We start from the raw sequence: 288,358 nt of genomic DNA on the forward strand, positions 1-288,358 counted from the left end.
AGTATAAGTAAAAAAGAAGATTTATTTTAGGAGAACCCAGCAGGGTGTAAGGACCGTGATCTGGGGAGGGAAACTGGCTGGCCTGGGAGTCCAGGGAGAGAGCAACAGGGCAAATCCAGGAGGCTGAGTGGAAGCAGGCTAGAGCAGGCAGGCAGGAGGGGTCCGGGGGGGTAGTGCTGGTGGGCGAGGGCTGGAGCTGGTGGCTGGAGTCAGGCCGGGAGAACTGTGGCAGAGAAAACAGGAGTTAACCAGGAAAAAGTGTAAAAAAGTGGAGCTGCAAACAGGTGAGCTAGAGAGAGAACTGACTGTGTGGAAACAGAAGCTACAATCTGGCAGTATCTGGAAGGTAGGCCCGGGTATATGAAGAGCAGTTGATGATGATTGATGGCAGCTGTGAATGCTGGTAATTGACTCCAGCACACCTGGCTCCAACCCTACAATTAGACCAGCACAAAGACAAGGGTAACAGGGAAAACACAACACAAGGCCAAGAGGCCCAAGCGGGATCATGACAGTACCCCACCCCCCCCCCCTCAATGAGAGCCTCCAGGCGAGCCACCGGGCTTCCCTGGGTTGTCCCGGTGGAACTCCCTAATAAGGGATATCTAGTTCCTCTCCTCAGGACCATACCCCTCCCAGTCCACCAAATATTGAAACCCCCGACCACGGCGGCGAATATCCAGAATCCGCCGGACCGTGTAGGCGGGGTGGTCATCAATCATGCGGGGGGGTGGAGGGGGTGTTGCTGGAGGGCACAGAGGGCTGGTGGAGACAGGTTTTAACTGGGAAACATGAAAAGTGGGGTGAATCTTCATGGATGAAGGCAGTTTCAGTTTGACAACGGATGGATTGATGACTGTGACCACTTCGAAAGGCCCAATGTAGCGGGGTGACAATTTTTTAGACTCTGTATTGAGTGGGATGTTCTTTGAGGAAAGCCAAACCTTCTGACCTGGTGTGAACTGTGGTGCCGGGATCCGGTGTCGGTCGGCCATGCGCCGATTGCGCTCAGTGGAACGGAGCAGGGCAGCGCGAGCGTCTCTCCAGACCTTACGACAGCGTCGAAGGTGGGCCCGGACAGATGGCACCGCGATGTCGCTCTCCTGTGCTGGGAACAGAGGGGGTTGATATCCAAGGGAACATTCGAATGGGGACATACCAGTAGCTGCACTCGTCAGGGAGTTGTGGGCGTATTCAACCCATGGAAGGTGAGTGCTCCAGGAAGACTGGTTCCGAGTAGTGACACAGCTTCGAGATCCTGATTGGCCCGCTCCGTTTGCCCATTAGTCTGGGCATGGTAGCCTGAGGAGAGACTGACAGAGGATCCTAATTCACGACAGAAGGCTTTCCATACCTGGGACACGAATTGTGGACCCCGATCGGAGAACACATCAGCCGGGATCCCGTGGAGGCGGACCACATGCTGAACCAGGAGATCAGCAGTTTCAGACGCTGTGGGAAGCTTGGGCAGTGGCACAAAATGGACAGCCTTGGAAAATCTATCAACAATGGTGAGTGTGGTAGAATTACTTTCGGACAGCGGGAGACCAGTGACGAAGTCGAGACCAATGTGACTCCAGGGGCGCCCAGGCACAGGGAGGGGACGGAGCAACCCTGAGGAGGGTTGATGCGAGGACTTACTGCGTGCGCAGACAGTGCAGGCGAGAACGAAGGCACGGGTGTCAGCCTCGATGGTGGGCCACCAGAAGTGTCGCTTGGCCAGGGACAGGCTGCGGTTTACACCTGGGTGGCAGGAGAAACGTGAATTATGCACCCACTGGAGGACCTTGGAGCGGACAGCACTTGGCACGAACAGACGGCCCTGCGGGCCGGTTCCCGGATCCGGATCCGGTTCCTCCCTCAGCGCCTCTTGGATCCGTGCCTCAATCTGCCACCTGACTGCCCCCACCACACAGCCAGGGGAGATGATGGTATCGGGACTGGAGAAGCCGTGGTCAACGGCAAACTGTCGGGACAGGGCGTCCGGCTTCCCATTCTTGGACCCTGGTCGAAAGGTGAGCTGGAAGTTAAATCGACCAAAGAATAATGCCCAGCGGGCTTAGCGAGAGCTAAGGCGCTTGGTGGACTGAATATAGGACAGGTTCTTGTGATCAGTCCAAACAATAAAAGGGATCTCCACCCCCTCCAACCAGTGCCTCCACTCCTTGAGCGCTAGCTTAACAGCTAGCAGTTCCCTGTTGCCGACATCCTAGTTGTGCTCTGCTGGTGACAGGCGTCTGGAGAAGAAGGCACAGGGATGAAGCTTCTGGTCCTCCGGGGAGCGTTGAGAGAGGACCGCCCCTACCCCGGAGTCCGAAGCGTCGACCTCGACCACGAACTGCAGGGCCGGGTTGGGATGAGTGAGAATGGGGGCTGAAGTGAACCGCCTCTTCAGCTCAATGAACGCCGCCTCAGCCTCAGGGTTCCAAGAGAAGGGGATAGCTGGGGAGGTAAGTCTAGTGAGGGGAGCCGCTACTTGACTATAATCCCTGACAAACCGTCGGTAGAAGTTGGCAAAGCCCAAAAAGCGCTGGAGCTGCTTTCGGGTCACGGGTTGAGGCCACTGTGCCACCGCCTGTACCTTCTCGGGGTCGGTCCTCACCTGCCCTCGCTCTATGATGTACCCCAGGAAGTCCACGGAGTCCACATGGAACTTGCACTTCTCCGCCTTGACATACAGCTTGTTCTCCAGGAGTCGCTGTAACACCTGCTTCACGTGTTGGACATGTTCCTCATGTGAGCGAGAGAAGATCAGTATGTCGTCCAAGTACACAAACACAGTGCGATTTAAGAGGTCACGGAGCACATCATTAACCAAGGCTTGGAAGACAACGGGGGCATTAGTGAGTCCAAAAGGCATTACCAGATATTCAAAATGCCTGAGGGGGGTCTTAAATGCAGTTTTCCATTCGTCTCCCTTCCGAATGCGGACAAGGTGATAAGCATTGCGGAGATCAAGCTTGCTGAAAACTGTGGCACCGTGGAGGGATTCAAAAGCAGAGTTAATTAAAGGCAGAGGATACTTGTTCTTGATAGTGATGTTGTTAAGGCCCCTATAGTCTATGCAGGGACGCAGGGAGCGATCCTTCTTGGCCACAAAGAAAAACCCAGCCCCGACAGGAGATGACGAAGGTCGGATAATACCTGAAGCAAGGGACTCCTTGATGTACGTCTCCATTGTCTCTCGTTCAGGCCGGGACAGGTTATACAGACTACTGGATGGTAAAGGAGCACCTGGAAGAAGATCAATAGCACAGTCATAGGGCCGGTGAGGGGGCAGAGAGAGGGCACGTTGCTTACTAAAAACCTCTCCCATACTGTGATATGCAGCAGGGACTTCAGACAGGTCAGGGGGCTCAAGCTTTAAAGGCACAGTGGCGCCCTCTACTGGGGAAAGGGCGGACCGCAGGCAAGACGAGAGACAATAATCACTCCAGCTTAGTACACGACTAGTCGCCCAGTTGATGTGGGGATTGTGTAACCTTAACCAAGGCTGACCCAAAACTAAGGGAGTGTGAGGGGAAGAGATAATGTGAAACTGTATTACCTTATGGTGGTTGCCTGACAGGACAAGGCGAAGAGTCTCTGTGCGATGGGTAACCCGTGCCAGCAGCTTCCCATTAAGTCCCTGGGCATTGAGGGGAGTAGCGAGCGGTCGAGTGGCAATACCTGCTCTAGCAACGAAGTCAGCATCCAGAAAGCTCTCATCAGCTCCAGAGTCCACCAGAGCGAACAGTGAATGGGTTTGTTGTTTACAGGAGAGTGTGGCCTGCAGTTGCATGCGAGTTTGGGGGAAAGGTGCCGAAGTGATCTTGCTCACCAGTATTCCCACCGTTACTGGGGAGCACTCCCTTTTGGCCGCTGGGGACATGAGCTCAGGAAGTGACCGGGTTGAGCGCAGTAGATGCAGAGCCCTTCATTTATCCTCCGAGAGCGCTCAGCATTGGAAAGTTTGGCTCGGTCCAGCTGCATGGGCTCCTCTACCGAGGAGGAGGGAAGGACAAAGGAATCAGGGGACCGACTGGAGAAACGGCCTGGGGAGTGTCTTACAGGGGCTGAGGGAGAACGGGAGGAGAACGGGTCATGAGGCCGCCCGGCTCTTTCCCTGCGACGCTCTCTAAGGCGATTATCAAGTCTGATAGCTAGGGCCACTAACTCGTCCAAGCTAGCTGACTCGTCCCGAACTGCTAACTCATCCTTAACTGGATCGGCTAGTCCGCTGAGAAATGCCCCCTGAAGAGCCACATCATTCCACCCCGTCTCTGCCGCTAGCGCTCTGAACTCCACCGAATACTCAGCTACGCTGTGGGTACCTTGTCGTAGTGTGAGGAGTCGTTTGGTGGCATCCCTGCCGCGCACCGGGTGATCGAACACCTTCTTCATCTCAGCCAAAAATAAAGCAAAAGAAAAACAAACAGCTGACTGACCCTCCCATACTGCTGACGCCCAGGTTAATGCTTTACCCGTGAGTAAACTGATAATATAGGAGATCTTGGCTCTGTCTGTGACATAGGTAGATGGCTGTTGTTCAAACACTAAGGAGCACTGAATCAAAAAAGGCCTACATGCCCCAAAATCACCTGAATAGCGCTGCGGCGCCGGACACGGGGTTCACGGGCTTGGGGAAGCGGCGGAGCTGAGGCAGGACCTTGTTGAGGACGACCGGGGTCGGCAGGAGATGGGGGGGGGTGAGGTGTGCCGAGACAACGTTGAGTTGCTGCCCCATAGCAGTAACACAGGTGGAGAGCCCACTTAACGTGGAGAGAACATCACGGAGGCCCAAGCGGGATCATGACAGATAAGAGTTTAATCTAAGATAATTTCCATTTGAAAGCTTCTCTTAATTTTTTCACTATTTATCATTATAATAAACCTGTATACTTCTCTTCTCTATTCAGGTTTTCATTTGAAATACTTTGGGCCACCTGTCCTGCAGACATCTTTCCCTATGTTAATTTCTGCCCCTATTCGCTTCCATATTCCTATTAGAGTTACTGATAGGCATAATGCTGTACTGCTTGACATAGAATCAACATCTTGTGTCAACTACTCTTCTCTTCGATGCAGAAAAGGATTGAAGCTGATTCATTGGAATATTAGGAGTATACTCCAATCTGAGAAATTGGATCACTTGAAAATATTAGCCCTGCAAACTGATCCCGATATTTTGATCATTACTGAGTCATGGTTAAAAAAACATCAAAATGACAGTGATGTGGCCTTGCCTAACTTCAACATTTTTAGATCGGACAGGCCTCAAAGAGGTGGTGGTGTGGCCATTTATGTTAAGTCCTGTCTTTCTGTTTCTGTTTTACTCTCAATCTCTATACCCAAATGTTTTGAATTTCTGGCTCTCAAAATTGATTGTGGTTTTAGTAATTCTCTCATTGTTGTTGGAGTATATAGACCTCCATCAGCTGACGCTGGGTCTATTGATCGTTTGGCTGACCTACTTTCCCACTATTCTAATTCTGAAGTTTTAGTTATGGGTGATTTTAATCTGGATTGGTTGACAAATGCCTCTGATCATTTAAAGGAAATATCTTCTAACCTAAATTTGTCACAGTTAATCATAAATCCAACCAGGCCAAACATGAAAGAACCCTCAAGATCAACACTTATAGACCTAATCTTCTCTAATAAGAGTGATAAAATATCTTTATCTGGAGTACTTGAATTAGGTATAAGTGACCATTGTCCCATTGTATGTGTCCGTGATACACATATAAAAAAATCCTCAGCCAGGGTTTTAATTAAGAGAAACCTAAATATTTTTAATAAGCAAGCCTTTCTTCATGACCTTTATAATAGTGATATTCACAACACCCTGGCTATTCCTGATGTCGAACTAGCTTTAGACTTTTTCATTTCCACCTTTCTATCTATTTTAAATACACATGCCCCCTTTAAGAAGTATAGAGTTAAGGATAGATCCAGTCCTTGGGTTAGTCCAGAACTTACATCTCTTCTCCGAACTAGAAACAAAGCCTGGTCTCTTGCTAGACGTACTAATAACGCCTCACATTGGACTGCATTCAGAGCCTTAAGAAATAAATGTACATCCTTAGTGAGGAAGAATGTATCTGACTACTATTTAAAATTGATCACAGACACCTATTCTAACCCAGCAAAATTCTGGAAGGTGGTTAAAACCAACAAAAATAGCTCTGCTACATCAGCTTCTATTCCAATTCAGGTTAAATTTGATGATAGTTTTATTACCGATCAAACCGAGATCTGCGCTGGTTTTAATAGACATTTTAATGTTGCTGGCCATATCTTCAAAGAGGACAACTCTAGATCTTCTCTAGCAGACAACCAGCTACCCCTTGAACAGGTTCATATGCCTACCACCAATGATGTTCCTCAGTTTTCTATTATTCCTGTGTCCTCCAGTATGGTTCTTGATGCTCTCTTAAGCATTGACCCCAAGAAATCCACTGGAGAAGACAACCTAGACCCATTCTTTCTCCAACTCTCAGCCCCTGTAATTGCAGAGTGTATTACCCACATTTTTAACCTTTCTATATCTTCCTGCGTTATTCCAAGGATCTGGAAATCAGCTTGTGTCCTTCCTTTGTATAAAGCGGGAGAAAAAACTGACCCTAATAACTATAGGCCAATATCCAGACTGTCATGTCTGTCAAAAACGCTGGAATCCCTTATTAATTACCAATTGAAAACATTTCTCTCAAGTCACACTATTTTATCTGTTCACCAATCTGGTTTTAGAACTAACCATAGCACTATCTCTGCCATCACTCTGGTTACTAACAATATTGTCTCTGCCTTAGATAATAGTAATCACTGTGCTGCCCTCTTTATTGATCTCAGTAAAGCCTTTGATACAGTAGACCATTCTTTACTATTAGATAAATTGGCTAACATTGGTATTAGTGAAAATGCGTGTAGCTGGTTCAGTAATTACCTTTCTGACCGATCTCAATGTGTGAAGCTAGGTAATATCCAATCTGGTTTCTTACCCATAACCAAAGGTGTTCCACAAGGTTCAATTTTAGGTCCGGTACTATTCACCATCTACATCAATGATATTGTGTCTCTTGTCAGTGGTTGTCAAATCCATTTATATGCTGATGACACCATCTTGTATTGTGTTGCTGACTCTGCAAAGTCAGCTATTGAGAACCTGCAACTGTCCTTTAATGCTCTTCAGAATGCTCTTATTTCACTTAAACTTGTCCTTAACCAGACTAAAACTAAATTCATGTTGTTCTCTAGGGCTAGAGATTTAGACAATAGTGCATGCATCTATGCTGTGAACGGTTCTTTGATCGAGAGAGTCTCTGAATATAAGTACCTTGGTATCTGGCTAGATGAAAAACTCTCTTTTACATTTCACATAAAAAATCTTGTCTGTCGTCTGCGACAAAAGATTGGATATTTTTATAGGAATAAAGCTACCTTCCCGTTGTTTAGTAGGAAAAGGATTATTGAGGCAGTTTTTATGTCTGTCCTTGATTACGGTGATGTGGTTTATCGGCATGCATCTCGTTCATGCCTTAAACTCCTTGACTCTGTATTTCACTCTGCTTTGAGATTCATTACAGGAGATGCTTATGATACACACCATTGTGTTTTATATGAAAAGGTTGGGTGGTCCTCCCTTAAGGAGAGACGTGATGCACATTGGCATATTTTTATATATAAAGCTCTGACTGGAAAGCTACCACTCTATCTGACAGAAATGCTGCTTATTTCAGATGGGCTTTATCAAACCCGCTCAACTGACATGATCATGTTATATGTCCCCTATGCCCGGTCTGAGCTTGGTAAAACCGCTTTTAGCTATAGTGCCCCTGACTCCTGGAACAGCCTACAACATACAATTAAAATAAATACACTCATATCTGTTAACCAATTTAAAAGTATTATTTTGAATCAACTCCTCCACACTTGTAACTGTTTTAATTAGGCTATTATTTATTTCATTCAATTGATCTGAATGTTTTAAATTGTTGTTGTCTGTGTGTGTGTGTGTGTGTGTGTAAACTTGTTATGTATTCTCATTGTATATTGTGTATCTGTACTCGACGTCATTGTAAAAGAGGGTCACCCCTCAATTGATCTTTCGAGGTTAAATAAAGGTTACAAACAAACAAACAAACCTTAGCCCAGCCCAGTGATGCAGCATGAGGAATAAAGGCTTCACCAATAGACCCAAAGGCAAGAGTAGTCAGGCTGCAGCAAGGTGAGGTGAGATTGTTGAGATATGAAGATGAGGTCTTAAAATCTAAATGTACACAGCTCGCTCTTTTGGAATCAAGTTAAATAGCACTACAGACCAGAAGTTTCTGTAATTTAATTTTGTAATATAGCTTTTGTGTTGAACTAAATTCAATGCAAAGTTATGAATTCTTTAAACTATACTTATAATAGATTATAATTTCAAATTTTAATGTCTGCATTATTTTGTGCAAATCGTAATATTGCATTCATATTTAATTTTATGTCACTTGTTTTGTAGTATGGTTTTTATTTTGTGGGTTATTATTATCTAAAATAAAATGAAATGTCAAAGACAAAGCTATCCAGTTCTGTGTGAGTGTATGAACAGTGGTAGTGGACCTGACTGCGATGCAATGGGGGGCGGCATCTGAAATCTTGCCTAAGGCGCCAAATTGGTCAGGGCCGGCCCTGTTTTGGCAAGTTATGAAAGCGTGTTCTCCAAAGCAGGAGAAGTTGTTTCCAAAAGGGGAAATTGTCTGAACCCCAGTGGAACAAATTTTGTTTCTCAATAAAAATCAAATCAAATCTTTAAGTTGCACAAGCACATTCACTGCCCCTTACCTTTTTATAACACTGCGACAGTTTGAAAATAAGTATTCCTGTCATTATGAGTAATTCAAAGTTTGACAAAAAAATATTTATTGATAGATTTATTAGATTTATATGTTTTATCATGTTTCATACCCATAATAATACATCAAACAAAATATAAGTTGTATTTATATGAATTAATACATGAACAATAGGCTACATGAAATGCATTTATTAAAATGTATTGATTTATTTACTTGTCAGTCACATGGCTGCACTGTTGCAGGACAGCATTGAGTGCATTACAAATTTATAGAATTATCTGGCTCTTTAACACTGTTTGACCAGCAGGGGGGGGGGGGGTTGTATTGTGTTCAAATCGGTTCAAATGAAGCCTCGAGAAATGAACCTTTTTGTGAACCATTTGGCTTTAAGGCTTCAAAAAGCTTCATCTGGCCATCACTAACAAATAGTCCCCAATGCAAAGGCGTAATAAAGAAATACTCAGCAGCATACGTAGGCTATGATGTCCCTGTAGGCTGCATAAAACTGTGAACAAAATGTAAGCTAGGCTACATGATGAAACACCAGAGATTTGGCGCTAGATCCTGTATGCAACACGTGAGGGCTCACTCTGACGCTTTTTTACAAAAACCAAGATACAATTTAAATATTAAAACTTCATATTTACTTAGAAAAACTGCTATACAACAATAATGACTGTTAAGGCAGCACAGACTGTCTTGACATATTGCAATTGAAATTATTGTTATAAATGCTGCAGGGTATTTCTTTATAACATCTTTGCCTTGGACTCTGAGACTATTTGTCTGTAAGTGTTGATAGTTTCTAATGTTAACATTCGCTTTCAGGTGTAAGAACGTAAAGTAAGCTACTTTTATGTTTATTTGATTGCACATGTGGCTCTGTTAGCTAGCAGGTAGACTACTACAGAAGCTAATTGTTTGCTAGCTCACTATACTTTGTCATACATGCTAAACTGTGTTTTTACAGTCATGTGTTGTTTAATACTTAAATAGGAATAGCATAGCTGTGTGTATACTTACCATATACTACTTACTGTGTATTGTCTACTGTCCGTATAGGTCTGGTAGTGTCTGTGTTGTAGTGAATATGTACATGGGTTCATTCATTCCTTAAGACTTTTGACTCTAAAGTGAATTAAGACTTGGTTTCTGACCAAGCAAAATGTTTGTGTCCCAACCCCCCAACATTCCTCTGTTTGAGCCAAAGCTGTTATCTGTGTTTTCACACCTATCGGTTCCTCTGCTCTGCCAGCCCCAAGACAGGATGTCCCACATGACCCCTGTCTCTTCTGCCATTGGTCAGAAGTCTTATGCTGTTTTCTGATAATAGCAAGTGAGCTGATACAGCTCACGCTCTTCCCTTCAAGCACCATCCGAGGTGTTTCTCTCTTCTCCACGCACCACCCAACAGACTGGGGGTGCCAGTTGCTCTCTTCTCTACCCACCACCAAACGGTGTGGAGGTACAGCTCTCTTCTTCCCCAACTTCCAGACTGGGAGGGGGAATCCACCAAGTTCTCTGGAGCCGGCAATCAGCCTCTCCACAGTGAAAGACCTGGTGCTGCTCTCTTCTCCTCGCAACCTCAAGGACGGAGGTCTGCTCTCTGCTCTTCTTCATGCACCATCCGAGGTGCTGAAGCTTCTTCTCCTCTCCTCCACCAAGGGAGGTTGGAGGACGCTCAGCTTGGCCTACCAACAAAGGAGGCTAGCACGCTCTCTCCTGCCTTGCTAACCACCCCAGACCGGGGGTAGCTCAACCTTCTGGACCCCGACTCTCTGCTCTCCCTGATCCAAGCTCTACAACACGGCCTGTCCAAACAGCCGTGAAGCCCCTCTCAACCAAAGAGGAACAAGGATCCACCCTGTTGCTCCCAGCAACTAAAGAGGTACCAGAAGAACCAGGGAACGAACCAAGCTCCCACAAAGGCCAGACCCTTTAAGAAGAAGAAGAAGAACTACTAAGCTACAACCGTAGCCCAGAGACAACAACGCCAGTTAGCACGCCGCTACTGAAGAACCAAAGGACCTGCTCAACAGAGCTGCATCACGACCGACCCTGCCAAGCACAACCAAAGGACCAGAACCCAAGCACGGCTATGAGCGCTGTGTAAACATCTGGTATCGTATGAACTACTGGGCTTAGCTTAGCTTAGCAGGAACACATGGCTTAAAGGACTGTTAACTTGGAAATGTATATTTACTGATTTTGAACTGTTCATTGTTACTTTGTAATTGGGTTTACAATACTGTGATGTTACCTTGAACTTATTGGTTGGATACCCAAACATTTATGTTGATTTGAATTACCTTTAAAAAGGGACCTTCAACCAAAGGCCCCCTTTTTGTTTCTCTTCCCCCTCTTCTCCCACCACAGGGAGGAAGGTGTGAAAGACCGGCTAATTTGCATCTACACATACATGCACTCACAGACACAGATACCCACACCCACACCCACACCCACACACACACACACACACACACACACACACACACACACCCACACACACACACACACACACACTCTCTCTGTGTGCTTTAGTTTTAGTGGTTTTTAAATGTGTTGGATTTTATTTACTTTATGTTAATAAATTACATGCATTTTCTTTTGTAACCAGAAGTTTCTGTCATTCATTTGTGTGAATATTATTGGGAGGTCCGCAACCAACAAGTACAAGAACTCTGTAGCCTTCAGTGTTAAGATCATATTACCAAATTTATAATAGTAATTATTTGATTACATTATTTTATGGAAATGATCATTGAGACTAGGATTTATTAATGTTGATTCATTTAACTGAACCTTAAAGTAATCAACATTTGAGAATAAACCATTGATTAAACGAGACAATTTGCTATTATTTTTCCATTCTTAAATGAATGGTGGTGCCCCTTTTGAACTTTAATAAACTATTAAAGTATTATTAATCATCAGATTAATTTCTAATAGCAGAATTAATCTGAACCACCTGTACCCGCTACATAAATGACGCCCCGCGTGAGGCTTGATATTGTTGACTTCCTGCAAATATTCTCACAAATGATTGTTGAAATTTTCCAAAAGTTTTGATTTCACCACTAGGTTGCTACAAGAGTAGAAATCCAGTAGTACTTACAAACAAGTGCATTATGGTGTAAATTGAGTTTTAGTCAAAGACATAGTTTGATAACTTCTACTTCGTATTATACATTTCAAATTTTGCTTCCAGCAATCCAAGTTTAACATACTTTGTAGACATCCTCGGTCAAGCATTTGAATCTCAAATTCAATGCAAGTTTTGTCCTGTGATTAAGTTCTTCCCCTGTTCCTTAAAGATAGAGTTAAAGGCTATTGAGGAGCTGCATTTTGAGCTGGAGTTAGAAATAGAGCACAAGAGAGCCACAGTGGTAAAAGAGCCCTGTGAAATTGTGTACAGACTGCTAATATCACATATTTCAGCCTAAGTACATAATTGTTTAAGAGTCAATACGTAACTTTTACTGCCACGCATATCAGTTATCGTAGACTACAGTAAGTACAAACTTACTTTTACAGCTTGCCGCCGGCACTGTAACAGAATTGAAACCTGGCTATTCATGTCAAGCATTTTAGCCTAAGTTAAGCTTAAAGCCTGTAACGAATTATTGTACTCCCTGTAAATACCACGTATTTCAGTTTTAGTACAAGCTTAAGATTCAAATTCCCTAACTGTTGTGCCCCGCACATCATTAGTGTATTCCACAAAAGTAACCAGACTTACTTTAGTGAACTTGCGTTTTCCTAACACTAGTGGCGCTGTAGTTAACCTTCCCACAGGAAGTGAACTTCCCCCTTGTGTCAGCGGCCATTTTGTTGGCTCAGCGGCCATTTTGTTTGTTTTGCTAGTGTACTACCAAGTTACACCACCAGGCGTGTACCACTGATAGACCCCCTTAACAAACCACAGTGCTGAGTACTCCTAACACCTCAGCCAGCCGCATTGCTTTGTTGTGCTAATCAGTGTGTGTGTCTTACCACCTATCTCTAGAGAACAATGGAAGACCCCTCTGTCCTGCAGTTTATGGCTTCCTTAACAGAAGGTCTAGAGCCAGCCTACACAGAGTCTATAAGCCAAATGGATCTCAGTGATATAGGTAGAGAAATAAACTTGTTTCTTAAGGACAGATATGGTTTGCAAACCGCAAACAAAGGCCCATTGTTACAATGTTTGCTCTTTAACTTCCATAGGCAGAGCACCCTTACAGTTCAGAGTAAAACAGCTCTAGAGATGGAGATAAACACCCTAAGAGTTCAGAATGACTTGTTAGCCCAAGACGTGCAGATAGCTAGAAAGGAGGCCCTACGCTATTTAGAAGACCTGCACACAGCAGAGTCCAATCTTCATTTGCACAAGGAAGAATTGTTCAAATTTAGAGTAGAACGTCTTAGCTCAACCAAGGTCATCCCTCGCTGTGATTCTGGTTTTTCAGATTCATCCTTGTTCAGGGGCAGCGTAACCCCCTCCCCCAGCGAGGCAGACGAGGTGTTGAGTCTAGTCTCAGAGAGCGTTATTGACACATGTCCTGCTAAGCATCTCAAGGTGCATCCACTCATAAATGATCCTCCCTCTAACCGTAAACCCAGGTCCAAGCAGCGCTCCCCTTCCTGTTCACCTGATCGTGAACGTAGGTCCAAGTACCGATCCGGGAACCGCTCTGGTGCCCATTCACCCCGCCGTCATAGACACGGTTCAAGGCACCGCTCACCTTCTAGAGAGTCGGGTAGGCGCCATAGACATCCACTCATAAATGGTCCTCCCTCTAACCGTAAACCCAGGTCCAAGCAGCGCTCCCCTTCCTGTTCACCTGATCGTGAACGTAGGTCCAAGTACCGATCCGGGAACCGCTCTGGTGCCCATTCACCCCGCCGTCATAGACACGGTTCAAGGCACCGCTCACCTTCTAGAGAGTCGGGTAGGCGCCATAGACGCAGGTCCCCAGGTCTGCGGTTGAAACAGTTTGACACTTTGGCGAAGGATCTAGAGCGATCTGACCCAAAGGGGAAGGATTCTGATGTTAGCTTAATCTCCCCTTCAGTGAAAGAGATCAGACAGTTTCCCCGCCTCAAAGAGCTGGAACTGTTAGCTAGAGACATGGAAATCTTTGATCCTGATAATTCTGACCAAGATGTAGATGATTATTTTAGGGAGCTAGAAAATAATCTACGTGATTTGCCCGACGCAACCCATCGGGAAAAAGTTAGACTTGTTCTTAAAACTAGCTCAAAAGCTGTCAGACAGGTTGTACAAAGACAACCTGCCAGTGTCCGAAATGACTACAACCAGCTCCGTCAGGCCGTGACGGATGAGTTTTCCTGTGGTTATGGGTTAGATATCCTCCACAAAGGATATTATGCAGCAGATGAAGTAAAACACTCCCGTCGTGAACATCCCCGTGATTATTTTAACCGTTTCAGGCATGTATTCTTCCAGGGCAAAAATGCCCCCGGCTTAGACGAAGACAGTCGTTTTAAACGTCTTTTTGTGGCAAATCTGCATCCAAGTGTACGTACTTATCTTCACACTGCGATGGAGATTAGTGACGCCTCTTTAACTGAGATAAGACAGAAGACCAAGGAAATTTGGGAAATTGCTCAGCCCAGGTCCAAAGAGCCAGGCCCGACTCAGAGTCTGTCCCCTCATCCATCTGTCAGTTCACACCTACAGAGACCTGCTGTCACAAAACGCTGCCTCCCCCCTCACCACAGATCCAACGGGGGTGGCAACAGGCTGAACAATCCCACAGAGAGTAGACGTCAGGTACAACCTTTACGTCGTGACGGACATGCACAGAGGAGCTGTCCAAGGCCCTATGCAGATATCCGTGCCCAAAATCAGGATTACCAGATCGATAGATCAGATGAAGACAGCTTTTCTGATTGTTCCTCCCAGAATTAGTGCAGGAAACAAATGTCTGATTACTCAAACACCACTGTAAGACTTTGTATGTGCACTTGGATTAATTCCTTTAATAGTATTTTTGTCAGTAATACAAATTATTACAAAACACCATTTTTAGGACACACTACACTTTACAAAGCCTGTTAGGGTTATGACCTCATTCATTTTAGGTGCTACCACCTGCATTCTGGGCACCTTACACTTTCCCCATCAATACATTCTTGTTCCACCCAGACCTCATGAATAACACTGGTTATTTGACTGTGTATAGAATTGTATTGTTGTTTTTGTTTTGTTTAAATCACATTGACTTGCTCTTGGCCATGACAGATAGTTAAAACAACTGCCCAGTGTTCAATGATACACCAGATGTTGTGAATGTGAATGAACTAATGAACTTTTGTACACCTGTACAGATGAAGCTGTGCCGTCAGCATGACACATCGGGAATCATGCCAACGCCACCCGGGGGATATGTAGTGAATATGTACATGGGTTCATTCATTCCTTAAGACTTTTGACTCTAAAGTGAATTAAGACTTGGTTTCTGACCAAGCAAAATGTTTGTGTCCCAACCCCCCAACATTCCTCTGTTTGAGCCAAAGCTGTTATCTGTGTTTTCACACCTATCGGTTCCTCTGCTCTGCCAGCCCCAAGACAGGATGTCCCACATGACCCCTGTCTCTTCTGCCATTGGTCAGAAGTCTTATGCTGTTTTCTGATAATAGCAAGTGAGCTGATACAGCTCACGCTCTTCCCTTCAAGCACCATCCGAGGTGTTTCTCTCTTCTCCACGCACCACCCAACAGACTGGGGGTGCCAGTTGCTCTCTTCTCTACCCACCACCAAACGGTGTGGAGGTACAGCTCTCTTCTTCCCCAACTTCCAGACTGGGAGGGGGAATCCACCAAGTTCTCTGGAGCCGGCAATCAGCCTCTCCACAGTGAAAGACCTGGTGCTGCTCTCTTCTCCTCGCAACCTCAAGGACGGAGGTCTGCTCTCTGCTCTTCTTCATGCACCATCCGAGGTGCTGAAGCTTCTTCTCCTCTCCTCCACCAAGGGAGGTTGGAGGACGCTCAGCTTGGCCTACCAACAAAGGAGGCTAGCACGCTCTCTCCTGCCTTGCTAACCACCCCAGACCGGGGGTAGCTCAACCTTCTGGACCCCGACTCTCTGCTCTCCCTGATCCAAGCTCTACAACACGGCCTGTCCAAACAGCCGTGAAGCCCCTCTCAACCAAAGAGGAACAAGGATCCACCCTGTTGCTCCCAGCAACTAAAGAGGTACCAGAAGAACCAGGGAACGAACCAAGCTCCCACAAAGGCCAGACCCTTTAAGAAGAAGAAGAAGAACTACTAAGCTACAACCGTAGCCCAGAGACAACAACGCCAGTTAGCACGCCGCTACTGAAGAACCAAAGGACCTGCTCAACAGAGCTGCATCACGACCGACCCTGCCAAGCACAACCAAAGGACCAGAACCCAAGCACGGCTATGAGCGCTGTGTAAACATCTGGTATCGTATGAACTACTGGGCTTAGCTTAGCTTAGCAGGAACACATGGCTTAAAGGACTGTTAACTTGGAAATGTATATTTACTGATTTTGAACTGTTCATTGTTACTTTGTAATTGGGTTTACAATACTGTGATGTTACCTTGAACTTATTGGTTGGATACCCAAACATTTATGTTGATTTGAATTACCTTTAAAAAGGGACCTTCAACCAAAGGCCCCCTTTTTGTTTCTCTTCCCCCTCTTCTCCCACCACAGGGAGGAAGGTGTGAAAGACCGGCTAATTTGCATCTACACATACATGCACTCACAGACACAGATACCCACACCCACATCCACACCCACACACACACACACACACACACACACACCCACACACACACACACACACACACTCTCTCTGTGTGCTTTAGTTTTAGTGGTTTTTAAATGTGTTGGATTTTATTTACTTTATGTTAATAAATTACATGCATTTTCTTTTGTAACCAGAAGTTTCTGTCATTCATTTGTGTGAATATTATTGGGAGGTCCGCAACCAACAAGTACAAGAACTCTGTAGCCTTCAGTGTTAAGATCATATTACCAAATTTATAATAGTAATTATTTGATTACATTATTTTATGGAAATGATCATTGAGACTAGGATTTATTAATGTTGATTCATTTAACTGAACCTTAAAGTAATCAACATTTGAGAATAAACCATTGATTAAACGAGACAATTTGCTATTATTTTTCCATTCTTAAATGAATGGTGGTGCCCCTTTTGAACTTTAATAAACTATTAAAGTATTATTAATCATCAGATTAATTTCTAATAGCAGAATTAATCTGAACCACCTGTACCCGCTACAGTGTATATTGATTTATTTTTTCATGTCTATGTTAAAGTTTTACAAAGAAAAAACTACCAATACAAGATTCACGAAGAAACAAGAAAAGTCAAGCCTTGTGTCTTTTATTCTTTATTGGGCTTTTAAATGTTAGCTGGCTGTCATGCTCCATACTACGCACTGCCAGGGCAGTAGGCCTATACAGTCTATTTATTTTATGTATCTTTTATAAACATCAACCTGATCTAATGTATATTTCTGTTATTATTGTGTGCGCTAATAGCTCTATGATTTGCTCATCTGCAATCTGCCTGTTTAAGCACCGTATTCACTTACAAGTCTGCACTAGTTATATGCTGAAGCTAACATGCCCACAACGATTAAAAGCTGAGTGCCATTTGCCCTCCTTTCGTGTTTAAGCTGATCTATTCCTGGTGATTTTTTAGCCTGGCTCCGTCCGCCCGCCTACTTCCGGCCAAATTAAATTTTCCCTTCAGTAGTCAGTCTGGGTGTACAGTGCATTTCCCAGCTTTAGCCGGAGAATCTACAGTCGTCCAATCAGCGAACAGAGCGAGTGGCTGAGAACGATGACGTCGAAGTCGCGCTCCAGTTTCAGTTGAATGCTGCGTTCCTTTATACTCGGAAGAAGGAGATTTCCGACTTGGTAGTTCCGAGTTCCGACCTGTCTGTGTTCCAGTGCATCTGCTCGCGAAAGTATGGACGCCTAAAACCTTTCTCATCCAAATAACTAAACGTTAGGCCCTAGCAAGTTACCGTTGCCAGGTACCGGTAGATTCATAGACTACAATATGTAGTGAAGTCGGAAATTTCCGAGTTCCCTGTCCAACTGGAACGCACCGTCAAAAGCCGGCTCATGACACACGTGACGACCAAACGTGATGCGATTGGTTGGCTAATCCAGAGTGGCACTGGGCAGATCCAATAGTTTTAGGGTGTATTCACACTGGGAAAGTCCGCTAGTGCACTTGCTTTGGTCCAGACCAAATAGAGTTTTGATTTTTTTTGTTTGGTGTGGTCCACTTTCATATTGCCCCTTTTGCAAGTGAACCAGCATTACGAAGCAAAACCACACGTGATCTGAGGTCATTCATTCATTGGACAGACATTCTGGGGTGGAGAGAAACAGGAAGCACGATGTTTAAACTGCGAAATATATATCATTGATATAATATGGGGCTAAAAATAATAAAAGGGCCTACATCTAACCTATAAATAAAGAGGAAAAACATAAAATTATTGTTGTTTCATATGGTCATAATGTGTAGCCTTATGTCAATGCCACGTTATTTGGCTTGTAGCCTACGATGTGAAACATAATTTTTACTGTATTTTTGGTGCTGGATGCGCGTCACGCAAGAAGAATAGGCTCAAGCTGACACTCAGCTGATTAAGCTGTGTATCAGCTGGGTCGGCGCGGTTCAGCTCCAAACTGACACGGGGATAGTATTGACGGTCCCGTACATGGGAAGCAAAATAAAAACACACACTTCTTGCGCAGCGTGAACCTGTTGGCACTGTGCGAGAGACGCCCCTCTCCTTCATCTGATCGCTGATCGCTGAACACATTCAGCATTTATATTGTTCTGGGCTCCCGGTCAAACCACAACTAATCTTCCTAACAATGGCGACAACAACACTTTCCCATAATGTGAAGCTGACGGCTATTTATTAAAAAAGAAAAGAAAGAAAAGGCACAGTGCCTCCTGCATTTGGGTCGGATCGAGTCCGAACAAATTCACACCACAAACGAACTGCAGCAGAGTGCGTTTGGAAACGCATCGAGACTACCTCTTCAGCTGGGTCTCGGAGCGTTTGTTTGGTCCGCACCCGAGTGCGATTGCTGTATTCACACCTGCCTTTAAGATGCGCACCGAAGGCAGAAGTGCATCTGAGTTCGTTTCAACCGAACTAAACACGACATGTGTGAATACACCCTTAAACTTCGACAGACACCCGCCTCCAAGTGAGTGAACGTTTGCCAATTACAGCACTTCCAGACCTTCTGTACAAATTAAATGAAGTACGATGGTCTGGTTGGACCCGGCTAGTGATTTTTAGCAGCCATTATAACATGTATTATTTATTTTAAAGCCACTGTTTTATTCTTTGGATTGCTCATTTAAGGACTGGAAAGTGCATTTGATTTTAAAGTAGTTCTTATTTCTGTTTTAAGTGTATGTATATATTTTTTGTTTAGTATCTCAAAGCAAATAAAACAGACTGTCTTGACTTGTATTGCTTTTGTTAAGGTATTTTCCACATGTAATACTGACATGCTTCATGTTACATCTATAAAGGGGCTACTACTGCAGTTAAAGCTGCAGTTGATAATTTGAGCCGTTTTCAGCCGTTGGGATCCCAACGGCTCTTTCCCAACGCTCTACCTGCTGTAGCTCCTCCCTCCGAACGACAGCTATGCACGTTCATGTGAATTCAGTTGACAGGAGACAAACACCATGTCCGATTCCGAGGTGATTAAACATTAGTAATGATAACTACATACGTACATATTGAGCATACATTTTAATCACAGACATACCATGTATGTTAGCTTAAAATCATTGTAAGTGTGCTGGTAGGCCTAACAAAAGTAGCTGTAACAGCCAGGCAAGATAGCAAACTAATTGTAACAGAGCGGAGAGGTGTGTGTGTATCTCCTACTATCTATGCTCCTGCTCTGACCGCAGCTGGGAGGGGCTGCTCGGGCAGTGTTGCCAACTTACCGATTTTGTCGCTATATTTAGCTACTTTTCAGCCCCCCTGGCGACTTCTTTTTCAAAACAGCGACAAGCGACAAATCTAGCTTTTTTTCTGGTATAATTGGTGACTTTTTCGCCGAAGCAAATATCACTTTTAACGCTTCTCAACGAGCAGCGGGAGCCTCCTGGCCCGTCCCCCGTCACAGAGGACTGACAGACGGCATGGTCCTCGCGCAGCATCCCCTCCCAGCTGCGGTCAGAGCAGGAGATAACACCTCTCAGCTCGGGGCTGCTGCGCGAGGAGCGGGCTGCGTGTCAGTGCTCCCGCTGCTCGTTGAGAAGAGATGATACTTGCTTTGGCGAAAAAAGTCACCAATAACACTAGAAAAAAAAGCTAGATTTGTCGCTTGTCGCTGTTTTGAAAAAAAAAGTCGCGAGGTCGCGGTCGGAGAGGTCTTGATGTGATAGGGCAAGAAGACATGGCCGGTGTACTTTTTTTTCAAGCTCTCTCCGTCTCCCTTTCAGCAGTTAACTTTTCAATATTCGTCTTTCCTCGTTTTTTTGCTGTCTTAGCGGTGTTAGTTGTTAGTATCCTGGGAATGGTAAATTGAGGGTTCGTTTGTGAAGACATTGCCACTCGCTGTCCGCCGTAGTAGCCTTGTACCAAACAGTAGGCTAGTGTCAGACTGCTAGGGTCGTGAACGCTCACGCAACTGACGCATCAACGTCGTTGCCAAGGTCCCACAGCCAATAAGAACGGAGAATCTGACCTCGCTCTGATTGGTCAAAATTAACATGAGCGGTGGCAATTTTGGGGGGCAGCACACAGAGGCAGGGGGGAGCAAAGTGATAAAAAAATATTTTCAGACCACTTCACCTACAACTTCACCTACATATAGCTGAATGGCTATTATGACAGTTTTGCCAAATTTTACAGTAAAAAAACTCTCAACTGCAGCTTTAACACTGTTGTGTGTGTAATTAAGTGTAATAACATTTACTGAAAAAAGTTTTACGTTGAGGCAAAGGGAATAATTCATGCCAGTATAATAAAGGTTTCATGACAGTAAATGTCAAAATTAGACAGTGTAATAACACTTAGACATGTTAATGAAATGTCCAAATGGTTTCACTTTACTTGAGGCCAACATAATCATTCATGAGCCTGTTATAAAGGCATTAGACAGTGTAATAACGCTTCATGACATGTTAATGAAATGTCCAAATGGTTTCACTTTACTTGAGGCCAACAGAATCATTCATGACAGTGTAATAAAGGTCTCATGACAGTCAATGTCAAAATGTTCCGCATATGACAGTTTAATGTAATCTGACAGAAAAAGGCTGCAGAGGGTGATAAGGTCAACTGAAAAGACTATTGGCTCTCCTTTGCCCTGCTTGGATAACATCGTCAGCTCTCGATGCCTCTCAAGAGCAAAGAAGATCATCCGTGACCAGCTCCATCCCAGCCACAACCTGCTCAGCCTACTGCCCTCTGGTAGTAGGAGGTACAGGCGCCTGAAGAGCAGAACCAACAGACTGGCTAACAGCTTCTTTCTTGGGCAATCAGGACCCTTAACTCTCATAAAACATTAAACAGACATAAATATAGGCTACCTCACTTTCCACAAGTGCAAAATGCTTTCTGCCTTTTAGATTTATTTATTATGACATTGCCTGTCCTTGTCTTGTTTCTTTTGTTATTTCTGTGTCTTGTTTTTATACTGTTTTTAACTTAAATTGCTTGTCTGTTTTTTCTGTGTGTGTAATGCACTTTCAGTTGGCAATCCCAATTTCGTTGTATAGGTGACTGTACAATGACAATAATAATAATCTTATCTTATCTTACCACATAAATGGAAATAGTTCATTTATATTTGATAATAAAGCCTACTATGACATGTTTAGGTCATATTATTGGTTAATGTCAAGTAGACATAACCAAGACATCAATAAGATGTTTTGTCTTAGCTTATGTCAGGTTGTCATTACAAAGACATGGACAAATGATTTTGTCTCAGCTTATGTCAGGTTGTCATTACAAGGACATGGACAATTTATTTTGTCTCAGCTTATGTCAGGTTGTCATAACAAAGATATTTCAGACAATGTCAATGTTACATTAAACGTGACATAATTGACCGAATGACACTTTATGACAACAGTCATAACCATTTATAGTGTTCATGACAGGTGTCATGACAGTGTTATGACAGTCTTATGAATACGCCTTCAAATAAAGTGTTACCGAAAAGAGTGCCTAAAAAAAAAAAAAAAAAAAAAAAAAACTCTGCAGGAGCTCAAAGTAACGCGACCTACATGCTGCTTCGCCAAGCCGGAAGTCCCCTTGCCTTCTTTTTAAGATTATTCCCATTAAAGCTCCCATATTATACACTTTTCGGTTCTATTATACACCATATTATATGGTCTTAGTGGTCCCTAATACGTTTTTCTTTAATTGTTTGCTGAAAAAAACTTTCAGATAATTTATTGTACTATGCTGATGTTCAGCTAATCTCACAATGGCCTATTTTTTAAAAAAGAGTTGCAGGTCCCCTCGTAAATATACAATCTTTGAGCTCCCCCCGCCCCCTGTCCGGAAGCGAAGCCAGATACGCCTCGCCCTCTGTCTGTCAGGGCCGTGGACCAATAAGAAATAGGGGTGTGGGCTGCACAGCGGAAGCTTCTGGCTTTACGGTTTGTGAGGTCAGAAAAGGGGATAATTCTGACTGGAGTGTTTTTGGGGGGAGGGGTGGGGGTTTCAGAAAAGGGGAGAGTGAGAAAGGGAGAGATTGTTATTTTTTTTGATATTTTGGCAGTCTCTAGGCACACCGTGGACGCATGGATATGTTGGAACACATTTAAAAAGTGCATTTAGCATAATATGGGACCTTTAAGATAACATTGTGACAAACAACCCCATAGTGTGGGACAACCTTGATGGGGTTGGGTGTCTTTGATGATTAATCTATTCTGTATTACAAAGAGTAGGAAACTGAGTTATACACATTTCAAGCCAACACATTAAGCTTCAATGTAATGTAGGAATGACTATTGAAAGACTTTTTGGTGATGAGCATTTCACTCTAGAGTAAAAAGTGTGCCTACCAACCCCGTTCTCCACTACTGAACAAACCCTAATAGCTGTGATTATCTTTCAGGGTGCCAATAAACAACAGGTGACATGGTGCAAAATAACCTTTTTATTTTTTCCACTGAAATGAAAAAAATAAAAATAAAAACAAATCACTCAATTTCTGCAGATAAGACATATTTGACACTGCCTACTGTCTTTAAACAGTAGGTATTAATCAAAACATTCCAAATGAATGGAATGTACAAAAATATTCCCTTATAACCACAACAAAACAAAAAAACTTTGTCTGGGACTTAATACTGTGCACAATTCACCTATAATACTGAAATGGCATTAAGTCAATGGCAGAGGAGGAATGATATGAAAATAATTGATATTCAGCAGTTTCATATTGTCCACCACAAACAGTCCAAAAACAAACAAAAAAACAAAGGCTGTCCAGGAACTGCAATTCCTTATTTACACAATTTGCATTTTAACAACCTAGCTATGTACACTGTACAGAAATGTAAACATACATATAATATACAGACAAAATCAAATGCATGCCCGAGTGGTTTAGGAAAATCCTTGTTCATTACAGTGACCCCCAAAGCAAAAAGATGTAGTCCGTCTTGGAGGTCAGAAGGAAACTAAGCCAATACCATGATAAGGGGTTGACTGCAGTCTGCACACATGGTGAAGATGCTACAAAGTAAAATAAAACAGTGAAATGCACTGCATGCTCCACATGGCTTTTCAGAATAATGGCTTGGCAATTTCAAACAAAGGGGGGCGATGAAATATGGACAATCAAACAATGTTGCTTGGTTCCAAACGTTCAACTCTACTTTGGCATTGGTTCATTACGTTCAATGTCTTTCACTATGAATGAACAATTATGACAAGACCACCAAGTGCAAAATATTGTTTTTTATCTTCTCCAAAATATGGCACAAATTTTTTTCCAAATTACAATGTTTTCAAATCATTATGAAAAGGCAACACCAAATCACTAGTGAAAAGGATTAGAACTTAAAAATAAATAAATAAACAGAATGACTTGTGTCAAAAGTTGTTGTGGTTGTTAATATTTGGGGTATTACTAAGTTTACTATATTGTTACCTAAAGTTTTTTCTTATGATGACAGCTTTTTTATGTAATTCTAAAAAAGATAAACTATGGGCTTGATCTACTCAGATCCAAAATAAAGATTGCTAAATTGTGTTAGCGTTCTCACTGAAATCCAGTATGCACACGTTTTTATACAGGCAAACATTTAGTAGATCAGGCCCTATGTTTGTGTGGTGCTCCTATTTATTTCCAGAAGTGTATTACTAAATGGGTCATTCAACAAACAAAATAATCTTGTGGTGTAGACTTGAAGTATAGTATGCATACAATGACAATACTCACGTAAAGTATATCAAAGTAAACTTCACTTAAAGTAATTAAGAAAATGTCCTTAAATATGTTTATAACTTTTACTAACAGCAGCTGATGTTTGATAATGAGACAGAGGTAGAGAAGACAATGAAAAGTTAATTTTGATATCAAAACATTTACCGTGTCTTTTCTGTAGATCAGATACTTAATTACTGATCTCTGATAGCAGGACTCAAAATACAACAGCTCTTTGCATCCACACAAACCTGGTTCAAAACAGTGTGACATGTTCAACATTTTGGGCCAATGATGGGATGGCTGGAGAGTCATGGGACATTTATTTTTTTTGCGAAAGGAACAAGCACAATCCACATTAAAAAAGAAAACAAAGTTTTGAAAAAAGTGTTTTTTAAAATGTGGCCTGAACACTGTTTCAAAAATGTTCAACGGTAAGGTTGATACTGTTATGCAAAGGCTGTACAAGATCAGAGCATTAAAAAGTCAATTACAAAATCCAGGGAGAGAAAAAGGGGATTTTTGTCTTCAGAGAGAACTGTTCCGATGGGGCTTCAGTGAAGTAGCAGAGGACCAAACAACCCTCTCACTTACGTGATTGTCCCTTCTCTTTTAACTCATTTTTCTCTATCACATCTGTACGTTTTATATCTCTTTTGCATTATTCTTTCCAGTTCACATTCTCTACCTCCTTATTTTAACTTTACAAATGACACTCAATTGGTACAAAAAGGACCCTTCTGATTGTTCTGCACAACAGGGACAGGACTAATGCTGCGTTCCAGACTAGTCGGGTGTGGAAAGTTGTCCATTGTAATTTCAGATATCCAGCCTCAGAGTAGGAACTCTGACTTTAAACAGCGTTCCATACAACTCGGAATCCATCCACCCCGACTTTGAGGTCGGATGTAGGAAACCACAATGGACAGTTTTCCGCTTCCGAATTGTCTGGTACGCAACATTACTACTGTGGTAAAACTTACCACTGCCATTTCGAAGTTGCATGGTGGGAAATGTGTTAGTAAATTTGTGGTTTTAATGGCTTTAGCAGAACCTGTATAGCATAACTGTCATAGCACTTGTTCTCCTGCTTGTGCCTCTCCTGTCCTATCTGCACCAATGCTCTGCTCCTTGAGGGCCTGTATACATGCCAACCACACATCAGTCATTATGCTGGGAACCAATCAGACCTCAGTCTGTTGCTGGGAGTCAGTGATGATGGTCACCCCTCTCCGGAGCTCGTCCATACTGTCAAAGTCACTGCCATGTTCAGAGTCCTCTAATCCGCATGGGGCCGACATGTCTGAGGCTGAAGAAGCCCCGACAGACAGTCGTATATTTAGTGACATAGAGTCGTCTGTGTCCCCGGCCCCTGGAGTCGCCCCGCTCAGTGAAGGGCTGAGCTCCCCATGGGGCAACTCGCAGAAGGGCAGCTGGTGGGGAGGTAGGTATTGGCTGGGATGGAAGTGTGGCCTGGCCTCTTGATGCCCAGAGCCGCTGCTAGAGCTAAGGGTCCCCTCCTTGGAGAGCGGCAGGCTAGCAGGCAGTGGCGTGTAGGGCTCTGGATAGTCCTCACCACCAGTGGGCAGCAGAGGAGGCAGTTGGTCTCGGCTCAAGAACTCTTCTTCATGGGGTGGGGGGTAGTCGCTGTCGATGTCAAATCCCCCCAGGTAGTACTCTGACTCTAGTTCACGGCTGCTTCCTCCAAGGTGGGGGGCAGAACCTGCTACGTCACTGGCAGGACCTGCTTCATAGCCGGGCCCCTCTTCAATGTCCGACAGCCTGGTACTCGGCATCCAGTCCGACGTATCCCAGTGATATGCTGGACGGTATAAGGGAAAGATGGTTATTAGTCATAATCAGGACTTTTAACATCAGCCCCCCCTCCCATTATAATTGAGCCAACAATCTATAGTCTTCACAATGTGGAGCAGTACAAGCAGACATGCCTATAGTATGCACCAGGAACTATAGACCCAGTACATTCAACATACACAGAGTTCTTGAAGGTTAGGTACATGACAAAGTAGAACCTGTCCAGGAAACATTTTAGGTTTGCAAGGGTATGAGACATGCTTAAAGGGAACCTTTGACGGTCAAGGTTACAGGTGGCACAGCATGCTGACCTTAAGAAAGAAGTGCAACACTCAAGCCATGCTGACTCAAGTAAAAAAACACAGCAACATTTGATTCTGGATGGATACATCCAATTTCTGGTAGATTTTATATTGGTCAGCTTAGTAAGTGATAAATTACATTTATTTATTTAAAAAAACAAATATATCTATATCTATGTTGCTTGTCGTCACTGTAAATGAGGGAAACCTCAGTGTCTTTCGAGTGAAAATAAAGGTTATTGATTGATTGATGTGGTGTGAGTGGGTAGTTGGCTCCGATGCCCCCTTGTATTCCTTATGCACTCAATGCAAATACTTCAATATGCAGTATTAATTCAATGGTAAAGGATATCATTTATCAGCTAAGCTTTGTTCCATTTCAGCAATAATAGCAAGACTGTCCTTGCCATCTCCATGACATACTATATGTTCAGGTTTTCCTGAGAAGTGAGTGACCTATTGTGATCTCGCTGGATTATGACTGGGTGTATTCTTCTAAATGTCTTAATCACTAGTGAAGAAGATTAATGTTTGAGGCTGTGGGAATTAATAAAAATCTCTTAAGTGTTTTTGTAATATCAAAATATCAAATCAAATCATAACACCCATTTATAATTCTAGATATTTCAGTTTTAGAAAAATTGCATTCCTGATAAACAGGGTTTCTTATGAGAACTCTAGATTTGGTATGTTTTACCTTAACCTCCCATAATTCCCTTAAAGTTTGAACAACAACCTCATATGTTTTTTAGATAAAGCAAAACAGTGTGTGTGTGTGTGTGTGTGTGTGTGTGTGTGTGTGTGTGTCTGTGTGTGTGTGTGTGTGTGTCTAAACGCCATTGGAGTCAACAATTTACTGACAAAGCATTTATGATGATTTTCATCTCAGATATTTGGCTGACCAGAAGCTAATCTACCAGAATTCAACAGATTCATTCAAATCATGGCAAACAGTTAAAACAAAAGCAATGGCAATTCAAATCAAAAGAAATCCATGCATCAATGCAAAACAAAACACAAACCATGGGAAGAATAAGGTTCACCACGCAACAACTGGTACAGAAGTATCACTGGGCTGGGGATATAAAAAGCCAAACAAAGTGAGTGAAATGGTAGATGCAGAGAACTGACAGTAGCAGACCAGATCTTTGATTTTATTGGGGGGAGGAGGGTAACATCAAATGACACACAGCTCTGACAAGGGAAGGGGGGGAAGAGGAATTTGACAATGACAAAGTATGGACTTCAATGTTAAACTGGGTTTACACAGAGCTACAGTGGGTAGACAAAGTCATTTCAGTTACGAAAGACAGAGTATCTATAGACAACAATTTGATTTCAGATTTCATTGTTAAACAGTAAATGGGCATCTGGGCCCGACAAATGCTTTGCAAATGAACCCTCATCTGTTTGTAGATGGTGTTTTGATTCTTCTGGTGGTGGGGCATGATGAAATCTTGGAATAGTGAACTGTAACAGCAGCTATTTTGAAATTAGTCAGTGTTTGGCTTTCCTCCAGTGGCCACGTGTGTGTGTGTCGCGGGCGGCAGTTGCTGTCGGTCGGAAGCAACGTAGTCTGCTTTGTTCAGTGCACGGGAGGAAACAAACGCCTGCAGTTTTCAGAGGTGTGTGTGATTAATACGGGATATCAACATAACGTCGGCTTCTGGCACAAATGAAAAGTCCCCTAGAACGGGCACGCACGCACGCCGGACTACAATCAAGTTGTATGCAGGAATGCAAAACTTGACCAGAAATGATGAATGTCATGCACCCCATATGAAAATACACAGATTTATCCATTGCTCTTGGTGTCACCAAATAAATGCCATTCTATATATTTGCTCAGGATAGGCATAGCAAAGAAATAGCCAAATGGACTTATGGTTTTTCAGTATTAATAGTAGCCTATACGATTAATCATGCTTAATCCACAGCTACCCCGTGATTAATCTAATTAAAAATAATCATTTGACAGCCCTTGTATACACACTTGAACAAAATCTTAAGACCGGGGGGAAATTGCAAAAGAAAATTGAAAAGTATTTGCATTTCTCGGTGGTTGATCGTAACCAAGTTGTTAGTAGAGCTTTAAAATGCAAACAGGAGCAAGAGACAAAAAACAAAGTAGGATTAAAACTGAAATAGAATGTTCATCAGCTGATCAAAAGTTTAAGACCACAGCCTTAAAAACTCAGAATCTGCGGTAACATCTGGCTTTCAGGTAATTTTCTGTCTGACATTCACACTGTCATGACCTCCTGATGGCAAAGGCAAAAAGGCTTTCTGTCTTTGAATTTAGCAGGATTGTTAAGCTGTACAAGTAAGCCTCTCGCAATGTAGGCGAGGTTTGACGCAGTAAGACAGTAATTTAAAATTTCTTAAAAGTTCCTGAGGGTTATGGGACAAAAGTCAAGTGGTAGACCCAAAAGAAATCGGGTTGCGATTGAGTGGCATCGGGTGCAGATTGTGTCATTGGTGTACTGGAAGGGGGTAGGCACTCTGATGTTTTTAATTGTTTTTAATCGTTTAGACATGGGTTGCTTTTGATCGCTTTGAAACGATTTGTGGGTAGATTGTCTCGAAGTGGTTAGAAGCAACCTATGCAAGTTGTGTTTTGATTGTTTTTTATTTGTTTTCAATCATTTATCCCTGCCTGGCGGTCCACTCTGTGACGTCGCTGTGGGCGTCTGTGTTTTGCTGCCCGGCGTCGGCGCTCCACTGGCTGGCCCTGGGCCTGGTGGCGGCGGATGCGTCGCGCCATTTGTGCCCATTGCCTCTGGTTTATGCTTTGTTGGCCAGGCGCAGCCGGTCTGGCGGGTCTGCGCGGGTCAGTCGTTTCACTGCGTTAGGGGGTTCGGCTGTGGTTGTTTCTCGTGGCGGCGGTGCTTTTGAACTAAAACTAAATCACTCGAACTAAAACTGTTAGAATATTTCCTAATAACAATGTATGGATGTCTAGTGATCTTAAGGAATGCATTCGTGAGAAAAAACACGCTTTTAGTAATGGTAATACTGAATTACTTAAGGGGAAAAAAATGTGAACTAAGATCTAAACTGAGTAAAGCAAAAATAGAATATAAGGATAAAGTTGAATGTCATTATTTCTCAGGAAATGCCAAGAAAGCATGGGAAGGTTTAAATGTGATGATGGGCAGGGAGACTAAGAAAAAGTGTACCCCCTTGTCACACCCCTCTCCATCTTTTGCAAATGATTTAAATGTCTTCTTCAGTCGTTTTGACAAGAATGATTTCAGTGCTGAACGTGATAGTGTGTGTAGATCCATTCCTGGATATGTCCCTATTACACTAAATGAACATGAGATTGTAGCCAGCCTGTCTAGTGTTAAGCCCAACTCGGCCCCGGGGCCGGATGGCCTGAGAGGGAGAGTTTTATATGAAAATGTTTATGAACTTAAAGGTATTGTGCTGGAGTTATTTCAGTGCTTGCTTAATTCTTTAACAATGCCCAAATTATGGAAAATGTCTCATATTGTGCCTATCCCTAAAAAACTTAGAACTACTGAATTAAAAGATTACAGGCCCATTGCACTTACTTCTATCTTAGGAAAATGTTTTGAGAGAGTTATAAGCAGACAAATCACAGCATCGGTTTCTAACAGCTTAGATCATCTTCAGTTTGCTTACAAAAGCCATAGGGGAACCGATGACGCAACCATCAGTATGGTCCACACTCTCTCAAAGCACCTTCAAGCCCCATCCCACTTTGCTAGGGCCTTGTTTATCGATTTTACTTCCGCCTTTAACAGCATGCAGATTCACATCTTGCTGCAAAGACTTATCGAGATAGGAGTAAACGGTGGTATTATCCACCTTGTTAGGGACTTCCTCTCTGACCGTCCTCAACAGGTTCTGGTTAATAATACTCTGTCCGACATCACTGTACTTAATACTGGCGCCCCGCAAGGGACCATTTTATCCCCACTACTTTTTTCCATATATACAAACGAATTCCAATTAGATCTGGAAAACTTTCGTTTGTTTAAATATGCTGACGATATGGCCCTGGTTGCCTTATTAAAGAAGGGGGACACAGTCGGAGAGGGAGCATATAGAGCATATGTGGCATCTCTTCAGAAGTGGTGTGATGTAAGTTCCTTAGAGATGAATGTCACAAAAACACAGGAACTTGTTTTTCATGAAAAGGACCATGTGCAGCCCCTTACAATTAGGGGACAAGTTGTAGAGGTAGTAGACAGTTTCAAATATTTAGGTACATTTATTGATTGCAATCTAAATTTTAGTGAAAACACAGACTATATTTTTAAAACCTGTAACCAACGTCTCCATCTACTGCGCAAACTCAACTCATTCAGAGTGAGCAAGCACATTATGGAAACAGTTTATAAGAACCTTATTGTGGGCATTTTAACCTTTAATATGGCAATGTGGTATGGTAACCTAAACGTAAAAGGAAGAAGCAAGCTACAGAGAATAATAAACCTTGCCTCAAAAATCATAGGGACAAAACAGAAACATTTAAGTTGTATGTACGACGAAGTGCTGAGGAAAAAAGCTGTTAAAATAGCAAACGATCCGTCCCATCCACTCCATAGGGAGTTTGAACTTCTTCCCTCGGGTAGACGTTACAGAGTGCCAAGGGCAAATCGTAACATTTTTAAAAATTCCTTCACTCCTAAAGCGATTGGGGTACTGAACACCATGTCCCGCTGATGTGTATACTGCCACTGCTGCCCTGCTTCTTGCCCTGAAGATGTCTGTGTGTAAATGTTGTTGTTGTTGCTTTTGTTGTTGTTGTTGTTGTTGTTGTGTTGTCCTGCTTGTTGTTTTTTGTATGAGACCAAAGACGAATCTCCACACCGTGGACAATAAAGATTTAACTAACTAACTAACTTTTGGCTGTATATTCTCCATTCTCTATTCATGGTCCCGGACCTCCTCGGGACTGTTGCCGCGCTGGGGCTTGCTTTCTGGCTCTCACTCTCTGGCTCTCGCTCTCTGGCTCTCGGTCTGGGGGGCTGCCACCGATTATGCGTTGGCAGAGAACGGAGGAGGTGGAGAAGTGTTAATAATGTTAACTGTGTTCATAGTGTTAATAGCATTAATAGTAATAGCCTGACGGACGGCGTCGGTCTCGGTTATCTTGGGCTGAGTACTGATGTCCGGCCACTGCATAAATGTTCTGCCGAAGCAAACTATAACTTATAACTGATTATAGAATATAGAATATCTATTCATGCTTTTCCATAACATCGTGTTTTTCTGTCTTTCTTCCACGATCGGCCGAGCGATGCCTCTGGGTTCTGTGCGGAATCAGCCGTCCAAGGAACGGACTCTACCCTGCTGCTATTGCCTCACATCAGCATTGAGTCATCCCCCAGCAGGATAGTAATGTTTCTACTCTTATGCATGTTCACTCTTTATGTTAATTTAGCTATGCTCATTAGTTGTCTGTCTGTCCTCTTCCAGGTTTCCCTGGTGGAGACCAGACGGTGTGGATCGGGTCCCTCCTCTGGCAGCATCTGAAGTCCTCCTGCATCCACACAATTCGCTATTCATATTTTACTTTAGTATTACCATGTAAACATCTGGTCAATGATCCGAGTCCTTTGTGATTCTCTATTTTTTTATGTACATATGACATCTATTGCAGGATGTCCGTCCTGGGAGAGGGATCCCTTACTCTGTCAACTCTCCCTGAGATATCTCAATTTTTTTAATCCCGATAAAGGGTTTTTTACTGGGAGTTTTTTCTCCGCCAATCTAAGGGTCTAAGGGCAGGGTGTCATACTGTATGGAATGTAAAGCCCACTGAGGCAAATGCCTATTTGTGATATTGGTCTATACAAATAAAAACGTCTGCAAAGACCAAGTCTCCTCTCACGCCACAAACTTGCCCGTTTGGACTTTGCAAAGGAGCACCAAACATGGGACATGAAAGGTGGAAGAAAGTTTTATTCTCTGAAAAATTTAACCTGGATGGTCCTGATGGCTTCCAACACTACTGGCATGACAAGGAGCTCCCACTGGAGATGTTTTCTACACGGCACAGTGGAGGAGGCTCCATCATGATCTGGGGTGCTTTTTCCTTCTATGTAACAATGGAGCTTCAGGTTGAGCAGGGGCGTCAAACGGCTGCTTGCTATGTGGAGATGTTGCAGCAGCATCCCTCTTGACTGAGGGCCCTCGTCTGTGTGGTGATGGCTGGGTCTTTCAACAGGACAACGCTGCAGTTCTCAACGCCCGCCTGACCTGACAAAGGCCTTTTTCCAGGAGAATAACTTTGCTCTTTTGGACCCTCCTGTGTGTTCTCCTGATCTAAACCCATTGAGAACGTTTGGGGATGGATGGCAAGGGAAGTCTAGAAAAACGGACGCCAGTTCCAGACCATGGATACCCTACATGAAGCCATCTTCACCCCATGGAGCATTCTTCCCACCAGCCTCCTGGAAACACTTGCATCAAGCCTAAACAAATGTTTGAAGTGATCAACAAGAACAAGGGATGTCCATGGTTAACTGGTTAACCGTTAACCATTAAGAAGATCTTTAACCGGTTAATACTAAAGGTTAAACGGTTAAACAAAATTAAATCATCTTAATTTCTCTGAAATCCGGACTCTTATTTTGATATCGCTAAACCGGATGTAAGAATGCCAACTGTCGGTAAAGAATGAAAAGAGTCGTGTAGGCCAGTGATTTTCAACCTTTTTTGAGTCGCGGCACATTTTTTACATTTACAAAATCCTAGGGCACACCATCAACCAAAATGACACAAAATTCTCTTAACACAGTACATATAATACATATAGTTAATAATATAGTTTCTAAATGTATTTATACTCACTTAAGGTGCGAACACACTAGGCATTTTACACGCGTACAGACGCGTATGAAACCCGCCCCTTTTCCATAGGGAACCATTGGTTTACGCGCGTACATGGCGCGTAAATGCGTCACTCGCGCTAAAGCAACATTTTCACTCGCGCTAAAGCAACATTTTTACGCGCGTAGCTTTACGTGCGTATATATTACGCGCGTATAGCTACGCGAGGAGTTCAAAAAATTGAACTTTTGTTGCTCCTACGCGAGACGATTAGCCGCGTTGGCCAATCAGCGTTGAGCTTGACCCTACGTCACATACATTGGCAGGGTCGGAGAACAGTGTACTGTACACAGAGGCTGATGCGAGACACCGAGGGGTAAATGTATTGCGGCGGCCGGTGCTGTATGAAGCCGCTCGGGGTTATACGTGGGGAAAGTAAACCAGGAGAATGGACTTCCTGGTTAATTCAGTGAATATGTGTAGCTGTGCTTTAGCCGATAAACAAAGTTAGCGCCGTATAGCATTAGTTAACTCACCCTGTTGTGTGCGGGCGGCTAGCGCCTCATATTATGAACCCAAACATGACGACTGTCCGCGGGACTTTCACGACAAGTACACGAAGCCCTGTCACGGTCCCCTGTCACAGCCAGGTAGGGTAATTTTGGCTACTTGCCTTTATGTTGTGCCGCCGTGCACCGATGCTGCTGTAACTGTGTTTGTTATGTAGCTGCCGTGAATATGCAATGCTGTTTTAATGCTAGGCTATTTGTGCTGTTCAGTTTGTCTTTTGGCACAGTTGTTGGCCGTATTGTTGTTGTTTTTGTGTGGACATGCACGCTGTTTTGTCGGGTCGGTTCTGATCGCAGCCATGGTTGATAAGGGAAATACAATATCGGGAGGGAGACTCGTCACATTACGCGCGTATAGCCTTTTTTGACACAAAATGATCAAGCAACATTTTAGCCGCGTTACGCACGTAAATCTTACGCGTGTAAAATGCCTAGTGTGTTCGCACCATTAGTGTGAAACCTGGGCCTGTTTCAATGAACACAAAATGGATATCCTGGCAGGAATGGTAGAAAGACTGGGATTTTGACCCATTTTCACCACAACCCCTTCTACACCTGAGCCCTGTGATTGTTCCTTCTCTATCTCTGCTGACTCCTCTATAAGGAAAATAGTTATTGCGCCAAAATTAACTAGTAGTAGCTGGATGACATAATCAACTAATTTGCATAATATGCAATTCTGAAAGAGGCTAAATGAATAGAAAATGCTGACCAGGTAGGCCTATACAAATTACCTAAACCTCTTTACATATAAACTAACCTTAAAAACTTTGTTAGTTGCCATAACTACAAGGTTAGATTTTTTTATATAGATATGCAGTCGCCAATTGAATGTGGACCTATACAACTATTCCCGTGTTTACAAACGTCACCTGGCAGCTCTTGCTGAGAGCGACACGGTGTTGTCTGTCTGCTGGCTGCTGCAGGTAGCAGGGGGCTGTTATCCGACACACAAACCGTGTGAGTGAGGGCTGTCAGCGGTGAGGAGGAGGAGACAGCAGCCGTTGCTAGTACTCGGCTATGGTGAGCGCGATATTAAAAAAAGTTGCAATATGTGTCTCTGGTCTTTAACTAGCCTTAGCGCTATGGTGGAAAGTCGGCAAATATAGCGGAAAAAGTCGCCAGTTGGCAAAATGTTAAAGACGTGACAACAGCGGGACACTGAGATGAGAGTAGGTCACGTGATCCGCGCTGTTGATCGTTTCACTGATCTGCTCTCTCTCTCTCTCAAACACAAAGCGCTAATAATGGATGTAATAATAATAATGAAAAAATATGTCGGCGAATTTCCTAGTCGCGCGCATGCCCCTAGTTCAAAATAGTAGCCTTCTCACACTGTCTCAAAAATACGAGCATTTGGTCGCAGTCTGCAGCTTTGCACACCACTCATCACTTGCAAGCAGCTTTGAGTAATCGGACCTCTCGTTTGTCAGAAAAACTTTAAGTTCCTCTCGCAGCGAATACACACGGGCCAGCACTTTGCCGCGCGACAGCCACCGGACCTCCGTGTGGAGCAATAAGACTTTATGTTCCGCTCCCATTTCCTCACACAAAGACACCCGACAATGGTTAATTAGGTGATATTAAATAATTTCCCACGGCACACCTGACGATCTCTGACGGCACACTGGTTGAAAATCAATGGTGTAGGCTACTCTCAACTTTATAATAGGTCCATCATACGCTCCCAGAAAGATAGCCAGTCACAATTTATGGTCACAACACTCCCCTGCCAAGTGTTTGTATAATTTAATTAACAGCGTGGGCTCCCGCTAGCTTAACATAGCGCTAGCATTAGCATTCTTGAGGTGGATGCTGAGTGTGAGAGAGTGACAGACAGGCAGCGAGTGCCCCTGCACAGACACAGAGAGGTCTGCCATGCTTGTGTGCGAGGGTCAATAGCGAAAATCCGTCATAAACAAAAGCGTTAAGTATCGTTATGCAGTGCTGATAACGTCGGAGCTTATCAATACTACGGTCTTTCAAAATGTTGCCCCGTGCTCAGCACTACTTAGCACTAGGGATGTAACGATATGAAATTTTGGGTACGATACGATACAATATTGCGATTGATATCACGATACGATATTAAGCGCGGAATTAATTTCTACCCCCTTAAATTAAATGGTGTAACGCTGATTTAAATAAAACATAAACGCAAGAATAATTCAAATTTTTTATATCTTAATATGAAGAAGAGATTTCTGAGAGATTTAAACAACTTATCACCAAAACAAAGACACTGCTTCTCTACTGCTATTTTTAAAGAAGCTTTACACCTATATTTTTCAAACTGAAATAGGAATTTTAAATCTAAACTTAATTTAGTCACTTGTCTGTAACTGTAAAAGTATGTATAAAATAAAAATTATTTAAATAGTGTGATAATTTCCCCATTTATTTATGTTTTATTTGCTTATCAACTCTATTTTTACAAGCCATGTTTTACCTTAATAGGCCTACATTATGACAGACACAATGAACTCTGTAAAATATTTATTTATGATTTTTATTTGTTATTAACTTAAATTGCAGTCTCAAAATCAATGTTTTTGCAATGCACTCCTCTCCCCCTCCCTTCCTCACACTTTCGCAACGTCACCTTCATTTGACCAAAGTAGTGTCACCTAAGTTTGACATAGTAGGGATTCCATAGTATTGCTCAACATGTGGTAGCTTTTATATACTGTCTATGCTGAGTTCACGTTAAGTTGTGATGAATATATCAAGGATCTTTGGACTTATTTCCTTCATCTGCCTTTCACGGAAGTTCGCCGACTTTACCGGGGATTTAACGCGCGGTCGCGGTGGATTCTATTCTATTCTGTTCTATTTTTATTTATTTTTTATTTTTTTATAATCTCATTTCCTCACGTTCGCCTGGATTCATAATGATATAATTGACCCGCGAGCAACTTTCTCTTCAGTCTGGTAAGCTGTCGATCTTTTTCTCTTATCTAGCTCCCTTTTCTCTTTCTCTCTCTTCTTCGCTGCTATGTGACTCAATGTGGCGAAACTGCACGCGCTAGTGTAAACAACGGCCCACGTGAGACGTGACTGTTCAGTTTAAAGTTAGAAGTCATGTTTCAGTGATAAGTTGTTGTGTCAATGTGTTATTGTTTGGTTTCCAATGTTGGTGTGGCCCATACAGTGTTAGATTGAGTGCTACGTTTATGACAACGTTGCTCACCAGACTCTCCACAATGACGGAGCGCATTTACCATGCACGCTCGCCTCAATACCGTGACACGGTATAACAAGAAAAAACTTACGGTTGACAATCGTGGCCTTTTCATATCGCGAACGACCGTTTTGCGGTATATTGTTACATCCCTACTTTGCACCGGGTTTCGGTAGGCTACCCATCCCCTAAGCCTGTGTGTGTGTGTGTGTGTGTGTGTAAATGTCCCTTTTCAGTCACTTATTGCACTTTCTGCTCCTACATTCGCATACTAGACCTCTTCACAAGGTGCCGTGTGAATGTCAAAATGTAGGCATTTAAATTGGCTACTGGTCCCTGAATTGTTTTTAAATTAATATGCAGGTCCATGGAACAAAAAAAAGGTCGGGAGCCCTGCTATAATGTTTCATGTATTTCACTATAAATAGTTAACCGGTTAATAACCGTTAATTCTTGTGGTTAACCGGTTAAAGAAAAAAATGGTGGGCCTACCCACCACTGAGTGCTTTTTTGAAACTTTTTGTTTGCATTTTTGAGTTTTTAAGGCTATGGTCTTTAACTTTTGATCAGCTGATGAATAGTCTGTTTGAGTTCTAATGCAGTTTTCAATAAAAAACCTACTTTGTTTTTTGTCTCTTGCTCCCATTTCTTCTTTTTGCATTTTGAATCTCTACTTACAACTTGGTTACCATCAACTACCGAATACTTGCTATTTTCTGCCGGTCTTTGTTCAGGAGTGTATTTATTTTTTAGGGTGTTTTAACTTTTTTATTGATAGTTGAAGAGGGGAATTAGATGGGGATGACACACAGTAAAGGTCCGCAGGTCGGATTCCAACCCGCGACCACTGCGACGAGGCCTGAGCCAGTATGGTAGGCGCTCTACCCACTACTCCACGGAGCGCCCCAAAGAATATTAGGGAATATTAGGTCGAATACTAAATATGCACAGAGACAAAATGTTACATTTACAAACATTTAAATTTAGAGTAGAAATGAGGCGAATTGACACTTGTGTTTATTTTCATTGGTTGATTGTTATTTTGTCTACTCACTGCAGACACAGATAAACAGCTAGATAAACAAAGAGTTATATAGATAGATAGATAGATAGATAGATAGATAGATAGATAGATAGATAGATAGATAGATAGATAGATAGATAGAGTAGTCACCTCTGTTGTAGCTTTGACCGTGGTCCATAACTGACACTGTCAGATGGAAGAACAACATACCACAGAAACCTTAAGCATTGGATTATGACTCTTCTTAATGTCACTAGTGAAGAAGAATAATTAACACTTTATATTAATGGTTAATATAATATTAATGACAATGGATGGAATAATTCATGTAGTACTTCATGAGCTATCATTAATTTACTAGGATTAATGATATCTCATGCATGGTTCAACGCAGGAACAAAACGCAGGAACAATAGATTAATTCAAATAAAGCTCCTTCAAATAAAGTGGTGACCTAGTATTTCAAGTTCAGAACTTATAAAGTGGTGACCTTGAAATTGTGGTGACCTTGAACTGAATTAAATAGTTTGAATAATATGAACCAGGTCTTTATTTGATGGGCCACAAACATCATGAAGTCATGAGAAATTAATTCAACACTTGGTATTTAAAAAAAAACACATGTGTATTGGTGTGACTTATTCAGACATGTTCATCAGTAATAACTCAAAGATCATGAAGAATGAATTCATGCATTTTCATGCATTAACTCAATTCATGATGATTCATGTACCATTAATATAAAGAGTTACCGAATAATGCTTGATGCTCTTTGGGAATTAATGAAAATCTCTGAAGTGTTTTTGTAATAACATCAATTTAAAATCCTAGATATTTCAGTTATGGAAAAAATTACATTCCTGATTAAGAGGGTTGCTTATGAGAACTCTAGATTGTGCATGTTTTACCTTAACCTCCCATAATTCCCTTTAGTTCTCAGTTGATGTTTTGGGAATTCAAAAGAAACATTCGAACAAGAACCTCATCAATTATAAAGATAAAAAAGGAAGGAAAGCAAAGCAGTGTGTGTGTGTCTCAACGCCACTACTACAAACTACAGTTATTTTTATTATTTGCTTCTCTTTCTTTCTTTCTTTCTTTCTTTCTTTCTTTCTTTCTTTCTTTCTTTCTTTCTTTCTTTCTTTCTTTCTTTCTTGTTAATCTGTTTTTAAGTCAATCTACTAATACATTTTTGTAGCAAAACTATTTACAAATGTGAGTGGAGAGCCGTGTAACAGTATCTAAATCTGTGTGTGTGTGTGTGTGTGTGTGTGTGTGTGTGTGTGTGTAATCTGATTTATAAATGTATAAAACTTTTTTTTTTTTTTTTTATCCAAATGCGTTCTGAGACTGGGGAATGTGTGCTGTCATCTGCAGAATATGTCTAGGTGTAATCAAATTTGTAAATTTGTAAATGTGTCTCTCTAACTCTCCAAATCTGATTAATATTTGTAAATATATTTAGATTAGTAAATTAATTAAATGCATACATATATCTGTAAATGCAAACAAACATCCTTGAATGTGTAGTCACATTAAGAAGTTTGTAGACACATCTGTAAATTCGTAGACTAAGACCTTATTGAAGAAAAGCTACAATAAAAGTGGGTTAAACTCACTCACCAAAAATAGAAAATAACTAATGATAATAATCAGTAAACATAAGTATTGACATGTTCGGAACTAATCCAAGTTCAGTGCCCAGTAGGGTTAATTCACTGAAAGCTACAGCATGTAACACACAGTGATGTGTATTAAGCCTGGGTATTTACAGTAAAGGACAAGACTGAGAAGAGAAGAGTGGAAAAGTGAGAGGAGAGGCACAGAGTGGATGAGACATGGTACCTTCACTTTCGATTGTGTCGACTGCATCATTGACCAGTCGAATGACCGTCACTATGGAGGCTTGTGGAGGGAAAAGAGGACACAAGTTTTTGAGACAAAGCCATTCAAAGTGACAACAGTTTGTCATTGTGTTAGTCAAGGGATTTCCCCACATCTGTGGTTTTACTTGTGGCCGGCAGCCCACTACTGCCAGTCCTGTCTGTAGAGGGGACAACCTGCTCTGCTCTGCCTTCTGATTATGATGTTTGGGGGACAATCTGAATACAATATTTTTTCACATTTTTGGAGATAGTTCAGGGGAATAAATTAAAAATTAAAATCAGCATGATGATACACTGCCATACAAAGACAATTGATTTCATAATGCAAAAAAAAAGCCATGTGAGAACAAAACAATGTAAAGCCATAAACCAACAACACAACAAGCATGTTTCAGAGTCAGTTACCATGGTAACACACTCGGCAAACCTAACAGCTTTAAAATTATGTAATTTAATGTGCCAACGTCTGCACATCAGCATCGCACCAGCAACTGAGGGACAAACATTATTATTTATACAGAAAATTGCCTCCACACCCTACTGCCTATCATTTATGAGTCTTTACATAAGCCTAATGCAAAAACTCGGATATCACAACAGCATGCAAGATCATTGATTAATACAATGCCTTACAATGAAAGGGGGTGCAGATAAAGTTTCAAAGCATATACTGTAAATAACATAGTTTTACAAATGATCATATACATGTTGAGTGTGGCGAATTTTGAGACATGTTTGAAGTTTATATTGTGTAAGAAAATACTTTGTAGTCAACATACTCTGAGTTGATTGACCTAACCCTGATCGACTTGGCTGTTCTGAAACCCGAAACTCAGAGTTTCTCATCTCAGAGTTGGTCAACTCAGAGTGGAGGGAGAAACTCAGAGTTTGTTAAACTTACTTCCTGAAACAGGCCCCCTATTCTTTAGCCAGAGTGAGAACGACAATGGCAAAAGTTTTAATCTGCCTGAGGCATATTCAATCAAATGATGATTAGATGCCAACAAGGTCATATTTTTAAATCATGATCATACTGAAAAGTAAAACAATGATTGCATGGATTGCAAAACAAATATAGTGAACTCAGAAAAAATCCTTAAAACACATCTCTAGCACAAAAGCCACAGCCACCAACACTATGCAGTGAAACAGCGACAATAAGTATTCTTTGGGAATTATGTTGTATAATCATGTTGTAGTACATTCATTTGCAGGAGTATCAGCAAATGGATAATAAATGCAAACAAACATGATTGAAACATCTAGAGGCTCACACATGTAAGACAACCAAATCTAATGGCTAATAGGGTTTGCATGATTCTTGATGAGCAAAACGTTCTAAAGAGACATCTAGTGTTACCCACTTAAAAACAAGCAAAAATTATCACATTTAAACAAAGTGAAACACTATGGAAGTGGGGGATAATGAGATTCCTGTTTGTCTTACCATTGTCATCACAGGAGTCAGACTGGAAGGAGTTGAGTGACTGGACCTCTGAGTTACTGCCTCTGTTGCTCTCTGAGAAGCACGTCACTTCTTCTGCCATGTCCACCATCTTCCCTGTATGGAGGGCAGGTAGTCAGACATAAATGAAGAAAAACTGCCTTTTGAGGAGATTCAAAATTCAAGAGGTGTATTTGTCATGTGCACAACAATTACAGTTACAATTATTATTATTATTATTTTTTTAAGTTTTTATGTTTCTATGCCTCGCTTTCAGCAGACCTCCTACTCTTGGTGAAAGTGCTACTGTTGATTCCTACCATGGGCCTAGTATAGATGCAATTTTGTTTCTATCGGCCTTGTTTTTTGAACGTTCGGTTTTACGTACCTGGAATACCTGGCTACTGCTACCGCTGCTCGGTCCAACAGGTATTCCAGGTATTCCAGGTACGTAAAACCGAACGTTCAAAAAACAAGGCCGAAAAACAAACTCTGAGTTTCTCCCTCCATCATGATCCATGGATCATGATGTGGATCTACAACCTTGCTGTGAGCTCTGTGCTCTTGTGGACTGTCCTGTCTCTTCTAATAAATCCAGCGTCAACCTTGATCCAGTACATGAGTGCGGATCTCCTCCAACTGCGGTCTCACTACCGTTCTGCTCCCCCGTCAGTACTGCACCGCTTTCCCTACATCGCTCGCCGGAGGTACACCCACCGCGGAGCCGGACGGAGTTATAACATCGATGACTCCACTGCCATACAGTCCATCTGGTCCTCCGGCCACCGCCAGCCTCCGAAAAACACCGGCAGGAGGGTGGACCACAGCGCGTTAGCTAGCCTAGCTAGGCCGGCTAACGTTAGCTTCTCCAACCAGCATTCTGACGTCAACTTTGGACTACTCAACACCCGCTCTCTTGCTGGCAAGGGACAACTACTGCAAGACCTCCTCCTCGACCGCAAACTCGACTGTCTCTGTCTTAGTGAGACATGGCAAACTCCTGATGATTTTTCTCAGTTGAATGAATGTACACCACCTGGGTTTGTTTACACCGGCAAACCTCGTCTCTCCGGAAGAGGAGGAGGTCACCGCGAGACTTGGAAGGTCGCTCATGTTACTATGCCTGCGTCACAGTCATTCGAGGCTGTGGCTCTTCAATTAATTGGACCTACTCCCACTGTTTTAGTCAACATTTACCGCCCACCCAAACATAACAAGGACTTCATTGATGAATTCACCACACTTCTCACTCACATCTGCTCACTCTCATCCAATATAATTTTGCTTGGTGACATAAATATTCATTTAGACAACACCAATCTTGCATCTACTAAGGACTTAATTTCATGCCTGGACAGTTTTGGTCTCACACAATATATTGATTTCCCCACCCACTGTAAAGGTCACACCTTGGACTTAGTCTGCTGCTCAGGCGTCACTCCTCAAAATTGCTCTGCTGCCGACCTCCCCATCTCTGACCACAAACTTGTCTCATTTAATCTATGTCTAACATTGTCCAAAACCAAGCAATCCCGTGTCATATCCTTCCGTAACATAAAAAATATCAACCTAGCTGACCTCACAACTGGCATTGAAAATCTCTCCATTATCACCCCCCATACACCCCGGATCAGTTGGTTGATTTGTACAATCATGGTCTCAAATCTCTGCTCAACTCACTTGCCCCTGTTAAAACCCGGCCTGTCTCATTCCCCCACTCTGCCCCCTGGTTCTCCCCCCATCTGCGCCAAGCGTCTTTTCAATAGCACTGGACTCACTATACATAAACAAATGCACTATGCTCACATCCTCCATTATAAAGACGCCATTTCATCTGCCAAATCCCAATACTTTGCAGACATTATCAGTTCTGGTGCTGTGAATACCAGGGCCCTGTTCTCAGTGGTCAACAATTCTCTCCGCCCCCCTGATTTCCTTCTACCACACTTCTACTCCACTGACCACTGTAACTCCATAATGGCATTTTTTGACTCTAAAATATCCACCATCCACCAGCAACTGACCCCTCACACGTCTAGTCATCCGCCTCCCTTTGTTCCCAATCCCCCCCTCTCCGTACCTCTCTCCTGCTTTCAACTCCCCTCAGCGACTGACTTAACAAAACTCATCCGGACTTCCAAACCATCTACCTGCCAACTTGACCCCCTGCCATCCTCCCTGGTTATAGCCTCCTTTCCCTCTCTACTACCCCTGATAACAGCCATTATTCATTCCTCTCTCACCTCTGGTTCTGTCCCATCCCAGTTAAAATCTGCTGCTGTTACACCGCTATTGAAGAAACCTGGTTTAGACCCCAACATTTTCAATAACCTCCGCCCCATCTCCAACCTGCCATTTATCTAAAAAATTCTGGAAAAAGTAGTCGCATCACAGATTCAGGCCCACCTCTCCAACAATAACCTCTATGAACAGTTCCAATCCGGTTTCCGTCCCCGTCACAGCACAGAAACAGCACTCATAAAAATCACTAACAACCTCCTGATGGCAGCTGACTCTGGACATTTATCCATTCTCATCCTCCTTGATCTGACAGCAGCCTTTGACACCATTTCCCATTCCATCCTCCTCGACCGACTAGCCTCCATTGGTATATCCGACACACCCCTAGACTGGTTCCATTCTTATCTCTTTGGCGGCACTCAATTCATTCAGTTAAAATCATTCTCATCCCATACCTCCCCCCTCTCCTCCGGTGTTCCCCAGGGCTCTGTCCTTGGCCCCATCCTATTCATCATCTATCTCCTCCCACTTGGTCAAATATTCCGTAAACATAACATTAATTTTCACTGCTACGCGGACGACACCCAGCTCTATGTCTCCTCCAAACCTTCATCCACCCTCCCGCCCCCTCCCTCTGTGCCTGCCTACAGGAAATCAAATCCTGGTTCCCCTCCCACTTTCTCAAACTTAACAGCAACAAAACCGAGATAGCCCTCATTGGCTCCAAATCTACACTCACCAAGCAACCCAGTTTCACCCTCTCCATTGACAACTCCTCAGTTTCCCCCTCCCCTCAGGTTAAGAGTCTGGGTGTCGTCCTCGACAGCACCCTATCATTCCATACCCATATCAACAACTCCATCCGGTCCGCCTACTTTCATCTTCGAAATATCAACCGCCTCCCTCCGCCCGTCACTCACTCCCAACAGCGCCGCTATCTTGGTCCACTCTCTAGTCACCTCACGCCTGGATTACTGCAACTCCCTTCTGTTTGGTCTTCCCCACAAACTCCTCCATAAACTCCAGCTGGTCCAAAACGCTGCTGCACGTATTATCACCAAAACCCCTGCCATCTGTCACATCACCCCCATCCTGCACCAACTTCACTGGCTCCCTATCAAACACTGTATTGAATATAAGATCCTCCTCAATACATTCAATGCCATACATAACCTCGCCCCCCCATATCTGTCTGACCTCATCCAAATCAATACTCCCACCCGGTCACTTAGATCCGCCTCCTCCATCAACCTACACGTCCCCCCAGCTCGTCTGTCCACCATGGGGGCTCGAGCTTTCAGCCGCTCCGCCCCACGCCTCTGGAACAGCCTTCCCCCGGACATTAGAAATATGGACTCACCTCTCACCTTCAAATCCCACCTTAAAACACATTTATTTAAGCAGGCATACTCACCCATGGACTGAAAATCTGCTGCAAGCTCTGTGCTTTTTAAACTTGTTTTAATTGTGTTTTTACCTTGTTTTATGCTTGTTAGGCGACCTTGACCTTGAAAGGCGCCATATAAAATAAATGCATTATTATTATTATTATTATTATTATTATTATTATTATTATTACAGCAGCAGTCCTTGGCGATGACATTCTTAAGTCCCAAGCTCTTTTCCACAATGCAATAAAGAAGAGAGAAATGTATTATCCCTATCCCACTGCATGTGCCTTCACATGCAGGGGCGTCTCAATTCTTCTGGGATAAACAACCCCTCCCCTCCTGTTCTCTCTGTTTTTCCAGAGGTAAATACGAAGACTGAAATCATTTTATGTCTGCCATGATTTCAAACTGTCTTTGTTGCGTCACGTAACCGACACAACAAGAACAGTGGCGAGCTATAGGGACTGCCCCTTGACCAATCAGCTTGGAGAACCAGAGCGAGGCTCTGATCGCTCAAAATGAATGGGAGCGATGGCGATTGCAGTACAGAGGCAGGGGAGGGCACACTGATGAGAAATGACTCTCTGACCACATCACTTACTACTAGCTGAATGGGTATTGTGACATTTATACCAAATAAAACAGCCAAGTGTAGCTTTAAGAGTGTTCATGTCTGTTTAGATAAATATTTGCTTTTACTACCTCGTTGTACCACTTTGCTGCATTACTATTTTGCAATCATATTTCTTAGTTTTTTTCATACTGTTCTGATTTTAAAGCTATAGTATGTCATCTTTTTGAGTTGACACAAAGTTGATTAAGCCAATCAGCTCCACAAAACTCTCTCTGTGTTTCTCAGTATGGCAGCATTAACAAACTGGTGTTGCCCCCCGACACTGGTGCAGAAGCTCAGAATTCCTCATGGGTGCAACAGGAGTTACGCACTATAAGTATATGTACTTGCAATAACTAATTAACTTAGTACTTCCTTTCTTGTGTGTATATATATTTCTGCTAAAACTTATATTGTATTTTATTCTATTTTTATGCTATTGTACAGTATTTTATTGCTATTTTGAGCACAGACACACACAAACATTTCACTGCACATCCTGTATGAGTATGCGACAAATAAAAACCTTTGAATTTTGAATATTGTAATGTCTTTACTTTTGCTTAATTAAGTTTTAGGTTATCAGTTGAACACGTTTGTAAAAAGCATGAACTTACCCTCATCACTGTCCCATGGGCTCTTGAGTATGGAGTCACAGTCTGAGCGGCAGGGGGACACTGGCGGCAGGTTGGGGGCCACGCTGCACACCACCACCCCCCTCCTGGTGCTCCCCGACAGGATCCTAGGTGACTCTGGGTGGAAGGTGCTCATCTCTGTATGCTCCACACTGCGCCCATCCACCATCTTCTCCAGGGTGGACCGAGGGTCTCCTTGGAAACAGGGTGTGTAGGCCATGGGCCTCACTGGGACCTGTGGAGGTCCCACCATGGTGGGCCCCAGCCCCGCCTCCGAGTACAGATTAAGGGGATCTCCCGGTGTGCAGTGCAGGGTTTTAAATTGACCACCGTTGGCCTTGTTGAGGAGCGCTGCGGTGGCTGGATCCTGGACCAGAGAAAGGTTGTTCCGTGAGTAGTTCTTCTGGAAAACCTTCTTGCGGAAGGCGATGAAGAGGATGACGAGGGTGATGATGACAAAGAGCACCACAGCGATGCCCACCAGCTCCTCCTTCCCCACCACAGCATGCCCGGCCTGCATGTCAGGGACCACCACGGGCCGCAGGCTGCAGCGCGGACCAACAAAGCCCACCGTGCAGTTACAGTAGAAGGAGCCGTGAGTGTTGACGCACACGCCCCCGTTCTCACACTCGCCCTCTGGATTGCTGCGGTCACATTCGTTCACATCTTCCTCACAACTAAAGGATGGAGGGATGTAGGAAAGAGTGGATAAAACTGGTGTGAGATAATACTGTATGAACAACTTAAGCTCAATTGCCTGCTTGATAGATAGCTTCTACAAGAGAGTAAGTATGAAATGCACTTGAGGCTGTACAGCGCAGAAGAACTAATCCCTGTGTGTGTGCTGACAACATAATCCCTTTGTCTAATTAAGTATGATTGAGCTATTGTGTTTAAAATATCAACAGTTTTGCAGTTGTAGTTAAACAGTACACAAACAAAAATGTGAAAATGGCAATTTTTTTGGAAGAGTTGGTGGAACTATTTCTGGGCGAACATCAGCGGAGTGCACTGAGTCCATAAAGAATACAAAACTGTAATAATTATTGTTTTTTTTTGTAAAGTTTAGCAAAGTAATGATTTTGCTGTTGGGTAAACAGACAGAGTCTCATACTGTTGGTACTGTTTTCATATACCTTTTCCACCGAGGCAGTTTGGGGGCCGGTTCGGAACCAGTGCCAAATCAGGAACCAGTTCTTTGCTTTTCCACACCACTACCACGATACGTAATCAAAACCTAATCACCGTCCCTAGCAATCACAACGACCACCGCACATACACTGGATAAGTTTTGTTTGGTTAACAAAGCAAAGCAAGAGGCAACAGGTGTAAATCAGTAGTATTTGAGCTGTTGTGTTTAAAGCTAGCGCTAGCGTTAGCCGGAAGAGCAGCAACATACACAGACTTACAGTATACAGTACATTGAACTAATGGGTGAATATACCGTCTGGGGTCTGCAGCCATTTCTGGTCCGTCTGGATATATTATCTAAAAAACTAGGGCTGTCAAGCGATTAAAAAAAATTATCGAATCAATTACAGGCTCTGTGATTAATTAATCTAAATTAATCGCATACTTTTATGACACTTTTATATCTGTTTATAAACAGCTGTATAGCCTGCTACAGTTTGTTTCTCTCTCTCTCTCTGGCTCTCTCTCTCTCGCTCTCCGTCTCTCGTAACTTCTGTCTCCACAACAGACAGCGCTGCACTGCCACAGATGCCTATGCCGATTCATTCCCCATCGTCGTACTCATAGGCAAAAATATTGACAGACACACACACACGGGGCGGGTGTCCGTTTACGCGAGAGACGAGACAGCTAGCAAACAAAATTGTACACACGGAGGAAGATTGAGAGATACTTTTGAACCTACATTGTTGCACCCACTAAATCAATAATGCACACTGCGGAGAATGAAGTAAGATGTCTTCCTACCTTCATGCTTATTTGCCCGAAGCATCCCATAAACCGTCCATAGAGCCCTCCCTGCTTCTCTCTTTACTTTTATCCCTTTCACCCGTGCGGGCCGTGTATGCAAGCTACAGGTTCAGCTCGGTGCAGCTGCACACCACTTTTGCACCGGGTCAAAGGGCATTATAGAAGTGCGATTAATCTGCGTAAATTTTTTAAATCGCGTTAATTTTTCTGTGATTAATTAATCGAAATTAACGCGTTAATTTGACAGCCCAATAAAAAACCTTTTAAAATATGTGTCCTGTGATGCACAATCAAGATGAACATCTTTTCTTTCAAAACAACCTGGGCTATATGAATATACAGTACATGCTGCAGTGATATAGGTTGAATGTCGAAGTAGTGTCAATTATAAACATGCATTTCTAAGGCCAAAAACACTTCTACTGTGTGTTTGGAGTTAGAAAATGAAAAAAATAAACATTATAAATTAAATAGAATACAAATATTTTTGGGTAGAAAAAGTCCATACGTTCCTTCCCTTATACCAGGGGTGTCAAACTCATTTTCACTAAAGGCCAATCTAACGAAATAAGAATCGCATTAAGCGCCAGACATGCAGTTTACTGAAATGCCATTTCTTTTATCCAAAAAGTAAAAACCACATATCAATGAATATAATAATAATAATAATAATAATAATAATAATAATAATAATAATAATAATAATAATAATAATAATAATAATAATAATAACATTTAATTTATAGGCGCCTTTCAAGGCACCAAAGGTCACCTTACAGAGCATAAAATCATCATAAAATCATTAAAAACAAGACGTTGTGGAAAAACCAAACCAAAACAAACAAACAATCAAGACAGTGACCAGTTATACGTTGTGTGCGAGTTTGAACAGGTGAGTTTTGAGTTGTGATTTGAAGGTTGTAATGGTGTCTGACTGTTTTATGTGTGGGGGGAGGGAGTTCCAGAGCCTGGGTGCTGAACAGCTGAATGACCGGGCACCCATTGTGCTGAGGCGTGATGTGGGGATAGATAGTAGTCCAGCAGAGGATGAGCGGAGGGAGCGGGAGGGAGTGTATTCTTGGAGGAGGTAACAGAGGTAATTGGGGGCTAGGTTGTGGAGAGCTTTGTAGGTGAGGAGTAGGGTTTTGTATTGGATACGGTAGTGTACTGGGAGCCAGTGAAGTTGGATGAGGACAGGGGTGATGTGGTCAGATGATTTGGTGCGGGTGATGATCCGGGCGGCTGAGTTCTGAATGATCTGCAGTCTGTTGATGAGTTTGGTGGGGAGTCCGGTGAGGAGGGCGTTGCAGTAGTCTATACGTGATGTTACAAATGAGTGAACCAGGATTTCAGTGCTGGATTGGGTCAGTGATGGGTAGGGATGGGAATTGATAAGAATTGAACGATTCTGATTCCGATTCTGCTTATCGATTCGATTCCTTATCGATTCTCATTGTGTGAGAAAATAAGTACAAATGTGTTTATTTGTATTAACCTGCTTAAATATCTGATCAGAAGTGTGTCTAGTGTGTGCAAAGATTATCAAGAGTACTTTAGGATTAGGAAATTGTCAATTTTCACATTCATTGGTCCGGACAAAAAAAAAGGTTCGCCTTTTTAAGGCCAAATGCCATTATGTTCCCTAAAAACTAAAAACACAGACTGAAAACAGTCAAGGAAGAGCTTGTGCCTTTTGGAATATTAACTGTGCTCATTTGCATTCAACTTGAAACTAAATTCAACTGACATAAAAAATACAAAGAAGTCTTCTGTAAAGATAAGACCAACTATCAACTTTGGCAAATTAACCATTTGTTTGCAGAAAAAATATCATGTATGCCCTCTCAGGAAGGATACGAGATATTTTATGTAAATGCTGTTCTAATGTAGCCTGGAAATCCAGACCCTGATATCTTGAACGATAGAGGGTCTGGCCACGATCAATAGTCATTTCCAACTCAAGGAGCGGCTCCTACTCATGCATTTCAAATGCCACTGCACGCAGTTTGATAGCACTACAACCAATCAGAGCGATGCACAAGGTGACGTATTAAGTACCGTTTGTTTAGCGAACAGCTGTTAAACTGTTAAATAAAACTTTTGGCGTGGTCGGTCGGCAAAACAGAACATTCCACTTACTTGCTAATGAAAGATTTGAGTGCCGTCTTCCAAATCGTAAAGGGTCGAGGCCAAAGCAGTCTCAAACTCACACAACATATCCGCAGCCATCTTTGATGTTTACTATCACGGCTTCGACATCGCATGCACGTCACTGTCGTCATCCGGTTACGTCCGCCCCATTACACCATACAAAGGGCTCTGGCGCGCCCATATTAGATAGAACCAATTGAAACGTGAGTCGGGATTTCTCAACTTTTTGAAAAAGCTTCAATGGAGAGTGTCCAGACCAACAGGCGCAGCAAATTTAATTTGCTAGCGCCTAGTGGCAGGTCTGGGAATGCCAGGCTAGTTCTAATGTGCAGCGCGCATTATTATTAATATAACGGCCCGTCATCAGACACATTTGCACATCGGTTGCTCCTCAAGTAATCCAAGTCTTTTTTTTTGCATGGGCAGAGATCGTTATTTTAAGGGTGTAGTTACAAAGTTTCATGTTTAACTGTAGGGTTCGTCTCAACCACCGTGCGTAAAGGGTGTATTAGAACAGCTGACAGGAGGAAAAAGAAAAAGGCTCTCGCCTTTTTATCTCTCTTCCTTTTTTATAAGCCCGCCGGCTGTTTATTATTAATATAACGGCTCGTCATCAGACACATGTGCCGGATGGTTTTTGCACATCGATCGCTCCATCAATTTATCCAAGTCAGTGCTTTTTGTATGGGCAGAGATCGTTATTTTAAGTGTGTCTTTATGGAGTTTATTGTTAAACTTAAGTGTAGACTATTGTTTCCTTATCACCCCGGATGATAGCCCGCTGCGTATTTCTCTGTCCTCTGGTGTTGGGCTTTTTTTTGCTGATCCATATAGAGACAACAAGGTTGTACAAATCTACAGGGCCCTCTTCAACCCCTGAACCAACCACCACGTGTTTTACTAAAGCCTTCGCCTGCGGCGATCTCCAAGACAACAAAGTGAGTTGTAAACTGTTCCGTTGGAACGACCAGAAGAAGAACTAGGACACAGGCGGTTTACCTAGAAACTAGCCTTTTTGGACAGCGGACCGTAAGCCGATCGATTTGTCTCCGACCTCCATCCTCCGCACAGAATCAGCTGTGCCCCTTTTCCTCTTTCCTGATCTGAAGACCGCAGAGATTGACTCACCAGCTCCCCGACCGCCAAAGGTTCGGAGCCTGGATTTGGATCGCCGTCTTGCGAGCCCCGCCAGTCCCGGAAAGGATTGGCCGGCCCGCCTCAACGACGACGAGCAGTGGACACTAGGTGTCCCCCCCAAGTGAGATTTTGGCTTTATATTACCTGGGCAGATGTTTAGTTATTATTACTTTTTAAAGTGTTGAACAATACTGTTTATTTTCGAATTTGTGTTTGCTATTTTGAACAAGCTGTGTGATTTATCTCCGTTTGTCCTCCCCCACGGAGAACCAGAACGGGGAAAGTTTGATCATTTCATTCAGCGCGAGTGACTGCAGTGTGGTTTAATTCTGCTGTGTGTTTTAAAACCTCACACTTTTCTTCTCCCCCTCCCCGCGCTCAAGCGTGGTCTTTCCTCCTCTTCCTCTCCTGCACGCACACACGTTAGATAACCCTAATTGTAGTCTTGATCAGATAGAATTGGTAAAGATCGGCGGTAGAATCAATTTAAAGAGCGGGTGGTTTTTCGAAATCCCCCGCCTCCAAAACCCCTTCTTCATGTCCTTTGTTCTGAAGTAGACGCCATTTTGAGTACCCGTGGTAGTTACTTCCCCTATCGGTTGGAGGTAGAATAGCCTAGCCTAGCCTAACCCCGCTGCCATTTTGGGCCTTTCGCCCCTCCCTGCACCTTTGGTAAGGGTTATTCTACACGCCCCCCTAGTCTCACTGACCGACTCCCTCGCTCCCCCGCGCGGTCTGACTCCCCCCGTCCCTTTTTCTACTTCGCTTCACCCACACCCACACACCCCACACACCCCACACACCACACACACACACACACACACACACACACACACACACACTGGTACATGGCTGTACAGACAACAATGTTCTAGACGTTTTCTTTGATTAAGTTTGCTAAGTGTATTTGCTTTATGCGTGTATAAAACGGATGTTACCTTAAGTTTCATTGTGGTTAAAATAAATGTTCTTATATTGTAACCAGAAGTGTTTGTGATTTATTTGTGTGGATATTATTGGAGTGTCAACAATCAACAAGTGAAAGATTCTGTAGCCTTCAGTGTTAAGATCATATTACCAAATTTATAATAGTAATTACTTGATTACATTATTTTATGGAAATTATCATTGAGACTAGGATTTATTAATATTGATTTGTTTAACTGAACATTAAACTAATCAACATTTGAGAATAAATCATTGGTTAAACGAGACAATTTGCTATTATTTTTCCATTCTTAAATGAATGGTGGTGCCCCTTTGAACTTTGATAAATTATTAAAGTATTATTAATCTTCAGATTAATTTCTAATAGCTAAATTAGTCTGAACCCCCTATAACCGCTACATATGTACAAGTCCAATGGGCAATTCTGGTGTCGACTAGACAGGCAGCGGACATTTAAACGTTTAACCGTCACGATCGCCGTCTGCTCGCTTGTGCTCGTGCTTGTGCGCGTCATTTGACGAAATGGAAACTTTACAATTGTTGCAAGTGTTGTCGTCTTTTCAAGTGAAAAACAACCAACATTTAGAGAGATTCTGTCTCAACGCCATGTTTGCTGCGTTCTGAACCAAAACAACGCAGCGTGAGTGTCAAATCATGACGCATTTGCGACGAGCGGAACCGATAAGCGGAATCGTTAAGCAGGCATGTTAACGATTCCAGGGAATTGATTGACATCCCTAGTGATGGGCGGAGTCTGGCGATGTTGTGGAGGTGGAAGAATGCAGTCCGGGTGATGTTTTGAATATGGGGTGCGAATGAGAGGGTGTTGTCCAGGTGTTGCCGAGGCTCTTGACTTTGGAGGAGAAGGGTACTGGGAATCCATCGATGTTTATGAGTAGAGCTGGGGTGTGTTGTGATTTGGTGAGGGTGGATTTGGAGCCGATGAGCAGGGCCTCGGTCTTGTTTGCGTTGAGTTTTAGGAAGTTCCTGCTCATCCAGCTCCGGATGTCTTCCAGGCACGTGATGAGGGAGGTGGAGAGGATGGCAGAGGTGTGCCGTGGCCAAAGTACAGATGCTAATGAGATGACACGCGCACAAGCAAGCGCACAGGCGGAGTTCCTGACGTGAATTTATTAAGGATGGTAAATGGTATGGTTAATGGACTTGTATAGCGCTATATCTCCGTTTATCACAGACCCAAAGCGCTTTACATTGTTTTTGTACACATTCACCCAGTCACACACACATTCATACACCGATAGCAGCAGCTACCACGCAGGGTAGGCTTAGCACTAGGGTGCTAAGCTAACTAAGCTAACTATCGGGAGCAATTCGGGGTTCAGTGTCTTGCCCAGGGACACTTCAACATGTGGCGGGGAGACGGGGGATCGAACCTCCGACCCTGCAAACCAGAGGCGAACTCCCTACCCACTTCGCCACTGCCGCCCCGACAGGATGCGCATAGTCCTTTAACGCCTGCTGCCTTACTAGTCGGCACCAGAATTGCCCACCACTTGGACTTGTAGCTACATAAAATGTGTGAGAATAAACGTGTGTGTAGGCCTAGGTGTGGGCTAATAAAAGAGGGAGAGAGCTAAATAGGTGAGCGCAGAAAGCAAAAAGGTTTTCGTTTTACTCACGTTCGTCAGATGATTTTTTTCTTTTTCCTCCCGTCAGCTGTCATAATACTGCCTTTACGCATGGCGGTGGAGACAAACACAAAACAACACACAACGGGACTCCGTGGCCCAGTGATAAGGAAACAGTAGCCTACACTAAGGTTTAACAAGAAACTTTATAAAGACACTTAAAAAAACGATCTCTGCCCATACAAAAAGTTCTGACTTGGATTTGATGGAGCGATCGATGTGTATAAGACCATCCGGTACGTATGGTCTGATGACGGGCCGTTATATTAATAATAATAAACAGCGTGCTGCACAAATATGAGACTGTCCACCGCGACCTATTACGTCAAGGCTACATTTAAAAAAAACAATAGCTTAAGGATTCTCGTTGCTCTAATGTGGAAGTGGAATATATGATGCAAATTTGGCCGGATGAAAATATTCACAAACAGTCAAGTAGGCCTAGACTACGCTCCAAATCCTAAACGCGCACGGTGACGTTGGCAAGATGCAATCGTGCCCAGGCCACAAGCAGTGTGAGCACGGGCCTGCGGGGGGGAGTGGGGAGGGGGGGAATCGTGCTGAATCTTCCTGCAGCACGGAACAGGCCAACGGCACTAGTGTGAGTGGGCCCTAAGTGGTGAACAGGAGTGGACCCAAGACTGACCCCTGGGGGACACCCAGTGAGACACCCGAACACCCAGACTTGTGGTTGCTTAGCTGAACAAATTGTTGGCAGCCGGTGAGGTAGGATGTGAACCAGGAGAGTGCAGCACCAGTGATCCCAATACCAGCCAGGCAGTCCAGGAGCAGAGGGTGGGAGATGGTGTTGAATGCTGCGCTGAGATCAAGGAGGATGAGTATGGTGTGTAGTCCAGAGTCGGCTGCACGGAGGAGGTCGTTTGTGATTTTGACTAGGGCTGTTTCAGTGCTGTGTTTTGGACGGAAGCCAGATTGGAATGGTTTGTGGAGATTGTTCGCGTCAAGGTGGGACTGTACTTGTGCGGCAACCACCCAACTCAAGTGTTTTGGAGATGAAAGTGAGATTGGAGATGGGCCGGTATTGGTTGAGGTCAGTTAGGTCAGCACCAGGTTTTTTCAGGATGGGAGTGATGACAGCCAGGTTGAGAGTGGGGGGTACAGTACCAGTAGTGAGGGAGGAGTTGATTATGTTGGTGATCATGGGGGAGATGGACGGTAGACATGCTTTGACAAGGTAGGTGGGAAGAGGATCGAGCTGACAGGTGGTGGTTTTGGCTTTGCGGATGAGTTCTGAGACGGTCTGTTCTGTTACTGGGGTGAAGTCAGAGAGGGAGCTGATGAGAGGTTGGCCAGTGGTGATCATCCAGGGTGGGTCATCAGAGGGGGTGCGAGATGAGGCAAGTTGTTGGTGAATGGTGTTGATTTTTGAGCTGAGGAACGCAGTGCACTGGGTGGTGGAAATGTCTGGAGGGAGGGTTTTAGGAGGCTGAAATAAGTGGCTGACTGTTGAGAAGAGGACTCTGCTGTTACCTGTACCAGTGTTGATGAGGTTGGAGTAGTATGAGGTTTTGGCAGTGGTGAGGGCATTCTTGTAGTGATGGAGGTGGTCCGAATACATTTGGCGGTGTACAGTGAGTCCAGTCTTATTGTAGAGTCGCTCCAGTCGACGTCCAGTGGCTTTGAGCTGGCGGAGATGAGGAGTGAACCATGGAGCAGTGTGGGTGAATGAGACTGAGCGGGTTTTCAGGGGGGCCAGGGTGGTGAGGGAAGAGGAGAGGCAGTTGTTGAGTCACCTGGGGCATCATTTATAAAGCTTGCGGCGCACAAAAAGCTTGCGTAGACGGAAAGAAATGTGCGGGAAAATGTGCGGTGGCAAACGTTAGTATTTATAAAAACATTATTTGCGGAGAAGTGTGCGTATTCCTACGCCAACTTTCGACCATGTGTAGAGCTACCGCAAGGTTTTCCTGACTCGGGGAATCAGCGACACTCAATGGCAACACCACAAAATAAAGCTCAGTCATCAGAAAAACACAGACAAATGATGCTTGGCACCCAATATATTTAGTCAATAAAATGTATAAGCTTACCTATAGTTGCGAATATATGGCTACCGTAGTCTATGGCATGCAGTTGTGATGTAGGTTGAATTACTTATCAAGTAGCCTAGGTCTACATGTTTTGGTTATTTTATAAATTGAATCTTTTAGCGCTACTCTATAATAATATCCTATACGTCGGGAGGTGTTTCCGTGAGTGGCCAGCGGGAGAGCAAATTTTAAGAGGTGAGTAAAAAGTAGTTTTGTACAAAGTTAAGCCCAACAGATATTAATTAAATTGTATATTTCGTTAGATAAAATCATGTTATGAATTTAGCAAATCATTACACACATCTCTTTCCCATAACAATTCCCCCTCTGGAAGATTAAACTATAATCTGACGTTGTTGGAAATGTGTTGATCTCACGGGAGATAAACAATTCTCTCGAATAGACTATAGGCATTATTTCACTTGTCACACCATATTTTATATAGGCCTACATATAGTACTACAGGTAGGCCTACGCTAATACGTAATATTGCATACAGTACAAAGTTGGGCGAAACTGCTTTACAAAGACTACAACGACTGTGCCAATCATGATATGTGATAAGCGCGCGGGTGTGTGTGTGTGTGTGTGTGTGTGTGTGTGTGCCAGTTTCTTCAGCACATGCACGTCACGGGCTTTCTTCCTTCACAGTCGCTTTCTTTGCGGCTGGTTGCCTCCCTTTTTTCCTCATGTCAGTCAAAAGTCATCATATTCAGGAGCTATTTAGCATTCGCCATGTATGGTAGAGTGTGGGATGAAATTGGGAGGTGAAGTGGGAGGACACGGGGTGGAGATCATCTGCGCACCATTCACCGCAGGTGGGTATTTATAAAGGGAAGATTGTGTGAAACTGTGCGCAGCACAGTTTTATAAATCTGATTTTTTTTTTGCGCAGCACATTTTTGGCTTTCTGCGGACGCAATGTTTTAGGATGGTTTCTACGCACACCGTTATAAATGAGGCCCCAGGTCAGTCAGGGAGGATGCTGGGGGAGGGTTGGGGTAGGAGCTAATCAGGGTGGAGAGGTCTGTGGTGTTGATATGTTTGATGTTTCTGAAGGAGATGGTCCGTTGTTCCTTGGCTTTGTGTAGTTGGGTATGAATGTCAAAAAGTGCAGCTTTGTGGTCGGAGATGGGGAAATCAATGACATCAAGGTTAGTGGGAGTGATGTCAGTGCAGCAGATTAAATCCAGAATGTGACCTTTGTTATGGGTTGGGAGGTTGACATGTTGTGTGATACCAAGACAGTCCAGAAATGATGTGAAGTCATTAGCAAAAGTACAGGATGGGTTGTCGAAATCACCAAGGAGGATAACAGTGGGGGACATTGCACATACAGATGTAAGTAGTGATGAGAATTCATTGAGGTAAACGGCAGAGGGTTTTGGTGGTCTGTAGATGGTGACAATGATAGTGTGTTTGGGGCCTGTGAGTTTTACAGCTAGACATTCAAAGGAGGGGTGATGGGGGACTGTGACAGTGGTGCCTTTGATGTTATCACGGTGGAGGAGAGCGAGGCCACCACCCCTCCCAGTGACCCGGGGTTTACTAATAAGAATAAGAAAAACCTGGTGGGACAGCCTCATTAAGATGGGAGTAATCATTTGGTTGTTGCCAGGTCTCAGTGAGGCAGAGAATGTCTAGGCTCTGGTCAACAATAAAGTCATTTATCAATAGGGCTTTATTACTGAGGGAGCTAGTGTTCAGCAGACAGAGTTTCAGACAGGTGAGTGGAGTGTAGCAGGTTGCTTTGAGCAGAGGGGACAGTACACTTTGATTGACAGGACTGACAGTATGGGCTGTGCGAGGAGAGGGGTGTGGCCCAGTGGACCAGAAGGAGCGGATGTTTTTGTTGCTGTTGTGAGTGTAGTGAAAGTTCCGTCCAGAGACTCGGTGGATGTATTTTGGTCGTTTGAGAATGTAGTGGTGGGATGCAAGCTGAAGTGGGGGGGTTCTTGAGAATATCCGGAGACGTAACATCATATATTGTATATAACCTGTGAACATAGGTTATAGACTAGCAACAACTCACGGCCGAGAAAAATCATAATTTTTGGCAGAAATATTGGACCTAACGAGTATGGATTTTGCCAGAGACTCCAAAAAGAGGCACAAGTTCAAGGATGGATGTAAAACCCATTTAAGGACTAGAAAGGAGCCGAAAGTAGCAATAGAAAAGCACAACTGTGAACTTTAAGCAAAGGTAAGACGATCGTCCTCTCCCGTCAAAAGATGTTACCAGCTCGTAGGGCTATCTTACTTAAATGGAAAGATCCTGCTCCTCCTTCCCACTCACATTGGATTAGAGACATTATGTCATGTATGAATCTGGAGAAAATACGTTTTACTACCCAGGGATCTGAGAATACATTTTATAAAATATGGCGCCCCTTCCTAAATTATTTTAAAAAACCAACCACAATAATTGAAGAGTTGCTACCCCCTCTGTTATTTAATTACATTTTATTTCTTTATGTTTTTTTGTTTCATATTGACTGTTTGTTTTCGTTTCTTGAAGTGTGTGTTTCGTATCTGCGATTTTTTGCATTATGTATTATTTGGGATTGTTTGTGGCTGGGTGTGGGGGTGGGATGTGGGTGGGGTGTGTTTGGAGGGAAAAAAGGGGAAAAAGTGTGTAACCCATTGTGCTACAATTGCTTTGCAACTTTGAAATTCAATAAAAAAACCTTTGAAAAAAATAATAAAATAAATAAAAAATAAAAGATGTTACCAACTGTTCACATTAAATCGCCACGATTTAGCAGGACATGCAGGGTTAAGGCCTTTCAGTTTAGGTGTGTGTATTTGGACTGGAACTCACGTCAGCCCCTTGAAGCCTCTCCTACAGCTGCACAGGAAGGCGTTGCCGATGGGCTTACACACCCCACCACTCTGACACGGGTTAGGAACACACGCCGTTATCTCCATCTCACAGCGCACTCCAGTGAACTGGGGCTGACAGCTGCATGTGAACCCTGGAACACACACAACAAAAGGGACAAGGATATACACTTTATTACGATTTCACAACACTCAGTGCAATGCTTGGCCAAAACACACACACACACACACACACACACACACACACACACACACACACACACACACACACACACACACACACACACACACACACACACACACACACACACACACACACACACACACACACACACACACACACACACACACACACACACAAACAAAGGGAATGGCTCTGACTTATCTGAGATTTAAATAAACATCGCATTAGATCACAATTACACATTTTGAAGATGATGTTTGGAAATAAGTTTTGAATGCTCCAGTGGACTTTTGTGATGCTTGGCAGGTTTAACTTCAGAGATCAGGTATGTTTTAGGTAAGCAGTGCATCTCTGCTTTAAATTAACTTATGATCAGTTTCAGGAAAAAGTCAAGCCAATCATATGAGCAGAGGTTTTAACTAACTATTCTTTTCTTTTTTAATGAATAAGACTTATTCATTATAATATACTTTTTTGATGTAACTCCAGTTTTTTGGAAATTGATGATTAAAACTTAGTAAATTAGTTTACAAAACTTAATTAAAAGGTCAAAGCTTTAAAAAAAGTCAATTTGAAATAAAAAATGTTAACACATTTTATTTGATCATTTATATACCATTAAACAGCTGCATGCCTCAGGCTTGAGCTGGAGCTTTAGTGTGTTGTAGCCGTGTTGTGCTAACTCACCACCAGAGGGCAGGCTGGTGCAGGTGGCTCCGTTGCGACAGGGCTGCTGCAGGCAGGCGTCAGGGTAGAGGATGCAGCCCAGCTTCATCTCCGTCAGGCCCACCACCTCCGCATAGCTGGAGCGTTTGTTCTGTAGTGGCAGCTCATGGTTGTTGAGTGTCACTGAGTCCAGACAGCCCTGGAACCCCTGCAGCACCCGGGGCTCAGTCTGGGAGTCCAGCAGGCTGCCAGAGTGCTGCACCTAGAAGGACAGACCAGACAACAACTCAACTTACAAATCGTCGCTGTCAGGCAGAAACCTTGTATGTACTGAACTGGACTCAACATAACGCGCACCAGTGAGTGTCAGGATTCAGTGGAGTATAGTCCAGCAGCACAGGAAAACATAATAAGGGGGCTTTCACACCTCCCTTGTTTGGTCAGGACTTTCGTACTTTTCCGTTTGATCAGAACTTAAATTACAGGCGTGAAACCTCCCATGGATCACGGTCCAGACTAACAACTCGGGACTCGAGCGCCGTCGACCAGGGCACCGGCCGCTCACTTCACAGAATCTGGGGATGTGAAATTTTTGATGTGGGATGTTTTGTTTGGGAGTTATAGACCAAAAAACAAAAAAGTCACATAGAAATAGGCTAAAGTGGATGAGGATATAAATGCTTTTTGTGTTTTTGGCGCCCCCTTATTGCAACATTTTCAGATTTTTTTGAATGCTACTAAGGATAGCCTCAACATATGTCTAAAATTTGGACTTGATACGATATTTACGTACAAGGTAGTACACGATAGCTAATTTTGAAATATTCAAAAGCGCTACCGTTTTGCCATCGAAGGTCGTATCAAAATTATTTTAAATATTTTTTTTCTGTGTGGGTCGGTAGATGTTCTATGCAAAGTTTGGTGTCAATTGTGCAAAAATTGTGGAAGCTGAAATAGAAAGTCCAGTTTTCAGTTTTTTAACAAATTTTCTTAATAAGTCCCGCCCACATTAATATTTCTTGGACTATTTCTTATATAGAGGTATTTAGGTATGTCCCATGATGGTCTTTTTTTATCTGCGTACCCAGTAGGGACCTGGATCTAGTCATCCAATGGCATGTCCCCACCCTTTACGGTTTGGGCTGTGGATACTGTTTTATCGGACCAAAAATAATGAAAATAATAATCCTTACAAAAACAATAGGGTTCCCTGGCCAGCCGGGCTTGGGAACCGTGTTGCTCTGCAAAACGTGGTCCCAGCTCCTGCTCGGCCTTGGCCCCCTAATAATGCTATAGGAAATATTGACTGGTCTGATCTAGGGCCCGACCAATTCATCGGCCGGCCGATTATATCGGCCGATTATCGCATATTTCGGAATTATCGGCATTGGCCGTTTTTTGCTGATTTCTTTCTTTCTTTTTTTTTAAATCAGTGTGTGAAATGTATTGCTGTCCTGGAGGTAGCCTAAATGAATAGCATTAATGCTATAGCCTATTTACAGCAGCAGCAGGTGTGTTGTAATACATTGGATTAATTTACACTTGACAGTTCCCCCTGCAACCAATAGCAGAGGCATTGGTCATCACTTGACAGTTAATAATAATAATAATTGATAGAATTTATATGGTGCTTTTTTGGAGGTCATTCAAAGACACTTTACATCATAGAGAATCATACATGTAGAAAAAGAAAACAAAATACAGAAAAAAATAATATAAAGTTTGAATTGGAGTCAGGTGTCATTATGCTTCGAGGTGAGTTTTGAGTTGACTTTTGAATGAGTTTATTGAGCCTGAGATGCTGATGTTTGGGGGGAGGGAGTTCCAGAGGGTTGGGTGCAGTAAGATAAAATGCATAATGTCTGAATTTAGACATATTTGTTACACTTTATTTTTTTTAGACAATGCGTATTGCAATAAAGAAAAAGTTTCTGTACATATTTTCAACAGTAAAAAGTATATATATATATTTATGGGTTCAAAAAAGTAAGTTTTTGCAATATATATTTTGGGTTTTTTTTTTTTTTTTTAATCGGCCGATTTAATCGTAATCGTAATTTTTCTCTGAAAATAATCGACATCGGCACTCCAAAATCAATATCGGTAGGGCCCTAGTCTGATCTCATTTCTTATGATGACATAGGGTCTTGTTATACAGCTTTTATGCCTACTATTAACAATGTCATAAAATCTTTTAGTCGAAAAATTCAATGCAAGCCTAGATGTAAAACAACTTGACCTTGGATGAATGAGGAAGTCAGAAAACTGATGCGAGAGCGAGATTGCGCCTTGAAAAAGGCTTTGGTGTCTGGTCGCACTGAGGATAAAATTGTGTTTAAATATCTCAGAAATAAAGTGGTTAATAATGTTATAAAGGCAATGGGGGCGGGACCTGATAAGCCTTTGGCTTCTTCCGTCTCCCTTCGGACAACACAAAGTATGATGTATGAATATTTGCAAGAGAAAATTGTGTATTGTGTGGAAATGTCCGAAAGAATAATAAATAAAAAAAAAAAAAAAAAAAAAAGGCAGATTTATTTCTAAGAGTGATTAAAGATGCTAAAAGTTATGGTAAAATCATTTGGGAAAACCCCAAAAAGCTCTTGGGAGGGGAATAATATAAATCAAACAATATTGAATTGAAGGTGTGGTAGGCCTATGTTTTAGTTGGATTATAATTTATTTTCAGTATTAACACCATCATATGGATTATCCATGATTAAAACGTATATATGAAGAACGAGAATAACCAGAGCGGGCCTTTAGGCAGAGGTCAAAAAAACCTTTTTGCTTTGCTTTATGCTGCTCTCATCCTTTCGTCTCTCTCCCTGCACACCTATAGGCCTACACACATTATTCTCACACATTTTATGTTCAAGTCCAAGTGATGGGCAATAAATTACAAACCGACTATATTTCTGGTGCCGACTATGTGCATCCCTAATAAATGTAAGTCAGAATAGCTCTCTATTCACATGCTTGTGCACATATTGGCTCATTAGCATATACTTTTGGCCTGAGTTCACCTCTCCCAAGTGTGCCGTCGCCAGGGAAGTGTACCGTGCTTGAGTACAGATGGAACACTCACACTAGTCAAACCAACTAGACTTTAAGGGGCAAACATGGCCTATGTCTACTTGGGCATGGTACAGATGGCCTACTGTGAGTGCGCCTGGCCCCTGACACTCTCTTTCTCCTCACACATGTGTCTCTACTTCTGCTATCTCTTTTCTCTTCTCTATTCCTCTATGGTTCTTCCACACACAGCCGCTCTCCCTCCCGCTGGCTCTCCTTGCTTGACCGCACACTCCCGATCTAGAATCTAGGATCGATCTTCCTTAGGTCCGTGGACGCTAACACTGAATTTTATACATTGATTTTTGCAGTGGAATCTGGCCTGTTGAATTGGTGGACGTTGAAAATAACTTTGTTGAATTTTATTCATTGAATTTTGCAGCTGAATTTTGTCTTTTCAATGTTAAAAATTGGATTCTGAATTTGTGAACATTGAACATTTCAATGCATATATATTCAGTACTAGAAATTCCATGGCTTCTGGGGAGATGACGACTGTGCAGGTAAACACACCACCAGACATTCTAGTGAGGCAGAAGTGATAATTGAGTCGGGGTACTTTTGTGTGACTTTATAATAAAAAAAATTAATGCAAATGCTGCATAGTCAACATCTAAAGCATGAAAAAAGAACTCTGGATTCCCCAAAGCTGAGGAGCTCTAACACACTGCCACTGTGTTACCATGGTAAACCCCAGTTGAAGCTACTGACCAGTGCTCCAAAGTAGATGGTTCTGTCTGGAGCCAGCAGTTGTATGAATGGCAGCCCGCCTCGTCGCTCCACGTAGCTGTCGTCCAGGGCCAGGCTGCTGAAGTTGCGATTGAGCTCCAGAGCCACTGTGTGCCAGTTCCCGTCATTGATTCGCCGTCCGGAGATCCCCAACATGTCCTGACTGTCCCCGTCTCCACTGGCCTCATCGCCAAGCCCACAGGCCAGTTGGAACCACAGCTTCCCCTCCTGCAACTGACACACGCAACACACAAATACACTACTTTAATATTGCACACAGTACAGTTTTTTCGATCAGGGGATTCGTTAAAAGAAAATTATGTGTTATTGTCTTCAATAAAACTACCATGCCGTTGTTCTCTGCATGTCACTCACCTCTCTGCCCCATTTCAAGTGTGTCTCTACACTGTCAATAAAGCATAAAAATGCAAAAAAAATATCTTCAGGGCTCAGTGTGTGAGTGTGTACCTTGAGTATGGTACAGGGCTCAGAATGTGTGTGTGTACCTTGAGTATGGTGGAGAGCTCAGTGCGTGTGTGGTTTACATCAGTGTTGTCGCTCAAATGATATAAAATAGCAAAAACTATTTTATGTCGCAATTTCTTTACATAGCCTAGGTGAAGAAAAAGTGGTCTGACTTAAAAATCGCCACTAAAAAAAGCGTGTTGCTGCTCTGAAATGTAACACCAACTGGAGGTGCTGGCATAATATAAGTGGTGGGGGAGAAAAGGACGCACCAACTGTCCGTTAAGTATATTAAACCTTTAACTTCATGTTTTTTTCCCCATGAAAGAAATACACGTCTGCAGAGATTTTAATGATTAGAATGTATTGGCCCTTTCAGATAGCACTACTCTAAAGGGTTGACAGATGCGCTTGGCAAGACGGGTCAGCCGTCAGTTGCACAAGCCGGCCCGGCAACCACCAGCTGTGAGAGCGCCCACTGTCCTGCTCCACCAGCGCAACCCTGGACCCATTACTGCCGAGATCCCGGATCGGAAAAACAAGCCGAAACGTGCTGGTTAATGGTGGAAATAAATCACTCGCTTAAGCGATACATGACACATTAAAAGAGAAACTCAAATCTCATAAGTGCGTCAAATAAATTAAATGTTAAGCTGAATGGTGTGCCGTGTATCTATATCATAAAGAGTAACGTACTACTTCCACAGCCTACATAGCCTAGGCTAACATTTTAGAAGTGATGAATGAATGCAGCCCCCGTGCTGCAGAGTCCCCCCCAGCTGCTCCAGGTCGGAGATAACTGCCCTTACGCAGTCCCATGAAGCGCTCCAAAGTGACCCGTGTGCGCACTAATGAATCAGCGCTCCTACTCAGTTGCACACCATTTTTAAGTGATTAAGATGTTTTTCTTGGTCTGAGCAAACACTGCATTAGTATTATCTACGTACTAACAATTGTCCAACAAAGTCATCGGCTACCCGGCACAGCCTGCACTGCAAGTCCATGCTGTTAACAAACTTGCGTACACGAGCTGAGAGCTGGCGTGGGATTTGAGCGTACCCTACGCTGACGTCCAAATTGATAAATGCGGAGGTTTGTGTTGAAATATGCGTACACCCACTTTTCTGGTCTATGCACGGTTGATAAATGAGGCCCAATGTGTGTGTACCTTGAGCATGGTGCAGGGCTCAGTGTGTGTGTGTACCTTTAGTATGGTACAGGGCTCAGTGTGTGTGTGTACCTTTAGTATGGTACAGGGCTCAGTGTGTGTGTGTACCTTTAGTATGGTACAGGGCTCAGTCTGTGTGTGCATGATGATTCCTCGGCTCTGCAGTGTTCTGATCCTCAGGCTGAGCTTCAGCTCCGTCTGCAGCCAGTCAGTCAGTCTGTACTTGATGTAGCTGCTGCCTGAGAAGCTCAAAGACAAATGGCCTGCACCACAAACATGACATGGTAAGTTGATGCCAAAGTTTCATTTTCACTTCTAAATTGAAGGGTCTATAGAACAATGTGGGTTAGAGTGTAAAAAAAAACGGCAAAAATATTTGTGTGTGAAAATTTAATTCAAAAATTCATGATTTCGACTGTGGCCATTTTGGAAGATCGGCAAAAAAAGAACATACAATTTGGTCTAGTTTCTTGACATTCAAACCAAAATTGTTCTTAAGACCCTTACCTTGCTTTTATAAGTGAAAACAAAACTTTAGCATCAATTTGAAATGACTGTGTGTACAGGCACCCTGCTATCTCTGACATTCACCCACCTGCACAGTCTCCCAGTTTGCCCTGCGGACACTGGCAGGCGTAACGGCCACTGGAGGCTTCAACTGAAACACAGTGCATGTCTGCTGGACACGGCTGGTCCTCACACTGTCCAGACAGTACAGCACAGCTGGCATCTGTCCACACAAACAAAGACCAAAAATACACAACATGTAATGAAAGCAGGACAGTCTAAAAATAGAATGAAAAATCTGAGGAAGAGAGAGAGAGAGTTATAAAGTATATTTATTTTAAGTCTTTGCAATTATTTGTATTCATCAATATTGACAATTGACCTGAAACTATGAATTCATTTATAAAAATGTATAAAGATATTGATTGGAAAAATGTACTGTTAAAACACATTGATGAACTCTGTGAACCTTTCCCCTCAATAGTATCCTTGAGATGAAATGTAAATTTGAATGTATAAATTGTAAATGTATAATGTATTCATTTGACCTAGCTGTACAGGAGATAGAGTACATAGTCCAGTTCACAATTTCTAAAGAAAGTTTTTTTTTAAATGATGCTGACTAGAAACTGGTACAGCTGATCAGTGGCACACATTTAGGTCACTATCTTGGATTTTTAATGTGCATAATTGAAGATTATAATTTAAGCTTTATCTCCTTATCCTGTTATCTAAGGGACATAGGAACCAGAGCTAAGTGGATGTATTCACTCAAGGTGAATATATGTACAATAGTAAGGTATATTAATAATCATATAAAGGGGAGAACGGGGGAATCTGAGGCATCGGGTAATGTGAGCCAACCCCTGTATCTAGGCAACGGAAAACATTTGTGGTCATGTGCGATATATGTTTTCAAGCCCCTCTCATTTCCCCTTGGCCCTGAAAGAGAGGACCTCATGGTGCTGTTGTAAGCATGTTTTTTTTCACCAAAATAGGTATTTTGCATGTAAAATTAAATTTTCTTGCTGTCAACTTAATCAACTGTTGTGCCAAAGCAAATGTATTCACGTAGAAAAACTTCTATCATACGTGTTGATGAACTACCAACATATGAAACCATGTGATGCTGATAACTGAAGATTAGCCTGAAATGCTAAGAGAGGTAGTTTTTTCTCAGATTGTGGTGGTGGGGGAAAGTGAGCCAAATGCTGTGGGGGAAAGTGAGCCACTGTCTCACTTTCCCCCACCATGAGGCACAAGTTAAGTTTAGTCTTAAACATATTTTAATGTAATATTACATAACATATGTTTTATTTTAATGTCATACACATTGTAGAAAAGCCATCATGCCAAGGAAATACACCAGGAAGACGACCTGGGGCAACTACACGGAAAGAGCACCTTCTCATCTTTCCCTGTAACCTTCAGGGCTGGAATGTAGAGTAGGCCTAGTTGTAGAGTATGACAGGCTGATGTTATAATCCAGTTGGGTCTTCTCCTGTGTTCTGAGTCCCAGGCTGTTCTCGCTGGTTCTGAATTTCCTATGCTTTGACCCCCAGACACTAGCTGGCTCTAAGGGTCCTGTGTTCTGACCCCCAGACTGTGTTCTAATCTAACTGGTTCTATCTTTCATTTGAATCTTATTACAACCTTTTGAATTATAATATGTTGTATTTGATTTTGTTCAGAGTTACTTTCAAGTGTTTAGAAAATTTGCTTTGCTTAATTGACCAAACCCCATCATTCTTTTACTAGTCCGACATTAGTTCTGGAATGTGTGGCTAGCTTTCAGGATTCTTACTGTTACAATATGTGTTGTTATGGTAGTTTCAGAGTGGAAAAAGTAAGTGGATCAGTTTACCCCACAGCTGGGGTAAAGTGAGCCACATGACAACTTTTTTTTAAAACAATCATATTTTCACTGCCCTTTGTCTTGGGCAAATTCTGCTAATGCCCATTTCTAGGTAACATCCTGAATTAATGGGAAATGTGTAAATTTGAGTGATAAATAATTTTAGCTCCCTTAGAGGGGAGCAAATGTAAAAAGTGGCTCAGATTACCCCGTTCTTCCCTATATGCCACACATCTTCATGGTAACATTTGGGGAAAAACAGTATTGCCCTGTCACAGATTAATAATCTGTGGGAACGAGATAATTATGTTGTGGACACACAATTCCTTTTTAATATTGCAAGGGGAAGAACAGTGCGTGGCAGTCGTCTGTACACATGCATTTTTTCCAAGACAAGGGTTCCTACTCAGGTATTTTGCGTAATAGTCTAATACATGACCAATGGCCTTTTACAATGGCCGAGAACCCGGACACAGCTCTTGCTGAGCATACAGTGATTCTCACCCCTCACCCCGTACTCCCACAGCACCTCCCACAGTATCTCACAGGTAACCTAGTCATACACCCTCTCCAGATCCAGAATACACATGTAGACCGGATGAGAATACTCCCAGGCCCTGTCCAGGATCCTTTTGAGGGTGAAAAGCTGATCCGTTGTTCCACGGCCAGAACATCTGCATAGTTAATCTTCAATCCGGGATTCGACTATAGGCTGAACCTTCCTTTCCAGCACCTTGGAGTAGACTTCACCAAAGAGGCTGAGAAGTGTGATTCCCCTGTAGTTTGCACACACTCTCTGGTCGCCCTTTTTGAACAGGGGAACCACCACTCCGGTCTGCAACTCCATGGGCACTGTCCCAGTCTTTCATGTAATGTTGAGAGCCCTAGACAGCCAGTCCACACCCAGGGATTTCAGCACATATGTACGGTTCATATCAAATCCCCGGGGCTTTGCAAAGGTGGAGTTGTTATGCTTCAGTAAGTTCCACCAGGGCAATTGACGATGATCCCCCATCGGCCTCAAGCTCAGCCTCTAACATAGAGGGCATGTAAGATAACCACCCAAGAATGTAATATTGACCATCTATATATATTTTTTTTATTAACACCGTTGACTTCCTTGCCCCCGAAAATATAGATCTGGCTACTGGAATCTTGATTGTAGATAATCTAGTAGACAAGATATTGAGAAATGAGTGTTCGGAGGTCGCCATTTCTTTAAATTCAAGATGGCCACCATATTGGCTTATCTGAGACTGGAATCATGCATTTTCTGATTCGATATTCATTGTCGATTTAAAAAAATTTATGGTTTACCTAATCCCCAAAAAACTTGAAATTCTCTAAACAAAATTACACAAGGAACAGGACTAACAGGGAACTGGTTGACAGCTTAGCATGGTGTGGGATCAACCACCTCCCCTTAACCTCCAAACCAAGACCAGGGAGACTATCTCCGTCCTGGGAGAAGAGGTTGAGGTGGTGGAAGAATTTAGATACTTGGGTGTCTGCCTAGACAACAGACTAGACTGTAAATGTAACATGGGGGCTGTCCAGAGTAACTTCATGAGGAACCTGAGATCCTTGTTATGTATTCACTTTTCAACAAGATGTTACAGTTCATGACTTTCGGTCTGAGAGTTAGATGGAGTGGAGTCAGCGTGTCAGCGACCTCGAGACCATTTGTTCCACTCTGCGTGGTGACAACACGAAGCTAACAGCTAAAGTAGCCGACTTGGAGGGCCGGAGCCGACGGATTTTTTCGGATTTAATGCGGGAGGTTTTCGGGAGCGATATTGCCGGATCCCCAGGAGGTTGATAGAGCCCATCGCTCCCTCAGCGCTAAACCGGCACCCGGCCAGAGACCGCGACCAGTCATTTTACGTCTGCATCGATTCCAGATGAAGGATCTATTCATCAGAGAGGCACGACGGAGAGGGCAACTCGAGTTTCGCGGCAAGCCTATTCGGATCGTGGAGGATTACAGCCCCGAGGTGCAGAGCCAGCGTGCAGAGTACCGGGACGTCATGGCAGATCTCTACAGGCGGGGACTGAGACCTGCGCTTCTATACCCAGCGCGACTCCGCGTCACGATGTCCGATGGAGCCAGAAAGTGGATAAACTCACCCCAGGAGGCGCAGAAATACAGTCCCCTCCAATAGTATTGGAACATTGAGGCCAATTCCTTTATTTTTGCTGTAGACTGGAAACATTTGGGTTTGACACCAAAATATGAACATGAGACAATAGATCAACATTTCAGCTTTAATTTCCAGGTATTTACATCTGGATCTGATACTCAACTGAGAAGATATGATTATTTGTAAAGGAACACCACATTTTTAGGTGAGCAAAAGTATTGGAACAGATACACTTAAAATAAAATAAAATAAAACTTAATGTTTTGTTGCAAATCCTTCCCTTGCAATAACTGCATGAAGCCTGTGACCCGTTGACATCACAAAACTTTTGCATTCTTCTTTTGTGATGCTTTTCCAGGCTTTCACTGCAGCCTCTTTCAGTTGTTGTTTGTTTACTCTCTTCAGTCTCCTCTTTAGCAGGTAAAATGCATTCTCTATAGGGTTTAACTCTGGAGATAGACTTGGCCAGTATGAAACCTTTCATTTCTTGCCCCTGATTAACTCCTTTTTTTGTTTTTGCAGTGTGTTTTGGGTCATTATCTTGCTGCACGATGGAGGATCTTCCAATCAGTTTGGTTGCATCTTTCTTTAAATTGGCTGACAAAATGTTTCTGTAAACTTCTGAGTTTACATCATCAATGAAGATTAATGAGCCCATCCGAGAAGAAGCCATGCAAGCCCAAGCCATGACATTGCCTCCACGTGTTTCACAGATGAGCTTGTATGTTTGGGATCATAAGCAGATCCTTTCTTTAGCCAAACTTTAGCCTTTCCATCACTTTGGTAAAGGTTCATCTTGACAACAACACAGTTACACATGATGGCAACAGCTAAATTAACTCAGAAGTCTACAGAAACATTTTGTCTGCTAATTTAAAGAAAGGTGCAACCAAACTGATTGGAAGATCCTTCATCATGCAGCAAGATAATGATCCAGAAAAACTGCAAAAACAACAAAGGAGTTCATCAGGGGCAAGACATAGAAGGTTTGAGACTGGCCAAGTCAAGACTTAAACCCTTTAGAGCATACATTTTACCTGCTAAAGAGGAGCGTGAAGAGAGTAACCCCCCAAAACAAACAGCAACTGAGGCTGCGGTGAAAGCCTGGAAAAGCATCACAAAAGTAGAATGCAAAAGTTTTGTGATGTCAATGGATCACAGGCTTGATGCAGTTATTGCAAGGGAAGGATTGCAACAAAACATTAAGTCTTATTCACTTAAATTTATTTTAAGTCTATCTGTTCCAATACTTTTGCTCAACCAAAAATGTGGTGTTCCTTTACAAATAATGCTTTCTTCACAGTTGTGTATCAGATACAGATGTTGATACCTGGAAATGAAAGCTGAAATGTTGATCTATTGTCTCATATTCATATTTTGGTGTCAAACCCAAATGTTTCCAGTCTACAGCAAAAATAAAGGAATTGGCCTCACTGTTCCAATACTATTGGAGGGGACTGTACATCGACAAGTCCCCCAAACCCCCATAAAGACACGGTTTAAGGATGTTTAATCCACTGGATGAGAGGTAACACTGTAGCTATAGAAGGCAGAAGTGCAGCTGTCAGTTAGGTGTTTGCCTATTTACTAAAGATACAGGCAGTATACAATGGCAACACTCAAAGTTACGTGCATTTCAAATGATAAACTGTCCAGATGGTGTTCATTTTGTTTTGTGGCCGTGTTTGCTGTTACCACATATTATCTGCCCCTATATGCGTGCTGATGCGTTCTAATGGCTTGTCTATAATGTTTATAGTCGCACATTTAAAGCTGCAGTCATATTTTCAAATATTTGTTAATTCATGTGAGTTTTCCGTTTCATACAACTCTTCTGCTCACTGTTTACACAGTTCAGTTATTCCAAAGTTGATGTTCGAGGGCTGTATGTGTTTTTGTAATAGGGGTCTAACTGTCTTTTTGTTTGGGGCAAACTACTGTGTCACTGCGTGTGTATTATGTATTAACAAGCCAGCAGATCCATACATACAATAAAATCTAGCAGGAGTGGCTTTAACTGACCCGAAACAGATAAATAAACGCTTTAAGGAGTATTATCAGGAGCTGTATAAATCCAAAGCTAATGGTGATATCGATGCATAGTTAAAAAAGCTAGACATACCAAAACTAGACAGCGCCTCCTGCGAGGCCTTAAACTCTGAACTGTCCCCTGCAGAAATCACGGACGCTATCAAATCGCTGCATAACGGCAAGAGCCCTGGGCCAGGTGGCTTCGTAGTTGAATTTATTAGAAGTTTGCTGACCAAGTAACCCCGATCCTGCATAGAATGTTCTCCCACTCAACCGAAGCGAATAGGCTCCCACCAACACTGTCTAACGCAAACATTTCTCTCTTGTTAAAACAAGATAGAGATGAAACTAACCCGTCTTCATATCGGCCAATTTCTATGCTTAACTTGGATTTCAAAATGTTTACAAATATTCTGGCTAAGACGTATTTTCCGCACTATAAGCCTCACTGGACTATAAGCCGCAGGTGTTATAATGTTTAATTACCATATGTAAGAGTTCGTGCACAGAGGGGATTGTCGGGAAAGAGATGGCTGCTTGAGGAAGCTCCCATTTATTATGGGATTTCTCGAGGATCAATCGATTCCTCGTTAAACTTTTTTCTATTTTTAGAACTCAACGCATCTGTCTACAGAACAACGGTTGACCGCAATAAAGCGCTCAATGCTTATGTCAAACAGTCACAGTAGCCATATGATATTAAGGATTTTTTTCCACAAGTTTAAAACACATTTTCCTCACTGAAAGTAATTAAATAGACGGGCCACAATTTAAACCGATCGAGTAGGTCTGCGATGGGGAGAAAAAAAGCATGGGCTGTAGTTGTAACAAAAAAAAAGTAGCCTAAGTCACCATTTAAAATAAGAATGGCAGCAGATAATATAAAATGATTGTCTTACAATTTAAATACATATGAATAACTCACCGAAGCAGATAGTTGTAGGCTTATATCCAACCGCATAATGCTCACTCTGTGTCCGTGAATAATTACCGCGACTAATTTCTCATTAACGGAACGTTACACCCGTCGGTTTTTGAATCTTATCCCCATATTCCCTATTGAAGGCTTCTTAACTGTTGTTGGCTCGGAGCGAATGTGCCTGAAGTAAGCCTTGCTTCTTCTTTTCTTTCCAAGCGGAGAGCACCTTGCATGCTCACCTGGAGTCTAATCATTACTAACTGAGAGTAACAGGTGTCATCTCCCCTTTTTATAAACGTAACTTTATCATCTGCTTTGAAATAATTGGACAGTTATATTCCTGAAAATGTTCTGTAGAAGAAAGGAGAGACCGTGTTCAGCTCCGCGGTGCTGTGGAGAACACAGGCTGCGCTGCTGTGGCACGGAGGTGGCAGATATTTGCAGTTTGTTTGCAGATGTTTGACACAACGTTCAGTTTATTGCACTTGCATCAAAATATTGAATTTTGTTAAACTTTATTTTATCCGTCTTGTGCCGTTTTGTACACTATATAACATTTTAAAATAGGGGCAGCCGCGGCCCGCCGGCCTAAAGGCTACAGACACAAAAAAATATATATATTTTCCTCATCCACCAATCGAGTTCATTTGAAACGAGGAGTACTCGATTACTAACGCCCATCCCTAGTAGCTACAGAACATATACTGTGCTGTGTAATAACAGGGTCGAAAAATGGGGAAAAAGTTGCGGCTTATAGTCCGAAAAGTACGGTAAACTAATTTATAGAATCCATTATTCACACAGATCAGACCGGGTTCATCCCCAATAGGTTTTAATTTTTTAATTTTAGGAGAGTCCTAAATATTATGTATAACAAATTCGACAGCTCTTCCAAACAAGCTATTTTGTGTCTGAACGCGGAAAAGGCTTTCGACCAGGTTGAGTGGGGGTAGTTGCTCAAGGTGCTGGAGGAGTTCGGTCTTGGGGCCCCTTTTATTTCATGGTGCGTTTAATATATGCCCATCCCACCGCCTCCATTCTAACAAACCAGGAAAGATTTATTTATTTATTTATTATTATTCTTCCGGACAATTACACACAATACATAATTTTCTCATTGCATATTCATACATATTACTTTGTGTTATCGTCCGAAGGGAAGCAGGAGAAGCCAAAGGCTTATCGGGTCCCGCCCCCACTGCCATAATATTCAGATACACAGATACACAGCTACTACAGTTAGAATTTTTTTTTCTTTTTTTTAAGAAGAATCATTCTAAAACACAGATAATTTTAGGTCTCTATTTTCCTCTCTGCCTGTGACAATGCAGATATGGCCTTGTCCATTTCTTCTCTAGTAGCCTAAACACATCTGCAAAAGTATTCAAAACAGTCAGTGTGTCTGCTGACCTCGGCTACAGTCCCATAACATGCAGTGTATTTACAAATTCTTCAGTCAGAGAAAGTCTTCCATTTTTGAATCGGGTGTTCTGAACACACAGTTGATAATTAACATTTATCTTTCATTTGAATTTCAATAGTCACACATTCCATTAGATTAACAATAGCAGAGCACATTGTATTTACGATTTCAAACCTTATATTTTGACACAAACCAGTTTAAATCCCTTTAGTTCAAAGTCCATGGTATTGCCTTCTTTAATCCAAAAAGTCCATGCTTTTGCCTTCTTTAATCCTCGTCCCTCCGGAATTGATCCAAATCCTCCTCCGTTTTGATTTGCACAATTTTGGCTTCTTCGGGTGTAGCTCCATTCATTTTGATGAAGATTCTTCCATCTCTCGTCCAAGTTTGTTGGACCTGTCCACATTTTTTTAACCCTCTAGCTTGATAGGCCAAATAAGCCTTTCTCTTGGTTAAATTTTCACTCATTCCAATTTGTTCACCTTTAAGCTTCATGCCTTGACTGAGGCATGATGCTTTCTACTCACAAATTTCAGAATGACAGCACGCTTTTTGGCGAATTTCCCCTCCGGGAGAAGAAAACAGGACTCCACGTTCTCTAGATCCAGATTAATGGCTTTGCTTCTCAGAAACATTGCCACTTGTTTTTCCACCGTTACATTCCCTGTATCGCCCTCTTTTTCTCCATTCCCGGCACCTGCATACGACCTTGGTTTAATATCCATTCCAGTTAGTATCACATCTCTGTATTTTGCTTGTTGTTCTTGATCATCAATTTTATCTCCAAGCTCTTTCAAGAGCTGATCTTTCTTCACATTGACGGCTTGAAGTTCCTTCAATTCGATCATCAGTGGCTTCAGACCAGCAGCAACTTTCTCTTTGATTTTTACATCAAAACGCCCAATCAATTCGTCAACAATCCCAGCCAGCTCAGCCTTCCGCAGTGCTCGCTCCGTCTCCCTCTCACTTTTTATTTCTCTCTTCAAATCTGCCAACATTCCTTTCTTCAAGTCTGCCAACTGTTTTTTCATTTCTTCCGCAAAAACTTTGTCTTCTTCCATTCCCTTATCAGTGGTTTTTCCTTTTTTGGACATCTCCAGAGATTTTCAGAGATTTTTAATGCTGTGAATCTGAGTTCTCCGCTGCTCTCAGTAAATAGCTCTTCACCCTCAGCAAGCCGGAAGTGAATATGAGATCCACACCCTTTGCCCTTACGAGGGGGACGCGCCAGGGTTGCCCCCTCTCGCCGCTCCTCTTTGCGTTGGCCATCGAGCCCCTGGCTATTAGCATAAGAGGGCACACACTTATAAAGCCAATATCACTAGGTGGGATGGACCATAAGATTTCTCTATACGCAGATGGCATCGCCCTCTTTTTAGCCGACCCCAAGAATTCCATCCCCCACCTACTCCAGCGAATTAATTCTTTTGGCGACGTCTCGGGTTACACCATAAACTGGCAAAAAAGTGAACTCTTGTCTTTAACAGCAGATCTGGACCCAACATTCCTTGCCAATACGCAGTTTAAAACAAATCTGGTCAGTATAAAGTACCTGGGCATTAAATTATCTAAAAACCCAAATACACTTTTTGAGTTAAATTTTATGAAAAGACTGAACAAACTAAAGGAGAACATAGAGAAATGGAGAACATTACCGATCTCCCTTATTGGCCGTGTGAACGCAGTAAAGATGGTCTCCCTGCCGAGATTTCTGTATCTATTTCAGAATGTGCCAATTTATATTCCTAAATCTTACTTGAAGTCAATTGATTCTATTGTAATGCCTTTCATTTGGGGATATAAAGCACATAGGATCTCAAAAGCCCATCTTCAGAAACCCAGGGAGCATGGCGGACTGGGGTTACCATGTTTTTTACATTATTACTGGGCTGCCAATGCTAGAGTGATGGTGTATTGGCAATTTACATATGAAAAAGGCATTAGACCTGATCTGCCCCCCTGGTTGGAAATTGAAAAAAGCTTGGCACCAAAAACCTCTCTTACTGCCCTCCTTATCTCTTCTCCCAGACCGCCTGCCTCCTTTAGGAGACCACTTTACCTTGTCCAACGGTCAGAGAATTTGGAACCAAATTAGGAAGGCCTGTGAACTACCGAGATTCAGCATTCAGAGATTGGAGTCGGAAGGGAATAGTAACAGTTACCTTTATATAAATGGTCACGTCACTTCATTTGATCAGCTTGTTTCAAAGTTTTTGTTAACAAAACTTTGTTTCCTTATATATTATAACATTTTAATACTAAAACATTCATGCTTTTTGCTGTGAACTTTGTTTGACTCACAATATACAACTTGTTGTTTTCACAAGAGAAGTACTGTGAATGGCCTTGAAAAAAGGGAGTACAGACTCCCACGTTCTGTTCTCAGACATTGGATGAATAACACCTGCTGATGGTGTTGGGAAACGGGATGCAAGTTTCTGGGAAAATCCTTATCAGTTTAATTAAAACTCATCCACGTCAGCAATGACCCTGGACACACAAACACAACGTGTTCACATACACATTTTGTCAGACATATAAACTCTGTTATTTCAGTTCAGTTTTTGTATTCAACCATGTATGCACCTGATACATTGTTGTTTGACCCTTGCATCAGCTGTTTGCAAGTAAAAACCAACTTGCTTTGAAAATGCCTGACTGATCTCTTTATTAAAAACACTTGGGTTTTTTGATAAAAGAATTCCTGTAACAGTTTTCACTGTTGAAAGCTCAATTCTTCAGGTATCTACAGGTGAGGAATTATGTCAGACAGAATATACCATCCTCTGAGTCCCTGCCCGCAGATGATTCATTGTCCAAAACTTTACTGGGCTCACCAGAAGCTAAAAACCTGATTTCATCTTTTGTGGGAATATTTTTAGACCGGCAGGACAAATACACTTTAAAAATAAGGCAAGCCTGGGAAAAAGACTTAAACATTGGAATAGCTGACGATGTCTGGGAGGGAGCGCTAAAAAGCATAAAATCCTGCTCTATAAATTCGAGGCTTCAGTTAATTCAATTTAAGGTCACACTAAGATTGCACTATTCTTAGGTTAAACTGCATAACATTTTCCCAGATCTTTCGCCTTTATGTAACAGGTGTAAGATTGCCGAGGGTACACTTGCTCACCACTTTTGGGAATGTCCAAATCTTTACAACTTTTGGTGTCTTGTATTTCAATGGTATTCTAATGTTTTAAATGTTTCTTTAACTCCTGATCCGGAAACCGCTCTGTTTGGTCATTCCACAGCCCTGGAAAAATTGGACCATAATGCACGCATAATCATGGTTTATGGCATGGTAATTGCTAAAAGATGTATCCTGAAGCTGTGGAAGTCCGACTTGGCCTCTCAGTTCGATACCTGGCTGAGGGAACTGGTGGGCATTCTACATGTGGAAAGGCTTAGATATGAGCTGTCAGGCCACCCCCATAAATTCCCCGCTATATGGGGCCCAGTGCTGCAGCACATAGGGAACCAAAATGTGTGAGTTTTTTTTTGTCCGTATGTAAAAAAACTGTAAAACCACAAATAAAAGTAGTAAAAAAAAAAGATGTTACATTTCATCATCATAAACATTTAGGAGGAGATTCTATCACTCACCATTGCATGTGCAGCGTGAGGTGCGGTGGAAGCGTGGTGAGACAAAGCTGGCACGTGGGGTGCTGTACGTGGCTAGATTATGAGAGTCCAGGACAATGCTCTGTTCACACTGCGCCCCACGACACTCCAGCCCCGAGCAGTTCTTATCCAAGATGGCGGACACCCTCAGGACCTCTTCCAGCTGCCGCCTAGACGCGCTGAGTTTCTGGGTGAGGTAGGCTGCCTTGTAGTATCCGTCCCCTTCTGTTTTCTCCACGGCAACAAGCATGTCCAGCTGTTGGGTCCCCCCGACCGGCTGCAGGCTGAGCAGGTGCAGTGTGTCTTGGTGCTGAGAGGCAGAAGCAGCCTGCTGAAGAACCTTCAACACACTCTTCATGTGCAGAGCCACAAAGTCCTGAGGAGACACACTCTCAAATCGAACCGTCACCGCCTCACGCAGCATCTCCGGTGTAGCCTGCTCCACTTGCACGTTGACGGGCACAGGCACGGCAAATCGCCCGTCGCTGACACTGGCGTTGAGGAAATACCGGCCCGAATCCAAGCCCCCTAGAGCGATGATCTTGCCGTCGCGAGGGCTGATCTTAAACAGACTGCGCTGGGCCGGAGGGGCATGGCCAAAGCTCAGCGCGTCATAAGGGTCTGCGTCTGTGGCGTGTAACTGCCCGATCACACCGCCGGGGAACTCGTCCTCCATAGTGACAATATAAACCTCAAGGGGAGAGGCTACAGGCCGGTGGAGGCTCTCCTCTATCACACGCACTGTCAACATGGAGGAGGAGGACAGACGAGGTTTACCACAGTCTGACACCTGGGAGACAAGAGACAAGAGACATGAACAAACACACAATAAAGGGAAAAACAGGAGAAAGGACATGGTAACATATCGGTAACACTTTGCAAGACGTTTACATTAATTAACTGTTAGTTAATGCTTAGTTAATGCTATTAACAGTTAGTTCATACGTACCTTCTGCTTATTAAGCGTTTACTAACTCTTAATGCTTAGTTATTAACGTTTATTCAAAGCTTGGTTAAGCATTAAAGCTGGGGTGGAGGATTTGGGGAGAAAATGGCAGTTGGGATAGAGATTCGAATCCAAATACCTCAACCGCTCCACTTGTTCTCTCTGGTCCCTCCCCTATGGTCCCTCCCTGACACGCTCTACACCAACAAAGTTGTGCCAAAGTGAATGGACAGTCCCAACAGCCAATAACAACAGAGAATCGGAGCCTCGCTCTGATTGGTCAAAGTGTACAGCTCATGTTAACTTTGACCAATCAGAAATCACATACCCAAGCTTTAACTCTGCTCAGTTAGCTAATAATTATCCAAGCGGTAACACTTTATAATAAGGGTACATTGATTAACTGTTACTTAATGCTTAAAGTTCATGCTTAATCAGCATCAACAAAGCAATAACTAACCGTTAATAACTGCTTCGTCAATGTTTTATATGCATTAACTAAGCAATAGTATGCAACACGTATGCATAGTTAATGCTTAACCAATCATTGACTAACTATTAATTACTAAGCAATAACAGTTACTTAATGCTTAATAAGCATTACCTAACTATCAATAGCATTAAATAAGCAATAACTAACAGTTTAAAAATCTACCCTTTTTGTAAAGTGTTACCGGTAATTGTTTATGTGTGCATAACCCCGTTAATATACAATATGTTTATTTTTAGAATTGCTCAATTTTAAACTTTCACCTGCTACTCTTCAACATATTTTTCAGTTGCCATTGTGCTTACATGAAATGTTAAACAGTGCACTTCAACTGAATCTTCGAGACCATACTAATTTGTAAAGACACAAGCATCCTCCATGAGCAAGCGCTCTGTGACCATGCCTAGAAACAACTCCACTTTAAGGAGAGCAAACCTCAGACAGAACCTGGCTTGGCTTCAAAGCAATACAATGGCAACAAAAGTAATACAACAAATAGAACTAATAATAGCAATAGTAACAATAGTGACACAAGCAACAATAGTTATGCAATCATTTTCACTAATAATAATAATAATAGAAGCACTTTTACTGCCATAAAAATGTTGCTGCCACATGCTGAGATATTTCACATGGTGTGTGGCTCAGCAATTCATTAAAAACTCTGCAGGTGTGATGATAACATCTATACCTGTATTTGAATAACATATTCAGTTGCCAGGTCTCTCTTGAACACTTGATTGGCTACCAGTGTTCCATCGTTCTTCAGCAGAAACTCTCCGCCTTCATTTCCTGACAGGATGTAGAAGTCAAAAGGTGGGCCATTGTGGGAGGAGTCCTTGTCTGTAACAGACAGCTGCAGGAGGCTGGTGCCAATTGGCTTGTTTTCCTGTTGAGAGGAGACACAGCATTGGAAAAGACTTGTCTGTTCAAGGACATATTAAGGTCACATTGTGATGTTTCTTTCAACAACATCATAATTCAAAAGGAAACTAATACAATTTGAAAGACAGACATAGCTCCTGGTTTAACTACTGTAAGACCTTACAGTATAAACACTTTATGTATAAACCACTGATTTCCATAATCACCACTACAGTTGTTTCTATTTGTTGTAATAAGTCATTTATACAGGCGTGAGAATTGATGTGTCGCTGCTTGTTTGCAGAGATTTTGCCATTGCAATTTGGAGTTTACAAAACAATAAAAGTCAGAGATTTGCAATTGACCCTTCCCTAAGCCCCGCCGCCCTTAGTTACTGTTGCTAAGTCCGACCAGCATGGCGCTCTGCCTGGCACTAACTGGAAAAATATTGTCAAACTTTTGGAAAAACAAGAAAGCCATTACAGACAGAGAGGTTTACAATATGCATCTTAAGGGTATATTCAGGATACCAAACTAACTCAGGAACAAAATCACGAAAAAAAGAAAATGCATATAAAAAAAGAAAAATATAGAAGATAAAGCCTATGGATCACAGAGTGAAAGTGAACCGCAGTATTACCTGATAGTTGAAACATATTGACGTCACGGTAACACTACACACTTGACTGTAATATCATAGAGTTAACAAGCTGGCTGGATCACAAATGACAAAGTTGTTATTAAGTATCACACCAACGTTGCAACAGTTTCAACCCAGAGATGCAGTGGTGCACAGGTAGACCCAAAGTGGTGCTGTAGCACCTGCCCTTTTCCCCTGGCCCACTCAAGTGCCCTTTTGAAAAAAATCTGAAAGTTTGTTATTTATTTTTTTACAGTGTATGTGGCCCATGCCGACATTATCATCTATAAATGCTCAACGATTAAAAACGTTTTACAATAATGCCCCAATAAATATGCCCCCCCCTCATCCTCCTCCTCCACACACACTTCCTTTGTCAACGTGAACGTGCAGAGTGGACACAAACGGAGGCGCGTTGCAGCAGCTGCTGCACACACACACCTACTCCCCGTCCTGCCCTGCCCCACCAGCGAGGTAACATACAGTTGTGTTCAAAATAATAGCAGTGTGTTTAAAAAAGTGAGGCAAGATCAAAATCCTTATCATAGCTTTAATTTCCAAACACACAAATGCATTGGGGACATTGCACATTCTATTCCAAATCCAAATATGAAGAAACATTTATCAAATGTTTCTTCATCTTTACAGAAAGTGAAGAAAAAGGAATATTAGACTGTTCGAAAAAATAGCAGTGTCTGCATTTTTCTTTACAACTCAAACATTTACTGTATCAACTGAAAAATGCATGAAGCTTTAGCTTTCAATCACTGAACTAATATTTAGTTGTATAACCTCTGTTTCTGAGCATCTGTGTTGCAGGGAACCGACCAACTTATGGCACCTGTGAACAGGTGTTTCAGCCCAAGACGATTGGACTACATTCCACAATTCCTCTGCATTTCTTGGTTTTGCCTCAAAAACAGCATTTTTGATGTCACCACATATGTTTTCAATCCAGGGATTGGGCTGGCCACTCCATAACGTTAACCTCGTTGGTCTGGAACCAAGATCTTGTTCGCTTACTGGTGTGTTTGGGGTCGTTGACTTGTTGGAACACCCATTTCAAGGGCATTTCCTCTTCAGCATAAGGCAACATGACCTCTTCAAGTATTTAAATGTATCCAAACTGATCCATGATCCATGGTATGCGATAAATAGACCGGACACCATAGTATGAGAAACATCCCCATAACATGATGTCTGTGCCACCATGCTTCAAATTGTACTGTGGCTTGAATAGGGGCCGCAGACAGTTTGTCAGACGACCCCCAAACACGGAATTCAAGCCACAGTACACTTTGAAGACAGTGAAGCATGGTGCCACAGACATGTTAAGGGGATGTTTCTCATACTATGGTGTCGGGTCTATTTATCGCATACCATGGATCATGGATCAGTTTGGATACATTAGAATTAGAGGTGGGCATAGATTAATTTTTTTAATATAGATTAATCTAGATTAATTTTGGAATTAATCTAGATTAATCTAGATTAAAATGTCTCATTTGAATTCATTCATAATATGTGTGTGCTGCTAAATAATGACTCAAAGTAAGTCTTTGAGAACGTGTTTCTCAAGCCAGGTGGCGCATCAGACCAGGGGCTCATCTCCTGTGCAGGTGCACACCTAATGCATCAAGTTAACCCGCGTGCAGAAAGAGGATGTCACGGAACTCATGTCCGTTAGCTTTTCAATATAAGACTGTCAAAATAAAAGTCCCGCAAAACAATCGTTATTTTGGGGATTAACTTCTCCGCGTGAGAAATTTGAGTTGTAGGCTAGCGTGTGAGAGTGTGAGCTGGTTGATATGAGTGTGTCTCACGGCCAAAAGGGTGAGACTTGGCAGCTCTGTCAGTTGTCAAACAAAGCGGACGGACGTGGTCTCTATAGCAACGAGATCAGCTGAGCTATCACTGATAAAAAAAATATTGTTTCCATAATGATTTCCATAGCCTTAAGCCATAGGCTAGCCTACATGTTGTGTAATTCAGTGATTTTCAACCTTTAATGAGTCGAGGCTATGCATTGGCTTTGGCGATTTCCCTTGCCTCTTTTTTTTCTCTCCACACAAAGCTCTCCCATTGCACACACGCATGCCCCGGCCGCTTCAGAGAGCACAGACTGTTAGAACTCCTACAGTAAACCAATTCCGCATTGCACAAGGTGCAAACAACCTTGGTCTTGTCGAGGTTTCCATTGGGAAGCTTCTTAAAAATACATTTTCCCTGAAGCAAACCCGGCGGCTTCCTAGCTGCATCCATGTCAGCACGTTACGTTTGATGTGGTACACAGGTGCGAAGTCGGACTCGTTCTGACTCGTGCACTACAGTGCAATTCGGCCAGGTATACATCCGCGCTAAAATAAGAGGAATAAGAGATTAACGGCGATATTTTTTTTATCGCCGATAAGAGTCTGGCGTTAACGCAGCACGTTAACGCCGTTATCGGCCCACCACTAATTAGAATACTTGAAGAGGTCATGTTGCCTTATGCTGAAGAGGAAATGCCCTTGAAATGGGTGTTCCAACAAGTCAACGACCCCAAACACACCAGTAAGCGAACAAGATCTTGGTTCCAGACCAACAAGATTAACATTATGGAGTGGCCAGCCCAATCCCTGGACCTTAATCCAATAGAAAACCTATGTGGTGACATCAAAAATGCTGTTTTTGAGGCAAAACCAAGAAATGCAGAGGAATTGTGGAATGCAGTCCAATCGTCCTGGGCTGAAACACCTGTTCACAGGTGCCATAAGTTGGTCGACTCCATGCAACACAGATGTGAAGCAGTTCTCAGAAACAGAGGTTATACAACTAAATATTAGTTCAGTGATTCATAGGAAAGCTAAATCTTCATGCATTTTTCAGTTGATACAGTAATTGTTTGAGTTGTAAAGAAAAATGCAGACACTGCTATTTTTATGAACAGTCTAATATTCCTTTTTCTTCACTTTCTATAAAGATATAGACACATTTGACTAAAGTTTCTTCATATTTGGATTTGGAATTGAATGTGCAATGTCCCCAATGCATGAAAATAAAAGCTATTATTAGGATTTTGATCTTTACTAAATTTTTTAAACACACTGCTATTATTTTGAACACAACTGTACATGAATGGAGTCAAGAGTGTATTGTTTGCCCCCTAAGTTGCCAAGCTATAACTTGCATTTATTTGTCTCTGTTTTAAAGTAGCCTCTATCATGCAGCGCCACACAGCTGAGCATAAATTAGCCGACTGTCCTGCTTAACAAGCTAGCCAAAAAAATAAAAAATAGATATGACGTGATGAACACAACTTATGTCGGCAGAGTTTGTCATTGGTACAGCATGTGAATCTATCAGTATGCTGAATATTTAGTGTTGTTTAGGTTTACTTTAGGCTGTATAATTAACACATGCAGTAATTTATTTGCTAAATGACAAACAGGCAATTCCCAATTGCCTGCAGAAAAAGTAGCCTTGTGCCTGGTTGTAATGTAACCAAGCAGTCTAATTCATATGGTTGGTCTCTTTTTATTTACAAATTGCAGTATAATGCCTAGAAAGGAGAGGTTAAAAAGGAAAAAGAAAGGGAGCTACAGCAGGCAGCCCAGAGGAGCAGCTCTCTGCTCTCCTGGATGAAAGCATCCACCAGCAGCAAGGAGGAAGATGAAGATGAAAGGTCAGAGTCAAGACCAGAGTCATGTTAACTGTTCAGGGCCTTTTAAAGATCAGATTATAATGTTGAACTGTTCCTCAAATGTTATTGAAATATCTTAAAAGCTGTCCACACATTTTATTTTAACTACGCAAAGTGGGTTGGTGGTACTAAATCAGTCATAATTATATTATTTTGTCCCAACCATAAATTATTTCTATGTTACAAGACTTGCAGTAATCTTGTATTTACCTTAATAGGATATTATTAGTACGGAGATCAGGGGCCTAACGAAGACTTCAAAGAGAGAATTCGGGATAAGGGATTATTTAAAAAAATGTAAGCTGACTGTATTCCAGAAAATAGTACTAAATAGCCCACATTGACACAGGTGATTTAGCCTTAGCTTTCTTCTCAAAGTGCACCAGATTGATGCATTTTACTTTAAAAGGTTCAACATTTTTTTACGGGGGAGCTCCCCGGACCCCCCTAGAAGATCCAGGGTCCCAAACACAGTCTCCCAAATTCCTTTGAGAAACACTCTATGTGTGGCCGGGTATTAAAAGTCATTAGGCCAGGGGGGGATTTTGTATTTGATTTGGTCATTCATCGATAGAATATATTGTGCCCTTTTTTTTGCAATGAGCCACTGCAGAGACGTATATCCAGACTATAGCCACATTAGCTTTAATTATAGAATTATTTCTCATCCAACCTCTCCGACTATTGAGTGTCACTATTACAAGTATCCCATGAACAATGTTTGACCATTTCTACCAATTGTCCTACCTCCTGTCCTATGCTGCGCTGTGATTGGGTGGCCTGTGTTTTCGGGGTGTGGCTTGGCGAAGGGTCAATTGTAGCCAAAGTCCCTTTTAAACTAATACGGGGACATTCTTATTGACGTGGTGAAGTTAAATTCACATGAATGAAGAGGAGTACCTGTATGACAGTGGAGAGGTTGGTCGGGGAGAAGATGGGTGGGTTGTCATTGACATCAGAGATATCTATGTTGACCAGGACAGTGGAGGACATAGGAGGGACTCCAGTATCCAGAGCTCTGATGGACAACGAGTAGCTTGGAACCTAGGAGGACACACCATCCAAATACATCAAGCATACAACACACATTTAAACTTGCATGCTACATCTTAAAACCACTGAGTTTTTATTTCCTGAGGCAGTATGAAAAGTTAATTGCAGTCTGAACTGAAGGAGTTTCCAGCTTGCAATGTAAGATGTGTAGGTTTTTTTTCTGTCTAAAGTAAACTGGGAGTCTATTCAAAATAGTGGAGCCAGGACAACATTACCAATTTCAGTGTTGTGTGACTGTTTAATTCCCCTGTTCATAATTGGCCACAAAATAAACCCAAACATTAACAGTTATGGAGGATATACAGCTGGCAATTAAAAGGGTTGAATTGAATTGAATTGAATTGAATTGAATTGAATTGAATTGAATTGAATTGAATTGAATTGAATTGAATTGAAAATGTTTTTATTTCGAACAAGTAAATAATAAAAAATTAAAAAGCAATAATAAACAATAAAATAAATTAAACAAGTGGACAAAAGGGTTAATTTTGCAAACTAAATAATAAACTATTAAGAAATGCTCACACACACACACACACACACACACACAAAGGGAATGGCTCTGACTTCTCTGAGATTTAAAATGAACATCGCATTAGATCAGGGCTGTACAGTGCGACAGTTTTGATCGCATTTGCTACTGAAATTGATCACGTGCGATGATGAATACAAGTCCATTCGCACTAGTGCTAGTTGATAATGAGGAGAGGCTGTCTTTGAAACACAGAGGAGAGATGCACAACACTGCTTAGAGGGCTCTACATTAACACTCCAAATGGGGGTAAATGTAGACATAGGCAAATAAGTTATTGAGTCCACCCTTCACTTTAGCTGGTGAAAGATATGTGTCCTCGGGATCTGTGCTCGTGCTGCGATTCTACCATATAAAAACTTCACCAACGGTAATAACCGGAAGGAGATTACTGCAGTTAAGTTAACGCGTGTGCAAACAGAACATTTCCTGTGCGCCTTCACGTTAAAAGCCTGTTACAAGCCAAACGTTAGTTGACTTTTATTTTGAAGCCAGTAAGAACAGGAAGTTAGCGCTTCACAGCCCTGCAGTGCGCTATCTTGAAAGGCAACTCATTCAGCTGCAGAGAAAAGTCAACAGTAGTCTAAAAACAAAGTTTGAAATAAGCCACTGAAGAACAACTTCCAACACATTCACAACAACCTATTTCATTTATCCTAAATTGTACCAATATGTATACTTATTTATTTAATAGGCTATGTTTAATGTTTTAAAGTTTGGTTTTAATTAACAGAAGGACATTTTCAAAAAAAGAAATATTATTATTAATACAATAATTATATGTATATACAAAACATATATAGATATAGATATATATATTATTTTTATATTTTTATGGGGAAAAATTATTCTGAATCAGCAAAAAATTGCAATTGGCAGGTTAGATTCTTTTGTCTAAATTGCAATCAGTGCACCCCTATTCATTCTTCTGCAATTATTACTGCACACACTAGGATATAATATTAATTGAGAATCTCAAAGGAGACCAAGATGACAGGCTCAAAAGTAATTACAGTGAAATGCAAGGGTTAAGGTTATGCAAATTTTCGATCATACTTTGTGTGCTACCAAATTAATTTTTGTGCTACTGAATTTTTTTGCTTGCTAGCACCAGTGCTACCACCTAAAAAAATAAGCGTACAGCCCTGCATTAGATCACACATTACACATTTTGAAGATGATGTTTGGAAATAAGTTTTGAATGCTCCAGTGCACGGACGTAATTTGGGGGGGGGACACAGGGGACATGTCCCCTGCACTTTTTCAAAAGGCCGTTTTGGTCCCCTGCACTTTTTACCGTCCAAAAATAATGTTGCGCTATAGTAAACAGAGACATGTCAAGCACTAGGACCAAGCGGAAAACCGCCGCTCAAGCTGAAGCCTGTTTCCCTGAGTTTAGACCGCCCACAAGCTCCTCGATTGGCTCTGCCGTTTCTTGTGTGATTGGCCGTCCCCGCTGTCACTCCATCTTGCGTGCACACTCAGTACACCCAATACATCCATGATGAGTACACCAGTCTGCTAGTTGTCCAGAGGGGTATACTACGAAGCGAGATTAAGGGCTGAGCGAGGTCTGTTGAGTCTAAAGCCAGCATTTTCAGTATCACGAAAAGGTTTATCAGTATTTTCCGCTGCTCTCAGTGTATAGCTCTTACCCCATGATATGAATATCAGAGGTTTCATTTACATTAATGTTTGAATCGTGTCCATGTGCATGCGTGCGCGCGCGCGCGTGCGTGTGTGTGGTAATAAGGCGCCGACATGTCTAAAAGAAGAAAAGTGGATATAAGGGACTTCTTTAGAAGTCAAAGTGTAAGTTACTCAAATAAATGCATTACACCCATAGATAGTAATTACACCCATCCTGCAACACCTTCACTGGCTCCCAATAAAGCAGCATATCCACTTCAAGATCCTCCTCATCAATTAGCTACAAAGATCTCAATAACCTTGTCAAGTGTCTTTGAGTTTTATTGAAAGTGCTGATAAATAAAATGCATTATTATCATCATTATTATTATTATTTTAACTGTAGAGCCCCAACAATGCAAATATTTTAAAAAGCTTATATTTAATGCCAAAGAGATACACTTATGTTCATGTATTATTTTTATGTCGAAAGGCAGCAAAAATGAAAAAACACCAACAATGAAAGATTAGGGAAATTACAATGAATTAGATTACAATTGTGATTTTATACATCAAAACTCATGATAATTGTGAAATTAGAAGTTTTTTCCTCTATAACCATATCATCAAAATTGATGATTGTTGCACCCCAAATTGTCGCACTGTTCATGTTATGCATCCACATATTTTTGTCAGGTGACAGAAGGAGATACAGGAGGAGAGGCTAGAGGAGGGAGAGCAGGAGAGGCTGGAGGAGATGGAAGACAAGAGGGTGGAGGAGGTAGAGGAGGAGAAGCTGGAGGAGGTAGAGGAGGAGAAGCTGGAGGAGAAGAGGCTGGAGGAGGTAGAGGAGGAGAAGCTGGAGGAGATGGAGGAGAAGAGGCAGGAGGAGGAGAAGAGGCTGGAGGAGGTAGAGGAGGAGAAGCTGGAGGCTCACAGGTGAGGTTGAAAGAATAAACATATGTAAATCATGAGATTAAGCATTGTGACAAATGTTAGGGTGACGATAATCTGTATCAGAGCTTTCAAAGTTCAAACACGTGCATCTATATATTTTGTCAGATGAAAGAAGCAAACTGGACAGGTACAGTTTTATATTGAGGCCAGCGTACTAAAAAGTTGTCTAAATGTATTATTGTATTGGTAAGAAATAGTAGCGACTCAGTAGTGAGTTCATGAGCTGGGTCAGCAACTCACAGTAGGGAGTTTATGTCATTTATATTTTGGTCTTGCACCTCTTTAGTTTGTTTTCAAGAATTTTTTGGAGAGTGCGCATTTTTCTTGGTTTTCCATTAGAGTTTTATTAAAAATGTGTGTCCCCCCCACTTCTGAAATCAAAATTTCGTCCTTGCTCCAGTGGACGTTTGTGATGCTTGGCAGGTTTAACTTCAGAGATCAGAGGCCTGTTTCAGGTAGCTGGTTTTGAGGCAGCCAAGAGTTTGTTCGCTCTGAGTTAGTGGAAACTCGGTTTTCCGTTTCAGGAAGCAGGTTCAGCGCAACCGAGAGTCAGTTACTGCAGCAACATACGCCATGGGTCTAACCTGCTGTATGGGTGGTTAGACCTACCCTGAGTTTGTTTTCACTTTACGCTGCAGCTCCGACGAAGAAAGAGTGTCACTGTCACACGCGTCCTTGTATAGTTTGAAGCAAAATCATTCCATAGAAATCTCTTTTAACGTCTGTGCCACTGAACAGATTTCTGTCAGGTGGATCAATGTAACGCTGCGGCTGCACGCGATCGTTACTCTTCACTTGTGCAATCCCAAAGTCACAGACGAGCCTCTTTAAATAGCCAAATGTGAATATAAAAATGCTATAATAATTTAAACTGTGATCACTTGAGGAAAATGGATCTGGTAATAAATCAATCAGGCTCTTCAATGGAAACTGTCACCTAATGTGTCTGACGTTAATGTCTTTCACTCCCCATTTAAAAGAAGCGACAGTCTGTTTACTGCACAGTAGGCTATTATAGTTTGCCTACATAATACAGCGAATATAAAACACTGTCAGCAATGCTGTGCCGCGCCAGCTTAATACTTTTGCTGCTGCTGATATGCGTAACTTTTTAAAATAGACTATTGCTTCTCATACGGAAGCGAAATTATTCTCTTGACAAAAAATGTTTGCCCCGTTTTTTTCTGAATTGCCAAGGTCAGAGTTATGAGGGGCGACTGTGGCTCAGATGGTTAAGCGGTCCTAGGGTTCGCGGTTCGATCCCCGCCTGGCCACCTGTGTCATGGTTGTTGTATCCCTGGGCAAGACACTTCACCCACCTTGCCTTGTGTGAATGTGTATGATTGCTGTATGTTTGAGGTGGTGGTCGGAGGGGCCGTTGGCGCTGAATGGCAGCCACGCTTTCGTCAGTCTGCCCCAGGGCAGCTGTGGCTACTATCGTAGTTTACCACCACCAGTATGACTGTGTGTGAACGAAAGGAACACTGTAAAGCGCTTTGAGTGCCTTGAAAAGCGCTGTATAAATCCAATCCATTATTATTATTATGAGACAATATCCCCGTTAATTCTTCTCCATACCATAAGCTCATTCGTTAATATATATATACAGTGTATGTATGTATATACACTCAACAAAAATATAAACGCAACACTTTTGTTTTTGCTCCCATTTTTCATGAGATGGGGTTAAAGATCTAAAATTCATTCCAGATACACAATATTACCATTTCTCTCAAACATTGTTCACAAATCTGTCTAAATGTGTGATAGTGAGCACTTCTGCTTTGCTGAGATAATCCATCCCACCTCACAGGTGTGCCACATCAAGATGCTGATCTGACATCATGATTAGTGCACAGGTGTGCCTTAGACTGTCCACAATAAAAGGCCACTCTGAAATGTGCATTTTTTTGCTTTATTGGGGGTCTGGGGAACCTCAGAACCAGTCAGTATCTGGTGTGACCACCATTTGCCTCATGCAGTGCAACACATCTTCTTCGCATAGAGTTTATCAGATTGTCAATTGTGGCCTGTGGAATGTTGGTCCACTCCTCTTCAATGGCTGTGCGAAGTTGCTGGATATTAGTGGGAAGTGGTGCACGCTGTCGTATACGCCGGTCAAGCACATCCCAAACATGCTCAATGGGTGACATGTCCGGTGAGTATGCTGGCCATGCAAGAACTGGGACATTTTCAGCTTCCAAGAATTGTGTACAGATCCTTGCAACATGGGGCCGTGCATTATCTTGCTGAAACGTGAGGTGATGTTCATGGATGTATGGCACAACAATGGGCCTCAGGATCTCATCACGGTATCTCTGTGCATTCAAAATGCCATCAATAAAATGCACCTGTGTTCTTCGTCCATAACAGATGCCTGCCCATACCATAACCCCACCACCACCATGGGCCACTCGATCCACAACATTGACATCAGCAAAGCGCTCACCCACACGACGCCACACACGCTGTCTGCCATCTGCCCTGAACAATGTAAACCGAGATTCATCCGTGAAGAGAACACCTCTCCAACGTGCCAGACGCCATCGAATGTGAGCATTTGCCCACTCAAGTCTGTTACGGCGACGAGCTGGAGTCAGGTCAAGACCCCGATGAGGATGACGAGCATGCAGTTGAGCTTCCCTGAGACGGTTTCTGACAGTTTGTGCAGAAATTGTTTGGTTATGCAAACCAATTGTTTCAGCAGCTGTCTCAGTGGCTGGTCTCAGACGATCTTGGAGGTGAACCTGCTGGATGTGGAGGTCCTGGGCTGGTGTGGTTACACGTGGTCTGCGGTTGTGAGGCCGGTTGGATGTACTGCCATATTCTCTGAAACGCCTTTGGAGACGGCTTATGGTGGAGAAATTAACATTCAATGCACGAGCAACAGATCTGGTTGACATTCCTGCTGTCAGCATGCCAATTGCACGCTCCCTCAATGCTTGTGGCATCTGTGGCATTTTGCTGTGAGACAAAACTGCACATTTCAGGGTGGCCTTTTATTGTGGACAGTCTAAGGCACACCTGTGCACTAATCATGATGTCAGATCAGCATCTTGATGTGGCACACCTGTGAGGTGGGATGGATTATCTCAGCAAAGCAGAAGTGCTCACTATCACACATTTAGACAGATTTGTGAACAATGTTTGAGAGAAATGGTAATATTGTGTATCTGGAATGAATTTTAGATCTTTAAGTCCATCTCATGAAAAATGGGAGCAAAAACAAAAGTGTTGCGTTTATATTTTTGTTGAGTGTATATATATATATATATATATATATATTAAAGATATTTTTTGGCATTTTTCATGCTTTATTGATAGTTTGAAGAGACAGAGGTGAAATGGGGCAGAGAGGGGAGTGACATGCAGAGAACGACCGCGGGCGGGAATCAAACCCGGGTCTGCTGCTGGGCCCGGCCCAGGGGGGGGACTCCCAACCAACTGAGCTAAGGGCGCCCCATTCGTTAATATTTCTAACTCTAGTGGGAGTTTTCTTTTCTTTTTAATAGCACTGGTTTTAACTAACTACTCTTTACAAACACACGTACACACACATACTGTACCTAAGTATTAACGCACACACACATGGACTGACACATCAGCACTGCTTTTTTCTGCCCACACACACACACACACACACACACACACACACACACACACACACACACACACAGACATCTCATTGATTTCACTTATGAATACTTTATGATAGGGAACATAATGATTTCTAAAGTTTCCAAGCAGTGTGGAGGAGAAGGTGATAAAGAAGGTGATGTAGAAGTAAGCTGAGAAGAAAAGCAGCTGCGGCCTGCTGTAAATGACAGAGCTGGTATTTAGAGCTTTGTTAGCATGCAGGCACGTGCACAGATAGACCCCAGGTGGTGCTCAAGCACCTGCCCCTTTGCCTCTGACTTGATATGTGCCCTTTTTACCAAAGGTAAATATTTTTAAAATGTAATATATATATTTTTCTTGGCCAATGTCATCAATTCTCAAATAAAAGCATGTTGTTATAATGCCCGATTGAACTGCGTTTGAGTTCAAATTCAGCGAGACCGTAAGAGCCCCTGCCTCTCCCTTTTCGACTTCCCTAGTCACAACAGCCACCGTGGAGCGTTCTGTGGAGCAGCATCCACGTCAATCACTGCCTTCATCAGTGACAGGCAGGAAGGGACGTTGGAAGTCGGGGTGAGGCCCTCTCTCTCCCCTCCCTGTTGATGGATTCCCTTTAACTATATAATCTTCTTTTTTTTAAGGAAATAATTGTTTTGATTTTTCTAACTTCCCATTCAGACTATTTTTAAATTAGTAAGGTGAGAAATAATTAATGCATGACAGAAAATAATTGAGAACCACTGGGCTAAGGGAAGATAGACACGTTCCCGTTGGAACATAGGGCCTCATTTAGAAAAAAATCGAAGAAATGTTGGAATATAGGGCTGTGGGAATAAAAGCACGCTCCCCTCTCAGGACCTCAGTGAATTCCAGCGTGGTACTGTGATAGGATACCACCTGTGCAAGTCCAGCCAGGAAATTTCCTTGCTCCTAAATATTCCACAGTTTACTGTCAGTGGTATTATAACAAAGTGGAAGCAATTAGGAACGACAGAGACAGTTGTTTAAAGAGCACACAAATAATCAGATTTAGACTTTGTTGTGCCTTTTGTGAGAGTTTAGCTGAGTTACGTATTTCATGGACATTTTGATTATTAATCTGACATTGCTGCAATTATTTCCATATGATCTTCTGATCAAAAGTACTGTACATGCAGTATTCAGTGAGGCTAAATATTCAAAGTGACTTTAAATATTTAATTAACCAGGTTAATTATCCTGTTGAGGTCGAAGTTATGCATTGACCACTGCTTCCACCTCTTAAAATGATAACTATTTACAACTGACTGCAGATTATATTAGCTTAAACTAATAATTTATTTAGTTGAATAAATGTTAATGATGTGGGCGGGACCTGATAAGCCTTTGGCTTCTTCCGTCACCCTTCGGACAACACAAAGTTAAATGTATGAATATATGAAAGAGAAAATTGTTTATTGTGTGGAATTGTCCGAAAGAATAATAAATAAAAATAAATAAAAATAATGATGTAACAATGTTGCAAAAAGGCTAGAATCAAATTATTCTCTTGTCTAGTTACACTGCCCTCTGCCAGCCAAAGTTTTGTTAGAGAAGATCCCCTCTCAGACCATTCCTGTTTATTTTTTGAGTAGTAAAATGTCTGTGCACACAACTGATCAATCAAAAGTAATCAAAAAACGGTATATTACAGAAAATACCAGTGAAACATTTATTCAAGCATTTTCTTTAATACCACCCCTCCCCTGTAACTCAGTTAATGAGCTTTTAGACAACTTTAACGGCAAAATTACAAGTGTTATAGATGATATTGCGCCCACTAAGATGAAGGTTGTCTCTGGTAAGAAAAGATCTCATTGGAGAAATACCCCGCAGGTCAGAATAGAAAAAAGAGAGTGCCGTAAAGCGGAACGCAGGTGGCGAAAAACAAATCTCCAGGTTCATTATGACATCTTCAAAGAGAAACTTTGCACTTTTAACTCAGAGATGAAAAGTGCAAGGCAGTCTTTCTTTTCTGACATCATCACCAAAAACAACAACAATGCACGTGCCCTGTTTGCTACTGTCGACAGATTAACAAACCCTCCTGTGTCAGTAGCATCTGAACATCTCTCCACGAGGGCCTGCAATGAATTTGCCTCCTTCTTTACTGAGAAAATTCACAAAATTAGACAAGCTGTCACTGCATCAATACAAAGTTCAACATATGTGTTATCGCTATGCCCACTTAAAATCAATCCAAATGCAATGACACAATTTTATCTGATAAACCACAAAAACCTGGAGGACATTATACAACACCTGAACTCCTCCTCCTGTTGCCTTGACATTCTTCCCACAGGCTTCTTTAAAACAGTTTTTAGCTGTATGGCCTCAGATGTTCTACAAATTGTCAACATGTCCCTTCGGACAGGTGTATTCCCACAGGCCCTGAAAACAGCAATCTTCAAGCCACTCCTAAAAAAGAACAATCTAGATACATCGCTCATGAACAATTATAGGCCCATATCTAACCTACCATTTTTAAGCAAAATCATTGAAAAGGCTGTTTATCAACAGCTAAATAACTACCTAGCAATGAACAACTGCTTTGATGTTTTCCAGTCAGGATTTCGACAACACCACAGCACTGAGACTGCTCTGGTTAAGGTCCTCAATGACATCCACTTAAACACAGACAGTGGCAAAAGTTCTGTTTTAGTTTTACTGGATCTCAGAGCCGCTTTTGATACAGTTGACCACAACATATTACTAGATCGACTAGCAAACTGGGTTGGACTTTCTGGAACTGTGCTAAACTGGTTTGAATCCTACTTAAAGGACAGAGACTACTATGTGTCAATAGGCAATTTCACATCTGAGCGGACACATATTGAATGCGGGGTCCCCCAAGGTTCCATTCTTGGGCCTCTTCTGTTTAACATCTACATGCTCCCACTAGCTCAGATTATGAATAAGAACAAATTATGCTACCATAATTATGCAGACGACACACAAATTTACATAACCATATCACCAGGAGACTACAGTCCGGTACAAGCACTGAGTAAGTGCATTGAACAAATCAATGATTGGATGTGCCAAAATTTCCTTCAATTAAACAACAACAAAACTGAAGTAATTGTCTTTGGTGCCAAAGATGAACAATTAAAAGTCAGCGCACAGCTTACATCTGTTATGCTAGAAACCACACACCAAGCCAGAAATCTTGGTATTGTCATAGACTCCGACTTGAATTTCAAGAAACACATTAAATCAATTAATAAGTCAGCCTACCACCTTAAAAACATATCAAGAATTAAAGGACTTATGTCTCAGCAAGATTTAGAAAAACTTGTCCATGCATTTATCTTTAGTAGACTTGACTACTGTAACAGTGTCCTTGCAGGCCTTCCAAAAAAATCTATCAGACAGCTTCAGCTAATTCAGAACGCTGCTGCTCGAGTCCTCACTAGGACCAAAAAAGTGGATCACATTACCCCAGTTCTGAGGTCTTTACACTGGCTTCCTGTCACTCAAAGAATTGATTTCAAAATACTGATGTTGGTTTATAAAGCACTAAATGGTTTAGCGCCAAAATACATTACTGATCTGCTGATACGTTATGAACCGTCCAGAGCCCTTAGGTCGTCTGGGACAGGTTTACTTACAGTCCCAAGAGTTAGGACTAAACGAGGAGAAGCAGCTTTTAGTTTTTATGCACCAAATATCTGGAACAAACTCCCAGAAAACTTGAGGTCTGCTGCAACCCTCAGTTCTTTTAACCCATTGATGACTATGGCAATCTAGGATGCATGTCCTTAATGCCTGAGGGTTTTCTGAAAAAATAGTACGAATTGTCAAGTCTACCAAAACCTTAATATCTAAGCCTGTGTAGCACATAGAAACATGAAATAAAATACATTTAAAAGTTAAGGTTCACAGGTTTTATTTAAACATGCTCCCTTAGCGCTTACAAACCAACACATATTTCTAAAAATTGTCAAAATTAGATGAATTAGAAAATTATTAAATATTGTTAATAAATAGATGCAATGTGTTGTGTGATTTTCGTCAGTAGTCTATAGTAGACCTTGATTCTGCGCACCAAACGCCACTAACTGTTCCGTCGCCGACATAGCCGGCGTATTTTTTTTATTATTTTGTTTTATTTTTTATTTTTTTGATTGAAGTGATTTTCGGCAAACCACACAACTTTTGGGTGGTCACGTGGTCTTAAAAAAATCAACAAAACCCACCTCATGTGTATTTGAACCAATGACAGTGCATTCTATGCTGGGAATGCCATGAAAATTAGATAAAGTAATAATGCTGCGCGATGCAGCATCAGGCAGGAGAGCCAATGTGGCATCGCGCAGCAGCTGTCATCAATGGGTTAAATCGAGTCTGAAGACTTTTCTGTTTCCATTTTAACCTGCACTTTTTATTTAATTTAAATGTTTTACTTCTTTTCATTCGCTTTTAAATGTCTTCTAATCTTGCCCCTGTAAAGCACTTTGAATGGCCTTGTGTTTGAATTGTGCTATATAAATAAACTTGCCTTGCCTTGCCTAGAGACAATTGAATTTGACAAGATACTGTACATGCCAAAAAGTTGATTAAGACTACACAATCAAGTATTTCTGCAATGAGACAACAACACCATGACAAAACCTCCCTACCAGCAGCTGACTTCATGAATCTACCAGGTTAGCTTTCATATCATAAAACAATATTGAAGCTGATCAACATTAATGTCTTGACTCTTGAATCATTGACTCAAGAAAAATAACCTGCAGCTGTTATTTCAATGTAATATACATCCTCAATTTAATATACATCGCACAATAACAGTGCATAACCTCTGCAGGTCATCAAATGTTCTGATTCTATCTATAAACCCTGTTAAAGGTTAGAGTGCTCAAGGTTGTTTGGGTTGCAGAGCACCTCCATTCTACTCCCTCCCCTACAATTTGCCACGGCCATGCATTTCCACCTTCACAAACAGATACTGTTTTCTCAGTCTGGAAAAGCTGAGGTCTTGTTACTATTAAGGACTTGTAGGGGAGAACGGGGTAAGTAGGCACACTTTTTACTCTAGTGAGAATTGCTTATCACCTAAACATCTTTCAATAGTCATTCCTACATTAAATTGAAGCTTAAGGTGTTGGCTTGAAATGTGTACCCCTTACTTTTTCTATCTTATTGTAATAAAGAAGAAATTAATCATCAAAGACACCCTTACACATTGTGACAACCTATGGGGTTGTTTGTCACAATGTTATCTTAATGGGAATAATCTTAAAAAGAAGGCAAGCAAGTAGAACTAAATTTGAAAGTTTAATTGCATTGTCAAGTTGACAAATAGGCCTACATAACTTACTGTAGCCTTGGCAGCTGGTCCAGTTTGGGATGCACTGGGTTGTTTTGATTTTGTTGCACTTTTTTCTTTTGCATGCTAGCTGCCTTTTCCTGCTCTAGTCTTTCCTTCTCTGGGGTGTCAGTGAGGATGCAGCTTGACAATTTCTTTCATTATTGAGTTCCTTTTCTGGCTGCAGCCTTGAGATAACATGTGACAACCAACCCCCCAAAAAATGTGACGACCAACCCCAACTTGAATTTCTTGCTAGCATCAAGGCCAACAACCATCTGACAACTAATTAGCTCGCTAACCACAATTTAAACTATAGTTTACCCTTCACACTTTGTATGGGTAACAAGTGTTTTGTTATAAACCCATTGTGTAAAAGCCTAGAAGAAAAATACTGAGGAGCTAAATATTTTGAATTTGACATGAAAAACACAAACAGTCGTCTCACCTCAAATTCAGCGGTATAACTCCAAGGAAGACTATGTAGATGACCTCTGATCCCAATTCTGGATATTTACATACAAAAATAAAATTTCACAGACAGCGCCTTCTGGTTCCGAGATATAACGATTGTGACATCCAACCCATGTGACAAATTACCCCGTTCTCCCCTACACTGATAATGTATTCTCTTCATTTGCTCAGCTGAGGGATACACTGCAGCCCTCATTTTGTCAGATACCTGCAAATAAGGAACTATGTCAGAGGTAACATTTTGCAATTTATAATCCCCCTGTTGAACTCCAGTCCTTGCTGATAAATAAACCTGATACCAAAAAACTAGTCTCTAGGTTTATAAACTTGTTTGCGGATCACACTGCCCCGTCCACACAGCATTTGAAGGAGTCCTGGGAGAGAGAAATAGCAGTAGAAATTTCAGAGGATGCTTGGGCTAAGTGTCTTCGCAGCATACACTCTTGCTCGATCAACTCAAGGCACCAATTAATTTATTTTAAGGTTGTACATCGGCTCCACTGTTCGCGTGTGGAATTGCATTCATTCTATCCCTCCTCGTCACCCCTTTGCCTTATGTGCAAACACTCTGATGGAACCCTGGCTCATATGTTTTGGTTCTGTCCTAGACTCCACAATTTCTGGTCAATATTGTGTTTGTGTATGAGTTTATGCTCCTTGTCTGTATGCCCTTGTTTGTGCTTATGTGTTTTTGTCTGCATTCATGCCACTTGTATGCTCCTTGTCTGTGCTTTTTGTCTTTCTTTAAATGCTTATGTGTTTTAACGTGCTATATGTCCATGCACTTTTATCTCTGTCTGTATGCTACTTGCTTCATGCTTTTCACACATCACCAACCTGTTATGGGCTGGAAAAATGATTGTGTCATTTTACTTGTCTGTGCTTATGTCATTTGGTTTTTGTGCTTATGTGTTGTATTTTTGTAGTTTTCTTTTTTTAATGTTTCTTTTAAGCTATCTACCTGCCAGGGATTACAGGTGAAAATTAGCCTGCATGGCTAAATCTGGCACAACTTTGGTGCTGTCCCTTCTAAATAAAGAAATCTAAAAAAAAGAGTGTTTGGTTGTTATTCAGGTGTCTACGGCCACATCCTCCATCCCAACCCAGTAACAGCCATTCTAGGCTCGTCAAAACAACTAAAGACTTTAAGTCGTACAAAGGTTTGTCGATCCAGTATGGGGTGGTTATGGCTAACGCATGATTCTTAAAGGTCTGGAATAAGGAGAGAGACCCCTGTTTCGATATGTGGCTCATGGAGTTATCTAGCACTGTATATATGGAGAAAATCTGTTATGAGATTTCAGGGAAAGCAGAAAAATGTAAACAGATATGTCAGCCTTTCCTGGACAATATAGCAGCGCTAAAGTGACCTTCATGAAACCTTATTGACTTTAAATTTTTTTGCTTAACATGTACCTTTAGTTTTAACAATGTCCTTAGAAACCTGTTAAGTAGAGTACGCAATGTTAGTTGTTAATTTCATTTTGTCTTTTGTTTTTGTGTTCACTTTTTCAGTTGTGTTTTCCTAAAAAAAAAATACAAATACAAAGTATTTAAAAAAATATATTTATACTCGATATGCTGTGGTGATATGTGAAGGAACTAAGTGATATGCTGTTTTTTAAGCAAAAAAGTTTAAAGTCAATAAGGTTTCATGAAGGTCACTTTAGCGCTGCTATATTGTCCAGGAAAGGCTGACATATCTGTTTAAATTTTTCTGCTTTCCCTGAAATCTCATAACAGATTTTCTCCATATATAAAGTGCTAGATAACTCCATGAGCCACATATCGAAACAGGGGTCTCTCTCCTTATTCCAGACCTTTAAGAATCATGCGTTAGCCATAACCACCCCATACTGGATCGACAAACCTTTGTACGACTTAAAGTCTTTAGTTGTTTTGACTATAAATATGTGCAGCATTAACATTTAATGATAGACATTTTAAACATGCGTGTGTGTGTGTGTGTGTGTGTGCGCGTGCATGTGTTCTTACTGTCTCCCGGTCCAGTTGTCTGTTGACCTTGATGACTCCATGCAGTGGGTCAATGAAGAACTGGCTGTCTCGGTCTCCACTGATGATGGAGTACAGGATGGCTCCATTCAGCTGACTGTCCACATCCTCTGCTACAAGCTGCACGTAGGCAAGCAGACAAGCACGCACACACACACACACACACACACACACACACACACACACACACACACACACACACACACACACACACACACACACACACACACACACACACACACACACACACACACACACACACACACACACACACACACACACACACACACGTCAGGCATAAATTACTAATTCCTGATAAGCTGTACGAATGTTGTATAGCAGTGATTCCCAAACCCCCCCAGTCAGTGGACATGTTTGTACAAGGCCTTGAAATATTTTTTTTTGCAACAAGAATAATTTTCTTTATTTCTTTTTAAACCTTTGCTATACCAGTCATGTTATTTCATCCAAAACATGAACAATAAGTAGATCAAAATGGGTTTCTTAGAGCTGCAGCCTTGCAAAGACTCAGGAAAGCTTGTGTGTGTGTGGACCGCATTAGGGGGTGCACACAGTGTGAAGGTGTGAAGTGCAGGAGCAGAGATGAAACAGTGAAAGTATGAATGAAATAAGGAAAAGTATCCCCCATGTGTGTGCCTACTGCATGCTACAAACTAGATTATTTTAATGATCAGCTGTAGTATGTAGAATAGAAAAAGAAAGAGTATGCGATTTGGAACTCAGACCCTATGCGAACATGCGGATCTGTCATCATGCCATATTGCACAGCTAACCTACAGCTACACCACTTTGACAAACCACATACGATATGCAAAAAAGTCATCTGGTAACAAGTGTGAGAGATGCAGATGTCACAATAAAGTAGACTGTAACTCACATAATTCTGAACCAATCTGAATCAAATTTGGTTTGCCATCCGAATTAGAAAACGCAACATCATAGTGTAAAAAATCTAGAGTATCACTTAACACCCTATAACTCAGGTGCGCCGAGATCGTTTATCGGCATGTTGCATGTGCCACAGCGACCACTGACATACCATGGCATCTGCCGCTCAGTAACGGTAAATGACGGTCCCAACAATGGTATTCTGCACCTTACCAGCACGCCACGCCTCCCCCATATAATTTCACGACAGGTATTGCCGTAAATGTAAAGCTATATATATTTGGTCTTTACTGACACTATAACACAACATAACGCTTTAAATAAAGGGATGTTTACGTTTCTCTGGTCCGTACTGTTGTTAGGATATGTGCGATATGTTTGTTGTTGCTTTGGAAATGACAGATGCTTTTGAAAACAGCCGGACTTGCTCCGGTGACGGTAGTTAGCTTAGCCACCTAAGCAGGTCAGACTAATCGATAACAGAGATTTAGCGCAATACAGTCTATGGCTACAGAGGCAGGGCCCATATCTAGCAGGGGGTGGCACTGTAGCCTATGGCTAGACATTCAGCAATTTTTTCACTCGTGTTTTATCAAGGTGTCATATTAGCCTATATACTGTATATTTTCAAACAAATCAAGTTTTCGGAGAAAACAAGAATAAAATATTGAGAAAAGATTAACCAAACAGTCCACAAAGTTACAAAACAGAAAATGACTGCTTCAGCTGAATAACCATTAAATAGGCCACTTTTAGTTATTTTTTATATTTTTGAATTGATAAAGTTTATCATTGCAGTTATTCCATAGAATAACACCCTTTGCTGTGCTACAACTACGTTTTGCATTTATTGTTATTGTTTTTTGTACAAAAAAAATAAAATAGGCCTTTTTATATCGACATGATCCAGTGGTATCATGGAATACCGTTTTTCTACTGGCATGCCACTCATGTAAATTGGTATGTGCCATTTACTGTAAGACAGTGAAGTAAAACCACAGAGAAATTAGATAAAATATCGGATCAAATGCATAAAAATAAAACAAATAGCCAGATCATTATATCATTAAAATCCTTTTCAAAATCTATAAAACACTGGTTACTGACAAATCAAATATAATAACAATCTTGGATAGTGTGTTTGTCTTTGTGTTTACTAGTTGTGTTTGTGTCATTTTACTCGTCTGTGCTTGTGTCATTTTGTTTTGTGCTTATGTGTTGTATTTTTGTAGTTTTTTAATGTTTCTTTTAAGCTATCTACCTGCCAGGGACTACAGGTGAAAATTAGCCTGCATGGCTAAATCTGGCACATTTACATGTTGAACTCAGGTGCTCATGTTCATTAATTTGCACTGTCCCTTCTACATTTTTTTTAAATAAATGAAAAATCTAGAAGTAGGCTTATAGAATGGACAAAAAAGAACCATAAAACCAAATGATCAAATCAATTCAGGGTATGATCTCCGATAAAAGTAGGTTCTTAAACTAGACTTGGGAAAAATGATTAATTAAATGAACCGCGTTTTATTTTTATTTTACTTGGCAATTACCATTTGACATGAGTGGCATGCCAGTGGAAAAACGGTAAGCGCCAGATATACAGTATCTCACAAAAGTGAGTACACCCCTAACATTTCTTCAAATATTTCATTATATCTTTCCATGCGACAACACTGAATAAATGACACTTTGATACAATGTCAAGTAGTCAGTGTACAGCTTGTATAACAGTGTAAATTTACTGTCCCCTCAAAATAACTCGACACACAGCCATTAATGTCTAAACTGTTGGCAACAAAAGTGAGTACACCCCTAAGAAAAAATGTCCAAATTGGGCCCAAAGTGTCAATATTTTGTTTTGCCATCATTATTTTCTATCACTGCCTTAACCCTCTTGGGCATGTAGTTCACTAGAGCTTCACAGGTTGCAACTGGAACCCTCTTCTACCCATTCATGACGACATCAAGGAGCTGGTGGATATTAGAGTCCTTGCGCTCCTCCATCTCCCGTTTGAGGATGCCCCAAAGATGCTCAATAGGGTTTAAGACTGGAGACATGCTTGGCCAGTCCATAACCTTTACCCTCAGCTTCTTTAGCAAGCCAGTGGTCGTTCGGAGGTGTGTTTGGGGTCGTTATCATGTTGCAGTACTGCCCTGCGGCCCAGTTTATGAAGGGAGGGGATCATGCTCTGCTTCAGTATGTCACAGTACATGTTAGAATTCAATGAACTGTAGATCCCCAGTGCTGGCAGCACTCATGCAGCCCCAGACCATGACACTCCAAACACCATGCTTGACTCTAGGCAAGACACACTTGTCTTTGTACTCCTCACCTGGTTGCCGCTCCACACTCTTAACACCATCTGAACCAAATAAATGTATTTTGGTCTCATCAGACCACAGGACATGGTTGCAGTAATCCATGTCTGTTAAGTAAGTAAGCCGTAGTCTGTTTGTCTTCAGCAAAACTTTTTGTGGGGTTTCTTGTGCATCATCTTTAGAATAGGCTTCCTTCTGGGATGACAGCCATGCAGACCAGTATGATGCAGAGTGCGGCGTATGATCTGAGCACTGACAGGTTGACCCCCCACCCCTTCAAGCCCTTCAGCAATGCTGGCAGCACTCATACGTCTATTTTCCAAAGCCAACCTCTGTGTACGACGCTGACCACGTGCACTCAACCTTCGTAAACTGGGCCGCAGGGTGGTATTGCAACATGATAACGACCCCAAACACACCTCCAAGATGACCAGTGGCTTGCTAAAAAAGCTGAGGGTAAAGGTTATGGCCTGGCCAAGCATGTCTCCAGACCTAAACCCTATTGAGCATCTTTGGGGCATCCTCAAACAGAAGGTGGAGGAGCGCAAGGTCTTTAATATCCACCAGCTCTGTGATGCTGTCATAAATGGGTGGAAGAGGGTTCCAGTTGCAACCTGTGAAGCTCTAGTGAACTACATGCCCAAGAGGGTTAAGGCAGTGCTGGAAAATAATGGTGGCCACACAAAATATTTACACTTTGGGCCCGATTTGTAAATTTTTTCTAAGGGGTGTACTCACTTTTGTTGCCAGCAGTTTAGACATTAATGGCTGTGTGTCGAGTTATTTTGAGGGGACAGTAAATTTACACTGTTATACAAGCTGTACACTGACTACTTTACATTGTATCAAAGTGTCATTTCTTCAGTGTTGTCCCATGGAAAGATATAATGAAAAATGTGAAGAAATGTAAGGGGTGTACTCACTTTTGTGAGATACTGTATATATATATAGATGCAGGGGCGCAACTACCCACTTTCTGGGGGGTATGCAGACACTTAGCACTTCTTGTGTAAAGGCAGTAGGAAAAGGTCAGTAGAAATTAAATTAAATTAAAAAAGTATAAACTATCGTCTGGGGTCATGAATAATCAGAGCAGACTTAATAGAAATTCAGCCATTAGAAATATGTTGGTCAGAAGAGATTCTTTACATGATGATGTAACTGAGGCAAGGCAAGGCAAGTTTATTTCTATAGCACAATTCAGACACAAGGCCACTCAAAGTGCTTTACAGGGGCAAGATTAAAATACATAAAAAACACATTAGAAAACATTTAAAAGCAAATGAAAAGAAGCAAATAAAATACAAATTTGCAGAAATCATCATTTTTGGACCTTGACCATCGGTATTGACGATGTTGCCCAAAAGCTTTAAATATGTCTTATTCTGGATGAAGGCAAGGCAAAGCAGGTTTATCTATAAAGCACAATTCATACACAGAGGCAATTCAAAGTGCTTTACATAAAACATTTAAAAGAGAGAAAAAAATAAAGATCAATAAAAGAGGGAGAGAAACTATTAAAACCATGGATAATTGAAGAATGAAAAGGAGCATTCTAGTCACAATGCATAGGGCGAAAAGAAAGAAAAGAACCAAACCTACCTTGACCACAGACTCTCCAATGGTGGCATCCTCTGACACAACAGCAGAGTACAGGTCAAGACTAAACATGGGCGCGTTGTCATTGACGTCTGTCAGGTTTATGTTGACTGTGGTGACTGCACTGAGTGGTGGTGTGCCTCCATCACGTGCCTCCACTGTCAGGAAGTAGTCCCTGCAGGTCTCATAGTCCAGAGGGTGGCCAATTAAAATGACCCCTGACGAAGGTATGGAGAGAGAAGGAACAGAATATGCATTTAAATAAATGTAAAGAGTCAGATTTAAAGGAAAATATCCTAAGTTAAGTTATCTTCATTAGTCAATTTAATAAAGGACAGGTCTACTTACAGTCCCCAGAGTTAGGACTAAACAAGGAGAAGCAGCTTTCTGTTTTTATGCTCCTATCTGGAACAAACTCCCAGAAAACTTGACGTCTACTGCAACTCTCAGCTCTTTTAAATAAAATCTGAAGACTTTTTTGTTTCCCTTTTAGCCTGTGATTATGGCCTGAGCACCGAATGGTGCTATTCCTATTGCGGGCAGGTCAGAATTGCAACTTATCATTGGTTCAGTGCCAGGCCCAAAACACATTTTCAGGAAATGCATGATCAAAAATTGGGCTACGAGCATGAAACCTTAGGAGAACATTGGCCCGAGGCACACCAAAATGCTAATTTATGCTCTTGGCCAAACCCAACACAAAGTCCGCCATTTTGGTTTTAGTGCTTAAAATTGCCATTATACAACATTTCACATTTCGAAAAACTCGTCCTAGAGATTTTACACCAGGGAAGTTAAACCACCTCTCAAATACTCAAATCGCTTGGCCGATGTTTAATTGCAATAGATCTAGAGTTTCATTGTACAATTAAGGGGAGCTACGAGGGGTCAAAGTTGAACGAGATGTCATCAAAAACGGACCCCATGAAACTTTCATTCATCATAACTCAGGCTGTGTTACACTTTCCTCGACGAAATTTGATACCCAAATGTACGGACGGAAGTTACCGCGCGGCGCGCTCTCTCGTGCGGCTTCGTGCCGCTGCCCGGAGACTAAGGCCGGTCGGGACGGCGTCCGGCGCAAGAGTGCGAGGGCCCGGTCATCGCTGCTCGCAGCTTTACTTTTTATTTAATTTAAATGTTTTATTTCTATTCATATTTTTCATTCGCTTTTCTAATGTCTATTCTATACTTGATATATTTTAATCTTGATGTATTTCATGCCCCTGTAAAACACTTTGAATGGCCTTGTGTCTGAATTGTGCTATATAAATAAACTTGCCTTGCCTTGCCTTACCAGTCCTGGCAACCAGCTTCCAAACCGGCCATCGTACTGCCACTAAAATAACAGAGCTTTGTTGCCACAACTATTATAAAACGGGGCATTAAAAGAGCAGTTGCCAAATTTAGACAGGTTTGGACTGTGGAGAAAAAACCCACATAATTATGATTATTAGCTGGACCATATTTCTTTTAAGTGTACTGTGCAATCTTAATGCAGTGTGACGAGACACCACATCTGAAGCACCAGTATTGGGTTTATATGTATAGGCTTTGTGTATGCTGAGCACCATCTACTGGCAATATACTATAACAAATGCTAAGGCTGCAACACAAATGCACTGCAACCACAGCAAAGGTGTCAGGGTTTTTCCTGTATAGAGACATTTTTGGCGCCCCCCAAAGAGTTTTTATCAAACACCAAAGGAACGTCAAAGCACAAATGTCATAAAAACTGGAAATAAAAAATAGCAATTAAAAACCTCTCCAAACATGTTTCTTAGCTCAGTCCAGTTCAACCACAAATTCTTGCACTTTCCATGGTTTGGATCAATTATAAATAATCGCCTTATTTAATAACAGGTAATCAGTATTAAAAATGTTGCCTCTAGTCTATTGTATCTTTCCTCGTCGTGACGATAAATTTCCCATGATTCAGAATCTCGAACATAAAATCATTTTTTTTTTCAAATACAATTCTAAGAAATTAACAGAAAAAATAAACAAATTAGATAACACAGATGTCTTGCCTTTACTGTTGCACATAGTTGTGACCCCCAAAAAGTGTGTGAGCAGAATGGCATGCACAGCTAATATCAAAAAAGAAAAACGGACTGAAGCTATTTAAACCAACACACTAAATATTTTTCAAATGTTATGAGTTTATTTCTCTCCAAACAGCTCAATGTGTTAATTTTTCAATTAGAAAAATCAATACAGAACTGAAGCAGGGGGTGATTGAAAGGAACATGTTATATGTAAATTAGGCGTGAATAAGATAGTGGTATGAGAAGATGCCAGACTTGGTTCAAATTCAAATTCTTTCTCTTTTCTTTTTTCTTTGTTGGAAAAAAATTATGTAAATGCAACCGAGTTAGCTTAAAAGCTAGTTTTCATCGGATGTCCCTTCGCCAGTTGTGAATAGTCATCCTAAAGTAAAAACAACATAAAAATACAAACACATGTTAATCAGAAAAAATGGTTAGCAGACTCACCAGTCAGTGGATGGATGTGGAACTTGCCATGCTCGTTGCCTGAGCGGATACTGTAGGTGATCTCAGCATTAGTCCCGATGTCCTTGCTGGCAGCGTACACTCTCAGAACCTCCGTGCCAACTCGGACGTTCTCCGGCACCGTGGCCAGCTGATCGCGCCGTTCAAAGACAGGCGGGTTGTCGTTAATGTCAAGCACAGTGATGGTGACATTGACCAATGAGGAGAGGGGCAGAGGTGAACCCTGGTCAGTGGCATGGACTGTTATCTGAAGAGCTGGCTGCACCTCACGGTCTAGAATGCGTTCCAGCACCACGATGCCTGAGGACTTCTCAATGGAAAAGGAACCGCCTGCAGAGTCACTCAGGGAGTACACCACCATACGACCCGGACCTGCTGCAGGAACACAAGAGGAGTGTCAGAGGTGTACAACACACGTTCAATGGTCTAAGGTGCTTCAAAGTGCTCATTCAACTGTGTCTTTTAATGATGTCTGCTTCTGACAAGTTTTTTAGTATCATTTTCAGTTTTTCTTATTAATGTAACTTCTATTATATTTGTTTTCTTATAAATAGAATACAGTATAGTAGCCTTTAGAGAACTACTGGCAGGCGTAGCAAAATCATAAGTAGTTGTAGTTGTACAAGCAGTATCACCTTCATCAGGGTCTATGGCCTGGATGCGTGTGAGCAGGGCTTTGGTGCTAGTGTCTTCATAGACGCTAGCTGTGTACTGGGACAGGGTGAAGATGGGAGGGTTGTCATTCACATCAGTTACTAGCAGCTGCACCTCAGCACGGCATAATCGACCTCCGCCGTCAGTCGCCTGGGCGACAAGCCGGTAGTTGGGTGTGATCTCACGGTCCAGAACCACGGATGTCTTGACCTCACCTGGGTTTGTGAGAAACACCATTTGAAACATTGAGATATTAAAGCCCAGTTACCCCATTTTACTGCTGCATTTCACTTTATATTGGTTTGATTCGAAATGCAATTTATGCAAGTTCTGTGCTAAGTGCAAAGAAAAATGTACAGTATGGTTGTGTTTTCACACTACATCCATACCTGTTTCTGGGTCCATGCCGAAATCCTGGGATCCAGGACCATGTAAGGAGTACTGGATCCAGGCATTGATGCCCACATCTGCATCAGTAGCTCCAACCCTTACCACCACACTGCTGACTGGGAGGTCCTCTGCAATGGAGGCAGTATATACTGCCTAAACACGCAAGTGCACACACGCGCACACACACACACACACGAATAAATACAAAGACCCAGTCACCGCAATGACATGACACTATATGAAAGTTTGTTTATCTTTGACAAAAGCTACATACAGTTATCTAAGATACATAAATGCAAAAAATAGTCTAAAAAGAACTTCCATTTGCCACTTTTTTATACGCATCACTGTGGTTGTCCTTCAAAATGTGGTTTTACCTGGTCACAGACAGGGCTGTTGTCATTGGTGTCTATCACTGTGACCTCTACCGTCGCTTGGGAAACAAAGAGTCCATCGCTGGCAGTAACATTGATTATGTAGAGACTGCGTTCTTCCCTGTCCAGCGGCCACTTCACATACATTTTCCATTCGCCCTGAACCAGACCAAGGGCGAACACACCACGATAGTTCCCACCTGGAAAACACAGACAGACAGGGCTGGAGATAAACAGGGTCAATAAAGCAGATTTTAGACATGGTTTTCCCAAAAAAATGCTTTTAAGGGTTCGGGTTATCATGTGATGTTAAGGAGAATAACTTAATAACAAACAATGTGTTGTATTCACAATCATTACTTTAATTTAGTATGTAAACAATATAGGGGAGAACGGGGGAATCTGAGGCATCGGGTAATGTGAGCCACCCCCTGTATCTAGGCAACGGAAAACATTTGTGGTCATGTGAGATATATGTTTTCAAGCCCCTCTCATTTCCCCATGGCCCTGAAAGAGAGGACCTCATGGTGCTGTGGTAAGCATGTTTTTTTTTCACCAAAATAGGTATTTTGCATGTAAAAGTAAATTTTCGTGCTGTCAACTTAATCAACTGTTGTGCCAAAGCAAATGTATTCACGTAGAAACACTTCTATCATACCTGAGTTCTGACCCCCAGACTGTGTTCTAATCTAACTGGTTCTATCTTTCATTTGACTCTTATTAAAACCTTTTGAATTATAATATGTTGTATTTGATTTTGTTCAGAGTTACTTTCAAGTGTTTAGAAAATTTGCTTTGCTAAATTGACCAAACCCCATCATTCTTTTACTAGTCTGACATTAGTTCTGGAATGTGTGGCTAGCTTTCAGGATTCTAACTGTTATAATATGTGTTGTTATGGTAGTTTCAGAGTGGAAAAAGTAAGTGGATCAGTTTACCCCTAGCTGGTTCACTTTACCCCCTTGATTTTTCTGGTCTGTCTCAGTTTACCCCACAGCTGGGGTAAAGTGAGCCACATGACAACTTTTTTTTAAACAATCATATTTTCACTTAGCCTGGCATTCCCAGACCTGCCACTAGGCGCTGGCAAATTAAATTTGCTGCGTGTGTGGGTCTGGACACGCTCCGTTGAAGCTTTATCAAGAAGACCAGAAATCTGGCTATGGTTTCAATTGGTTCTATCTAATATGGGCGCGCCAGAGTCCTTTATATGGTACTCTGGGGAGGACGTAACCGGATGACGACAGTGACGTGCATGCGACGTCGAAGCCGTGATAGTAAACATCAAAGATGGCTGCGGATATGTTGTGTGAGTTTGAGACTGCTTTGGCCTCGACCCTTAACGATTTGGAAGACGGCACTCAAATCTTTCATTAGCAAGTAAGTGGAATGTTCTGTTTTGCCGACCGACAACGGCAAATGTTTAATTTAACAGTTTAACAGCTGTTCGCTAAACGAAAGGGGCTTACGTCACCTTGTGCATCGCTCTGATTGGTTGTAGTGCTATCCAACTGCGTGCAGTGGCATTTGAAATGCACGAGTAGGAGCCGCCCCTTGAGTTGGAAATTACTATTGATTTTGACCCTCTATCGTTCAAGATATCAGGGTCTGGATTTCCAGGCTAATTTTCACTGCCCTTTGTCTTGAAACAATTCTGCTAATGCCCATTTCTAGGAAACATCCTGAATTAATGGGAAATGTGTCAATTTGAGTGATGAATCATTTTAGCTCGCTTAGAGGGGAGCAAATGTAAAAAGTGGCTCAGATTACCCCGTTCTCCCCTACTCAAGTTTTCTCTTCATGGCTGTAGCAATGGCAAGGATATGTTTTATACTAAGAAATCTAATGACAACTGTATATTGAGTAAAACACTAGGCCAAGACAGAAATATACAAAATGTTTTTTATGTCATCAATGAGTGCAGTCAGATGTTATACAATACACATCCATGTATCCCAAATAATGCCATCCATAATGGAGGATGCTACAAGATTCCTCAAAATGGATGTCAAAGACCAAAATTCAGTTGAAATGCAGGTGCCCCCTGTGCCCTCGGTGTAGTGAAGCAGAACTTAAGGCTTGCAAGACAAGGGGGCTGATGAGCAAAATGCCTGTCCTTCACGTAATACACCAGGGTTTGCATCCTATCAAAGACCTGCAATTATCGTGCACCTATTTATAAACTATAACAGCAATGTTTCTCTTTATTTAGCCATACTGTAACTTACCATGCACAAATATAGTAGAAAGTACTGAAGGTAATATTTTGTATGATTGTCTAATATCTACGTTCTTGTTTCGTGCGATATGGTTTGCAATGGCTTTCATTGGTACTTACCAGTGATGTGATAGCTGACTTGACGGTTAATGGCAGAGCTGTCATCATCTCTGGTGTTCAGCACAGCCACCACCTCGCCTGGTGAGTCGCTCTCCTGAATTGAACCAAAGTAATGTCCCTCCAGAAACCTGGGCGGGTTGTCGTTGATGTCCGATACCGCTACCGTCACAGTGGCGGTACTGGAAAGAGACACAATCTCCCCAAGATCTGAGGCTACCACTGTGAAGGTATAGGACGGATTGGTTTCATGGTCCAGTTCCTTTTGTGTGGAGATCCAGCCTGTGATGCTGTCAATGCTAAATGTCCCAACCAATGTGTTTGAATCCACCTGTGACTGGATTAATGTCCCGAGACTGTAGGTGACCTGACCATTGGCCCCTGAATCTGCATCTCGTGCTTGGATTTGAATGATCCTGGTCCCAACTGACATTCCCTCCATAATAGTGGCCTCATAGGAGTGTGACTCAAAAACGGGCTTGTTGTCATTTAGATCAAACACTTTGACTTCAACATCTATAGAAGTCACAGAATCCAGCTTAGCCTGTTGTACAGTGGCAGTGACTTTGAAGTGGTATCCTTTGACCAACTCATGGTTCAAGGGCTTATCAAGCTTGATCACACCGGTGTCCTTTTCCACCACAAATACCCCATCTTGGTTGTTTTCTCCTGTTTCACCGTTAACCTGGGCAAAGGTGGTGGAGAGCGAAGTATATCCTGGAGGAGTGTTCAGGCGCAGCATGCCTATTGCTGAGCCTAAAAGGGTGTCCTCTGGCAGGCTGAATAGGTATTGATGTTGGCTGAAAGAAGGAATGAAGGCATCTGGAGAAATAACGTGGATGTAGACAGACACTAGAGAGTGTCGAGCTGGACTCCCTCTATCCATAGCCTTCACAAAAAAAGATAATACAGAATTCCTCAAGTGACCGAAGCTGCCTTTGGTCACCATCCAACCATTGTCTGGGTCTATTTCCAAAATGTCCACCACAGGGATGTGGGCCTCACTGTAGAGGGAATATGTCACCTTGGCATTAGTGCCGTCATCTGGATCATAAGCCTGAATCTGTGTCACCAAAAAGCCTTTAGACACATCTGATTTGACTGAAGCTCGGTACTCTGCGGCACAGAAGCGAGGTACGTTGTCATTATCATCTAACAGAGTGACTTGTACTCTACAGTAAGAGACACGTCCACCTGAGTCCTGGGCTGCTACTGTCAGGACAATGTCCTGATTTGCCGGGTCCTCACGATCAAGCTTTTCTGCGGTGGTAATAAGACCACTAGCATCAATGTTAAATTGATCCTTGCCCACATCATTAACAAATGAATAAATGATGTGACCGAACAATCCAGGGTCTGCATCTGTTGCCTTCACCTGAAAAATAAATCAATATCACGTCAATACAGACATGAGTATGTTATATTAATAGTGCTACATTATTCATGTATTCTAATAAATGATATGACTGAGAATAATATTCAATGATTTTCCATAGCACTTACTTGTATAACTTTAGTTCCCGCGGCCGAATTCTCTCTGAACTCTGCCTCATATGTATTCTGTCCAAACACTGGACTATACAGGTTGGCCCCCAACACCTTAATATGAACCTGTGCAGTGCTGGTAAACACTCCATCAGACACTGAAACATTGAGGCTGTAGGCAGGCTCCATTCTTTGTTTACGGTGGCTGGACAATGTAATGATTCCTGTCTTCTTGTCCATCACAAAGTTAATTTTTTCATTTCCTGACAAAATGCAGTACTCCATCTTATCAAAATCAGAGCTGTCAGCATCTGAGGCCTGGACACAGGTTACAAAGTGACCCCTAGGTGCTAACTCATTAACGTAGGCCTCATAGAGAAGTTGGTTGAAAACTGGAGGATTGTCATTCATGTCATTCACAACAACTATGACTGATACTTCACTACTCAATGGTGGGAAGCCATTATCTGTGGCCCTGACAAGGAAATCATACTTCTGAACTAATTCATGGTCAAGCATACGTGCTGTGAGGATTAATCCACTGCTACTATCAATGTGAAAGTAGTCTGTGCTGTGATGTACATCTGAGAAGATCTGGTAGCGGACAACATTGTTCTTCTCAGAGTCTTTGTCAGTGGCAATAACTTGAAGAGCTGGAGTTCCAATCATGGCTGTTTCAGACAAAACTACCCTGTAGGACATTTTCTGAAAGATTGGTGGGTTATCATTTATATCCTGGACGACCACATCTACATCCACCTCAGCACGGGCACCAGTTAGATAGTCTGTGGCTCTGATTGTCAGGTGGTAAGAGGATGCTGCTTCATAGTCCAGATAGTGGATGACACTTATGACCCCAGTATCAAAACCAATGTCAAACTGAAGAGATGGATCTCCATCAACAATAGTGTAGATTATGTTCTGACCTTCAGGACTAGTGGAATTGATACCAAGAATAGGTGTGTGTACAGCCACATCCTCATTCACAGAAACAGAATAAAATGATTTGTCAAAGACAGGCATGGCTTTGTTGACTACAGTAATGGGGAACTCTATAGTGGATGAGAGAGGAGGATAACCGCCATCTTTGGCATTTATCACCATATGGTACTCCACATTCGATAAGTCAGACTCAAAAGCCCTCTTCAGGCTGAGATCACCTGTCTTCTGGTTGATTTCAAAGTGACTGTAGTCATCCTTGAGATAGTAAGATACTTCTCCATTAATCCCCTTGTCACCATCTATAGCCATGACCCTGAAAATGGGTGAACCTGGCTCAGCTTCAACTTGAACAGCTGCATAGTAGGGAAGTCCAACAAACACAGGAACATTATCATTGATGTCCTCAACTTGGACTCTAACCATAACTCTGGCCACATGCAGACGGTCATGCTCCCTTCTCGCCTCCACCACCAGTTCATAGAACTCTTGTTCTTCGCGATCAAAGGGTATTCCTGTGGTTTGGATCACACCAGAAGTTGGAAGGATTCTGAAGCGTGTGCCGGCATTCAACAGGGTGTACATCAATGGTTCATTTAGACGATGTCCCACAGCATTTACTATGGCCACTTTGGTGATATTTGATACATTCTCTTGAATAGATGAAGAGTAAAGATCATCAGAGAAGCTGAGACCAGAGTCCAAAGCTTCTCGGACAAGAATGGTCACCGAAGCAGTGCTGGAGAATTTCCCATCTGAAACTTTGACAGTGAATCGGAAGCGTTCTTTGGAGAAGTTGTTGTGTTTGACTATGACCACTCCACTGGAAGGTTTTATTACAAAATGCTCCAATGCTCCATCAGTCAGAGAGTAGGTAAGCTCTGTAGAGACATCTTTGTCAGGGTCTATGGCTGAAACCTGCAAAGCTTCCACTCCAACATACGTGGGGAGTAGCAAGACTGTTTCATATGCATTCTGGATGAAGCGAGGTGGTGAATCATTTGTGTCAATCACTTGTATTGTGACCTCAGTTGGACTTTCAGCTGTCAACTGTGGCCTGCCGTTGTCCCTCACATGTACATGGAAGTGGAAAGTGGCAAATGTTTCATGGTCTAGATTAGCAATGGTTCTGATGGAGCCAGTTCCTGAGTCCACTGTAAAGAAAATCTTTGCAGTGTCTTCAACAATTTCGTAAACCAACAGTGCATTTTGGTTGCGGTCAGCATCAGTTGCCTTGATTACTAGAGGGGAATCATTTGAGTTCAAGACCACACTGTTGATTGGTGCGGCCTCGCTGATGCGGCCACAATACTGAAGCTGCTGGAAAACCGGTGGGTTATCGTTCAGATCAACTACCTGGATTAACAGAGTAGCATTGGAGGCCATGCCAGCCATGTTGGTAGCCTGGACTACCAAGGTGTAAAATGTTGTAGTCTCATAGTCGAGAGGCTTTTGAGTAGTTATTACTCCACTGTATTGATTTATCTGAAAAACATAATTGGTGTTGTCTTGTTTTATGTCATAAGTGAGGGTTGACTGGCTGACTGCACTGACTGTGGTGACAGAGGTCCCAACTATTGCATTCTCTGTGATCTCAGCCAGGTACTCAGGCTGAGGGAACTTTGGCCCAGCGTTGTCAGAGAGGGTGACAGCAATACGCACTACAGTAGTGGTGGAAAGGGGAGGGGAGCCTTTGTCAGTGGCTCTGACAGTGAGAACATAATGGCCTATGCTTGACAAGTCCAGGTCATGTCCGATAGTGATGATACCCAAAACGGGTTCAATACGGAATGCATTTCCAGTGTTTCCTGTTGGAAAATCAAAAACAATGGAAATGTGTAGATGTGGTAGTTATTTTAGTATAAAATGTTTCAACACAGAAAAAGCACATACTGTATAAAGATGTCAGAGAGGCCCACCTGCTTCAACGGAGTAGAGTAGCTCTGCGTTCTCGCCTTTGTCTTTGTCAAGGGCAGTGACCTGAACCACAGCTGATCCCACTGCTGCTGACTCATAGACTGAGCCTTCGTACAGAGCACTGGTAAAGATGGGCACATGGTCATTTATATCCTCCACTTCTATAAGCACACGAGCTACGTTCTTTCTGTATGGGAACTCTTGGTCTTTCACCTAGGGACAAAAACAAAAGTTCTTTGTTGTCATAAATATACAATATTAAAAATATTATTAAGCCAGGACTCACACTCTTGAAAACAAAAATCAGAACAAAACTATCCTCTTTCCTCTAATGAGATGTACTGTAGATACTGTTTTGCTTAACAGTATTTAGCTTATTTGCTAAATAAAGAGTTTAGGTAGATTGCGAGCACAGACATGAAAATTATCTATGGCACTCCTGCTACTCTACATATGAGACAAAGTAATACAACACTTAAGGCTGGTTTACACTACATATTCACGACTACCCAACACCAGTTTTAGAAACTTGTAGGGTTAAGTTGCAGCTAACTAACCGTACTTAAATATATTTTCTAGCAGGATGCAGGTTCAAAGTGTGGGATGCTGATGCGGCTCGTCGGAGGCATTTGCTGTTGCCATGGAAACCTGCTACCATCTCAGCTAATTGCAGCATTGTCAACTGGCCAGTGTCAGAATTTCACAGTCCAGCTTGTTGCAAGCAGTTGCAAGTTTCAAGCAGCTGCGTTACTGGCCTTAAGAAAACTTTTCCACATGGGAAAATTACACTCAAAAGAAAGGGACAGCTAGCCTCGAAATCCAGACCTGCCGCTAGCAAATTAAATTTTCTGCACCTGTTTGTCTGGACACTCTCCATTAAAGCTCATTACATATGTCAGAAAATCATGAGCTACATTTCAATTGGTTATATTTGATATGGGCGGGCCAGAGCCCTATGTATGGTGCTCTGGGGCAGACGTAACCGGATGACGACAGTGCTGTGCATGCGCCTTCGAAGGCGTGATAGTAAACAACAGAGATGGCTGTGGATATGTTGTTTGAGTTTGTGACGGCTTTGGCCTCGACACTTTATGATTTGCCAGCACTTAAATCTTTCATTAGCAAGTAAGAGGAATGTTCTGTTTTGCCGACCGACCACGGCAAAAGTTTAATTTAACAGTTAATTCCGCTGTTCGCTAAACGAACGGGGCTTAATACGTCACCTTGTTCATTGCTTTGATTGGTTGTAGTGCTATCGAATTGCATGCAGTGGTATTTGAAATGCACGAGAAGGAGCCGCCCCTTGAGTTGGGAAGGTCTATTGATCGTGGGCCTGACCCTGTAACGTTCTAGATATGGGTCTGGATTTACAGGCTAGGGGCCTGCTTGTTCTAACCACCAATTGGACCAAACACAGATTTTTGACCTGTTCCCTTGGATTTTGAAATGTTTGATCTTACAAAAATACTATACTGGACACTTGCACGGTTTAAATTTTATATTTATGTACAACTACTGAAAAAAACACAATACAATCCCTGCTCACTTTATATTTTAAATTAAACAAATCAAAATGATAATGAGAAGTGCTTAAGTTCTTTAGTACACAACCTAAGTGCTCCATGTCATCCAAATTCGCCTAGCTATCAATTTGTCATCTTAGAACAAGTGAAACCTAAATTCTAAAGTTCCAGAAACATTTGGTAGCCTGAAAGTTGTCCTGAATCACGAATATGAACACAAATCTTTTCTCTGTTATGAATGAAGCAATGCAGATATGTTTTTTTTAATGTTTTCCTACTGCCCATATGGCAATGTTTTATAAAGTAAGAATGTTGTTTAAAACAAATCAAAGTAAATAGACCACCAAACTACAGAAATTTTTCCAGACAATACTAAAAGTGATGTACATGAGGTGTTATTGAAGTGAGCTAGTGAGTGGAGTCTTTAACTGAGTATGTAACATTTGAGCTCATATCCAATACTACTGATGGATAGAGAACTTCAATAAGGCCATGTTTTTTACTCTTAACTGCAGAGCTCATAGGGCCACCATACTATTCTGTAGTAATACAACTTAGCATTTCTACGAAACTGGGACACAGACTTACAACAACTGTGAGGATGTGCTGAGCACAAGCCTCATGGTCCAGCCTCTGAGCAGTGGTGATGGTACCCAGGGTGGGGTGGATGTGGAACAGATGAATGCTACTGGGGTCAATGGAGCTCTGCAGGGAGTAGCTCAGCTGGTGATGCTCATCGCGGTCCAACGCCAAAACCTGGACCACTTCTGTGTCGGTTGGCGTGTCTTCAGATATAGTTACATCATAGGTTGGTTGGGAGAAGATTGGAGCATTGTCGTTGTTGTCCATAACAGTAATGTGAACCTGAAACATTGTTAAAGAGAGGAAAGGGATATACATTAACCTGCCCTTCATTTGCATAGTAGTATGTCAAGTGGAGTATCCAACAATTTGCAGTTGTCCTATGAACAATTTATGTTGACAGTGAGTGAACATTTCACACATACTGAATTTAAACTCAAACGGGCTGTTCAGCAACTGATCAAAAGTTAAAGACCATAGCCTTAATAACTCAAAAATGCAAACAAAAAGTTTCAAAAAAGCACTCAGTGGTGGGTAGGCCCATCGTTCTTGTTGATCACTTCAAACATTTGTTTAGGCTTGATGCAAGTGTTTCCAGGAGGCCGGTGGGAACAATGCTCCATGGGGTGAAGATGGCTTCATGTAGGGCATCCATGGTCTGGAACTGGCGTCCGTTTTTGTAGAATTCCCTTGCCATCCATCCCCAAACGTTCTCAGTGGCTTTAGATCAGGAGAACACGCAAGAGGGTCCAAAAGAGCAAAGTTATTCTCCTGGAAAAAGGCCTTTGTCAGGCGGGCATTGAGAACTGCAGCGTTGTCCTGTTGAAAGACCCAGCCATCACCACACAGACGAGGGCCCTCAGTCAAGAGGGATGCTGATGCAACATCTCCACATAGCAAGCAGCCGTTTGACGCCCCTGGATCAACCTGAAGCTCCATTGTTCCATTGAAGGAAAAAGCACCCCAGATCATGATGGAGCCTCCTCCACTGTGCCGTGTAGAAAACATCTCCAGTGGGAGCTCCTTGTCATGCCAGTAGTGTTGGAAGCCATCAGGACCGTCCAGGTCACATTTTTTCTCATCAGAGAATAAAACTTTCTTCCACCTATGTTTGGTGCTCGCTTGCTAAGTCCAAACTTAATTTGGGTCGAGGATCGGCCCGGGTCTTCACGGACGGTACCTCGGTTCCTCCGGCTCAGCGCAGGATAATTTGTTTTGGGTCAACCACTTGACTTTTTTGTCCCATAACCCTCAGGATCTTTAAAGAAATGTAAAATGACTGTCTTACTGCATCCAACCTCTGCAGTGATTGCACGTTGTGAGAGGCCTTGCTTGTACAGCTCAACAACCTGCCACGTTCAAAGACAGAAAGCCTTTTTGCCTTCTCCATCAGGAAGTCATGGCAGTGTGAATGTCTGACAGAAAATGACATGAAAGCCAGATTTTGGCACGGATTTTGAATTTTTAAGGCTATGGTCTTTAACTTTTGATCCGCTGATGAACAGCCTATTTGAGTTAAAATCAGTTTAAATTCAGTTTTCAATAAATTGCTTTATTTGTTTTTTTGTCTCTTGCTCCTGATGGCATTTTGAAGCTCTACTTAAAACTTGGTTACGGTCAACCACCGCAAAATGCGAATACTTTACAATCTTTACATTTTGTTCAGGAGTGTACAGGTATATTGAATATAAAGTTGTTTTACTCATGTTGATAACACAAAGTTATTGGGCAGCATAATAATCCTTAAAAAAAATCACATCAGCTTTATATGAATGAAAACCTTAGGAGACAGGATTGGGGTATATTTTTCTCTTGATTAAGACGTTTTCAGAAATACACTGTAGTTGAGAGGGTCTAACGTGCAGTATGAATCCCTTAGCCAGCATTATCCAAGCAACACTCGTTTTAAAAAAGAAAAACAAGTGGGTCTTTGATTTATTTTTTTAATACAAAAGGGACTAAACTTAAAAAACGAGTTGATTTTCATTTTCTATTTCTAAAACAAAAATTTAAATCACTTGGCAAGAAAACAGAAACGATATTCTGCGACAGGAAGTTGCCATTTACAAAGTAAAGGACTGTCTGTAGGAGGAGGGAATAAAGTGTGGTTTTAGTTGATGGGTCTGGCTGAAATATCATATTAATTGAAAATAAATTAAGGTGTGTTTTCAAACGAAAAACAATAACCACTCATTTTTTCAATATCCTTTTCCGAAAGGAAAATCAAATCACCGAAATATACACGGACCATGGCAGATGTGGTAAAGTTAATAAAAAATAGGAATAAGCGAATACACTAAAACCTGTAACCTCACAACGAGCTGCTACTTGCTCTAATGAAAGGCTGTTTACCTCCTCAGGCCTATACCTGCTGAGTGGAATCACACACACACACACACACACACACACACACACACACACACACACACACACACACACACACACACACACACACACACACACACACACACACACACACACACACACACACACACACACACACACACACACACACACACACACACACACACACCTGTTCCCCTCATCCAGCAGCTGCTCCCGTCTCACCACTGAAACGGCAGGAGAAAACCAATCCCTCCTAGATTAACCCCAGCATGAGCAATTTACACAACAATAGTAAAGCTAAATATAGCCGCAAATGGCATTTAGCGGGGTCAAGCATTTATTTGCATTTTGATTTGTGGAGAAATAAGAGTAAGTGGGGTGTTTATGTATTCCAGGACAGTGTCGGTGCTGAAGAGGTTGTTTATAATGACTGACTTTTTGTTATATCTACCTAAGATTGAGACCCAGTCATGTTTCTCCTCTGCACTACTGGCTTTACTCACATATTCATTGCCCATTAACCCTTCTAGTTTCACTAAGAATCCTATTGTGCTATCTACACTGAGGATTTGGTTCCAATTTAGGCGCCATTTTAAGTTTTCCTCTACATCCACTCTGATGCCCACAGTGAACAATCACCTATTCCCTCCATCTGTTGGGAATGTCTCCTACATGTTATGGCAAAATTGAGGCATTAAAGTTTTCAAAGACCTATTTAAAGACGGTACTTTTGCTACTTGCTTGGGAGCGTGAGCTTGGGGTAAATTTGACAGATCAATGATGGGATAAGGCTGTGCATATAAGGGCCCGGCCGATTTAATCGGCCGATTATAGCACATCTCCGAAAAATCGGCAAAATGGCCGCCGATTTTTTGCCGTTTAAAACAAAATATATATTTTATTCCAGCAATCATGTTAAGTGAGATGCATTGCTGCCCCGGAGGTAGCCTTATAGTATATTAACAGCAGCAGCAGCAGGTGTGTTGTAATACATTGGATTAATTCACACTTGACAGTTCCCCCTGACACCAATAGCAGAGTCATTGGTTATCTCTTGACTGTTAATAGTAGTTTATATTACTATAGTTATTATATAGAATTTACATAGTGCTTTATTGGAGGCCATTCAAAGACACTATACATCAAACATATAGAAAATCATACTTGTAGAAAAAGAAAACAAAATACAGACAAATTAAAGATAAGGTTTGGAGTGGAGTCCGGTGTAATTATGCTTTCTTAAAGAGGTGAGTTTTGAGTTGACTTTTGAATGAGTTTATTTAGTCTGAGATGCTGATGTTTGGAGGGAGGGAGTTCCAGAGGGTTGGGTGCAGTTACATAAAATGCTTAATGTCTGAGTTTAAAAATGCATCATGTCACTTTAGACATATTTGTAACACTTAATTTTTTTTTAGATAATGCATATTTCAATAAATAAAAAGTTCCTGTACACCTATTGACAGTAACAAGTATTTACACTCAACAAAAATATAAACGCAACACTTTTGTTTTTGCTCCCATTTTTCATGAGATGGACTTAAAGATCTAAAATTCATTCCAGATACACAATATTACCATTTCTCTCAAACAGTGTTCACAAATCTGTCTAAATGTGTGATAGTGAGCACTTCTGCTTTGCTGAGATAATCCATCCCACCTCACAGGTGTGCCACATCAAGATGCTGATCTGACATCATGATTAGTGCACAGGTGCGCCTTAGACTGTCCACAATAAAAGGCCACTCTGAAATGTGCAGTTTTGTCTCACAGCAAAATGCCATAGATGCCACAAGCATTGAGGGAGCGTGCAATTGGCATGCTGACAGCAGGAATGTCAACCAAATCTGTTGCTCGTGCATTGAATGTTCATTTCTCCACCATAAGCCGTCTCCAAAGGCGTTTCAGAGAATATGGCAGTACATCCAACCGGCCTCACAACCGCAGACCACGTGTAACCACACCAGCCCAGGACCTCCACATCCAGCAGGTTCACCTCCAAGATCGTCTGAGACCAGCCACTGAGACAGCTGCTGAAACAATTGGTTTGCGTAACCAAACAATTTCTGCACAAACTGTCAGAAACCGTCTCAGGGAAGCTCAACTGCATGCTCGTCGTCCTCATCGGGGTCTTGACCTGACTCCAGCTCGTCGCCGTAACAGACTTGAGTGGGCAAATGCTCACATTCGATGGCGTCTGGCACGTTGGAGAGGTGTTCTCTTCACGGATGAATCTCGGTTTACATTGTTCAGGGCAGATGGCAGACAGCGTGTGTGGCGTCGTGTGGGTGAGCGCTTTGCTGATGTCAATGTTGTGGATCGAGTGGCCCATGGTGGTGGTGGGGTTATGGTATGGGCAGGCATCTGTTATGGACGAAGAACACAGGTGCATTTTATTGATGGCATTTTGAATGCACAGAGATACCGTGATGAGATCCTGAGGCCCATTGTTGTGCCATACATCCATGAACATCACCTCACGTTTCAGCAAGATAATGCACGGCCCCATGTTGCAAGGATCTGTACACAATTCTTGGAAGCTGAAAATGTCCCAGTTCTTGCATGGCCAGCATACTCACCGGACATGTCACCCATTGAGCATGTTTGGGATGTGCTTGACCGGCGTATACGACAGCGTGCACCACTTCCCACTAATATCCAGCAACTTCGCACAGCCATTGAAGAGGAGTGGACCAACATTCCACAGGCCACAATTGACAATCTGATAAACTCTATGCGAAGAAGATGTGTTGCACTGCATGAGGCAAATGGTGGTCACACCAGATACTGACTGGTTCTGAGTCCCCAGACCCCCAATAAAGCAAAAAAATGCACATTTCAGAGTGGCCTTTTATTGTGGACAGTCTAAGGCACACCTGTGCACTAATCATGATGTCAGATCAGCATCTTGATGTGGCACACCTGTGAGGTAGGATGGATTATCTCAGCAAAGCAGAAGTGCTCACTATCACATATTTAGACAGATTTGTGAACAATGTTTGAGAGAAATGGTAATATTGTGTATCTGGAATGAATTTTAGATCTTTAAGTCCATCTCGTGAAAAATGGGAGCAAAAACAAAAGTGTTGCGTTTATATTTTTGTTGAGTGTATATATATTTAAGGGTTCAAAAAAGTAAAATTTTTCAATATATATTTATGGTATTTTAAAAAAATCATAATCGGCCGATTTAATCGTTATCGTAATTTTTCTCAGAAAATAATCGGCATCGGCACCCAAAAATCCAAAATGCATAGTATACGCTCATCTTCTCCTTGTGCCAAGCTGCAGTTTAAAGTTTTACATAGAGTACATTTCAGCAAATCTGGACTATCTGAAATGTATCCAAATGTTGTGGACCAGTGTGACAGATGCCACGCCTCCTCTTGTAACTTGAGTCATATGTTTTTTTATTGTCCCAGAATACATAGATTCTGGAATGACTTTTTTATGATCATGTCAAAGGTTCTAGGAGCCCAAATAAAAACCGACCCCTTCATTGCAATATTTGGAACCCCATCTCAAGAACCCCATATTACAGCCTTACAATCAGAAACATTAGCCTTCACTTCAAGACGCCGTATTTTACTTATGTGGAAATCCCCTAATCCCCCGTCAATTCTAATCTGGCTCAAAAACGTTATGTTCTTTTTAAAACTCGGAAAAATTAAATTGACAGTGAAAGGCTGTGCTAATAAATTTGCAAAAAAATGGGATTCTTTTATAACTCATTTCAATTCTTTATCAACCCTGTCTCAAGACTGACCCCCCCCTCTCTCTTTTTATTTATTTTTGTACTTTCTTTTAACTGTTTATTTGTGTTCCTAATTTAGTCGCTGCTTGTTTTTTTGGGGGAATTTTCCATGTATATTTCTACACACTTTTGTACGAAAGCTTATTATGTTTTTTTTATGATGTATTTTGATTTAATTTGAACTCAGAGACAGCTGTTCCTTGTGTTTGTTGTTGTTGTCCTAAAAAAATATATATATATATAAACTTTACAACATCACTAAACGCTCCTGTGTGCTTGTGTTGACTTGGTAAACATATTTACCATGTTATGTTGCGCTCTATATTATTACACATTATGTCATTTAAAAAAAAAGAAAAAAATGGAAGGAAACCAGGAAGTGCCCGTGAAGGTCAGGTATGCATTATATTCTAAAATGACACAACCTGTAAAAATATAGAGCAAGATATAACGTGATAAATAAATATGGTTCAAATAACATACATTATAATGTACATAATGAAATGCTCTTTTTCCACTGCTTTATAATTCTATATCCTCTAGTAGCTCAATGCAGCAGGAACATGGACACACATTTGTCCTCTGTTGCATCCGGTTGCATGAGCATTATAAATTGTCCCAAAAAAAAAGTTATAAATGCTTGCCACCCAACAATCAAAAGGATGGTCAACTGAAGGTTGTGCGGTTGGTACCTGTGTGAAGGCAGTGTTGGTGCCGTCTGTGGCCTGTACCGTCAGGTTGTAGAAAGAGCACTGCTCAGCATCCAGGGGCCGGGCGATGACCATGGTGCCCGCTGCCTTCTCTATGTCAAACACACTCTCGCTGTTCCCACCTGTGCACAATGTGTCAATCACACACACATACAGTAGACTCAGAACGGTTATGATCAAAATGTGAATAGTACACATACAAATACACACTGTCACTATCAAACAAGACAGTTTTAATTTATGAATCAATGGTTTTGAGTCACATGCAACACTATGCTGAGAAGTGCTGACATTTATTTAAATATACAATATACAGAAGTAATAAGCTGTTTGGGTATAAATGTGCACTCTCAGTCAGGGAACAGAATGGCTACAGTAATCAGACAGCACATGACTGCAGACCGATGCTGCACGGACACTTTTTTTATTAATTTTTATTTTTGGGTGTCGCTGCTGACAGTATCTAGATCAGGGGTTCTCAAACTTTTGATAGCTGAGAGCCAATTTAGGAACCCAACCGAGGGCCGCCGAAGGATTTTTAATTTTTTTTTTATAATTCATAATTTAATTTTTTTGTTGCTATCATTAATTTAATAGCAGTAAACTATGCTCTTATTACACCGCTAACTATGCATTTTGCAGTTACCTGATCTAAAGCGAGAACAATGCTTATTAAGGTTAATAAATCAATTAATATACATACTTATTTACAGGCCCGGTTCTAGACAGTTAGATTAGGGTGGGCCTGTAGAAATTTTAGGTGGGCACACTGGGCAGAGAGGCGCGAGCAGAATTTTTTTGCCCTTGTAAGATCTCTGCGTCTGCTTTTTGGCACATTTACTATGAATTGTGTAGAACACAATATGCAAATAAACTTTGAGTGTTGCTGTGTGGGAGATTTGATTCTTGCATGTTTTTTTTTTCCCAAATGTTTATGAATAACATAATGTACATTATATACAACATAATGTATCTTTTTTTTATCTCAGTATTAGCTGTTGGCAGCCTGAGCTGATTGAAGAGAAAGCTTTGGGACTGGGCAACCTGGATGGTGGTAGTCCAGAGCTACAGTCATATGAAAAAGTTTGGGAACCCCTCTCAGCCGGCATTGTAATCGACTCTGCTTTCACAAAAAAAAAATATAAAAGTGGTATGTCTTTAATTTACCAGGAACAGCTAAGTACTGGGATGTTTTCCAAACAAAGATTTTTTGAAAAGCAGTATTTGGTTGTATGAAATAAAATAAAATGTGAAGAACTGGCTGTGCAAAAATATAGGAACCCTTGTGGTTTTGTTGATTTTAATGCCTGTAACAGCATGTAAAACTGATGACTTTAAACACAAAGTTGGTTGAATTATGTTGTTAAGCCTTGAACCTCATAGAAATGTCTGTTTAATCATGAGAAAAGGTATTTTAGGTGCCTAAATGCAAGTTGCACTTCTCTTTGACTCTCTGCTGAAGTGAGACAGAATGGGATCATCAAAACAGCTCCCAAAATATCTGAAAAACAAAGATTGTTCATTGTCATGGTTTAGGGGAAGGCTACAAGAAGCTTTCCCAAAGGTTTCAATTGTCAATTTCGACTGTAGGGAACGTTGTCAGGAAATGGAAGGACACAGGCATAGTGGCAGTTAAACCCAGGCATGGCAGACCAAGAAAAAAACAGGAGCGGCATAGGTGGAGGATTGTGAGAATAGTTGCACACAACCCACAGATCACCTCCAAAGACCTGCAAGAACAAATCGGGTTGCAGATTGTGTATCTGTACATCGTTCAACAATTCAGTGCAATTTGCACCAAAACATCTGCTTTTTATAAAGACCAAATAACTTAATTTTTGTCTCATCAGTCCAAAGCATTTTCTTCCAATATGAAGCTGGCTTGTCTAAATGAGCTTTTGCATACTCCATGCAACTGTATCTGTGGCATGGGCGCAGAAAGGGCTTCCTTCTCATCACCTGGCCATACAGATGTTTTGGTGCAAATTGCACTGAATTGTAGAACCATGTACAGATACACAATCTGCAGCCAGATGTTCTTGCAGGTCTTTGGAGGTGATCTTTGGGTTGTGTGCAACCATTCTCACAATCCGCCGCATATGCCGCTCTTGTACTTTTCTTGGTCTGCTAGACCTGGGTTTAGCTGCAACTGTGCCTGTGTCCTTCCATTCCCTGACAACGTTCCTTACAGTAGAAATTGACAATTGAAACCTTTGGGAAAGCTTCTTGTAGCCTTCCGCTAAACCATGACAATGAATAATCTTTGTTTTTAAGATATTTTGGGAGCTGTTTTGATGATCGCATTCTGTCTCACTTCTGCAGAGAGTCAAAGAGAAGTGGAACTTGCATTTAGGCACCTAAAATACCTTTTATCATGATTAAACAGACCTTTATATGAGGTTCAAGGTTTAACAACATAATCCAACCAATTTTGTGTTTAAAGTCCTCAGTTTTACATGCTGTTACATGCATTAAAATCAGAAAGACCACAAGGGTTCCCATATTTTTGCACAGCCAGTTTTTCACATTTTATTTAATTTCATAAAACTAAATACTGCTTTTCAAAAAATCTTTGTTTGGAAAACATCCCAGTACTTAGCTGTGCCTGGTAAATGAAAGACATACCACTTTTATCTTTTTTGTGTGAAAGCAGAGTCAATTATAATGCTGGCTGAGAGGGGTTCCCAAACTTTTTCATATGACTGTATATACTATACACACTATATAGATACTGTATATAGTCTTTCCACTATTGCCTCCGATGTCCAGCTGGGTGAAAGTAGTAGCCAGCCGAGGTCACGACTCTGCTAGGGGGTTCCGGGGGTATGACCCCCCGGGAGATTTTTTTTTACCTTTTTAAAGTGAAATGCATGAATCTGGTGCACTTTGAGAGGAAAATTAAGGGTGTATTCACACTGGGAAAGTCAGCTGGTTCACTTGCTTTGGTCCAGACCCAATAGAGTTTAGATTTTTTTTGTTTCATATTGCCCCTTTTGCAAGTGAACCAGCATTAAGAAGTAAAACCACACGTGATCTGAGGTCATTCATTCATTGGACAGACATTCTGGGGTGGAGAGAAGCAGGAAGCACGAAGTGAAAACTGCGAAACATATAACTGATACGATATGGGGTTGAAAATAATAAATAAATAAATAAATAGGCCTACATCTAGCCTATAAATAAAATAAAATAAACATACAATTATTGTTGTTTCATATGGTTATATATGTAGGCCTGTGTCAATGTGTGGCTTGTAGCCTACGATGTGAAACATAATATTTACTGTATTTTTGCTGCTGGACGCGTATGAAGGTAAATATGTAGCATAAGTCTTTAGCACGTGTAACTGCAGATTTTGAATGCGTAAACTGAAGTCACAAATGTGTAACAGTAGATTTGAAGTCGTAAATATTTGTTTTGCATGTGTACTCCAAAGTCACAAATGTGTAACAGTAAATTTGAAGCCGTAAATATTTTTTCTACCATTGTGGACACAAAATAGGGGCTACGAGTTTACAAATCGTTGTTACGGGTGCACAAATCCTATCCTGTGCATCGCAACTTCAAAGAGTCATGCGCTTGACACTTTTGCTACAATCATTGCAGCACAGTTGGTGCAAAACACATTTGCACACCCGTGTTTCATAATGTGAGAACATGCCCAAAATGTGTGCATTCGTAAACCCAAATGTGAACTAACGCATCAGAAGTTGCACATCTGTGAAAAATGTCCTCACAAATAAAATGATATCGAGCACAGCATTTTAATGAGCGAGCACAAATCCATCGATACAACTGCTCGAATCTGTTCCTACAAGTCTAAACTGAGGGTTTTCTCTGCTCGAATCTGCTCCTGCAAGTCTCAGCAGTGGGTTTTTTGCAAGTAGATTTGCACCACGTCCAGTTGGTATATTTGGTGCAAAAGTATTTTGTACCTGTAGAACAGAGTTGTATCCGTAGAAGGTGGGCGGGACAACATTGTCGCATCATCCAATGAAAGCGCCGGTTGGGAGCCGTGACGTCACCATGTGACCAAACGGAGGAAAAGCCTTTTTCCTTCGTCTCTTTTCACCAGAAATTGTAGGAAATGACTAAATGAGCAACAACAACTATCAAACTAATGCGAAGTAGTAGGTAGTAGTGAATTGAACTATTTTTCTGTAGTTTTACATTGCATTTTTTAAGTAATGGAGAATTATATTATATGTACTCCAGCCTTTGAGGAAAAGTAGTCCAAGGTGTCTGTAACAGTAAATAAGCCGCGTTAGCTAGCTTTGAGGTGGTTTCCCGATCATTTTAGACAGGACAGGAGGCTTATTATGTGACACGGTGAAGTTGAGGAGGGGATACCCATTAAACACCAGGACCTGCGGTGGTTTAATAAACAGTTGAGCTGCTTCACAATCTCTGTCCGGAGCCACAGCAGTGTCTGGACTGACGGTCACGAACACACGGTCGGACACAGACCTAGGGTTTAGCTAGAGCCTACAGGACACGGAGCCATCCCACGGAAACTATGAACTGTAAGTCTGGTTTTCTTATGTTTTTAAACTTCAAAGTTGGTCGGTATAATACGTTCAATGATGAGAAGCAACGTGTGGTTATAATGTATTGCAGGCAGCATAGCTAACCACTAGCTAACAAGTCATAATGGGTATAACAGCTAATGTTCGTTAGCATATTCTTTTAAAGGATGTACCGTATTTTAAGGCATTTGGTCACTTCTAAGGATGTTAATAATTAACTGTTAACGTAAAATAAGAAGGCTGACCAATGAATCCTTCCGTTAATCAGTTAAAATAATCCCGGCGCTAGCCAGGGAAATATGAGTCAGCTGAATACTGGAGTCTTGTTGCTAAAATAATAATAAGCGTGTCTGTATGTCTGCTTTTCTGGGACATAGGCACCTTCATACATAGCCTACTAGTTTTACATCAGGATGTTATGTTAGCATGTGTCGACCTCATATAGAGCGTTTTCTGTCTTAATAGTGGCTATGAAGATCCAAATAAACACATGTGAGCAGTATACTATTCTGCTCAGCCTGTCTCAACATCATGTTGCTGTTTCTGAATAAAAACAGGTAGACAAGCGTCCCATTATGCAAAGGATTTTTTTTTAAATTGTGCAGCTCCATCGTGTTTAAATCGTATTTTATATCTGTTTTTCCAGCCCGAAAAAAAACATTTACAACTAATTTTAAAAGTCGCTAATGACAAGATACCCCCACGAAGAGAATGAATTGCAGGGCTGTTATAATAAACTATATTGATTAGTTTTTAGCTTTGTGTTCTTCATCAACTCGAACCTACATGTATTTTATTTATTTTATAAATCTTAACATTATCTTAACATCTGAACGGGACATCTGCTTTTCCACAGACTCATCTTGGCTGTCCTGCACAAGGCCTGCACAAGTGTCTGGGATTTCCACCCTGTCAGGGAGAAGCCATTGTACAGTGAGCAGCTACAGTCAGTCCTAACTATTATCCGTCATGCTTTTACTATAACATCACTAATGGGATCTAACAATTGTTTCCGTCCAGTGTATGCATTGCTGAGGGAAGGACACTCCAGATAACTGAAGACTTCACTGCTCCTGCTGCCTTGAGAAGATCTCCGAAGATGGAGCAGCGTGGAACTCACCTGGCAGTCACAGCACATCAGTCTGACTCTACACTCTACACACAATTTGTTTTCAATTTTTAGATTGTGATTATTATAAATCTAGACAAAGTCAGATCATACTCAATTCATAAACATATTGATTGCAGTAAATGAGGTGACATACTCAGTCATGTTTATTTGTTTGACATATTAAAAAGGTAGGGGAGATTTTGATTAAATATGGTAAACAGTTGGGCTACAGACCAAGGACTAAGTTACTAGTTTTATGTTTTGTTTTATAAAGTCTTGTTCCGGCACATGCCAGAGCATTTTGGGTATTTTGTTCATTTTCTTTTAATAAAATAACGCCATACAAAACTTTACTTGGAGGTATGCAATTGGGAATGCATTCTAGTTTTAAACTGGTTGATTTGTATTTTTCATTTTGACCGTATGTATATGTTTAGTAAATCCACAAATATTTTAAAAAGTCCAAATCTTGTGATTTGTTTGTGGGGTAAGCTTTTACTATACATTTGTACTGATTGTGCTTTGATGTGATAACTGCAAATCATAAATATAATTGATATAGGACATTTATTAGTCTTGCTTTAGCAGTATGCAGACCTACTTATTAATGCAGCACGTGATCTGAATTAACATGTTCTAAACTGCATAAAATGTTATGGTGTGACACTTTGTGATTGTGATTAATTAAAGTAATCACTGAAATGAGGTTATATGAAGCTTTGTACCCTGTTCTTCTGGACACGTCACATGAGGTAAGGTGTATAGCAGAACTGTCTGGGGATAGGCACACTAGTTAAACCTGATCATCTAATTATCAGTTTGTGATACAAGTAGTGATAATTTCACATGGAAAATGTGAGATAGAGAAACAATTATTCCAATTCAGTTTTAATGTGTCCTCTATACTTTTCTATTGCCTTGTAGAGTAGGTTACTTATTCACTTCACTATTCACACGTTTAAATTAATTAAGCTTACTACATTTAGAAGACTAAGTGTATGATTTATAAGCATATTTCTGGATTTAGATACATGCTGAATACTCTGCAGCAAGATATGTAGGCCTACTTTATTTACTTTGGTCCTCAATGCCTGCAACGTCCTCCTCACCCCCTGCGTGTGGTGTGTTTTAACCATAGATAGTTTTAACAGCCAGGAGCCTTGACAGCGGCTGCGGGACAATAAACTATTGTTGATAGTTAGCCTGCTATCGGTGTATGAATGTGTGTGAATGGTAACGTGTAAATGGGAACAGGTCTCCCTTGCAAAAGAGTCTTCGGACTCAATGGGATATACCTGTATAAATAAAGGTTAAAAAAATATATAATGGAAATTCATTCTCTATAAGACTACTTTTATTAAAATGTAAAGGTTTTAAAGAGAAAAACAGCAGGTTTAAACAGTTACACCAGTGCCAATCACACAGCTGACGTCGACGCTGGCCCTTATATCTGCTAAAGTAAACTTGTTTATGACTTTCACTACTGGCATAAGGCTCCGCTGTAGTTCCCTCTTATTCAATTCCCTTATTATTACATTTCCTACATTTTCTGGTGAAAAGAGACGGCCATGGACATATGAGGGAGACGACACAGGCTTTCCCTCAGTCTGTTTAAATGCTGACGTCACAGGTCCCAACCGGCGCTTTCATTGGATGATACGACAATGTTGTCCCGCCCACCTTCTACGGATACAACTCTGTTCTACAGGTACGAAATACTTTTGCACCAAATATACCAGCTGGACGTGGTGCAAATCTACTTGCAAAAAACCCACTGCTGAGACTTGCAGGAGCAGATTCGAGCAGAGAAAACCCTCAGTTTAGACTTGTAGGAACAGATGCGAGCAGTTGTATCGATGGATTTGTGCTCGCTCATTAAAATGCTGTGCTCGATATCATTTTATTTGTGAGGACATTTTTCACAGATGTGCAACTTCTGATGCGTTAGTTCACATTTGGGTTTACGAATGCACAAATTTTGGGCATGTTCTCACATTATGAAACACGGGTGTGCAAATGTGTTTTGCACCAACTGTGCTGCAATGATTGTAGCAAAAGTGTCAAGCGCATGACTCTTTGAAGTTGCGATGCACAGGATAGGATTTGTGCACCCGTAACAACGATTTGTGAACTCGTAGCCCCTATTTTGTGTCCACAATGGTAGAAAAAATATTTACGACTTCAAATTTACTGTTACACATTTGTGACTTTGGAGTACACATGCAAAACAAATATTTACGACTTCAAATCTACTGTTACACATTTGTGACTTCAGTTTACGCATTCGAAATCTGCAGTTACATGTGCTAAAGACTTATGCTACATATTTACCTTCATAGACGCGCGGCTCGCGAAGAATAGGCTGACACTCAGCTGATTTAGCCGTGTGTCAGCTGGGTGTGAGTCCGGCGCGGCTCAGCTCCAGACTGACACGGGGATAGTATTGACGGTCCCGTAACATGGGAAGCAAAATAAAAACACGCACTTCATACAAAGCGCAGCGTGAACCTGTTGGCACTGTGCGGGAGACGCTCCCCTCTCCTTCATCTGATCGCTGAACACATCAGCATGTTTACGCGTCCTGTCTATCAAATGTAATATATTCGCTCGGGGCTCCCAGTCAAACCACAACTAATCTTCCTAACAATGGCGACAACAACACTTTCCCATAATGTGAGGCTGACGGCGATTTATTAAAAAAAGAAAAGGCACAGTGCTTCCTGCAATTGGGTCGGATCGAGTCCGGACAAATTCACACCACAAACGAACTGCAGCAGAGTGCGTTTGGAAACGCACCGAGACTACCTCTTCAGCTGGGTCTCGGACCGTTTGTTTGGTCCGCCCCCGAGTGCGATTGCTGTATTCACACATGTCTGAAAGATGCGCACCGAAGGCGGAAGTGCATCTGAGTTTGTTTCAACCGAACTAAACACGGCATGTGTGAATACACCCTTAGAGGCTAAATCTGAGGAATTTTGTGTGAACAAATAATTTGGAGACACTGGGTCGGATGAATCAGAAGCTATTGAAGAAAGACACATGGATTTTCCATAGAAATATAAATTTGAAATAAAAAATTAGGCAGGGTCCTCTGGGTTGGGCTTGGTTCTCTTTTTCTTTTACGGGACATATTTTTCTGTAATATAATGAATTCATTTAAATGCAGTGAGAGGAACGAAGCAGAAGAACTCTGTTGTCCAGTTATCTTTTTCTCCACAGACGAGGCTGAAATAGGCTATAGACTACAGTATACACAGTGCATGGGCAACTGAGGGCAGCCCCATTTTCAAATATTTTTAAATAAACTCAATATACACTGTGCATGCCATGGACTTGAATTTGACGTGATCAGTTAACCTCGGATTACCTCCCAGATTAACTGATTCAATTATTAAGCTATTAACTATCTACCAAAACATTGTATTCCTTTTATTGTATGATAATTTACATTTATATAATATGAGGTTGATATCAAACACACAAACTAAAAATAAAAAATTTAAATTGGGGAGGGGGGGCCTCTGGCAGTCGGGACCCTAAGCAACCGCTCATTTCGCTTATGCCTCGGGCCGGCTCTGCTGACCAGTGACCACTATAAGCGGGTGGGTAACTTGGAGGCAGGCTATCCTGCCCACCCAATAATACAATTAGAAGCAATGCATGGTAATGGTATATTCTTAAGTATTAATCAATTGTCTGAATTGTATTTGACATTTTCTTGGACAGCGAATGAACAGGTCCGTCCGATAGTGGGTCTGGACTTCCACCTAAAAAAATGTTTTTTTATTTTTTATTTGATTGGGTAGGCACAGCCCACATTTGGGTGGGCACGGTCCACCCTGGCCCCTGGCTACCGCCGGCGGTAGTAAGTATATATACTTACTTATACTTATTAATTAACAGTAAATGAGTATTATATGTTGTCAAGTTTGATAAAATGTGAATTTAAAACTACATATACTGTAATTCCAATGTTTTCGTGGTGAAGCACAAAAAATACTCTAAAGGAATAGTTCAAAATGGTAAATGTTTAGCTTTTTGCCTCACTCATCGGCTCAAGAAAAGACTGAAACAGCTTTGTTTTTTACACAGAGAGAAAGAACATTATTCTCTATTGAACCATGAACAGATAAAGGACAGACAGGACATTGAGTTGACCTGAGTTAGCGCAAATGTATTCAAACACCTAAATTCTGAAGAATATTTTTGAAAAATTAATTTGGGTTTGAAGTTTGAAGTGAGTTTTCTGTGTGTAGTGTGACGTGTGGTGTGCTGTTTTGCATCTTGCATCGCAAAAATATTAAAGAGCAAATTAAAACTGAAAAATATTGCTACACCATACGATGATCACAGACAACTTTTAAACCTACAGAAGATTTACATACAGAAAAAGGGTTTGGCATGAATCCTGCTGAGGCCAAAATAAGCCTTCCATCTGCCCAAGCATAATTACAGACTAAACTCCACAACTGGGGGCAGGCCAAAAACCTTCTACTCTCTTCTAAAAATGTCTTTCCATCATATGTCACAAATCTGAGTTTAAAATCAACTGGAAAATATCACCACAAATGCTGGTGATAGTCTCACCTCAGTCTGCTGTTCACATGCTTATTTGCAGAGCCACAACTTCCTTAGACTATTAAATATAGTTATTTTCAAGATGAGTTAGCCTACTCAGAAATACATTCATTTGCATGTCAGTGATACTTTACATGTTGTAGAATAAAGCTCATGAAAAGAAATACTATTTGTTGAAACACATCAAAGTGTGCTATTAAGATGGCAATGGGAATTGTGTCATGACTCACGGCATGGCAGCCTCTCCTTCTCCTCTGTGTGTTGTCTGTTTCCCTTCCTCCTGTTTCTCCCCCTTGTTGTGTCTCTGTGTTTGCATGTGGGCGTGGCTAAATTCCTTGGCAGGCAGCTCCAGGTGAAGCTAGTTGGCTAATCAGACCCTCTCTACAAAAGCCTCTGGACTCCAGTCATTCGGCGCCAGATTGTACTACCTACTAGAGCGGTATTATACCCGAGAACTAGATTCCTTTGTTTGTTGTTTTCCACGACTCCAGTTTGAGCCAATAGCTAACTCTGCTCTCGTTTCCTTCCGTGCTAGTTTGACTCCGCCGTTCACCTTTCCTGCTCGCCTGCCTGCGGTTTCCAGATACCCACCTGCCCATGCTCGCTACGCCACCCAGCCGTCCAGTGTTCATGCCAGTCTGTCGCAGATCCCTGCAAATAATAAATATTGTTCAAAAACTGACTTACCTGAGTTCAGCGTTGTGCTTTTGGGTCCAATCCCCGAGTTATCACAACAGAACAATCTGGCCAACATGGACCCAGCAAACGCAGACCCTGTTCACCAGGCATTGGCGGCGCAAGGCGCTCTCATGGGACAACATGACCTGGCTCTCCGAGACGTTTCTTTTCCTCGCTGAAAGACCTCACCTCGAACGTGTCGGCTTTGGGAAAGCAGCTCAACGAAGTCGTCATACACCTAGCCCCTGCAGCCCCATCCGTTCCTGATCAACCAGACCCAGTTCCAGCATCGGTCCTTCCGCATGCCCGAGAGCCCGGTGTCCACGCTCCGGATCGCTATTCCGGGAATTTTGGGGTATGCAAGTCTTTTCTTCCCCACTGCTCTTTAGTTTTTGAGCAGCAACCCAGCTCTTATGTCACGGACCGGGCCAAGATTTCTTACGTCATAGGCTTACTCTCTGGTCATGCTTTTACTTGGGCGTCTTCCGTGTGGGAGACACAGTCCGCCGTATGTTTTTCGTTTCCCAGTTTTGTCGCAGAAATGAAGAAGGTTTTTGACCATCCGGTCCGGGGTAGAGACGCCACTAAACACCTTCTTCAACTACGACAGGGAGCTCGCAGTGTTGCAGAGTATTCGGTGGAGTTCAGGGCTTTAGCAGTGGAGACGGGGTGGAATGATGAGGCACTACAGGGGGTTTTTCTCAACGGATTAGCCGACTCCGTTAAAGACGAGTTAGCAGTGCGGGATGAGTCAGCAGACTTAGATGAGCTCGTAGCCCTAGCTATCAGGCCGGACAATCGCCTCCGAGAGCGCCGCAGAGAAAAGACCTGCCGCTCTTTAGGTCCTTTTGTTCCTCATTCCTCTCCAGCTGGCGCTGGATATGCCCCCAGCCACCGCACCGTTGAGCCACCTGTATTCCCGGCTCTTCCCTCCCCATCAGCAGAAGAGGTGCAGTTGGGTCGGAACTGACTCACTCCTTCCGAGCGGAGTAGAAGATTCGAGGGTGGTCTGTGACTCTACTGTGGTGAACCTGGACATCAACGGGCTAGGTGTTCCCTTCGGTTAAACCCAAGTCATCACCAGTCGCAAACGGGGTTTTGGTGAGTAACACAGTTTTGCCCGGTTTTCCCCGAAGACACATTAACATTGAAGCTAGTATTTTCCTTAAAGAGGACCTATTATACTACTTTTCTGGTCTTAATTTCTTGTTTTACACTGCTATAGAGCAACCTGACACGAATCACATCACAAAAAACTATGTAGATTTTCGGGAAGCTCTTTCTCTTATTTTGGCGATCCAGCACGTCCTGTCAACACTTGAGTGTGTGTGCTTCGGCAATCTCCTCTCCCTCCGCCTGTGATCGGCCATCTCCGCTCCCCTCCCCCCCCCCTCCTGCAAACCCCACTCCGTTGTGATTGGTTACCTTCCTTCCGGAACACTTTCAGTGGCGGGAAGCGCGAGCATGGACCTATAAGGGCGCGAGGCAGACGCGAACAGGGAAGTGACAGCATTACCATACATGGAAACATCCGCGTGGTGACTTCACAAAGTTACATGCGACGTCACAAAGTTACGGAAGGGTAGACCGCTTTGAACACGTGACTTCTCGACTGGCTAGAATAGTGTTTAGTGCTCTGCACAGACACCCCAGACGGTCAGCAGGGAATACATCGAAATGCATGTAAGTCATTATTTGATAATTTAGTATGGTTAAGCATGACTATGAATCATCATAACAACGTTTATAGGTCATAAAAGTCAAAAAGCATCATAGGTCCGCTTTAAAAGGAATACCTATCAACTTTTGGCCCTAGTCGATTCTGGTTCAGACTCAAATATTCTTGATTCTAACTTTGTGAAACACAGTCAGATACAGCGGCGGCTCGCCCATAGAGGGCGGGAGGGCGACGCCCTCCTTGAGCCATACCAGCAAAAAACAGAAATACAATAATGATAATAATAATGATGAAACATATTTTTATTTTATTTATAATCATAATGTATTATTTCAATACAGTTTTTACCTGCATCTACAGTTTTCCTCCATTGGGTTTGACACCAAAAGATGAATATGAGACAATAGATCAACATTTCAGCTTTCATTTCCAGGTATTCACATCTGGATCCGATACACAACTGAGAAGACATCATTATTTGTAAAGGAACACCACATTTTTAGGCGAGCAGAAGTATTGGAACAGATAGACTTTAAATAAATTAAAAGGGAATTAAACATACTATTTTGTCGCAAATCCTTTGCTTGCAATAACCGCATCAAGCCTGTGATCCATTGACATCACAAAACTTTTGCATTCTTCTTTTGTGATGCTTTTCCAGGCTTTCACTGCAGCCTCATTCAGTTGCTGTTTGTGTTAGGGGGTTACTCTTTTAAGTCTCCTCTTTAGCAGGTAAAATGAATGCTCTATAGCGTTTAAGTCTGGAGATTGACTTAGCCAGTCTAAAACCTTTCACTTCTTGCCCATGATTAACTCCTTTGTTGTGTTTTGGGTCATTATCTTGCTGCATGATGGAGGATCTTCCAATCAGTTTGGTTGCATCTTTCCTTAAATTGTCAGACAAAATGTTTCTGTAAACTTCCGAGTTCATTTTGCTGTTGCCATCATGTGTTACATCATCAATGAAGAATAATGAGCCCATCCGAGAAGATGCCATGCAAGCCCAAGCCATGACATTGCCTCCACCGTGTTTCACAGATGAGCCTGTATGTTTGGGATCATGAGTAGATCCTTTCTTTCTCCCAACTTTAGCCTTTCCATCACTTTGGTAAAGGTTCATCTTGACAACAACACAGTAACACATGACGGCAACAGCAAAATTAACTTAGAAGTCTACAGAAACATTCGGTCTGCTAATTTAAAGTAAGATGCAACCAAACTGATTGGAAGATGCTCCATCATGCAGCAAGATAATGATCCAAAAAAACTGCAAAAACAACAAAGGAGTTCATCAGGGGCAATAAATGGAAGGTTTTAGACTGGTCAAGTCAATCTCCAGACTTAAATGCTATAGAGCATGCATTTTACCTGCTAAACAGGAAACCGAAGGGAGTAACCCCCCAAAACAAACAGCAACTGAATGAGGCTGCGGTGAAAGCCTGGAAAAGCATCACAAAAGAAGAATGAAAACGTTTTGTGATGTCAATGGGTCACAGGCTTGATGCAGTTATTGCAAGCAAAGTAAAGACTAAATATTATGTTTTATTTACTTTAATTTATTTAAAGTCTATCTGTTCCAATACTTTTGCTTGCCTAAAAATGTGGTGTTCCTTTTCAAAAAATTATATCTTCTCAGTTGTGTATCAGATCCAGATGTGAATACCTGGAAATTAAAGGTCACATACAGTCATATGAAAAAGTTTGGGAACCCCTCTCAGCCGGCATTATAATTGACTCTGCTTTCACAAAAAAAATATAAAAGTGGTATGTCTTTAATTTACCAGGAACAGCTAAGTACTGGGATGTTTTCCAAACAAAGATTTTTTGAAAAGCAGTATTTGGTTGTATGAAATAAAATAAAATGTGAAAAACTGGCTGTGCAAAAATATGGGAACCCTTGTGGTTTTGTTGATTTTAATGCCTGTAACAGCATGTAAAACTGATGATTTTAAACACAAAGTTGGTTGGATTATGTTGTTAAGCCTTGAACCTCATAGAATTGCCTGTTTAATCATGAGAAAATGTATTTTAGGTGCCTAAATGCAAGTTGCACTTCTCTTTGACTCTCTGCTGAAGTGAGACAGAATGGGATCATCAAAACAGCTCCCAAAAGATCTTAAAACAAAGATTATTCATTGTCATGGTTTAGGGGAAGGCTACAAGAAGCTTTCCCAAAGGTTTCAATTGTCAATTTCTACTGTAAGGAACGTTGTCAGGGAATGGAAGGACCCAGGCACAGTTGCAGTTAAACCCAGGTCTAGCAGACCAAGAAAAGTACAAGAGCGCCATATGCGGCGGATTGTGAGAATGGTTGCACACAACCCAAAGATCACCTCCAAAGACCTGCAAGAACATCTGGCTGTAGATTGTGTATCTGTACATGGTTCTACAATTCAGTGCAATTTGCACCAAAACATCTGTATGGCCGGGTGATGAGAAGGAAGGCCTTTCTGCGCCCACGCCACAGATACAGTTGCATGGAGTATGCAAAAGCTCATTTAGACAAGCCAGCTTCATATTGGAAGAAAATGCTTTGGACTGATGAGACAAAAATTAAGTTATTTGGTCTTTATAAAAAGCAGATGTTTTGGTGCAAATTGCGCTGAATTGTTGAACGATGTACAGATGCACCATCTGCAGCCAGATGTTCTTGCAGGCCTTTGGAGGTGATCTGTGGGTTGTGTGCAACCATTCTCACAATCCTCCACCTATGCCGCTCCTGTTTTTTCCTTGGTCTGCCATGCCTGGGTTTAACTGCCACTATGCCTGTGTCCTTCCATTTCCTGACAACGTTCCCTACAGTCGAAATTGACAATTGAAACCTTTGGGAAAGCTTCTTGTAGCCTTCCCCTAAACCATGACAATGAACAATCTTTGTTTTTCAGATATTTTGGGAGCTGTTTTGATGATCCCATTCTGTCTCACTTCAGCAGAGAGTCAAAGAGAAGTGCAACTTGCATTTAGGCACCTAAAATACATTTTCTCATGATTAAACAGACAATTATATGAGGTTCAAGGCTTAACAACATAATCCAACCAACTTTGTGTTTAAAATCATCAGTTTTACATGCTGTTACAGGCATTAAAATCAACAAAACCACAAGGGTACCCATATTTTTGCACAGCCAGTTTTTCACATTTTATTTTATTTCATACAACCAAATACTGCTTTTCAAAAAATCTTTGTTTGGAAAACATCCCAGTACTTAACTGTTCCTGGTAAATTAAAGACATACCACTTTTATATTTTTTTTGTGAAAGCAGAGTAAATTATAATGCCGGCTGAGAGGGGTTCCCAAACTTTTTCATATGACTGTATTATGCTAAATGCACTTTTTAAATGTGTTCCAACATATCCATGGGTCCACGGTGTGCCTAGAGACTGCCAAAATATTAAAAAAAATAACAATCTCTCCTGTTCTCACTCTCCCCCTTTCTGAAACCCCCACCCCTCCCCCCCAATATACTCCAGTCAGAATTTTCCCCTTTTCTGACCTCACAAACTGGAAAGCCAGAAGCTTCCACTGTGCAGCCCACACCCCTATTTCTTATTGGTCCACGGCCCTGACAGACAGAGGGCGAGGCGTATCTGGCTTCGCTTCCGGACAGGGGGCGGGGGCAGCTCAAAGATTGTATATTTACGAGGGGAGCTGCAGCTCTTTTTAAAAAATAGGCCATTGTGAGATTAACTGAACATCAGCATAGTACAATAAATTATCTGAAAGTTTTTTTCAGCAAACAATTAAAGAAAAACGTATTAGGGACCACTAAGACCATATAATATGGTGTATAATAGTACAGAAAAGTGTATAATATGGGAGCTTTAAAGCTGAAATGTTGAGCTATTGTCTCATATTCATCTTTTGGTGTCAAACCCAAATGTTTCCAGTCTACAGCAAAAATAAAGGAATTGGCCTCACTGTTCCGATACTTATGGAGGGGACTGTAAGTCTGAATATCATTGTACAATCAGCGTCTGTGCTCTGTACCATCACTCTGGGGTGATTTCGGGCTGGTTCAAAATCGCCCAAAGCGCTCTCATAGACTTCAATGTAAAACTTTTTTTTTTCAAACTGCAGGCCTCGCAATGCAATCTCTATGGATTCCGGCGGTGCTCGCCCTAACGTGTTGTCGTCATATGTACAGTAAACAATGAACCAATTACAGTGACTGATACAGTCACTGTAATTGGTTCATGTTCAGTCTGCTGTCAAAGCGGTCATATTCAAGACCAACATAACTAATATCAACTCGGGCTAGGCTGGCAAGCTACTTGATCATGTCATTAAAGCCACTACGAGTAACCTGGTCCCTTGGCGGCCCCTTTGTACAAAAGCGGTAGTATTTTTACGACGCCAGCTGTCGTGTAGCTGTTTTCTAGCTCGTGCCGGGCGTGCGAGATTCAAATAATCAGGAAGCAATATAGTGCATGTCCGTGTGTTGAAAGTGTGAGGGCACCGGACTCTTTTCGGCTCCGTGAGAGTGGTTAGTGACACAGCATCAACTAATGCCAGTAAGTGCTACACACACCTGATTGCAATGAGTTGATGCAGTGTCACCGAAGTACTCTCACGGAAAGAAAGACTCTGTGTCCTCACAGAAAGCGAATGAACGAGAGACGGCAGTTAGGATGGATCACGATGAGGTACGAATGTGTTTATGTTGTTGTAAATAATGACTATTTCAGAAGAATAATGGTCGACTCATCTGATGATGGTGAGGCAAAGTAAACTTTGTTTTAGTAGGCTATCGCTCATTCATTTAGGAGTAAACACTGCAGTTCGATCCCGTGAAATTGTGTATACGTTGCTTGGCAACGCCCTCCCGCTCGTCTACCACTCTCCCTTTTAGCTTTTCTTCATTGCATTTTATTTTTTTTCTTTGATGGTTCAGCCCCGTTATCAGTCATTATGACGACAAATAACTGTCTCAAACAAAGCTCCTGCTCCCCTTCCCTCACCTGGAGGGATAGGCTTCTCAAATCGCGTTGTTGCGCTACACTGAAATCTGCGACCAATAAGGATATGTGGTATATACTAGGTCCTTTCCAGACAAAATGTAACCATCAAGCAAGTATCTACCAAGATGGATTGGGGGATCGTATAAAAGCGGATTTTCACTGGGCTCGTTTGAACAGCTAACGAGGCTAGCAGGATGCTAATGAGCTAACGCTATGTCCTGCTGCCGCTGCATATGGACTGTATAATGGCTTTTAATCCATCCTGATGGCAGCACAGACACCGCATGGATAACTTTGGGTGTCACCAGAGCCGGCCCAAGCCTTCAGGGGGCCCTAAGCGAAATATGATTAGGGGGCCCCTCTCCAATGTTAGCGCTGCTGAAACTATAGATCTTTGTTAAATATCATTCACACAGCCAGTGTTTTCCGCTAGTGCCTCCATTGTGCAGCTGTGCGAAAATATTAGACAGCCGAGATTCAGACCCTCCTAGGGGGGTCCGGGGGTATGCCCCCCCGGGAGATTTTTTTAACCTTTTTAAAGTGAAATGCATGAATCTGGTGCACTTTGAGAGGAAAATTAAGAGGCTAAATCTGAGAAATTTTGTGTGAACAAATAATTTGGAGACACTGGGTCCGACGAATTAGAAGCTATTGAAGAAGGACACATGGATTTTCCATAAAAATATTAATATAAAATATTATGGAGGGTCCTCTGGGTTGGGCTTGGAGCTCTTTTTCTTTTACGGGACATATTTCTCTGTAATATAATGAATGCATTTAAATGCAGTGAGAGGAACGAAGCAGAAGAACTCTGTTGTCCAGCTACTGTATCTTTTTTTCCACAGACAATGCTGAAATAGGCTATAGACTAAACACAGTGCATGGGCAACTGAGGGCAGCCCCATTTCCAATTGTTTTTAAATAAACTCAATACACACTGTGCATGGATGTGAACGTGACATGATCAGATAATTTCGGATTACCTCTCAGATGAACTGATTACATTTTTAGGCTATTAATTATCTAGACCAAAACATTTTATTCCTTTTTTTGTATGATAACTCACATTTGCATAATATGATGTTAATATCAAACACACAAAAAAAAAAAAAAAAAAAAAAATTTTTTTTTTTGAGGGGGCCCCCCTAGCGGTCAGGGGCCCTAAGCGACCGCTTAGTTCGCTTATGCCTCGGGCCGGCTCTGGGTGTCACCCCTATGCATCATCTCTCAGAAAAGGTAAAACAAACATTAAACATCAATCTGCATATGGACGACCCAGCGCCGTTCAACAGACTGTTTACTCTGACAGCTGCTGTCCGTCCGCGGCATAAACCCGCCAACAAAGTAACGGTGCTGTAGACAGCATGGACATATAAAGAAAGGTAGACAGTAGTAACGCAAACCAATGTGATGATTGCACATATGCTATGCCAGCATCCATTTTTGTTTAATAAGAACACAACTGTCAAGTCAATCAGATTATTGTGATTAATTGTAGAGCAGGTCTCTTAACTTTTAAAGGAAGCCTATCTGAGGAGCACACTGGTAGATGACAAGTTATCTGTGATGGCCACAGCCGGATAATTAAATAATTTTAGAGGTAAGATTATTTTATTCAAGAAATTAACTAACTTAATGTCCAAAAATACTGTACAGTACAATAGTTGTCTAATGTTGCCAGAGTGGTTATGCCAGATGAACAGGAAAAACAAACTGTTAAATGCAATATGACATTGTCATATTAGCTATCTGATGTAGGTTCACTTTGGGTCATTTTACCCATCATGGCAACAATTGCCCCCCCTGAGATTATTGTCAGGAGCCGCCACTGGTCAGATAGCCAACAATCCCATTGACCCACCGCTCAAAGTAAACGCCCTCAATGGTGATGTTTTGGCCCTCATTTCCGAGCAAACGCAGCAGTTACCTCTCCTGTTGGCTGGCAACCACAGAGAAAAGATAACTTTCCACGTAATGCCCTCCTCACATGCCCCCCCTAGTGCTCGGTCTTCCGTGACTGCAGGTACATAACCCTGTGATTGACTGGGCCACTGGTAAGATTGCTAGTTGGAGCTCTTTCTGCCATGCTTCATGTCTCAGATCAGCTCAGCCCCCAGGTTCCGTTAAAGAGTGTGTTGCCTCACCAGAACCTCCTGACTTGTCCTCTGTTCCTCGAGATTATCACAACCTGGCTGAGGTTTTCAGCAAACACCGGGCCTTATCCTTACCCCCTCACAGACCTTACAACTGTGCCATCAACCCGCTGTCTGGCGCCACCTTTCCCACCAGCCGGCTCTACAATATCTCAGCTCCGGAACGCAAGGCCATGGAGAAATACATCACGGAATCAATGGACTCAGGTATCATTGGCCCCTCTTCCTCTCCATTAGGAGCTGTTTTTTTTCTTTGTGGCTAAGAAAGACAAGACTCTGAGACCATGTATTGACTTTCAGGGTTTGAAAAATATTACAGTTAAAAACAAGTATCCTCTGCCTCTTATCAACTCTGCTTTTGAGCCACTCCATGGTGCCACCGTTTTTTCTATTCCGTTTACGGTATGGACAGATCACAAAAGCCTGGCTTACATTCAGACTGCTAAACGGTTAAACTCTCGCCAAGCACGTTGGGCTCTGTTTTATGGTCGCTTTAACTTTACCCTCACTTTTAGACCCGGTAGCAAGAACATGAAACCTGATGCCTTCTCCAGACAATTTTACTCAGACACCAACAGTTCCTCAGCTCCTGAGACCATCCTTCCCCTGTCCTGCCAGGTGGGCTCTCTGACATGGGAGATTGAGTCCATGGTTAAGGTGGCTCTCCAAGGTAACCCCGATCCTGGCGGTGGTCCCCCAGGTTGTCTGTTTGTGCCTGTTTCCGTCCGTCCTCAGGTGCTGAAGTGGGGTCACACTTCACGTTTCGCCTGTCATCCTGGAGTTTCCCGCACCCTGGGCCTGATTCAACGCCATTTCTGGTGGCCATCCATCGCTGCCGACACACACGAGTATGTGAAGGTCTGTCCATCTGCGCTCGTGGCAAGACTACTCATCGCCCCCCAGCCGGGCTCCTGCATCCACTCCCTGTGCCTGGTCGCCCATGGTCGCACATAGCTCTGGACTTTGTGACGGGACTACCACCGTCTGAAGGTAATGACACCATTCTAACCATTGTGAATCGTTTTTCTAAGGCGGTGCATTTCTTGGCCCTTCCCAAACTGCCCTCGGCTGCGGAGACTGCAAGAGCTGGTGGTTAACCATGTTTTTCGGATCTATGGGATCCCCCTGGACATTGTCTCGGAGGGCCTCAGTTCACCTCTCAAGTTTGGAAAGCGTTTTGCCTGCCGTTGGGGGCCTCCATCAGTCTTTCCTCCGGTCACCATCCCCAGTCCAATGGCCAGACCGAGAGGGCTAATCAGGACCTGGAGATGGTTCTGAGATGCATCTGCGCTCACAACCAAGCTTCGTGGAGCTCCCATCTCACCTGGGTTGAATACTCACACAACTCCCTGACGTCGGCTGCTACAGGTATGACACCTTTCGAAACTTCTCTAGGCTACTTACCACCTCTCTTCCCCGCTCAAGGAAAGACAGGTGGTTTCATGTTTTATTGGACCGTTCAAGGTCGATAGTGTCGTTAATCCTGCTGCCATTCGCCTTAAGCTTTCCCAGTCTCTCAGGATACACCCAACTTTTCATGTCTCCCAGCTGAAGCCAGTCTCGTCAAGCAAGTTATGCCCTCCTACCTTCGCCCCACCACCATCATTGATGGTCACCCTGCCTTCACGGTCAACCGGATTATGGACGTCCGGCGCAGAGGTAGGGGCTACCAGTACTTAGCGGACGGGGAGGGTTATGGCCCAGAGGAGAGAAGCTGGATCGCCAGGGGCCTCATCTTGGACCCCGCACTCCTCCGGGAGTTCTATGACAGACACCCAGACAAACCTGGTAGACCTCCTGGAGGCGGTCATTGAGAGGGGGAGGGGGGTAATGACTCACGGCATGGCAGCCTCTCCTTCTCCCTTTCCCTTGTCTGTCTCTTCCTCCTGTTTCTCCCCCTTGTTGTGTCTCTGTGTTTGCATGTGGGCGTGGCTACACTCCTTGGCAGGCAGCTCCAGGTGAAGCTCGTTGGCTAATCAGACCCTCTCTACAAAAGCCTCTGGCCTCCAGTCATTCGGCGCCAGATTGTACTACCTACTAGAGCGGTATTATACCCGAGATCTAGATTCCTTTGTTTGTTGTTTTCCACGACTCCAGTTTGAGCTAGTAGCTTACTCTGCTCTCATTTTCCTTCCGTGCTAGTTTGCATCCACTGTTCACCTTTCCTGCTCGCCTGCCTGCGGTTTCCGGATACCCACCTGTCCATGCTCGCTACGTCACCCAGCCGTCCAGTGTTCCTGCCAGTCTGTCGCGGATCCCTGCAAATAATCAATATTGTTCGAAAACTGACTTACCTGAGTTCAGCGTTGTGCTTTTGGGATCCAATCCCGAGTTACCACAACAAATTGATTGTGTTAGTAGTAACAACGTTCATTTTATTGTAGATAAACAAGGCCAGAGTAGTACACCCACCATCATGCTATTGGAGATGCTAACAGGAGCTCTAAGTTTCCACAGAGGCTGTTGTTATTCTTGTGTACTTTTTGTGTATTTGCAGCATATTAAGATTGAATGTATGAAGCGTGTTTCTATGTGCGGGTGTGTATGTGTATTCACTGCAGATCTTAACTGCTGTGTGTGTGTGTGTGTGTGTGTGTGTGTGTGTGTGTGTGTGTGTGTACCTTATGTACTGTGGAGCAGTCTGATCACCACTGTCTGGCTCAGCCTGCTGGGTGGAGCAGCTTCAGCTATAAATGGAGCACTAGTGTGTCTTTAGAGGAGGTGGTGTGGTGATGTTTCTGTCTGCTATTTAAAATCTGGTTGTGTGGTTTTCTGTGAATAAAAGTTTTTTGGAAAGTGTACACCGTCTTCTATCACACAGATGCTCTACTGGCCAACTTATCCATCTATACTGTTTGTGTCTCAGGGAAACTGTTGCTCTCTTACTCTATGCCTTTGAGCATACTGTATAGCACCAGCTTTTAGGAAGCATTAGCCACATTAGTCACTTATCAGGGGCAAATAAGATATACTCTACAATTGCTTATTGTATGCTTACAATTCCACAAAAGTGACCAAGTTTTTTTTTTTTTTAATTTTTCAATCTACACCATGCACCACTCTCCCTGTTTTCCTCCATTGATCTCTTCATTTTCCTTGCTTTTCTGTCTATTGACTGTCTGTGTTGTTGAAAGTGCAATTGTCTTTACTAATTTATTTTCAATAGATGTCTGTTTGTTTTCTATTTATTAAAAAAAAAAACTCATTCTTATTTTTTATAATTCTCCCTTTTAAATAATATATGCATATATTTCCCTTCGAAATTGATCGACGGTTTTTGTTTTGTTATGATCTGAGATTCCTCAAAATTGAATAAAATATTCCCCCATGTTTACCCCCTCTGTGATAAATGTCAGATCCAAGAGGCCACTTTGACCCACAGCCTCTTTGCCCCAAAATAGAAATCTTTTGGACCGAAATATTCAGAATCTTCTCCAATATTCTGAAAATGACACTAGAGCCAGACCCTAGAATGATTATTTTGGGGGCATTCCGAGGCACTTAGTAAAGTGACTGCTTCTCAACAACGCTTTGTCTCCTATGGTCTAATAGCAGCAAAAAAAAACTCATACTTGAATTTTGGAAGGGTGATGAGATTTAATAGATACATTGCACCTATAGCAATTAAATAAAATATGGTGACCTTTTATTTTGTTTCTTAATCAACAAACAATTTGAACATACACATAAAAATTCCCACAGACCTGGATGGGCAGGTTAAAGTTAGTGTTGATAATTTGTTCACTGTAATATTTGGCAAAACTGTCATAATAGCCATTCAGCTATATGTAGGTGAAGTGGTCTGAAAATATTTTTTCATCACTTTCTTACTGGCTGTGGGACCTTGGCAACGACGTTGATGCGTCAGTTGCGTGAGCGTTCACGACCCTAGCAGTCTGACACTACTGTTTGGCACTAGGCTACTACGGCGGACAGCGAGTAGCAATGTCTTCACAAACGAACCCTCAATTTACCATTCCCCGGATACCAACAACTAACACCGCTAAGACAGCAAAAAAACGGGTAAAGACGAATGTTGAAAAGTTAACTGCTAAAAGGGAGACGGAGAGAGCTCGAAATAAAACCAGAGTAAAGTCGGAGTGTTTCCACATCGGCCATGTCTTCTTGCCCTATCACGCCAAGACCTCTCCGACCGCGACCTTTTCTTAGGCCTACCAGCACACTTACAATGATTTTAAGCTAACATACATGGTATGTCTGTGATTCAAATGTAGATGCTCAATATGATTATCATTACTAATGTTTAATCACCTCGGAATCGGACATGTTTGTCTCCTGTCAATGTAACTGAATTCACATGAACGCGCATAGCTGTCGTTCGGAGGGAGGAACTACAGCAGGTAGAGCGTTGGGAAAACAGCCGTTGGAATCCCAACGGCTGTTTTCTCGCAAACTCTCAACCCCAGCTTTAAGGGGTGGGTAGATGGGTAGATTTTAATTTTTTTTTCTAATCTTTACCTTTTATATTATGCTTGTGAGAAAAAATTAAAATTTGTAATTGAAGCAGTTCCTTATTGCGTATAAATGTCAATAGATATGCACAAATTCTTTCAATAATGTTTTTTTGAAACATGATCTGAGATGCCTTATGTGTCATATTTTTTTGGTCTTCTCTTGTAAAAAGACTTGTGATTTGTTTCCATAACTCAAAATGTAATTGTATGTCCCTAAGAAACGCAATAAATAAAATGGGGGAAAAAAAGAAAGTGCATTTGTGTTGACATTTGAACTGTACAGAGTTGCTTTCAGGCTGCTGGGTCATTTGTGCTGGAAACTGTATGCTGGGTCTCTGGAGCTCCTGCTGGATGAACAGTTGTGGTGTACATCCGAAATATCTGTGTTGTTCCTTCAGCCCTAAATCTGCCTCAACAAAGTTGAATGCAGCCATTGGTTAGTAACTCATTTGGGTTGGATAGATGGGGGATTTGAGTGCCTGTCTGAACTTGCCTTTGCCGAAAAGTGCTTCACGGAGTCTTGCATTAGTTCCATAAGGAATGTGTGTACAGGTGCTGCTAACAGCAGGTCATTATACAGAGCAGTCACTGAGGGAACCCTGGGGTTTTGGCCATGGGACCAGATAGAAAGATTGTTGTTTTTTACCTCCATTCCTTAAATTAACTTTGGCTGCAACACACACACACAGACACACACACACACACACACACACACACACACACACACACACACACGCACACATAGGCGTGCACAGGTAGACCCAAAGTGGTGCTATATCACCTGCCCTTTGCCCCCTGGCCAAATCAAGTGCCCTTTTGAAAAAAAAATAAAAATCTTAATTTTTTAAATTTTTTATAGTGTATGTGGCCCATGCCGACATTATCTATAAATGCTCAACGATTCAAAACTTTGATAATAACGCCCCAATAAATATGCCCCCCCCCTCTTCCTCCTCTGCACACACTTCCTTTGTCAACGTGAACGCGCAGAGTGGACACAAACGGAGGCGCGTTGCCGCAGCAGTTCACAGCTGCTGCACACACACCTACTCCCCTGCCTGCCCTGCCCCACCAGCGAGGTAACAATACATGAATTGTCAATAGTGTATTGTTTGCCCCCTAAGCCTCAGTGGCCAAGCTATAACTTGCATGTATTTGTCTCTGTTTTAAAGTAGCCTCTATCATGCAGCGCCACACAGCTGAGCATAAATTAGCCGACTGTCCTGCTTAACAAGCTAGCCCAAAAAAGAAATAGATATGACGTGATGAACAAAACTAATGTCGGCAGAGTTTGTCATTGGTACAGCATGTGAATCTATCAGTATGCTGAATATTTAGTGTTGTTTAGGTTTACTTTAGGCTATATAATTAACACTTGCAGTAATTTATTTGCTAAATGACAAACAGGGAATTCCCAATTGCCTACAGAAAAAGTAGCCTTGTGCCTGGTTGTAATGTAACCAAGCAGTCTTATTTTATATGGTTGGTCTCTTTTTATTTACAAATTGCAGTATAATGCCTAGAAAGGAGAGGTTAAAAAGGAAAAAGAAAGGGAGCTACAGCAGGCAGCCCAGAGGAGCAGCTCTCTGCTCTCCTGGATGAAAGCATCCACCAGCAGCAAGGAGGAAGATGAAGATGAAAGGTCAGAGTCAAGACCAGAGTCATGTTAACTGTTCAGGGCCTTTAAAAGCTCAGATTTTAATGTTGAACTGTTCCTCAAATGTTATTGAAATATCTTAAAAGCTGTCCACACATTTTATTTTAACTACGCAAAGTGGGTTGGCAGTCATGAAGCTATAAGCTAATTATATTGTTTTGTCCCAACCATAAGTTATTTCTATGTTTCAAGACTTGCAGTAATCTTGTATTTACCTTAATAGGATATTATTAGTACGGAGATCAGGGGCCTAACGAAAACTTCAAAGAGAGAAGGAGCTTCGGGATAAGCTGACAGTTTTTTTTTCAAACATGTACATTTTTTCTTTCAGCTTTTTGGTAATTCTGTGTCTCCAAATTATTCCAGAAAATATTACTAAATAGCCCACATTGACTCAGGTGATTTAGCCTTAGCTTTCTTCTCAAAGTGCACCAGAATGATGAATTTTACTTTAAAATGTTCAAATTTTTCTTTTGAGCATTCCCCCGGACACCCTTAGAAGGTCCAGGGTCCCAAACACAGTCTCCCAAACTGTGAGAAACACTCTATGTGTGGCCGGGTATTAAAAGTCATTAGGCCAGGGGGGGTTTTTGTACAAGTACCCTTAAAATGATTTGGTCATTCACCGATAGAATATATTGTGCCCTTTTTTCGCACTTAGCACCTGCCCCCCAAAATGTCTGTGCACGCCACTACACACACACACACACACACACACACACACACACACACACACACACACACACACACACACACACACACACACACACACACACACACACACACACACACACACACACACACACACACACACACACACACACACACACACACACACACACACACACACACACACACACACACACACACACACACACACAGGATGATTCTGTGTGTGTGGTTCATCTCCACACCACCTCCAACCAATCAAATTAATATTTCTGCAGCACTGATGAGAAGCAAAGGGCTGGATGATGAGCACCAATAAACAAAAGACAAGAAGGAAATAAAATAAAAGCACATAACGTAAAGGAGGTAGAGAGGCAATAGCAGGAGTGGTGTTGGAAGTTGGAAGTGAGATACCTTCTGAGGAACAGTTCCTGCCACAAGAGCTTCGCAGAATATAGAACATCTCACGGAAAGACCTGGGACCTTCCAGGCATGAAGCATTGAGAGGAAGAGAGGAGACAGACATGTGAGACAGGGAGGGATAGACAGGCCCAAAGGGAGGAGGACAGGAGGGTGAAACAGGACCAAGACAGCAACTGCTGCAGAGCAATCCATTTGTACATGGGATGAGGTCTACTGATTAAATAACTATGTTGTATATACTGTACATCTACACTGACTCAGGGGGTTACGAAAATATCAACATCAAGTCATTTAAGCTCTACCCAAGTGAAAAAATTGTGTATTTTTTATACTTAAAGTATATCTTAAGTGTATTAAGTATATTAAAAGTTTGTCCAAGTATATCAACACCCTTATGTACTTTTTGATAGTATACTTTAAAGGCCTACTTCACCGGTTTGAATATGAAGGTGTATTGAATTCTGAGATCCTATGTAGTATAAATGTGCGATAATTTTTTAAATCGGTTCATCCTAGCCTGAGAAAAGGCAGAAAGAGTGTTTTTTTTAACCCTATATTTCTCTTTCTCGTGACATCACAGAAAGAGAAATATAGGGTTAAAAAAAACTTACTTTGTAAATATTACTGTGATGTCTTTTACTGTGACATCACAGTAATATTTACAAAGAGAAATATAGGGTTAAAAAAACACTCTTTCTGCCTTTTCTCAGGCTAGGATGAACCGATTTTAATTTTTTTTGCACATTTATACTACATAGGATATCAGAATTCAATACACCTTCATATTCAAACCGGTGAAGTAGGCCTTTAAGTATGTTAATTTGAACTTTAATGTTTGCTTCACTTAAATAGCATTTTAAGTATAGTTATAAAAAGTGTGATATGTTTGAGAGTATTTCTTAATGTGCTTAAGTATAGTTATAAAAAGTGTGATATGTTTGAGAGTATTTTGTGTTAAAGTTACCTTAAGTATTAGAATTTTATCACAAAATATCTCAAGAATAAAAACATTGAAATTGATTAAAAGCATTTATAGCTAGTTTCATAAGAGTGCATTTATCATATACATTCCTAAAATGCAACCATTATATAAGGGTAACTCACCATTGAATGTTTTTACCCCCCGAAGATTCCCTTTTTTTTATATATAAAGAAAAGTACACATTTTTCTACATGATTCACATCTCCTGATACAAACCCTCTCTTTGCAACCAGATAGGGCATAGTAAACACTTTTTTAGAATTTTAAATAATACATTTCAGCTACACAATTGCTCTTTTAGGATTTATTTTATTGTAATAAATGTTGGTACCTATTAATTCCGTATTGTGGTTTTTAACTCTGCTCACCCCTGATTAAAAGTATTCCTCCTAAAAGGATAATTTTTATTTTCTCTATTTGTGTAAAAAAACCTGTGCAATAAAAGGAATTATCTGAAAATATATTGAACATTTTATTACACCATTTACATGTATAACATACATAGGCTACATTTTATAATGCTATGAGTGTATTACAAATATGTAAATTTTATTAATTTATTTTTTAATGTAATGACAGTATGCTTAATACTATATTTTTTGCACTTATTTATCATTGAGAACTTTTCAGCGGCTGTGGCGAAGTGGGTAGAGCGTTAGAATCGCAACCACAGGGTTCGATTCCCCCGTCCCACCACATGTCCAGCTGAATCCTAAATTGCTCATGATAGTTAGCCTGCTGTGTGTGGATGTTAACGTGGAAATGGGAACAGGTCTCCCTTGAAAAATGGGACTTACCTGTATAAATAGTATGCTATTGATAAATAGAAAGCCTTTACTGATTTGTAAAAGACTAATAGTAAACTATTAGTATACTTTTAATAAATGAAAACCCTTTACTGAATTATATTTTAGTATAAATTAAGTATAGGTTCAAAAGTATACTTAAATAGTATACTTAAGTACAAAATAAATTGTACTATATTGGTATGCAAATTAGGTAAGAAATACAGTTAAATTAAGTTGAAGCACTGCTTAAGTATAACTTAAGTGCAATTTAACAAAACTTAAAGTTTATTGCTCATAAACACACTTTAAATATATTAAGTTTACTTTAAAAAAATCTACTTAAGTATTCTTTTTTCACTTGGGTATTGCTGTCAATTTGAGCTTGGTCTCAATACATGCAGCAGAAAAGACTGTTATCTGACATGTTACCTGACCACCGCAAATTACAAATCCTTAGGTTGTGCTACCTTGAACTACACTGAACAAAAATACAAACACAACTCTTGTGATTTTGCTTCCATTTTTGATCTAGATATTTGATTTTAGCTCATAAACTGCAGCGAAAACAAAAGCTTTGTGTTTATATTTTTGTTCAGTGTAGTATTTATATAAACGTGTTATTCAAACTCCTTAAATTGCAATTAAATGTGTAAATATTTATAGGCTTTACAATAATTATACACATGCTATATTAAGGTTTACTATGCGTGTGATTGTTTTGTTTGTTTTCTATTTGCTCATAAATACAAATGTATGCATAAATGTACATTTCATATTTATAACGTGTCATATCAACACACATTACATTTAAAGTCTCTTTTCCTTTTCAGACTGTTCGCTCTGGTCTTATTCTTGTGCAAATGTTAATCTGCCTTCAGGGAACAATAATATGATTATTTTCAATATTCTAATTATAAAATATATTAGTACAAAGATGAGAAGGAAGAGAGAGGGACAGATAGATCTATGGAGAGTCAGAAACATGAACCAGAAGGTATCTCCGGCTGGAAACACACTAACAATCACTGCTCAGTGAAAACACAGGGAGGATGAATGGTGCATTGTGGGAAACGCTTCCTTCCTGGTCACTGTCCTCCACCTATGGGATGACTGGAGCCGGGGAACTGTGCATATTCAATGGCCATTCAAAAGTAATAGAATTATAATTAAAAGTACTGATAATTAGTTTTTAATAGCTTTTACTGCTACCAGAATAGTCACCACACATAATGTGTAAAAAATGTGGTTTAGTGCACCAGGCATGACATAATCTGTTTAAGCCCGTTAAGTGGGTGAACATGACAGATCAATAGGATTAAAGTGTGACACTTTGGGCATTCCCTCTTAAAAAGGAATGTCACTGTGGCTTTTAAAATCTATGTAAATACACACACAGTAAATGCTTTATTGTGAGAACCCTTAAAATTCTTATCTCTGGATAAAAAAAACCTGGGAATACATTTGTTGAATAAAGTATTTTTCCTGTATTCAATCCATATCAATTCTCTATGGACTGTTTTCATTGCTTTACATCCTAGAGGGTATTCAGACTTGACAGCTGGGGAGGCGTCCCCATGGTGACTGGGATGGGCCAAGCCTAATAGATCATGCAGTGAGGGCCACAACATACTGAGCTCAATCTTATATTACATCACACACACACACACCAACACACAGCATAAGAGTCAGCCCTACACACACCATGCACCGACCCAGTGCACAGCCTGCCTCAGTCTATACATACCCTGCGTTCCAAATAACATACTCTTTCTTTTCTATTCTACATACTACAGCTGATCAAAAAAATAATCTAGTAAGCATGCAGTAGGCACACAATTAGGACATACTTTTACTTATTTATTTCATCATAACATTGCGCCTTGATATTGCCTCTTGCTTTTATATCCATCACATCGCTGGTTGTTTTCATAAGGAGGCTCCGTCGATGTCACTTCCGGAGCGCACTGGATTGTGGGTCAGAATAGCCCAAATAGCATGCTGATTTCAACACTAAAAATCTATATAATTTTTAAGCATACTATAGCCCAAATAGCATGCTGATTTCAACACTAAAAATCTATATTATTTTTGAGCATACTTAAGCTGACAACCAAGAATTGGTTGTCAGCTTAAGTAAATCTTTTTTTCTACTATACTAAATAGCAGGGAAGTATGGGAATTGGAACGCAGAGAAAGTCATCACTAGCCAAACTTGTAGGGGGATTTTACCTGTGATGTCAAACCACAAGGGGACGGAGCTCTGCGGCAGGGAGACTACACCCACGATCTCGGCCACCTTGTCGTTCTCCATGACGGTGAAGTTATAGAGCGGCTGGTCAAAGAGCAGAGGGAGGGGCAGGGCGGGGGGGCGAGGGATCCACTCCATGTGCAGGCGAGCTGTGGACCACTTCTGAGGACGCCCGTTGTCTGTGGCTTTGATCTAGAGACAGAAGGATAGAAGTTACATGGTAATGGTTTACCAACTAAGAAAAAAAGATGGATGGCTATTTTCTCAGTATAAATAAATATTTATAAGAAAAAATCCTGTTTTGTAGGGAAATACAGTGGCTTGAAAAAGTATTCATACCCCTTGAACTTTTCCACACGTACATTTATTTTATTGGGATTTCATGTGATAGACCAACACAAAGTGGTGAATAATTGTGAAGTGGAAAACAAATTGTAAATCATATTTCATTTTCCTTCCACTTCACAATTATGCACCATTTTGTGTTGGTCTATCACATGAAATCCCAATAAAATAAATGTACGTGTGGAAAAGTTCAAGGGGTATGAATACTTTTGCAAGGTACTGTATGTCAACCCCAAACCAGTATGTAGATACAGGGCGATTAACTTAAGCCACAGATACATCACATGCCAGCACGCTTAGATTAAAGAGCTGCCATGAGTTCAAATATAAAATGCTTAATGTAAATCCTTTACATTGTAAGTTAAAATAGTTCTAAATCAGGCACCGCTTAAAATAAACAGAACCATCATGTTTTTTGAGATTCCCTGCAAACATAGAGATAAAGATAACAAGTCTGAAGTAGTAGCATCAGGCAGGTCCCCTTATGAATACAGCTAGTTCAAGACTAAAACTAAAACATCCATCCATGACATGAGCTAAGAGTTCAGCAAAATATTTCCTAACACTTGTTAGCAGTTGTAAGCTAATAGTTGATTGAAGTTTGCGTACAGTCAGAATGTCGTAGCTGCCCTCAGTGAAGGCCTTGCGGGAAGACACCACTGCAGTCTTGGGGTCGATGAAGAATTTGCCGTCGTCGTTTCCCTCCACGATGCTGTAGGACAGCTCACTGTTGGGCCCATCATCACGGTCGTAGGCAAAGACCCGGTAGATGGGCTCACCCTTCTTCCTACGCTCTCTCTCTGGGAGTTTGACCTGGTACACCTTCTCAGGGAATACGGGCTTGTTGTCGTTTTCATCTAGAACCTGAACCATCACCCACACAGTACTCTGCCTGGGACTTGGACCCCCATCGGACACCAACACCTGCACAGGCACAACATGGAGAGGGACACATTCAATACACATATATGCAAACAAAATGTGTCCAGTGGCAGGGACAGGCGCAATATTTGACCTATGAAGGAGTGTTCCTTGGACAGGTTCCGTCTGCCGCTTGTAGGGCCCATCAGATTATTCTTATTCTTATTATTCTTTTAATTTTTTTTAACCAATATTGAACCGACAGTCCCAAATATAAAGAATCTACCCCGTGAAGAATGATTGTGTACAGGTGCTGCTAACTTCAGGTCATTAGACAGAGCAGTGACTGACGGAACCCTGGGGCTTTGGCCATGGGACCAGGGGCCGCATTCACTAAACATGTTAAATTGGCTACGAGGAACTTTTAAGTATTTTTAAAACAATTACATTTTTCCTCTGATGATCATAAATTACCTGTGACAGCAAAAAATGCCATCAGTGCAAAGAAATCTTTTATATAGATTTTATTAATGCCCTTGATCTGGTCGGACACCCAATCCGATTTTCGGCTTGCGCATGCAGGCTTCATGGTCACATATTCGTATTGGTCGCAGATTTCAGTGCAGCGCAGCAACGCGATTTGAGTAGCATATCCCTCCAGGTAAGGGAAGGGGAGCCTTGTTTTGAGACAATTATATTTCGTAATAATGGCTGACACCGGGGCAGGACCATCAAAAGAAAATTCAATGGAGAACAACTACAAGCTAAAAGAGTGATAGACTCGTGAAAACGAGAGTTAACCACGGTCAGGCTTTCACCAGGTGGAGAGAATTACGGGATCGTAAAAGCTTCAATACCTACCCTGAAATGGCCCTCATCCTACTTGACAGGTTTGATATGTCGATGTTTAGGCAACTCAAGGTCGCAATGTTGTCACTCTATATCAGCGCTGCTGTGATTTGGTCGTAGGTACGAGTGCCGAAGACAAACACAGCAGCGCTGATATAGAGCGACAACATTGCGACCTCGAGCGTGATACTGCTTTTATACAGCAGTTTTACAACTTAAATTCATAAGTTTACTTTACAAATATTGATCATTTTAGAATTTGCTTCCGCAATCACAAATAGTCCTGCAACAGTAGTCGGAGCGGAGGGCGTTGCCAAGCAACGTGTGAACAACTAAAATGGAGTGAACTATAGTCATGCAGTGTTTACTCCTAAGTGAATGAACAGTACTAAAAAAAAGTTTACTTTGCTTCATCATCATCAAGTGACCATTATTTATCTGAAATAGTCATTATTTACAAAAACGTGAACACATTACCTCATCGTGATCCATCCTGCCGTCTCTCGTTCATTCGCTTTCTGTGAGGGCATCGAATCTTTCAGCTCCGTGAGAGTGGTTAGTGACACTGCATCAACTCATTGCAATCAGGTGTGTGTGGCACTGAGTGGCATTAGTTGATGCAGTGTCACTAACCACTCTCACAGAGCCGAAGAGATTATGTGCCCTCAACACTTTCAACACGGACATGCACTATACTGTGTCCTAATTGCTTCACACTCGCACGGCCAGCACGCGCTAGAAAACAGCTTAACGACAGCTGGTGTCATAAAAATACTACCGCTTTGGTCCAAAAGGGCCGCTAGTTTACAAAGTTCCTCGTAGCATCTTTAAGGCTAAGAGTAAGTCCTAACTTGCTGATTCAGGAGTAACTCTTAAAAATAAGGGGCGTTTCACTCCTAATTTTAGGACTCCTAACTTTTTTAAGATAAGTGTAATTCACAAAGCATTTTAGCGCTAAAACTAGCTCATAAATCTAAGAAAAGCGAGGAGTCCTAGAGAGGAAAACACAGACAATCATTTGATGGCATTATGGAGAGATATAATGATAGTTCATCAATAACTGTGAGGGTTTAATGATCATAGTAAAGCTATATTTAGAAAGTATAGATACATTTGTGTATACTGTATGTTTTAAGCACATTTCTGTTGCTCTTTGGCTCAGTACATTGAGTAGTAATGAACACAAACTTATAATAATGTAGTAATTTCTCACAAGGGAAGCAACATTTATGTAGCGGTCACAAAAGGTTCAGATTAATTTTGCCATTAGAAATTATCTGAAAATTAACAATACTTTAATCATTTATTAAAGTTCAAAGGGGCACCAGCTCTCCACTTAAGAGTGCAAAATAGCAAAAATGTCTCGTTTTATCGATGGTTTAAAATGAATGTTGATAGTGATCAGTTAAAATAAATCAATATTAATAAAACATAGTTTAATTATCACTTTATAAAATCTAACAATAAATCAATTATTATTGAGCTTACAAATCTGATAATATATCCACATTACTGAAGGTTCATGAATTCTTGACGTGCAGAGGTTGACATACCACAAAATATTCACACAAATGAAAGACAGAAACTTCCAGTTACAAAAAGAAAATGCATGTAATTTATTAACAGAAAGTAAATAAAATCAACACATCTAAAATCACTGACAGTTTTCCCTTTTTTTTTTTTTTTTAACCCGTTCAGACACAATTTATCTCACATCTTCACTCGTACACATGTTTTCAGAGGAAACGGGACGAAATCGCTGTAAGCAGTGTAATAGGCATATGCCAAGCCAATAGTCAGCGGTGACACAGCCTAGTAGATAGCTCTTCCGGTATAATTTTATGCATAAAACCTTACTGTAACCGAAAATTAATGCCATTAACGTTCATAAAGCGGTTGGTGTCAGCTTGGGGTTACAAGTATTGTAAATTACAAGCTTTCTGTCCTCTTATTTCACCACATTGAACTCGTGAAAACAGAAGACATGCTGATAGTGAAGGGGCTTTGTGAGCGGCTACTTTCCTGTTAGGCGTACTTCAAAATAAAAGTCGACTCACGTTTGTCCAGTGAAATGCTATTAATGTTTAGCCAGTGAAATGCTTTTACTGTGAAGCCGTAGCCTTAATGCTCCTTTTGTTGAACAGTAACTTAACCGCTGCGCGCTGAACTATGGATAGTGTTTTTTAATATATAGAGAGAGCCGTGTCCCTGGCATATAGAAGCTACACAAGTTTATTTTGCTAGAAAAACCGGCAGAACACAAATCTTTCCCCAGAAAAAGTGGCGGGTGGTCTCAATAACTTACTAATCGCTTAGACTAAATTGGCGAGTGTTATATGTGAGCCCTGCACGACACTCTGCTGATCACAGTGATGGTGCCGCGGAGACACCTTGCATGTTATGTTGTCTTCTAACTTTATAACTCGCGTGTGGGTATTTTGACAGCAAGTCCAGGAGTTTGAGAGTAGCACCAGGTCTTTTACTGTGGAGAGGCTGATTGCCGGCTCCAGAGAACTTGGTGGATTCCCCCTCCCAGTCTGGAAGTTGGGGAAGAAGAGAGCTGTACCTCCACACCGTTTGGTGGTGGGTAGAGAAGAGGGAGCTGTACCTCCACCTCGGGGTGGGTTCAGCAGAGAGGAGCACCTCAGATGGTGCTTGAAGAGAAGAGAGCAACTGGCACCCCCAGTCCGTTGGGTGGTGCGTAGAGAAGAGAGTCCTCCAACCTCTCTTGGTGGAGACGAGGAGAAGAGAGAGCAACTGTGTAGCCAGCTCAATAGCTATTATCAAAAACAGCTTAAGGGGCCACTCACACTAGGGCCGCGGCCCCGTGCCCGAGCTCATTTGCATACTAAAGTCTAGAACGTTTGGCTAGTGTGACCACGCCATCCGCATTCCAGCACGGAACAGCCCCTTGGCCACGGCACACTTGGGAGAGGTGTGCCGTGGCCAAAGTACAGATGCTAATGAGATGACACGCGCACTAGCAAGCGCACAAGCAAGCGCACAGGCGGCGTTCCTGACGTGAATTTATTAAGGATGCATTGTCCGTTAACGTCCGCTGCCTTACTAGTCGGCACCAGAATTGCCCACCACTTGGACTGTAGCTACATAAAATGTGTGAGGATTAACGTGTGTGTAGGCCTAGGTGTGGGCTAATAAAAGAGGGAGAGAGCTAAATAGGTGAGCGCAGAAAGCAAAGCAAAAAGGTTTTCGTTATGATTTTTTTCTTTTTCCTCCCGTCAGCTGTCATAATACTGCCTTTACGCATGGCGGTGGAGAAGAATACAAAACAACACTCTACGGGACTCCGCGGCCCGGTGATAAGGAAACAGTAGCCTACACTAAGGTTTAACAAGAAACTTTATAAAGACACTTAAAAAAACGATCTCTGCCCAAACAAAAAGTTCTGACTTGGATTACTTGATGGAGCGATCGATGTGTATAAAACCATCCGGTGCGTATGGTCTGATGACGGGCCGTTATATTAATAATAAACAGCGTGCTGCACAAATATGAGACTGTCCATCGCGACCTATTTGATGCAAGTTTGGTCGGATGAAAATATTCACAAACAGTCGTATAGCCTACAAGTAGACTACGCTTCAAATCCTAAAAGCGCACGGTGACGTAGGCAAGGTGCAATCGTGCCCAGGCCACGAGCAGTGTGACCACGGGCCAGCGGGGGGAGTGGGGAGCGGGGGGAATCGTGCTGAATCTTCCTGCAGCACGGAACAGGCAAACGGCCCTAGTGTGAGTGGGCCCTAAGACTCCTTGACCAATGACGGAAGAAAAAGGGGGGCACAGGCTTCAGGCAGAGAAAGGTGTGAAACACAGACAATGCCTCGGCTCAAGGCAGAGGAATGTGTGGGGGTTTTGACACCAACATTCTGCTGTAGAGTCAGAACATAAGTAATTCACATTAGAGTAAAAAGTCTTAATGAATAAATGAACCCATGTACATATTCACTACAATAATCCAGTGTTAATTTCGTTGACTAAGACTATGACGGAAAATATTCGTCACCGAACCTTTTTCACGGACGTAAACTAAATAAAAAGGCAGATATGATGACGAAGACTGAGACGAATAGGAACGATACGAAACTGTTAGGGCGGGACGAATGGAGAAGAGTTCCAATCAGAACTACTCTTTTTGTGGGACAAGTTGGGAAGAAATCCAATCAGTGCAAAGCAGCGAATGCAACCCTGTGTCGGTGAAAATCGACGGAAGACCGCGCCAGTGTGAGCGGGTGGAGTGAGGCGCTGTGCAGAAAAACTCTGCGGTTTGATGGACAAAAATTATAGTCAGGGATATCCTGCCCGTTAACGTTGTCTAGGGGAACGGCTAAGTTCCACGATCTGTAGGCTGTGTCTCGAGCTTGAATACACAGAGCCATGTCCCCAAACTGACTGCGAAACTATATAGGAAATGAACTGTGAAACTGCCGCCTCCCTCCGTTAGTTTCTGTTTTCACCCGAGTAAGTTACAATCAACTCCGACGCATGGACAGCGTTCAATTAAAACCTCTCATTTTATTATCAAAAAGGCTTTGATGCAAAAAAAGAAGTCCGAACACACACAGCGGCAGTAGTGTTGCTTAAAGGAAAGCGCAGTTGCTCAGTTTTATCAGCACCTCAACTGCGTGCTGCTGCTGCTGCCCAGGGGCGGCCTTAACGATCTCGGGGCCCGTTTCAAGACCTAGGCTGTGTCTTGATTCAGGGGTTGCAGCCTGGTTGCAGCCTACGTAGGCTGCATTTGAAGACCGATTGCGTCATAGCGGCGCGCAAAGGCTGTCCCATTTGCAAGGCTCCTTGCAAGGCTCCTCATATGCGGTCGTGAAATGCAGCCTTCGTTTCACGGTTTTGAAGGCTGCATCAGATGTATCCTTCGTGGCCCAACATATCCCAAGATTCATTGCGTTTTTTTCAGAGATTGCATAAAATAAAATAAAAAATAACAAAACAGCAACGTGTTGCTCCATCTTCTTAACTTTTATCTTCCTTCTACCTTCTTCTTGTACTTTTTTTCTTTTCGTCTGGTAGGCAACTTCTTTTTCTTTTTTCCTCCATTGACAGGGCTGTCTCCGTTGGCAGCAATCAGGGTTGCTAGGCAGCACAGGAGCGGCGAGTCGTCACGCAAGGTAACGGCTTGTTACGTAAACCGGAAATGCTCGTAAACGGAGACCTGCGGAGACCGTCTCGTTTAACGAGGCTCGTTGGCCTTGGAACCGGCCTTAAAATCGGCCTTCATAGGCAATAGCCTTCATAGACCGCGAGACTGCGTCCTACCAAGTGCGTGGTCTCTGAATCAAGACACAGCCCTAGTGTGGGGCCCCCCACCCTTTTTTTATATTTTCTTTATTTGAATTTTTTTATAAATAATGCTTGTGCATGCTCCCCGCAAAAAGAAAAAATATTGTTGAATCCAGTTGGTTCATAGACGGATCATGAGTTAATGGGCCCCCGGGCACAGGCTCTTAAAGACCTCCCCCTATCCAGTCAGGTACACTGATTTTATGTGAGATCATTACGAATGAAATAGAATACATGTTTTGTATTACAACCATTAAATCTGTGTCTGTATTGCATATTCAAACCTTAATACCATTCAATGAAGAAAGCAACACTTAGTTGGCTAAGTCCGATGTAAATTCAGTCAACTAAAATGCATATATTTTGTTGACTAAAACTAGACTAAGACTAAAAGATTTCAGATGACTAGAATAGGACTAAGACTAAATGGTGTGATATTCAAAAGACTAAGATTAAATCAGAATTTGCTGCCAAAATTAACACTGCTAATCTTTCATATCTTTTATTTAAATTAGGGCTGTCAAACGATTAAAATTTTTAATCAGATTAATCACAGGATTCTGTGGATTAATCACGATTAATTTTACCATTCGAAATATGCCTGAACAATTCAAATTTTCTCTATATATTGTTGTATGAACGGAAAGATAAAGGACAGAAGGTGGATATGTACATTTAAAATGTGTATTGTTATTAATTAAAAATCCAAATGATGGTTTTAATACTGAAAATTAATTTAAATCAAACTAAAATATATACCTACCACACCATAATTCAATTGGTCTGTCTCTTTACTATGTATTTGGGAAAATATAGGCTATATAATGGCATTTATTTTGTGAATCTATAGGTTGTGCACTCTTGAATACAACTTGAATACAACTTGATTACAGTCCGGTGTGTGTGTGCGTGCGTGCGTGCGTGCGTGCGTGCGTGTGTGTGTGTGTGTGCGTGTGCAGCAGTTTAAAACACGGCATGGGCTAGCGTGCTGTTATGTTTGGCTGCGCGCGGCTACTGATCCTGGGTCAGCCACAACTTAGAGTGACTGTAGTACAGAGCCGGTGGGATGCACGGGGCGGATCATTCTGCACATGCGTTAATTGCGATAAAAAAATTAACGCCGTTAATTCCAGAAATTAATCACTCTGCGTTAACGCTATAATTTTGACAGCCCTAATTTAAATATTGTTTTTCATTAAAAAATTCATTTGGTAACACTTTATTTGAAAGGGTATGCATAAGACTGACATCAGACTGTACTTACACTGTCATAACCATGACATGACACCTGTCATAAACATTATGAATAGCTATGACTGTTGACATAGTGCCATTCAGTAAATTATGTCACGTTTAATGCAACATTGACATTGTATGAGATGTCTTTCTTATGACCTGACAGAAACTAAGAACAAATATGTTGTCGATGTCTTGGTTATTTCTGTCTGTCATTAGACATTTATTATACTGTCATTAATTATTCCCTTTACCTCAAAGTGAAACAACTTGACTTTTCAGTAAATGTTATTACACTTAATTACACACACAACAGTGTTAAATGTAGGGCTGTGTCAAAAAATCGATATGGCGATATATCGGGATACTTAGTTTCGCGATATCAGTATCGATTTTTATAACTAAAAATATTTTTTTTCATTGACAGTGCAGAGAGACAGATATGAAATGGGGCAGAGAGGGAATGAAATGCAGAGAACAACCACGGCTCAGATTCAAATCCATGTCTACAGTGAGGCCTGAGCCTCTAGGATACTGACTATTGAAGTTAGATCAATTTTGTTTATAAGAATACTTAAGATTCACTGTGTCACAAAAGCACACTGTGTTTTCATTTCAGTGTGTCCTGTACAGTTAGTACAAGAGTGTATTGCATTTGTTATTTGGATCTTATGGCAGCTGCAGCAGTGCTTGATCATTTGCCAAAACCAAAAAAAAAGTAAAGGAAGAAAAATAGTAAAGGAAGTTATGAATGAAATAGTTTTGACTTCATTTGTCTGTGCAATTATCAATATATTGTGCTGTTATGTTTGACAAGGCAACTTGTATATGGAATATCGCAATATATCGTGATATATCAAGATACGCAATATAACGTGATATATCGTATCGTGACCAGTGTATCGTTATATCGTATACCCAGCCCTAGTTAAATGCAGTAGCAGCAACTTGATAAATGCAACATAAAGCATGTGGGTATTAGCCTATATGTGGAAAATACCTTAACAAAAGCAATATAAGTATTATTAAAACATTAAACATTGTAATAACGCTTCATGAAATGTTATTCAAATGTCCAAATTGTTTCACTTTACTTGAGGCAAACAGAATCATTCATGACAGTATAATAAATGTCCCCTGAAATCTTAATGGCCACAGCATTTTTTGTTTCAAATTAAATGTTCATAAATAGGCCTATTATAAATCTGAGTTTAAAAAAATGCTTTTTACTGTCAAGAACATTTGCCAGGACTGAAATAACATAGTTAGAATGATTTAGTGCATTTGGGTTGCTGTAATTTGGAAAATCCTGTTTATTCACGTTTATTCCCAAAATTCCAGTTAATTCCCATGGAAAGTTTCCAACTTTGAAAATTCATGGGATTTTGCAACCCTAGTTATAAAGCATATCACATGCCATTCATTCAGGTTTGCGATGGCCACCCCACTCTAGGTCTGTGTCACACTTTGGCAACCCCAGTCAAAATTTCCTGGACATGCCACTGTGTCTCGCCTTTTCCTTCCACATTCAGTCTACCGATTTCACCGGCTGTTGTTTCTAAATGGTGAGTTTCCCAGTTTGTCGCTGTTTGACTATTGCTCCATAGTCCGCCGTTGAGAGAAATACAGTGAGAGTGCATGGCGTGCCATTTGTACAGAAAGTCTGGAATCGCTCAATTGACAGATGTACACTCATTTGAAGGCGGGTGTCTGTTGAAGTTTAAAACTATTGGATCTGCCCAGTGCCACTCTGGATCTGCCAACCAATCGCATAATGTTTGGTCGTGACGTCATGCGCCGGCTTCTGCTTCTGACTACAACTGAAACTGGCACACAACCTCAACGTCATTGTTATCAGCCACTCCCTCTGTTTGCTGATTTGACCGGTAAAAGAGAAAACCCGCTAGTCTGTGTTTTAAGGTTTTAAACTACTAACCACGGATCTATACCTGCTGCTAACGGCCACGTTTGTGTCGCGGGCGGCAGTTGCTCTCGGAAGCAACAGGAGAAACATTCTGCTCCGTTCACGGGAGGAAACAAACGTCTGCAGTTTTCAGAGGTGTGTGTGATTAATACGTGACATCAACATAACGTCGGCTTTCTGTTACAAATGAACAGTCCCATAGAACGTGGTCGCGCGTGCAAACACACACATACGTGCGCGCACATGCACACACACACAAACACACGGACTGCAATCAGGTTGTATTAAGGGATGCAAAATCATGGATTCACCAAATAAATGCCATTCTATAGACTATCCTATATTTGCTCAAAGACATAGCAAAGAGACATTCACATTGAAATATGGTGTGGTAGCATATGTTTTAGTTGATTATAATCTATTTGCAGTATTTACACCATAATTTGGATTTTCAATTAATAAAAAAACTAAATTTAAATGTATATATTCACCTTCTATCCTTTAGCTTTCCATTCATACAACAATATACAGAGAAAAGGGGAATTTTTCATGCCTATTTCGAATGGTAGAATTAACAGTGATTAATCGTGATTAATTCACAGAATTCTGTGATTAATCTGATTAAAAATTGTAATCGTTTGACAGCCCTAGTTTTAATAAATTAGTTTTAGCACTCCTTAGGAGTACTCTTAGCGCTAAGTTAAAATGCTTTGTGAATACGGACCCAGGCCTCCATCCCTTAAAGGAGCTGTAAACGGAATGGTCAGTTTAGCTAACTTCCTGTCAGTGACTGCAGTTAGCAGTCCCCTCGCTCGTCCCTACGTCACCACATTAATGCACTGCGGTCTTCAAGCAGCAAGTTATCTAGCATCATCTCAGATCCATAAGTGTGATAAAACATGATAAAAACCATCAAAACAGACATTGGGAAGGATTTTTACCTGCTCCGCCATTGTAGGCGCATAAACATTCACCCATGTGTCGCTCTGGCGTGTGAGACCATGAGTGAGACGGGTGCGGACGGGTGTGGGTTTGTAGCGTTCTCTCTTGTGATTGGGTAAAATTTCGGGATACTTCATAAAGTTTAATTGCTGATTACATGCAGAGCAGCTGACTAAGAGATTGGCTTTATGAAACGCGCACATCGTGTAAGTGATTACTGTATGAATAAAGAACGATTCAACAGTTATATTAATATAAATAAACCGCTTACTTCACCTTTAAATCTACCTTGGCTGCAATGTAGCGTATTCATGTGGAACACACACACACACACACACACACACACACACACACTCACTATGTCCTCACCTCTAAAACATGTTCTGTCTGTTGTTCACGATCCAGTTTCCGTGAGGTTGTGGTGATCAAGCCTGAGATATTAAACAGAAGAAACAACTATTAGAAAAGATACATACACAAACCAGGAAACCAAATGATCAGAAACCATTGCTGATTTGTTAAGATTCCATGAAATTAAAACTATGAAAACTAGTAAGTCCTACTGACTGGAAATGCTCCACATAGGTCCAGCAAATAGAACAATAAAGTCCCTGGACCATACAGGTCCCATGTGACTGGACTTTGCCAATGAGAATAAACTGCTAAACAGTAAGTTGACATAATCCTTTTTTTTTCAAGTATAGTTTTTTTTATTATTTCCTTCACAGGCAAACAGATATCAATCAGCAGTGTTTTACATTTTGTTTACCGAAAAAAAGGCATGTCTACGTTCAATTAGATGCAAATGAGAGAGACAATAATCAGGGCAATATCAGTACATTGCGCATATACATATATCCCATTGCACGTGTTCATGCATGCATGCACAGTCAGACACAAACACGCTGACAACATACATAACATTGTAAACACTTGACCTAGAAGGAAATTGTTTTCACCCCCCCTATAATTCCCTCCCCGCAATGCCAGTCGAACATGGTGCACTGTAGGTTATTTTAAAATATAATGTACAGTCCCCTCCAATAGTATTGGAACAGTGAGGCCAAATCCTTTATTTTTGCTGTAGACTGGAAACATTTGGGTTTGACACCAAACGATGAATATGAGACAATAGATCAACATTTCAGCTTTCATTTCCAGGTATTTACATCTGGATCCGATACACAACTGAGAAGATAGCATTTTTTGAAAAGGAACACCACATTTTTAGGCGAGCAGAAGTATTGGAACAGATAGACTTTAAATAAATTAAAGTGAATAAGATAGAAGCACAGGTGTTTCCACCTGCAAGACATTTCTGCCTGCTGCACCTCCGCCGGTGCTGTTAAATAAATTAAAGTGAATAAAAGGTCATATTTTGTCGCAAATCCTTTGCTTGCAATAACCGCATCAAGCCTGTGACCCATTGACATCACCACACTTTTGCATTCTTCTTTTGTGATGCTTTTCCAGGCTTTCAACGCAGCCTCATTCAGTTGCTGTTTGTGTTAAGGGGTTACTCTCTTAAGTCTCCTCTTCGGCAGGTAAAATGCATGCTCTATAGGGTTTAAGTCTGGAGATTGACTTGGCCGGTCTATAACCTTCCACTTATTGCCCCTGATTAACTCATTTGTTGTGTTTTGGGTCATTATCTTGCTGCATGATGGAGGATCTTCCAATCAGTTTGGTTGCATATTTCCTTAAATTGGCAGACAAAATGTTTCTGAAGACTTAGAGTTAATTTTGCTGTTGCCATCATGTGTTACATCATCAATGAAGATTAATGAGCCCGTCCCAGACGAAGCCACGCAAGCCCAAGCCATGACATTGCCTCCACCGTGTTTCACAGATGAGCTTGTATGTTTGGGATCATGAGCAGATTCTTTCTTTCTCTAAACTTTAGCCTTTCCATCACTTTGGTAAAGGTGCATCTGGACAACAACACAGTAACACATGATGGCAACAGCAAAATGAACTCAGAAGTCTACAGGAACATTTTGTCTGCCAATTTAAAGAAAGATGCAACCAAACTGATTGGAAGATCCTTCATCATGCAGCAAGATAATGATCCAAAAAAACTGCAAAAACAACAAAGGAGTTAATCAGGGGCAAGAAGTGGAAGGTTTTAGACTGGCCAAGTCAATCCCCAGACTTAAACCCTATAGAGCATGCATGTTACCTGCTAAAAAGGAGACCGAAGGGAGTAACCCCCCAAAACAAACAGCAACTGAATGAGACTGCGGTGAAAGCCTGGAAAAGCATCACAAAAGAAGAATGCAAAAGTTTGGTGATGCAGTTATTGCAAGCAAAGTATTTGCGACAAAATATTACAGTTTATTCACTTTAATTTATTTAAAGTCTATCTGTTCCAATACTTTTGCTTGCCTAAAAATTTGGCGTTCCTTTTCAAAAAATGCTATCTTCTCAGTTGTGTATCGGATCCAGATGTTAATACCTGGAAATGAAAGCTGAAATGTTGAGCTATTGTCTCATATTCATCGTTTGGTGTCAAACCCAAATGTTTCCAGTCTACAGCAAAAATTCAAGATTCAAGATTCAAGATTACTTTATTTTGTCCCGAAGGAGATTTGTCTTAGACGTACAGACTGCTGCATAACACATAACACAACAAGACAGTAGAAAAATAGAATACTATATAGAAAAATACAGTGCCTAGCACACAAGTGCTGACAGTGCAATGATAAAGTGCATACATACATACAGACATACATACATACATACATACATACAGATCTACAAATGGCATTCTACTAACGGCCTGAGTTCAACAGAGTAACGGATAGTGGAATGAATGAAAATTTATACCTGTTCAAATATCTTTTCTTGCATTTAACTGGGACTCTGTACCGTCTGCCTGAGGGTAGCAGGTCGTACTCAGAATGTAAGACATGAGAGGGGTCTGCAATTATTTTCCTAGCCTGTCTAAGTACTGTTTCCTCAAATATTGCTTGGAGAGTGGGGTGCTCCCTCACTCCCATCACTTTCAATGCTGTGAGAACCAATCTGTTGATTTGAGTCTTCCACTTCACAGTTAAATTACCAAACCAAACAGAGATTGCATAGCGAATTATACTTTCGATCACCGAACGATAGAAAAGCAGCATCACCTTCCTTTGGACACCAAACACCCTGAGCCTTCGTAAAAAGTGAAGTCGCTGCTGGATCCTAGAGCACACACTATTTACATGAACACTCCAGGATAAGTTATTGTCAATATGCACGCCCAAGTATTTGTACGAATCAACCTGAGCAATGTTAGCATCTTGAATAAGTAACAGAGTGTGGTCCCCCACATGACCTGGGTCAAACACCATTTCTTCAGTTTTTTTTGTGTTAACTGTGAGGTGATGGTCCTCAAAAAATAAAGGAATTGGCCTCACCGTTCCAATACTATTGGAGGGGACTGTACATCAGGTTTCTCGTCCTTCAAATTTCCCTGACCTGTGATAGAAATGGTTCCCAGACTTCTGTATATATGTCAATTTTCCCATTTATGTTATATATTAGTCACTCATAAGAGGCAGTTTCGGATAGGGCCGTAAACCATTCAGAGAAAGTGGGGTTGTTACCCCCTGCCCAGTGCCTCAGTATCACCCTTTTAGCTGTAGTAATTGCGACCTTTAGCCACTGGGCCTTTTTCAGGCCAATTCTCTTGTGTCCTTTTAGACTGTTCAGGAGGCATAGAGCAGGAGTGAGTTCCACATTTACACCTCGACTGTTAGTGATCTTTTGCATAACCCTCTGCCAATAGATGGCAAGGCTGGGGCAATTCAAAAACATGTGGACAACATCACCTCGTTCAGCCTGGCATCGCCAACAGAGATCCGAAAGACTCAAACCCGCCCTACGCTTTCTCACCGGCGTCCAATAAAGCCTGTTTAGTATTTTAAATTGAATAAGTTTAGACCTTGCATCTCTCATTGGGTTCAACATCTCCTTCACTAATCTATTCCATTCATCATCATCGAACAGTACCCCTAAATCTTTCTCCCACACAGCTTTTAGACCTTAGGTAGTGCCCTTAAAACCATCAATGAGATACTTGTAAATTTGACCCGACAGGTGTGGAAGTTCACTGAGCAATTTCAATTTAGACCCTATGGGAGATTGAGTAGATAACTCCCAGCCTGTTGAGTTCAATTTAGAAAAACAATCTCTTAGCTGGAGAAATTTCCAGAAATCCCTCCTCTGCAAATTGTAAATTTCTCTCAATTCATCGAAAGTTCTGAAAGTATTGTTGTGGTAGAGACATCCAAGATGTTTTACATCCTTAATGTACCAGTCTCTCCAAAAGAACAATTCCCCTCCTATTTTCAGTTTCGGATTATTCCATATTGAGGCTGATGCTACTAGGAAGGGGGACAAACCTTCCTTCTTAAGGTGAGAACACACCAAACGCGTTGGGTGCGGTGGCGGCGTTGACAAATCCTATTTTTGCATAGGGAACCATTGGTTTAGGCGCAAGGATCCGTTGGCCGCGACAAAGCGGCGCTTTGGGCGCGGCAGCCGCGCTACCAAAACTTCAACGCACCACCAAAGCGTCAACGCACCACCAAAGCGTCAACGCCCGAGATGAAAAAATTTAACTTTCAACGCTCCAGCGCGTGACGTTTAGCCGCGTTGGCCAATCAGCGGTGAGCTTGACCCGACGTCACAGGACGGTGGGAGCCGAGGACCGGAGGACAACACAGAGGCAACACCGAGGAGGAAATGTATTTACGGCTGGCTGCCTGGTGCTGTATGAAGCCGCTCGGGGTTACAAGACGTGGGGAAAGTGAACCAGGAGAATGGGCTTCCTGGTTAATTCAGTGAATATGTGCGGCTGTGCATTAGCCAATAAACCAAGTTTTACCAGTGGGGCAACTGTGGCTCAGGTGGTTAAATGGGTTGGCCAACGATCCAAGGGTTGGCGGTTCGATCCCCGCCCGGCCACCTGTGTCATGGTTGTTGTGTCCTTGGGCTAGACACTTCACCCACCTTCACCGTGCCTTGTGTGAATGTGTATGATTTCTGTGTGTTTGAGGTGGTGGTCGGAGGGGCCGATGGCGCGGAATGGCAGCCTCGCTTCCGTCAGTCTGCCCCAGGGCAGCTGTGGCTACTATCGTAGTTTACCACCACCGGTATGACTGTGTGTGAATGAATGGAACCTGGAACCCTGTAAAGCGCTTTGAGTGCCTTGAAAAGCGCTATATAAATCCAATCCATTATAATTTTATTAAGTTAGCGCCGGTCGGATAGCATTAGTTAACTCACCCGGTTGTGTGCGGCCACCACCTCCATATAATGAAGCCAAATAACGGCTAATGAACCCAAACATAACGGCTAAGTCCGGGGAACTTTCACAACGAGTACAGCGAAGCACCGGTGTTTATGCCTATATCTACGCCAGCCACGGTCCCGTCACAGCCAGGTAGGTTAATGTAGGCTACTTGCCTATATTTTATTTTCTACTGCCCTGTGCACAATGCTGCTGTAAATGTGTTTGGTATGGTGCTGCCTTGCTGTTTGTGTTCATTTCCGAGTGGCGTGAATCTGCAATGCTGTTTTAAGGCTATTTGTTCCGTTCAGTTGCTGTTTATTTGTCTTTTGGCACAATTGTTGGCCGGGTTGTTGTTTTTTTTGTGTGGACATGAACGCTGTTGTGTCGGGTCGCGTCTGATCGCAGCCATGGTTGATTAGGGGAATAAATATATCAGGGGAGACTAGCTGGGCTAGCTGGGCGCGTTGAACCAACGTTGGGCGCGTTGAACCATTTTTTGACACAAAATGAACAAGCGCCAAATCAGGTGCGTTGGGCGCTTTGGCCACCGCACCCAACGCGTTTGGTGTGTTCGCACCTTTATGCATCTGAAGCCAGATATCCCTAGTGTGGAAGGTTATTGGGTTCTGAACATTATTTTTTGGACTTGACTCAAGTAGTCTGCTGCACTAAATGGGGAATTAAGTTCAGTTCAGTTCAGTTTTATTTTGTCATTGTTACAGGTAACAACGAAACGTTGTCAGAGCAAACACAAACAGTCATAACATTTTAGTTGTCCACCAAATACATTTACATAATTAATCTGATCTCCATGAATCAGTCAATCAATCAATCATCCAGTATTTTACACATGGTAACTACTCTTATATGTCATAAATCATAAATACCCCATAGACTCCCATAACCCATAAGGTGCTTGGTGCAATAAATAAATAAATATATACATCTGATGGTGCTAGGGTTGTTGAGTGTTATGCAGCGATGCAAAGTCCAGTTCAAAGTTATGGAGGTGTATGGAATGCAATTATGTCACAGAGGGGTGTCCAATGGGGAGTGGGGGGGCAGACAGTCCATTTAGCAGCCTGACTGCCTGGGGGTATAGACTGTTAGTTTTGGCCCTGATGGACCTACCTGTATATCTTCTGCCAGAGGGCATTGGTTGAAACAGGTGGTGTGCTGGGTGTAGATTGTCCTGAAGGATGTTTTTTACTCGGTGCATGCAGCGGGAGGTGAACACAGTAGCTATGTCTGGTAGGATGGCCCCAATGATCTTCCCTGCGGCTCTCACCACTCTGTGTATGGCCTCCTTCTCTGCGCTGCTGCAGCCGGAAAACCACACCAGTAACCCATAGGTCAGCATCAGCACACTCTACACTGCACAGTGGTAGAAGTTTACCATGAGTCTCTGGGGCAGTCTGGACCATCTCAGCTTCCTGAGGAAGTAAAGGCGTTGTTGGGCCTTCGCTGTGGCAGAGGCGATGTTTTTCCCCCACGACAGGTCCCCCGACACAATCACACCCAGAAACTTAACACTATGGGCCCTCCCCACCTCCTCATTCCCTATGAGGAGTGGGAAGTGGCTCAGTTGTAGTGCTACCAAGACAACGTAAAACGTATGCCCACTGTGAGAGCTCCTAGCCGCTGCAACTCTGCGTGCCGCCATGACAGCTGACCTGCAAAGTTCTTCCTCCAAATCTACTCACAAGGGTCTGTCCTCCTTACTTGAGAAAAGGGAGGCTATCTGAGCACCTGTGAACGCTTCTTGGTAAAGTCTCATATTAGGGAGTCACATTCCCCCACATTCTGTTTTAGCCTGTAGTCTTGTTAGCTTCATTCTAGGCCTTTTCCCTGCCCAAATAAATTCACTTAACATTTTATCTATAGTCTTGAATGTGGTTCCTGGAACAGCAAGAGGCAACATACTTAGAAGGTAGTTACATTTTGGAGCTATGACCATTTTTATCGCTTGTATTCTTCCCCATAATGAAATCTGCAATTTGTCCCAACCCTGGAGGATAAGTTGTATTTTATTTAAGACAGGGTCAAAATTATCAGACATCATGTTATCAAGTCCTGGGTTAAGAAGTATCCCCAAATATTTAAGATTTTTTGGAACCCATTGAAATTTCCAATTTTGAAAATGACTTCTAAAACAGCATTTGGAAAGTGGTATCACCCTCAGACTTAGTCCAGTTTATTTTGTAACCCGAAATATGAGAGAATGAGTTAACCAAATCCAACATAGGTGGCACAGATGTCTGCGGATCTGACATCAGAACCAAAATATCACCAGCAAATATTAACATTTTGTGTTCGCGGCCACCCATGCTAATACTTTTAACAGCTCTATTTACTCTTATAGCCTCTGCAAGCGGCTCCAATGCAATAATAAACAAAAGCGGTGAGAGTGGGCATCCTTGCTTTGTTCCACGTCCCACGGGAAAAGCAGAGGACCTCAGACCATTAGTTGTTACCATGAATTTAGGCTGATTATATATAAGATTTACAATACTGTGAAATACAGGACCAAATCCAAATTCTTTCAAAGTAGAAATAAGATAACTCCAGCTAACTCGATCAAATGCTTTTTCCGCATCTAAAGACAAAGCAGCTATCGGAGTATTCATGTCTTTTATTTTCCAAATGAAATGTAAAAGGCGCCTGAGATTGTCAGAGGAGGTCCTGCCCTTCACAAACCCAACCTGGTCTGGATGTATAATTGTTTTTATCACATTATTAACACTCAATGCAAAAATCTTTGTAAAGAGCTTGCCATCACAACACAGAAGGCTAATGGGTCGATAACTTCCACATTCTAGGGGATCTTTCCCTTTTTTTAATATAAGGGTAATTATTGACTCGGTCATTGAGGTCGGGAATTTAGCTGTATCTATAGTTGCATTGAATGTTTTTAGAATTTCAGGACTAAGTTCCTCTACAAACTTCTTATAAAATTCACGAGGAATTCCGTCCACAGCCGGGGTCTTCCCACTTGGTAACAGTTTGATTGTTTTATTTAGTTCCTCAAGAGTTATTGGTCGCTCCAGATTCCTCATGTTCTCCTCCGAGAGCTTAGGGAGGTTTAGTTTAGCAAAAAATTATCTTCCTTTATTTACATCCATCTGCCCCTCTGATCTGTACAGCTCCTCATAAAACTCTTTAAACAATCTGTTTGTGACCAAATTCCCATTTTTGTCTCTAATTCCCCCAATTTGACAAGCAGCATCTCTGGCTTTTAATTGGCTGGCTAGTAGTTTACTAGCTTTGTCCCCTGACATTTTTGTTTCAGTCTATATAGCGAATATTCTGCCTTTTTTGTGAAAATAGTGTTTAGTTCGTATTTGTTCTTGACTATATTCTCTAGGCTCAATTCGTTAGGATTTTCCCAATATTCCTTTTCTAGTCTTTTAAGTTCTTCTTCATATTTAGATATACGTAATTTGTCCTGTTTTTTTGTCAATGCAGTTTGTTGTATGAGGATTCCCCGTATATAAGCTTTAAAAGCATCCCACACATTGACCTGTTCAGCTGTGCCATTATTAACTTAAAAAAGTGCTAATAAGGTCTCTAAGGTTAACACAAAACCCCTCATTCTGTAGAACACTGGTATTCATCCGCCAACCTTTAGATCTTTCTTGTGCCACTCCCAATGATACAACAAGGTCAATGGGGGCATGATCTGTCATAGCTATTGTGCCTATGCTGCATGCTGTAATGTTTTCAATAAGAGCATGTAAGATCAAAAAATAATCAATACGAGAATAGACAGCGTCTATCTGAAAAAAAAGTGTAATCCCGTGAGGATGGATTTAGAAGTCTCCATGCATCGTATAGTCCTATATTATTGCATAAGACCTTAATAGCATCCAGAGTCCTGGACGGTTTAACAGTTCTACGCCCTGATCTATCCAAGAACACATCCAGCACTTGGTTGTAATCACCACCCAGGATCACAGGGAAGTCCCCAAAGCCTAAAATAATTTTGCTGAGCAAGAAGTCTGTATCCTCCACATTAGGTGCGTAGAGGTTTCCTAATATTACATTTTGTTCTGATAAATTAATCAAAAGAATAATTATTCGTCCATCTTTGTCCCTGAATTCTTTCCCTACCTTTACACTTAATTTCTTAGAAAATAGTATAGATACCCCCTGTTTTTTTTGGTTAAAAGTGTTGTGATAGGCCAAGCCAATCCATCTATCATGAATTCTAAGGGTGTCTTTTTCCAAAAGATGTGTTTCCTGAAGCATCACCACATCTGAGTTCCTTTGTTTCAGGTAGGATAGCTCTTCGCGGTCATAACTTTAAGCCGTACAGCCCTCATAGTCCCACAGTGCAGAACAGAACAAACAAAACGTGACTGCCGTTCCCTCCCTTTACAAATAACAACAACCCCTTCATAACAATCCCCCCATTTCTGCCCCCCTCCCACCCCCACCAACAAAACCTTAGTCCACATGACGTGTCCGAGTAGAAGATCCTCCGAGAGGCTTCTTCAACTGTGTTTTTGAAATATATTAAATGCCATATGTATGGCCTGAGAGAATAAAAAATAAAATAAAATAAACATTATAACATGTAACTTAAATTAAGTGCCCTAATACAAGACCCAGCTAGGTAGACAATTAGAATAATAATGAAATGTATCCATTACTTTATGCATACACATAAATAAAAACGAAGGAAGGGCATACAGATCGAGAAAAAATGTAATAAAAGCTAATCATAGCATAAAAATAAAAAATTCAATAAAAACATGACTTAACAGCTTGTCATATAAATCACCCCTAAAAGCCACAAATATGTAGCCAAATCGAATGAACTCTGTACTTACAGAGTGTCCCCTTTTCTTTCCTCTTTTTAAAAACCACTTTAAGTAGGATGGGCCACAGTGTGACACTTTCAGAGTCCGCTCAGGTCTATTCAGCTTCCTCAGCTGGATGGAGATTATCGATCCACTTCTTTGCCGCTGCAGCGTCCTCAAAGCGATGCCTTTCTCCGTCCACAGTGAGCCAAAACACCGCTGGATACTGCATGGAATATTGCAGACCCCGCTTCATGCAGATGCGCCTCACCTCCGTGAATTTGCCTCTCCGGTTCTGAACGTCCTTGGTGAAGTCCGGGAAAAAGTCCACCTTAGCACCCTTCCATTGAAATGTGCCAAGTTCCTTTCCTCGGAGTCGTACTTTCTCTCTGTCGGTGAACCGTAGAAATCTCACCAATATGTGGCGGGGTCCGGTGGCGCGCCGGTCTTGTGGGTTGACGTTTAGAGCCGTGGGGGTCAGGTGCAGAGGTGGGCAGAGTAGCCAAAAAAATTACTCAAGTAAAAGTAAGTTACTTTAAGATTATAATTACTCAAGTAGAAGTAAAAGTACTCGAGTAAGAGTAAAAAAGTATGCAGTGAAAAGACTACTCAAGTACTCAAGAGTACAAGTAGGCCTACTGAATTACTCCGGATTTATTTTTGAAATATACAGAGCAACACAAACGGTACAGAATAAACACGAACATAATATAAAACAGCAATGTTCAAATAAAGATATGTTAAATAACATAATTCTAAATGCAACAATAAATAAGGTATTTAAAAATCAAATGAATAACCCTTGAACTCAAACAATAATAAATTAATTATCTGCCAAATTAAATACATCACCCTTCAAATAAAATTATAATAAATTAGGCTTGTCCAAAATTATATTAATTAAGACCAATACACTTATAACACTGTTGCAATTGTTTTGCACATACACATTTTAAAACTAATTCCTACAATATGTCACTGGCCCTGAGAAAATTATCTAGGTTGGGTTTAGCCCCAAAATTATAAAACACACAAAATTAAACTTCGTTACACATCAAAACCTGCTGGCACACTCACTTAACGTATGAAACTACAGAGTGGCTGAACAAAGAGACCACTCAGTCTCTCAGACTCTCACACAGCCAGAGTGCGAAGTGAGTAGGCTACAGGGAGAACAGGACATGTGTCAAAGAAGAACAGTGTCTCTGTAAATGTGAGTGTGTGGGAGTCTGTGTCAATGCGATTGTGAGTGTGTGATTGTTATTTTGTGAGTTAGTGTGATTGAGAGCTTGCGAGTGTGTGAGTTTGTATTTGAGGCCAGGGGTGTGGCTATTGCTCCTCGGAATCAGCGGTTTCTTCCATTTTCTCGACTCACCCAGATAGTCGGTAAAATATGCGTTTAACCTACATGGCACAGCCACGGACACAACATCGGTGCGGAACCGGAGCCTTTAAAAAAGTCCGCGGACATTGTTGAGCCCATGGTTGAGCCCATGGTTGAGCCCATGGACATATAAAGAAATGGACACCGGACTGAAACACGGCGCTCATTCATTCCTATGAAACTGCTCATTGGCGCAGGGAAGCCACAAGGAAGTGATATGCGGAAATTCATGCGGTCCATGGTTCATGGCGATAGGTCCATGAGCATGACGTAGCGGCATTATGGACCTATCAAGAAAGAGGGCGGCAAGCGTAGCAATGACGTAGCGGACTGGTAGCGGATGTAGAATCATTCTTGTTCTGTAGCATCCGTAGCATCTAGCATTGTAAGCTAAAGGTCTTAGCGAGCAAAGTTGTATTGCTTACCGACCATGGTCGTATAAGTCACTAACCCCCCGATGAACCGCTATATGTGATCTTTGAATTACACTCCGTTTTTGTAAAGTAAAACAGTGGTGAATAAGTTCTAAACTACGACTCTGTTCAGCTGCCCACGGCTGCCCCCTCCCTCCTCCTCCCTCGAAAACAAACTGAAAGCCGTTAAAAGCCGTTGGGCTAATAAGACGCTTGAGGTGGCGTTTTGAAATGAAAAAACTTCAGTTTTAATAGTATATGGTCTAATGATAAGTATGAGCCTATGTTTGATATTCAGAAAAATTTTGCGGAGACACAATCTTGTTCGCCGCTTGTATTGTGTGGACGGGGAAATCTACCTCAGGACAGCATGAAAATAAGCTCCACCCCCCAGCCCCATTCACAGCATGCAGTACTAATGGTTTGGCCACTTGTCCATGCTGGTTGCTCGGAGAAGGCAGCATCCTGGGGGCCTGGTTGAGCCCTACGACAACATGACAACACTTGTCATGTGACTGAAGTGGCTGCATTTGATTGGCAAGCTTTTGTAATGTGTTTTTTATTGGTTGAAATAGTCACGTGATAGAGATGTTGGCTGAAGACTTCCCCGGGGAGAGAAATCACGAGAGAAATAGATCTTGCATGTAATAAATAAAATATATAAAAAAATAGGGTAACGACCGTCACGTAGCCAAATGGAACGGCGTAAAAGTACCGTTCTTTCTTCAAATATTTACTCAAGTAAAAGTAAAAGTATGTTGCAATAAAACTACTCCTAAAATTACAATTTATTCAAAAAGTTACTCAAGTATTTGTAACTGTAAATGTATGTAATGGAGTAAATGTAGCGCGTTACTACCCACCTCTGGTCAGGTGTGCCCTTTCAATAATCATGTCCGCGACATCCTCCGAAGCATCGATAAACAGACATTGCAGCATGTCTTTCATGCAGTGTGTAATGTTATGACCCTTTTCTGTGCCTTTGGGCACTCCCTTAATCCTGAGATTATGTCTTCTGCTGTAGTTTTCCTGATATTCAACGCGGGCCTCTAGCTGTGTGATTTTGCCGTCCATGCTCTGTGTTAAATTAAGCAGGCGAGTGTTATCATCTTCCAGATGCGAGATTCTTGTCTCTGCCTCACTGGTTCTGGAGCCTAGTTTAGCCACGTCTGTTTTCAGTGAGTCCAGATTGTCTTTAATGGCAGTCACATCGTCTCCCACCTTTTGTATTTTCTGTTGGATATCTTGATTCATGCTGCGGATTTCTTGCAGTATCTCGGCGCTGACTCCTGTGGCCGTGCTCTCCATGTCTGCGCTGCTAGCTTCGTTGCTAGTAGCTACTATGCTAGCTGGAGACCGTGTCAAGAGTTTGCCAATTGTCGGGGGTGTTTCTTGTTTCTGAGTAAAAAGTATCAAATTTGGCGTATATTATTTAGCAAATATAGTTGAAGCGTCTCTGCCTCTTCAGCACGCTGCCATTCCTCGCCGCATCGCCACCGGAAGTCCGACATAATCTTTTTGAGATTTCACTCAGTCAACACCAAATTGGGGATCCAGCTACATGGGATGAAGCTCCACATTTCTATTATAAATCATCAATGGAGGTCAAAAAACATGGCAGCTACAAATTGAAATATCTTGGCAGAAGCTTATGTTTAATTGGCCATAACCTATTTGTCCCATCATCATAAAAAATAGCTAAATATGTTCAGGTTGTGTCTGGGAATAGGACTACCAAAGCATTTTGAGCAATACCTGTAGGGGGGGCGGAGTTTATATCTTGTAATCTGCTCCATAGATTCACAGGAAATTTAGTGTGTCTATTTGGGAGCCTCCTGAATGAATTTCCTTGATTTGGTATTGCCTGGTTAATGTAGGCGGAGCTCATACAAAAAAAAAAAAAAAAAAAAAGCACATACATTTTACAGAGATGAAATTATTTTCAGCATTATTCAGTGAATTGTGACACAACTTTTCCGTGCCACACCCTATGATCAAGTTGAAACCCCATCACTCCTTTTTTTCTTCAAAATATGAACTTCTTAAACGCTTATATCTCTCCAAGTAAACTTAAAAATATCCAACGTTCACACAAATATCCATGCGTTACGAGACAGCAAGAGGAAGGATAGGTTTTCAGAAGAAAACGGTTGGCATGTTTATCTCAACTATCTATGTAAGGTAAGCCAGACTATAGTTACTGCAGAAAGAAGAATGTAAGCCATGTACTTAATAAAGAGCTAAACAGGTCGATCCACAATATATTTTAGCCGTCTGGCATTTTGTCTTTATTTTTAATTTTTTTGTCAGTCAGTGTGCATTACAGTAAAACAGTAAAAGCAAAACACTGCTTTAGTAAAGATAGGTTGCCTTGGAAACAATTAAGTCCCCTGTCAGGACGCCAGAGTTTTTTACTTGTGCATCTAAACAGGAACGCTCTCATATTTATCTATGCAGTAGTCACCGGCTTGGTATTGCCAAATAGTATCATGATAGGTCAAATCTCAAGAATAAAAAGGTAGATCTGATTTGACTCATAGTCAGGGGGCTAACACTGATATTAAAACTTTGTCGGAAACTTTTTGTTACAAGCATACAACCTATCCAGTATTTATATTTAACCCCTAAACATGTGTTCTAGCCAGGTTGTCAGCCTAGAAAATGTTTTTGTCAATTTTATCACTATATTCTTAAAAGTGGTAAATGCGGATTTTTTTCCCCAAAGTGCTTCCTCTTTCTTCCATGTTACCTCCTGTAATTTTGGGCAAATGTGCAATATAATCCAATTTATGTGCAAGCATGAACTTTAAAAAATTATAATCAATAAATAGAGTATCACACCACAAGGGGCACTGTTGTGTCAGCACAGCTGTGATTTGGCATGAGGCAGCAGATCCAGTGAAGATGATCACAGCAAGTGTCAACAGTCAGAACAAAAGTTAAAAAGGAGTGAATCACACAATCAGACAACAGATTAAGTTGGTCTATTTGTCTACAAAATACATGACCCTTGTGTCTATTCTCCTGGCATTCACACGGGCACTGAGATGTGATGACTGGAAGCTTTACATGCCTGCCTTCAAGAGCATGATGCCCTGGTTTGCTGCATATGATCACACCCACTACACAAGATGGGGTGCTGTATTCATAGCAGACATGGAACATCTGGCACAGACGGCACCACGGGTCTACCAGGGCTTCCTAGATGGTGATTTTGTAGCCAAAGAGGCCAAACAGCTTCATCAAGATGCCATTTGATCTTTGCCTTGAGCACATCAACAAAACCGGAAAGGTTGCTGAAGGATTGGTAGGCTTCACTCGAAATGTGACAGCTAGAAACCATTGGTCCGTCGCCTACAATGAACATGCATCTTTAGCACAGGACACTAGATCCCTGTTGGGACTGACACATGATGGAGAAGACTGTGGCTCAGGTGGTTAAGCTGGTTGGCCAACGATCCTAGGGTTGGCGGTTCGATCCCCGCCCGGCCACCTGTGTCATGGTTGTTGTGTCCTTGGGCAAGACACTTCACCCACCTTGCCTCGTGTGAATGTGTATGATTGCTGTATGTTTGAGGTAGTGGTCGGAGGGGCCGATGGCGCGGAATGGCAGCCTCGCTTCTGTCAGTCTGCCCCAGGGCAACTGTGGCTACTATCGTAGCTTACCACCACCGGTATGACTGTGTGTGAACGAATTGAACCTGGAACCCTGTAAAGCGCTTTGAGTACCTTGAAAAGCGCTATATAAATCCAATCAATTATTATTATTATGAAGACAACCACGAAGACTGCCTTCCATCAAGACTCAGAAAGGATAATGATGATGTCATTCAACTTTTTAGACCAATTGCAGAGATATCATGTCTTCCAACTGGAGAATATTTTTTTTATTTATTTTATTATTTCAGGACAATGCACATTGATAAACATAGTCATTCCGACATGTAAATGTGCCAGATTGTAGCCCAGGGGCTAATATGTAATATGTATTAGTTGGTGTCTTTGACAGCCAGTGATGTTGCTTCAGAAGATATACTGAATGACCTAACACCTGCTGCAGAGACTGGGAAACAAATGGTAACTGAGCAGGTGAAAAAAAGAATGCGCACAATGAACACAAACTTTCATAACAGCCTCACTAAGAGAAAACTCAAAACATTGTCAAATCTTTACAGAACAGAAAGCAAACTTGGAAAACTCAAATCCAATTGTGTGAAGCCTGACAGGGATATTTTCCGTCGCATCATTGTATCCATGGACAGTGGCAGAGAGGTTAACATACATGGGCTTCTCCAAGAGGAACTGTGTGCAATCCCCCTCTCACTTGCCGCAACAGAGTCAGTGCTCAGACCTACTAGCAAAGCTGACTTGGCCACCATACTGCAAGCTGGTGCAAAAGAGACAGGGCTAAGTCCATCTCTTCTGAGAACATGCACTATCATTGATGGGATGGCTTTAGTAAGAGCAATAGGAAAGCCTCAAAATGCATCAACCTTTTGGGATTACTAACATTCATACAGAAAGTGACTGGCAATCTACATGGGAACATTACTAGAGTGGATCTAGTCTTTGTTCAGTACCTACAGAACTCCATAAAGGGTGGAACAAGAGCAAACCGCACCACTGCGAAAAATTCGCACCATTGTAAGTAATGATGTAAAGATGCCAGCTAACTGGAATAGTTTAATTGAAATGGACGAAAACAAGGCCAACCTGACACAATTAATTTCAATTTAACTTGAAAGGCATGTCATTCAGTATGGTCTTGAAATTGTAATAAGTGGGGGACTTGTTGATGCTGAAAAAGTGGCAACGGTCGCTGGGATGGATGTTTCCCACCTACGGGCTGCACATGAAGAAGCAGATACCAGCATATTGCTACATGCTGTTGATGCCACAACCAAACGGTATGGAAGGCTCATCATTCAGAGACACAGATGAACTGTTGTTGCTTCTTGTGTTTGCACACCTGCTGAGCCCAGAAATTTGAATGAAAGCAGGAACTGCCAAGAAAACATGCTACCTTAAAGCGGCTACGAGTAACATTTAAATATCTTTTAAACAGCCTCATGTTTCCTCTGATAATCATAAATTACCTTTAACAGCAAACGAGACCATCAGTGCAAAGAAAGACATTTTTAAATAGTTTTTATTACTGCTTTTGGTCTGGTCGCACACCCAGTCCGATTTTCGGTTCGCTCGTGCAAGCTCTATGGTCACATATAATTGGTCGCAGATTTCAGTGTGGCGCAGCAACGTGAATTGAGAAGCCTATCCCTCCAGGTGAGGGAAGGGGAGCGGGAGCCTTGTTTGATACAGTTATTTGTCGTCATAATGACTGATAACGGGGCTGAACCATCAAAGAAAAAAAAGAAAATGCAATGAAGAAAAGCTAAAAGGGAGAGTGATATAGGCTACGGGGGACGAGGGCGTTGCCAAGCAACGTGTATACAATTTCACGAGAGCGAAACTAGACTGCAGTCAGTGTTTGCTCCTAAATGCAGGGCCGGCCCTGACCAATTTGGCGCCCTAGGCAAGATTTTAGCTGGCGCCCCCCATTGCATTGCAGTCAGGTCCACCACTGTTCATACACTCACACAGAACTGGATAGCTTTGTCTTTGACATTTCATTTTATTTTAGATAGAAAATAACCCACAAAATAAAAACCATATTACAAAACTCATTCAAAAGTCAACTCAAAACTCACCTCTTTAAGAAGGCATAATTACACCTGAATAAAACACATCTTAAAACACTATAAGAAATAACAAACACTGTAGCCTATAAAAACGAAACCCACCTGGTCTCCTCACTAGCAGTTTGTGTATGGAGCCAGGGGTGCGTTTGGATTACACAGTTTATTCAATCAATTCATAGTAACACACCGCATTTAACGTTCAGTAACGATAACGGCGTTGTAATGACGGAAACAGTAATTAGTTAGATTACCCCGTTACTGGAAAAATAACGGGGTTACCCAACGCCGTTATTTTAAACGGCGTTATTTCCAACACTGATTAAAACACAATGATCTCTTTAGTAGGCCTAGTCAGAAAGAGAGATGGTGGTAGTAGTTGCTTGAGACAAAGGCCTGGAATATTATCCAATTCAATCTTAATTACCGTATTTTCCGCACTATAAGCCGCACTGGACTATAAGCCGCAGGTGTTATAATGTTTAATTACCATATGTAAGAGTTCGTGCACAGAGGGGATTGTCGGGAAAGAGATGGCTGCTTGAGGAAGCTCCCATTTATTAACATTTCAACAAACAAGTTGCATATTTGCATAACGTACGTAAGTGTTACCATTTAGTGCCATAGTAGCTACTAGGGATGGACACGAGTGTTTTAGCTACTCGTGTGATCGCTTGCATTCCTCGAGGATCAATCGATTCCTAGTTAAACTTTTTTCTATTTTTAGAACGCAACGCATCTGTCTACAGAACAACGGTTGACCGCAATAAAGCGCTCAATGCTTATGTCAAACAGTCACAGTTGCCATATGATATTAAGGATTTTTTTGTGTTTCAAGTGTAAAACACATTTTCCTCGCTGAAAGTAATTAAATAGACGGGCCACAATTTAAACCGATCGAGTAGGTCTGCGATGGGGAGAAAAAAAGAGAAAAAAAGCATGGGCTGTAGTTGTTACAAAGAAAAAAACAGCCTGAGTCACCATTTAAAATAAGAGGGGCAGCAGATAATATAAAATGATTGTCTTACAATTTAAATACATATAAATAACTCACCAAAGCAGATAGTTGTAGGCCTATATCCAACCGCGTAATGCTCACCCCGTGTCCGTGAATAATTACAGCGACTAATTCCTCATTAACGGAACGTTACACCGGCCGGTTTTTGAATCTTATCCCCATATTCCCTATTGAAGGCTTCTTAACTGTTGTTGGCTCAAAGCGAATGTGCCTGAAGTAAGCCTTGCTTCTTCTTTTCTTTCCAAGCGGAGAGCACCTTGCATGCTCACCTGGAGTCTAATCATTACTAACTGAGAGTAACAGGTGTCATCTCCCCTTTTTATAAACGTAACTTTATCATCTGCTTTGAAATAATTGGACAGTTATATTCCTGAAAATGTTCTGTAGAAGAAAGGAGAGATCGTGTTCAGCTCCGCGGTGCTGTGGAGAACACAGGCTGCGCTGCGGTGGCACGGAGGTGGCAGATATTTGCAGTTGATGTTTGACACAACGTTCAGTTTTTTCCACTTGCATCAACATATTTAATTTTGTTAAACTTTATTTTATCCGTTTTGTGCCGTTTTGTACACTATATAACATTTTAAAACAGGGGCGGCCGCGGCCCGCCGGCCTAAAGGCTACAGACACTAAAAAAAAAAAAAAAAAACGATTTTCCTCATCCACCAATCGAGTTCATTTGAAACGAGGAGTACTCGAGTACTCGATTACTAGCGCCCATCCATAGTAGCTACAGAACATATACTATGCTGTGTAATAACAGGGTCGAAAAATGGGGAAAAAGTGGCGGCTTATAGTCCGAAAACTACGGTAAAGAAAGCTAAATATAATATAAATATAAAGCTCTCCGCCAGAGGTTTTGTCTGCACAACAAAGGCAGTGTGAAAGAAGCAGTTCATGTTCCTAAACAATGTTGCAACTGCTATTTCCCCTAGCTTCTACATCTACCTCTTCCCACATGCTTTTATTCTAAAAATGTCCTCCATTACATGTATGTTCTGCAAGGCCGGATTATCCATATAAAGGATCGGGCGAGTGCCCTGGGGCACCAGCCAAATATAGCCATTAGGGGGGCACCAAATGATCAGGACAATAATTAGACCCTAATAAATGTTTTCATATTTTATGTCGGCCATATACTGGAAGAGACACAAACATGTACAAAATGAACCATTGTTAAAATTATTAATGAAAAAAAATATTATTATTTTGACTTGGGTGTAAGCGTGTGCCCCCCACTAGGGGTGTGAACGTTTACAAAAATGTCTAACCGTGTACACGACGGAATTTTTTTCGTGTACACGGTTAACCGTGACGTCATTGTCTTCGCGCGCCCGCCGTCCTGTAGGCGCGCGCGCACACACACACACACACACACACATACGCGTTCGTTCGCCTGTAAACACACAGTTGAAATGAACTACGCTCGTTTACACACCTCTTATAATAGGTCCATGGCACAAACCAAACACAAACACACACACACACACGTTCGCCTGACATGTGCGCCGTCATTATCGCGCTTCATTAATTTCCTGATTAATATAGCCTATCGCTTTCTACATGTCCACGTTCATGCAGGTTGAACAGGTGTTATAAAGTTCGGGCTACTTACGAGCTTAGTTCACGTCAACCGAGTAACTTTAATCTTTAGGTTATCTTTCATCACTCTTCCGTGGCTGTGAGTCGAGCACCGGCACGGCGACTCCCCGTGTGTGTGTATGTGTGTGTGTGTGTGTGTGTGTGTGTGCCGATACACACACTCACACACTCGCCGAGAGACAGACCGATTCGGCAGACCGATTCGGCAGACTAGCTTTTATCATCCCCAATTAGTTTAGGCCTACTAGTGATGTAAAATCAATAAATGTGTGTCTCCAGAACATATTTAAAAACTTTGAAAAAAAGAAAATTTGAAAAAAAAATTTAAACGGTTTTCGTTTATTGATTTTTCCTAAACGGTTATGATTTACTAAACGGCACACCCCTACCCCCCACCCCCATCATGGACCGGTCCACAATGACACGCCGGCAGCGGCGCCAAATTTATGTAAACAAAAGCCGCGATTCAAATTGTTCCTTCAGTCGGAAGTTTTTTTTGCCAGCAAGAAATGGAGGAATAAGTTATAAAAGGTAAGGCTTATCGACCATTATTTCTATCTGCTAATGTGTAGCTGTGGTGATTTTATAAGTGATGTGACGCCACAAAGGTGTGGAGAGGTGCAAAGAGAGAGACACTAGGCTCATTAGAGCCCAGTTGCGGCTCGAGAGTAGCCGAGTGCAGACGGGGGAGTGAGCAAAAAGCCTGACTGTAACCCAACAGCTCCGAGTTGGCTCGACTTTCATGTGCCGTCGGGAGTATCGTCTTTATTGCGGATGCAGTTCGTTTTCTAGTTTTATTTTGAAGGCCCATTAGAAACATATTCGTAGAAGAGCTACACATACTACAACCGATTAGAAGCAGAATATGAAACCAATAGGAGTAAACACTTCAAAAGCGAGGGACATTTTCTAAACAAGAAACGAGATATATCCCCATTCCCCACACATCTTTATCTTTCTTGTTATTTTACGAGATAAGTCTACTTCTAAGTGATAAAACAATACTTTTCGATCCAAATAAAGGAGGTTTAGTATTTTTCCCTTTGCATAACAAATATGATAGGCCTCAAGAAAGTTAAAGTAGGTTAAATTTCAAAACAGAGTAATTTCAGTAATAAGAATGTAACGTTGATGAAGTGTATGTAGGCCTAATAAAAGATCCCTTTTTTTAGAGATGAACATGATGAACTTTATTATGCTGATGTCTAACATTTAACATAGCCTACAATTCCCAGAGACCATTTAGATCAATGTCAATTAGGCTATGATTTAATCTTAATGGTATAAAGATATCACTTCACTACAAAGTAATGTGACTCTAGGTTGTCTTCACTTTTAAATAAATCTATACAGGAGAGTTAAACCTGCATGCTAATTATTGTTTTTGTATGCCCTAAGGTCATTTATTATGGAAATATTTATATTCATCATCATGACATGTTGCATGGTGATGGGTGTTGCATTCTGATTTGAGCATCAGTGCAAGGCTAGTATGAGACTCCTGTCAGTGTCAAAATGTTTGGTTGGATCTAAAATGTTTCTGTAGTAGTCTATGTGTGGTGAGTCTGTACTTGTCTTTAGCTACACGTTCTTGTAAATCTGTGGCCTTAATGCCATAGTACATTTTTAATTGTTGCGTAAAGTTGAAGGACAGGGGCATTTCATGTGAAGTCACCCTGGGGCACCCTAAGGGGTTAATCCGGGCCTGATGTTCTGCAGTGTTATCACCCAACTGAGTGCCAGCAGTAAGGAAACCTCATGAATCCCAGAAAACTGATCCTAATCAGGATTCAGGAATCAGCCCTAATTTTGTGTAAAAGTGTTACTTTTAGTCAGTGTTGGGAACGTTACTTTAAAAAAGTAATTAGTTATAGTTACTCACTACTTGTTCCAAAAAGTAACTGAGTTAGTAACTGAATTACTTTATAATAGAAATAACTAGTTACCAGGGAAAGTAACTATTTGCTTTAGCCTACTGTAAAAAAAGAAAGTTGCTATATGTCAACAAATTTTGATTTTTCTGAGCAGTTTTCACAAGTCAGTTGAAATGAGTAGAACAGACAGGTAGGCCTACTTGTAGGCTATGCTACATAACCTTTAATATTTATTACACATCAACATACAGCAAGATGTTTATAGTGCACTTCAAGTATTTTGTTCTCAACAAAAGTAGTAGAAGAAACTGCTGAATGTACCGTGCTGATCTGCTATACGTATCACTGCATTCACTTCAGGGGTGTCGGCTAAAACACCACTTAAGGCCAAAAATGAGAGGAGGAGTAAGGATTTATCCTATGTTTATTTCCTTCTTTAACATACACAGCAGCATACAGATCCCAGGAACAGAACAATAGCAATATTCGGTTTGTGATGACACGCTAAACAGCTGTTGCAACCGGCAAATCGCGGCCGTTTAACCCATTGATGACGGCTGCTGCGCGATGCCACATTGTATCTCCTGCCTGATGCTGCGTCACACAGCATTGTTACTTTATCTAATTTTCATGGCGTGCGCAACATAGAATGCACCGTCATTGGTTCAAATACACATGAGGTGGGTTTTGTTGATTTTTTAAGACCACGTGACCACCCAAAAATGTGTGGTTTGCCGAAAATCACGCCAATCAAAACATTAATAAATAAATAATAATAAAAAAAATACGCCAGCTGTGTAGGCGATGGTGTATTACAGAACAGTTACTGGCGTTCGGAACGCAGAATCAAGGTCTACTATAGGCTACTGACGAAAATCACACAACACATTGCATCTATTTATTAACAATATTTATGAATTTAGGCTATATTTTGCTTCTCCAACTCAAATTCAGCCCAGCCAGGCGATAGTTAAGTTTCAGTTTCGTTTTCATCTCCGTGGTATACAGCCGTTTGGACCAGCTGATCGGCTCCTGACAGCAGGAGTCAGTCTGCGTTGCAGTTGTACTGGGAAGTCGGATTTATGGTGCCAGTGATAACTGAACTAAATAATAAAATAAAGCCATCTTCTCCTTCCTATATCTGTCTATCTTTATCCCTCTACTGCACACTCAGTCACTACTATCCATGCTAAAAGGAAGCAGGATTATAACCTCGTTTAGCACATAATTTTAAGTATTTTATATTATTTATTCTTTTTTTTCTCCCCCATCTAATTTTGACGATTTTTAGAAAAATGTGTTGGTTTGTAAGCGCTAAGGGAGTATGTTTAAATAAAACCTGTGAACCTTAACTTTTAAATGTATTTTATTTCATGTCTCTATGTGCTACACAGGCTTAGATATTAAGGTTTTGGTAGACTTGACAATTTGTACTATTTTTTCAGAAAACCCTCAGGCATTAAGGAAATGCATCCTAGATTGCCATACTCATCAATGGGTTAATAAGGTGCATAAATTATAATTTGTAGAGTTCAGGAAACTCCATGCACTTACTCACAAGGGCGATGCAAACAAACTCAGGGAGAGCACGTTTCAACCGTGGATTGATAGGTGGTTACTGCGGGAACGTGCACGCTCACACAACAGTGAGAGAGAAAGAAAAAGAAACTTCACTAAACAGGCGCTCCGGCTGACTGACGTGACGGCGCAGTTATAATGTCATCCACACTGAATAAAACACAACTTAAAACACACCGGTCTCCTCACTAGCAGTTTTTGTAGTATGGAGCCAGGGGTGCGTTCGGATTACACAGTTTATTCAATCAATTCATAGTAACGCACCACATTTAACGTTCAGTAACGATAACGGAGTTGTAACGACGGAAAAAGTAATTAGTTAGATTACCCCGTTACTGAAAAAATAACGGCGTTGCGTAACGCCGTTATTTTAAACGGTGTTATTCCTAACACTGCTTTTAGTACTGTCTTGCACTGGTGCAAAGGAACACCACGGGATCGAAGTTCTAATTTACAGCCCAATGAAGGAGCCTGAAACTGGCTGCCCCTTCAAAGGTCACCTATTGTGCAAACATTTTTCTCAATCACCACATTGCTGAGATCCTGTTTTTAAAAACCTCATCAGATTTCTATCCCCTTATTCTAACCTTTATTTCTACAGGTAAATCCCATTGAGACCGAAGACTCTTTTGCAAGGGAGACCTGTTTTCCTTTCCCACGTTACCATTCACACACACATTCATACACTGATAGCAGGCTAACTATCGACATTCATACTTATGATGGCATGAGGGGAGAAGTCCTATTTTTCACTCGCTGACGCTGACACAAACACACACACACACACACACACACACACACACACACACACACACACACAAAATGACTTACCAGTTCGAGAATTGATGGTAAAGAAGTTCTGTGGATTTCCACTGATGATGCGGTAGTTGAGCCTGTCAGCAGCAGTAGTGGGTGGTGTTGCATCAGGGTCCTGGGCGTGGATCTGGACCACAGAAGTGTCCCGTGGGGAGTTCTCAGGCACGGCGGGCCGGTAGAGAGGCTCTGACGTCAGCGGGGCGTTGTCGTTAACGTCCTCCACCTGGATGAAGACCTCCATGGTGGCAAACTGGGGCACTATGCCATGGTCCCTGGCATACACCGTCAGCCAATAGGAGTCTTTGGTCTCGCGGTCCAACATATCTGTGGTGTAGATCACCCCTAGTGGAAAAAAGAGACAACAAGATTACTTAAATACTTTGTTTATTTATTTATGTTCAACCACACATGAGAAGTGAGACCTGACAGGGAATGTCTTAAGTACTGTGAAAACAACTGCTAAACCTCTGACATCATTATGTACAGGACAGTAAATTTGAGATGACCTTTCTTTAAAAAAAAAAAAAAAAGGAAAAAGTATCCTCAGAGGTTTTTTGGGCGATATACTTAACTCTTTCAGTACATTCTATCCACTTGAACAGTCTGTTGTGAAGGCCACACTACTAACGCTTTATTTAATTGTGAGTGTAAACCTGTCCTTATCCATCTTCTGACCTTAGCTCCGAGATCATCTTCATGGGTAATGTTATAGGAAATATTTCCCACTCACAACTCTCACTTAATTTTGTTATTGTTACTTAAACAACTCTTTATCAGCCACTTTTCACCATGTTGCTGAAGAAGGATTAGGGATTATTCTCAACATAACTGCTCTTCCTTACAACCTCTCCATTACCAGTGAAAGTTATGTGGTGTCCCCAGTTTGAACTACATTTGGAAGGCTCCTTCATATGCGGCCGAGAAATGCAGCCTTCGTTTCACGGTTTTGAAGGGTCCAACATATGTATCCTTTGCGGCCCAACATATCCCAAGATTCATTGCGTTTTTTTCAGAGATGGCATAAAATAAAATAAAAAATAACAAAACAGCAACGGGTTGCTCCATCTTCTTAACTTTTATCTTCCTTTCTTTTTTTCTTGTCTTTTCTTTTTATTTCTTTTAGTACTTTTTCTTTCTTTTCATCTGGTAGACAACTTCTTTTTATTTTTTCCTCCGTTGACAAGGCTGTTTCCGTTGGCAGCAATTAGGGTTGCTAGGCAGCAGAGGAGCGGCGAGTCGTCACGCAAGGTAACGGCTTGTTACGCAAACCGGAAATGCTCGTAAACGGAGACCTGCGGAGACTGTCTCATTTAACAACGCTCGTTCGGCCTTCGATTCGGCCTTCACGGGCTATGGCCTTCATAGACCGCGTAGACCGCGTCCTTAGAAGGATGCGGCCCCTCGATTGAGACACAGCTTGGATGTGTGGTGATCACAGCTGGCTGCTGTGCGTTCCTCCTCCTCCTTCTGCCGCTCACACCTGGTCTGCATCATCAATCAACCCACCTACATCTACTCCTGGTTCCCCTGCAGCGATTGCCAGATCATACTTCGCACTACAGTGGTAATTATACGTGCCTGGCTCCAGTATATTTTCTATATCGCTCTCTCTCTCGTCTCTTGTTGTTTTTTGACCACATCCTAACTTTGTTTTCCTCTGCCTGCAGTTACCCGGATCACTCACCCCAGCCCGCCTGCCTCACTCTCCCCCTGGCTTCCTCATTCACTACCAGCTTCCCCACCTCATTCAATAACCCTTTTTTTCATCAATCCAACACTGTCTCTGTCTGCTCTTGGGTTCAGCATCGTTTAACGTAACAGGATGACTTTTGTACTGAGGAACAACATCTATGGAGAGCTATACTGGACAATTTTGTTGAATTAGCTTTGTTTCCCATAGTTTCATGAGATATGATAAACATATTTCCTCTGTTGTGTTTACTTAGTTTAAATTCTTTATTTCTTTTTCATTATTATTTTCTTTCATTAATGTATGTGTACATGGATATGTACAAGCATGTGCAGATTTATTTCTGTATGTATACGTGTGGGTATGTGCAGGTTTGTGTGTATTTACTGCATATGTAGCTGTATATGTATACTGTTATTTCTCTCTTGTTTCTCAATGTAGTACTTAAAGAGGACCTATGATAATTTTCGACTTATGACCTATACACGATGTTATAATGATTTATAGTCATGTTTAACCATACTAGAGTACAGTGGCGGCTCCTGACAATAATCTCAGGGGGGGCAATTGTTGCCATGATGGGAAATATGACCCAAAATTAACCTAAATCAGATAGCATATGACAATGTCATATTGCATTTAACTGTTTGTTTTTCCTGTTCATCTGGCATAACCACTCTGGCAACATTAGACAAGCATTGCACTGTACAGTATTTTTGGAAATTAAGTTAGTTAATTTCTTGAATAAAATTATTTTAGCTCTAAAATGATTTAATTATCCGGCTGTGGCCATCACAGATAACTTGTCATCTACCAGTGTGCTCCTCAGATAGGCTTCCTTTAAAAGTTAGGAGACAAAAATGGATGCTGGCATAGCATGTGCAACATTAACAGTGCTAATCATCACATTGGTTTGGGTTACTACTGTCTACAGCACTTGGTAGGCGGGTTTATGTCGGACGGTGAAAGCAGCTGTCAGCTAAACGACGATCAACAGCTGATCGCCGTTCAATAGCCGATCAGCTGTTGAACGGCGCTGGCTCGTATATGCAGATTGATGTTTAATGTTTGTTTTACCTTTTCTGAGAGATGATGCATAGGGGTGACACCCAAAGTTATCCATGCGGTCTCTGTGCTACCATCAGGATGGATAAAAAGCCAATATACAGTCCATATCATCATGCAGCGGCAGCAGGACAGAGCGTTAGCGCATTAGCATCCTGCTAGCCTCGTTAGCCGTTCAAACGAGCCCCGTGAAAATCCGCGTTTATAAGATCCCCCAATCCATCTTGGTAGATACTTGCTTGATGGTTACATTTTGTCTGGGAAAGACCTAGTCCGAGTCCGATCAAGTAAGTAGCTTGCCAGCCTAGCCTGAGTTGATATAAAGTTGTGTTGGTCTTGAATATGACCGCTCTGGGCTGCATACTGGACATGTGACTGTATCAGTCACTGTAATTGGTTTATTGTTTACTGTACGTATGACGACAACACGTTAGGGCGAGCACCCCCGGAACCCATAGAGATTGCATTGCGAGGCCTGCAGTTTGAAAAAAAAAAGTTTTACATTGATGTCTATGAGAGCGCTAGGGGCGATTTTCAACCAGCCCGACATCGCCCCAGAGTGACGGTACAGAGCACAGACGCTGATTGTACAATGATATTCAGACTTAGATGCAGGTAAAAACTGTATTGAAATCATAAATTATGATTATTAATACAAAAAAAAAAAAAAAAACATCATTATTATTCATTATTATATTTTCGTTTTTTGCTGATATGGCTCAAGGAGGGCGGCGCCCTATCGCCCTCTATGGGCGAGCCGCCACTGCTAGAGTATCAAGTAATTACGTACATGCATTTCGACGTATTCCCTGCTGACCGTCTGGGGTGGCTGTGCAGAGCACTAAAAACTATGGCAGCCGGTCGAGCCGAACTTGTTAAAATTTCCGGGATGTGTGAGTCACGCAGTGATCGTTTCTGTCATGTTTCCATATATGGTAATGCTGCAGCCTGCTACTCAGGCAAGCTCCCAGGTTGCTATATATAGCAGGGGGTGACATTACTAGCCCAGTGCTCGCTTAGCTCAGCCGGTATGGAGTTTGTCTAAGAAACAGCAGACCCGAGTTCGCGTCCCGCCCGGGCTGTTTCTTTTTTCACTATATTTGATCAAAGTAGGTCTACAGGTTCCTATCGTTTAACACTGATTCAGTGTCATAAACCTTTTTGTATTATTTGTGTGCCACTGTCACCTGCCATTTATACTAATAATAGTACCTTACAAAGCATAAAATTGTCATAAAATCTACTACACCAAATACCATTGCTCTAGTACGCTAGATGCACCGGCAAAAGGAGGGGGGGGGGAGCACGACTTCCCTTCGCAAGGTAACCAATCACAACGGAGTTGGGTTTGCAGGAAGGGGGGGGGGAGCAGAAGCAAAGTGTTTACAGGGCCTGCTGGATCGCCAAAATAAGAGAAAGAGCTTCCCGAAAATCTACATAGTTTTTTGTGATGTGATTCGTGTCAGGTTGCTCTATAGCAGTTTTTAACAAGAAATTAAGACCAGAAAAGTAGTATAATAGGATCTCTTTAAAGCACATCAGCATGATTGTGTTGAAGTACGTTGTACATGCACAAACAAAAGCTAGCTCTTGAACTTAACACAACTTGAGTCTACTGTCTACTGTATTTTGAAAAAAGGTGAACCACTATGTTTGAGTATTAACTTATGGATGTGTTGTACACCTGCTTTGATGCAGGGGGACAAGTGTGCAATGTTCAAGGTCAGCTGTAATTAATTCAGAGTTGCCCTGTGCTGTGTTCTCCCTGCAGCACTGTACATTCATCTCTGCCTGCCTCTGGCCCCTTGGCTGCACTGCTGCTGTGCCCCATACTGCACAGGCTTCACGCTCCGGCCTACTAGCCTAGCTTTCCAATCGAGAGTGAGGCGTTCGTGGGGTAGTGGTTACTTATTTCTGAACACACCACACCAAACAAGCTTAGTGTCATGGATGACTGAAAACAATACTACTACGACAAACAACATAGGGCCACGTCCACAAAGAAATTTGTGTCTTCGTGAGCAGAAAAAAAAACAGCATTTGTGACTGGTAGTATCAGATCAAGCAAACTAGTTATTGACTTGTATTTATTCAAGGAAAAATACCACTGAGCCAAATAACAGAAATGCATCAGCTACCCTGAGCTTTACTTCAAGGTTGGACAGTAGAAACTAAAGGACAGGAATGCAGGATATTCTAAGGTGACAACAACCAGACTTTGGCTCTACATACACAACTGGCAAGATGCTACATCGGCCAATCGTATACAGTGCCATGCCATAAGTACGAGAGCCCGTTAGTCTGACAGCTCAAAGGTCATAGAAGTTTTTTTCTTTCAAAGGTTTTTTTATTAAATGTAAGTAACAAAGAAATTGTAGCACAATGATTACACATTTTTTTCCCTTTTTTTCCCGAACATACCCCACCCACATCCCACCCTCACACCCAACAACACGAAATATACACTACAAGAAACAAAAATAAACAATCATATAGAAGTTTTTTTAACCTTAAAGCGGCTACGAGTAACATTTAAATATCTTTTAAACAGCCTCATGTTTCCTCTGATAATCATAAATTACCTTTAACAGCAAACGAGACCATCAGTGCAAAGAAAGACGTTTTTAAATAGTTTTTATTACTCCTTTTGGTCTGGTCGCACACCCAGTCCGATTTTCGGTTCGCTCGTGCAAGCTCTATGGTCACATATCCATATTGGTCGCAGATTTCAGTTTGGCGCTGCAACGTGAATTGAGAAGCCTATCCCTCCAGGTGAGGGAAGGGGAGCGGGAGCCTTGTTTGATACAGTTATTTGTCGTCATAATGACTGATAACGGGGCTGAACCATCAAAGAAAAAAAAGAGAATGCAATGAAGAAAAGCTAAAAGGGAGAGTGATATAGGCTACGGGGGACGAGGGCGTTGCCAAGCAACGTGTATACAATTTCACGAGAGCGAAACTAGACTGCAGTGTTTACTCCTAAATGAATGAGCGGTTGGTACTAACACAAAGTTTGCTTTGCTTCACCATCATCAGATAACCATTATCTGAAATAGTCATTATTTACATCAACAACACAAACACATTACCTCATCGTGATCCATACTAACTGCCGTCTCTCGTTCATTCGCTTTCTGTGAGGACACGTCTTTCAGCTCCGTGAGAGAGAGTAGTTAGGTGACACTGCTGCATCTACTCATTGCAATCAGGTGTGTGTGGCAGTGACTGGCATTAGTTGATGCAGTGTCAAAACCACTCTCACGGAGCCGAAAAGAGTCCTCACACTTTCAACACACGGACATGCACTATATTGCGCCCTTCTCAGTTCACACTCGCACGCCTGTCACGCGCTAGTAAACAGCTTTGCGACAGCGGGCGTCGTAAAAATACTACCGCTTTTGTCCAAAGGGGACGCCAACGTGCCATCATACTCGTAGTGGCTTTAATAATACTCATTCACTGACTGAAGATTTTGTAAATACACTGCATGTTATGGGCCTGCAGCCCTTAATTACAAGGCCAAGCAGGATTAAAATAAATAGTGCCACGTTAATAGACAATATATTCACGAATGTTATGGGGGATGAAATAGAAAGTGGACTCCTGATAAATGTCATAAGCGACCATTTACCTGTATTTGCTATATACGATTGGAAACAAAAGTTGCAGCAGAAACCAAACAAAGATATATATGTTAGGTTGGAAACTGAGGAGAGGATAGAAGCACTGAAAAATGACTTATTGACGCAAAATTGGGACTCTGTATACAAGGAGAAGGATGTTAATGCAACTTTTGATTTATTCCTGCAGATACAGTCATATGAAAAAGTTTGGGAACCCCTCTCAGCCGGCATTATAATTGACTCTGCTTTCACACAAAAAAGATAAAAGTGGTATGTCTTTCATTTACCAGGAACAGCTAAGTACTGGGATGTTTTCCAAACAAAGATTTTTTGAAAAGCAGCATTTGGTTGCATGAAATAAAATAAAATGTGAAAAACTGGCTGTGCAAAAATATAGGAACCCTTGTGGTCTTGCTGATTTTAATGCATGTAACAGCATGGAAAACTGATGACTTTAAACACAAAATTGGTTGGATTATGTTGTTAAGCCTTGAACCTCATATAAAGGTCTGTTTAATCATGATAAAAGGTATTTTAGGTGCCTAAATGCAAGTTTCACTTCTCTTTGACTTTCTGCAGAAGTGAGACAGAATGGGATCATCAGCCCCCAAAAGATCTTAAAAACAAAGATTATTCATTGTCATGGTTTAGGGGAAGGCTACAAGAAGCTTTCCCAAAGGTTTCAATTGTCAATTTCTACTGTAAGGAACGTTGTCAGGGAATGGAAGGACAGAGGCACAGTTGCAGTTAAACCCAGGTCTAGCAGACCAAGAAAAGTACAAGAGCGGCATATGCGGCGGATTGTGAGAATGGTTGCACACAACCCAAAGATCACCTCCAAAGACCTGCAAGAACATCTGGCTGCAGATGGTGTATCTGTACATGGTTCTACAATTCAGTGCAATTTGCACCAAAACATCTGTATGGCCGGGTGATGAGAAGGAAGCCCTTTCTGCGCCCACGCCACAGATACAGTTGCATGGAGTATGCAAAAGCTCATTTAGACAAGCCAGATTCATATTGGAAGAAAATGCTTTGGACTGATGAGACAACAATTAAGTTATTTGGTCTTTATAAAAAGCAGATGTTTTGGTGCAAATTGCGCTGAATTGTTGAACGAGGCTCGCCGCTTGGTCATATTGGGCCATATATTCCTGACGCCGACGCCGAGATCAGACCCGTCACACTTACGGTGCAACAACAACAACAACATGGTCCAGCTGTGCCAAAACATACAGATGTAGGTTCACTGTGTACAGCGGCAGTCATGTCAAAAATATCATTAAAACAGCATGAAGACGCACCCTGATCGAAAATACACACATATTAATAGTAATTCAGCAACATACTAAACACAATAACAACAGCAGTGTGTGCTCAGCTGCAAAAATAAAGGCAGACATCAGCCTACCTGAAAGTGAAAGTGTGCCGGCTGACGGAGGACAACACCGGTGCTTCGCTGTACTATATTGGAATTCCACATGGACACTGCCGTCAACTTTGGGTTCATATTATCCTCAGGAACAACACACAGCTGGGTGAGTTTCACTATGCTAACCGGCGCTTCCTTGGCTAAAGTACAACCAACAGCTAAACAGATGCAAAATACACATATTTGCAGAATGTATTGGAAGCCCAATGTCCTCACTCCACACGCCCACCTCGTCTTGCAGACCACCGGGTCTGCAATCTCAACGCTGATTGGCTGTGGGGGCGCGGCGCCCGGCGGCGCTGCAGAAAAAGATGAAAATGTTCATCTTTTTCTGCGGCGCCGTGTTTGCCGCACAAGCCTTCGATTCACGCTCCTTCGATGACGCAATTTCTACACGCCGCAAATGGCCGCGCTCCCGATTCACGCGCCTCTCATGAGGCGCGGCCACGTGCCGCGCAAGCGCCCGCCGCTGGACGCCGATTATTGGGTGGACGCGCGGCCACGCGCTAGTACATTGACTTTGTATGTAATCTCGCCGCGCGGCCAGTGCGGTGTGTTCGCAGCTTAACAGCAAGAAATCTTGGTGTTAAGTTCGACTCCAACCTGTCCTTTGATCAACACATCAAAGAGATTACCAAAACTGCGTTTTTCACTTACGGAACATATCAAAAATACGATCCAGTCTGTCCATGGCTGACGCGGAAATATTAATACACGTCTTTGTATCTTCTCGGCTTGACTACTGTAACGTACTACTGTCTGGGTTGCCCAGGGCAAGTACTCGAAGCTTACAAAAGGTACAAAATGCTGCGGCGAGGCTTTTGACCAGAACTAGAAAATACGACCACATCACCCCCGTTCTTGCGTCGCTCCACTTGCTTCCGGTTCATGTCAGATCACTTTAAGGTGCTGCTATTGACCTATAAGGCATTAAATGGGCTTGCACCTTCATATTTGTCTGACCTAGTTGCGCGGTATGCCCCATCACGGGCACTACGGTCTACGACTGCAGAGCTCCTGTCTGTCCCCACTCCCCAGAGTTAAGAAAACTGCCGGCAGCAGGGCTTTCTCGTATCGAGCTCCTTCATTATGGAACACACTCCCGATAGAGATCAGACAATCTGAGTCTATCGAGGTGTTCAAGTCTAAACTTAAGACTTATCTCTTTGAATTAACCTTTGGTTAGAGCTCGTCCACCTCTCTGCTGGCGCGGGGTCGGTGGCGGGTCACCCTGTCTGGGGTCGGTTCTCTGGCCTCTGCTGGGAGGGAGCTTGCTCTGGGGTAGGTCTTGGGGGCAGTTCCGGTGGGCTGCCCTGGCCGCTCGGGCTGGGGCAAATTGGCGTCTGACCGTGGGCGCCGCTGCTGCGGGGTGTGATCATGCCTTGCCTCCGGACGTGCGATCGCGGCGACCTGCGGGGCTTGGCTGGGTAGGTCATGTCGGCTGATGGGGTTGTGCCGGGGGCGGGGCATTGGGGCGGCGGCGCAGATTGTGTAATTGTTGCACTGGTGGGTGGGCACTGCGATGTTTTTAATCGTTTAGACGCGGGTTGCTTTTGACCGCCTCGGGAGAACTGCGGATAGATTGTCCTGGGGCGGTTAGAAGCAATCTATGCAATTTGCGTTTTAACTGTTTTCAAACTGTTTTAATCATTTATCCCTGCCTGGCGGTCCGCTCTGTGGCGTCGCTGTTGGCGTCTGTGTTTCGCTGCCCGGAGTCGGTGCTCCTCCGGCTGGTTATAGCGTTATTAATAACAGCCTGAGGAGCTGCCTCGGTCTCGGTTTGACTGAGCTTGAGTGCCACTGAAAAAGTGTCCTGCCGACGCAAATCGCATAACTGATACCATTTCTCTAACATTTGTTCTCTTCTGTCTATCTTCCATGATTGGCTGAGCGATTCCCCGGGGGTTCTCTCCCTCTGTCTACCAAGCACTCTCCATGCCACTCGACTGACTCCGAGTTCTGTGCGGAATCAGCCGTCCTATGAACGGATGCTCCCCGCCTGCTATTGCCTCACATCAGCACTGATTCACCGTTCATCAGGATAGTACTCTTTCTACTCGCTTGCTTGTTCAAGCTTTAAATTAATTTTTGCTTTGCTCATTGGTTGCCTGTCTGTCCTCTTCCAGTTTTCCCTGGTGGTGACGAGACGGTGTGGATCTGGTCCCCCCTCTGGCAACATCTGAGAATGGATCATCAACGCGGAAGATGCTACAGTGGTTACGGACGCCACCTGGAGACGTGGGATGTAATCCCGGCGCTGGAAACCTTAGTTTTCCCTGGTTGAGACGAGACGGTGTGGATCCTCTGGCAGCATCTGAAGTCTTCCTGCATCCACACTATTCGCACTTTACTTTAGTATTACCATGTAAACATCTGGTCAATGATCAAATTCCTTCGTGATTTTCTCTACTTATGACATCTATTGCAGTGTGTCCTGGGAGAGGGATCCCTTACTCTGTCGACTCTCCCTGAGATTTCTTCAAATTTTTTAATCCCGGTAAAGGGTTTTTTACTGGGAGTTTTTTCTCAGCCGAGCTAAGGGTGTAAGGGCATGGTGTCATATTGTATCACATTGTATGGAATGTAAAGCCCACTGAGGCAAATGTCTATTTGTGACTTTGGGCTATACAAATAAAACTGATTTGATTTGATTTGATTTTGATTTATGAGGCTTGCTAAGGCTTGGCGAACAATGGACATAAATCCCCCCCTTTCCTCCTCTTCCTCTTCCTTTGAGCTACCACACAAGTTAACGACTGTGGTATGAAATTGTAAATTTCATTGGCCATGCACTGGTCGAGCCACAGCGATATTCTTGGTTAGTATGATGCCCCAGGCTGTTGCGTGTTTCAAAAAAATATGATTCACAGTCCCGATAAACTTTCGAGTATTATGTCCACCCACAGTTTTAGCACCTTTATGCATACATTTGCTCTAAACACCCTCACGTTACGCATACCTTTAGTCTCAAATTCACATCACTTACAATAGTTCTACACCTTTTACAAAACTACTTTTAACTGAAACCTCACAGCCTGTTCCACATTTAAGACTATTTGTTAGCAGTCTGCTTGGCCGACTAGAACATGTCATTTTATGATTAAAGTCTGACATAACCCGGTTCTGTCTTCCACTTTGTTTCATCTCCAATGTTATATACTTTCAAAAAACACTCACCTGTCTTTTCATCAACAGCAAATCTTCCAAGCCCACTCCCATCATGGATGGAGTACTGGATTTCTCCATCTCTGCCAGTGTCGTCGTCATTAGCTGTAACTTTGAGCAGCGTAGTTCCAATCCGGGCGTTCTCTTTGATTAATCCTGTCATGGCAAAGTCTGTAAAGTATGGAGAGTAGAGGTTTTCGTTCACATCTACCACCTCAAACTCCACAAAGGTGACAGAGAGAAGAGAAACAGGCCTTCCCTTGTCTTTAGCCTTCACAGTGAGGTTGTAGAACTGCTGGATCTCGTAATCCAGCTCCTTGGTCAGCCGAATAGCCCCGCTGGCCCTGTCCACTTCAAACCATCCATTGTAGTCGTTGGCAAGAGAGTATCGGACCTGACCTCCCAAGCCCAAATCTGGGTCCTGGGTTTCTAACCAGGCCACAACTGTTCCCACTGGAAGATCCTCCAGAGCTCTGGCTTTGTACACACTAGGGATAAATAGTGGGGGACAGTCATTTACATCCTCCAATATGATTTTCAAAGTGGTCACAGAAAAGCGCTGGTTTCCTTTCTCTGCCTTATCCCTAGCCTCAATCTTCAGATTGAAAGCAGAAACAAACTCCCGGTCCAGTTGACCAGCAACATACACTATCCCATTAGTGGAGTTGATACCAAACGGGGTGGTGCTGGTCAAAACAAGGTACACAATCTCTCCATTGGGTCCCTGGTCTTTGTCAGTGGCCTCAACCTGGATGATATCTGTACCGATGGCAGTGTTTTCAGGTATTACAATTCTATAGCCTCCTTCTTGCAAAAACTGTGGTGTATTGTCATTAGCATCCTCTATGCAGACAGTGAGTAAATGCCATGCAGTTTTCTGTGGCAGGCCAAGGTCATAGATAGTTAGGTTGAGGAGATAGCGATCCCTCTTCTCTCTGTCCATAGGCAAGAAAATACTGATAACGCCAGTGTCCATGTCAATGGTAAAACAGCTGTCACTGTTTCCATCTGATATGGAGTATAGAATCTGACCATTAAAACCTGTATCGCCATCGTAGGCATTCACCTTGAAAACACTTGAGCCAACCTTAAGGTCTTCTCGTACAGCAATATCTGTGGGAAAAGCTTTGTCAAACTGGGGCGTTTGTCGATTGACAGAGAAAAGGTCAATAAAACCGTCCTCGATTTTGGGCTTGGTGCTAGCTTTGGACTTTTTCAATAACTTTTCAGCCAACTTCTGGGCTACCCTTGTCTCTTTACAGTTGAAACCTTTGGGAGGAGATTTCCCATTAACAATTGAGATGTTAACAAACATAGGATCAGAAAAATTCTCACCGTCGGTGGCAGTTATTTTGAGACTGAAGACACTATTCTTTGGACTAGCTGAGGCAAGGGAACGTTGCAGTGAAAGAACCCCTGAATCCGGGTTGAGGTCAAAATACCCCAATTCATTCCCTGACATGATCTTATATTTGACCAGCTCTAACTCATCTATATCAATAGCAGACGTTGTGGTAATAATTTCATCCACTGGGAAATCTCTTGAGATCACCCCCTGACATGCAACCTTCTCAAACAATGGCTGGTTATCGTTGACATTTTCCAGGTGGATCGTTACATTAACTTCACTCTCTCGTCTGTAAGGTGACCCCCAATCAGATGCTCTGACAAGAAAAACAAAGCTCTCTGATGAGGATTCAAAGTCCACCTCTTTAGTGGTGCTGATGATACCAGAAAACTGATTGATTTTGAAGGGTATTGGCTGAACGCTGGAAATGCTGTAAGTTATGTATCCATTTTCTCCTTTATCAACATCCACGGCTGACACTGTTATTACTTTGGTCCCAACTGGTACGCTTTCATTGACCAAAACCTCATAATAGGATTGCTCAAACGTTGGTGTGTTGTCATTGGCATCCTCAATGGTTACCCGCACTTTAATCTTTAGCTCACTATCAATTTCTAATACATCAAGATTGAAGACATCCTGGGTGACCTGAGTGAACCACTGAGTTGTGGAGATTACACCTGTTTGAGTGTTTATTTGAAAGAAAGCTGAATCTGGAGTAGATGTAAGGATATATTTAGCATCATCAGGCTCTGGCTTGATTTTAACAGCATCTACAATCGTGCCCGGTGGTGAAATTTCACTCAAAATAACATCATATATCTTGCGTTCAAACTTGGCTTCCGCTGTCTGTCGTTTCTTGATCATAATGTGGACGACCTTGACGGCAGAGAATTTCTGTGGGGTTCCCCTATCTTTAGCCTGCAAGGATAGGTTACAGCCATAGGGGTAAGTCTCCCAATTTAATGGTTCAGCGCCTTTTATGGCAAATTCGCCTCCTACAGATCTATCTACTAGGAACTGCTCTGAGGGGTCTCCATCCACAATGACTAGCGAGTCTATTTCTCCATTCAAGCCTTCATCTAGGTCCTCAACAGTGACCATTACATACACAGGGTTTTTATCAAGCCAAAAGGGGGAGTGGGTGACAACATTTATAACTGGGGCATGCTCGTTCACACGCTCTACATGGATAAAAAGCTTGGCTGTGCTGCTGACCCCATTATTTCCATAAAGCTTCATGCCTCTGTCTACTGCCAGGATTTCTAAGTCATATCGGCTTTGCTCATCAACACTGAGCTTTCCACAGAGAGAAACCACTCCACTGGTTGGGTGTACTGCAAACAGCTCAATTTTCTCCTTGAAAAAATAATAAAACTCCCCATTGGAGCCAATATCTGCATCTGTGGCGGTAACTTGTGCTATACTAGTCCTTAGAGGGGTGCTCTCTGCTATGGTCACAGAGTAAGTGGTGGGGGAGAATAAGGGTCGAAGGTCATTCATATCCAACACCTGGATGCTGACTTTAGTCCAGGTCTCGAGAAGGGCCTCTCCCTTGACAGAGGCTTTGACTGTCAATACATAATTATCCTGAATCTCTCTGTTCAAGATAGCCGCGTTGCCACCTTTAGTCCTTATGCGCATGAAGCAGAAGTCGCCGAGCACATATTCCTCTGCCTTGAAAAAGCCTTCGTCGTCGCCCAAGGTGATTCTGTAGCGAATCTCCCAGGATCGCTGGGCCAGGTGGATGCCCATTTTAACTTTACTCTTGGCATAGGTGCGTGCTGCTGAGTTTTCGTAAACCGTAGCATGGTAGACAGCCTGAGTGAAGCCAAAACGAGGGCCATCCTGAGGGGCCGCCTGGGTTTTATGGCTGCAGCAAGGTGGCGGCTTGAAGAGCAGCAACAGCAGCAGCAGGGCCAGGCCAAGGAGAGGAGCTCGCATGCCTGCCCTATGGCCCATATTCACATCCATTCCATCGTCACGTCATCCTGAAACAGAAGGAGACAGAGACAGGGAGAGAAAGGTTAGCCCAAGGGGTAGGGATTTACAGTTTGTATTTGTTTCTAATTATCCAATTGAATGCAGAGATTAATTGGTGGTTTGGAAGGGGGCATCCAGTTTCGGCGCCACTAAAATTAAAGCTGACATCATCTGGATACTGAAAGTCAATGGCAAGTTTACGAAAAACCAGAGGTGGTTGGAGAATAAACAAAATCATTGTGAGGCTTGGAATAGAAGGGTAATATTGCCAAAACAAACATTAAACAAAAATAACTGCAGCGGACGCAATGATAGGCTGCCACACCCTGACCCCATCATAACCCTCTTCCTGAAATACATGACAATTGTAGCACTGTATGACTCAAATCCATGCTATATCTCAAGGAAAACAACCAGATATGGTTATGAAACTGACTCAAGCAGCTGCTGTGTTTAGATTGTGTTCTCTTTTTCAAAAGGAAAAAAAATAAACAAGTTCTGAAGTATGCAGCCTCAAATATTTGCCAATCTGCTGTTTTGGGATAACATCTTGATTGGGTAAAAGCCATGTTGTGGTCATAGGAGTACCACAGTGGTCTGCAGTTTGATGACTCCGCTCTTTCCATCACAAGGACTGGAGAGATGGGGCAAGAAAAGACTGGGATTGTGACTGAGCACATTCTTGAAAACACACTGCTGAATGCACTTGTAAGTCTACAAATACACAGAGTTACACCAGTTCTTTCTGAGAAACTAGCCAGTTGAGCAAAGTGACATCTGAGAAGTTTCTCAAAAAAAAAAATTAACAAATTGATAAAGAAGGATGGCTCTGTGCTCGGGACTGATGGAGACAAGAGGAGTTCATAGAGAGTATGATCTTGCACAAGCTGCTGAAGATGATAGACAGTAAACACACACACACACACACACACACACACACACACACACACACACACACACACACACACACACACACACACACACACACACACACACACACACACACACACACACACACACACACACACACACACACACACACACACACACACACACACACACACACACACACACACACACACACACACACACACACACAAACACAAGGGAGAGGTATACAGAAAAAAACAACCATTCTCTAGAGAAGCCCCACTTACTGTCAGCTCTAAACAACCGCGTGCTACGTGCGTTGTCCTACGGTTTTGCTCCGTGCACCCATGTCCGTCAACACTCACCGGCTCCGTTTTCAAAGCGGGCACGGCCAGCGCCGACGGACAGCTGGAGTCGCGAGACCGTCATAAAAAATGCCTGGTGCTTGTTTATAATAAAAGCCTTAAGTGTGTGTGTGTGTGTGTGTGTGTGCCCATGTCCAGCAGCAGCATCAATGCCAAAGATGCGTTTTCCTCATTTGGAACGTAGATTGTGATGTGTTCAAATGCTCTCAGTAAAAATTAGTATCTTGCGGAGGTAAAGTCATAGTGATATGTGCAATGTCACTAGGAAGCCTAATACCGTGAAGGTAATACCGTATATCGGGGTATAATTTGGGGAAGGTTTAAAGGTATTAAAAAACCCAACCCTATTTCAAAGAAATTTTTTTATATGTTTGCGAGTACAAAAGTTCCACAAAGTTAGAAGGTAGATAGACAGACAGTACTTCAGTTACATTTATGATGTAACGTTTTTGTTTTGTTGATGAAACATGTTATCAAAACCCTTGTTCACAACCTTTTGAGAGAATACCAAAGGGTAAATTGCGCCATATTGATATATGTACATCTCATAAACTGTAATGCAAGACAAATCCATTAGACAATCACTTATTTAAGGTTTATTTAAAGTAAATATTTTACAAAGATTGAAGGACAATTTTCTTAAACAAGGCCTAACAGATCTAATGGTTATACAGGCAAAGCTCACAATGACAAAGTCACCATCATCATCTTTCTGGCCATCTGAACTCTCATCAGTGGTGTCGTTAAGTGGAATGGAGATGTCAGTTTCTTCTGAGCTACTGTAGACAATCACTTTCTTTTGGTGATCAGCGTATACAGCCATGCCAATGGCACAACTCTCAGAAATGTACTTTGCACTAGCTGCTCCGCCCTTGTAGAACCAACTATACTTGTACATGCAATTCCCCCTCCATATCTGCCTTTAAATCAAGGCTCAAAACCCATCTGTACACCTTGGTTTTTCCTCCCCATTAACAATCTTACCTCTGCACTACTATCTTTGTTTATATGTGGATGTTTAGGCTTTATGTCTTTTATTGTTGTTATTGTTATTTTACCTTCATTTTTTACCTACTGAATGCACTGAATGTTCAGCACTTTGGACAGTGCAAACTGTTATAAATGTGCTTTTATAAATACATTTTACTTACTTACTAACTTACTTACTTACTTACTTACTTACTTACTTACTTACTTACTTACTTACTTACTCACAACTCACCCCAGGCCCTCTGGCACAAATCACCCCAACCCCAGAATATTGGATAATAAGCATGACGCAGCAGTTTAAGGCTGACATCGTGCTAACTATATAGACACGAAGTGTAGCATACTAAAGCACTAAAACATGTTTCAAATGTTTTCAAACGTGTAATTCTTCAGACGCAATAATCAAAAAACCTTGATCACTGAAATTTTACTTTGAAAGGCAAAAAAACAGTTTTTTGAGCTTATATGTGCTTATATCTTATTCCATGTTTCTCCCTTCTTTACAGGATGAGTCAAATGGATGGCTCTTCTTAAATATGTGGTCACGTTTCCAATTTCTTCTATGGTTTTCTAGAAACAAGGGGTGGCACAACTTCCCCACTGGCACAACTCACCCCACTCTCCCCTATTACTTCACATTCGCACACTGTGTGCACCGCACTATGCTGTCCATCACATAGCCAGCAGAACCAATGAGCTGCCAAGCTATCACAAGGCTTTTGCTTAAAGAAATACAATTTTCATCAATTATCTTTTAAGTTTTTGATGGAATAGGTTGGGAAAATAAAAAACAAAAAACATTTAAAAAAAAGAAATACATTATTTTTGTTATTCTGGAAAATATTTCAAGGCCCAGTACAAACGATTCCACGGACCGGCACCGGTCCACTGACCGGGAGTTGTGAATAGCTGTGCTAGAGGGCTGGACCCTGCCGTCCAATCACATTCAAGAATGATTTTTTTCTTCAGTTTTTTTTCTGAAACAACAGCCAATGGGGAAGTGCCAGCCAGCTCCACAGAAGGAATTCTTCTTTTATGAAGAAGAATTGTCTCACCAGCAATGTCTGTCAAACACACACACACACACACACACACACACACACACACACACACACACACACACACACACACACACACACACACACACACACACACACACACACACACACACACACACACACACACACACACACACACACACACACACACACACACACACACACACACACACACACACACACACACACTCCTGTAGGGCAGTTACTCTCTTGTATTGTCAGCTTTGTTCTCCACTGTTCTCATTTATCTTGGGTCACATTACACTCTCTGCTTCCCACAATCTTTGTATTCCTTCCTCTTCCCTTTCTCTCACAAAGCTTTGCCTTCTCATCCCTCCCCCTTCCATTATGTCCTACTCCATCCTTTCTTTGTTCCTCCCTTCATTCTATTGCTCCAGCTTTTCTTTCCAGTACTCTCTCATTTGCTCTGGTTTGTCTCCTTCCCAGCTGCACTCACTCTCTAAAATCTGATAGATCTTTATTTGTTCCTCATCACTCCCTCCATCACTGCATTTTCATCCTTCTTTACTCTCTCCTTCAATGTCCTCTTCCTCTCCTGCTTCCCATGTGTGTGTGTGTGTGTGTGTGTGTGTGTGTGTGTGTGTGCATGTCTGTTTGTGTGCGTGTGTGGTTTCAGTGTGTGGTTTCAGTGTGTCTGAAGGCAGGTGCTATTAACATATGCCACGGATACAATATTATAATTCATTCTGATGATTATGATTTGATGGCTGTACCTGAGATATGTGTGAAGGACAAGCACTTATAGAATGCTGTAGAAGCAGAGTCTGACAGTTCTTTGCCTTGCATTACTTTGTCTATAAGTTTGCTTTAACCATTACTTCCTTTAACAACAAATCAGAGGGCCAAGTGTGGCAGTCACAAACCACACAACTGCATTATGTGGGGAATCCTACACACACACACACACACACACACACACACACACACACACACACACACACACACACACACACACACACACACACACACACACACACACACACACACACACACACACACACACACACACACACACACACACACACACACACACACACACACACACACACACACACACACACACACACACACAGCTAATAGTGCTGCTACAAGGACAAAATGGCAGCTGAGAATGAAGCAGCGTTCTCCCTCCTCCCCTAGCTGGCTGCCGTGGAACATGAGAAGCCCATTGAGCCAGCAGAGCAGACTGTAAGAGCCAGAGGAGAGAGGCACCAGACAGAGGAAGAGGAGAGGAGAAATGTGTTTGGCAGAGAAGGAGATGTAAAGGCAGTATGCTTGTCTGCTAAATCACTTATCCGCCCTGCAGCTCAACACAACCTGCTCAGCCTAGCATACTGTAAACATGAATCCGTTCTCATACAGTACATGACTGGAACAGATAATGCTGGCATCCCAGGTTTGTAGGATGTTTTGTGGAAATAAATGTTTAATTTGGTACCAAGCATATATAACGGATAAAATACTTTAAAAGGGTCCATTTAAATAATATGTATTTATTATCATTTGAAACTGTATTCTCCATATTAACCATGTTCAATTGTATTCTTGCTTAAAGCTATAGTGCGTAACTATTTCATATACATTAAATGAATGTCTGTTGCATTCAAGCCATCACAAAATGGGTTGACACAAAGTTGATTAAGCCTATCAGCTCCTCAAACTCTCTCTGTATTTCTCAGTATGGCAGCGCTTACAAACTGGTGTCAAACTTGGTTATAGTTTGGCTTTTTAACTCAGTGATCATCAATGATTTCATAAAGCTGACTATATCTGATCTCTGTCTAGACTGCCAGTGCATCAGATGTGTATTTACTCACAAATCTGAACAACAGAAATGCTCTCACTTTAATCTATCAAATGTAGTTTGGCGATGTGATACTGACGTGTGGACATTGGCGCATACTTCATCGCACTAATTAGCCTGTTCACCCGGGTCTAACGTTTACAATCAAATCCGAGCCGAGGTGAGAAAAAAAAACGTGTCTACTGCAGGGGCAATTGATACATTGGAACATGGGTAAGTATGAAATTTAAAAAAGCTATGGGAAATGAAAGGCAGACTCACAGCAGCAAGAGGTTGATTAACTTTAAAACAGACAAGAAAGACACACAAAAAAATAAAGAATAAAAACAATAAAAAACCAGGAACAAACAAACAAGACTACAAATACATAAAAAACCAAGTGGCACCAAGGGGGCATACACCTCAGTCCCTGATGTGCTGAAGCACTGGGCTCCATATGTCAAGGAACTTCTGGGAGTTGCCAGACAGTTCAAATCTCAGCCTCTCTACGTGTAAAATGCCCATTAGCTCCCTTAACCAATTGTCAAACTGAGGGGCTAAGTCAGATTTCCACAATTTAAGGATGCATCTCTTAGCAATTACCATGCCGTAAACCGTGATTGTGCGAGCGTTATGGTCCAGATTTTCCAAGGCTGCGGAATGTCCGAATAGAGCGGTTTCAGGATCAGGAGTCAAAGAAACCTTTAAAACATTAGAATACCATTGAAATACAAGACACCAAAAGTTGTAAAGATTTGGACATTCCCAAAAGTGGTGAGCAAGTGTACCCTCGGCAATGTTACACCTGTTACATAAAGGCGAAAGATCTGGGAAAAAGTTATGCAGTTTAACCTAAGAATAGTGCAATCTTAGTGTGACCTTAAATTGAATTAACTGAAGCCTCGAATTTATAGAGCAGGATTTTATGCTTTTTAGAGCTCCCTCCCAGACATCGTCAGCTATTCCAATGTTTAAGTCTTTTTCCCAGGCTTGCTTTATTTTTAAAGTAGATTTGTCCTGCCGGTCTAAAAATATTCCCACAAAAGATGAAATCAGGTTTTTAGCTTCTGGTGAGCCCAGTAAAGTTTTGGACAATGAATCATCTGCGGGCAGGGACTCAAAGGATGGTATATTCTGTCTGACATAATTCCTTAACTGTAGATACCTGAAGAATTGAGCTTTCGACAGTGAAAACTTTGATACTAGCTGATCAGATGAAGCAAAGTGACCATTTATATAAAAGGTCCTCAACTGTTACTATTCCCTTCCGGCTCCAATCTCTGAATGCTGAATCTGTGAATGATGGGGGGAAGGCATGGTTATGCCAGATTGGGGCATGTATGGTCGTGCTCGATAGTTCACAGGCCTTCCTAAATTGGTTCCAAATTCTCTGACCGTTGGACAAGGTAAAGTGGTCTCCTCTAAAGGAGACAGGCGGTCTGGGAGAAGAGAAAAGGAGGGCAGTAAGAGTAGTTTTTGGGGCCAAGCTTTTTTCAATTGCCAACCAGGGGGGCAGATCAGGTCTAATGCCTTTTTCATATGTAAATTGCCAATACACCATCACTCTAGCATTGGCAGCCCAGTAATAATGTAAAAAACATGGTAACCCCAGTCCGCCATGCTCCCTGGGTTTCTGAAGATGGGCTTTTGAGATCCTATGTGCTTTATATCCCCAAATGAAAGGCATTACAATAGAATCAATTGACTTCAAGTAAGATTTAGGAATATAAATTGGCACATTCTGAAATAGATACAGAAATCTCAGCAGGGAGACCATCTTTACTGCGTTCACACGGCCAATAAGGGAGATCGGTAATGTTCTCCATTTCTCTATGTTCTCCTTTAGTTTGTTCAATCTTTCCGTAAAATTTAACTTAAAAAGTGTCTTTGGGTTTTTAGATAATTTAATGCCCAGGTACTTTATACTGACCAAATTTGTTTTAAACTGCGTATTGGCTAGGAATGTTGGGTCCAGATCACAGGTCACCTACATAGTCTTCCTTGGAGTTAGACTGCTGCATTTGAGGTGAGAGAACTGTTAGTGTTTTTCATGTCAAATTGAAAATATTTAGCTCCTCAGTATTTTTCTTCTAGGCTTTTACACAATGGGTTTATAACAAAACACTTGTTACCCTCAAAAAGTGTGAAGGGTAAGCTATAGTTTAGATTGTTTTTAGCAAGCTAATTAGTTGTCAGATGGTTGTTGGCCTTGATGCTAGCAATAAATTCCAGTTGGGGTTGGTCGTCACATTTTTTGGGGGGTTGGTTGTCACATGTTATCCAAAGGGTGCAGCCAGGAAAGGAACCCAATAACAAAAGAAAATGTCAAGCTGTATCCTCACTGACAGCCCAGAGAAGGAGAGAATTGAGCAGGAAAGGCAGCTAGCATGCAAAAGAGAAAAAGGGCAACAAAATCAAAACGACCCAGTGCATCCCAAACTAGACCAGTTGCCAAGGCTACTGCACCCCAGTGCACTCCACCCCAGCTCGGGAAGAAGAAACAGAAGAGCAAGAGACAGGAGGAGGAATCATCAGATGAAGAGGATAGTTTGTGTTTGGTTTGTTTGGAAACGTTCTCCAGCACCCGTTCAGGGGAGTTAAGGGAGAAGTGTTGTATGTGCAACCAGTGGGCACACAATCTCTGCTTAGTTAGGGGCACTTTACACTGTGAAAACGTGATAGTTTTCCAGTTTTTGGTTTTAAAAAAAAAACCCGTTCAGACACAATTTATCTGACATCTTCACCCGTACAAATGTTTTCAGAGGAAACGGGCCGAAATCGCTATAGCAGCAGTGCCAAGCCAATAGTCAGCGGTGACACAGCCTAGTAGATAGCTCTTCCGGTACAATTTGATGCATAAAACCTTACTGTAACCGAAGATTAATGCCACTAACATTCATAAAGCGGTTGGTGTAAGCTTGGGGTTACAAATATTGTAAAAGACAAGCTTTCTGTCCTCTTATTTCACCGCATTGAACTCGTAAAAACAGAAGACTTGCTGATAGTGAAGGGGCTTCGTGAGCGGATACCTTCCTGTTAGGCGTACTTCAAAATAAAAGTCAACTCACGTGTGTCCAGTGAAATGCTAATAATGTTTAGCCAGTGAAATGCTTTTACTTTGAAGCCGTAGCCTTAATGCTCCTTTTGTTGAACAGTAGCCGCTAGCTTAACCGCTGCACACTGATAGTGTTTTTAATGTAGAGAGAGTCGTGTCCCTGGCATATAGAAGTGACACACGTTTATTTAGCTAGAAAAACAGGCAGAGCACAAATCTTTCCCCAGCCAAAGTGGCGGGTGGTCTCAATAACTTACTGCGGTAATCGCTTGGACTAAATTGGCGAGTGTTAGCCTATATTTTAGCGCTGCCCGACACTCTCCGCTGATCACAGTGATGGTGCCGTGGAGACACCGTTCATGTTGTCTTCTAACTTTAACTCGCTTGTGGGTATTTTGACAGCAAATGTTATAGACTACGCATGTGTGAGGGTGGAGCCGTGACGTCAGCGTTATCAGGGGAAATGGTTTCGGTGTTTACAAGAAACCAAAACCGTTAAGTTTTTTTAAAAATCCTCCCTGGGAGGTGATCTCAAAAACCTTTGCAGTGTTCATGTAAATGATATAGTGGATCCGCGGGAATTTTTCTGCGTATGCACCGTTTCGCGTGGCCGTGTAAAGTGCCCCTTAGAGTGAGCAGACCCTACATTTGCCATCACTGTAACTCAGATAGTGAATGTGTGTATCCTAGTTGAGTAGGCTATTATTGTTAGACCTATTTGTTTTGTTCTTTATGTTGTTACATACAGTAGGTTGGTCTTAATATGGATTTCCTTTTTGTTAATTCCTTGCTCATTTTGTGTTAAGATGCATAAAGTTATGTAGGCCTATTTTTCAACTTGACAATGAAATTAAACTTTCAAATGTAGTTCTGCTTTCTTGCCTTCTTTTTAAGATTTTTCCCATAAAGATAACATTGTGACAAACAACCCCATAGTGTGTGACAACTGACCCCTTGATGGGGTTGGTTGTCACAATGTGTTAGAGTGTCTTTGATGGTAAATTTCCTCTTTATTACAATACGTTAGAAAAAGTGAGGGGTTCACGAATGACTATTGAAAGATGTTTAGGTGATGAGCAATTCTCACTAGAGTAAAAAGTGTGCCTACTTACCAGGGCCGCTGCTACACTTTTGGGTGCCCTAAGCAGAAATTGTCAGTGATGCCCCCCCCCCAAAAAAAAAAACACCCAGAAGCTCGCGTCCGCAGGGCGCGAGCGACATTTTTTTGCCATTGCAAGATCTCTGCGACTGCTTTTTGGCACATTTGCCACATTTGCCAGCATTTACTAACAGAAAGAACAGCTTAACTTGTGAAAAAACTGCCTTTGCAAAGGAATTGAGTGATAGGATCATAGACTGATTATGAGATAATGGGCCCCTGGGCTTACACTCTTAAAGGGCCCCCCACTTGTCCCTATCCAGTCAGGTACACTGAATTTTCTACACGGATACATACAATTAATGGCAAAAACATATTAAGGAAGTCAGTGTTTCCCACAGGATCTTGGGGTATTGTTGGAGGGACCCTGTACCTTGTTGGGGGGTGGGTGGAATTTTTTTTACCTTTTTAAAGTAAAATGCATCAATCTGGTGCACTTTGTGAGGAAATTTTAGAGACTAGAGAGATATCAAGTCCTGAGATGCAGAAGGAACATTATTTTTCAGATTTTTCTTAAACAGGTAGCACTCTTTACTCTGCAACTGTAAAAACAGTAGATTGGTCTGCAGACCCATGTTCTATGATGGAGAGGCCCATTTCAACAGATAAAGGGTGGATATGAACAATTTAGAATTCACACATATAAAGTTTATTTGTGTATGTGTGAGGGGGCCTTCAACCCCCTTAGACAGAGCTACTAATGCTGTTGTTTTTAACTTGCTTTTGTATTTCTCCCCTACTAGTTGAGGGGCCCATGATGATTTTTATCTTGTTACATTTTAATGAGTACTTATATTTAGGCTATTCCTTTTTGGACCCTGTTATTGACATCAGTGACTGAGCTCTTTGACTATGCAACATGAAAAGTTACTATCAGTATCTCTGGCTAAGGGCCCCCCTGAGCCCTTGGGCCCCTGGGCCTGTGCCCGGTGTGCCTGTGCAGTAATCCACCCCTGGATAGGTTACACAATTAAGAAAAAACAACGATGGGCCTGTTCATAACTAATTTATATATTTTTTGTAATGTAATGATTATCATGAACTTTAAACAAAAATAAACTATTTTGGGGGGCCGCCGGACCATCTCTTTTCCTTTTTAATTAAAAAAAAATAAATAATTATAATTATAATTTTTTTTTTCTTTTGGGGTGCCCCCCCCAGGAACTTGGTGCCCTACGCAGTCTGCGTACTCTGCGTATAGGGAGCGGCGGCCCTGCTACTTACCCCGGTCTCCCCTACTGCATGTTTGCACAACATTTGTACCTGCACATAGCAAACAAAATTGCACAACTTTAAGGTCAGTGTCTGTTGTATTTTTGTATTCAAATAAGCAGTTGTTTATTCTTTACTGTGCATTGGCATCTTTGAGCAAAATACCGCCAACATTTTTGCCGCGGCGCTCAGCGCCACACCTCCCATGACCCTGGGCAGTGACCACCTTGACTAAGACATTTTATGGGGGAAACACTGGATATATTGCATGTTGTATAATTCTAATCTAAAATGTAGATTCCTCAAATGCGTATCCACCAAACCACTCAGACAGGTCACACCTCTTCTATTGTCTTATGCTCAGAACTCCCCGTTGCTGTGTCTTCAGACTGTCCCCCCCCCCTCCCTCACTGACCCCCCTCACATGACCGACCAATTGAGAGACATTGCATTGTTGTTATGGTGAACTGAAGCCATTGGTGTAGCCAGGATAAGACACCTGAGCCCTGTACTGTCCTTTGCCATTTCTGTTCAGGAAGCAAACATGCTTCCTGGATTGAGATGGACCTCCATGTTCTAAGGCCAAGAACATGAAGCCTCTGTTGTTTGATTAAATACTCTTTGCTTGATTATTAGCAGCCTTATGATCTCAACTTTCTCACAACACGCTCTAGGATCATGGGTAGGATAGTCCTCTCCCATGAGATTGCGAATAAACTAAGTTTTCCTTGAAACGACTGTGCTGGTAAAGCATATTATTTTTAAGTTCAAGTGTTATTTAATGGGGTGGTGCTCCCTCTAGTGGTCACCATGTAATTGCATAAAGATATAGCATCAGCCTTTCTGTCTCAGTTTCTGCACATGTGGAGCTAGGGAGCAGTTCATCACTTTTCTTACTGTGAAGTTTTGGAGATGCCTGTGAGTATTATATGACTTGTTCTGTTGTTCAGTCATGTTAGTTTCATGATAAATGCATCACTTTTCAGTTGTTTCTGTAAGAATTGAGTAACTTTGGCAGAGCTAATATCCTGCTTGCCCACAAAATGCTTTACGTTAGCCTGTTGGTTAAAAGGGTTACTTAAGTTATCTTTGTAGTCATCCTTACCTGCGGTGCATCTGTTATATAAAAAAGAAACATTACTCATGTGAACAACTGTTTGTAATAATATTTGGTTATACATTATAATTCTGTTTTACAAAAAAAGATGGAAAAATTTAAACATTGAAATAAGCTGGAAAGAATACGGACAAAGCAAAGAGCTTAAACCTATTCAAGCCTCACATCTTTCTTTAACTATCTGTCTAATTTTACTTCTGGATCTGCACTGTTGAGAAAATAAACGCAGTGCTGCTCTATGGAGATATTTAGGATTCTGTTACGTTGAACAGGAAAAAGAAAGTGCTGAGCAAAACTTGGAAAGCTAAAATCGCTACGTCTCTGTGGCAAGTTGCAACAAAACCAATATGTATCAACAGCTGCGACAGTGCAGGGAAAAGTCATGGATGCATGATTGATGGCCCAGGCAAGATTCAGTAGTTTAAATCTGACCTTTTGGAGAAAAGTATTCATTTATTTTCAAGGGGACATTTTTATTGATTGATTGTTTAAACTGTTAAGTTATCTTGAACACAGCATGCTAGTATAGGACTGCAAGCTTACTTTTTTGTATTTTCAATGCTACTTTATTTTTATGTTTTAAATAGAGAAATACATGAAATATAATAGTCATATTATTGAAAATTATAATCAGCAAATTATATAAAATTTGGCTAACATAGCACATATTTTGTTTGCTAATCACGATAATGTGAAGGTTAATTAATATATTTAAAGCCACTACGAGTAACATGGCACGTTGGCGTCCCCTTTGGACAAAAGCGGTAGTATTTTTACGACGCCCGCTGTCGCAAAGCTGTTTTCTAGCGCGTGCGAGTGTGAACTGAGAAGGGTGCAATATAGTGCATGTCTGTGTTGAAAGTGTGAGGACTCTTTTCGGCTCCGTGAGAGTGGTTTTGACACTGCATCAACTAATGCCAGTCACTGCCACACACACCTGATTGCAATGAGTTGATGCAGCAGTGTCACCTAACTACTCTCTCTCACAGAGCTGAAAGATTACGTGTCCTCACAGAAAGCGAATGAACGAGAGACGGCAGTTAGTATGGATCACGATGAGGTAATGTGTTTGTGTTGTTGATGTAAATAATGACTATTTCAGATAATGGTTATCTGATGATGGTGAACCAAAGCAAACTTCGTGTTAGTACCAACCGCTCATTCATTTAGGAGTAAACACTGCAGTCTAGTTTCGCTCTCGTGAAATTGTATACACGTTGCTTGGCAACGCCCTCGTCCCACCCGTAGCCCATATCACTCTCCCTTTTAGCTTTTCTTCATTGCATTTTAATTTTTTTCTTTGATGGTTCAGCCCCGTTATCAGTCATTATGACGACAAATAACTGTCTCAAACTAGGCTCCCACTCCCCTTCCCTCACCTGGAGGGATAGGCTTCTCAAATCACGTTGCTGCGCCACACTGAAATCTGCGACCAATATGGATATGTGACCATAGAGCCTGCACGAGCGAACCGAAAATCGGACTGGGTGTGCGACCAGACCAAAAGCAGTAATAAAAACTATTTAAAAACGTCTTTCTTTGCACTGATGGTCTCGTTTGCTGTTAAAGGTAATTTATGATTATCAGAGGAAACATGAGGCTGTTTAAAAGATATTTAAATGTTACTCGTAGCCACTTTAACAAAAAGGCTATTTGAATAAAACAATTTAAGAATTTTTTTAAATAGACTAGCTTCAAGGTGAAGTGATCCAGATTATTCCAGAAATTAGTACTAGACAGGACCTGTCTATATTAGATCTTAGTGTTAATTGTATTTTATTTTCATATTTTCATTGAAATCCATTTGTTTTTCCTAGGCAGTTCTAGGCAGGACGTATATGACACAATTGCTTACATAGCACAAAATGTATCAGATTGAGCCTCTTGTGCAATCTGATAGATGCATTTAAGGTAACCCATTTACTCAGGAGGGGCGTGCCCCCAGACCCCCCTACAAGGTCCAGTCTCCCCAGCAAAATCCTGTGGGTAACACCAAATGTACAAATACAACAAATGTGAAATCATAACCCAATACTGCCATTTTAAGCAGACTTTCAAAAGAGGTTTATCCCAAATGGGGTTCGTTTTTCTAGCAGAAATTTGGTAAGCACACATACATTTATTCAACTCTTAACATTGTTAGACCAGAAACAAATTTCTGGGGGAAACACTGAGATCTGTATACTATGAGTGTGAGAACACCAGCTTGGTCCAGACCACACTCTCGCCTCTGCTTCTGTTCCTTCATGGACCATTTGTTCTGCTGTGAAAGCTATGATCCATTTACAGGCTTGTGTGTGTGTGTGTGTGTGTGTGTGTGTGTGTGTGTGTGTATATTATCTAGTTCTGGGGCTGCCCGTGTAACGTTATCCCCACTGTGTCCCTCCAGGCGTCCCAGAGGTCTCTCTGGCAGCAGGAAAATAGATGGGGAAGTGTAACATGATGAGGAGCAGAAGGAGGAGGGGGCATGTCTGATAAAGCACTTAGGCTAGAACAAAAGAAAGGCTAAAACTGAGCAGTAAAGTAACTGGAGTTCTGGAGAAATCTGACCATACTGAAATCTAGTCAACAGTTCCAGTTTTTGCTTTGGGGATACACACAGTATTCACAGGGCATATTGGATAGATGATGCAAAGCTGGGAACGATTCTAGTGTTTACTGCCTACGAGCCGTCATGTCATCAAGCAACTCAACATGTTTGCAGTGAGGAAAACAAAAGTCAATCTCAACAGTCAAGCAGTGTATGTGTATAACATGTGGGTGGCCAGATTCGACAGAGTTGTGAGGAGAAGTGTGATCTGTGATGTAAAAAATGCATCAGTTGGGTTCAAAAAAATGTGTCTCGTCTATAAGGGTATAAATGATCAAAAATCATAGAAAAACAAAAATAAGCGAGACCAGTGACATACACTGGGATGTTTTCTAATTTCTTCATGAAAAGCAGATTCAAAGTCCATTTGAAGGGGTCGCTAGTGAGCAGGCCAAGGAGTAGGTTGTGTTTTTACTCAGCTTCTCCACAACCACTAAATTTAAAACACACATTTTAACGGCCTCTGCACACATTCTACCTCTACCTCGCGTCTGCGTCTGACTTTTTGTTACTGACCGTGTAATCAACCTAGAGCGGGCACACATCCAACCTCAGACGCACTGCTGATGTACGTACACAGTAAATTTTGAAGTGTTAAAATAACACTAAAAGAGTTAAATTTAACACTATTTCCGAGTGTATTTGGTCCCACTCAGAATTGGAGTTAACATTTTAGAGTTAAATTAACTCAAAATAGAGTTAAAAATACACTGTATAGTGTTATTTAAAGCTTTATAGAGTACTTTCTACACCCCGTTTTTAACTACCGAAATTGACACCAACACTAGGAGGCATTCTACTCCAGCTGTTGTTATATTAACTCAGATAGAGTTAATGGAGTTTAACACTGCATATTTAACACTGGGGAATTTACTGTGTAAGGCTTTTAGAAGCAGCGCTGCAGCGACGTTGCATGTGTGTCTGAGAAAAGTCCGAGAGACGCAGCAGTAAGGTAAGGCGACGCGCTCCAGAGGTAGACGCAGGATGTGTGCAGAGGCCGTAAGCCTATTGAGGTTCCCAAATAAAGCTCTTAACGGGGAGGACCAAGAAAAAACTTCAAAGATGCTGGACAATCTTTCAGGGAGTGAAGGTGACTTTTTCTCGAACGAGCTAGCTAGCAGCTCACCAGGCTCGGCTAGCGCCAGTGATGACTTCTCTGCAACACTGATGGAGGATGACCCCTGTTGCTTCTCAAATGAATGGAAAAACATTTTCTCATACATAAAGCTTGACAACCTAGAGTCATCCCTCGCTGAGGTGAAAACTAGTTTGGCCTCAAACTCTTCCCACATAACCAGCCTGAAGGAGACTCCAGACCAGTATGAGACGCGCCTTGCTGAGCTGAAAAAAAGTTGCTACAAGCTGTCGGCACAGAACAAACTATTGAAAGCAAAAGTTTGTGACCTCGAAGGGCGATCACAAAGACAAAAACTTGGGCCCATCTACAGCGTTCATGTCGGACCTGTTGCCTAAACTCCTGTGAGCTGACAACTTCCCCCACTGGATCAAAGTGGACCGGGCTCATCGGATCGGGCCGCCGAGCAGCTACAAGCCACGTATCATGATCGCTAAAATACACCACCACCCGGTGAAGGAAGATAAGGTAAACAGCCCGCAGCAAGACCCCATTGGACTACGAGGGACAGCGTGTCAACATCTTCCCGAACCTCACTGCAGACGTGATCAAAGACCACAGAGTTAGACTGCGCCAGGCAGAGGCAGAGAGAATCTGGGTTGCGTTCCGAATCGCATACTTTCTACTATATAGTATGTAGAAAAAAGATTTAGGATGTCCCGATTCTTGTGGCCAGATTTAGGATGGTTAGAATACCCGGATGGTCTACTTCATGCGGCCAAGATTGTTAGTGATGAAAAGTGCATCCTATTTGGGCGATTCTGACCCACAATCCAGTGCGCACGTGAAGTGACGTAACATCGACGAAGCCTCCATATGAAAACAAACGGGGATGCGACGGATATAAAAGCAAGAGGCAAGATCAAGGCGCAATGTTATGATGAAAAAAGAGAGAAAAGTACGTCCCAATAGTATGCCTACTGCATCCTAACTAGATTCTTTTTATCGTCAGATGTAGTATGTAGAATAGAAAAAAGAAAGAGTATGCGAATCGGAACGCAACCCTGGTTTCTGTTTCTTTCCCTGCTGATCTTCACACTCACGTGTGTTAAAACATTCGACTCATCACAGGAGGCGTCCAGCTACATCAGCACACACATCGGAGCCGCTGCAGCCGGAGCTAAGGCTTAATTAACTGGACTGAAAAGTGCCCGGAATGCAGTCTCTCATCACTAACCAAACTGTACCGGCAAAGTTAATTTGCCCTCTTTTACGTTATTATGGATCAAATAGCCCGTAATGTATACAGCTGCATGCTATACTATTATTGTGTTATTGTTTTATGTTCTGAGTTGGACTAATCTTATATTTTGAATAGAGTTATGGTCCAACTCCCGGGATGCTGTCACTATAGCCGATTTTTTGGGACTTCCTACCAAGGACACCTCTCCATCACCAGGCCCAGGAGTTCCCAATCACTGTGGTCCAGAGGCAGTTCCCCCTTCAATGCCACTTGAAATGAAATTTAAGACCAACAGACCAAAGGAAAAATGTATTGTCTCGGTGGTCAGACACCACAGTAACTCTGCTTTCAGCGTAGACGTCATTATCTGTATCTGTTCAACCAACAAAATAATCTGTATATGTATCTGTATTCGGATTTGAAGCCGGAAATGGCCGGGGCTTATGTCTGATTTTTTTTTTTTTTGCAATTATTGTCCCTTCAGTGCATCAAACTGATTTAATATTGGCATATCATTAATTATGAGATACATTTCTACCTCATACTGTACTTTTCATCCGTTTCTCTCTCTCATTATAAGTTATATGAACTGTCTGAGCCCCACTAGCCCTTTGACTGGGGGATATAATGAACATTCAGAATCTGAAAAAGAACAGTATTACATCACAGTAATTCAATTTGTCTGTTTTATTTAATTTTTTCATCTCTTTTTATTTTTAACTCAACAAAGTTTTATGATATATCGATCCGAGATCTAATCGATCTATTTTGCCCAATTTATTTCCCTCTACTCTCTCACTCACTCGGTCGCTCTATCTCTCCCTTTTTTTCTAACTTGGTTCAATGAATAATTACTTTGGATCAGGAAACAGCGTTTAGTGCTCTACAAGTGTTCAATGCACAAAGATTATACTTTGCTTCAGCTTATCTCTTAGTTATAAACCGATTGTATGAACTAAACAGGCGAAGCGTCACATATCGAATATTTAAAGATCGATTTTGTCTATTTAATAGCATTATACAGCCCGCTGCCCGCTACTAGAGAGACGTGGTCCATGTTCAGAGGTCTGAAATAAATGAAAGGCAGGAAGGGCTGACGGTGACACGGGCTGCAGAAAATTCCAGCGGAATGGAGAGAGACCGCGGGTAACGGAGCCATGCATAAATGCAGCCGGTCTTTCTCCTCTCCGCCGCGGCAGCGGAGATGAACAGCTGATCGGTGCCACTATAGTTAAAGCAGCACGCGCTGCGTCAATTTAGCGCTTAATAAATAAATATTTTTCCCCCGAATATAACGAGACTATCGATCGATCTCATTATCCGTACTTTTCCGAATAGCCTACACATGTTCGGATTCGGGCTCATCCCTAGTACGCGTGCAACCGAACATTGTCTGGAGATTTGGTGCTGCTGTCCCGGTTGTTGATATCGGAGGTGGAGCATGGAGGGGTGGAGGCACGGCACGACGAGTAGAACAGAACAGGGAAATACCTGGCGTTTGTTGACAGCTTGATTTTGAGGCTTTGTGTTTCGCGCTGTGCATGTGCAACGTGCCTCGTATAAATTGCCGGGTACCGGTTTCAGCCAGGCAGAAAAATCCTTGTTGGATAGCCAAATTTTGTTGAATTTACACTTTTCCATGATGCGGGTCGACTGCTACTCATGCTGCTACTGCTACCTGAGCGACGTGCGTCTGCTCTGAGTCACGGCCGCAAACAAATGTTTTGTTGGTTCCGCTCCTTTCTTTATATCTCCATGTTCCGCTCTCGTGATTGCGCGACATTAAACTATTCGGCAATTTATTAAAAAAATTAAAAATGTTACGTATTATTTTTAGATTTGAGACCAATTACAGTCATAAAATCCTACTTACCATGTGTTAACATTTTTAAGACCTTTGAAAGATGGATTTAAGACTTTTTAATGCTATGTAAGGCCTTATTTTTAGATTTATGAATTTAAGACTTTTTAAGACTTTTTAAAACTGCAGTGAGAGTTTTTTTTACTGTAATATTTGGCAAAACTGTCATAATAGCCATTCAGCTATATGTAGGTGAAGTGGTCTGAAAATATTTTTTCATCACTTTGCTCCCCCCTGCCTCTGTGTGCTGCCCCCCAAAATTGCCACCGCTCATGTTAATTTTGACCAATCAGAGCGAGGTCAGATTCTCCGTTCTTATTGGCTGTGGGACCTTGGCAACGACGTTGATGCGTCAGTTGCGTGAGCGTTCACGACCCTAGCAGTCTGACACTAGCCTACTGTTTGGTACTAGGCTACTACGGCGGACAGCGAGTAGCAATGTCTTCACAAACGAACCCTCAATTTACCATTCCCAGGATATCAACAACTAACACCGCTAAGACAGCAAAAAAACGAGGAAAGACGAATGTTGAAAAGTTAACTGCTGAAAGGGAGACGGAGAGAGCTCGAAAAAAAGTAGGCTACACCGGCCATGTCTTCTTGCCCTATCACATCAAGACCTCTCCGACCGCAACCTCGTCCCCTTCCTCTGCCCGTAGGCTGCCTGCCGCTAGCAGCAGTTCGTCCGCTGGCCATAGCCCTCGTCCTGTGCTCAGTGTTGCCAACTCAAAGCGATTTTGTCGCTATATTTAGTGACTTTTCAGCCCCCCTGGCGACTTTTTTTTTTCAAAACAGCGACAAGCGACAAATCTAGCTTTTTTTCTGGTGTTATTGGTGACTTTTTTTGCCAAAGCAAGTATCACCTCTTCTCAACGAGCAGCGGGAGCACTGACACACAGCCCGCTCCTCGCGCAGCAGCCCCGAGCAGCCCCTCCCAGCTGCGGTCAGAGCAGAAGCATAGATAGTAGGAGATACACACACACACACACACACACACCTCTCCGCTCTGTTACAATTAGTTTGCTATCTTGCCTGGCTGTTACAGCTACTTTTGTTAGGCCTACCAGCACACTTACAATGATTTTAAGCTAACATACATGGTATGTCTGTGATTAAAATGTATGCTCAATATGTACGTATGTAGTTATCATTACTAATGTTTAATCACCTCGGAATTGGACATGGTGTTTGTCTCCTGTCAATGTAACTGAATTCACATGAACGCGCATAGCTGTCGTTCGGAGGGAGGAACTACAGCAGGTAGAGCGTTGGGAAAACAGCCGTTGAGATCCCAACGGCTGAAACTCTCAACTGCAGCTTTAAGGATCCGCGGGAACTCTGTAATAACCTGACCCTGTGTCTCCCTGGTCCTCCCTTAAAGAGAGACGTGACGCACATTGGCACATTTTTATTTACAAAGCCTTGACTGGGAAGCTTCCTCGTTATTTAACAGAAATGCTGCACATTTCAGATGGGCTTTATCAAACCCACTCCACTGACATGCTTATGCTTTATGTCCCACAAGCCCGGTCTGAGCTGGGAAAGACAGCTTTTAGCTTCAGTGCCCCAACTCCTGGAACAACTTACAGCTAAAAATTAAACTAAATACATTCATATCCTTTGGCCAATTTAAACAGACTATCCTGGATCTGCCAAACTCTACTTGTAACTGTTTTAATTAGACTATATTGTACTTTATTCCTTTTAATTGCTGCCACTCTTCACCACTTTGTAAATGTTTCAATTGGTTTTTTTTTGTTTTTTTTTCTCTCTTCTCTTCACTTGTTGTGTATTTGATGTATTTGCATTGCATATTTTGTATGTATTGTTGTTTTGAATTTGTTTTGAACTCGACGTCATTGAAAATGAGGGTCACCCCTCAATTGGTCTCTTGAGGATAAATAAAAGTTAAATGTAAATGAAAATTAAATGAAATGTCTGCAGGACAGGAGAACAAGAGAGTTGGTGTGTTCCTGCCCCACAGTGTGTTGGGACACGGCCGGCTGTACACTGCCTTTAGCAGAGGCAAACCAGCAACAAGTGTGAGAGTGTTTGTGTGAGACAACCAAGATGGACTGATGGACGAAATTGCTGTTTAACATCTACAGTGGGTTCCAAATTATTATGCAAATGATATTTCTCTCAGATTTTCCTAAATAGTCGATGCAAATGACAGTCAGTATAATTTAAGTCATCAACCGTTAAAGTATGATTCACATTTTATTGAGCAAACCTCCCAATGATAACAGTATTTTTTTTCAAAAATAAAAAACTCAAAATGCACTGTTCCAAATTATTATGAAAACAACAGAGTTTCAAAACATTTTATAGGTTGTGAAGAACTAAAAATGGCCATTTGTTGAATTTTCAGGATGTGAAGGTCATATTGAAATCAAAAGCTATTTCAATCAAAAACATCTTAACAGGCCAAGTTACATGTTAACATAGGACCCCTTCTTTGATATTTCCTTCACAATTCTTGCATACATTGAACTTTTGAGTTTTTGGAGAGTTTCTGCTTGAATATCTTTGCAGGATGCCAGAATAGCCTCCCATAGCTGCTGTTTTGATATGAACTGCCTCCCAACCTCAATCCCGATCTTTTACTTGAGGATGCTCCAAAGGTTCTCAATAGGGTTAAGGTCAGGGGAAGATGGGGGCCAAACCATGAGGTTATCTCCTTTTATGCCCATAGCAGCCAATGACACAGAGGTATTCTTTGCTGCATGAGATGGTGCATTGTCATTCATGAAGATGATTTTACTACAGGAGGCACGGTTCTTCTTTTTGTACCACGGAAGAAAGTAGTCAGTCAGAAACTCAACATACTTTGCAGAGGTCATTTTCACACCGTCAGGGACCCGAAAGGGGCCTACCAGCTCTCTCCCCATGATTCCGGCCCAAAACATTACTTCACCACCTCCTTGCTGAAGTTGCAGCCTTGTTGGGACATGGTGGCCATTCACCAACAACCATCCACTACTCCATCCATCTGGACCATCCAGGGTTGCACGGCACTCATCAGTAAACAAGACTATTTGAAAATTAGTCTTCATGTATTTCTGAGCCCACTGCAACCGTTTCTGCTAGTGAGCATTGTTTAGGGATGGCCGAATAATAGGTTTACACACACACACACACACACACACACACACACAGGTTAGAAGGTCCAAAGTTCAGCTCCAACCAAATTAGCAATACATTCTTTTCAGTGATATTCAGATATGTCAACAAACATATAAATGATTAAATGATGATAGACACCCAGCTAAGCGGGGCTGCAGTGACGTCTGTGCATATATATATATATGTGTGTGTGTGTGTGTGTGTGTGTGTGTGTGTGTGTGTGTGTGTGTGTGTGTGTGTGTGTACAAACTGCAATGTATTTTGTTAACTGAGCACTTGTAAGTGCTGATGGATTATTTCAAAACCCGAAACAGCTTCATGAAATTAGAGCAAGAGTAAGAAGAACATAACAGGGAAAGTTCAAGAAACCAGTTGACAGATGAATGATCCAGGTGCACTGAGATCGTTTTCCGGCATTTGGCAGTACCACGGCGACCACTGCCATACCATGGCTTGAGCCGTTCAGTAACGGTAATGCCAGTCCAAAAGTGGTATTCTGCGACCGGCACGCCCCGCCTCCCCCCTATAATTTCACGACAGGTATTGCCTTTACGGCAGAGGCAGGTAAAGCTAAATATAGTTGGTCTTTATTCACACTATATCACAACATAACGCCGTAAATAAATGGATTTATTCATGTCTCTGGTCCTTTCCGTTGTAAGGATATGTGCGATCTGTTTGTTGTTGCTTTTGAAATGACAGATGCTTTATAAAACAGTCGGACTTGCTACGGTCACGGTAGTTAGCATAGCCTCCTGAGCAGCTACATATTTATATATATTTAAAATAATCTTTACTCTCTCTCTGTCTGTCTCCTCTCTTTTCTTGCCCGTATGGTACCGTCTGCATAATAACAGATGCCGCAGGTCCTCAGTTGTTTGCGGCACAGATTTTTTTCCGATTTTTGCTGGTTGGTGTGGACGATCAGGTTAACAAACTATGGATATTATAATTTAATAGTCTTTTTAACACATTCACCGCCTCAGCTCAGCTGGGTCTCACAGGCTTAAACACGACCTGTATCGAAAGTGAAAAATAAAAGTCATCTGTCTGGTGGAGCAGTTATTATTAATAAATAAAGGTAGGGGTGTACGGTATAAACGGTATAGGAAGTACACCAGTAGGAAGTTGCGCTACGGTATGGATTTTGACTCTACCGTGTAACCGGTAGAGCAGTTCAAAAGTAGCGATGACGTTACTCCACAATGCATGCAGCGTGCAGGTGGTAGCTGCGTCTTCATCAGCCTGCATGTGCTCAAAATACATCCTTGAAAATACTGCTAGATCCCGTGTCATTCACAAAAAGAAATGCATTGCGATACAAAAATAGTCTGACATAAAGAGCGATCAGTTTGTCAAACTCGTGCGTGCGCCCCTCAAGACTGTCGGGCTGGTTCTCGTCACTCACAGCCCGGTGAGAAATGCTCCTCACGATATCCACAGAACAGCATCCTTGAGCGGCAAAGCTTCATCCAGTCATGACATAAAGAGCCATCCTTCTGTCAAACAACAAATGTGAGCGAGTGTTGAACACCTGCGTGCACTTAGAGAGGGCCAGGCAGCGCTCGTCACTCACAGCCCGGTGAGAAATGCGTCCCCACCGAAATGAAAGTTAAGAGACGAAAGGAACAGACACTGATTGGAAAAAACGCTGCCCCCAGAGCATCAGCAGCATTCCCAGTCAGTCATAAGAATCAAAGCAAACTTACTATATGACGTAATTTTCATATACAAAAAGCCAGCAGAGTTCTTTACATACAAAAATAGCCATGACTCCCTCCCCTACCCATCCACAAACAGATTAGAACATTGCAGATTTCACAATAAATGTTATTTAAATCCCTCTGTAGGGGAGACCGGGGGCAAGTGTAGCACTTTTTGATTTTGGTGTCATTACTCAAAAACATCTTGAACAATTTGGGTAATTTATTCTATGTAAGTAATGTCTTCTTCTTCTTCTTTCGTGTAACATCAGAGGTCCAACTCAGTGATTTGTAGCCATGCCCTTGTCTCTGGTCCCACGTCAAACAGGCTGGCTTCCGAGGGTGATCTGTACAGGGGGCAGGTGGTTGTGATATGCTCAACTGTTTGATCAGGGGCACCACACTCGCATGCAGCGCTGTCTGCCAGGCCCCACTGCTTCATTGAGGATTTGAACCGGCCGACCCCAGTTCGTAGCCGGTTCAGAAGAGTCCATTGCCGGCGTGGGAGATCGTCTCCTGTGGCGCCATCTCCTGGATCCAGGATGTAGTGGTGGATGTTGGTTGGCCCAGCCCTCTCCCACTCCTGCTTCCAAGCTGACGCCAGCCATCCATCTTTGGACAGGTCCTCAGTGGTGGCACGGAGCATCTCTTGTGCCGCCTTGTTGTAGGGCTGGCGGGACTTGAGTCTGTTCGGAGGAGCTGCTGTCTTTGTGGTATTATGGAGGATGTGCCAATCATGCTTCTGTGCTTTCCTTGCCAGGGCGAGAGTGGCAGCCTCTCGTCGTAGGCCAGCCGGTGCGATTCCTGCAAAGACTGGCAGCAGAACGACAGGGGTAGGCTTCAGGCTCCCAGTGATGATCCGGAGGGCGTTGTTGATAGCCACATCCACCTTTTTAACGTGTGTACTTCTGCTCCAGACTGGGGCACAGTACTCTGCTGCTGAGAAGACCAGGGCTTGGGTTGATACCCGTAGTGTCTTAGCAGTGGCTCCCCAGGTTGTGCCAGCAAGGCAACGGATCAGCGCAACCCTTGATGTTGTCTTTGCCTGGACGTCTTCGAGGTGTTGTTTGAAGGACAGTGTCCGATCCAGACGCACACCAAGGTGTAAGTAATGTGTTATTGTGCATTACTTGTTAACATAAATTGTACTTATTTTACAAGCAATGTAAGATGTCCTATAAATCCAAGAGTATAGGCCTACAGGAATAGCTTGTAGTTTACCCCTTCACAAGCATTCATTTTCAGATAAACCAATATACCGTGATATATACCATTACCGTCAATGCTTCAAATTATACCCTGATATGGTAAACCCTAAATAACGGCTATTGTTACCAAACACATGACGAGCAAGGTGAGAAATATAGGGCCCTATGAAATCCGTTTTATTTTTTTCCAAATTCCGTTTTATTTTTTCACAAATTCCGTTTTTTCCGTTTTAATGACTTCCGTTTTTTTTACAATTAACACTCATTTCGTCATCAGAACGAGTGTCTAATTATTGCAAACAAATAATATTCTAACAATTTAATCAGATATAAGGCTAAATTTAAAATACATCACAACATTGCACTGTTTTTAGTGCTTAAAAAAAGCGAAAAAACAAATTTGTTGGGTATAGGCTATAACGGAAAATAAAGCCATTAATTTTGTGCTTCAAGTGAAACATTAAATATTATTTTTAAATAAATAACAAAGTCCTTATTAACTTTGCAAGAAGCTGGACTAGAGTGAAAATTGGACAAGGCTCTATAAGTCCATGGCTTTTACCTGTGGGACAGCGCTTCACCCAACAGCGGGCTGCAACACCAACCTACAGTCTATTGTGCGACAGAGATTTAGTTAACATTAGCATCAGCGTTAGCCGACATCACGGCAACAGCTGAATAATGCAACACATTACACAAGTTACACTACATGAAAACAATGGGCTGTAGACGCTAGAGTTATAATTGCGTGTAGGAAACAGTGTTGAGACTGGAATTTCGTACCACAGCGGCCGTTCCATAATACAACACTCTCTTTAGCGATGGCTGAATATAAGACCTCCCTGTGCTGTGTATCTGCGGGAGCGAGTGGCATTAATAACTTAAAAACAGTAAATGTTTAACATGATTACGTGCTTTTAGATGCTTTAATCATATGCCGAATTTATAAACAGACCATATTATTAACAATAAATTAAGTTATGTACATGTCAGAGTTACGTACATGGATACATTCATAAGTAAACATTGAATAGGCAGATTTGTGAAAGGGGTTTGGCGCTGTGTGTTACATTAGCGATCCTGCAGCCAGGCTCTACTTTTCACGGCAGTAGTTTGGTCTTTAGATGTCGCCAAACCAAAATTCCTCCCTAGTTCTGCTTTAATTTCAACCGTGTTGTTTCCCTTTGCCTTGGAAATTTAATTTCTGGAACTGAATGGATAAAAAGCTACAGAAATACAAATTTGTAGCTGGCACTTTACGGCCTAAAAGGACAATGAGGCAGAATACACCTACCACAGGTAAATTGGATCAGTCCCACACAACTAGCAAGAAATTTTAGGCATGACCGCTGAAGATATTAAAGCAGATACTCTCAGCTTTATTAGGGGAGAAATATCAAAGAAACGTAAGAGACAAACTTAAAAGTGTACTGGCTGTACATTTTGATTCCCTCAAATCAGAACAAAGAGCTGTGCCTGTGCAGTCGGAAATCTCAAATATTTCAACCGCAATCAGGTCAGGAAAAAAACAAAAGGCGTACATTCAAGACGTGACGGGATGATTGTGGACATGGACCGATAAAGTGGCTTCACTTACAAACCATAGTAACCAGCCTTCAGAGCCAGGTTGCAACATTAAAAGACAGGTGCGAGGATATGAAGGGAAGCAGTGGCGTAACTTTGATGTTCATATTGGTGGGGACACATTTTGGCGAAACGTCACACAATTTGGCGAAACGCCCTCGCCCCAGACCCAGCATTATCATGTATCTATGTACAGTTTAGTCAAAAGTTGAGCAGCTATCAATCGTTTTGCACTAAAAAACGTATTATATTCATACATCCTCGGCTGCTTATGTTTCACAGTAGGGCTGTCCCCGACTCGGAATTTCAGTTTACGAGTGAACCGGGGAGTTGGAGCGCAGTTGAAGCGCGAGCGTGCCCGAGCCTCGACGAGCCGGTGAGAGAGAAACAACACAGAGCCGGTGACGGCTGCAGAGAATGGTGATTCGCGCGAGTAAAAAAGACAAGATGCTCGCGGTCTACGGGGGCTTAATTGTTTCCAAGGCGACCTATCTTTACTACAGCACATAGCAGAATCAATAGTGCGCAATTTGCACAGCGCAAACGTACATCTGCTTTGGTTTTTTCTTTTGCCATTTCCTCTTTAGTTTTGACCACTCTTCTTAGGCTATATGGCGTTTGACGTGACGTGACACATTACCGCCACCTATTACCCTGAAAATAGTTCCGAATGTATTCTCCTTTCCTTTTCTTCCCCGACATTCTTCCTTCAGACGCATTCACAGCGCAGCAGCTGAGCTGATTGATTCCGTCCAGATTCCGTCCCGAAATGACAGCAGAAGCTGTATACCGCTCTCAAATTAAGCAACCAATCACCGCTAACCAAAACACAACCCACAAATACCAACAGGAGGCAAAGCCAATCACAAAATACATAAGGCGGGACTATAAAGAGGCAACACATTAACCCTTTCTCGCCATTGTCATATCGTTCTTTTATTAGTGTGGACAATTTCAGCACATTTGAATATTGGTATGGACATGTCCACACCATCCATATGCAATTTTACGCCCATGAAGGGAAGAATGCGAAAGAGCAATATCTGCTCATACAATGGCCCCAACCAGTGGATTGTTTTCCTTCTCGTCACATGTCTATGGTACTTTCCATTCTGGCTAAAATATCTCATTTCATTTCATTTCATTTCATTTATTAAGGCTCACGGCCATAGCACATGGCATGGAGCACACAGTTCAAATTAAATCATTACAAAACAAAACAATGGTGTACGGCAAGAAAACAAAAACCAAAAACATTACTTAAACAATGGCAATACATGTCTCAGAAAGGCGCCTGTTTTAACAATAACCCCTGGTTTTTTTTAACTCAAAAGCAAAATCAATTTTATCTTAGATGGAAAATAAACATAATATTTTGGCAGGTATTTTTCTCTAAAGTACACTACATTTACATTTTTACACTCAAAAAGAACATGATATTCATCACCAACACAGTTGGAATCGCAGAGGTTGCAAGATCTTTCACTTCTTTCCAGCCCTTTGTACCTTCCAGTGACTTTGGGTATTCTGGTGTTATTTGTTCTGAAATTGCATATGGCCTGCCTGGACTTTTGGTTTTCATATAGCAAATATTTTTCTAATTTAAACTCTTGTTTAAATTCAATATATGTGTCACAGGAAGTCATGCTTGTAAGCTCGCTCTGCCATTTCTGAATGAATTGATCTTGCAACCTCTGCTCAACAGTTCTTTTCAGCCAGTTAATGTTGTTGTACTTCTGATTTATCCAAATGTATGACAACCCGCAGTCATCCAGTATCTTTTTCACCTGTGCTACCCAGGGTGAAGCATACACACCGCTGCTATGCAGGCTGTGTAGCTGATTGTACATGATTTTACTAAGTTTACTTTCTTTACTTTCTAACAGTCTCCCCCAATATCCAATTATTCTTTTTTTAACTGTAACACATAGTGGGTACCGCCCAAGTTCTCCATATACCATATTACTGCAGGTTGTCATTTTAACTTTTAAGATGTACTTTAGAAATTTGAGATGTAGTTTTTCTAACAGAGGTAGTTTCTCAAACCCCCACACTTCACATGCATACAACATAACTGGAGTAACCAACTTGTCAAAAAGGTCCAGAGTGACATCTACAGAAAGCTGAAGCTTTCTGCATTTATTGAGTAAAGCGAACATTGCGCGCAATGCTTGCTTACGCAGTTCCTCAATAGCAGTCAAACAATCTGCAGTTGTGTTTTGCTGTACAAACACAGACTACACACCTAATAACCGCCCCCCCACACACACACTAAACCCCTTCCACTCCACTTTCCCCTTCAGGTCTCAAACTCATCAGTTCCTTTGCCTTATAATCTGTGAGAAACAAACCGGCAAACATTAAAGATTAATGGCACTGGCTACGGCACAGTTTTGCATTTTGCATGCACTTTCCCAGAGAAGGTACACACACATTTAATGCCTCCGATAAAGTGTGGGGGAACTATAAAGGTCTGGGGTACTGGGGGTAGGGGTTGTCATGGCAGTGGATACCAGAGGACCCGTTTGACCAGTGCCTAGCATTCCAACATCCAAGCACTAACCTTCTTGCCAACCGAAATAACAGTCAGTAACAGACAAAGGCTAACTGGATCTCCCCAGTTTACCATATTAACGGTTTAAGCAGTGACATCATTATTCCACATTCAGTTCACATGAGTCAACAGCAGTCTCAGTGTGTGTGTGTGTGTGTGTGTGTGTGTGTGTGTGTGTGTGTGTGTGTGTGTGTGTGTGTGTGTGTGTGTGTATGTATGATCACATTGTTGCTCCTTTGCCTGTGAGAACCATTTTAATAATAATAATATATTTGATTTGCTCCCCTTTAGAGCCCTTATAGAGTTAGAATTATATTAAGATTTAATAGTAGAATAAAGATTACATTCAACTTAAAATTGAGGTTAATTTAACAAAACTACTCAGTCCTAAAATCGCAAAAACATAATTCTCTTTTAAATCATGTCATAAGACTTTCTTGTTGTCTGACATTTTGACGGACAGGACAGAGTAGAAAGATTCTGTCCTGATCATGTTCAGGGAGCTGACTGACATGAAGCAGGTGGAGACACTGAAAGACAACAGGCTCTCTGTTGGTTCTTCTCCTTAAACAGCCATACCAATGTTTTAGAACATTCATTAAAACACCCACTGAAAAACTTGGCATTCCTTGAAATAGGTATGTCAGTGTGGTCTGAATCAAGTTTCAAGTCTCAGCTAATTGAGCTTTATGTTGTTTTACTTAAAAATGTACTTAGAAAAAATGGCCATCTGACATTAAAGAGGACACATTCAGAAATGATAAACTGACTGCTGTAATTTAGACAATGTTCAGCAGTAATGAAAAGTGTTGTAACTCACTTGTGTGTTATTCCCTCATGTAAAAAGACAAAAAAGACTAAATTGACCAATGCAATACAAAGAGTTCAACTTAGCATGGTTGACATAAATCTTTCAACTTTGTAAAATGATGAAATGTGAACCTAAACCTAAATCAGGCATGTTGTAGCAGCTGTAGAATCTATAGAGCAGTGATTTTCAACCAGTGTGCCGTGAGAGATCGTCAGGTGTGCCGTGGGAAATTATCTATCACCTAATTAACCATTGTCGGGTGTCTGTGCCGTAATAGTGTGGTAGATAATGTAATACTCTTCTACCGTATCCGAACATAAGACGGGGTTTTTTCCCCTGGAAATTGGTCGTAAAAAGTCGGGTCGTCTTATATTTGGGGTCTAGTAGGCCTATTCGTCGTCCAGTAATGGACTGCCCGTTACCAGAGCGACCATTCAGCTTAATAATAATAATAATAATAGGCTATATTTAATATATACAGCACATTTCTCGCAGTCAAAGCGCTTTACATAGGCTAGCTCAGTGTTTCCCCTACCATTATACAGGCCTGGCGGCCCCGCCAGGCCAACGGGACCCCCCGCCAGGCCAAAAGTTGTTTAAAAAATTATTATTATTTTTATTTTTTTTCTGCCCGTGTGCATTCGGAGCGCACATGTCAAACAGGGAAACTGACGAGAAAGAACCTTCCTTACAGGGAGTTGAACAGGAACAGGAAGTACTGAGCAAAACTTAGAAAGTTAAAGTCGCTACGTCGCCGTAGCAACCAATCTGTATCAACAGCTGAGACAGCGCAGCAAGTTATCTTGAAAACAGCAGGCTATAGTAGCCATACAAGCTTTATTTTTTGGTATTTTCAATGCTACTTTATTTTTATGTTTTAAATTGAGAACTAGGCTACATGAAATATAATGGTCGGGATATGAAATTTGGCTAAGTTTGCACACATTTTGATTGATAGGCTAATCATGATGTGTAGCCTAGGTTAATTCATTTATTTTATATTAATATTTGATAAATTAAAGAAAATGTTAAATTAATACTAGACAGGACATTCCTGTCTATATTAGGTCTTAGTGTTCATTGTATTTTATTTTCATATCCATGTGTTTTTCTTCAATAGTTTATATGGTTTGTGTCTCCAAATTATTCCAGAAAATTGTTTTAGGCAGGACATATGACAGCTGTTTACAGAGCAAAGTGCACCAGATTGATGCATTTAAGTTTAAAATGGTAAAGGTTTTCTTCCGCAGGGGCATGCCCCACGACCCCACTAGAAGGTACATTCTCCCTCAGCAGTCTCAAAAAATCCTGAGGGAAACACAAAATGTACAAACGTACCAAATGTGAAGGCATAACCCTATGCCCTAATTTGTAGCGGGCTGTCAAAAGAGGCTCATCCATAATACGGTTAGTTTTGGTCAATTTCTACTAGAAATTTGGTACGCACGCCGCGCGCATACTCTTTATCAGCTTTTACCACCGGGCCTAAAAAAAATTCTAGGGGAAACACTGGGCAAGCTTCAAGGCCTGTGTCCAAGTTGTGTTTATTTAATTTTTTTAACGGTTGGAACCAACACTGTCTGTGCTCTCGGAAGCGGCCGGGGCATGTGTGTGTGCAATGGGAGAGAGAACGCTTTGTGTAAAGAGAAAACAAGAGGCACGGGAAATCGCCAAAGCCAATGCAAAGCTTCAAATTAGGGCTGGGCGATATGGCAAAAAATATTATCACGATTATTCTTTCGATATTGATCGACATCGATATATAGTGTGATACTGCTGAAGCCTGAAGAAACCAGAGTGTTCATTAGTTAAACTATACAATGTTGTTTATTAGCATATTGTGATAAGAGAACATTGAATTACATTTAAATATAAACATTTAACTTCACAAAAATGTTTTAACTGCACCTAACTAATAGCAATAGCTTGCCTTATAACCTATTGAAAATATTGTAAATAAAAATAAAAGCTCTGACTTCTTTCACGTTAAACTCCTTTGGCAGGGCTACAGCAAACATCTTGTAGAGGCACAACCATAAATAACAAGTAAACAATTGGATCAACAAAGGCCCTGACACATTTAAGTACTGAACTTTAAGAAATAAAATATGAATATGAGAATTACTGGTTTTACATGTCAGCTATTTTAAAAAGTAGAAATGTGAGTAGAAAGTGCAAAATGTAAACATTGTAAAACCAGATAGTATGCTACATAACATAATGTGTTTAAAACTAAAATATCTGTGAGTGAGTACGAAATGTATGACAAAATATCGTCGTCAAGGAACATTTATCACGTGACGCAACGTACATGGTGGTCATGTGACGAAGACTATAATCAAATATATAATGCTTTATTGTTGACTAATAAAAACGGGAATGTGGTTTACAAAAACAAAAACTCTTCATGTTCATTGACAAAAATGAGAGGACACGAAATGTTATAAGGCTATTTTGTCCTGAGTCTCGGGGCTGCAAACAGGCTGCGGCTTCAGATTAAAAGCATTTCACTGGCTTAACATGAGTATTTAACTAGACAAACGTGAGTTGGCTTTTATTTTGAAATAGCAGGAAGTTAGCAGGCGACGTTACTTCCTCAATCCCCACTCACGGCAATATCATGGACATATAAAGAAATGGACACCGTATTGAAAAATGGCGCCCATTCATTCCTATGAAAGCTGCTCAGGCGCAGAGAAGCAACAAGGAAGCTGCCATATTGCTTTCATGTAAGCCCTGGCACGCCCAAGTGTATGACGTGCCGCTCCCTCCTCCTCCCTCGAAAACAAACTGAAAGCCGTTAAAAGCCGTTGGGCTAATAAAACGCTTTATGTGGCGTTTTGAAATGAAAAAACTTCAGTTTTAATAGTATATGGTCTCAAGATAAGTTTGAGCCTATGATTGATATCAAGAAAAATGTTGCGGCGACACAATCTTGTTCGCCGCTTGTATTGGTGTGGACGGGGAAATCTGCCTTAGGGCTACCATGAAAATAAGCTCCCATTCACAGCATGCAGTACCAATGGGTTGGCCACTAGTCCATGCTGGCTGCTCGGAGAAGGCAGCATCCTGGGGGCCTGGGCAATATGGAAGATGCAGCTGCGGCGGTGGGTTAACTTTAACGACTAACCAGCTGCAGCCTGAAGTTACTGTATAGGCTAACTGTCAATATGCGGCCAAACGTACTCACGTCATCTTGACTGGATTCCTGTCGGATATTAACCATGACTCCTGTGTTCCCTGCTCTCCTGAGTCATGTCGAAAAAGTATTCCATTGTTTTCTGAATGAGTAGTAGCCCTGTTTGTGGACGTCTATCCATCAAAACTATGACGTAGGTCCTTAGCAACGGTCATTATACCCTTGACAGAGGTCTGTCTTGCTAGAAATAACAGACTTGTAGAATGCCGTGATTTACATAGGATTTTCAAAGTGCCATTTAATAAATTCTGTCAACGAATTCCACTGTATGCTGTCTGTGCTTCCAATCTCATGGTTCAAACCATTTGTGTTAGCCTATATCTTGTAATACAAAATCTGACTTCAGTTTACAAGCAATACAAGTCATACACAAACATTTTATTTGCACTTTGTTATTATTTTATTGTAGCTCTAGCATTCAAGAACCTTTTTTCTCTTAATTAAACTTGAATGTAATGTAAATTTTTTCTGGCAATGTCATTTGAAGCTATTTTATTTAGGCCTATTTATTTTATGTAAATGTATGTCATTAGACAGGAGATTTTGAAAAACCAAGAGAAGCTGTCCGGGCTCCACCAGACAGCTGTTCAGGTTGAGGAATCCGGCATTCTTACATGTTTGGTAGCTCAAATAAATATGATGTAAATTCAATCAGAGCGTCTTCCGTGTCTGGAATTGCATGTATTCTTGAGTCTATAAGGTAAAAATAATATAATAAGATAAGATAACCTTGTTTGACTTGTGAAATGGGGGACTTAAAGAACATTTTGATTTTGGCTGTACTATACTAGGTACTTGTACTATATTAACTGGGTTAAATATAATTGCATTACTAAAAAGACTAAAATACAAATGTCATTGACTAAGACTAGACGAAAATAGTCCCAGATAATTCTGACTAAGAGAAGACTAAAAAGCTCAAGAATTTTAGTCAACTGAAACTTGACTAGACTAAAAAGAGTTTAAACGTGACTAAGACTAATAAAAACTAAAATGACAGTTTGACACAAAGACTAGACTAAAACTAAATTTAAAACAGGCCGCAAAAACCAACACTACTACTATCACATCAAAATCCTTAGGCAGGGAGGCAACAATCTTAAATGTGTATAGAGCTGTGGCTCCGATGTTTGATGAATGCCAGAGCACATCACAAGCTACTACTCACACATACAACAGCAGCTGTAGGTAGGGGAGATGCTCATGCTGTAGCTACATGGTCATACAGACCAGCAGGCTAATGAGGCTGAACTGAACAGCTACCCGTATGTTATAAAGTAGTTTTGCTTCTTTTTGATTGTTTTTCATAATGTTCAGCTCCCGCAAAATACGATACGATAGACTGCTGTTTAGGAGCAGCCGCAGCGGTCAGACGGCGGTTAAAACTTGTCGAGCATATTCACACTTTCGGTGTGGCCGCTGCAATATTTATTCCCCCCGTGTTGCGAGCCAGTGACCGAACAGCGCTGGCCGCGGCAGCTCCGTGACTATGGTGACATCGTAGCAGTGGGACACAGTGTAGCCCACTGATTAATTTAATGACACACACACACACACAACAGAGTGCTGCGCCGACATTTTTCGCTAAACACAAGACTCTCTTCACTCTTGCCGAGGTTACTTCACACGGCTCTCCTCTTTCCTTACCGCTTGAAGCTCAAACATGCACGTCGCACCAGGAAATGGGCGTGTAATTAGACAAGAAATACAAAAACTGCAATCTGACTGGCTGTTGAGTTTATTTCTGCTGTTAAGTAAATCCATATCAGTCATGTTTTTTTTTTTTTTTTCATTTTCATATCGAGGATTTATGTCAAACGCATATTGACGTAATCGACAGGAGTTTTATCGCGATTACTAATCCTAATCGAATTATTGCCCAGACCTACCTCTAATCATTATGTTGCGAGTGTCAGAGGCAGGAATCGGCTGTGCGATCGACTTTTACTGTGGCTTATTAGCCGCAGCAGTTGCAATGCTAAGGAGAGATTGCCAACTGCGCTTTCCTTTTACGCACACCACATCCGCCGTAATGTTTAGATTTCATCATTTGCATCAAAACTGAAACTAACGGAGATCGCGGAAGCCTTCCAATCGACAACTGTAACGTGCCCCGGTTATCATTTCAGCCTTAAACCACGGCGTGTATAGCTTTCGTTTCAGCACTAGGCTATGTGATTAACTATGAGCATTAAATAAATGTTGCGTCTCAGATGCCAAGGACAGCAGCGAGAATGACCCGCTATGCCACGACCGAACCAGAGCATAGAGAGATGACAGCAAGACCGATCACAGCGGGGCAGCGGAATAAAGTCTGTGGTAAACACATTGGTTTGGTCTATTTGCACTACTGTTCATTTGCAATGAAGGAAAGTGTTTTATTCAATGCGTTTTTATTTTCGTATATTATTTTAATAAATAAAATTAATTTCCTTCTAAAAACAAGATCTGGTCTTCAAATCTTTTTTCCAAATATGAGTTTTGAAAAACGGGGGGTCGTCTTATAATCAGGGTCGTCTTATATTCGGACCAATACGGTATATGTATATGTACTGTGTTAGAGTGTCATTTTGGTTGGTGGTGTGCCCCAGGATTTTGTAAATGTGAAAAATGTGCCACGGCTCAAAACATTTTGAAATCACTGCTATAGAGCATACATTACAGTGTGTCCTTTGTGAGCCCCATTATGACTAAAACAGATTTCCTTTGGCTGACTTTCAGAGATTCGGATTCAGCTCTCTTACTACAGCAGCTCATACAAGGCATATTACAGGTGGCTTCACTTCAACAGCCAGGTCTGAAGTAAAACACCAAGCTGTCATGTTTGTGGTATGGACACCTTCTAGCTGTCCTGTTGAGGACGTGGAACACAGGGGCTGCAGGACACATGGACACAAACAGCTTCTATAAGGAGAGCTTGGTTTCATAGCTGTGGTCTTCAACTCAGACCAGATGATGATTCCTTCTCTGAACCACACAGTGCTGACAGGATTGAAGTGCTCTCATAATGTAATGGACTAATGTACGCCACTCACGCAAATCTTGTTCAATGGACTATGGCCTCTGACTCAAAAAGGAACCTTCATTTTGTACCAACCAATCAACCGTAAATGTAAACTTTTCTGCTGGACCTGCTCGATAAAACATGGCATGGCACAACTAGAGTTACTTGTAAAAATTGCTGTTGTACCAAAACAAGGAATATAATAAATAGTTTGCACCCCCCAAATGTCGAGATTGTGACGTCATTTCGATACATTTACGACTTCAAATCAAGATGGACACCCCTTGTGAACATGCACCATCTCCTGATGTGTACAAGCACAAGTGAACAGCTATGTACTGAATATCCAAACATTCTATTTTGTTATATATCCAGGTCAGACTCTACGGATATGTTCATGTGTGAAAGGGGCTTTATTCACAATGGAGAGTCTGCTATCTAAATTGTCTTTGTGCCCTGATCTCTGCTGAAGGATGAATACTTCTTTACTCTCAGCTCAATGTACGTAGTCGGCCATCTGCTTTTCTGTGGTCAACCGTCAATCACGTCCACAGAGTCTCTCTTTGCAAAGGCAGTTAGAGTGCAAATCGTCGACTTTTTTCACAAGTTAGCCTGTTTTTTCGGCCAGTAAATGCTGTGCACAAAAGCTCATTCACTTCCTACTTTATCCAAACCGACTTTCTGTGTAACGTTTCGCCTATTTAAGCCTGTAAACAAGCCTAGTGCTGCTTCCGCCTCTCACGACGCTGCTGCTGGCCGGTGCATCCTCAGCAAGCACTCTCCAAAAGCTTTCTCTTCTATCGGCTCAGGCTGCTTACTGTAACTATGGTTTCAGGTTGATGCAAGGGGCGATTTAAAAAAAGAGAAACAAAAGGGTGATGTTTTTATTCAAGAAAAATTTGGAAAGAAAACATGAAAGAGTGAAATCTCCCACACAGGAACAATCAATGTCGATTGTATATTGTGTTCTACGGGTTTTTTATTTATTTTACATAAATTCGATTTTTCCCCCTTGCAATTTTACACATTTTGTCTGGATCATTCCCTAATATCAGTGTTTCAGAAGTGGATTTTTAATTGAGAGATACTCTCATCATCATTATCTATTATTTTTTATTTTTTTTAAGAAAATTTGAAAATTGAATACTTCTGCTTTTCATAGAAAGTGGCAGAAGTGGTTGTTATACTAATGTGGAAAGCTTCTGGTAGCAGTGCTATCATAGTCAACCCCCCCCCCCCTACATCATTGATGTGCCTAAAAGCTTACATTACAGTAACTGTGCCAAAAAGCAGGCGCAAAGATCTTGCAAGGGCAAACAATTTCACGCATCTTAGGTATCTCTGCCCACCTATTACGCCTATTTCTATCAGCCCAACACCTGAATGGAGCACCACTGTTAAATATATGCATCTTCACATCTAAATATTCAGAATATAACAATGGTTAACTGATTGCAAGCTAATATGTGAAAAAGGGAGTACTGGCAACCCCACCCCCCTAACACATTTCAAGTACTGAATAATATAATAAGTATCTCTATCTGTGCTTAACAATAATCAAAGGGTACACCGATGGTCTCCCACCATATGCGCTGTCATCAGCACAAATTATCTGTCCCTAAACGTTAAGTCCAAATCCAATCCACCATCCCCCCTGATTTCTTTTTTTACAAAGATAAAAATACTGCGTATAATGATGCATTAAGGATCCTCCTTAAAGCCACGAGTAACTTTGTCAGTTGGCGCCCCCTTTGGACAAAAGCGGTAGTATTTTTACGACGCCAGCTGTCGTAAAGCTGTTTTCTAGCGCGTGCCGGCCGTGCAAGTGTCAACCATGCAGGTTCACTAACCACTCGCACAGAGCTGAAAGAGTCCGTGTCCTCACAGAAAGTGAACGAACGAGAGACGGTAGTTTGTATGGATCACAATGAGGTAATGTGTTTATGTTGTTGTAAATAATGACTATTTCTGATGAATAATGGTCATATGATGAAGGTGAAGCAAAGTAAACTTTGTTTTAGTACCGCTCATTCATTTTGGAGTAAACACTGCAGTCTAGGTTCGCTCTGTGAAATTGTGTACACATTGCTTGGCAACGCCCTCCTCCCGCCCGTCTATCACTCTCCCTTTTAGCTTTTCTTCATTGCATTTTCTTTTTTTTCTTTGATGGTTCAGCCCCGTTATCAGTCATTATGACGACAAATAACTGTCTCAAACAAGACTCCCGCTCCCCTTCCCTCACCTGGAGGCATAGGCTTCTCAAATCGCGTTGCTGCGCTACAGTGAAATCTGCGACCAATACGAATATGTGACCATAGAGCCTGCATACGCAAACCGAAAATCGGACTGGGCGTGCGACCAGACCAAAAGCAGTAATAAAAACTATATAAAAACGTCTTTCTTTGCACTGATGGTCTCGTTTGCTGTTAAAGGTAATTTAGGATTATCAGAGGAAACATGAGGCTGTTTTAAAGATATTTAAATGTTACTCAGTGGCTTAAAGCTTCCCAGATGGACAAGTGCTAGCTCTTTCTTTGTGACTAGTAATGTCCCCACCTTTCATGCTGTGTTGAGGAATTTAATGTACAAATGTATGTGTCGACTTCTAGAGTCAAAAAACAAACTAATAACTGCACTCACCGACACTAAACTGAGTGATACAAGGTTCTACTCTGGCAGGGTTTTTCCTGGCTCAGAATGGGCCTTTGGGGGGTCAGTACGCGACCGACTTTTTTTGGGGTCGCGACAGTAAAGGCAAACGGTTTGTGTATTTTAAGAGGGGTGTTGGGTTGGGAGAGGGGAGTTTCTGTCCAGCTCAAGAGCATTTCAGTCAGCCTGTCAATCACTGCGTTACCATGGAGCTCACTGACGCTTATGAAATCACAATAAACAACCTGTAGATATGAAGTCAAAATACTAATAATGACTAGGCCTACCTGTTTAATACTTTAATTGTTTCTAATTGATCTAAACCATGGAAGAAGGTAGGGCTGCTCAATTATGAAAAAATCATAATCATGATTATTTTGAGTAATCACATTGTGTTATCACGATTATTAAAGACAGTTAATCATTGATTTAAGAACATTATGCATTTATTTTACTTTTAACAAGGTTTTTTTCTAAAAACACCATGACTTTGGACTTTAAACAAAGGCCTAATTGAACTGAAAACAGGGAGAGTAGAAATAGGCTAAATAAGTGAAACATATTTTTAATAATTTAATAAAAATATGTCAAAATAAAAATAACCAGTTGTAAATGGTGTTGATAGGGCACGTCTTTTGCTAGCATTGAATGTAAGGGCATGATTTATTTATGTCATGGAGCTGGCTGGATAGGCAGTTGCATTGTAGTGTTGACAGTTGTGGTGGCAGGAGTTAAGGAGCTTTAAACTTCCTGTGTTTTTATTCATTGATTGCTTGGTCATAGACCACTATGACTCGACTTAAAGTGAATAAACAAATTGGTCAGGAATCAGGATGTTAAAAGGTGCAGATCAGGTCGTATATCACTTTTCTTTCTCTCTCTCTGTCTCTCGGTCGCGTATGTCATGTTACTCGCGTGTCCGCGCGTGACAAATCTTGCACATTATTTTAGCTTGTTGTGAGTCTGAAGTGTTTTCAGACAACACAATTAGTTTTACCTTTATTCTCGTCATCTAGAAGTTTTTCAAAACACCCGGCAATGCGCAACATCTCCCTCTGGACTAGCCGTTAGCGAAACTATCAGGTGAGGGAGGGGCCGAGCGGAGCTCACGGCTGAAAGGGTTTGCTGCATTTATAAGCCTGCATGCCCCGGCGAGCGGAACAATGATAGTTTAATAACGATTATCCCCGACCTGATTTCTTTTTTTACAACTGAGATTGCAAGTAATATGACTGGAATGGCGCGGAAATGGAAACACATTGGCGCTGAGGATTTTCCTTTGGGGGGCGCTAAAATTCCTTTGGCGGGCGCCAAAATTTTTTGAATGCAGGAAAAACCCTGCTCTGGGTTGTGGAAACAGTGGAATCGATGCTTGGATGTATTTTAATTTGTGTTGTCATGTATTTGTATTGTCTTTTATATGGAACTTTGAATCCGAAATAAAATAAATATAATATAGTATTCATTCAAGAGAAGCCATCTCTCTACGGTCTCTTTTCATTTCTATCAGGTGCTATTTTAAAAATAAATTAAACACTTTATCTTTACGTTATTTATCTAATTTATGTGCACAGAGTGTCTACTACTGAGTTGCTTTCCTCGCTCCTCTTCTCCGTATTGTCAACATATGGGTTCCACAGACACACAGTCAGAGAGGCAGATAAGAGAACTACATGCATTATGTTAAAGCCACTACGAGTAACTTTGTCCGTTGGCGGCCCCTTTGGACAAAAGCAGTAGTATTTTTACGACGCCAGCTGTCGCAAAGCTGTTTTCTAGCGGGTGCCATCCGTGCGAGAGTCAAATGAATAGGACGCAATATAGTGCATGTCCGTTTAGCCTATTGAAAGTGTGAGGGCATGGACTCTTTTCGGCTCCGTGAGAGTGGTTAGTCACTCTGCATCAACTAATGCCAGTCAGTGCCACACACACCTGATTGCATTTCTTAAAATGCCCATCCCTAGCAACAACAAGGTAAAGGTTTTGCTTGCACACTCCAAACAAAAAGGTCCATATGCGACAGTTTTGGTCACAGTCTAGAGCCTTGGCTGAATTAGATATAAGTGTAACCTCTTAAAAACATTTTGTTGTGTTGACCCTCATCACTATGACCCTGTTTCCACAAGGCACTAACATGTGGTTTGAGTGAGCGGAACACAGGTGGACGTGTGTTCACACCTGGCAGTCACATGCGTCTTCTGATTCCACTCCCCTGCTCTGTCTGTAAATCAACACGTACATCATTTCCATTGAGTAGGCGTCCCTTATGTGGACAAGAGTCACATACCCGTGTACAATACTGAATGTGGACACATCGGACACAAGCGGCCTAAAGTACCTTCGAACGTGGTTTTTGTCATCCAATCTCAATGCGTCCTGAGAATCTTTCCTGTAGTTAGAGCTGTCCACATGTGTTCGGTTCACTCAAAGCACATGTTAGTGCCAGGTGGAAACAGGGTCTATGTCTGTGTAGCTACAGTTGACCTGGAGTGCTGCACATAATATCACTATGTCTCACAGATGCTTTTGTTATTATGACATATAACTAGCAAAGCACTTGTAGTGCACAGATATCTCCAGAATCCAAAGAGATAAGTGGCAGAAAGACATTCAGAAAGAGAGAGAGAGAAGATGAGGACGACAGGAACGCTTCCTGCAGTGTTGTTCAACTAACTGTCAGATACTTAGAGCCCATAGTTACCACCACACTGCATTGTGAGTGTGTGTGTTTCTTTGTAATTTCACTAAAAAGAGCGGGAGGGAGTGAGAGGGGGGCAGTGAAATGTTAATGAGTGCAGTGGGATGTGAACAAACAGCTTCCAGCCTGATGCATCCATTCAGACACACAGACAGACAGAGCGGTGCTGCAGGAGGAACTTCAGGGGTCAAACACTGAAATTTAAATATAAATGGACACAGATGATATCCAGCAGCTTCTGTGTGTGTGTGTGTGCGTGTGTGTGTGTGTGTGTGTGTGTGTGTGTGTGTGTGTGTGTGTGTGTGTGTGTGTGTGTTACCCTTTTCACACCAAAATTAGCAGGTCAACATAAGTTTTTAAAACACGGGTAAACCTGCCTAAAACTAAGGCCCGGAACACACATCCTGCGTCCAGGGCTGGACTGGCCATCGGGCGTACCGGGCAATGCCGAGTCACACAGCCGAGGGCCGAGGTCCCTTCCCTCTCGGGAGTGCCATCATGGACATATAAATGTGCGTGCAGGCTGTCAACTTCACCTGAAAGTTACCAGGCCATTAGGGGAGAACGGGGTAATTTGTCACATGGGTTGGATGTCACATTCGTTATATCTCGCCACCAGAGCGCGCTAGCTCTGAAATGTTGATATAAAAAAGGTCCAGAATTGGGATCAGAGGTCACATACATAGACTTCCTTGGAGGAAGACAGCTGCATTTCAGGTGAGAGGATGTTCTGTGTTTTTCATGTCAAATTCAAAATATTTTGCTTCTCAGTATTTTTCTTCTAGGCTTTTACACAATGGGTTTATAACAAAACACCTGTTACCCTCAGAAAGTGTGAAGGGTAAACTATAGTTTAGATTGTGGTTAGCAAGCTAATTAGTTGTCAGATGGTTGTTGGCCTTGATGCTAGCAAGAAATTCAAGTTGGGGTTGGTCGTCAAATTTTTTGGGGGGTTGGTTGTCACATGTTATCTCAAGGCTGCAGCCAGAAAAGGAACCCAATAACGAAAGAAATTGTCAAGCTGTATCCTCACTGACACCCCAGAGAAGGAAAGAATAGAGCAGGAAAAGGCAGCTAGCAAGCAAAAGAAAAAAGGGCAACAAAATCAAAACAACCCAGTGCATCTCAAACTAGACCAGCTGCCAAGGCTACATTAAGTTATGTAGGCCTATTTGTCAACTTGACAATGCAATTAAACATTCAAATTTGGTTCTGCCTCCTTGCCTTCTTTTTAAGATTTTTCCCATTAAGATAACATTGTGACAAACAACCCCATAGTGTGTGACAACCGACCCCTTGATGGGGTTGGTTGTCACAATGTGTCAGAGTGTCTTTGATGGTAAATTACTTCTTCATTACAATAAGTTGGAAAAAAAGAGAGACACACATTTCTAGCCAACACCTTAAGCTTCAATTTAATGTAGGAATGGCTATTGACAGATGTTTTGGTGATGAGCAATTCTCACTAGAGTAAAAAGTGTGCCTACTTACCCCGTTCTCCCCTACTCATTATGATTGGTTCTAGGCTAATGCCTGGCCCAATCACACACACAGCAGAGGGCCGCCCATTCAGAGGCTGCATTGAGTTGTATTATGACGCATTCAACTTGTACTCAGTAATTATGAGCATGGCCCAAGGCAGAGGGGGGCTGCACCCAAGAAAATAAAAACTTATTTTTTTGATTTTTTATTAATTTTACTGGCTCAATATAGGCCCCTGATCTTTGAAGGCACAGAAAAATGTTATTTAGGGGAAAAAACAGATATCAGGGGCCTTTCATTCATCAGTACATTTTTGTTATTTTTTAAATAACATTGTTCGGGGCTTTGAAGATTGGGGGCCATTAAAAAATACAAACAAAGGGAAAAAATTCCCGAAGCTGACTGGATTTTTTAAACATTCTTCTTTCTGCTTTTTGGTCATTCTGTGTCTTTGAATCATTCCAGAAAATAGTACTAAATAGCTTACATAGGAAACAGTTGATTTAGCCTTTGTTTTCTCCTCAAAGTGCACCAGATTGATGAATTTTACTTTAACATTTAAAAAAAAAATCTTCCGGGGGAGCATTCCCCCAGACCCCCCTAGAAGGTCCAGGGTCCACGACACAGTCTCCCAAATTCCTGTGAGAAACACTGTGTGTGTGCATGTTTATTAAGAGTCATTAGACCAGGAGTTGTGCTCAAGTACGCGTAATGATCTGGTCATTCATCAATAGAAACATTGTGTTGTTATCTGGCTCAGAGAGGGACCAGTCACTTATACGTTTTGGACTATAGACAAACAAAGCTTTTACATGTTTGTATTGTAAGACCGCCTCTCAGAGAGCCCATCAGGACTTTCTGTATAGGGGCCCAGAATTTGGTGCAACACCCCTGCCTCCACATATCGTATAAACGGTGGGCTGCCATGGCCAAAAATGCCAGGGCCGATTTTTTGTCCCAGTCCAGCCCTGCCTGCGTCTACTGCGCGTCTGCGTCTGACTTTTTTTTTCGGTGACCGTGTTAACACACTACAGCTCCACACATCCAACCTCAGACACCCGTCGGAGGCGCTTCTGCAGCAACGCTTCACTTCACCTCAGTAGGCGGATTCTCTCTGCTTTAACTGATAAAGAAATATTCTGTTGACAGTAGGGCTGGCCCGAATGCCATTTTTCAGGCTTCGAGTATTCGTTGGTTTTTCCGAGCGAATATTCGGATATTCGTTCCAGAAAAACACACCATCAAACCAACATTAATAATGCCAATGTACTCACTGAAACCGAGTGTGTGAGCCGAGACAGCAAGCTGCGTAGTTTGTTGATGCTTTAATAACTTTTGAACAGTAGTAAAGTCGGAGTTCCTTACTTTTTCCCCGTGGAGGCAAACAGCTGTTTTCCGTTCCAAATCAGCTGTCCTCTGCGCCATCATAACCCATACAGGAGCTTATCAATTCATCCAGGAACGTGAATCTTTTCGGCGATTTATAAATCCATACAAAGATCCAATATTGATAGTCTTTTGTGTCCATAATATATCCATTGTTGACTGCCTATTCCCATGATGCAAGCAAGTCACGGTTGATGATGGCTGAATAGCATGGCTGAATGTAAACAAACAGTTGAGCTAAGCTAACGTTAGCATTACGTCAAGCATTACATTTCCTTCCGAAATCGCGCTAATGTTGTGGTAGCCTATAGAGTTATTAGGAACACATAGGCTGTGTTCGGAACGCCATACTAACGTCCTACTCATACTCATTTAGACTTCAATTTGAGTATGTGACGGTTGGGTATGCGAGTTTGGGTATGCGAGAAATTCCCGGATGAGTACTAACTTCCGGGAAGATTTTGGGTATGAATCGATTGTATACTTTTCCTACTCAACCGCCCCAGAATGCACTGGGTCAATTCTACCCGCGTACTAAGTGAAATGAGTGATATGTGAGTCTGATAGTGGAGAGAGATCAGAACAGATCGCTGTTCCACACACCGCGGCTCGTCCAGCTCAACTGACAGACAGCTGAGTGCTGATGAGCCGGACAGAGAGCGTCGGAGGGATCCTCCACCTCAAAACATAATTATAAAACACAGATGATGAACACAGAACTGTAAAAATCTAGTTCAATATCTAACCTGTAGAGGGCGGTTATACGCTAAACAGCGTCTAAACTGCCTGAATAAGAAGAAATTCTTCATTGCTTGAGTATACTTCAACTGAAAATGTTTCGACGCACCTCGCATACACAATCGATCTTTGAGTAGACAGTATGCAGTATATAGATGGTGATGAGTATGTAGGATGTAGGACGCTAATATGGCTTTCCGAACACAGCCATACTCTATTCTTCCTCCATCTCTCTCTGGGTGGATCTACATTGTGGGCTATTTGCACTGAATTGGAAATTATGATATTTTAGAAAAATACACAGAATTACAAGGGTGTGTAGATAATGTGAGTGATAAGAAAAAAATTATATAGTATACAGCAGACATGGGGGACTCGAGTCACATGACTTGACTCGAGTCAGACTCGAGTCGCAAATTTGAGGACTTGAGACTTGCTTGACTAACACTGCAACAATAGTCATGCCAGTAAAGCTGATTGAATTTAATTGATAAAAGACTCGACTTGACTTTGACTTGGTCTTCATGACTTGAGACTTGACTTAGACTTGGGACAGAAGACTCGAAATTACTTGAATTTTTAAAAGTTAGATTACGTTAGAAATTATGTTTTATTTTGAAACAAGATCGGTGATTTTACAGTGCAATGCACGCAGCGCGCTGCGCGGACAAACAGCGTCAGCAGGTCAACACAGGAGCAGCAGTCATGGAGGCGGCTAGACCTTTCTTTATATGTCCATGGGCTAGACCAAGAATAATTCACGTGAGCCTCCCACACGCTTATAACCCAATCACAGTAAATATGTAGCGCCTTCTTCCCTTCCCTTTTCACGTTGTAACGGCCCCGAGAAGTCTTGTAAAAGAAAACGAAAGTAACGAGCGTTTCCTGCAGCGCTGCTGCCTTGATAACGCACGCTTCCTTATCGAGTGCCCTACATCCACGGACTGTAGGCTTTATTAAAGCATCTCTGTGAGACTAAACAGCGGTTATGATGTAGGCCTAGGCCTATATGATGCAGTTCGACCTTCCACGTTCACCGGCTCCATCTGACAGCTCACAGCCGCCGCCCCCGCTCCTACAGCATAGCAAACTGCCCGTTATGACAGTTCGCCCCCCAGTATGATAAACAAATTAATAGGGATAAATCAAAATGTGATCCAACCATAAAAAAAAAAAGGTGATATGATATTTTTGCCATCATTGCCCTGTTTTATTTTAAATGCATTATGGGCATTAAGTGTCTGTTCTGTGTAAGTATAGGTTATATATTTATTGTTTTCCATGTTAAAAGTAAGCTACTTGGAAATTGAAAGTAGCCTACATGTGGTTGAAAGAAAAGGAAATGTGCGGTGTTGATCAGATGTGATAGATAAGGGGTCGCTATTGGATGCAGACATTATGAGATTCGGACCTTTGCTGTAAGAAAATGTTGTCAACTGGACCCATTTAAATTTTAGTTGAAGACCCCTCTGTCAGACCAAGAATAATTCAATTGTAGTTCAAGGATGATGTTGTCGATGACGGTATGAAGAAGAGAACTGTGGAATGCAGGTCTTTTAAATGTAGAAACTGGGTTAGATCATATGATTTTTGTATGACATGAGTTGTGACTTGCTTGATTCTCACCACAGTGACTTGGACTTGCTTGAGACTTGAAGGTTATGACTTGAGACTTGCTTGTGACTTGCACATTAGTGACTTACCCCAACCGCTGTGTGAAAGTTTGTGAACCCCTTGAACCTTTTGGAATTTAATTTATTTTGACCATTATTAATTCATTTTTATCAATACCAGTATTTTTTATATGAAATAACAGATGTTTGTTTATCAATTCAACATTTTTCTTTTCCAGAAATCAATTGTTAAAACAGATAAAACAAATTATTTGCTAACTGTTGTATGTGCAAAAGTTTGTGAACCCTAAACTGCATTGCTTAAATCGAGCAAGTATACACAATCAGATGGGCCAAATTGAGTCATTAAATTGAAATTGTAGTGAGAGATCTTTAGGGAAGAAATTGGACGGCACTAGATAAAACAGAGATAAAAGTTTAGGCTCATCAAAGTGAACCCATACAGGTCAGACATGCTAAAAGGGAAACAAATCTCTGAGGATCTCAGGAATAGAGTTGTGATGCTGCACATTTGTCTGGGGACAGCTATAAATTATTTAAAAAAAATTGAGCTCCATCGGTCCAGCGTGAGGCAAATCATCTACAAATGGAGAGCTTTAAGAGTGACTGAACATCTGCCTAGAAGTAGACTTCCTTCAAAAATATCCACAAGCGCCACAAGAAAAGTGATTTTTCAGTTAAAAGCCAACCCAAACATTACATCTAGTGATTTGCAGACCTCTTTTGCAGCATCTGGGACAGATGTGCATGGTTCCACAATAAGAAAAAAAATCAGTCAAAATGGCTTTCATGGGAGGGTTGCTGAAGAAGCCTCTGCTCTCAAAAAAGAACAAAAGTGCTAGTCACAACTTTGCCAGAGAGCACCTGGAAATACCTTAAGTCTTATTCTGTGGACAGATTAGTCCAAAATTGATCTGTTTGGTCATAACCAAAACCGCCATGTTTGGGCAAAAACGCAACTCTGCCTACCACCAAGAGAACCTTCTCCCAAGTGAAGAATGGTGGTGTCAAATTGTCTGCAAATCTCCAGATGTAATGTTTGGGTTGGCTTTTACCCGAAAAATCACTTTTCTTGTGGCGCTTGAGGATATTTTTGAAGGAAGTCCACTTCTAGGCAGATGTTAAGTCACTCTTAAAGCTCTCCATTTGTAGATGATTTGCCTCACGGTGGACCGATGGAGCTCAATTTTTTTTATATGAATGTATAGCTGTCCCCAGACAAATGTGCAACATCAAAACTCTATTCCTGAGATCCTCTGAGATTTTTTTTCCTTTTAGCATGTCTGACCTGTATGGGTTCACAATGTAAAGATCTCTCATTACATTGGTCTATTTCATCAATCAATTTGGCCCACCTGATTGTGTTAACCTGCTCGATTTAAGCAATCCAGCTCAGGGTTCACAAAATTTTGCACATACAACAGTTGGCAAATCATTTGTTTTATGTCTTTTAACAATTGATTTCTGGAAAAGAAAAATGTTGAATTGATAAACAAACATCTGTTATTTCATATAAAAAAATACTGGTATTGATAAAAATTAATTAATAATGGTAAAAATAAAATTCCAAAAGGTTCAAGGGGTTCACAAACTTTCACTCTACACTGTATAGTAGCCTAACTGTTGTATTTTATGGTGACATCCGATGTCTACAGCCTCCATGTCAGCTGTGATAGTGAAAAGATGATTAATTTGCAACCAGTGCCCACACCAACGGCGGCTGCAGTGACGCTTCTGAGGGAATCAGTCCCCTACCTCAAATTCAGCAGCATCCTATCTACTAAGGCTCTGCTAATACTCTGTCCTCACACCTCTACCTATGCCAAATCAGCCACCAGTCACTCATTTGCAGCTACATTGTAAATATTTCGTATTTTTGTTCATAGCTCATCCTTTGTTATCTTTATCATGTTCGTATATTAGACAGTTTACTTTTAAGAATTGTCTCATTGTGTGTTACCTGGTTTCTATAGCATTGAGCATGAGGCCACAAGATTTTCCTTTGTAAACAATAAAATATATTATGTTGATGTTCTTACCTTACCTTGTACTCCTTTCTAGACCCAGTCACTGCATTAAACATTAAAAATCCCCTTCTGGCATTTCAAATGGAAACTCTCCGTCTGCCATGGTCGGAAGCCATTTTTCGGGACTCAGTCTCACGCTAAGCGGTAAAGAAACATGGCGGACATTCTGTTGACATATTGGCCGTGAGCTTCGGCCCTTCTAGCCTGGCCTTATGCGTTGAGCCTTCAGATGGTGTGTTTCGCGGTTTAGGGTTATCAGGACAGCTTGATTGAGGTACATTGAGCTGGTGTTTCTCTTAATAGGTGTATCATCATGAGGTAAAGTATCTGTCATAGGTATTTTTTCCGTTAAATTTGGTCCAATGTTTACAAAATAATTATTAAACTGATTAACCACCTCTTCCATTTTATTTATTTATTTTATAATTTTCGCTGAAATACTGGGGGTAAGTGATATTTCTCGGGGTATCTCTAATCACATTATTTAATATTAGGTTAAAATGTATAAATAATTAGGGGCACTGACTCGTGAGTGACAGCTAGACGCTAGCCCTCACTTCTCCTCGGAGGTATACGTCAGCTAGATGGGCATATCTCCCTCCCCCCAACGTCACATCAATGCCCTTTTTCGGTAAGAGGAAATGAGGCTGAGTTCAAATCTGACAAGATGGCGACGCGCATAGGAGAGGACGATTGGATGCAGTTGAAATAACTGAGATCAGCCCGGATTAGGGATGGCCATTTAGAATTTTGTCTTTAACCGGTTAACCACCAGAATTAACGGTTATTAACCGGTTAACCGTTAAGATTTAATGTAGCCTATAGTGAAATACATGAAGCATTATAGCAGGGCTCCCAACCTTTTTTTGTTCCAAGGACCGGCATATTAATTTAAAAACAATTCAGGGACCAGTAGCCAATTTAAATGCATGCATTTTGACATTCACACGGCACCTTTTGTCTGTTGTGAGAAGAGGTCTAGTATGCGAATGTAGGAACAGAAAGTGCAATAAGTGACTGAAGAGGGACATTTACACACACACACAGGCTTAGGGATGGGTAGCCTACCGAAACCCGGTGCTAAGTCGTGCTGAGCACGGGGCAACATTTTGAAAGACCGTAATATTGATAAGCTCCGATGTTATCAGTACTGCATAACGATACTTAAAGCCACTACGAGTAACATGGCACGTTGGCGTCCCCTTTGGACAAAAGCGGTAGTATTTTTACGACGCCCGCTGTCGCAAAGCTGTTTTCTAGCACGTGCCAGGCGTGCGAGTGTGAACTGAGAAGGGCGCAATATAGTGCATGTCCGTGTGTTGAAAGTGTGAGGACTCTTTTCGGCTCTGTGAGAGTGGTTTTGACACTGCATCAACTAATGCCAGTCACTGCCACACACACCTGATTGCAATGAGTTGATGCAGCAGTGTCACCCAACTACTCTCTCTCACGGAGCTGAAAGACGTGTCCTCACAGAAAGCGAATGAACGAGAGACGGCAGTTAGTATGGATCACGATGAGGTAATGTGTTTGTGTTGTTGATGTAAATAATGACTATTTCAGATAATGGTTATCTGATGATGGTGAAGCAAAGCAAACTTTGTGTTAGTACCAACCGCTCATTCATTTAGGAGTAAACACTGCAGTCTACTTTCGCTCTCGTGAAATTGTATACACGTTGCTTGGCAACGCCCTCGTCCCGCCCGTAGCCTATATCACTCTCCCTTTTAGCTTTTCTTCATTGCATTTTAATTTTGTTCTTTGATGGTTCAGCCCCGTTATCAGTCATTATGACGACAAATAACTGTCTCAAACAAGGCTCCCGCTCCCCTTCCCTCACCTGGAGGGATAGGCTTCTCAAATCACGTTGCTGCGCCACACTGAAATCTGCGACCAATATGGATATGTGACCATAGAGCTAATCGAAAATCGGACTGGGTGTGCGACCAGACCAAAAGCAGTAATAAAAACTATTTAAAAACGTCTTTCTTTGCACTGATGGTCTCGTTTGCTGTTAAAGGTAATTTATGATTATCAGAGGAAACATGAGGCTGTTTAAAAGATATTTAAATGTTACTCGTAGCCGCTTTAACGCTTTTGTTTATGACGGATTTTCGCTATTGATCCTGGCACACAATCATGGCAGACCTCTCTGTGTCTGTGCAGGGGGCGGGCACTCACTGCCTGGCTGTCTGTCACTCCCTCACACACTCACTGAGACAGTGATAGATGCAGGACAGCATCCACCTCAAGAAGGCTAATGCTAGCGCAATGTTAAGCTAGCGGGAGCCCACGCTGTTAATTAAATTATACAAACATATGACACAGGAGTGTTGTGACCATAAGTTGTGACTGGGAGCGTACCATGGTCCTATTATAAAGTTGAGCATAGCCTACACTACTCGTTTCATTCTTTACCGACAGTTGGCATTCTTACATCCGGTTTAGCGATATCAAAATAAGAGTCCGGATTTCAGAGAAATTAAGATTATTAAAAAAAAATTAGCCCGGATGCTACATCCATTTTATCGACTATCTATGGTTTGCATTGGTGATTTCAGTGTGTCTTTGTGAGCTGGCTCTCTTTTATGGACGTCTGAGTTGATGTGTGACAACTCAAGTTAGAAGCCGATGCAAAACTTTTAGCAGGGCTCCAGACTGCGAAGAAATTCTTAAAATTTGGCGAAAAAAAATTGAGACAGTGTGAGTGCTTTATAGGGGCACGTGGACGACCGTAAAATTCACAGACAGTCTGCGAGTGATAAGTGTCCCGCTGTCGTCAAGTCTTTAACATGTTGCCAACTGGCGACTTTTTCCGCTATATTTGCCAACTTTCCGCCATAGCGATAAGGCTGATAAAAACCAGAGACACATCTTGCAATTTAAAAAAAATAAACGCACTCACCAGAGCCGAGTATCATCGGCTGCTGTCTACTCCTTCTCACCGCTGACAGCCCCCACTCATACGGCCAGTAAGTCTGATAGCAGCCCCCCGCCAACTGCAGCAGCCAGCAGACAGACAGCACCGTGTCTGCTCCTATAGTCCGCTCTGAGCAAGAGCTGCCAGGTGACTTATGTAACCACGAACATAGTTTTATGGTCCACATTCAATAGGCCACTGCATATCTATACAAAAGCTATCCTTATAGATATGGCAACTGAGCGGCAAGTGAGTTCGTAAACATGTTAATGGACCTAGTTAATTTGTAAACTACCTGGTCAGCATTTTCTATTAATTTTGCCTCTTTCAGAATTGCATGTTAGTTGATAATGGCATCTAGCTACTACCACTTGCTTTCCAGCCAATTACTATTTTCCTTACAGGAGAGTCAGCAGATATAGAAGAGGACAAATCAGATGGCTCAGATGTAGAAGTGGTTGTGGTGAAAATGGGTAAAAGAAAATCCCTTTTCATTAAAGGAATGTCTGAAGGATTTCACATAGCGTTGCAGAATCAAAAACACAATGAACTGTATCATCTGTTGTCAGTGTGGTCCAAAACAGGCTGACAATACAATATCAGTTGGCCTAATATAGTTAAAATTGGCAAGCATTGGAATAGATGCGTTGCAGGTCTACATTTTCTGCTTGCGCCCCTAAAAAGTCTGAGTTAGGGGCGCCAGTGCTCCTAGTAAGAAAGGTTAGTCTGGAGCCCTGTTAAGCCTTCATGCATCCGTCGTTCTGTAATGTGTGGTGTGTTTTCAGGTGGCCTTGTTGCCTTGCGGCGCAGGCACTCTTTGCACATTGTTTGTTACTGGTTAATATCACTTGCACTAAATCAGAAAACATTTCCAGATAACAGTTGATGATCCGCGACTAGAGACAGGCTCCTCGACTTCAGACATTTACATTTTATTTATTTTCTTTCAAAGTATTGGCTAGTCTTGTCCAGACTGCCTCCAGTAGTTGCAATTTGTGATTGACTCACACAGACAGCAGGTGTTAGGGAGCACTTGGTTTGCTTTGCAGCAGATCCAGAGCGTATACTGCATGGGAAGGGCAGGCTTCTTTTTTCTTCCTTTTTTTGCGGAGAATGCATTATTTTCTTATCTTTTTCTGGGGGGGGGGAGACACATTTTAAATATTGCGCGATCATGTTCATTTGATCTTGGGAAGCTAAAATCGTCATTGTGATTAAAAGTCTCCTCTGTTGGATCATAAGGGAAACTACTTTGAATGATCTGATAACGGCAAATTACAATTCAAATATGAACTTTTCACCCCACCTTTGAACGTATATTTGAATTTCCAATAAAAAGTGACAGCCCTACTACCTGCAGTGGCTGACAGGAAGTTGGCTAAAATTATCCAACCACTAACTTCTACTAAACCTGTACCTGACATGCATTTAAATCTGGCCCAACCTTGTAATATATAAAAATAATAAAAAAATAAAAAAATATAACCTTTTTTACTTTAAAAAGGTAAGAAGTTTTCTTCCGGGGTGGCATGCCATGTACTGTAGCACAATAATTTTGGATAATATGTAATACATTTTTTTAAATCTTTTTTTTCTATTTATTTTTTATAAATATTTTAATAAAAAATTACTTTTTCCTAAAAAGCTTCCGAGTTACGTGACCCAAAACAACAGCGATGTCTGACGATATGTTGTTTGAAACGGCTTTCGCCTCGACACAACGATTTGAAAGACGGCACTCAAATCTTTCATTAGCAAGAAAGATGAATGTTCTGTTTTGCCGACCGACCACAGCAAAAGTTTAATTTAACAGTTAACCCGCTGTTCGCTGAAGGAACGGGGCTTAATACGTCACGTTGTTCATTGCTCTGATTGGTCGTAGTGCTATCCAATTGCGTGCAGTGGCATTTGAAATGCACGCTTAGGTCCCACCCCTTGAGTTGGGAAGGTCTATTGATCATCTACATCGTTTTAGATATGGGTCTGGATTTACAGGCTACCAGATTGATGCATTTTACTTTAAAAAAAAGGTACACAGGTTATTATCCCCAGGCAGCATTCTGAGATCTGACATAACTATGGGGCCCTTTACACGGTGAAAACGTGACGGTTTTCCCCTTTATGGTTTCAAAAGTTAACACATTCAGACGCAATTGATTTGAAGACTTCACTCGTGCACAAGTTTTCGGAGAGAACGGGCCGAAATCGCTGTAGTAAGCATGCTGAGCCAATAGTCGGCGGAGACACTTAGCCTAGTAGATAGCTCTTCCGGTACAATTTGATGCATAACACCCATAAAACCTTACTGTAACCGAAAATGAATGCCACTAACCTTCATGAAGCGGTTGGTGTAAGCTTGGGGTTACAAGTATTGTAAATGACAAGCTTTCTGTCCTCTTATTTCACCGCGTTACCTTTCTGTTAGGCGTACTTAAAAATAAGTCAACTCACGTTTGTCAAGTGAAATGCTATTATTGTGAAGCCAGTGAAACGCTTTTAATGTGAAGCCGTAGCCTTAATGCTCTTTTTGTTTGAACAGTAACTTAACCGCTGCACGCTGATCTATAGTGTTTTTTTAATGTAGAGAGAGCGTGTCCCTGGCATTAAAGGTGGTGACACACGTTTTTTTTTGCTAGAAAAACCGGCAGAGCACAAATCTTTCCCCAGCCAAAGTGGCGGGTGGTCTCAATAACTTACTAATCGCTTTTTGGCGAGTGTTATATTTGAGCCCAGCACGACACTCTCCGCTGATCACAGTGACACTGTGCATGTTGTCTTCTAACTTTATAACTCGCATGTGGGTATAATGACAGCAAATGTAATACACTACGCATGTGTGAAGTGGAGCCGTGACGTCAGAGAGACCGGTTTCGCCAGTTTACAAGATACCAAAACAGTTGTGTTTTCCAAAAATTAAAAGTTTGCATTTTCAAGCCTGCGTTTGCTGTTGTCATGTGAATGATATGGGGCATCCGCCAAAGTATCTTCGCGGATGCACCATTTTGTTTTATAGTATAAACAGGACCTAAGCCCAATCTAGAGTATTGGCTTTGCAGATGCTCAACACTGAACAGTCATGAGAAGCAGGTTAGAGGCGAGACTAGTCACACACACAAATGCAAAACACAGCAGGCCATACTGCTGTGCATCTGGGCTGATTCCACCACCATTCAACAGCATTCTTGCAGCGGCTGAGAACAAAAGCAGTTCACTCAAACACAAACACACACACACACACACACACACACAGTAGGGACCAAGAATGAGTACACAACAGGCAACCCCCCCAGCCTGGTTGAACAGAGGGAGCCAAAGAAATACCCCAACTCTCTCACTGCATCTCTCTCATACACATACAGTGTGTGTGTGGAGGGGGGGGCAGTGTGCTGGCATTTGGCACGAACAGATGCTAACAAAGCCCTAGGGACCGCTGAGATGAAGGAAAGCGAGGAGGAGGGTGGAGGAGGGAGAAGAGAGGGGGTTCAGACAGCCTGTGGAGCATGGCGCTCAGAGAGAGAAGGAGAACAAAACCAAACCCGGCCCATCCCCCTCCATGTGGAGGTCAATGTGCTCTGCAGTGAGGTTAGCCTCTGCAAGCAGCAACGGCACACCATGCACGTTATCACTGCTGCAGTAAGAATCCAGTTCAGCTTCATACCACCATTAACTCATTATAGTGGGTAGGTTACAGTCAGATTGATCCAGGCCTTCACCACCAAGGTTGTTTTTAATGGAAGTGTCAACTTTTTCAAAGAGATCTTTTTAATGAAACAGGCCATCCATATAATCAGATGCAGCTTTATTGGAAAACCATCGAGCAAGCAAATCAAACATTTTCAGAGATATGGATATTTTACTAGTTTCACCCATGTCCCACACACAAATGGGTTCAAAAGCCTTGTTAGCACCATGACTTTAAACAAGGTATCTGTTGTCCAAAGAAAAATCTAAAGAAATACAATTCAAAAACCAATATCTCTAAAGCTCCCGAACAAATTAACAGTTTCACTTAGCTGGTGTATGTCATTTGCTAGAGACCCTTAAGGCCAGGACACACCGGTCCGACTACCCGAAAATGGAGTCTGCCGATTCAGGCAGCTCCAGTCTGCCCGACGCGAAACAAAAAAGTGCCAAGAACACACCGAGCCGACTGCTGACTTTCCATACGCTCTGCGCTTGCGCGGGACGTAATGTCTCCATAACAGCAGGCGGCGCTAATCTGTATTGTGGCCCAAAAAAATACGGAAGCCGGAAATGATGGGAAAGCTCTCTAGACCATAAACATAGATAGAAATACATATTTATATTTATGGACCATAAAGAGCACCATTTTTAGCAGAGAGCGTCGAGCATGGTGTCGAGCAGTCAACAAGGGTTGATGCATGTGAGTACTCGCTGAACGAAGCAAACAAACACATTAAAACAATGGCTAACTGTTGTTAGCTGTTTGTGCTACCCGCCTCACTTCCAGGCTTCACTGATTTGCTAGCCCTCCACCAATCAAATTGCTCCTGCCCGCCGCCGATTTGAACATGTTCAATCGGCTCAAAAGAAGCCCGACGACATCTACGACGACCGACGTCACGGCACACACCAAACAGATTCGTGTCCCGCCCCTTCCAGACTCTCCGACGGCGATAATCGGGCCGGTGTGTCCGGGCCTTTATGCAGAAGAGGGACAAACAGAAAACCTGACTGCTATTCCTATAGGTATTTCATAATTTACTCAGAGATGGATGGTTCCATAGTTAGCCTTATAGGCTGAAATGAGCTTGTAGAGCCTTTTAACCAGCTTTACATTAGGAAAATGTGGTGCTTATAATCATTGTCCAATACATTCAATATCTTTGAGTGATGTGTCCTGTTTATTCGTTGCCGGTTCTTGCTCACCGTAGCACATGCAATTCAGTTACGTCCATTTTCCATATCAGGTGTTATATTCAATTCAGTTTGTTCAATACAAACAATTCCAGTGACTCGCCACACTGACAGGGTACAAAACGGTTTGCCGTCCCAAATAACACACACCTGGCCCTGCCAGGTGATTCCATTTATGCCTTCCCATGAGCCAATGCTCCATCCAGTGGTCAAACATAAACCTGCATATTCACCAAATAAAACAAAACAAAAGGAGTAGCAGAATAGTGGATGCATATGGCCTTTACCACAGTATAACTGCTCCTAAAACCACAATGTAGTTTTTTTTGCACAATGTCATGTCAAATAAACAACATACAATAGGAGTTTTTTATGGAGCCGATCCAATCTCCGGATTATATACTGTGGTAGGCTCAACACATCCTGTACTATGGACACACAGTAGGGATGTCAATATGCATAATGAGGATAAGACGTATGCAAAAACACAATTAACTGTCATCCAGTTTGGAGGGTCAGCCTGAGTTAGGCAAGATTTGTGTGGTGCCGTATGCCTTCCACTTCTTAACAATTATCTGAACGGTATCAGAGGGATAGTAAAGCCTTTACATTTTTTATATCCTTTTTTGTCTCCTAACTTGTGCCTTTCCACAATGTACTACCCCTGAGGTCTTTTGAAAGCACCTTTCCAAGCATGGTCAATTCTTCGCGTTACCATGCACTACTAGAAGTGGAATCTTCAAGGGACAGTTGATTTTATTCTTAAATAGTCAAAACGACTGTGATTTATGTCAGGTGGAGACCAATTAACTTGGTGTGTGATCTGGAAGGTGATTGCTTACACATAATAATATTACTCATGGTTATTCTATAAGGGACTGATACATTTTCTAACCTTGCAATTCTAATTTCAGAAATTGTAAGGGCAATCATTTAACTCGAATGTAGTTACTACAAATAAAGCTGGAAAAATATGGATTGTATGGACAGCTGTGTGGTATATGGCCACCTGCCTGCACTAGATAGTGAGGTATTTGTGTGCATGCAGTAAGCAGGTACACAGCCAGACTCCACACCAAATGTCCCCTTCAGCCTTCTCTACAAGCCCTTCACTGAAAGCTGGTAACCTTTATGATCCTTTTAATACAAACAACCGTAGGCTACTATGCATAGGCTACTTGTTTTACCGGATTGCCCGTTGGACACATCAGACGAGTCCCAGTTGTTGCTTTCTTCAGCATCACACACACACACACACACACACACACACACACACACACACACACACACACACACACACACACACACACACACACACACACACACACACACACACACACACACACACACACACACACACACACACACACACACACACACACACACACACGTGCCCCTCGAAACTGTAACATGGCTGCAGCCTCAAGGGCCGCATCAATTTAACAAGAAGCATGCAAGGACCTTTTTCTCATTGCTTTTAAAATGGCACACTGTAGACTACAGTGTTTGGGAGGTAATTAACATAACGGCGCAGGGGAGGCCTGCTCTGTGAGGCGTTTCCCTGTCAAAAGCAGATGCTTAAGGTGCTATCTGATGCTAATCGATGATGAAGGGAGCTGCACCTGTCTCCATATAAAACCCATAAGAAGGATCAAGACGTTTTTTTAAAGATTGACAATCTATAAATCCTCTTTCATGTTCGGGGTTCTAAAGCAAAAAGAACGCAATGACAACTACACAGCGAGCAGGTCCAGATGGCTGCAGCAGTGACCGAACTGTCAGATGTCCCATGCAGCGGAAGCTCAAGTCCCGCAGTCACTAACGGTAGGCTAGTAGGTTACCAGCCTACCGTTAGTGAGACATAGGCTGGTGGGCGACCAGCCTATGTCTAGCAGATTAAGAAAAGAAAAGAAAAGCGCATCATCAGCGGCTATATGGAAACCCGTTCCGAGCAGTCACCTCCCCGGTGTATCTGAGCATGACTCACCCGGCCATGATGCAGAATATCCCGATGTATAGGTCCGTCTTCCTCAGTACCATCCACACCAGCGAAACCGCTCTGAGACTGACTGTCCGCTCTCCGCCTTCTCTCCACTCTACTCGCTGCTGCTGCTGGAGCCGCGCGCTCATGTGACCGGGGTCGCGCGCAGGGGTCCGCGAGGACAGTGCAGCCTACTGGAGATCCCTCCCTACTACCGCACTGAGAGCTGCTACCAACGTAATACCCGCTGCAGATTTCAAAAATGTAATTGAATACATCCTATTGAAATGTGTGTTTGCACCACATAGGCCTATGAATTAATATATTTGATTGATAGCAGCAAATAGGCTCCTCAAATCTTAAAACGATTTAGTAAATCATGAAAACAAATGAAAATCAAATTTTGGGGCAGTAAGATGGCCCAGGGAAAAAGGGGTCCGACCATGGGGTCCGACTAGTGACCGCAAGGTCGCTGGTTCGATCCCCTGCATTAGACAGGTTATTAAATCTACCATGCCCACCATCTCTACCATTAAGAGCTAGTCACTTAGCCCCAAACGTCTCCAGCAACGTTGTACTATGGCTGACCCTGCACTCTGACCCCCTCTGAAGTGTGGTAACTTGAGAGGGGATATGCGAAGAATGAATGTCAATATACCTAGTGTCAATTGACAAATAAAGAAACTTAACTTAACTATTGGGTTGAAACTTGAGAGACAGATGTCTGAATATGTGTAGAATATTAAAGAAAGACATGAAGGATTAAACTGCTGTAGACATACACTCACTAGCCGCTTTATAGATACACCTTGATAGACCAGATTGAACCTCCTTTTGCCTTCTGAACTGCCTATATTCTTTGTGGCATACTTTCAACAAGGTGTTGGAAACATTCCTCAGAGGTTTTTGTCCATATTGACATGACAGCATCACACAGTTGCTGCAGATCTGGCGGCTGCACATTCATGATGTGAATCTCTGGTTCCACCACATCCCAAAGGGGCTCTATTGGGTTGAGATCTGGTGACTGTGCAGGCCATTGGAGTACAGTCAACTCACTGTCATGTTCAAGAAAGCAGTTTGAGATGATTTGAGCTTTGTGACATGGTGCATTATCCTGCTGGAACTATATAGCTATAAGAAGCTGGGTACACTGTGGTCATAAAGGGATGGACATGGTTAGCAACAATACTCAGGTAGGCTGTGGCGTTTTAACGATGCTCAATTGATACTAATGCCTCGTTTCCACCAAGTAGAGCGTCTCTGTGCATTTACCGGTGTGATACGCTCACAACAACACAGGGGGAATAAATAAAGAAGTGGCTGGTTTGACCAAGCAAAAACAAGAGACCGCTGGCTTGACCACAGTTGTTCCACAGCCTGATAATTTGACCCATATTCTGGTGGCGGCTAACGCAGTCCAGCCTAAACCCCGCCCCACCAGTAAGGGTAGGGTCATAAACCCCGCCCTACCAGTAAGGGTAGGGTCAGCGGCGGAAACACCACCGAAATTCTTAAAAGTGAGCTGTCCCGCTCTGAGCCGCTTCGACCCGACCCGCTCTACTCGGTGGAAACGAGGCATAAGGGGCCCAAAGTGTGCCAAGAAAATATCCCCCACACATTTACACCACCACCACCAGTTGATACAAGGCAGGATGGAGCCATGCTTTCATGTTGTTACATCAAAACTGACACAGAGACTCATCAGGCAAGATTTTCCAATCTTCATTGTCAAATTTTGGTAAGCCTGTGCAAATTGTAGCCTCAGTTTCCTGTTCTTAGCTGACAGGAGTGGAACCCGGTGGGGTCTTCTGCTGCTGTTTATGTACTGTCATACTCTCAAACAGAAATTACTATTCTCTCTAACACACACAAACACACCATCAGGCACCATCATAGGCTACTTTATTACACACACTAGCATATGGGCTATGGCTTGAATTCAAACATGGGGTGCCTTGTTTATGTTTATATTACATTAAGAACTACCTCTGACAAAGTACTGTGTGTGTGTGTGTGTGTGTGTGTGTGTGTGTGTGTGTGTGTGTGTGTGTGTGTGTGTGTGTGTGTGTGTGTGTGTGTGTGTGTGTGTGTGTGTGTGTGTGTGTGTGTGTGTGTGTGTGTGTGTGCAGTGTCTGAACTCATGGGCAGAAATATCTGTCACCTGAAATTTTATTTGATCAACTTAAATTTGAATTATTGCGAGATGCACACATTTGGTTCTGTGAGGAAGAGCAATCGAGTGCAGAGCAAGGATCCAGGATGATACGCTGGAGAGTGACACAGCATAACGTCTCTCCTCAGGTAGGCCAATGTTACATCTGCATTTAGTCTTAGACTGACTGTCTCCGGCTCTCCGCCACTAAATCCAACATACATATTTGCATTGTAGTTAGTTTACTCGGTTACAGAATCCACAGTCACATTAATACAACACTGTGCAAATGTTCAACATTCTGCAGACAATTCTCTATACGATGCAAGGCTAATATTCTCGAAAACAAATCTGCTACAGGCCATCTCTTATGGTGAAAATCACATTTTATTTTTTCAATTCTCAAATGAAAAAAATCTCAACATCAATTGTGGTGTCAATAACTATACATATAACTTTTTAAATTAACATACGCGTCATCAACATGAATATCAAAAAACAAAAATAGGCTGCAGATTTTTAAATGAAACTCCATACCAACTAGAAACAATGTAAACATAACAGGAGTAGAAATGAAAAGCCCTGATGGTGGTGCTAAAGCATTAGGATATTCCACTTTGGATTTCTGCTGCACAAAACATTTTATGACATTTGGGATACAATTATGTTCAAGTGAACACATGTTCCTGTCATTTTTACAAAACTGGCCTAGATTTAACATTGGTTATACTGTAACTTAAATAGCCACCTATCTTCAGTAGGGCCTAAATTTTCCAAAAACAAATTGTTTAATACAAAACATCCCACGTGAAAGTGCTACACATGGCTAACTGGCTCATCTTACTCTACTCTCATCCCTATTCACCAAGAGCTCAGCGCCTAGCCTTCTTACTAGCAAAGTCACTGATCAAATCTTTGAAGTCCAGCTTCCTAGCCAACTGACTTTCAATGGACAGTATTGCAAGATTGCAAAGCCTGTCCTGGCACATAGTGGACATCAAATAGTTTTTTTAATCAATTTAAGCTTACTGAATGCTCTCTCGCCACCTGCAACTGTCACCGGCAGGGTGCAAAATATATACGTAAAGCAATGCACACTCCTCCAAAAATGCTTTGTAGCTGCATCTTGTAAATTGCATTCAGGAGACCCAAGTTGGTGGGGAAAGGGCAGCATATACTGTCATCTGCTGTGTCTATGGAGTCTCCATCCTCAACATATATATCTCTACTATCTTTCACCTCTTCCTCCACTTCCACACTCCTCCCTGACCAAACTGAAGAGGGCCCTGGCTCTGCAGAGTGTACATGACACATATGATAATATACTATTTAATCATCATTGGCTATGTTGAAAAAAAGTGTTTGAAGTGCTTCCTACGATTAGAAGATTAGAAATCTTTATAAAACTTGTTTAAAATTAAATATGTGATTGTTAAACTATAGGCTCCCATATTCACTCACTCCCATGTTAAACTAGACTGTTGGCAACATAAGACATTTTCTGTTTCCCCAATAAAGCTTTATTTTTGAGATATCACGAAAAATATACAATGTACAGGATATTGAAAAGATGTCATAAAATCAGCAGCTCTGAAAAAAAAATCTAAAGCATAACCTCACCTCCTACTTCAGATAGGACTGGTTCAGGTTCAATTTTGGGGGGGCAGAACAGCTGAGCCTGAAGATGGATCTGATCCTGACATCAGGGGGCAGGGACAACTTATTTAGTATGAATAGCTTGCTAAAAGTTTACCTGCATTGATTTAATATCAGCTAGAGGAGCAAAATACAAAAACTCTGAATTTTAGCTAGCTTGGTGAATTAGCCTATACTTGGCAGTCATTAGTGGGAAAATAATACAACACTCATCGACTACACTCACCTTTTGGGCTGGAAAAGTGTGTGACATACTGTCGCCCTTTAATTCCTCTATCTTTCTTTTCTTGTACAGAGTGCACAGAGTTTACTTTTTGTCAGAAAACTTTTAAATGAACCATTAATTTTATTTATTTTACGTTAGATACAATGTTTTATTAATGGAGATTATTGATTAACGATGACAGGTTTATTTAAAAAAAAAAAAATCCTTAAGTTCTAATATTTTTGGGCCCCTGCCAGTCACGGGCCCTTAGAAACTTTTCACCCCATTACGGCGCCCCTGCCCGTTGGAGTGCCCGCATAGTGGCTGTTAAAACAGTTGCAAATCACTTACCATCACTCCTAGAATAAGACAACTAATAATACATAATTTACATAATAATACTCTGACTTAAGTCGTTAATTGTAAAAAAGGAAACAAATTGGGTGTACCAGGCACCGTAAAGAACACTGAAAAAACAAGAAGGTGGCAATGAATGGGGTAGAGGGGCCCACACCGATATTCTTTCAGGGGGCCCAGAATTCCTAGCAACGGCCCTGATGCAGCCAACATGATTTATGATATGATTTAAGGCTACTCTATGCTCCAATTCCGTGCGTAAATAGAGACGTACGTTTACAACGTTATATCCGTCACTGCCCTCATACTTCCATGCGTCCTTTATGTTGGAATGGACATTAAGCAAATCAACCATTAGTGGGCAGCAGCGTCGCTCAGAGTAAAAAGTTACTCAAATAGGAAGAAGAAGAGTCAAACAGTGAATTGACTGGAATACATATTTTATAATAGGTCCATGGAAGAAACTACGGTGGCGCTGAGCATTCACCAAATAAAAAAAAGTTTCAGAGCAGGATCTCGTAATTACGAGATAATATCTCGTAATTACGAGATAAGGATCTCGTAATTACGAGATAAGTATCTCGTAATTACGAGATAAGTATCTCGTAATTACGAGATAAAGATCTCGTAATTACGAGATAAGGATCTCGTAATTACGAGATAAGGATCACCCTCTCATTCATCAATAACGATGTCTGTGTGTGTGTGTGTGTGTGTGTGTGTGTGTGTGTGTGTGTGTGTGTGTGTGTGTGTGTGTGTGTGTGTGTGTGTGTGTGTGTGTGTTTGTGTGCAGACGAGGTGAACCTAGCCATAGGAAAACGTAGGCAATAGCCTTGGTTTCCGGACTACAATGGGCCCCATAATCAATACAATTATTTTAAATATTTGTTTACTGTTCATTCATTAATCAGCGATCGCATTGGGAAATGAGGGACACACTTTCACTTTTTATATGCAGTTTGTTCATTATGAGCCACCGGAGCCACCGTACTGTGTTGCCTCATCCAATCAGAATGCCCAGTGGGCTAGTTCACTTTTACCTCCTGTTTGTTACTGTATCGGAACGCAGTTTTATTGAATGCTTTGATTAAATGCAGTCGTTAAACTCGGTGTAATCCATGACTCATACAAACACATAAGAACTTTCTACAAGGAGGGCATGACAATGAGTATAGCCATGTCAACTTTGTGCAGATATGCAGTCACTGGGACTATTCAGGAGAAAAGCCCAGTCGGACCTCAGCAGCTGATCACGGGCGTAAAGCCGAAAGTGTGTCCCTCAGTAGCCTACCCGATGCGATCGCTGATTAATGAATGAACAGTAGCCTAAACAAATATTTTAAATAATTTTATTGATTATGGGGCCCATTGTAGTCCGGAAACCAAGGCTATTGCCTACGTTTTCCTATGGCTAGGTTCACCTCGTCTGCACACACACAGACATCGTTATTGATGAATGAGAGGGCGATCCTTATCTCGTAATTACGAGATCCTTATCTCGTACACGAGATCTTTATCTCGTAATTACGAGATAATATCTCGTAATTACGAGATCCTTATCTCGTAATTACGAGATAAGTATCTCGTAATTACGAGATATTATCTCGTAATTACGAGATACTTATCTCGTAATTACGAGATATTATCTCGTAATTACGAGATCCTGCAGTGAAACTTTTTTTTATTTGGTGAATGCTCAGCGCCACCGTAAGAAACAGCTTTAGCGATATACTACTGTAGCAATGGAAGAGGCTAAACTGGAGGCTGTATTATAGACAGCGGGGGTCTGTGAGGACATTAATCACGAGTCACGACATGTCAAACAAACTAGTCTCGCACGGACCTCCGGTACTTCTCTATTGCTGCCGTCAGCCTGCCGTCTAGCTGACAGCCTGCCGTCTAGCTGACATTCTTCCCCGTGCGATCCCCGCTCATGCTGCTCTGTTGTATGGAGGACGAAACCTGCCATATGTATAAATAAATAAATGAATAAATAAATGAATAAATACAGGAATAAATAAATAAATAAATAATTAAATACACGAATAAATACATAAATAAATAATTAAATACATGAATAAATAAATAAAAGAAGGAATAAATAAATACATAAATAATTAAATGTCATTTATTTATTTATAGATTTATTTATTTACACATTTATTTATTTATTTATACATGTATTTAATTATTTATTTATTTATTTATTCCTTATTTTATTTATTTATTTGTGTATTTAATTATTTATTTATTTATTTACACATTTATTTATTTATGCATTTATTAATTTCTACATTTCCACATTTCCTCATTTATTTATTTATGCATTTATGTGTCCATATGCTAATGAGGTAGGAGGGACTTGCCTCAGTCTCATACAGGATTGGTCACAGGGTACGGATCTAAAGAACCAATCACAAGCCTGCGCGTTCTCTCCCCTGTGTACGAGCCTGAGCGCATTCACGGAGGGCAGAGAAAGCGTTGTTGCCATGGTAGTGCGTGACAGTGGACTAGACCTAGCCGAGGACGAGGTAGCCTAACAAGTTTGCACAATGGAAGAGAAACAAACCGGTAGACAGAAGTTACCACTGCCACCGTTACTTGCCCCTGCTCACCGTTTACAAAAGGCAAAGAAAAGAAAGCCAGAAGCTGAAAAGGCATCAAGAAAAGAGCAGTTAGGTCTACATACAGCTCGAGGACAAACGCGAGTCAACATTGGAATCACTGTTCAATGATGGCAACAGCTGAGGAAGTTGAATGGCTTGACAAGTGACGCCATGGTTGCCGTCTTTCTCTTGTTGGACAGGTAAGCCTTTGTTTCGTTTCCTGTAAAATGTGTGTTATGGCGAAGTCTAGCCAAGGAAGCTATTTATGTTGCGTTAGCCATATTAGCCCGATGCTAACGTTAGCTCCCCAGTCGTTCTAGGCTAGTAGGCACATTACAAGCTGCATTAGCTAACGTTGCCATACTATATTATTAGTCTAATGTTATGTGGTCGTCAGCGTCTGAACATGTGTCATTTTAGTATTGGCTTTTCAAAATGTGCTGATGCAGTGTGTGTTTTTCTTTTTTTAATTATTGTTTTATAGTTATGACAACAAGGCTAATTCCTCAACACTTGAAACACCGATCGATGAGACCACCTCCTCCTCCATTTCTCGACAAACTACAATGTCTCATTCACCGGTAAGAACACACCTAATATTATAATGCTAACTGTTTAAAACAAACATGATAAGGCCTACTCTGCCGTGCAAAGGCAAAAGACCGTAACTTCAATTTTTTCAAAAATGAGTTTTTGTCATTTTTGTAACACTGGTCATCAGTTTTATCATGTGAACAAAAATCATGAGTAAATTTTGTTGTTTTCTTATCAAACTAAGATGCTGTTTTAACCGTATCTTCAAAAAGCAGGGGGAAAACAAAGCCAGAAGACCGTAACATCAGTTACGGTCTTCTGGCTTTGTTTCGAACGTTAGAATGAAGTTACTGCTGAGTTACGGCACTCTGCCTTTGTTTTTCCTATCACTTACTGTTTGCCGCGCTGGAGTTACAGTGTTCTTTTGCCTATATATCGTATGTAATCAAAGCACTTCTGTCACAAACCTTAACTTCAATAAAGTGTAAAGCAAACTGTTTGTCTGATTGTTTAAGTCTTCTATAACAACAACATTAAGAATGGCCTGTTCTCGAGGGAAAATGATGGTGGAGATGGCTTTGAAACGTAAACACCAAGATCCAGGTAAGGATGATGAAGATACACGGGGGGGGAGATGTAATAGATATGCAATGTACTTCAGGTTTTGTGAAATTCAGCTAGTAGCCTTGTTAGCTAGCTATCGATGCAAACAAGTTGGGCTAGCTATTACTTGTAAAAACAAAACACATCTGTATCATATAAGGGAACACGTTAGATGGCTTGCCAGCTGCAAGACACCAAATCAAAGACTGAATACTAGTTAGGAAGGACACATTTTCACGGGCCATACAGTTTAGAGCTAGCTGACAATGACAGTCCAGTCCACTCATTGACAGAAAACAACGCAAGCGAGTTAGGGGCGCCTGCCGCCTGGCGACACACCTCCCGGCTCGGAGAAAACATAGCCTGAACGAAAACAAACCAACCCAGCAGAGAGAATTGAGATAGCACCTCACCTTTTCTTGAAATCTGGTCAAAATCAATGTAAAAAAAACATCCATTGAGGAAACAAATCCATTGTCTTAATCCATAAAAAGTTATCATCATCAGTAGGCTATTATTAGACGATTCGCTGCCTTTCAATGGCCTGTTGTCCGGAGTAGTGCCATAAAGTGATTAGCTGCCATAAAGTGATTTCGGTCTCACGGCACTTGCTGAACGACTTTAAAACATATGTAGCCTGTTTATGGCAGTCAAAGTAAAAGTAGCAAACAAACAGTGCCTTGTAGCTATGACTATTATAGTCTGGGCATTTTTGCAGAAATTTGCGCTCGCACACATACGTAGGCTACGCACACACACGTACCTGAGCAGCACACCCCCCCCCCCCCCACACACACACACACACCTATGCCTGTGATGTGTGGGGTCAAGCAATGGTTTAGCAAACAAAACACGATCCTTTCTTGCAGACTTTTAGCCATTTTAGTCTGAGAGAGACAGGGAGCATGATGAGGAAGCAGAAGGCTTTACTTAAGAAGCTTGTGAGCTCATTTTGAACCACGTTCAACAAAAATGCATTGTATGCATCTGCAAAGATCACTCCATAATTACCTGTCTGCCTGCAACTGAGGGGCACATCCAGGCTGACTTAATTCTAAAAAGTTAATTTTAAAAAGGGAAATGTGTTTAAATGTTGTACTGTAATGTTTATTATGTCAGTTAATGAGTTGGAATAAAGTTGACTAAAAAACTGAGGTTCTTCACTCAACTTTGACATACAAATCTCTGATAGGCCTAAGTCATATAGTTAAATAAGGTAAAGTCATTTTTTTTAAAGGCAATTTATACTTTATAGGCTTTAAAAAAACACCAAACCGGTTGGGGTCAATATGACACCAGAAGACAAAGGGTGTATCAGTCGGGAGGACATTACGAGGGTTAAGAAATGAGACAAAATGTAATTTCCACAACAGTCATTTCCATCACTTTTCTTCATTTTTTATATATGTTTATATGCATTATATCACTGAAACATATGCATATCAAATTAAAGAGTTAAAAAAGGGTTATTAGCTCAATCATATACACATTATTCAACATTACTTTTTGTCATGTAATTTCCATCACATTCTGTCGTTTCCACCATAAAGTCATTACCATTACAACACATATGTTTAAGTAAAAATCACAAATAATAAACACAATAACATATTTCTTTTTAATAGTTTTTAAAATTGTATGGCCTCTAGTTGAAGAATGACCCATGTGCTTCTAAACAAAATGGATATGATTTACAGACAACCTTTTGTATATGATACTAATATTCATTATTAGCTGCTGTGTCTAATTTATTTTCTTTTATACTTTTCAGTTTCTTCTATTCCTGGAGCAAGTGAGCCAAATGATTGCATGCCCCCTGCAAAACTGGAAGCAACCGAGTGGACAGTTCTCGACAGTTATCTTGACCTCACTGATGAGTTGTTTTGTGGAGCAGATGACCTGTTGACGAGCACACCAGACACCACTCCTTTGCGACCTATGACACCAGAGCTTGCCCTTGCTTCTCTGACTGCACTGGAACAGGTCCTTGTTTCGGTTATTTCCGAGCCTACACTGACAGCACTTGAGCCAGCAATTGAGCCAGTGATTGCCCACGTCACAGTACCCGACCCAGTTCTTCCACCAGCGACACCAGCCGCTGCCCCAGAGAACTTGCCACCATCTGTCCTTCATCCAAACACTCCTGCTCCTCCATCAGAGCCCACTAATCGACCTCCAATGAGGGGACCATGTGGAATGAAGTGCCGAAGGCAATGCGCAGGAAAATTTTCTGAAGACAGGCGGCAAGAAATTTGGAGCGAATATTGGAAGATGTCTTATGGACAGAAACGGGCCTTTATGTTTCATACAGTTAATCAGGTTCCAAAGGCAAAGGTCAGTGCCAATCCCAGTCGGCGGAGCAGGTCTTTTGTGTACAGGCTGCAGGATACACACAAGACCCCGCAGCAAGTCTGTAAGCTGTTTTTTCTTTCAACGCTAGGCTACCATCCAACTAACGATAGCCTGGTTCTGTCTGTGATGGGCAAAGAAAAATCGACTGCTCTAGCTCCACCTAACGACCAAAGAGGGAAACACGAGCCTGCCAACAAGCTGGATTTGAAGCCGGTGAAAGACCACATAGAGTCGTACCACCCATCTATCAGCCACTACCGGAGGGAACACGCACCACTCCGCCGCTATCTTCCGAGCGATGTCACCATGAAGCTTATGTTTGCCGACTTCATCGACAAGGGGAACCACTGCTCTTACGAGACGTACCGTAAGGCAGTAAAGTCAGCCAACATAAGTTTTGCAAAACTTGGAGAGGAGGAGTGCGAGCACTGTCTGCTCCAGGACCAGCACATGAAGGCTGATCATCAGGGGGAGGCTGCAGATGATTGCCCTCAGTGCGAGAGGTGGCGCCTGCACAAATCGGCAGCTGTTGAAACCAGGCTGCATTATAGGGCAGATGCAGAGAGGGAATGGCCTCAAAATACGGCAGTCCGAAGTGTCGACCTTCAAAAGGTCATTATGCTTCCACGTATGCCTGGGGTGAAGTCAGCCGTTTTCACCCGACGCATCTCTGCATATCACGAAACCTTTGCTGCAGTTGGAGCCATGAAGACCAAAAAAAAAACCATCTCCGTTGTCTGGCATGAGGGTGTTGCGGGGCGAAGTGCCAAAGAGGTCACCAGTGCGTATGTGGCAGCTATACGAAAGGAGCGGGACACCAAACATGTGGTGTACTGGGTGGACAACTGCAGCGCCCAAAATAAAAACTGGTGTCTGCTGTCATCACTGGCTACACTAGTCAACTCAGACACAATATCTGCCCATGACGTGACCCTGAAATTTTTTGAGCCTGGGCACACGTTTATGAGTGCAGACAGCTTCCACCATGGCGTGGAACAAGAGATGCGGCGCAGACCAGGAGGGGTAGTCTTCGATTTTGCAGATTTTGTATCAGTGGTTGCAAATTCTAATTCCAGGAAAGTGGAGGTGGTGGAATTGAAGAATGAAATGATCATGGCCTGGATCGATGGCCATTCTGCAGCCAAGGCGAAGAAGATGCCCAGACTGGCTGAGATTAAAGTCATTCAACTTCGACGTGGGTCAATGTCCATGTTTGTGAAGAAATCTCATGGGGAGGAGGACTTCACTGAGCTGGACTTCCTACAGAAGAAGTTCGGGTCCTTCGTACCAGCCACCTTGAGGCCACAAGACTGGGGTGTAGAGGAGGCCAAGAAGACGGAGATCCTGAAGAATCTGGTCCCACTTATGCCGCCAACCAGAAGAGTATTCTGGAGCTCGTTGGCTGTCAGAGGCCTCAATGAAGAGTATGAAGAGTAGTCTCTCTCTCTCTCTCTGTAAAAAAACAAATAAAAAAAATTAAATGAAATAAATAAAATAAATACATTTCTATTCCATAAAAAATGTATTAATGCAGTGTTTTTTCATCGAATCTAGAAAAATGCACATAATGTCATCCAACACAACCATATTCCAATAAGTTTTATCAAAATGATGAATGGCATATAGAGGACATTTTACTGACATCCAATATTGCAAATGTAAGAAATATAGATGGAAGGTTACCTTAAAGTGTTATTTTATCTCAAAGAAGTACAACAATAAGGTTTTTAAAATGAAAGGCTAGATAACACTGTACTCAGGTTATTATATAGTAGGTCTATAAAAATAACTCAAACAGAGCTATGCATTCATACTATACAGAAGAAATAACCTAAAGTAACATACAGAATATTGCACTCAGACAAATTAAACAAAAACAACATGAATAAGAGCAGATCACGCAAAAGGCAAAGCCAATCGGGCCGCCTGCAGGTCAGAATGGTTACATTGGGACATTTCCCTCTCACGTGGAAAGCTATCAATTAACTACCATAGCAACCTAAACAGCGCTGCTTTAACTTAGCTTAAAACCAAGGACATTTGACATCAAACTGGCACACACAAATGTGTGATAAAACTCACAATAAAGAAAACAAAGCAGCAGGTACTTACTTTATCAATTACTTAAAATCCGGAGTATATTCACAGGAACACAGGAAACAGCCAGATATAAGTTGAGTCAGCTGGTGCACGCTGACATGAAGCTCCCACTTGCTATATGGTCTAGATGCAGCCGCTGCCGGCTACCAGTGCAGCTCGGCCAAACATGCCAAAAACGCCCATATCTGCCAAACACGCCCATATCGGCCAAAAACGCCTACAGCTTGTTGCTATGGTTGCTCTGCACTAAGCTGTGTGACGTTCTTCCTGTTCCGTTCTGTTGGTTAATATCGCGCTAGCCAGCTAGCTGCTCTTGCTGCCGTCGATGTTGAGACCATTTCACCAGCAAAATGTTTAAAACAGGACATTACAGCACAGTTAAAAACAAGAGAATCAGCATCCGCAACATTAAACATGAATACTAAGTGCTCATAGTACAGGAGTTACGTCTCCAGCGAAGGAATGGATTACAACAGTCAGCTGGGACTGAAACAGACACCCCCCTGCTCTTCTATATCAGGTAAGTCAATACAAATGTTTTATTCGCCTACTTCGTTACCTAATGTTATGTTTGAGTTATTCAAAGGATTTTGTTGGTTAGAAAATAGCTTAACGTTACAGACCAAATAGCTTCTTTATAAGTCTTATCTGAATGATAATTAGTATATGATAAAAATGATTAACATGTGTTTGTTTGTATATTAAATTAGACTGGCATCTGGTCAGCATATGAGGTAACAGGTTAGGTGTTACTGTTAACATTATTTTGGTGGCAATGTATAATTTATTTGACTATGTTAATTAATGACTAACATGATTTTTATGTGATGTGTCTTTTGTGAATAGATTTGCAAGCTACGAACACCTGATGACATTTTGGAGCTTTGCATCAACAAAATGGTCTGGGTCTCCATAGCCAAATCAGCTGCCTAAAGAAATTAAGTTGTCACACCTGCACGTCCTTCAAGTTCAATGGTGCTTTGTTGGTAGTTACATACTTTATAATACATAAACAAGATGTCATTGTATTTGTGTAGACTTAAAGGCTAAACTAGCGACTCAGTCCCCTCAAATACATCAGTGTAATTAAGTGACTGTTTTTCTCTATTTTTAGGTGCACATGAACTTTGTACAACATTCAGTCAAAATCAATGAATATCTCCTCACAATATGCTACCTGTCCGTACTGTCTGAGCGCTGAACAAAAATCTGATGTTGATACACAGCCTACATGCTGTGTTTTCGCACATCATTCTTTTTAGTTTTAGTTTTATGTTTCTGTGTACCTTGTGTTAATGTGTATGCATTACTGCACTGCTGTGTGTCGGCCATGACCCTCTTGAAAAATACCTTTCAGTCAGAAGAAATGGATTAAGGGCAGTTATATATGTTTGATTGCAATGAGCCTCATGAGAGACTCTGCTTCTGTTCCACATAGCGAGTCTCAGAGCTATACATCTGAACATATTTAGTGGGCTTTTTCAAAAAGCTCCAGCTCTTCCATACGTGCAGTAATCACAATTAAACAGTACTTGCTGGGTTGCCAAGGTGGTTGTCCGCAGGTTTGGGGGCTGCCTTTATTTAATATATTGTGTATTTTCTGATAACAAAGGTTTTTTTTGTCCCAGAGAGCCTGCAATTCATATCAAATCAAAGATGTCACTGACCAATGGGTCTGCCATATTCAGTGTCAAAAACTTCTTGTCTGTTTTTGCTACACTTTGCATTTGATGATTTCCCACAAAGTGCAATGTTTCAACATATTTTTAAAACAAAACTCATTTTCATATCATTGTTGAGAAAATATATTCATAATTGTTTTGTCTGTAAATAAACTATTTGAATATTTTTGTCATTGAAGTCCATCATTTAAGAACCTGGGAAAGTGTCTGACTACACAACAACAAAAGCAGAACAGTTCATCAAAATAATATTTTTTTTTTAAGATACTTAGACACTTTACAAAAAAAGTGCATTATGCACATACAATCAGTATGGAAAAGCATGTGAGATGTAATATTAATAATACTTATATAAATATATAGCCTATATATAACATTATTATAATTTAATAATACTTCAGTCTCTTATAATATTATTAGCGACTGAAGGCTATTTACTTTTTATACAGTCACATAACTGTTAAATCTAAACTTTCACGAAGCATCTCAGTCCTGGGTAAAGGAAAGCATATATTGGATCACAAATCATTGCATATTCTTTACTGCCCAATGATCTTACCTTATTTAAATTACTGTGTGGAGGTCTGGGGGACCACTTAAAAAAGCTCACTGCTGCAACCACTAGTCACAATTCAAAAACGAGCCATAAGAATAATCAATAAAGCTGGATATTATGATCACACCAACCTCCTCTTTTTTCCCGCATCATAAAGTTCAAGGACCTGGTTGAATATCAAGTTACACAAATCATGTTCAAAGCTAGAAACAAACTGCTACCAGGTAACATTCAAAAACTTTTTTTTGACAGAGAGGGGGGTTACAATTTGAGGGAACAGTTAAACTTTAAGACACTGGCTGCACGCATGACTTTAAAATGTCATTGCATCTCAATTGGTGGTGTGAAACTGTGGAATGGTATGAGCACGGAGCTAAAGCAATGTCCAAACATGATTCAGTTCAAAAAAAAATTCAAAGCAATGATTTTTAACAGGGATAAGGGAGAGATTTAAGACGGAAAGTAGGGTGAATACAGGCATCTTGGGACACTTTCCGAAAGTATATGTCTTGTTGAAGTTTTAAGTATGATTCAAAGGTCTTTTCCCATCACATGATACCATTCTAAACAGCTTGAGATCTCTACTATACAACAGAGAAGAAAAAATAAGTCAAAATTAAACACTGGATGAATGACTCTTCAGCAAACACACATTAACCCAAAAAACATTTTTCAAGGCATTACTGTCATCTTGGGACACCTGTTATTGGCATCTTGGGACAATTAAAACACATCAAATTGAAGTAATAAAACAGTAGCAATTCAAATAAAAAGCACTTTAATCTCAAAAGAAGGGTGCAACAGATTATCTTAATCATTGTTGAGCTATAATGCCTAGGAAAATCAAAAAAAGTGAACTCAACAAATATTCACTAAAACTACCATTGAGCTAGCTGGCAGTGCTAATGATAAATGTGATGCTAATTGTTTGCTAGCTATTATAAACCGATTTTTTTTTAAATAAAAGCTATTTGGAATAATCAATTTGCAAATTTTACCATCTAAATGTATGAGGACAAAATTCCCCATTAAAATGACTTGAATCACTGTGTCCCATGATGCCAGTAATACACTGTCCCAAGATGCCAATTGGCAATTGGCATCTTGGGACAGTGACAAAATCAAATTTTTAAACAGAAAATAAGATTGATCTGAACATGATTTTTTTTATTCTGATTGACCACTCTATTACCTAACATAATATATACACATTACAAACATCCATACATTTGTTAGATTTTTATGATCTTAACATCATTTACAAGAAAACGCTATGTCATTTGACTTTTCATCTAAATTCACTGCAATGCTGTTGAATATGGCTAGACCATGCCACCAAAAGTGATGTCATGACCACATAACCAATATTTTTTCATTCCAAACTTTCTCATGATTGGATCAGTGTAGGATTTTAGAAATAAAATATTATTCATTAAAAGAAAAACAAGATTAAGCTTAACTGTCCCAAGATGCCCATTGTCCCAAGATGCCAGTATTCACCCTATGTATGTGTGGATATGGATATGTGAGTTGTACAAATATGGAGATATGGACATATGAATTGTGTTGATGCATATGGTGGATGGATGTATTTTTGTATGGATGTATAGTGGATATTTCATTTCATTTTTCGTTTGATTTTTGTTTATCCTCAGGAGACCAATTGAGGGGTGGCCCTCATTTGCAATGGTGTCGAGTATATATGGATATATGGATTGTATAAATATAAAAATAATAATAATAATAATAATATAAAAAATTATTATAAAGTTATTGAGCTGTGGAAAAGGGGTTGGATCAAATAAGTTTATACTTCTTCCTACTCCTTTTCAGGCATATCAATTCAATATGTTATTTGTTTATTTTTTGGGTTTTTTTGTTTATTTTTATTTGTGAAATCATTTGAACATATTTTTTATTGTATTTTCATGCTTTTAATTTGTCTTTTTTTGATATGTCTGAAATAAAATTGAATCAAACAATTGCATAGAAAACCGACGTGATAATGTTAAGTCTAGCAGTAATCATACATGCTCACAGTTTCAATAAGCACTACTCATAAAAGAGGGGTACTACAACTGCTAATAGGGATGCTAAAGGAACACTAGAGCAGAGAGGTGTGTATCTCCTGCTCTGTCCGCAGCTGCGAGGGACTGCTGCGCGAGGACTCTGCTGCCTGTCAGTGCTCTAGGAAGGGGGACAGGCAGGGGAGGCACCCGCTGATCGTTGATTAGAGTAAAGAGCGATACTTGAGCGAAAAAGTCACCAATAACACCAGAAAAAGTAGCTAGATTTGTCTCTGGTCGCTTTTTTGAAGAAAACGTCGCCAGAGGTGTCTGAAAAGTCGGTAAATATAGCGACAACATCGCTAAGTAAGCAACAATGGGACTGAGCTGCGGGCTTGAATTAGTTCTGTAGCGTTACGCATGCGCACGAGCTGTAGGCATTTTTGGCCGATATGGGCGTTTTTGGCAGATATGGGCGTGTTTGGCATGTTTGGCCGAGCTGCACTGGTAGGCGGAAGCGGCTGCATCTAGACCCTTCTCGAGACCCACTTGGACACACGACAGAAAACGAAACTTAGCTCACACGTGACGTACTATAAAACGTGAGCAACGGCTCTTAAAGCGACACCCATAAAAGGTCAAAGCCCTTAATACACAAGGTTCTGTCACCAGGATTTGTTAATATATTGTTTAATGTCTGATTTATGATTTTTTTTTAAATGCTGGAAAAGCATTTTGAAGACATGTACATTATTATGTACTTTTTTTTATTTATTCAATTAAAAAAGCCTGTATCCAAATCTGTTGTGTAAAAACTTTAGAAACTAATATGTGGTAAAAGATTTTAACTCTGGCTTTATCCAACATTTAGATTTTTGTTTGGGAAAAAAAAGACCCAGATTACCCATAATTGGTTACATATTGCCATATTTGCATGTTTATTAAGAGATTAAAGAAAAAATGTAATACAAAAAATTATTGTTTTGATGTCAGTAATCAACTGGCAAAGTATCATGATGATATCTACCTTAACATTTTTACCCTATTCGCCTGGGGTGTCTCGCCTTAAAACTTAATTGAATTTTTTTTTTTTATATTGAATTTATGTAGTAATATGCCTAACTAGACAAAACTCACTAGATGTTATTTTAGGCTATTATTGTTGTCACAGGAAAAGCTGATATAGCAGTCAAGTGCGAAAGTTTGTGAACCCCTTGAACATTTTGGAATTTTATTTATTTTTACCATTAATAATTCATTTTTATCAATGCCAGTATTTTTTATATGAAATAACACATGTTTGTTTATCAATTCAACATTTTTCTTTTCCAGAAATCAATTGTTAAAACAGATAAAACAAATTATTTGACGAATGTTGTATGTGCAAAAGTTTGTGAACCCTGAGCTGCATTGCTTAAATCGAGCAGGTTGACACAATCAGGTGGGCCAAATTGGTTGATGAAATAGACCAATGTAATGAGAGATCTTTAGGAAAGAAATTGGGTGGCACTAGATAAAACAGAGATAAAACCAGGTCAGTTTAGGCTCACCAAAGTGAACCCATACAGGTCAGACATGCTAAAAGGGAAACAAATCTCTGAGGATCTCAGGAATAGAGTTGTGATGCTGCACATTTGTCTGGGGACAGCTATAAATTATTTAAAAAAAAGTTTGAGCTCCATCGGTCCACCGTGAGGCAAATCATCTACAAATGGAGAGCTTTAAGAGTGACTGAACATCTGCCTAGAAGTGGACTTCCTTCAAAAATATCCACAAGCGCCACAAGATAAGTGATTTTTCAGTTAAAAGCCAACCCAAACATTACATCTAGTGATTTGCAGACCTCTCGTGCAGCATCTGGGACAGATGTGCATGGTTCCACAATAAGAAGAAAACTCAGTCAACATGGCTTTCATGGGATGGTTGCTGAAGAAGCCTCTGCTCTCAAAAAAGAACAAAACTGCTTGTCACAACTTTGCCAGAGAGCACCTGGAGATACCTGAAGTCTTATTCTGTGGACAGATTAGTCCAAAATTGAACTGTTTGGTCATAACCAAAACCGCCATGTTTGGGCAAAAACGCAATTTTGCCTACCACCTAGAGAACCTTCTCCCAAGTGAATAATGGTGGTTTCAAATTGTCTGCAAATCTCCAGATGTAATGTTTGGGTTGGCTTTTACCTGAAAAATCACTTTTCTTGTGGCGCTTGAGGATATTTTTGAAGGAAGTCCACTTCTAGGCAGATGTTAAGTCACTCTTAAAGCTCTCCATTTGTAGATGATTTGCCTCACGGTGGACCGATTGAGCTCAATTTTTTTTTTATGAATTTATAACTGTCCTCAGACAAATGTGCAACATCACAACTCTATTCCTGAGATCCTCTGAGATTTGTTTCCCTTTTAGCATGTCTGACCTGTATGGGTTCACTTTGGTGAGCCTAAACTGACCTGGTTTTATCTCTGTTTTATCTAGTGCCACCCAATTTCTTTCCTAAAGATCTCTCATTACATTGGTCTATTTCATCAACCAATTTGGCCCACCTGATTGTGTCAACCTGCTCGATTTAAGCAATGCAGCTCAGGGTTCACAAACTTTTGCACATACAACATTCGTCAAATAATTTGTTTTATCTGTTTTAACAATTGATTTCTGGAAAAGAAAAATGTTGAATTGATAAACAAACATGTGTTATTTCATATAAAAAATACTGGCATTGATAAAAATGAATTATTAATGGTAAAAATAAATAAAATTCCAAAATGTTCAAGGGGTTCACAAACTTTCGCACTTGACTGTAGAGTGATTCAAATCCAAATAGTCAATAGAATAGAAGTTAAGGTCTTTTGCCTTTGTATGACCCATTCTTTTTTTGTAGATAATACAAAGGCAGAGTACAGTAACTTCCGAATAAGGGTCAAAGGTCAAGTTAAAATTCTAGATTTTTGGGGGATAAATAACTTCCTTTTCATACAATAACATGCCAAATTTTCAATAATCTACCTACAACTGATTTGGCAGGACAACAAAATAACTTTGAACTCATTTTTCTCAGTTCTACACTCTGGTGAGTTAAGGTCTTTTGCCTTTGTAGGGCAGTACTGTTAGTAGTGTTTCTCACAGCAGTCAGGCTAGCACATAAGATGGACTGGTAACAGAAATGTAAAGAAAAAGTTCGGCAGTATTGCCAATACAGCATGTTATTTATATCACAGTTTACCCACGTTCATGCATATTTTGTGTAGTACATTACACCTTTTTTTTTTATCATTCATTGTTTTGCTTGTCAGAGCTCACAAGATGAGTTTTGCAAAACTCTAAGGATTGCATATGAGCAGACTGTAGGCCCATATAAGACATAAACCTTACCAGCAACTTTGTGTACTGAGATGCCATGTACCATGAACACACAATAGCCTACCTATTAGAGGACAATACAAAACTTTATTCAATAAATAATAATCATGTATTACTTTACAGGCAAGAATTCAGCTCTGCTTGACATGCGACCCCAGCCTCATGTTGGACCTGCTAACATTGGCATCAGCAGATCCTCCTCCATCGGGCCCTCAGAAGACAGATACACCCACCTGGTGCGTCTGCCAGAGCTGCAGAGAAGTGCCAACAGATGTGGAGCGCAAGTGCTGTGGGCAACAACCTCACTCCTGTATCGCAATGATGCCCCACATCGAGGCATACATTTTGCAAGAGGGGCACCTAAACACGATGTGTTTTGGATGACCATCCAGACCCAGCGGAGATTAAAAACAATTTCGCTATGCAGCATACCGCCAATTTGTTGTGTGGCAATATGGGGCACTGGGAGCAGGGAACAGAGTGGTCATACCTAGTTGCTGTGTGTAGAAAATAAGAGACCGCTTTCCAGATCCACATGGACAATACAAAGGCTTTATACCCAACAGGTTGCAATAAACAAAGTTTAATTTTATCTGTACTTATAAGTTATTTATTACAATGATGTACAGTTGTGTTCAAAATAATAGCAGTGTGTTTAAAAAATTTAGTAAAGATCAAAATCCTAATAATAGCTTTTATTTCCATGCATTGGGGACATTGCACATTCAATTCCAAATCCAAATATGAAGAAACTTTAGTCAAATGTGTCTATATCTTTATAGAAAGTGAAGAAAAAGGAATATTAGACTGTTCATAAAAATAGCAGTGTCTGCATTTTTATTTACAACTCAAACATTTACTGTATCAACTGAAAAATGCATGAAGCTTTAGCTTTCCTATGAATCACTGAACTAATATTTAGTTGTATAACCTCTGTTTCTGAGCATCTGTGTTGCAGGGAACCGACCAACTTATGGCACCTGTGAACAGGTGTTTCAGCCCAAGACGATTGGACTACATTCCACAATTCCTCTGCATTTCTTGGTTTTGCCTCAAAAACAGCATGTTTGATGTCAACACATAGGTTTTCTATTGGATTAAGGTCCAGGGATTGGGCTGGCCACTCCATAACGTTAATCTTGTTGGTCTGGAACCAAGATCTTGTTCGCTTACTGGTGTGTTTGGGGTTGTTGACTTGTTGGAACACCCATTTCAAGGGCATTTCCTCTTCAGCATAAGGCAACATGACCTCTTCAAGTATTCTAATGTATCCAAACTGATCCATGATCCATGGTATGCGATAAATAGACCCGACACCATAGTGTGAGAAACATCCCCATAACATGATGTCTGCGCCACCATGCTTCACTGTCTTCAAAGTGCACTGTGGCTTGAATAGTTAGTCAGACGACCCCCAAACACTGAATTCAAGCCACGGTACACTTTGAAGACAGTCTGAAGACAGACTTTGGCACAGACATCATATTATGGAGATGTTTCTCATACTATGGTGTCGGGTCTATTTATCGCATACCATGGATCAGTTTGGTTACATTTAAATACTTGAAGAGGTCATGTTGCCTTATGCTGAAGAGGAGCATATTCACAGGTGCCATAAGTTGGTCGGTTCCCTGCAACACAGATGCTCAGAAACAGAGGTTATACAACTAAATATTAGTTCAGTGATTCATAGGAAAGCTAAAGCTTCATGCATTTTTCAGTTGATACAGTAAATGTTTGAGTTGTAAATAAAAATGCAGACACTGCTATTTTTTTGAACAGTCTAATATTCCTTTTTCTTCACTTTCTGTAAAGATGAAGAAACATTTGACTAAAGTTTCTTCATATTTGGATTTGGAATAGAATGTGCAATGTCCCCAATGCATTTGCGTGTTTGGAAATAAAAGCTATGATAAGGTACATAGATTTATATTTCTATGTATTCCCAGGAGGAACTGAAGATACTAAGTCCTTTTGTTTTTATATTATGTTCGAATAAAACATGTCAAATGACTTTTAATTTGTTATTATTACGGATATCAAGACATAACATTTATCATCTCAGTAAATGTTGCACAAAATAATTACAACCAATGTTGTGTGACAATATTTTTTTAATTCAATATAAACATGGTCATAAACTTTGTCTAGGGGTCCAGTTTTCGCAGACAAGTCTGGTCTGGCTCTGCATGTGGCTGCATCAGCTGTGGCAACTTGTATTTGTGGCAGTGACTGTCCTTAGGAGAGAATATCAGAAGACAAACACAATGAACAACGGTATTAGTGGTTTAACACAGAGTTGCAGAGAAAATCCTTCATGACGTGGTTTATCCTTACACTTTTATTGCATAGAGAAGCGCTATAAAAATCCAATCCATCATTATTATTGTTGTTCTTCAGATAATAGGTTGACCAGCACTTCTGGATCTGTAATATTATACCTCATGATGGTTGGTGGAACCCGGACACAAATCTTTACACTTTGGCATTCCTTAGACCAGAGCTAAATGGATTTTCATGTGCTGTGTTACATAGCAAAGTTAAACATTTATGATCATACAACAGGGCTCCAGACTAACCTTTTTTACTAGGAGCACTGGCACCCCTAACTCAGAATTTTTAGGGGAGCAAGCAGAAAATTTAGGGGCAAACATTAAATAGACCTGCAACGCATCTATTAAAATGTTTCCCAATTTCAACTATATTAGGCCTATTGATATTGTATTGCCAGCATGTTTTAGACCACACTGACAACAGATGATACAGTTCATTGTGTTTTTGATTTTGCATCACCATGTGAAATCCTTCAGACATTCCTTTGGGGAAAGGATTTTTTTTTGCCCATTTTCACCACAACCACTTCTACATGCGAGCCCTCTGATTTTTCTTACTCTATCTCTGCTGACTCCTGTAAGGAAAATAGCCTAGTTATTGGCCCAAAAGTAACTAGTAGGAGCTAGATGACAATATCAACTAATTTGCAGTATAGGCTATGCTATTCTGAAAGAGGCAAAATTAATAGAAAATGCTGACCAGGTAGTTTACAAATTAACTAGGCCTATTTACATATTTACAAATTCACTTTACACACTTTTTTTGTTGCCATATAACTACAAGGTTAGCTTTTTTATAGATATGCAGTGGCCTATTGAATGTGGACATATAAAACAATTTTCGTGTTCACAAACGTCCCCTGACACACGGTGCTGTCTGCTGGAGGTGGCGGGGGCTGCTATCAGACTGCCCGTGTGACTGAGGGCTGTCAGCGGTGAGGAGGAGTAGACAGCTCCGTTCCTACTCTGCTCTTGTGCGCGCGGTTTAAAAAAATAGCCAGATGTGTCTCTGGACTCTAACAGCCTTATCGCTATGGCGGAAAGTCGTCAAATATAGCGGAAAAAGTCGCCAGTTGGCAGTATGTTACAGTTTTTCTCAGTTGCTTTGGTGCTTTTCTCAAATTCTCAGAACATATTAGTTCAACCTCCGCAACATTTAGTCATTTGAGCACATCATAGTAGCAATTTCTCCTTCCTCTGAACAAATTGCAAATGCTTTTGGACATGTATCAGTTGCTTTCATACAATTCTCTGCTGTTTTATAACATTGTCATTTGCTTATGTCATGTCAGTCAAAATGAAATATACTTATGGATGCTGAATAGTCGTTCCCAATAAAACTAATTGTCTTAATTGTTGAACTAATTATCAAATTCTGTCAAGCAAATTTTATGCCTTTCTTTATAATTTTTTCCTGGAAATGTCTCCTAAATTGAACAATTGCTCTCAGGTGGACTTCAGTTTTCACTCACGAGGAGGTGTGTGAAGTATTAGTTGTAACCAATGACTTTCTTCGCTGCATTGCAAGGGATAATATCCGTTGTGATGTAGATGAAAATATGTGGCCAGACAGACAGGAACGTCTGGATGTACCAGAATGATTTACCTATATATGTTCAGTTACAATATGTCCTGTTATATTGTTCACATTTGTGCACAGCTCTACCAAAAGGGTGTTTTTTATGTTTTCTTTTGCACAATGCTGTAGAATTGCAAAGAGCATATACAGTAAAAATGTGAAACATACGTATTCAGTGTCTTGTACTCACTTACTCCCCTAACTACAGCAATGTGTAACTTTACTGTAGTTTTCAAATGGCTGTACAAGTAGTGTATAGTGCTGTCTTGAGCATTTTCAGGTAGTGTCACCGAGATCTGACCTTTTTTTGCATTGGAAAACACTGAGAGAATAAACTGTCCTAATGAAAACATGACAAAGCCATTTGACTATCTTGTTCATAAACGATGGTGTCAAGACTTCTCATTTTGATGACACTGGCAGTTTCATTGACATGAATACTTGCTTTTGAGGAATAGACTATCCATTTTGAGCAAGTGACATACTTTTGCAGGTTATCCACTAGGTTTTGCAGTTTGCACTAATTGTTTTGAGACATGCACTAACTGCTGTGCAAATGTTAATAGTGATGTGAGAAAAGCACCAAAGCGACTGAGAAAAACTGTAAAGACGTGACGACAGCGGGACACTGAGATGAGATTAGGTCACGTGATCCGCGCTGTTGATCGTTCCACTGATCACCCGCGGACTATCCCTTCTCTCTCTCTCTCTCTCTCTCTCAAAGCACTAATAATAATAATGATACAAATGTCGGCAAATTTTCCGGTCGCGCGCGTGCCCCTAGTTTTAAAAACTACTCGCACTGTCTCAAAAAATGGTCGCAAAATGCGTGCATTTGGTCGCAGTCCAGAGCCCTGTACAATAATG

At 41.7% G+C, this 288,358-nt stretch overlaps 1 protein-coding gene and 1 long non-coding RNA gene across 2 annotated transcripts; one reads left to right on the forward strand and one right to left on the reverse strand.

Moving 5' to 3' along the window:
• Nucleotides 1–25,240: 25,240 nt before the first annotated feature.
• Nucleotides 25,241–205,423, reverse strand: fat3a (FAT atypical cadherin 3a; the record flags this gene model as incomplete). Its single annotated transcript, XM_080054049.1, has 30 exons — nt 25,241–26,105; nt 38,132–38,167; nt 39,827–39,886; nt 41,315–41,428; nt 46,174–46,868; nt 58,890–59,043; nt 59,781–60,021; nt 63,546–63,797; nt 65,305–65,459; nt 65,792–65,926; nt 77,679–78,486; nt 79,824–80,021; nt 85,219–85,362; nt 99,906–100,043; nt 104,754–104,968; nt 107,246–107,638; nt 107,899–108,132; nt 108,307–108,460; nt 108,685–108,881; nt 111,020–112,391; nt 112,520–115,248; nt 115,360–115,570; nt 117,469–117,744; nt 124,252–124,391; nt 151,169–151,237; nt 155,177–155,387; nt 156,150–156,464; nt 167,035–167,096; nt 191,142–191,468; nt 202,114–205,423. 30 exons carry the CDS (start codon nt 205,421–205,423, stop codon nt 25,468–25,470), a joined length of 13,983 nt encoding a protein of 4,660 aa, XP_079910175.1. The 3' UTR covers nt 25,241–25,467.
• On the forward strand, nt 128,499–130,016 carry LOC307271547. Its single transcript, XR_013845603.1, has 3 exons — nt 128,499–128,792; nt 129,652–129,728; nt 129,816–130,016. It is a non-coding gene; the product is annotated as an uncharacterized lncRNA (long non-coding RNA).
• Nucleotides 205,424–288,358: the final 82,935 nt, after the last annotated feature.

The sequence above is a fragment of the Ammodytes marinus genome, assembly GCF_949987685.1.
Source record: "Ammodytes marinus genome assembly, chromosome: 3".
Classification (NCBI taxonomy): domain Eukaryota; kingdom Metazoa; phylum Chordata; class Actinopteri; order Uranoscopiformes; family Ammodytidae; genus Ammodytes; species Ammodytes marinus.